This window comes from Lynx canadensis, chromosome A2 (genome assembly GCF_007474595.2).
Source record: "Lynx canadensis isolate LIC74 chromosome A2, mLynCan4.pri.v2, whole genome shotgun sequence".
Lineage (NCBI taxonomy): Eukaryota > Metazoa > Chordata > Mammalia > Carnivora > Felidae > Lynx > Lynx canadensis.
In genome coordinates, this window is record NC_044304.2 from 5,469,413 (window position 1) to 5,709,411 (window position 239,999).

The 239,999-nt window shown below is 54.7% G+C and overlaps 4 protein-coding genes, 3 long non-coding RNA genes and 1 other non-coding gene across 14 annotated transcripts; 5 read left to right on the forward strand and 3 right to left on the reverse strand.

The window, feature by feature from the left end:
• Positions 1–2,505: 2,505 nt before the first annotated feature.
• Positions 2,506–37,531, reverse strand: CERS4 (ceramide synthase 4). 5 transcript variants are annotated; one of them, XM_030298739.1, is made up of 11 exons: positions 13,898–13,986; positions 12,014–12,087; positions 11,347–11,464; positions 10,585–10,703; positions 10,426–10,483; positions 10,051–10,101; positions 9,641–9,733; positions 9,300–9,428; positions 4,458–4,564; positions 3,037–3,193; positions 2,506–2,954 (listed from the first exon to the last, which is right to left on the reverse strand). In XM_030298739.1, the coding sequence occupies exons 2-11, from the start codon at positions 12,025–12,027 to the stop codon at positions 2,796–2,798; spliced, it is 1,005 nt and encodes a 334-aa protein (XP_030154599.1). In that variant the 5' UTR covers positions 12,028–12,087; positions 13,898–13,986; the 3' UTR covers positions 2,506–2,795. The 5 variants fall into 5 exon arrangements, with proteins under 5 accessions (XP_030154599.1, XP_030154608.1, XP_030154590.1 ...); XM_030298712.1 differs by lacking the exon at positions 12,014–12,087 and adding an exon at positions 37,401–37,531 and having other exon boundaries at positions 2,796–2,954; positions 13,898–14,071; XM_030298722.1 differs by lacking the exon at positions 12,014–12,087 and adding an exon at positions 36,897–37,062 and having other exon boundaries at positions 2,796–2,954; positions 13,898–14,071.
• Positions 37,532–38,119: 588 nt separating this feature from the next.
• On the forward strand, positions 38,120–41,158 carry LOC115502917. Its single transcript, XR_003965232.1, has 3 exons — positions 38,120–38,274; positions 38,986–39,076; positions 39,397–41,158. It is a non-coding gene; the product is annotated as an uncharacterized LOC115502917 (long non-coding RNA).
• A 42,028-nt stretch (positions 41,159–83,186) lies between these two features.
• FBN3 (fibrillin 3) lies at positions 83,187–144,093 on the forward strand. The gene is made up of 67 exons (XM_032595282.1): positions 83,187–83,232; positions 85,178–85,323; positions 86,709–86,868; positions 87,005–87,218; positions 87,319–87,401; positions 87,926–88,033; positions 88,068–88,073; positions 88,225–88,314; positions 88,581–88,676; positions 90,225–90,422; positions 90,528–90,653; positions 93,292–93,444; positions 93,561–93,743; positions 94,137–94,280; positions 94,358–94,477; positions 94,599–94,724; positions 97,173–97,295; positions 97,406–97,681; positions 97,970–98,023; positions 99,496–99,621; positions 99,716–99,841; positions 101,181–101,300; positions 101,440–101,577; positions 101,723–101,773; positions 102,034–102,159; positions 103,973–104,197; positions 104,378–104,503; positions 104,790–104,918; positions 106,131–106,256; positions 106,444–106,569; positions 106,725–106,847; positions 106,995–107,120; positions 108,050–108,175; positions 109,053–109,175; positions 109,362–109,484; positions 109,887–110,012; positions 110,094–110,216; positions 111,002–111,124; positions 111,716–111,877; positions 112,841–112,909; positions 114,131–114,256; positions 119,108–119,233; positions 119,644–119,793; positions 122,220–122,291; positions 124,848–124,973; positions 125,249–125,374; positions 125,708–125,833; positions 126,208–126,324; positions 127,610–127,738; positions 128,714–128,833; positions 129,587–129,712; positions 130,543–130,695; positions 130,838–130,903; positions 131,106–131,231; positions 131,469–131,588; positions 131,708–131,830; positions 133,186–133,320; positions 133,466–133,591; positions 134,118–134,324; positions 135,126–135,251; positions 135,821–135,943; positions 136,070–136,186; positions 139,409–139,537; positions 139,627–139,746; positions 141,121–141,355; positions 141,904–142,054; positions 143,066–144,093. The coding sequence occupies exons 1-67, from the start codon at positions 83,187–83,189 to the stop codon at positions 143,402–143,404; spliced, it is 8,835 nt and encodes a 2,944-aa protein (XP_032451173.1). The 3' UTR covers positions 143,405–144,093.
• A 1,375-nt stretch (positions 144,094–145,468) lies between these two features.
• Positions 145,469–148,950, reverse strand: CCL25 (C-C motif chemokine ligand 25). Its single transcript, XM_030293953.1, has 4 exons — positions 148,559–148,950; positions 146,514–146,631; positions 146,223–146,410; positions 145,469–145,914 (listed from the first exon to the last, which is right to left on the reverse strand). The coding sequence occupies exons 1-4, from the start codon at positions 148,632–148,634 to the stop codon at positions 145,907–145,909; spliced, it is 390 nt and encodes a 129-aa protein (XP_030149813.1). The 5' UTR covers positions 148,635–148,950; the 3' UTR covers positions 145,469–145,906.
• Positions 148,951–152,956: 4,006 nt separating this feature from the next.
• Positions 152,957–178,700, reverse strand: LOC115502939. Of its 2 annotated transcripts, XR_003965247.1 has the most exons (5): positions 178,539–178,700; positions 177,894–178,025; positions 174,378–174,519; positions 153,840–154,033; positions 152,957–153,394 (listed from the first exon to the last, which is right to left on the reverse strand). It is a non-coding gene; the product is annotated as an uncharacterized LOC115502939 (long non-coding RNA). The 2 variants fall into 2 exon arrangements; XR_004342882.1 differs by lacking the exons at positions 152,957–153,394; positions 153,840–154,033 and adding an exon at positions 164,124–164,288.
• On the forward strand, positions 164,220–170,105 carry LOC115502932. Of its 2 annotated transcripts, XR_003965243.1 has the most exons (4): positions 164,220–164,308; positions 164,669–164,846; positions 165,267–168,963; positions 169,204–170,105. It is a non-coding gene; the product is annotated as an uncharacterized LOC115502932 (long non-coding RNA). The 2 variants fall into 2 exon arrangements; XR_003965240.1 differs by lacking the exon at positions 169,204–170,105 and having other exon boundaries at positions 165,267–169,074.
• A 249-nt stretch (positions 178,701–178,949) lies between the features above and the next one.
• Positions 178,950–221,923, forward strand: ELAVL1 (ELAV like RNA binding protein 1). The gene is made up of 6 exons (XM_030298764.1): positions 178,950–179,004; positions 192,204–192,391; positions 203,128–203,231; positions 209,046–209,199; positions 213,858–214,083; positions 216,827–221,923. Exons 2-6 carry the CDS (start codon positions 192,220–192,222, stop codon positions 217,149–217,151), a joined length of 981 nt encoding a protein of 326 aa, XP_030154624.1. The 5' UTR covers positions 178,950–179,004; positions 192,204–192,219; the 3' UTR covers positions 217,152–221,923.
• A 3,931-nt stretch (positions 221,924–225,854) lies between these two features.
• On the forward strand, positions 225,855–225,927 carry TRNAK-CUU. The gene has a single exon. It is a non-coding gene; the product is annotated as a tRNA-Lys (tRNA).
• The last annotated feature ends 14,072 nt before the right edge of the window (positions 225,928–239,999 follow it).

Genomic DNA, 239,999 nt, shown 5'->3' on the forward strand with positions numbered 1-239,999 from the left:
TTTGCGTCGTGTAATGTTTTTGAGGTCCATCCGTGTCATAGCCTGAATCGGTATTTCCTTTTCCGGGTGGAATAATATTTCTTGGTATGGATATACAACAATTTGTTTACCCATCTACCCACTGATGGACATTTAGGTTGTTTCCGTCTTTTGGCTGTTGTGAATGGTGCTCCTGTGAACTTTCCTGCACGAGTATTTGTTTATCTGTTTCCAGTTCTTTGAGGGTATATATCCAGGAGTGAAATTGCCGGGCCGTATGGTAATTCTGCTTAAATTTTTGAGGAACTGCCGAACCGGGTCCCACATTAATTAACCATTTTGCATCCCTACCAGCAAATACAGGGGTCGTTCCAGTGTTGCGACGTCTTTACCAACATTGTTTTTTGTTTTGTTTTTTGCTCTATCCATCCTTATGGTTGTGAAGTAATATCTTGTGGGTTTGATTTACGTTTCCCTAGGACAAGGCTGAAACATTTTCACGTGCTTGTTGCTGTTCGTATATCTTTTTTTTTTTTTTCCTTCTTTTCTTTGGTATCTTCTTTGGAAAAATGTCAGAGTCCATTGCCTACCTTTTTTTTTTAATCAATTTTTTAAATGTTTATTTTTGAGAGACAGAGCATGAGCAGGGGAGTGGGAAGGGCAGAGAGAGAGGGAGACACAGGATTGGAAACAGGCTCCAGGCTGTGAGCTGTCAGCACAGAGCCCGACGCGGGGCTCGAACCCACAAACCGCGAGATTGTGACCTGAGCCAAAGTTGGACGCTTAACCGACTGAGCCACCCAGGCTCCCCTTGTTACATTTATTAATATGAGTATCTGCACCACACCTCATGACTCTGAGGGCTAGAACAGTTGATGGTAGGTCTATGTACCTGAATCCCATCTTCCAGCCTCCCAAGATCAAAGGTAACATCACTATTCTGACTTTGTTTGTATGCTGTTTACTAAAGAAACAGTTATACCAGATTGATGTTCATGCCTAAATAGTACACTGTTTGTTTGTGTTGCTTTTGAACTTTGTAGAATGATTAACGATTTTACAAGATGGTGAATGGTGTTCCAGAACAATTGTGCTAATTTATGCTCCCGCTGTAATAGATCAGATTCTTGATCCCCATCCTCTCTCATGCTTTCTTTGTCCTGTTTATTTTTTTTTAGCCAGTGGAATGGGTCTTAGATTGTATCTGCTAGTCTAGTCTTGCTTTGTTAAGTCCTTGATTATTATTAATGAGACTGAGTCTTGGCCTTGAGTGTTTTCTTTGCTATAAACGTCCATGTCTTCTGGTCCTATTTTTTGTTTTCAGATTGGTTGTCCTTTCTTACCGATTTGTAAGTGTACTAGGAACCTCTGGGGGTGTCTCTAGGGATAGAGAGGAAAGGCATTTGTACTTCTAATTCCTGCCAGATTCCCCTCCACAGGGGGCGCACTGGGACCGGTCCATTTTCCCTGCAAATCACAACAGAGGATGCTGACATTGTGCCGGGAGAGCTGGTGAGAAAGGAATTCATTGTAGTTTTTTCCTTTGCCCCTGGTGTAGGCTGAGATTGAGCCTGAACTTGAACATATCTTCCCTTGCGTCAAGGCCATTTGCACCCTTCCTGTGGGCCACCTGCTGGTCCTCTTCCTCCCTCCTCCTCCGGATCAGCTCTCTTCCCAGATGTTTGAAAAGCAGGAGGTGAAATTGACACGGCTTGTCTTTACCATTTCCTCTTTCACAGTCCCATCCCGTAGCCCCTGCTTCCCTCCTTGTTCTTGCCTCCCTCTCCCCTCCAGATCTTCCCGTCTTCCCATCCCCCCAACTCGCTCACCCCGCTGCTTCTCCCTCCTCCTGGACGGCTGTTCTCCTCTGTGCTCCTGGCCCTTCCGGTCCCTCTGGGGGGAGGGGAGAGGGGAGAGTCTCCTAGCGGAGACACAGCAGCGCCTCCCTCCTCCCCTGTGCTGAGCAGCTTGACCAGATCTGTACCCCTTCCCCCACCCGTCGGAGGGCCTGGTTTGCCCATCCTGCGGCCTCCAACCCTGCCAGCCCTGCCCCTCCCCGCCCCTGGAGGCAGCCCCTCTGGGCCTGCCTGGGGCCTTGTGGCCGGGATTTCTAGAGCTGTGGATGGACACTCCCTTGGCTTGTCCCACAGGAACTCTCCCCCTGGGCCCTATCTCACCGTCTCCAGGGAGCCTGCCAGTGTTGAGCAGGGGCTGTGGAGACCGAACGAGCCTGCCCTCTGCCCCGCCTCTGACTTGTGTGGGCCTCGTACCTTCCCACCTGTAAGCTGGGGGTGGAGTTGGCCGAAGGCTGCGCGGTGCTGGAAGGTGATGGCTTACCTACAGGGCTGGGTACCAGGGATTGAGTCGCCTGGGGGGGGGGGGTCTCCCTGCCCGCTTGCGGAGTCCCCTGGGGGTGGGCGTGTGTCTTGGGGTGGCCCAGAGGGTCTCATTGGTACGGTCTGTAATTAGAGTCCCCTTGGGGCCTCCGGGGATGGATGAGGAACTAGAACACGGACACAAGCGCGCTCAGAGAACTTGGCTCCGTTCAAGTTTTATTGGACCCCTTTCAGCCTGGAGGTGGCTCCGGCGGGCTACCGCCCGCCCTCCCCAGCTCTGTCCAGTTGCCCAAGGGAAGGGAAGGGAAGGGAAGGGTGGGCAGAGAGAGGGGGCTGGAGACAGATCATCAGCCCTGCCCCTGCCCCTGCGGGAGGTCCCTCCCTGTCTCCAGAGCCGCCCCGGGGCCTCCGGTCCTGCCGCCCCGCAAATCCAAGCCACAGGGCCCCGGGAGCAGGCCCGCGAGGCCGGTCTTCGGCTGGCTATGTGGCTGGCGCGTGCCCGTTGGCCAGCCGCCCGGCCGCCCGGCTCCGAGGACCGTCGGTGGGGGCCGCCCCGTTCTTCAGCGGCAGGGACTCCTGGGCCACGTCCCCATCGCTCGAGTCGGCCTCCTCCACGTCGCTGCGGACGTCCTTCTCCATCTGGGGGGAGGAGGGGCGGGGCGGGGCGTGAGGGCGGGGCTCCGGGGAGGCGCCCGCGAGCCGCCCCCCTGCCCGGCCCTACCTGGCCTTTCTTCGTAAAGCTGTAGATCATGCGGAGGATGAGGCAGGACCAGAACACGTGCAGCAGCTGCAGCATCATGAGAAGGCCGTTGAAGAAGTAGTAGCCGAAGAAGGGGCCCGAGCTGGCAATGGACTCGTAGTATGTGGTGTAGAGGATCCTGCGGCAGGTGAGGAGGGGGGAGAGGTGGGGCTTCACCAGGCACCGGGCACCACCCCCGTGCCCCCGGCCCTGGGGACCGCTCGGTCTCGGGCGACCTTCTTGGCTCCAGAACCTTCCGTGGCTCCCCACTGCCCCCCCGAGTAATACCTAGGCCCTCCGGGCATTTAAGTGCCCCTTCTCGCCCGGTTGTGTTAAGCTGTGAGAACGCACAGCTTGCCCGCCGGCCATTCAGGCCCACGAGCTGCAAACTCCGGACGGGGAGCTCTCTCTCTGGAGCCCCAGGCTGGTGCACCCGCTGCGTCCTCCAGGACACTTCCGGGGACCCCACAGGTCCCTCGAACCGGCCCACCCAAAGCTCAGCTCCTGCTCCTCAAGCAACAGCTCTGAGCTCATTCCCGTTTTACGACCCTCGGGGGACCCCGGGCCCACCCACCTCTGTCACCTGCACCGCACCCTCCAGGCGCCCCCCAGCTGCTGCTCAGGTCTCCCACCGGCCGGTCCCCAGCAGCTACCAGGGGGCGCCTGTGAGCCTGAGTCAGGTCTGTCCCTCTCCCACCCGCAGCCCTCCAGGGCTCTCTGCTCATTGGGGTAAAAGCCCAAGTCCTCCCCGTGACCCCCAAGATCCTGTGCCACCTGCCCTGTCCCCTCCTCCCTTGTTCACTCAGCTCCAGCCACACGGGTCTCCTCGCTGTGCCTCCAACACACCAGGCCTGGTCCTGCCCTAGGGCCTTTGCACATGCCGTGCCTGGACCAGTCTTCCCCTACGATCAGTGTGCTTCTCTCCCTCCAGTCTCTCCGAATCTCGTCAGTGACCAGCTACCTATACACTTCCTGTGCCTTCCTGACCTCATTTTCTCTTTAGCACATCACTCCCTCAGGCTTTGCATTTTACCTGTTTGCTTTATTTCTTCTATTCCCCTGCCCACCCCCAGTGTCAGCTCCACGTGAGCAGAGATCTTCGTGTTGTTCCCTCTGCCAGGAGAGGCTCAGCAAATAGACTGGGGAGACTTTAGTGAGCAGGTGCCCAACCCTGCCCCCTACTCCATGTTCTGGGCACGTGCGAGAATGACCGCGCCCAGTTTTCTGTCTCTCCTGCCACTGGGCCTTTGCATATGCTGCGTCCAGTCCCAGGGACACCGTTACTGGCCCTCCCCTGAAAGCCTCCAGGCCAACACCCCCAGCTCCCTGGGTGAGGGAACCGAGGGTGAGGCAGGCCTGGATCTCAGGCACTCCCCTCTCAGCCGGCACGAGGGCAGACTCACTGCGTAGGGAAGAGCACGAGGCGAGTGTAGAAGAAGACCAAGGAGAAGACGATGAAGAGGGTATCGCATGCTTTCCGCCAACGCGTGTAATTGAATATCTTACAGGCCTGGGAGGGGGGCAACGGAGAGAATCGGACTCAGGCACAGGGGGGGCACAATGGTGCCACCACGATGGTGGGCACAGGGGAAGTAGGTGGGGAGGGGAAAGGGCGGGGCCTCCTCTCCAGGAGCCGTCTAGAAAGCTAAAGTGGGTGCAGCCAAGAATCCTTTATCCAGCAAGGCTGTCATTCAAAAATAGGAGGAGACAGAGAGTTTCCCAGACAAACAAAAACTAAGGGAGTTTGCAACCACTAAACTAGCCCTGCAAGAAATTTTAAGGGGGCCTCTGAGGGGAGAAAAGACGAGAGAAAAAAAAAAGGACCAAAAGCAACAAAGACTAACTCTGCAGGCAACACGATGGCAGCAGATTCATATCTTTCAGTACTCGCTCTAAACGTCAATGGACTCAATGATCCAATCACAAGACAGAGGGTAACAGAATGGATAAGAAAACAAGATCCATCTATATGCTGTTTACAAGAGACCCACTTTAGACCTAAAGACACCTTCAGATTGAAAGTAAGGGGACGGAGAACCATCTATCATGCTAACGGTCGCCAAAAGAAAGCCGGAGTAGCCATACTTAGACAATCTAGACTTTAAAGACTGTAACAAAAGATGAAGAAGGGCATTATATCATAATTAAGGGGTCTATCCACCAAGAATACATAACAATTGTAGACATTTATGTGCCAAATGTGGAACACCCAGATATATAAATCAATTAATCACAAACATAAAACTCATTGATAATAATACCATAATAGTGGGGGGCTTCAACACCCCACTTACAGCAATGGACAGATCATTTAATCAAAAAACCAACAACAAGGAAACAAAGGCTTTGAATGACACACTGGACCAGAGGGACTTAACAGATATACTCAGAATGTTTCATCCTAGAGCAGCAGAATATACATTCTTCTCCAGTGCACACGGAACGTTCTCCAGAATAGATCACATACTGGGACACAGATCAGCCCTCAACAAGTACAAAAAGATTGAGATCATGCTGTGCATATTTTCAGACCACAACGGTATGAAACTCAAAATCAACCACAAGAGAAAATGTGGAAAGATAACAAATACTTGGAGATTAAAGACCATCCTACTACAGAATGAATGGGCTAACCGAAAAGTTAAAGAGGAACTTAAAAACACGGAAGCCAATGAAAATGCCCAGAACCAGCCCAAAACCTCTGGGACGCAGCAAAGGCGGTCATAAGAGGGAAGTATATAGAAATCCAGGCCTTCCTAAAGAAGGAAGGAAGGTCTCAGATACACAAGCTAACCTTAACACCTTAAAGAGCTGGAAAAAGAACAGCAAATAAAACCCCAAACCAGCAGAAGACAGGAAATAATAAAGGTTAGAGCAGAAATCAATGCTATCAAAAAAAAACCAAACAAACAAAAAACAAACAAACAAACATTAGAACAGATCAATGAAACTAGGAGCTGGTTCTTGGAAAGAATTAACAAAACTGATAAACCCCTAGCCAGTTTGATCAAAAAGGAAAGGACCCAAATAAATAAAATCAAGAATGAAAGAGGAGAGAGCACAACCAACACAGCAGAAATAAAAACAATAATAGGAGAATATTATGAGCAATTATACGCCAATAAAATGGGCAACCTGGAAGAAATGGGGAAATTCCTAGAAACATATACACTACCAAAACGGAAACAGGAAGAAATAGAAAATTTGAACAGACCCATAGCCAGTAAGGAAATTGAATTAGTAATCAAAAATCTCCCCAAAAAACAGAGTCCAGGGCCAGATGGCTTTCCAGAGGAATTCTACCAAACATTTAAGGAAGAGTTAACACCTATTCTCTTGAAGCTGTTCCAAAAAATAAAAATGGAAGGAGAACTTCCAAACTCTTTCTATGAGGCCAGCATTACCTTGATTCCAAAACCAGACAGAGACCCCACTAAAAAGGAGAACTATAGGCCAGTTTCCCTGATGAACATGGATGCAAAAATCCTCAACAAGATACTGGCCAACCGAATCCAACAATACATTCAAAGAATTATTCACCACGACCAAGCAGTAATTATACCTGGGATGCAGGGCTGGTTCAATATCCACAAAACAATCAATGTGATTCATCACATCAATCAAAGAAAGGGCAAGAACCACATGATCCTCTCAATAGATGCAGAGAAAGAATTTGACAAAATACGGCATCTTTCTTCATAAAAACCCTCAAGAAGGTGGGGATAGAAGGATCATACCTCGAGATCATAAAAGCCATATATGAGAGAACAACTGCTAATATCACCCTCAATGGGGAAAAACTGAGAGCTTTTCCCCTAAGGTCAGGAACAAGACAGGGATGTCCACTCTCGCCACTGTTATTCAACATAGTATTGGAAGTCTTAGCCTCAGCAATCAGACAGCACAAAGAAATAAAAGGCATCCAAATTGGCCAGGAGGAGGTCAAACTTTCACTCTTTGCAGATGACGTGATACTCTATATGGAAAACCCAAAAGATTCCACCAAAAAACTGCTAGAACTGACCCATGAGTTCAGCAAAGTCGCAGGATATAAAATCAATGCACAGAAATCGGTTGCATTCCTATACACCAATAATGAAGCAACAGAAAGAGAAATCAAGGAATTGATCCCATTTACCATTGCACAAAAACCGTAAAATACCCAGGAATAAATCTAACCAAAGAGGTGAAAAAGCTACACACTGAAAACTATAGAAAGGTTATGAAAGAAATTGAAGACGACACAAAAAAATGGAAAAATATTCCATGCTCCTGGATAGGAAGAACAAATATTGTTAAAATGTCAATACTACCCAAAGCAATCTACATACTCAATGCAATACCTATCAAAATAACACCAGCATTCTTCAGAGCTAGGACAATCCTAAAATGTGTATGGAACCAGAAAAGACCCCGAATAGCCAAAGCAATCCAGAAAAAGAAAACCAAAGCTGGAGGCACCACAATCCCGGACTTCAAGATGTATTATAAAGCTGTAATCATCAACACAGTATGGTACTGGCACAAAAACAGACACTCAGATCCATGGGACACAACAGAGAACCCAGAAATGGACCCACAAACGTATGGCCAACTAGCCTTTGACAAAGCAGGAAAGAATATCCAATGGAATAAAGACAGTCTCTTCAGCAAGTGGTGATGGGAAAACTGGACAACAGCATGCGGAAAAATGAACCTGGACCACTTTCTTACACCATATCCAAAAATAAACTCAAGATGGATGAAAGACCTAAATCTAAGACAGGAAGCCATCAAAATTCTCGAGGAGAAAGCAGGCAAAAACATCTTTGACCTCACCACAGCAACTTCTTAGTCAACACGTCTCCGGAGGCAAGGGAAACAAAAGCAAAAATGAACTACTGGGACCTCATCAAAATAAAAAGCTTCTGCACAGTGAAGGAAACAGCAAAACTAAAAGGCAACCGACGGAATGGGAGAAGATATTTGCAAACGACATAGCAGATAAAGAGTTAGATCCAAAATCTATAAAGAACTTATCAAACTCAACACCCCGAAAACAAATAATCCAGTAAAGAAATGGGCAAAAGACATGAATAGACACTTCTCCAAAGAAGACATCCAGATGGCCAACCAACACATGAAAAAACGCTCAACATCACTCGTCATCAGGGAAATACAAAGCAAAACCACAATGAGATACCACCTCACACCCATCAGAATGGCTAACATGAACAACTCAGGCAACAACAGATGTTGAGAGGATGCGGAAAGAGAGATCTGTTTTGCATTGTTGGTGGGAACGCAAGCTGGTGCAGCCACTCTGGAAAACAGTCTGGAGGTTCCTCAAAAAATTAAAAGTAGAACTACCCTAGGACCCAGCACTTGCACTACTAGGCATCTGTCCAGGGGATACAGGTGTGCTGTTTTGAAGGGGCACATGCAATCCAACATGTGCTATCAACAATCGCTAAAGTATGGAAAGAGCCCATATGTCCATCGACAGATGAATGGATAGAGAAGATGTGGTATGTACACACAATGGAGTATTACTCGACAATCAAGAAGAATGAAATCTTGCCATTTGCAACTACATGGATGGAACTAGAAGGTATTATGCTAAGCGAAATTAGAGAAAGACAAATATAGGACCTCACTCATATGAGGACTTTAAGACACAGAACAGATGAATACAAGGGAAGGGAAGCAAAAATAATATAAAAACACGGAGGGGGACAAAAGGTAAGAGACTCTTAAATATGGAGAACAAACAGAGGGTTACTGGAGGGGTTGTGGGAGGGGGACGGGCTAAATGGGTACTAAGGAATCTACTCCTGAAATTATTGTTGCACCATATGCTAACTAACTTGGATGTAAATTTAAAAATAAAAAAAAATTGGGGCGCCTGGGTGGCTCAGTCGGTTATGCATCCGACTTTGGCTCAGGTCACGATCTCACAGCTCGAGACTTTGTGCTGACAGCTCAGAGCCTGGAGCCTGCTTTGGATTCTGTGTCTCCCTCCCTCTCTGCCCCTAACCCACTCACATTCTGTCTCAAAAATAAACATTAAAAAAAAATTTTTTTTAATAAAAAAAAAATGTAAAAAGAAAGGTAAAGTGTGTGTTTCTGGGAGCGTGAGGAGCTTCAGGTCCCAGGAAGCCAGGAGGGGGCGTGGCCTCATGGGGCGTGGCCTCATCTCCCAGGAAGGCAGGGCGAGGGCGGGGCGAGGGCGGGGCGAGGGCGGGGCGGGGCCAGGCCAGGCCCACCTCCAGGAGGTAGTCCGAGGCGTCGTGCAGCAGCAGCACCAGAGAGCCGATGCGCAGCAGGTTTGCGCTGTAGGAGAAGACGATCAGGGTGATGGTCACGAAGTGGTGTGCCACCTGCTCCTTGAAATCCTGCGGGAGATGGTGGGTCACTGCAGGGAGGAGGTTGGGTGGCAGGGCCCCCCCCCCCACCGGGCTGGGAGCATCTGTACCTCGTGGACTCTGGGCCTCCGGCCTGAGGCCACCAGGGGGTTTCCGGGTGTGGGGTGAGGCCATCCCTCCGGTTGGAGACTGGGTCACAACTCCCCCAGGGCATCACTGCCCAGTCAGATTCTGGGCCTCACCTTGCGCTTGACATCCAAGTGCAGCGTGATCAGCAGTGAGATGTAGAAACTCAGCTCCAGGAGGTACCAATAGTACAGGCCCGGTTTCAGGGGCTGCGGCGGGGCGGGGCAAGGTTAGCCGTGGGGAGTCGAGGCTCCCATGGGGCAGGGGCCTCCCCGTTCGCTCAAAACCAGGACCTCTGGATCCAAATGACTGGGGAAGGTGGGGGCGGTCAAGGGCAGGGGGTCTGTGGCGGCTCCTGCTCCAGGGTTCCTGGCTTCTGGCCCCTACCCACTCCACAGGGGAGGCGGAAATACTGTGGCCCTCAGGGGTGTCGTGTGATGTCCAGGTTTGGCTCCCCCCCTGTGGCTACAGGGGCTCTGACCACCCCCGCCCTCCCACCGGCCTGGGAGCCCCGCCCACCACTCACCTGATCTGGGTAATTGTCCCAGCACATCACCGGTGTCCACAGCCATGACTCCTGCAGGGACCCGGGAGTCTGAAGCTGCCCAAAGGTCAGAGCCCAGCCCTCTACTCCCCAGGTGCGCCCTCCCCTGGGCTGCTCTCACGCTAGACCGAGGGTTGTCGGCTGCACACCCCCGGCTCCCCGCGCACAGCATGTCCTCAGCAGGCACCTGAGTGATCTGCCAGGACCCCTCCCAGCCCTCTCCCCTTCTCTGTGCCTTTGCGCACTTCCCTCCTCTGCCCGAACCCCTCCACGGCCCCCAGCCCAGGCCCTGGGCACAGCAAGTGCTTGTGGGATCGATGGGGGTGGGGGGGCAGGGAAAAGGGCAGGTGCACTCACGTGGTAGAGGACGGAGAGGCCACCGAAGAAGGAGCACAGGTAGAAGACAAACCTCCAGCTGCAGATGGCGAGGGAGCCCATGAGGCAGCCGCCAGGGGAGCAGACCCCTCGCCGGCACCCCAGCCCCCCCCTCCCCCCGCAGCCCCACCCCGGGCTTACCTGGCCTCACAGAACTTCTTGCTCAGGCAGGGCCGGTCTTGGTTCCGGCGTCTCCGGAACCAGCGCCGGGTCTGTTGCAGCGTGAGGCCACACTGGGCAGCGAGGAAGGCCATCTGGGGCTGGGGAGGGGCGACAGGGGTCACAGAGGTGGCCCTCCTGCCCCTGTCCCAGGACAGGTGAGACCCAGCTGCGTCCCCCCCCCCTTCCCCTGCTGCCCCAGGCCTTGCCTGTGGGCCTGTCTACCTATGCACGCGGGGAGTAGGGGGGTTCACAGCGTGGGGTCCCCCCAAAGAGGCCATATAAAAAGCAGTCCTGCTCACAGGACAGGCAGGTGGCTGACGGGGCTGGGGCAGCCCCCTCCTAGAGGTTTTCCTGGAACACTCAGGTCTTATCCCCACCCCAGGGAGGCAGTTGAGACCTTGCCTCCCACCCCTACCTTCAGAGGGAGGTGGACAAGGGAGGAAGAATCCCAAGGCCCTGAGCCACACCCACCGGATGGGCACAGGGGAGGTCACAGGCCTGCTCTGGTCTCCCCCACCCCCAGAGCAGTCCAGCCTTCTGTTCCTCACCAGCTCAGCAGAGACCTGGTCTCCCCACCTCCGTCCCAGGATGTGCCCACTGGGCAGCTGGGATGGCTGGTGGGGTGGGGAGAGGGGCACTGGGCTTTCCCTGTTGACGACTGGGTGTCATCCCAACCCCTGGGGCCCCATCCGCAAGGCAGCCGTGCAGGCCGATGGGGGGGGGGCGTCAGGGGGCTCTCACCTCCTTGGGTTTACACCCCTCTGTGAGGAAGTATTTCTCCAGAGTGGCATTTGACTTTGCTGGCCTCCTGGCCTGATCTCGCACACCCAGCCACCGGCTCAGGGGCAGGCCGATAAATCTGGGTGCAGGGGAGACAGAGCCGGTCAATCCAGGTGGGGAAACTGAGGCTCCGAGGGGCCAGGTCACACGCTGGAACCCTGGAGGGGTAGGCTGGCCGCCGTACTGGACCAAACCTAGGAAGGGCAGCTGGATGGGTGGGTCTTCAGGATGGGGACGCGAAGGTTAACTTTTGGGGCACTCGGCCAGCGGCACTCAGTCCCAAACAGGAACGAGGGTCCCCCGCACTGCCTGTCTCACGGTGGTCTGGGTCCTTGTCTGTGCCCCGTCAGGCTGGGGTTCCCCACAGGCAGGAGCGGGTCTGCTCCCACTCAGGTGGCCCTTCTCCCAGCGGGGTCACGTGCAGGAGCCCGGATCTCCGGGCAATCCCCACACTTTCCACTAGAGGGCCCCTGAGGCCAGGGGTCAGGACGGAATTTCCTACCCACCATCCAAAACCCGCCTCGGTCTGGGAGAACTGAGCTCAGTGCAGCCCAGCAAGAACTCATTCCAGACTCTGTCATGACCGGGGAGTGGGGGAGAAGGGGACTGTCATTTATTGAGTACTTACAATCTGCCAAGCATAGGCACGAATCCACATTAGGTCCTGGCTCATTTCACTCTACTGTCAAAGTCCCCATTGCCCTGATGAGTAAACCGAGGCTCAGAGAGGTCAGAGGTATGGCCAAGGTTACACAGCGGGTGAGCAGCAGACTGGCCCAGGATTTACTTTAGCGATGGCGAAAACGTCCGCCTTCAACCCTGGAAAAGCTACCCACTCACGCTGGTCTTTGAAAGGATAACTCTAGGATGGGATACACCCATACCTCTAAGGAGGCCATCAGTTAAATATACAACTCCCCCCACTCCAGGCTCCAGTAGTGAACCTGGGCATAGTCTTGCGCCCTCCCCACCCTGTGGGAAAGATGAGGACTCACCCTTCAAAGCCTGGCTGAATTGGGCCTCTTAGAATCCCTCAGGCAAAGCCTTAGTCCCAGACGACCTACCCACTGTGTGACCACAGGCCAGTGCCTCAACTTCTCTGTGCCTCAATTTCCTACTCTGTACAATGGGGATAATAACAGTACCACCTCATGGGGTTGCACAGGGGGCTGAGTTAAGACACATAAGCTGCTTCGGGCAATGGTGGGCACAGAGTAGGTGCTCCAGGGGTATCTGTTAAATAAATACAACCTCAGTGTGTGTATTCCCGGGTCCCCGGTGTCCCGCCTGTATCACGTGAGCCCAGACACGGGGAAGCTCCTTGGGGGTGGGAGAGACAAGGCAAGAGGTAGAGTGTTCTCATTTCCCGGTGGTCAGGGCAGGACAAAGCCAGGGACTCAAAGTGGGGGCGGAAGGGAGTTATGGGCTCTATGGGGGGGGAGCAGAAGGGCATGGTGGGGGTCTCCCGGAACCCAGCCTTGAAGGAACTGCAGAAGAGTGAGGGAGAAGGCCAGGTGGGTGCATAGAAGGTGGCGGGCCCGCGAAGGGCGCCTGGGGAGGGACGTTAAGGGGGAGGGGGAACCTCAGAGGGGGTGGGTGGCTGATCACGGAGGGGACTGTCCGGCAGGAAGGGGGCCTGGCAAGGCAGGTCTGAATCAGCTGTGACTACAGTGTTGGGCCACGTGGAAAGCGTGGGGCACCTGGGGCAGAGGGAAGGGGCCCTGGGAGAGCTGCCCGTGCCCAGGAGACAGCCAGGCAGGGAAAGGCAGGGAACCCCAGTGTGAAGGAGGGTCTGGGTCCCATGAGACACGACTGAAGATCTACAGGGTTTGGCACCCGGCTTGCTGGGAACCGGGGCAGGGGGGCAGGGAACCAGGCTGCAAGGGGGAGGGGAGAAGGGGGGAGGGATTTGGGCACAAACGGGGAAGCCAGAGTGCCCAGCTCCTTCCTTTGGCAGAGGGAGGAGGGAAGGTGTTAGGAGCCGGGAGGGAGGGGAGGGGAGGGGGAGGGGGTGTAGGAGGGATGATGGGGGGTGAGAGGGATGTGGGGGGCTGATGGAAGGATGGTAGGGGCAGGGTGGGGGAGGTGGGGGAGGGCTGGTGAGGTGGAGGGTCACTTGGCCCACAGGAGAGGGGCAGGAGGGAGCGGGCGAGAGTTTCTTTGCCCCCGGGGCCTCTTCAGGCCTGTCTTTGGTCAGCAAAGCAAGAACGCGTCCTCCAGGGCCTCCGCCCATTTTCCAAAGACGCTGGCACGCGGGACCCGAGCTGCAGCCCGTGTGGCGGGAAACCAGCCACCGGAGGCTGGAAGGGTGCGGGCGCGAGGGGCTGGGGACAAGACGGGGCTGGGAGAGGCACGCGGGCTCAGAGCCAGGCTCCGTCCAGGACACATTAGGATGAAACCCCGCAGGGCGTCTGGCCGGGGTGATCACGTCGCGCGTGCACGCACGCGCGCGCGCGCACACACGCACACACACACACACACACACACACACGTGAGCGACCCCGGCACTCACCTCTCGAAGGTGAAGCGCATGGCCACCAGGGCCAGTGCCAGGGGCAGGGCTGCCAACACGTCCCGGGGGTGGGGGTACACCAGGCCATCTCGGTCCTCCAGGGCAACCCACGAGCTGTTGGGCGGTAACCATAACTTCTCCTGCCAAAACCACTCGTTGAAGCTGGACCACATCCTGTGGACACGGGGTCCGGTGAAAAGGAGCTCGGCCCGCAGGACCCACGGGTGGGGCAGGAGGGTCCGCCACCCGCCCTCGCCTCCCCCCCACCAGCGCCCGGCAGCCTCGGGCTGTGTGTCCTCAGGCAAATGACCGGCCCTCTCTGAATCTCAAGTTCACTGGGCAAACAGGGACAGTAACCCACCTGTCGGCCCAGCCCGATGAGACACACAAAGTGCTTAGCCCGGTGCCTACTGACCCTTCAGACACAGCTCCTGAAAACAGCTAGTATTTTGCACTTTACAGATGCGAAAACAGGTGGCCAGTGGTCAAGGGACTGGCTGACGGGGGTCATCAACTCGAGTTCTCCGATGTCCAGAACAGCTTTCCGTCGCTGTGGGACAGTCCCTCCAGTGCAGCCCAGGACGACAAGGGAAATCCGCGATTCCCTTCCTGACCGCCCGCCCTTCCAGGTGTGAATGTCGCTGTCTCGCTTGCTACGTGACTGCGGTTGGGCAAGAGGGTCCCCTGCATGACCCTGTGTGCCACGGAAGTGGAGCCTCCTTCCGCCAAGAAAGCTTTCCAGTGGCCGTCTGGATGAGTTTGAGCAGCTGTGACCTTTCCTGAGATCCATCTATCGATCGATCGATCGATCAATCTACCTAACTACCTACCTACCTTTTAAAGTTTTAAGTAATCTCTACACCCAACATGGGGCTTGAACTCACAACCCCCTGAGATCAAGAGTCACATGCTCTTTTGACTCAGCCAGCCAGGCGCCCCACCCCTTCCCAAGATCTTGAGACAACTGTCCAGACCCCCACACTGGTCCCCACTTAGGGTGTTCATCCTTAACGGCCATCTGTCCATCTGCCTTCTTCCCTGCCATTCATTCACTGTCCATCCATCTGTCCATCCATCCATCCACCCACCAATCCACCAACCAGTTATCCTTCCATCCATCCGTCCATCCGTCCGTCCGCCTGCCCAGCTGTCCCTCTACCCATCTATCCCTCTACCTGTCAGCCCATCCATCCATCTGCCTGCCCAGCTGCCCATCCGTCTGTCCATCCATCCACGAGGTGTTCTCTGATCAACTTATACATGCCAGCATGGGGCTAGGTGATGAGGATACAGCAGGGAAAAAAGGAGACACATTCCTGTCCTCATGGAGCTCAGAGCCCAGCAGGGACAGCAGCCAATGCACAAGTAAACATTCATGAATGAGGTAACACGGTGTGATGGAACCTGGCAGGAAATACACAGGTGGCCATGGCTTTAAATGAGGTGGCCAATGAAGGTCTAATGAGATACCCTCTGACGTGAAACCCAGAGGTGAGGAGGGCCTCGGTTTATGCAGAAGAGGGTACTGGTGGTCGGGAGGGGCTTTCAGAGGCACAAGCAGCAGGTGCAAAGGCCCTGAGGCAGGACGGAGCTCAGAGTGTTGAGGGAACAGCAAGAGACCCCTGTGGCTGGAGCAGGGTGAGTGAGGGGGAGAGAGGAAGGAGGGAAGGCCAGGGAGGGGGGACAGGGGCAGGTCACCCAGGGCCCACGGGCTTCAGGGAGGAATTTGGATGATTTCCAACATTTACGATTAAACATTTCAAACCTACAGAAAAACCGAAAGAATTTACCGTGAACACCCGTAACCCACCACCAGATGCTACCACCCACATTTTGTCCCATTTGCTCTGTTGCACATCTGCTGGTGCATCCGTCCGCCCCTCCATCCGCCCCCCTCGCCCCCTGCCCCCCTGCCATCAGGCCATTTACTCTTCTGGATGCACTTTAAAATCAGCAGCAGACGTCAAGCCATATCACCCCTACATATTTCAGCATGCAGATCCTTAGCAAGAGTTTAATATTTGCTTATGGTTTTTTTTTTTTTTTCATTCAAGGTAAAATTTACTAGAGCAAAATGCATCAATCTTCCGCGTAGAGTCGCCTCTGGCAAATACAGGTACCTGTGTCATGCAGCCTCCTGTCCCGCCACAAAGCTCTCGTGCGTCTTCCCCCCTTCCCGGTCAATCTCCATATCCCCCGTCCAAAGGTAACCTCTGTTGGGGCTCGAGTGGGATCCCTGGGTCACGGGGCAGTCGCCTGTTTCACTTCATAAGCAACTGCCAAACTGTTTTCTGGGGTGGCTGGACCATTTTCCACCCCCGCCCGTGGAGTCTGGGGGTTCTGTGGCCCTTGGTTTTATTTTAGATACAATGACAAGCTGTGGGGTACTGGCGCCCGTGTGGGAAGTGGCCTTCTGGAGGCCGGAAGGGGGTGATGTCCACCGGAAGGAGGTGGAGAGGAGGGGCGCAGGTTCCCAGAGACTTTTTTTTTTAATGTTTATTTATGTATTCATTTTTAAAGTAATCTCCACGCCCAACGCGGGGCCCTGGAACTCACGACCCTGAGATCAAGAGTCGCACGCTCTACCTGCTGAACCGCCAGCCAGGCGCCCCCCTCGAGAGACACTGGAGGTCAGCGGTCTGAGACGGGGGCTTGTGGTGCTGAAATCAAGGTTGGGCAGGGCCGCATTCCTTCTGGAGGTGGAGAGAACCCATTCCTGCCTTTTCTGGCTTCTAGAGGCCACTGTACTCCCTGGAAGGCTGCGCCCTCTGTCTTCAAAGCCCACATCTCTCTCCCTGACCCTCCTGCCTCCCTCTATCAAAGACCCTTGGGGCGCCTGGGTGGCTCAGTCCCTTAAGCGACCGACTCGATTTCGGCTCAGGTCATGATCTCAGGGTTCACGAGACCAAGCCCCGCGTCGGGCTCTGCGTTAGGCATGGAGCCTGCTTGGGGTTCTCTCTCTCCCTCTCTCTCCGCCCCTCCCTCGCTTGTGCGTGCTCTCCTCAACGCCCCCTCCCCCTCCAAAAAAGACCCTTGGAATGACACTGGGTCACCAGGGAATCCAGGGTCACCCCATCTCAAGGTCAGCTGATTAGCAACTTCAACTGTCCTTTGCCACACGAAGCTTCCAGGATTAGGGACGTGGGTATCTTAAGGGAGCAGTACTCTGCCTACCACAGTGCTGGACATCGACAAAGTGGCTGCTCTCTAGGGACAGTGACCAGAAGGGGGACGTGGGGTTGCCCAGTGTTGGCATGTTCTGTCTCCTGGTCCGAGTGCTGTTCAGGTTGAGAAAATTCACTGAGTTATGCATCTACAACGTGGGCCCTTTTCTCTCTGCAAATTAAAATGTTTGCATTTACTTTTTTATGTTTATTTATTTATTTTGAGAAAGAGGGAAGCAGAGAGAGAGGGAGAGAGAATCCCAAGCAGGCTCTGTGCTGTAGGAACAGAGACTGATGCGGGGCTCGATCTCACGAACCGCGAGATCATGACCTGAGCCGAAATCGAGAGTTGGACATTTAACCGACTGAGACACCCAGGCGCCCCTAAATGTTTTTTTAAAAACGTCTATAATTCTGGAGGCGCCTAGGTGGCTCAGTCGGTTAAGCGGCTGTTTCTGGCTCAGGTCATGATCTCACGGTTCATGGGTTCGAGCCCCACGTCGGGCTCTGTGCCGTCTGCACGGAGGCTGCTTGGGATACACTGTCCCCCTCTCTCTCTGCCCCTCCCCCGCTCGTTCGTTCATTCTCTCTCTCAAAAATAAATGGGTAAAAATAAATTAAATAAAAAGTCTATAATTCTGTTCTGTTTGTTGTTGTTGACGTTTTTAGTAGGCTCCACATCAAGCCAATGTGGGGCTTGAACTCACGACCCTGAGATCAAGACCTGAGCTGAGATCAAGAGTCAGATGCTTAACCGACTGAGCCACCCAGGCGCCCCGAGTCTACCCTTCTGATTCCGGTTCCAATGGGTGGGCTTCTCCCCACCACGGCCCCAGCTAGCTGTCCTACAACAACGCAACAACGGAGACGGCATCAGATCCCACAGGTCAAGGGCTCAGTCCTACAAGACCGTCCTCCCCCCACCCCCCCTTCAGACACCAGCTGGGCCTAAATTATTATTACCTGTGCTTCTGACCAACTGGCTATAAATCAGAGGTTCCCAGGACCCCCTCCTTGGGTTTGATTAATTTGCTAGAGCAGCTCGCAGAACGCCGAGAAACACGCTGATTAGATCACAGTTCTCGTGCAACAGGACACAACTCAGGAACAGCCAGATAGAAGGGATGTTGAGGGCAAGGCATGGGGAAGGGGCACCCATCTCCACATGTACCAACCCCCCCCCCCCCCCATTTCCATGCATTCGCCAACCAGGAAGCTCTCTGAACAACGCCCTTTGGGTTTTCATGGAGGCTTCGTTACAAAGGAGGCTGGATGAAATCATCATTCACTGGTGACTGAGTTCACCTGCAGGCCCTCTCCCCTCCCTGGAGGTGGGACCAGGGGGCACTGAAAGTTTTTACCTTGGGTTCACAGTTGCTACCTCTGGCAACCGGGGGCTTTCCCAAAGCCACCTTGTTAACATAACCAGAGACTGCTCGATCGGTCTTATCACAGGAAATTCTAAGGGTCTGGGAAGCTCTGTGCGAGACCAGGGACAAAGACCAAGCACCTATTTCTTATAAATCACAATAGGACAAGTCAAATGGAGAAAAAAGAAAAAGCCTCAGAGTCCGAGTCTCAGAGCCAGCAGGGCTGACGTTCAAGTCCACGGGGACGTGTGGAATAGCGCAGGGAGGGGCGGAGACAAAGGACCAGGTTGTGAGGCATCTGGCAATCAGCGAGGTGACTGATAATGGCAGTGCCACCAGTGGACACCCTGGCAGCAGCTTGACAAGCGGCCGAGGGTGTGCGACCGTGGCTAGCCTAGACCTACGAGACTCGGGCGTCCCAGACAGAACGGACAGATGGGTAGGTGGACGCAGGGACGTCTGCCCGGGCGGTTGAGCTCTCTAGGAGAGACCGTCTTCACTAACAGGCAAGGTTGGCTTGATCCCACACACCCACAGGGGCACAGGGACACGTGCCCAGGCCGGCATTCCCGCCTCCCAACCGGAGCCACACCCACTGCAGGGCATCTCCAACCCCCTCCTCACCCAGCGGACATCCCTCCCCCCTTCCCCCCCCCCCCAGCACAAAGGAAGCGAGCGGGGAGTCCCGGGAAAGCCCCCAGCCAGCCAGCCAGAGCTGAAGCCAGAACCCAGGAGTCCAGGCCCCCAATGCCACGTTCTTCCCCCACTCAAGGGCCACCCAGGTCAGGATCCAGCACAGCTGTGACGCGCGCAAGAGCCGTGATGAGCTTGGGAGGAGGAAGAGTACACACGGGCGATGGCATCTTCCAATCCGAGGCCTCGGCCGACGTCCCAGCTTCAAAGCCCACTGCCTGACGCTTCCTGCTCCCCCCACACCACAGGATTTCCCACAGCCAACTTCTACAACTGCTGTCCTCTGCCTAGAATGCCCGTCTAATAGTTATTGCCCTACGTTGGGTGCTGAGGACCCTGCATGGTGAGGGAACAGGCAAGGGCTCTGCCTCCACAGGGCTTACACCCCTTCCTTGTCTGTCTGGCAAACTCCTACGCATCCTTCAAAACCCAGTTCATTTGTCACTTCCTCCTGGAAGTACCCCCCGGTTGCCCCGACCTTGGATTCAGTTCAAGCACATTCCCCCAGCCCTGCTTCACTCACTGTGATACTGGGAGCTAGTCACAAAGTCTTTTTGGAACAGTGGGGGACGGAGAAGGAAGGAAGCGTGACCAGTCTGGAACTCCAGCACCCTCAGCTGAAGCAAGCCCAGGCAAACCTTTCTGGCCTCCACGTCAGAATGATCCACCCGGACCGCAGAGGTCTTAGCCCCGGAAGCCCTACCCTGTCTCTAAAGTGTCTGTCCCCTCCCACCCCTCCACCCTCTCGATAAAGAAGAGACACTGTGGCGTGAGAAGAGAACAGGGTCTGGAGCCCAGCAGACGGGCCAGAGTCCCAGCTGCAATGCAACCTCAGGCAGGCAACCAGGCTGCTCTGTGCCTCAGTTTCCCCATGTGTAAAATGGGATACCCACACGGCGTGGTGGGAACGACCCCTGGGGTAGAACGGGCACTACGTGTAACTGACTTCTGTATTAGCAACAGAGAGGGCAGCGTGGGATGAGGGGCAGTCTGGGCAGGAGGGGTGCTGGCCTGCAGCAGGTTCTGGATGGTTCTTCCCAGAACCTCCTCGGCCTCTGCAGCCTTCCCTTAAAGCTGCAGCTAATAAACTCAGGCTGGGCTTGGCCAGGGCCACGGAGAGGTCATCTGGAGACTCACCGAGTGGCTGGTCCAGCCCAACCAGGCTGAGCCTACATCCCCATCACCCCAGCCCTGCCCCCAGTCTCCCAGCAGGACTGCTGGGTCTTGAAGCCTCTCTGGCCTCGCTCCCAGCCCTGCCCCTGCCACCTGGGAGCCAGACTCTGATAATCCTTCTTAGTGGCTAAAAATATCCCCAGACCGGGAGAGATTAGGGCTTCGGGCTGATGCGGGGAGGGAGGATGAGCAGAGGGTCCCTGTCCCCGCTCAGAGGTCCGAATGAGCTTACGGCTCCCTGTTGGTCCCCAGAACCTCCAAACGCCCCAGCCCCAGCAGAGCAGGGCTGTGCACGTAGGTTTGTTTTGTTTTATTTTAAGTCCAGCTGGAAACGCAGGACTTGCCCGGGTTGTGAAAAAGGAAATCAATTCAGACTCCAGATGTCTGGGCCGCCCAGGGACGGACACACACATACACACAGACTCCCGGCCCCTGCAGCCTGGCCTACTGCCTGGGGTCACCTGACTCCGGCTGGAGGCCCAGGCAGGGAACACATGATGTGCTAAGCGGGGGTTGTTTGTAGATAACCGCAGCCGCCCCTGCCCTGGGCCCTGGCTGTCCCCTCCAGATAGCCCTGGTTCCTCTGCTCTGGGCCTCTCTGCTCAGAGGCCCTGCGCGGTGCGAATGACCAGAGGGGGAGCCAGTCCAGGAGTCACTACCGTGCCGTTCTCTGCAAAGACCCCGAGGAGGGCCCCAGGCCCAGGGCTCTGCCTCACCCCAGCCCCTGCTATGCAGACACACGTGTGCCCTCCGCACTCCGGCTCTGTTGACACACCCTCCCTCACCGCACTAACTCAACTTACTACGATGGCTGCTTGCCGGCCTTCTAATTCACCAAGCTCATTTCTGCCCCAGGGCTTTGCATGTGCTGTGTCCAACTCACCAAGCTCACTGTTGCCCCGGGGCCTTTGCACACACTGTCCCCTCACACAGCCCCGTGTCTGGCTCTGTCTCATTATTCATATCCCAGCTCACTCATCAGAGAAAACGTCTCAGATGGCTACCAAAGAAGCCTCTGTGTTACTCCGTCTCCATATCCTGTTCTGCTCCTTTAGTCTTCCTGTCCTATGTGAGCTCGTATTTACTAGTTTGCCCGTCTCACCTCAAGGCAGAAGACTCGTGAAGCCCAGAGTGTTGTTTTAGGCACCGCTGAATCCTGAGAATAGGGCCTGGTACAACGTTAGATGCCAACCGTTTGCTAAGTGGATGAATGAACGGGTGGTACAGAGACATGGACAGGTGGGTGGGCACGAGGGCTTTGGCACAGGTGGTCCGACTTTCTCGAGAAAGAAACCACCGGGGCACCTGGCTGGCTCCGTCGGGGGAACGTGCGGCTCTCGATCTCGGGGCTGTGAGTTCAAGCCCCACACTGGGTGCAGAGCCTCCTTAAAAAGAAACCATCTGCTTCGACAGGCAAGGTCAGCTTGATCCCCAGAACGCAGATCCACAGTCTCCCCATTTCCGGAACTGGGAAGCCCGGGCTCAGAGCAAGAAGCCACTGGTCATTCAGCCGGCCGGACCACCGACACTGGGGCCATGGGGGTCACTCTGCAGCTGCCTGGGGCTGGCCGTGGGCCACCCTGGTGGAATCCGCCCCCTCCTACGGCTCCGGGGAGCCCCCGCGCTATCCCACACCCAGACGCTGGGATGCCCAAGGGCTTTCCCCAGCGGTCCAGCCTCCGGGCCTTTGCATCAGCCGAGCCTTCAGTCTGAGATGCCTCCACCTGCTTTATTCAAGCATAGTCTGTGCCTTAACCTGGCAGTGGGTATGTATGTCTTCATCATACTACCCTTTAAGAACTATAGATGCATTTTACATGCCACTTCATCTACGATGTTTTAATGAGTGAAATTGAAGTAAGGTCTTTCATATCCTGAAATACAAATATTTTCTTCCACGTTCTTTTAATATTTATGTCATGTTTCTCAGACTTTGGAGTGTATCCGAAATTTACAAAGCACTTCTTTACAAACTCATCCTTTCGCTGTCTCCCCAGCGACTCAAAGTCAGTAGTTCTCAGAGGCAGATCAGAAGTCTGCAGTGTGGACAAGCGCCTCAGGCCCTCCATCTGTGCAGGGCCACCGGCAGGTGCTTCAAAGGACCAGGTCCTACCAGTGTTTCAAGACCTGGGTCAGATTCAATTTCTTCCTTAAGAACCCTTCTCTGCCCTTCCCACCCTCAGCAGAGCCCTGTCCCCATCCTGGCCCAGCCCCACCCTGCCCTGCCCCACCCCTGGGCCTTTCTTCAGAGATTTCTTCAGCCCTGGAACTTAGAAAGCTAGCTGGCTCTCAGTGTCCCCCTAGACCGTGAGAGCCAGGCCAGGGACAGACCTCTGGGGTCCCCAGCACCACCTAGCGTGGGGGTGTGTTGGGGGTGGGGTCAGTCTGGAAGGTTTCAAGACCAAGAAAGGAGAGGATCAGGTCTCTTGGGAGTTTAAGGGGCAGGGGCAGTGGGATCTGTCACCTGCACAGGAACTGATCAAGCGTACAGCTTGGGGGTGAGGGGAGCCCTCTTGGGCTATTACAATAAAAACACAAATACAGCTTTATTGAGGGACCCCTGACATGCAAAAAACTGCACATCTGAAGTGTGTGGTTTGACATGTTCTGATGTATGTACATATGCATGAAATCATTGCCCCAGTCAAGATAATGAACACATCCATCACTCCCCAGATGTCCCTGTGCCTTTTTGGAGTCTATCCCTCTCTCCCTTCCAGTGAAAACTTGCAATCCTGATGTCTAACAGTTGGAGATCAGAAGCCTCAGGGTTCCATATGATGAAATCTTTTTTTTTTAAAGTTTATTTTTAAAAAAAAAATTTTTTTTTTCAACGTTTATTTATTTTTGGGACAGAGAGAGACAGAGCATGAACGGGGGAGGGGCAGAGAGAGAGGGAGACACAGAATCGGAAACAGGCTCCAGGCTCCGAGCCATCAGCCCAGAGCCCGACGCGGGGCTCGAACTCCCGGACCGCGAGATCGTGACCTGGCTGAAGTCGGACGCTTAACCGACTGCGCCACCCAGGCGCCCCTAAAGTTTATTTTTAAGAGAGGGAGGGAGCGTGAGCAAGCGCGCACAAGTTGGGGGGGGTGCGCAGAGAGAGGAGACACAGAGTCCGAAGCAGGCTCCAGGCTCTGAGCTGTCAGCACAGAGCCTGACGCAGGACTCGAACCCATGAACTACGAGATCATGACCTGAACCAAAGTCGGATGCTGGATGCTTAATCAACTGAGCCATCTGGGTGCCCCACAATGAGATCTTACGTTATAATTTGAAAGGAGGAGGAAGACACAACACGGAGGGGCCCTGGGGACATTACATTCAGTTGAGCTAGCCAATCACAACAAGACAGATACTGTTCGATTCTGCTACAGGGGGTCCCTGTCCACAGAGTCCTGTCCACAGAGACAGGAAGTAGACGGTGGGAGGCGGGGGAGGGGGTGAGGAGTCGGTGTTTCATGGGGATAGAGTCTCAGTTTGGGGAGATGAGAAAGTTCTAGAGACAGATGGACAACAATATGAATATTTTAACAGTACTGAACTGTGTAAAATGGTCAAGATCAGGGGCGCCTGGGTGGCTCAGTCTGACTCTTGATGTCATCTGAGGTCATGATCTCACATTTCATGAGTTTGAGCCCCGCATCAGGCTCTGAGCTGACAGTGTGGAGCCTGCTTGGGATTCTCTCTCTGTCCTCCCTCCCTCCCTCTCAAAAATAAATAAACTTAAAAAAATTTTTTTTAATGTTTTATTTTATTTTTGAGACAGAGAGAGACAGATCGTGAGCAGGGGAGGGGCAGAGAGAGAGAGAGAGACACACACAGAATCCGAAGCAGGCTCCAGGCTCTGAGCTGTCAGCACAGAGCCCGAGCGGGGCTCAAACTCACAAACCGCGAGATCGCGACCTGAGCCGAAGGCGGATACTTAACCGACTGAGTCATCCAGGCGCCCCTAAATAAACCTTTTTTTTTTTTTTTTTAATGGTCAGGATGGTAATTTCTATGTTATGTGTATTTTACCACGGTTCACTTTTTTTTTTTTTTAATTTAAAAATTAACCAAAGGGACAAAAAGAGGAGGAAATGTTATGCTCTCGGACTTGGGGAGGGGGCAGTCAAGGAGTTGAAAAAAATAAAAGCAAAATGCAGGGGGCCACTGATGGCCTGATAAGTAATTTATGCAATGGAAAACCACCAGGAGAGCTCAGCTTCTGGGGGAGGCGGAGTTAGCCGCATCGGACCAGCCCCTCGGAGACAAGAAACTCTACCTCGCAGCTAAAACACCTCAGTGCTGCATTGATTGTCCAACGCACGGCAGCTACTAACAGCAGGGGGCTTTCTGAATTGCAATGAATGGAAATGAAATTTCAATTCAATTTCAAATTCAATGCCTCAGTTGCACCAGCGAAATGTCTATGCTCATTGGCCACATGTGGCTTGTGGCTACCCTAATAGGCAGTGCAGATAAGGAACATTTCCACAAGTCTGCTGGTGCTGCTCTAGCATGACCCAAAATAGGTAGCAGTTGGAGGGGAATCTATACCAGGGATAAGGGAACGGCCCAGGGCGCGTTTCCTTTTTTACTGTTATTCACTGGAAATAGAAGCCGGCTTGAAAAATGAGAAGACAGAACCCAGAAAGACGACAATAACTCAATGGGACAGGACACGCCAGGAAAGGAGAAAGCCAGAAAAAGGAAGTTCCAAATTCTACACAAAAATTCTGTGCAGTGGTTCAGGGCAGGCTCCAACCAGCCTAGCTAAGGCTAAAAGAAAGGAAGTGAGGGATGCCTGGGTGGGCTCAGGCAATTAAGTGTCTGACTCTTTTTTTTTTTTTTTTTTTAATGTTTATTTATTTTTGAGAGAGACAGAGACAGAGCGTAAGCGTGGGGGAGGTGCAGATAGAGAAGGAGACAGAATCTGAAGCAGGCTCCAGGGTCGGAGCTTGTCAGCCCAGAGCCTGATGCAGGGCTTGAACTCACGAACCGTGAGATCTGACCTGAGCCGAAGTCAGATGCTTAACCGACTGAGCCATCCAGGCATCCCAGTGTCTCACTCTTGATTTTGGCTCAGGCCATGAGATTGAGCCCTGCATCGGACTCCACGCTGAGTGTGGGACCTGCTTAGGATTCTCCCTCTCCCCCTGCCCCCCTGCTCATTCTCTCCCTCTCTCTCTCTGAAAAATAAATAAACCTAAAAAAAAGAAAGGAAGAAAGGAAGTGAGATCTCACCTGTCACCCACCATAAGGAAAACAGACTTTTAGAGCTTGAGTCCAGACAGGTTAATTGCCTGATAAAAAATGCATTTTTAAAAAAGCCGTGCTCTCCAGAGGAACACAACAGAATCCAGAGTCTCCCCAACACATCTTGACAATGTCCAGAATACAACACCAAATTACTTGACCCTTGAAGAAATAAGGAAACATGACCCATACTCAAAGCAGAAGGAAATTAATGGGGACTAACCTCTGAAGTGCCCCAGATGTTGGAATGAGCAGGTAAGGATTTGGAAGCAGCTATTATAAATCTATTCAAAGATGTGAAGAAAAAAATAGCTACTACTGAATAAGAAACCTCAGCAGAAAAGCAGAAACATGAACCAAACGTAACTTTTTTTTTTTTTTTTTAAGTAGCCTTCACACCCAGCATGGAGCCCAATGTGGGGGTTGAACTCACGACCCTGAGATCAAGACCTGAGCAGAGATCAAGAGTCAGACACTTAACTGACTGAGCCACCCAGCTGCCCCCTAAATGTAAATTCTAAAACTGAAATTACTTGAAATTAAAAAGTCACATGTGCGCTTGATTGCCTATCAAAGAAGATAAAAGAAAGAGTTAATAAATTTGAAGCTAGATAAATCCTAAACATCCAAACTGAAGAACAGAGAAGAAAAAACAAAGATGAAATAAAAATGTGCCATCTGGGGTCTCCTGGCTGGCTCAGTCGGCAGAGCGTGCAACTCTTGATCTCAGGGTCATGAGTTTGAGCCCCACGTTGGGTGTAGAGATCACTTAAAAATAAAATCTTAAAAAAAACAATGTGCCATCTGGAAATAGACAGTGGTGATGGCTGCAGGATGCTGTGAATGTACTCAATGCTACTAAGCTGCACACTTAACAGTGGTTAAAATGGTCAGTGTTACATTTTGTATATTTTACCACAATTGGAAAAAAAAAAAAAAGTAGAGTCTCAGTGACCTTTGGGACATTATCAGATCTAATTAGAGTCCCAAAAGGAGAAGGAAACAAGAACGGAGCCAGAAAAAATATTTAAAGAAATACGAAGAGACTTTTTATCTTCTCCCATGGCCACATATATGCAATTTAAGTCACAGAAATAGGCTATAAGGATTATATTCTTATATGTCTGTGTGTGTGTGTGTGTGTGTGTGTGTGTGTGTGTGTGTGTATACCCATAATCAGGAGAGTTATTATATCAGGAAGTCGGGGGAGGGAGGAGCTGGTCTGCTTGTTTTGGGATTCAGGGATTTTTTTACAAGGAATGTTTCAGGGTGACTTAAATTTTTTTTAATTGTGGTAGAAAACGTAGAACATAAAAATATACCATCCTATTTTTTTAACGTTTACTTTCGAAAGAGAGCGAGCGAGCGCATGGGGGAGGGACAGAGAGGGGAACAGAGGACCTGAAGCAGGCTCTGAGCTGTCAGCACAGAGCCCGACGCGGGGCTCGAACCCACGCACCGTGAGATCATGACCTGAGCCGAAGTCAGATGCTCAGCCGACTGAGCCGCCCAGGTGCCCCCATCCTTACTATTTTGAAGCGTTTAGCTCAGTGGTATTAAATACAGTCATATTGTTGGGCAACCATCAGCACCATTCATCACCGGGGTTTTGTCTTGCAAAACTGAAACTCTGTCCCCATTAAACACTAGCTCCCCACTCCTCCACCCCCAAACCCTGGTCACCCCTATTCTGCTTTGTTCCTATGGATTTGATGACTCTAGGGACCTCCCACAGGTGGAATCATACGATATTTGCCCTTGAATGACTAGCTTATTTCACTGAGCATAGGTCCCAAGGTCCATGTTGCAGCAGCTGTCAGAACGTCCTGCCTTTTAAGGCTGAGTAAGGTTCTAGGGTGTGTATATATTTTTAAAAAAAAATTTTTTTTTCAACGTTTATTTATTTTTGGGACAGAGAGAGACAGAGCATGAACGGGGGAGGGGCAGAGAGAGAGGGAGACACAGAATCGGAAACAGGCTCCAGGCTCCGAGCCATCAGCCCAGAGCCCGACGCGGGGCTCGAACTCCCGGACCGCGAGATCGTGACCTGGCTGAAGTCGGACGCTTAACCGACTGCGCCACCCAGGCGCCCCTAGGGTGTGTATATATTAAAGGTGACTTTTTAAATAGAAAATCACATGAGTACAGAAGGAACATAAAGGTTCCCACCGAAGGGGTGCTTGGCAGAGGAGATACGGGCTCAGAGGGGGCATTTCTAGCTGTCAGTACGCACCCCCCCACCTCAGCTGACCATTAAGAAACCGATTCCCAATCCAGGTCAGCCCCTTCAGCAATGCCAGAGAACTGTGGGTTCCAGGTTACACTCTGATGGCACCCCTTATTCACCCGATCTCGTCTAACACCTGCCTTACTTCTCCCACCAGCTGGCCGCTGGGCCCCTCTGCCGCTCCCTGGTGACAGCATACATGGGGCCAGGTTCAGGTAGGGCCAAGTAGCAGCAAAAGCCAGACTTCTTTTTGGGACAGCAGGCCTTGCCCATACACGTACCGGGGATTGCCCAACATGCCTGGGGTGCTGGTACCATGCCAGGTGTCACCCACAGAGGCTTGCCCCAGGGCAGGATCTGTGCCCTACCAAGTGTCCTACCTTCCTACGCTGGAAATGTTAGACATGCCCTGAGGAAGATGCTGTCAGGGTCCCCATTTCGTGGATAAGCTGAGTCTCAGAGACTCTGAGTCATCTACCTGGGGTCACACACTGGCAAACAGCTGGAGTTTGAACTCTCATCTACACCACTGGGCATCCCAGATGCACACGGGCTCACGGAACCTCAGCTCATCGGCGGCCACCCTGGCATTCTTGGAAAGCAGACCCTGTCTTCGTGCCTGTATGTCACTCTGTCTCCACCTCACTCCCGCCCACTCGGCCTAGGTCCCCAGGGACTCCCCCCACCTCCCTGGCCAAGCGCGGCCCGCGTGTCCATGACCTCTTACTGCGTATCCGACCCCTCGTCTGCCCCTCCCTCGGAGAACGGAGGCGTCCCGGCTCCCCTCCCCTCTGCTGTCCCGTCTCTAACCCATGCTGGGTTTCCTCCCCTCTGGCCCCAAATCCAGTCCTGGACCCCCATTGCATCTGCTGTTGCTGGAAGCTGTGATCAGCACGGCTGATCAGCACGGCTCCCAGGTCTCTCCCACAACAAACCTGCTAAGCCAAGACCCCCTGACTGCTCTCTCCCAGACGCATCACACTCAAGCCCTCCCCCACCCGGGTGTGCTCTCTTCCTCCCCAGGCTTCCTGGCCACGGTCCCACCTTCCACCCAGTCTTTGGGGACAGGAATCTGGGAGTTGTCCCGGAGCCCTCCACACACGCCCGGGTCACGGAGCCCCTGCGATAGCATCCATCTGCCCCGTGACTAGCAAGCGGGTCCCTTCCCACTCGCGTCCCACGGCCACGCCCTCATGTCTCATGTCAGTAACTGTGGCCTCCTCCCTGGGCTCCCCGCCTCTGGGTTTTGCTCAGGCCGCCCTTCCAACGTGCAAATCAGACTCTTGGCTTGAAATCCCACAAAAGTTCCTGCCCCCAGCACGTTGCCCACAGGTACGCCTCCGGATCTTTGCACGTGCTGTTCCCCCAGCCAGTGATGCCCTCCCTTCTGCCTGCCAAGGCCTCCTGGTTCTTCACGACTCTGCTCTCAGACACGTCCACCAGGAAGCCCTGCCCGGGGTCCCCAGGCTAGGTTAGGGAGCCCTCCCCTCCATCCTCCCCACAACCCCGGCCTCTCCCATCTGTGCATCAGGCACCCACCCGTCTCCTTCAGAAGGCGAGTTTTGTTTTTCAGTACATTTATCTTCAGAAGAAACTTCCCCTCCCTCCCCTGAAGAGAAAGCCAGCGTCAGTGTCCCATGCGGACAGGGACCATAAGACAACCAACAATGAAAACAAGACGACGTTCAGTCCTGGCCCGCCGGCACCTGATGCTGATGAGGCTGTCAGCCCAGGTCCAAGCCTTCCTCGTCAAGGGGAGGGTGGCAAGCGCCTGTCACCTGGGCCTTAAAGATCCAGTGGCAGCATGGGAGGCTCAGGCCTCGATGTCCGAAGGGAGTGATTCTGTGAACTCTCCTCCCTCGTGGGCTGTCCTTGGGATTTCGCAGGTGAGGAAAGTGCTGCCCAGGAGCTCATCGGTGGCTGGCATCTGGGAGGGGACAGGGGCGGGGGGGGGGGGCAACCTGATCTGGGAATCACCCACCTTGGCAGGAATTGGGGGACAACCAACCCAGCGGGGGGAGGGCACAAGAGCCCTTTGGGCAAACCTCCAGGTGTGGGACTCTGAGAAAGTGCCTTCTGAGCATAAAGAGGGGTGACGATGGGGAAGGGCAGGGCCTTAAGGGCTCTGGAGCCGCAGCACCCCCAGGCACCTCCTCCCCACTCTGACCTCCACGCACCTGTCCGGGTTCTGGGTCAGGTACTGGCAAACAGTGACTGCTGGGAGTCCACAGGCCTGGGCAGATCTGCTCCTGCCGGATGGTGTCAGGCGAGCGGTACCTCCTGTCCTCCTATGAACTGCCACCACCCCGCCAGCCTGCCTAGGAAGGGTGGGGAGCCCGTGCAGGGCACATGTGAGCACTGGTCATCCTCTCCAGGTGGGGTAGGGCTGCGGGGCTGGAGCATGGGGTGGAGAGAGAGAGGGGTCCCCCCGCCCAAACGCTGTCTATCCGGGGGCCCTTTAAGGACCAGAGGTGTTTGCATAACTAGAGGCCAAGCCACTGCACTTTCGCCCAGATGTCGGTTGAAGGGAGCCCCTCCTCCGGTAGGGGATGCACACAGATGCAGGGCTGTGCACTCATGCAGGGCGAGGCAGCGGTGGGGGATGGAGGGCGGCTGGGGCGCACAGGGCAGACCGCTTTTCCCCGCCCAGCCCTCAGCAGCACACAGCACAAAGCACAAGCCTGTCCCTTCCCCCTGCCCGGCACCCGGAGGACGTCCTGTAGCCACCCAGACAGCCCCTACTCCCACCCATGGTTCTTAGCCAGCGTCCGTGGCCGGACTCCCAGGGTCGGGTCAGATTTCAGAAATACCACTCCAATGCAATACCCAGATGTCCCCCTTGGCCCGAGTCACTAGCCACCATTCCTGCAGCCCTTCAAGTAACCAGCTTGCCTGTTGTTGCTTCCAGGAAGCCTTCCAGGACTTCCAGGCTGCATCAGGGGGCCTGTGGATCCTCCATTTGGTCCACATTACTTTTCCTTGTAACTGCCCAGGGACGTGTCTATCTCCCCAATGAACGGGGTGGGTGTGGGGGGGCTCTCCAACGAACAGGATCCGATTCCTCTCTGTGTCTGCTCTCAGCTCTAACTCTGGCCCCAGCTCCCATATTACCTCCTCAGAAGACCTAAGTTTGGGCAGCACAAGTAAGGCAACAAAGAATGCCTTAGTAAGCAACAGATACAACGTAGCCAAAACTTACAAGGGGTGGTGCTTAAAGAGTATTTCAGTAACAACAGAGACATCCAGTCTCTGCCTCCGAAGCAGGAGTGAACTATCTATCCTATGAATGAAAAAGTCAGTGGCTGCACACACCCATGCAGTTCTGGTTTCTAAATACTCTGTGCCCGATCTCAAGGCAATATTTGAGCAACGCTGTGTGCAAATGACTTACGTGCTTGTCAGATTTCCCCAAGGTCCCAAGCCGCGACCCCTTCACCTATTTCCAGAATTTCAATCAGGTATGTTCACTGAGTCTCGGAGGAATACTGTCCAAGGCTGAAATAGGTGAGCAGCTACCTGCCCTGTGGCTCACGCCCCGGTCTCGATCCGGAAGTTACCACAAGCATCTTTGACATGTCATCAACGCAAGCGCCACGGCTCTTGCTGTCTGAAAATCCTCAAACCCCAGAGCCAACTTCACCAAAACGTAGGACCAACCACTCACTCAGGCATGTAAGTACGAGGCTTTGTTTCCCGTGCTAGTCCTCTGGGCTCTTAGAGTTCAGAAACACATCCCAGTGCATCAATCGCACCATTTCTGCAGAGTGGTGTGAATTTCATCGTGTAAGAAGGTTACAGTAAATACAATTACTCCAAGCACGTGCACGGGTACAACCACGCCTCCTCAGAATGTGCAGACCAGGGGAACCTCTGGACCCTCCATGCACGTGAAAGGGAGACATGGCCGTGGAGACACTGGACTTTAGTGTCAGAAATGAGCCCCTTTGCGAAACAGCACTGGTAACGTACATCCTCAAGGGCCCTGGCATTTGTCCCGGATAATGGCCCACCAAAACCTTTTTCTTTTTATTCAAAACTGAAAGATTCAGGGGCACCTGGGTGGCTCAGTTGGGTAAGCCTCTGACTCTTGATTTCCGCTCAGGTCATTATCTCACCATTCGTGGGGACAGAGCCCCGCTGACAGCACGGAGCCTGCTTCGGATTCTGGGTCTCCCTCTCTCTCTGCCCTTCCCCTGCTCATGCTCTCTCTCTCTCTCTCTCTCTCTCTCTCTCTCTCTCTCTCTCTCAAAAATAAACAAACGTTAAAAAAATACAAAAGTGAAAGATTCGAAATCCATCAAGAGGGGGAAAAAGTGACCTCCTCAGAGAGGCTCTGCCCCCCCAGCCTCTTACTCTGAACGCATTTCTGGAAAATTCTAGGAACATGTGGGAAAGTTCCGAGTGTCCTGACTTGGGGCCTAAATTGCCCTCAGCTGCTTCCAGTCTCTGGCTAGCCACTCCACACCCCCCCCACCCCCAACACACACACACACACACACACACACACACACACACACACACACACACACTCATTGTATGCCAGGGGGCTGGGGTCATAGCAGGAAACACACCAAATGAGGATCCCAGCCCTCATGGAGCAGAGGTCCTGGACGGGGTGAGGGTTGGGGGTGGCAAATACTATACATTTTATTATTAATTTATTTCATTATTCTGGATAGTGGAGAGAAAAATAGGGCAGGAAAAGAGATCAGAAATGGGCAGTGGGGGCTGCAATTTTAAACAGGAAGGTCAGGATGGTCTCTCTAAGAAGACACGAGGAAGCCACAGGGATAGAGCATTCTCGGCAAAGGGGACAGGCTGTGTAAAGGCCCTGAGGCCGGGCCATGTGCAGTAGCTTCGAGGCACAGAGAGGAAGCCCACAGGAACAGAGGGGCATGTGGGAAGAGGTCAGGGCAGGGGGGCGACAGCCTTATACTACGACCCGCCCTCACCAACATCTCAGATGAAAAAGGAGATCCAGACGCAGATGTTTCCAGAGCTCATCCTGCCTGCTCTCCCTCTCTGTCACTGTCTTTGTTCCCTGCCATCTCCTAATAGTTTAGTGAGACTCCCTTGCGCCCGCGGTGGCTCCTCAGCGCCTGCGGGGATCGTCGTCATAACTGAGCCAGGGCCAAAAAGAACTGCCCTTAGGCACACCCATCCCCAGTGTAGACAGGGATGGGGGTGGGGAGGGCAGTCGTGGCCACAGCCTCCTGGCTCTCAGCAGGACCCCCAACCAATCCAGGTTCCGGAGTCCGAGGCTCTGAATCCTCTCATTAAAGCCTCTGAAGCTGGTAGGGTTTGGGGTCTGCCTGGCTCAGTAGTGGGGGTGGGAAGGGGAACCAGATCCAGGTGACCAGGCCCTCGTCCACATGCCTTACAGGGAGGGGCGGGGAGGGGGCCGAGTCCTTTCTCCTCCACCTGCAAAGGGAGTGACAGCAGGCCGATGGCAGGGCCGCCCTCACGACACTCCGGCTTTGGTGTTTGCTGACCGCCATCCGGCATCCCTGTCCCCTCTCTGAGGGTGTCCCGCCTCCAACCCCCAGCTCGGGGCCCTGCCGGTCACTGCCGCTGCCCCCTCCCTCCAAACCCCCACCTGAGCCCTCTCCCTGGCTACTTCAGTGTTTCCGAGAAGTCTCCCAGGTCAGCTGAGCCCCACCACATGCAGGGGGAAGGCGGAAGCCTGCCCCCCACCCCGCTGGGAAAGGGGGTGGATTTGCTCCCTTCCTCCTGCCAGCAGCCGCCTCGGCCATCAAGGGTTCCAGAAATGACCACCGTAGGGAGGCCACAAAGCAGCAAAGCAATGCCCCTGCAAACTGCAAAGAGGTAGGGCTCAACTCCTCTTACCCTTCAAGCGAGGACCCTCCCAGGGCCTGCTGTTACTGGACCCGGGAGCCCTGAGACCTTCAGTCTCGTCGTCTGCCCCTCTGCCCACTCTCCTCCTTGCTCCCTCTGCTCCAGCCCCCCCCCTCCGCCCCCCCAACATTACTCCTCCAAGTAGTGTGCAGCAAGGAAGCTTCCTTTGGTGCACCGCTCGTCCCCGGTGCCTTCCGGTGCAGGTACTTCATAAATGCATGCTGGATGAATAAATGACGGACGTAAGGGTGAAGAGGGGTGGGGCCAAGCGCAGGGCAGAGGGGTTCTCCAAGGTGTGGCTGGCAGGCACGTGGCCCCCCTCCTCAGACACACGGTCAAGGGATCCTGGGGCAAAATATGCGTTTGGGAGCCCAAGATGGGATGGGGAGAGAACAAGCTCCCGGCCATTCATTGTGGGGAACTGGAGTGACAGCCTCATATTAACAAAGGTATAAAGTCGAGATTGAAGGAGGAGAAAGACCTCCCAGATGCCACTCTGGTCAGAGCCTCTTCAAGGGTGGCAAAGAAGAGTCCATCTGGGGGCATCTGGGTGGCTCAGGTGGTTGAGCGTCGGACTCTCGATTGTGGCTCAGGTCATGATCGGGAGTTGGAGCCCCGCATCAGGCTCTGTGCTGAGCCTGCATGGGATTCATTCTCTCTCTCTCTCTCTCTCTCTCTCTGCCCCTCCCCTGCTCGTGTGCTGGCATGCACCCCGGTGCTCTCTCTCCCTCTCTCAAAAGTAAATAAATACACTTAAAAAAAAAAAAAAGAGCCCATCTGAATGGCTTGGGGTGGGGTGGGGTGAGGGTGGGAAGGACAGTCAAGTAAGGGAGTAGAAGTCCTGCCACTGAATTATTCATGCAGAGGATTCAGAAACTCAGCTGGGCTGGCCATTTCCTTCTTTTTTTTTTTTTTTAAACGTTTATTTATTTTGAGAGAGAGAGAGGCTGCACGCGTGCGCATACGCGCAGGTGAGAGGCAGAGACAGAATCCCAAGCAGGCTCTGCACTGTCAGCACAGAGCCCAAAGAGGGGCTCGATCCCACCAACCCTGAGATCATGACCTGAGCCGAGATCTAGAGTGGACGGTTAACCCATTGAGCCACTGGCGCCCTTCCTCCTTTTTCCCCAGAGCCCTTGCCAGCTACTCCATTTCGTCCTGCCCTCTCTCTACCCCCCCCCCACCCCCCATGGGGACCTCTCCCAACCTCCAGCCTCCCTTCTTCAAAGCCCGCCTCCAAGCCGGCTGCGGAGCAGGGACACAATTTCCAGATGCTGCAAACAGTACCTGAACTCGCACCCGAACCGGTTCCCCGATCAGTGGCCGTTCCACTCCGCCCCCCACCCCCGCCCCCTTCAAATCTCTCCGGGATCCAGGCGCCTCTCACTCAGCTCCATCGCGATCTGGACCAGTCAGCTGCCTCCATGCTGGTCTCAGCTCCTGCTTGTGGCTCCTCCCATGCACCCCCCCAGTCTCTCCCCACTGGAGTCCCTCTGCTCTGTTACCTCTTAGGCGTCCTCAGTGACCCACCAATGGTCACCTCCTCCGAGAAGCCTTCCCTGACCCCTCCCCAGGCTGAATCAGGCCCCTCCTCTGGGCTCCCTCCCCCCACACATCCAGGCATCTGCCGTTTCATCAGGTGCTTATTAGCAGCTGGGCACCACACTCGCCTCTGAGGTGATGACGGCTATTATTTCCATTTTACAGGTGAAGAAACTGAGGCGTGAAGGAGGTGAAGTCACTAGCCTGAGGGCACTGAACTCATACAGGCAGGACAAGGTCAGAGGCAGCCTCCGGACAGCCGGAAAGGGGACAGCCTGCGGTGCCCAGATAAGAGCGGAGCATGCGCCCCCCCCCCCCCATGCCTGCTTTCCTGTGGGCATCCCAAGGGTGATGGCCCGTTCCCGCTCCCCCCTGCCAAATACAGGAGCCCAGTGGCTCCTGGGCCGAGTGATCACTCCAAGCCAGGCGCTGGGCCAACCAAACACTTTACACGCCTGACTCACTCAGTCTGCAGAAGGCAGGCCCTGGGTCTGGAGGTGGGCGCAGTTACACAGCGCTCCCATTTCTGAGAGCAGGCAGAAATGGGGGCTCCTCAGGCTGTGCACTCCCACTGGCTCTGGAGCCCAACCCCTCGGGCGAGGGGCGGCGGGGGGGGGGGGGGTGATCAGCCAAGTCCTTTCCTAGCCAAGTCTTCCTCTGATCAGAACAACATTCCCAGGGATAGGTTCTACTGACCCATTTTACAGATGGGCAAACAGAAGCTCAGAAAACTTTCCCTGGGGTCACAAGGCCAGGTCAGCGACCAAATCTCCCAGCTCACTCCTACCGCCTCTCCCTTCCCCTCTCAAGACACTCGCATTGGGAGTAGGTGAGCCGGAAAGGCACGGACCGTTCTGGCTTGGCCCGCCCCAGCTCAGGTGTGCTGCGTGAGGCTCCTCGTACCCCTGCCCCAGCCATGCTGATTCACAGCAGCTGCTCTTGGAAGGGGGCTGAGTTGAGCCTGGGGAGCTTCAGAGGCCACCCCACCCTCCAGAATGTGTTCCTCAGGCAGCCTCCCTAAAAGAGACCCAGGTCACCCTAGTGGGGCCAGCGCGGCCCCTGCACTCGGCCGCTGGACACCTCCCCTGGGTGTGGAGTTGGTCTCCAGGAGCCTCCCCCATCGGGCGGCATTTCAGGGCGTTCGCCAGTCAGACGCGGCCACAACAGCCCCACCCCACCTGCTTCTCCCTCAGTTTCCCCATCGCGGAATGAAAGGCCCCTGCATGCCCCCAGCTGCCAGTGCCAGAAATCTCCTCCCAGCGTGTTACTTCACGCCCCACTTCTAAGCAGGCAGGGAATGCAGAGGACGTCTTCTGCCAGGATGCGCCCCCCCCCCACCCGCTTTCCACCGCTCCTTCCAGGGGGGCGCAAACCAGCAGCCTCCTCCCGGGTCTCCTCCCATCCCTCCTGCCCACAGCACGGGGTCTTCCTAAGACACAACACGACCGGGGCGCTCACTTGGCTCTAAGCCTCCCGTGCCCCCCCCCCACCCCAGACCCGAGAGTGGAATTCACTCACTCCCCGCCATCTTCGAGGCTCGGGCCAAACTCTCCCCACCTCCAAGCCTCCCTTCTCCGCGCTCCAGCCACGCTGGCCTCCTTTCTGCCCCGCAGACACACCGGGCTGGGCCCCGCCTCGGAATCTTGGTGCTTCCTGGGCCTCAGCAGCCCTCGCTGGCGGGTCCACTCAGCCCGGATGACACCTCCTCCGACAATCCGTCCCCCACCCCTTACCCCGTCTCCCCGAGGTGTCGTCTTCCCCGCACTCAGCGCGGGCTGGAGCGATCCGAGTCTGTTTACGCCGTTGCCAGCCGTCTACGCGGCCGGGCTGCGAGGCCAGGGCCCCGGCTGCGCCCCCAGCGCGGGCACGTCGGTGGCCCCCACGCAGGCGCTCGGTGTGGGCTCGCGGGTGTCAGACCCACACGCCCGCGGCGCTGCTCGCGTTCACACATCCGGATGCCCCCACCCCCACCCCCACCCCGCGTCGCCGCGCCGGGCTCGCCCCCACTCCCGCCCGCCTCGCAGCCGCGTCCCCGGCGCTCGCGGCGCCGCGACCCTCGGGGGAGCAGGGCTCGCTCGGCGCGGCGGCCGGGGCCTGGGACCGGATGGGAAGCGCCGAGAGGCCGCCCGGGGGCGCGGTGATGGGGACCGGGGCCGCCATGGCCGCGGAGGCGGGGCCGGGGCTCGCCGCGAGGGTGGCGTTCCGGGCGGCGTTCGGGGCGCGGGGCGCTCGCTTACCTGGGGGCGCAGGCGGCGGGGCGCAGCGGGGACGGACGCGGAGAGGAAGGAGCAGGCGCGGCCCGCACGCGGCAGCGGGACTCTGCTCCCGGGGCCCCCTCCGCCGTGGGCCCAGGAGGTAGGCAGGGGTGGGGGGGCGGGGCCTGGAGGGGCGGGGCCGGGCCGGGGCGGGCCCCTGCGGGGCGCAGGGTCCGGGCGGCGCTCGGCCCCCTCCGCGGCCTAGACCGCTTCCCGGACCCCCCGCCCCGCGCCGCGGGGCCCCGGCCTAGCTCCGCCCCCAGGCCCGCCCCCACCCCCACCCCCGCTCCAGGCCTGTCCGGAGGCGCGCCTGGCCGAGAGCCAGCGGCAGGTCCCCGGGCTGCGCCTTATCTCTCTCCTTTGAACCCAGCACCTTCGGCGCTCAGTCTGGCTCCTGGTTCCGTTCCGCTCGCCGCAAGTCCGCGCGATCCCCTCCTGCCGGGTCCCCTCTTCTGGCCCCGCCCAGACCCGCGCATCTGCACCCACACCGCGTGTGCCCTGATCGCCGGAGCACACGGGTCGGCCGGGCATCGATTGCTGGGGAGGCCCCGACTGTCTCGGGCCTCAGAAGCCACCTCGGGTTCCCCACTTGTCCCAGATTGAAGACCGAGCCGCCCCAGTTCGGAGGCGTGGGGCGGAAGCCCAGTTGGGAGGTTGGGCGTAGGGGAGGGCAGGCAGGCGGGTGGGGTGCGGGGGGTCAGGAGGCAGAGCAGGGGAGACAGGCCCGCGTGGGTGGTGGGGCAGCCCCCAGCCCTCTCTTGCCGGATGGAAGCGAAAGTGACCCGGGGTCAGCAGTGCGCGGGAGCAGGGAGCCCCGGCAAGCCTTGAACGGAAGACGATCCTGGATGGGGCGCAGGTAGTCTGTGAGCGCCTGGGTCGTACCCCCGGGAGGGGGGGGGGCGGTACTCACGGCCCAGCTGCCCCAGCCGAAGGCAAGGGGGTTCCAGAGCTGCTGGCCAACGGCCCCTCACCAAGTGGCTTCACCTTTGAACAATAAGCCTCTCCTTGAAGCACATCCAGGGCGAGGGAGGGAGAAGGCCCGGCCTCTTGGGCGTGGGGCCCTAAGCCGGTTGCTTCACGTTGCTGAGATTTGATTTCCACACATGGGAAGCAAGAGGGGCCCGAGAGCCTGTGCCTGCCAACCCGCTTCTGGTCTCTGCACTTGCTGTTTCCTCCACGAGACTATTTTTTTCTCTTTTCAAATGTGCGCGTCCTTCTCCCTCAAACCCTCCCTCCCTCCCCCTGTGCTCCCAAGAGCTCCTTTGTGCACGGGGGAGAGGAAGGGCCATAAAGCCACTTTCCCAGTTGCAGGGCCCAGGAGCTGCGGTTTTATCGCCTTGCACCTGGGGGGGGGGGCGCGCTCAGAACGTGACAGTCGTCTGTATTAATAGTAACTGGAGACATTGTGGAAGGGGGGAGTCCAGGCCCCAGGGGAGAAGCAGCAGATCCCTGGAGAAGTAGAGGGGGAGGCCCCTGAAAAAGGATTTGGGTGGGCCAGGGTCAGGGACAGATTTCTTGGCTACCCTATGCCCTCCTTTTCTCCTGCCCCCACCCCATGTGTGAGCAGGGAGTATTCAGGACAGGCTTCCTGGAGGAGGTGACATCTGAACCCTGAGAGGTGAATGGATGGTGGCCTTAAGTGGAGTTAGAGTCCAGAGGTGAGTGAAGAGGGCAGCAGGGTGGGGCCAGCCACCAAGGCCCTCCAGGGCTCTCCCAGGAGAGGGACAATCAGACTTCAAATTGGACTCTGCCGTGGGGGCCGCTGGGGCCTGGTGGAAGGGGTACGGACAGGGCTCTGGGCATCAGGGGAGGCCAGGATCTGGTTGGTGGGAGTTTCTAAGCCCGAGAGCCCAGTGTGGGGTGTCTGGGGAGGGGGAGGGGGAACCCTAGGGAGGCCCAAAGCTGGGACCAGAGGCAGAGAGGGGGAGCGCCTTGCTTCCCCCTCCCCTCCGGGTTTTCACACCTTTTGTGCTTGAAGGGCAGACCCAGGTGGAGGATGCTGTACTATCTGAAGATGAAGAAAGGGGCCATGAGCCAAGGAACGCAGATACTTCTAGAAGCCGGAAACACCTTCTCCCCAGGAGCTTCCAGGAGGAAAATGTGACCCTGTGGACACCTGGATTTCAGCCCAGTGAGACCCGTTTTGGACTTCTGACCTCCAGAACTGTCAGATAACTGTGTGTTCTTTTAAGCCACCAAGTGAGTGCTGACTTGTTACGGCAGCGATAGGAGACTCAGACCCCCAACCTCCCGCCCAGAGTCCTGCTTGTGCTCTCAGAACCACCCCCCCCCACACACACACATCTGGACTCAGTTTCCAGATCAGCAGTCTGGGGCCCCATCCAGGTCAGACCCACAACCCCTGCAGCACGCACCCATCACCCACCCCTCCAGACCTCTGGGCGGGGCTGCTACTCCCTTGTTCCAGCAGGGTGGGGACTGAAATCCCACAAGTCTGTCTGTCACTGCCTCTCTGTGCCCTGCAGTGCCCAACTCACGCCAGGCCTGCTGTCCCAGGCCTCTCTGTGTCTGGCTGTCCTCCCTGGCCTAGCCTTTGCCAAACAAGACCTCTGTCCTCAGTGGGGGGCTCCTCTCCCCAAAGGCAGGAGCCCCCAGTTCAGACAGTCCTGGGCTCACGTTTGTGCTGTGTGAACTCGGGTGTGTGACACGGCCTCTCTGAGCCCCAAGGTGTCCTCATCTGTAGAATGGAAGAGAACCAGGCCATCTGGGGGACAGATAGGTGGAGGGACCCCTGCCTCCATGCTGTTTCATCCAAGTGGCCTGAGTCAGGGCTGGGGAGGGCTGGGATGGGTCGGATGGGGTGGGTGGAGAAGCCTTTATGCTGTCTGTTCCTCCTGCCTGGAACGCTTTTCCTTCTTCTTGCCAGTCCGCGTGGCCCCCTCCCGCCATCCCTTGGGCCTTTAGTCAGGGGTTCACGCTGTCCACCCATCCTGCCCCCCCCCCCGCCTGCCACCACCCCCCCCACCAGCTGTATCTCCCCAGCCCTCCTCCCTCTCGGTTCCTTTTTTATCCTGTGCCTGACAGCCTCCTCCTGGAAAATGTCCACCCCTCAAGGCTGGGGGGCAGGGGGGGTGTCCCATCTTGATCCCCCAGTGACCCTAACGCTGAAACAGGGCCCGGTACCCAGTGGGTGTTTCACAGATGTTCCTTAAGGGCAGAGAGGATGGGGCGAGGCAAGGTGGGAAATGAAGTTTTCCAAGAAGGGCTCTGAAGAGGGCCTACTGGGTACGTCTGTGAGTTGGCCTGCCTTCTTGTCCGTGTGTCTCCAGGTCCCTCTGGGTCTCTGTGTTTCTGTGTGTGTGTGTGTGTGTGTGTGTGTGTCTGCAGGGGTGTCTCTGTGTTTCTGGGGTGTCTGTACGTGAGCGTCTGACTGGACGCACACAGCTTCAACTTCTCCGGCCACGGTGGGGGGTGGGGGGTGGGAGGGGGGATACTGAGCTGTTCTCCCTGGAGCGACTCTGCCTCCTTCCATCCTGCTGCTGCCTCCCCAAGGGCCCCGCCAGCTTCCCAGTGTCGGCGGGATAACCCACTTGAGTTGGTGACGCCTGCCTGCCAGCCTGAGGTTCCCAGCAGCCGGGCAGGGAACAGCATGACGAGGCTCCCGTGCTGGGAGCTTTATAGAGACGAACATACCCACCCCTGTCTGTGGAGCAAGTGCATTAAAAATTCCCATTTCAGGGGCGCCTGGGTGGCTCAGTCGGTTAAACGTTCGACTTCTGCTCGGGTCCTGATCTCATGGTTTGTGAGTTCGAGCCCCGCGTCGGGCTCTGTGCTGACAGCTTAGAGCCTGGAGTCTGCTTTGGATTCTATGTCTCTCTCTCTCTGCCCCTCCCCCACTTGTGCTTTCTCTCTCTCTCTCAAAAATAAAATAAACATTTAAAAAAAAATTCCCATTTCCACAGATGACGACACAAGCCCAGAGTGGTGCAGTTAGCTGCCCGAGGCCACACAGCCAGAGAGGAAGCTTGAACTCAGCTTCTCTTGACCTCTTATTCTCTGTCAGCCCCTGCTTTCTTTCCTTTTGCTGGTTTTGGGGGGGGGGCACTGGGGTAGGGTCACAGAGGATCCTCACCCCTCACCTTCCCTCAGCCCTGGCAGACTCACATCCCTCACTCTTTTTATTTTATTATTATTATTTTTAATGTTTATTTTTGAAGGAGAGAGAGAGTGTGAGTGGGGGAGGGGCAGAGAGAGAGAGAGAGAGAGAGAGAGAGAGAGAGAGAGACATAGAATCCAAAGCAGGCCCCAGGCTCTGAGTTGTCAGCACAGAGCCCGACGCGGGGCTCAAACCCACAAGCTACATGATCATGACCTGAGCTGAAGTCAGACGCTTAACCGACTGAGCCACCCAGGCGCCCCTATTTTATTTTTAAAAAATAATCTCGGGGGCGCCTGGGTGGCTCGGTCGGTTAAGCATCCGACTTCGGCTCAGGTCATGATCTCACGGTCCGTGGGTTCAAGCCCCGCGTCGGGCTCTGTGCTGACAGCTCAGAGCCTGGAGCCTGTTTCCGATTCCGTGTCTCCCTTTCTCTCTGCCCCTCCCCTGTTCATGCTCTGTCTCTCTCTGTCTCAAAAATAAATAAACGTTAAAAAAAAAAATCTCCACACCCAACTTGGGGCTTGAACCCACAACCCCGAGATCAAGAGTCACACACTCCACTGACTGAGCCCACAACGTGCCCCATTTTCTTTTCTTTTTTTAAACAAACAATCTCATCTTATGTAGTCCCCTTTTTTTAAAAATGAGGTAAAAAGTATATAGCATGAAATGTACCACTGTAGCCATTTTTTAAAGTGTTTAAATTTGTGTTTAGTAATCTCTACACCCAACGTAGGGCTTGAACTCACAGCCCCAAGATCAAGAGTCACATACTCTTCCAACGGAGCCAGCCAGGCGCCCCCTGTTGTAGCCATTTTTAAGCGCACAGCTCGGTGGCACTAAGTATATTCACACGGTTGTGCAACCACCCCCACCATCCATCTCCAGAACTTTCTCATCTTTCCACACTTGAGATTATGTCCCCATTAAACACTGACTCCCTAACCCCTACTCCAGTCCCTGGAACCTGCCATCTACACTCTGTCTCTACGAATTTACCCATTTGAGGTATCTTATATAAGTGGAATCCTACGGTATTTGTCCTTCTGAGTCTGGCTTGGTTCATTTAGCGTAACGTTTTCAAGGCTTATCCACGTTTCAGAACTTTATTCTTTTTAATGGCTGAGTAATATTCCACGGTATGAATGGACCACATGATTTATTCATTCGTCTGTTAATGGACACTTGGGTTGTTTCCACCCGCTGGCCGTTGTGATCGTGCTGCTGGGAACATGGGTGCACAAATATCTCTTTGAGTCCCTGCTTTCCAGGGATACCCAGAAGAGGGATCGCTGGCTTATACAATAATTCTACGTTTAACTTTTTGAGGAAACTGAACCTTGGCTTTTTAACTTAATGTTCCTGGGAGCCCAATGCAGGGCTTGAACTCACAACCCTGATATCAAGACCTGAGCTGGGATCAAGAGTAGAACGCTTCACTGACTGAGCCACCCAGGCACCCCACTTTTTAAAAAAAATTTTTTAACATTTATTCATTTTTTTTTTAATTTTTTTTTTAAATTTTTTTTTTTCAACGTTTCTTTATTTTTGGGACAGAGAGAGACAGAGCATGAACGGGGGAGGGGCAGAGAGAGACGGAGACACAGAACCGGAAACAGGCTCCAGGCTCCGAGCCATCAGCCCAGAGCCTGACGCGGGGCTCGAACTCACGGACCGCGAGATCGTGACCTGGCTGAAGTCGGACGCTTAACCGACTGCGCCATCCAGGCGCCCCAAACATTTATTCATTTTTGAGAGAGAGAGACACACACAGAATCTGAAGCAGGCTCCAGGCTCTGAGCTGTCAGCACAGAGCCCGAGGCGGGGCTTGAACTCATGAACCGTGAGATCATGACCTGAGCCGAAGTCAGATGCTTAACCCACTGAGCCACTCAGGTGCCCCTACTTTTTATTTTTTAAGTAAGCTTTATGCCCAAGATGGGGCTTGAATGCATGACCCTGAGGTCAAGAGTTGCACATTCCCCTAACTGAACCAACCAGTTGCCCCGAAGTTCTTTTTAATATTAAGGAAATTACTTACTCTCTGATACAAGCCGCAATATTCCCCTTGCCCTCCCAGTTTGTTGTAGTTTTAGCTTGTTTATAATCTTCCCTTCCCATGCGCCTCTAAGGATTTTTAGGAAGTTGAACTCACCTTTTTCCTTTGCAGCTTTTGCGTTTAATTATTTTTTGTAGGAAGACCTTACCTATTCTCAAATTACTATTTTTTTTAACGTTTATTTATTTTTTGAGACAGAGAGAGACAGAGCATGAACAGGGGAGAGGCAGAGAGAGAGGGAGACACGGAATCTGAAGCAGGCTCCAGGCTCTGAGCTGTCAGCACAGAGCCCGAGGCGGGGCTTGAACTCACGGACCGTGAGATCATGACCTGGGCTGAAGTCGGACGCTTAACCGACCAAGCCACCCAGGCGCCCCTCAAATTACTATTTTAAAAGGCCCCCATGTGTTTTTTTGTTCCCTAGTACTTTTATGATTTTCTTTCCCCGTGTAAAACATTGACCCATCAGGAACTTATATTGAGGTAAAGTAGGGATCCAAGTTTTACGTTCCCAGTGGTCCCAACGGCATTCACCGCCTCATCTGTGTTTTCGATGCGCACTTTGGGGAGCCCACTAGGGGTGTCACGTCTGCAAGGAGGGTGGTTGTAAGGTGTGGAGGGAAGCTAATGTTGTCACAATATGAGAACCACTTACTACTAAATTGGCGACTTAGGAAATCGGACTCCATCTGAACCTTCAGGATTATTTCAGCAACAAACTGCACCCACAGGAAACGATCTTTTTGTTAATTTTTTTTTTTTTAATTTTTAATCAATTGTTCTCTGGTGTGGGACGTAGTCAACATTGCCCCCGAAGTTAACACAGCAGTGCAAGTCTATCACAACATGATACGGTCAGTCTTGCGACCTGGTATGATTTCACGTGGTGAAGAGAATGGCTGTGGACCTGGACCCAAATGCAGGCAAGTTACTAAGGAATAAACGAAACAGGGAGAAGGTGGCCAAGCCTGCTACAGGGAGAGTGACTCAAACCCCAAATGGTCAGACGCAGACCTGTGCCGGGTTTCCTGGGGCCACCATGACGAAGTGCCACAAACCGGGCAGCTCGCACAGCGGAGGCTTAATCCTCTCACAGTGCTGGAAGTTCAGTGTCTGAAATCAAGGTGCCCACAGGGCCGTGTTCCCTCCGATGGCTCCGGGAACCGATCTTTCCTGCCTCCTCCAGCTTCCACTACTGTGGGCAATCCTTGGCGCTGCTCGGCTTGTGGACACATCATTCCAGTTTCGGCACATGGCCATTTTCCCTCTGTGCACGTCTGTGTCTTTGTGTCCAAACTTCTCTTACGCCGTCATTGGATTAGCGGCCGCTTCTACTCCGGGATGACCTCATCTTAATTTGATTGATTTGATTGCATCTGCAGAGATCCCATTTTGAAATAAGGTCACATTCCCAGGTACCACCACAACATATCTTTCTGGGGGACACAATTCAACCCACAATAGCATTTTTGTTTTATTTTCTGTGTGTGTGTGTGTGTGTGTGTGTGTGTGTGTGTGTCTGTTTCCCCCCAAATGATTCCAGAATCCTATTGAAATATTAAATGTGAATTATTGGGGCGCCTGGGTGGCTTGGTCGGTTAAGCGTCCGACTTCGGCTCAGGTCATGATCTCACGGTCCGTGAGTTCGAGCCCCGCGTTGGGCTCTGTGCTGACAGCTCAGAGCCTGGAGCCTGTTTCAGATTCTGTGTCTCCCTCTCTCTGACCCTCCCCTGTTCATGCTCTGTCTCTCTCTGTCTCAAAAATAAATAAACGTTAAAAAAAATTTAAAAAAAATGTGAATTATTGAACACAGTTTGGGGGGGGGATGCCCTTCCAAAAAATCCCCAATGAACTAATTTCTTTTTTTGTCTGTTTGTTTCAGGAATTAGCCTGTAGTTTCCATTGTAGCTCACATCTTGTTTACTCTCAAGTAGAACGAATTCCTTGTCATAATTTGTACTCTGTTTTCAAAAGAAACAGTTCCTTCCAATCAACCCTTTTGTTTCTGGCTCCGGCCTTTTTGCTGCCAGTGTTAATTGGAGGGACTTTTCTCTAGGACCAGTGAGCCAAAGCTGATGAAGAGACCCCTTGGCAATTCCAGGTCAATGTGCTGGGGGTGTGAAGGGGGAGAGCACAGGATATTCAGGACGTGGGTAGGAGGTCAGGGTGATGTTCCCAAGGACAGAATGTCCCTCAGCTGAAGAGGCAGGTGGGCAGGGATGTGGGGGGCGGGGCGCAGGGAAGAGGAGGGCCCACTGAAACAAAAGCCCAGTGTGACCTGGGGCGGGGGGGGGGGGGGGGGCGGGCAGCATGAGAGATACTGTCCCTTCAAGCCATTCAACAGCCGCAGGGCTCACCCTTCACGCAGCTACGATTGGGTTTCTATAGGAGAGTGTCGTGCTCTGATTTGCAGTCTGAGAGGTCACAGGGCCTGCAGCGTGACAGATGCATGCAGGGGACAGAGACACGGGAACCTGGTTTCTCCACGGGAGAGTGTCTGGAGGCTGGTGGTACCCTGCGGAAGGAGGGAGAGGAGGTGTGAGGGAGGTCTGGTGGGTGGGTCTGGACTGTGCCCAGCATGATGTCCCTCTCTGGCTGGGTGGCCAGGTGGGTGACCCTGGGGGGGGGCGGACGGGCAAGGGCAACAGCAGACTTGAGGGACGGTGCTGGTGTCTGAGAGAGGGGCGCCCTAGAAGCCGTCTTGGGTGTCTGTCTGCACTGGAGATGGGGAGTCCCTGGTATCAGCCCCAGGAGAGGCGTGGATGGCAGGAGGCCCCATGGGTGACAGTCCCTGTGGGTGAGGGCCAGAGGAGGGGGCATGGGGAGAGGCTGGGCTGAACTACAGTTGGGTCACCTGGCTTGGGCCTGTCCTGCCGCCACCCTCCGCATCCAGGCAGTGGAGGCCCGCGGAAGGATCAATTCAGACCTTGAACTTGGCCTCTAGACCATCCTGGGGCAAAAGCAGTATGGCACTGGCCCAAGGTCACACAGCCTGTGAGCACCGGAGCTGGGACTGGGAGCCAGCGAGCCACTGGTGTCTGTGAAAAGCTAGCCGCCCTGGGTGAAGCCTGCCCAGTGCTTGTTCCGGTGAGGACAGGGGCTGGGGTGGGGGGCGCAGGGGGCGCAGGGGGTGCAGGCGAGCAGGAGACAGGTTTGGCTGAGTCGCCCAAGGTCTGCTGGCTGGCGGGCGGGCGGTGTGAGCTCGGGGCGGGGCTGACCTCACCTCGCCTCCCTGGAACTTTCTCCGCCAGCCCCCCCTCCCCTCCTCCTCACTTCCCCTTCGGAGAGCTGCCGGCGGGGGGGGCGGGGTTATCGGCGGGGGGGGGGGGGCGGGGAGTCCTCCGGAAATAGGAGGAGAGAGGAAGAAATCCGAGGCCAGACGCACAGGGCTGGGGTAGGGGGCTGCAGATGGGCGGAGGCTTGGGGCTTCTTCCCAGCCCGAGAGACCCCTGTGTGGCTCAGAGGGATGGGGCTTTCCCCGGAGGAAAGGACCCCGGGGTGAGCCACTAAGCTTTTGCCCAAGACTCGAAGCCTCCTTTTGTATTTTGCAAAACCCAGAGCGCCTTGGGGTGAGCCTCCGAGGGCAAGAGTGTGTCACGCCCGCCACGCAGTCTGGCAAAGAGGAGGGCAGGTGCCAAGGCGTGGAGGTTTGAAGCAGCATGTTTGGGGCTGGAGGTTAATTTAATGGTGCAAAGAACAGAGAGGGGAGGCAGAGGGAAGGCTGCAGAAGAAGCAGGGCCGGAGCCGGGAAAGTCCTTACAGACTTGGAGCTAATCTTGCGGGGCGGTAGGGAGCCATAGAAGGATTTACAGCAGGGAGGGCCACAAGTCTCTGGTTGTCTGGAGGAGGGCTGGGGCCCGGGGAGAGGTGGGGCAGCGTGAGAGTTGCCCTGGGCAGAGTTGATGAGGCCTGAATATGGCGGAAGGATAGAAGGGGAGGGTTTTTAACTTTTAGAACCTTTTATTTCAAGTTTATTTATTTACTTTGAGGGGCGCCTGGGTGGCTCAGTGGGTTAAGCATCCAACTTTGGCTCGGGTCATGATCTCGCGGTCCGTGAGTTCGAGCCCCGCGTCGGGCTCTGGGCTGACAGCTCGGAGCGTGGAGCCTGCTTCGGGTTCTGTGTCGCCCTCTCTCTCTGCCCTTCCCCTGCTTGTGCTCTGTCTCTCGCTTTCTCAAAAATAAATAAAGATTAAAAAAAAAAAAAAGTAGGGGCGCCTGGGTGGCGCAGTCGGTTAAGCGTCCGACTTCAGCCAGGTCACGATCTCGCGGTCCGTGAGTTCGAGCCCCGCGTCGGGCTCTGGGCTGATGGCTCAGAGCCTGGAGCCTGTTTCCGATTCTGTGTCTCCCTCTCTCTCTGCCCCTCCCCCGTTCATGCTCTGTCTCTCTCTGTCCCAAAACTAAAAATAAAACGTTGAAAAAAAAATTAAAAAATTAAAAAAAAAAAAAAAAAAGTAGCCAGGACACAGACCTAGGGGAGAATATCAGCAGCCCCTAGAACCCCTCCTTCCTGTCACTCCCACCCAGGGTAACCCCTAACTCGACTTTGAACAGCATACAGTCATTGTGCCTGCCATTCTGGTTTTAATTCACATCTCCCTGATGACTTGGGATGTCAAGCATATGTTTACCTATTGGCCATTTGGAGATCACCTTTTGCCAAGGGCCCATTTTTCCTTTGAAGTTTCTGCCTTTCTCTTCTTGGTCCGTAAAGGACGCTTTCTATATGCCGGACCCATGGGGGCATCGGGGCTACCTTCATTCTAGTCCCTCTGGTCCCCCTGGCCACCTCCATCACGCTGATGCCCCCCGGCTGTGTTGACCATCCGGCTGCACTCCACTCTGGCCACCAGACTCCCCGGCCATCAATCTGCAGTGACCTGATTTCTCTGGCCACCGCAGGGAGGCGCACTTGAAAGACGCAAGTACCCAGAACAAAAATCACTGCCTCCCCCCCCCAGAAAACCACTTCCATAATCTGTGTCTACTTTACCAGGAAGAGAGAAAACCATATATAACATATAATGCTATTGTGTGTGTGTTATGTAATTTATATAAATAGCATCACACTGTATTATCATCACACAACTTTTTTTTTCCACCCAGAAGTAGGTTTTGGGGATACGTTTATATTGAGACAGAGATAGAGAGGGGGAGCTGGTCATTCCTTCTTCACTCCTGTATAATATTCCATTTCTTCACGTGACTGCAAGAAAGTCCTTGTATCGGGCTCCCTGACACCTCTCAGAAGTTATTTCTTTTTCAAAACCCACTGGCCACTTTTTTTTTTTTTTTTTGCTGCCTCTGCAGTAAATGGTTCCATTTTATTGGCCATTTGGAGACAACCTTTTGTGAAGGGCCCGTTTTTCCTTTGGGGTTTCTGCCTTTTTCTTGTTGATTTGTAGGAGCTCTTTATATATACTGGACACAAGGCCTTTGTCAGATTTCTTACAGCAAATATTCTGGAAGAAGTTTTGGGAGGCACTCAGGAGGTAAGGTCGCTAGATCTAGGCGGCTCAGTGGAGGAGAGGGAAAGGCAGGAACGGAAAGCGATGTCCTCATCTCTGGGGCTAAGTGTCAGGGTTGACTGATGCGACCATTGCTGAGGTGGGATCCTAGGAGGAGCCACAGGTGAGGGAGGTGCTGGTGGATGTGAGGAGTCACCAGAATTTGTCCTGCAGCGACACAGACAATATGGAGCGCCACAGGGAAGGGCCCCTGGGTCAGCTGCAGACTTCGGAAATCGTCTGCAGGATAGCAGGGCATTTTTCTTTTCTTTTCTCCTCTTTCTTTCCTTTCCTTCTTTCTTTCCTTTCCTTTCCTTTTCTTTTCTCTTCTTTCTTTCCTTTTTTCTTTCCTTTCCTTTCCTTTTCTTTTCTCTTCTTTCTTTCCTTTTCCTTTTTTTTCCTTTCCTTCCTTTCCTTTCCTTTTCTTTCCTTGTCGCTTTGTTTCCCTTTCTTTTCTTTCCTTTTCTTCTTTTCTTTTTCCTTTCCTTTCTTTTCTTTCCTTTTCTTTCCTTTCATTTCCCTTTCTTTCCTTTCCTTTTCTTCTTTTCTTTTTCCTTTCCTTTTCTTTCTTTCCTTTCCTTTTCTTTTATTTTTTGAGAGAGAGAGAAAAAAAGAGAGAGAGAGAGAGAATGCATGCAAGTAGGAGAGAGGCAGAAGGAGAGAGAGAGAGAGACAGTCCCAAGCAGGATCTATGCCCAGCTCAGAGCCTGACACGGGACTTGATCTCATGACTGTGAGATCATGACTCAAGCTGAAATCAAGAGTTGGCTGCCCAACGGACTGAGCCACCCAGGCTCCCCTATTTTTTTTTTTAATGTTTTGCATTAAAGATTTTTTTAGAGAGAGAACACAGTGGAGGAGAGGAGAGAGGCAGAGGGAGAGAGAGAATTTTTTTTTTAAGTTTATGTATTTATTTTGAGAGACAGAGAGGAAGAGTGCAAATGGGGAAGGGGTGGAAAGAGAGAGAGAGAGAGAGAGAGAGAGAGAGAGAGAGAGAGAGAGAATCTCAAGCAGGCTCCACACCCAGCACAGAGCCTGACACAGGCCTTGATCCCACAACCCTGAGACCATGACCTGAGTGGAAATCAAGAGGCAAACGCTCAACTGACTGAGCCATCCAGGCGCCCCACACTTAAGTTTATTGATTTATTTAAGTAATCTCTACACCCAGCGCGGGGCTCGAACCCACGAACGGTGAGATCATGGCCTGAGCTGAAGTCGGACGCTTCACCCACGGAGCCACCCAGGTGCCCCGATTTTATTGTTTAATGGACTTTATTAGGTTCGCAGCAAAACTGAGTGGGAAGTACAGGGAACCTCCATAAGCCTTCTGCCCACATGTGCATAGACTGTGCCATATCGACCTGGCAGAGGGACACCTTTGTTACCATCGAGAGACCTGTACTGACATCATTATCTCCCAGATCTGTGGTTTACAGCTGGCTCCGGGTGGTGTGCATTCTGTGGGTTTGGACGCACACGCCACGAATGAATCTGTCATTGTGACATCACGCACAACAATTTCACTGCCCTAAAAATTCCCCTGCCTTCTGCCTGTTCATCCCTCCCTCCCCCCAAGCCCCTGGCACCACTGATGTTTCCACGGTCTCTTCACTTCTGCCTTTTCCAGAACGTCACAGAGCTGGAATCCTACAGCGTGTAGCCTTTTCAGACTGGCTGCTTTCGCTTAGCGATAGGCGTTTAAGGTTCCTCCGTGGCTTTTCGTGGCTGGATGGCTCGTGTCTGTTTAGCGCTGAATAATGTTCTCTTGTCCGTGTGTCCCACGGTTTACTTATCCATCCACCCACTGGCGGACATCGGGGCCGCCTCCAGGTTTCGGCAATTATGAAGAAGGCTGTTATGAACATCCGTGTGCAGGTTTCTGGGTGGGCATAGCTTTCGACACCTTTGGGTAAACAGCAAGGAAGGCGATTGCTGGATCGTATGGTAAGAGTATGTTTAGTTTTGCGGCTAACTGCCAAACTGTCTCCCAAAGCGGCTGCACTGTTTTGCATCCCCACCAGCAGCGAGTGAGAGTTTCCTTGCTCCCCAGGCAACAGAATTTTTCTTTTAAAGATTTTTTATTTTTATTAAAAAAAAACTTTTTAAATGTTTATTTATTTTTGAGAGAGAGAGAGAGAGAGACAGAGCGTGAGCAGGGGAGGGGCAGAGAGAGAGGGAGACCCAGAATCCGAAGCAGGTTCCAGGCTCCGAGCTGTCAGCACAGAGCCCGACTCGGGGCTCGAGATCAGAAACCTCAAGGTCATGACCTGAGCCAAAGTCGGACGCTTGACTGAGCCATCCAGGTGCCCTAAGTCTATTTATGTATTTTGAGAGAGAGAGAGGGACAGAGAGAGAGAATCCCAAGCAGATTCCACACCAGTAGCATGGGGGCCCCATTCAGGGCTTGAACCCACAAACCATAAGACCATGACCAGAGCTGAAACCAAGAGTCAGCTTAACCAACTTAGCTAACCAACAGAGTCACCCAGGCGGCCCTGGCAACGAGATTTTTAATCACAGAAAAATCTAGACAAAAAATTAGGTTCCATCTATATGCTTTTTCTTTTCATCTAAGCTTTTTTACTTAGAATTTTATATGAAAACACTTTCCATATTGTTAAGAAAAAAATCTTTCTGTATTGTTAGAAAAACCTTCCCATATTGTTAAAAATGTCCACAACATTTTTGATGACCGCATTATAGATTTCATCATCTTATTTTTTTAAGGTTTGCTTATTTATTTTGAGAGAGAGAGAGAGACTGAGAGAGAGAGAGAGGGAGAACGCACATGCGTCAGTAGGGGAGGGGCAGAGAGAGAGGGAGAGACAGAATCCCAAGCAGGGCCCACACTCAGCAGAGCCGGATGCAGGACTCGATCTCATGACGGTGAGATCATGACCTGGGCTGAAATCAAGAGTCAGTCACTTAAGGGTGCCCGGGTGGCTCAGTCGGTTGAGCATCGACTCTTGGTTTCAGCTCAGGTTATGATCTCATGGTTGGGGGGTTCGAGCCCTGCATCCGGCTCCGAGCTGGCAGGGCAGAGCCTGCTTGGGATTCTCTCTCTCTCTCTCTCTCTCTCTCTGCCCCTCCCCTGCTCTCTCTCTCTCACTAAATAAACTTAAAAAATTATTATTAAAAAAAAAACAAACAGAGACGCTTGACCGACTGAGCCACCCAGGATCCCACTCATGTTATTTTTAATTTTATTTTTATTTTTTAATTCAACTTTTTATTTTAATACCAGTACGGCCAACAGGCAGGGTTATATTGGTTTCAGGCGCAAATCATCATGTGCTGGTGCTGACCTACCTGCGTACCTCAGTTTGCGTTACCTGAGTATCGAAATAATGCTACGGGGAGTACTGTTATGGGCAAATATTTGCCTACGTCTCATATTTCTGCGGAGTGAATTCGCAGAAGTGGAAATACTAGCTTGAAAGAGGCAAACATTTTGTGATTCTTGGTACACGTTGCCAAACGCTGTCCAGAAGGCTGCAGTTTATGCTGAAAGCCGCCAGCCAGCGCGAGATTCGGTAATTAAAAAGAAAACAACGCACGTCACTGTTCAAACAGACAACAAGGTGTCTCCTTTTTCACCAGTAGTGAGCATCTCTGAGAATTCGGGGGTCGGATGTGTTTTCCTCTCCTGCTTGTTTCACGGGTGTGTATGACTTCTCTGTCCCTGCTCTTTTCCATGTCCTGGCTGGAATATTACTATGAATCGATCCGTGGAAGGGCTTTCAGTTTTAAAGAGACGACCCAGTGCATTCCTTTCTGATTCCTCCCACTGCTCTTAAGCTTAGAAAGAGCTTTGAAATCGCACAGCTTTGAAATCCATTCACTTTTATTTCCTTCTAGTTACGTGGAAGGTGTAGTTTGATTTGTGGAAATTTAATTAAACAATTTTTTATTTATTTTTTTTATTTTTTTATTTTTTTTAAATTTTTTTTTTCAACGTTTCTTTATTTTTGGGACAGAGAGAGACAGAGCATGAACGGGGGAGGGGCAGAGAGAGAGGGAGACACAGAATTGGAAACAGGCTCCAGGCTCTGAGCCGTCAGCCCAGAGCCCGATGCGGGGCTCGAACTCCTGGACCGCGAGATCGTGACCTGGCTGAAGTCGGACGCTTAACCGACTGCGCCACCCAGGCGCCCCTTAAACAATTTTTTAAATGTTTATTTATTTTTGACAGAGAGAGAGAGAGAGAGACAGAGCATGAGTAGGGGAGGGTCAGAGAGAGGGAGACACAGAATCCGAAGCAGGCTCCGGGCTCCGAGCTGTCAGCACAGAGCCCATTGTGGGGCTCGAACCCACAGACGGTGAGATCGTGACCTGAGCTGAAATCAAGAGTTGGATGCTTAACTGACTGAGCCACCCAGGTGCCCCTAGATATTTATATTTTTTTAATTTATTTTTAATTTATATCCAGGTTAGTTAGCATACAGTGCAATAATGATTTCAGGAGTAGATTCCAGTGACTCATCCCCTGCATGTAACACTCAGTGCTCATCCCAACACACGTCCTCCCTGATGCTCCTTGTGCATTTAGCCCATCCCCCCTCCCACCACCCCTCCAGCAACCCTCAGTTTGTTCTCTGTATTTAAGAGTCTCCTACGTTGGGGCACCTGGGTGGCCCAGTCGGTTGAGCGTCCGACTTCAGCTCAGGTCACGATCTTCAGGTTGTGGGTTTGAGCCCCACATCAAGCTCTGTGCTGACAGCTCGGAGCCTGGAGCCTGCTTCGGATTCCGGGTCTCCCTCTCTCTGCCCCTCCCCCGCTTGTACTCTGGCTCTCTCTGTCTCTCAAAAATAAATAAATGTCAAGAAACATTAATAATGAGTCTCTTCTGTTTTGGCCCCCTCCCTGTTTTTATATTGTTTTTGCTTCCCTTCCCTTATGTTCATCTGTTCTGTGTCTTAAAGTCCTCATATGAGTGAAGTCATATGATATTTGTCTTTCTGTAATTTCGCTTAGCATAATCCCCTCCAGTTCCATCCACATAGTTGCAAATGGCAAGATTTCATTCTTTTTGACTGCCGAGGAATACTCCATTGTATATATAGACCACATCTTCTTTATCCATTCATCCATCCATGGACATTTGGGCTCTTTCCATACTTTGGCTATTGTCGATGGTGCTGCTATAAACATGGGGTTGCGTGTGTTCCTTCGAAACAGCCCACCTGTATCCCGTGGATAAATACTTAGTAGTGCAATTGCTGGGTCATAGGGTAGTTCTATTTTCAATTTTTGAGGAACCTCCACAGTGTTTTCCAAAGTGGCTGCACCAGTCCGCCTTCCCACCAGCCGTGCAAAAGGGTTCCTCTCTCTCCGCATCCTCGCCAACATCTGTTGTTGCCCGAGATGTTAATTTTCACCATTCTGACAGGTGTGAGGTGGTATCTCATTGTGATTTTGACTTCTAGTTTCCTGATGATGAGTCGTGTTGACCATTTTCTCACGTGTTAGTTGGCCATCTGGATGTCTTCTTCGGGAAAGTGCCTATTCGTGTCTTTTGCCCATTTCTTTACTGGATTATTTGCTTTGGGGGGTATTTCATTTCTTTAATGTTTTAGGTTTAGTTTTGAGGGGGGGGAGGGGCAGAGAGAGAGAGGGACACAGAGGATCCGAAGCAGGCTCTGTGCTGACAGCAGACATCCCGACGTAGGGGCTTGAACTCACAAACCGAGGTCAGGCGCTCAACCGACTGAGCCACCCGGGCGCCCCTTGGATATTTACTTCCTGACACCAGCTTGTATTTATCAGCTATTGTTGCGTCACTAACTACCCCAAAACATAGTGGCTGAAAAGAGTAACAAACATTTAGGATCTTTCCAGTTTCTTGCGGATCAGGAATTTAGGGGCGGTTCAGCTGGGTGGTCCCGGCAAGCAGGGGTTTCTCAGGAGCTTAGAGTCGGACGTCGCTCGGGGCTGTTGTCACCCCAAGGTTTGACGGGATTCATTTTGAAGGCGGCTCACTCACAGGGCTGGCGAAGTTGGCGCTGGCTGCTGGCAGGAGGGCTGGGGGCTGCTTGAACAGATCAAGCAATCCAAAAGACCAAGGCGGTCAAAAGGACAGCCCGTGGGCCAACCCGGTCCCTTCCCTGTTTTTATAAATAAACTCCCATTGGCATACTGCCACGCCCGTGTTTCCACGTGGCCTGTGGCTCCTCACACACTTGCAAGAACAATGCAACGGCAAGTCGAGTCGTTGTGACAAAGATCACACGGCTCACGACACACAAAATATTTAGTATCTGGGGGTGCCTGGGTGGCTCTCTCGGCTCAGGTCACGATCTCACGATCTCGTTCCTGGGTTCAATCCCTGCATCAGGCTCTGCACGGACAGTGAGGAGCCTGCTTGAGATTCTCTCTCTCTCTCTCTCTCTCTCTCTCTCTCTCTCTCTGCCCCTCCCCCACTCGTGCATGCGTGCACATGCCCTCTCTCTCTCAGAAGAATAAACTTAAGAAAAAGCTTTCTTGGGGCGCCTGGGTGGCTCAGTCGGTTAAGCGTCTGACTTCGGCTCAGGTCATGATCTCATAGTTCGTGGGTTCGAGCCCCGCGTCAGGCTCTGTGCTGACAGCTCAGAGCCTGGAGCCTGCTTCCGATTCTGTGTCTCCCCCTTTCTCTGCCCCTCCCGTGCTCATGCTCTGTCTCTCTCTGTCTCAAAAATAAATAAACATTAAAAAAAAAAAGAAAAATCTTTATTTTTTCACTATTTATTTATTTTGACAGAGAAGGAGAGAGAGCTTGTGCACAAGTGAGGGAGGGGCAGAGAGAGGGAGAGAGAGAGAGAATCCTAAGCAGGCTCTGCTCTGTCAGCCCAGAGCCCGATGCGGGGCTCCAACTCACAAACCGTGAGATCATGACCTGGGCAGAATCAAGAGTCAGATGCTTAACCAACTGAGCCATCCAGGCGCCCCCCACCCCCCCAAGAAAAACCAAGCACTTTCTTAATTTTTTTTTCCCCCATCTGGTTCTTTACAGGAAAAATTATCCTGGCCCTGCAAATGACCAAGGTAGAGGCTGCAGTGGCTTTTATGACCTAGCCTTGAAACTCACATACTGTCCTTCTACAGAATTCCATTGGTCACACAGGTCACCCCACCTGTGATCTAAAATGGGAGGGACTTGACTATCAGGAGGTGACCTTTGATCGCAGGGGGCCCTCTTGGAGGCTGACCACCCACATGCCTGCAATTTGTTTGCAGGTGTCTCTTCAAAGATGCTTGCCTGCTTGCCTATTCATTTTCCCTTCTTCGTTACTAAGAAAACATTGACTTTTTTGTCTGGGGCAGCAATATGTTCAGTTTAAAACGCAAATGTCCCCAGATTCCCTTATAGCCAGAGGTGGCCACAGGACTCACTTGTGGCCAATGAGAGGCATGTCGGACACTTTTTCTGATTGGAAGGGGAAAAACTGTACAATCCCTACCTTTTTTTTAAAACACATAATCCTTCCTGTTTCTCGCTGCCTGGAAAAACGGTCATGATGCCTGGAAGCACAGCAGCCATCTTGAGGCCAAGAGGACAAAAGCCACACGGCTAAAGATGATGGTGGAGGGGGCACCTGGGTGGCTCAGGTGGCTGAGCGTCCGACTTCGGCTCAGGCCATGCTCTCACTACTCGTGAGTTCAAGCCCCACATCAGCCTGGCCGCTGTCAGTGCCGAGCCCACGTCAGACCCTCTGGCCCCCTCGCCCTGCCCCTCCCCCACTTGCGCTCTCTCAAAAATAAATAAAAACGTTAGAAACAAATGAATAAAAGACAATAAAGATGATGATGGAAAAGAGAAGGAGCCCAGGTCCCAGGGGCATCATGAGACCACCTCACTGGTGCCAGATTCCTCACTTCCAGACTTCACCTTCTTTGAGGAACAGCAAACTTCTCCCTCTATTTCAGCCGCTTAGTTGGTTTGTTTCGTTTTGTTCTTCGGTCATGCATAGTGAGAAGAAATTCCAGAGTGGTTCTGATGTCGTGCGGGATAAGGATCCTTTCTTCCTCCCAAATAGGTAACTGTTTTATCACCGTTAACTGATCTGTGACACCACCTCCGTTACCCAAAAACCACGCACACACGCACGCAAGACTTTGGTCCGGGGATTTGGTCTCCAGTCTTCTTGCTAGAGCAACATTGTTTTCACTGTTCTTGCCGTATGTTGCGTTTTCATACCCGGTAAGGCTTCCTTCCTCCTCCTCTTTTTCCTTCAATTATCTTTACCTCTTTATCCTTCTTGGGGACGTTTGAGTTGACGTGTCCATCCCCCTACCTCGCTGCCGCGATATTTTAAGTCAGGGTCTGGTCGTAAAGGGCAGCTTTTTAGGTTTGGTGCAGATCAGCTTTGTCTCACTGGTTTCATTTTCCGGACGATTCATCGGGTCTGCGCGGGATCATGCCAGACGCTGTGCTTAGGGTTCCCCACCGCTCTCTGGTTGGATTTACACAGCCCTCACTGGAAATAGGTACCATTATTTGCTCCCTTTGACAGATGAGAATGCGGAGGTCCTGAAGTTGTCCAGTGTTCATAAAGCTAATAAAGGGCTGGACATACGATTCAAACTCGGACGCCCAACTCTGAAGGCCGTTTGAACTCCTCCACGGTCCTGCCTCCCTATGGTGTCCTCGGTGCCCCCCAAAAGGCACCATTTTCATCTAGAGTCGGCTCAAGGGGTGGCCAACAGCTTCGGCCAGTTGACGGAGGCTGCTGAACTCCCAGAGAGAATAATTCCCGTGAACCCCTGCTCTCTGCCTTCCCGCCCGGTCCTTGTGTTTACGGCCAACACTCCCAGAGAGCCGCAGAGAGAAATTCAGAATGTTCCCAGGCAGAGAAAAATGTCAGGAGCCAGAAGGTAGAAACCTGTTATGTGAGGGGGTGGGGGTGGGGGAAGCAATGACCAGAGCCCCACCCCCCCGGCTCCCAGACACCCCCACCCCCACCAGGCAGCTTCACTCAAGTTCAGTATCCCACTTCCTGTGACCTAAAACCATCAGCGTTTCCATAGTCCCTCACCTCTCTGTCCTCTTTATCCTCGAGGTAGTTTGGCCCAAGTCCCGAACGGGAAGCAGCGAATCCATCCATTCGGGGCCTCCCCAGATGTTAACTGAACAGCTACTCTGGGCAAAGCACGATGCCAGGGAGTCAGCAGTGATGACGGCCCTGCTCCCCGGAGCTGGCGGTGTAGAGGCCAGTGATAGATGGCCCGTCTCTCTCTGAACAGGCTCCCCTGGAACGTTCTCCAACAGTGTGTGTGCTGATAGGCTGTCTGCAGCTGCTGTCCTCTCTCGAGTTGGCTGAGTCTGGATCATTCCGCCAATCCATCCATCAGGGGGAGTGTCCGGCAGGACTTGGGATCCCCTGGGGATGTGACTGTTGGCAGGTCGGCTGACTGCCCATCCGGTCCGGGTCTGTGCCCAGCCACGGGTCCCCCAAGGGACCCAGACTCAGGCACAATGTGCTTCTCGGTCACCTGGATGGCTTTGCAGGGATGGCCCGTCCTTTGGGCACTGGGCCCAGGGCCCATGACATGTTTAGGGGCCCATGAAAATGCTCGAAATGTAATTTTTTTTTTTAAGGTCAGAAACAAAAAAGGGAAGGGGTGCTTGGGTGGCTCAGTCGGCTCGGGTTATGATCTCGCGGTTTGGGAGACTGAGCCCCGCGACGAGCTCTGCACTGACAGCCAGAGCCTGCTTGGGATTCTCTCCCTCTCTCTGTCTGCCCCTCCCCTGCTCTCTCTCTCTCTCTCTCTCTCAAAATAAATAAATAAATAAACTTAAAAAAAAAAAGGAAAGGAGTGGATAGAAAATAATGCATACATAATAATGAACCTGGCTGGAATCACATGGATTTTTATACCAATGCAGTTCTAATTATGACTGCTTCATTTAAAAAAATTTTTTTTAAATGTGTATTTATTTTTGAGAGAGAAAGAGAATGCGAGTGGGTTAGGGGCAGAGAGAGAGGGAGACACAGATTCGGAAGCAGACTCCAGGCTCTGAGCTGTCAGCACCAGAGCCCGACGCGGGGCTCGAACTCACGAGCTGTGAGATCATGACCTGAGCTGAAGTCAGACACTCGACCCAGTGAGCCACCCGGGTGCCCCTGATTGCTACGTTTTTTATTTTATTTTTTTAATTTTTTTTTCAACGTGTATTTATTTTTGGGACAGAGAGAGACAGAGCATGAACGGGGGAGGGGCAGAGAGAGAGGGAGACACAGAATCGGAAACAGGCTCCAGGCTCTGAGCCATCAGCCCAGAGCCTGACGCGGGGCTCGAACTCACGGACCGCGAGATCGTGACCTGAGCTGAAGTCGGACGCTCAACCGACTGCGCCACCCAGGCGAGCTACGTTTTTTAAATAAAGGAAGGGGCCCATGAACGTAAAAGTGCCTATGACCCACAAAAGTCATACTGCCACCCTTGTGCTCTCCTCCCAGGAAAGCCCAGCCCCACCTGTCACCCTATCCCATTAGGGAGACTGGGTCTCATCCCACCCCTGCTCAAAACCCTCGTGCAGCTTCCCAGCACACTCAGTGACCACAGCTAACAAGACCCCCATCACCTCCTTGCTATTCACCCCTGTCTCTCTATTCCAACATCCCAAACTTCCTTGCTGTGCCTCAGACAGCCAACGTCACTCCTGCCTCAGGGCCTTTGCACTCCCTCTTCCCTCTACTTGGAACTCTGTCTCCTAGTTCTTATCATAGGTGACCCTTTCTCATCCTTCAGGTCTCAGCTCAAATGTCACCTCCTCTAAAAGGCCCTCCCTCGGGCGCCTGGGTGACTCAGTCGGTTGAACGTGCGACTTCAGCTCAGGTCGTGATCTTGCAGGTCGTGCGTTTGAGCCCCGCATCAGGCTCACTGCTGGCAACCTGTCAGGGCAGAGCCTGCTTCGGATCCTCTGTCCCCACCTCCCTCTCGCTGCCCCTCCCCTGCTTCGTCTCTCTCTCTCAAAAAATAAATAAAAAACATTTTTTTTTCAACGTTTATTTTTTTGGGGACAGAGAGAGACAGAGCATGAACGGGGGAGGGGCAGAGAGAGAGGGAGACACAGAATCAGAAGCAGGCTCCAGGCTCTGAGCCATCAGCCCAGAGCCCGACGCGGGGCTCGAACTCACGGACCGCGAGATCGTGACCTGGCTGACGTCGGACGCTTGACCGCCTGCGCCACCCAGGCGCCCAATAAAAACCATTTTTAAAAAGCTAAAAGGTCCTCCATGATGTCCCCAACTAAAACAGTCCAGTGACATCCCTCTGCTTTTGGGCCTCCACATCACTGGCTGAAATTTCCTTGTTTGCTTGTCTGATAACCGTCTCTCCTGGTCTGGTTACCCATTATTGTCACCCCTAAACTTATTATGATCTCTCATAATTTGGGGGGTTGGTTGGGTTCAGCCGGATGGCTCTTGCCTGAAGTTGCTCATGTGGTCACAGTCAGGCTGGGACTGGAGTTACTTCCTGGCTCACCTGTGCGGCGACGGATGCTGGCTGCTGGCTGGGGGCTCAGCTGTCCACGCCACCCTCCCGTGGCCTCTCCACGTGGCTTGGGCTTCCTCACATCATGGCGGCTGGTCCCAAGAGGGACCCAGTTAGGAGCCGCGTCACCGTGTATGACCCAGCCTTGTGGTGTGGTGTCATTTCCCCCTGTGCTCTCTTGGTTAAGGTGGACACGAAGTCCCGCCCAGCTTCAAGGGGAGGAGACCCGGACCCCGGTTCTTGTCCGGGAGAGTCAAGTTCACACTGCAGACGAGCAAGTAACATGGTAGAGGTTGTGATAGCCGCTTGGGGGGGATACAGTCTGTCCCGTCGCCCCTGGAACCATCTCCAAGAGAGCAGCGTCCTTGTTCCGGTTGTTCACGGCTGTGTCCTCACACCTCGAAAGTGCACGCCACCTGCTTCGACTGAAACACTGTAACGCTTTCCTGAAAAATCCTGTGTTCCGATAGCTCACATTTATTTCTATTTTTTTAAACAGATGTTTTTAGGATGTAGCCTAGTTCTTTTTAAAATTTTTTAATGTTTATTTATTTATTTTGGAGAGAGAGAGAGAGAGAGAGCACAAGCTGGAAGAGGGGCAGAGAGAGAGGGAGACACAGAATCGGAAGCAGGCTCCAGGCTCCGAGCTGTCAGCACAGAGCGTGATGCGGGGCTCGAACTCCCGAACCGTGAGATCGTGACCTGAGCCAAAGTCAGACGCTTAACCGACTGGGCCACCCAGGCGCCCCAAGAGATTCTTTTTTTTTTTTTTAATTTTTTTAATGTTTATTTATTTATTTTGGACAGAGAGAGAAAGAGAGAGCACAAGCTGGAGGAGGGGCAGAGAGAGAGGGAGACACAGAATCGGAAGCAGGCTCCAGGCTCCGAGCTGTCAGCACAGAGCCCGACTCGGGGCTCGAACTCACGGACCCTGAGATCATGACCTGAGCCGAAGTTGGATGCCCAGCTGACTGAGCCACCCAGGCACCCCCACAAAAGCTCACATTTAAAAAATACCAGGATATTATCTATATATTTATTTATATGATATAAATAACATATTACTTACATTACAACAGGATATTACAATACATATATTAAGTACAAACTAAATATTATACTTAATAATAGAAATAATTGGGGGGGAAATGGGGTTGAAGGCACAGGGCAGGACAACAAAGCACTTTGTGCCCAGAGCACTAAAAGACGCATCTGGCATCCTGGTCAGACCCCTGCCCCAGGTGTCCTCTCCTGTCACGTGTGAGTGCCCTTCTCCAGGCTCAGTCACAGGGTGCTGCCTCCTCCTTTGAGACAAAGCCATTCGCTTCTCAGAGAGGCCACCTTTAACCCAGTTTAAATCTGACCCAGCCTGTGGATGTCTTCATTAATTTATTGCTTCAAACTAGGGCAAAATGTCTTTGCGGTGTCTTCACCTTGAAAATTCCCCAGGCAAGAGACCAGAAGGTGTAGAAATTCCTGAAGCCCCAAGTCAGCCACAGAATCCAGACGCTGCTTGCCCCAAAGGAAGGCATTTTCACAGCTCTTTTGTTCTGTCTTGTTTTGAGAGAGAGAGAGTGTGTGTGTGTGAGAGGGGGAGGGGGGCTGAGGGGCAGAGGGAGAGAGAGGAAGAGAGAGAGAATCCCAAGCAGGCCTCATGCTCAGTGCAGAGCCCGATGTGGGGCTCACTCCTCAATCCCACGCCCCTGGGATCACGACCTGAGCTGAAGTCAAAGTTGGACACTCAACTGATTGAGCCACCTAGGCACCCATAGTCTTTTTCTTTTCTTCTTGTTATTATTATTATTATTATTTTAAAGTTTGTTTGTTTGTTTGTTTGCTTGTTTTGAGAGGGAGGGAGAGAGAGCGGCAGAGAGAAGAGAGACAGGCTTCCAAGCAGGCTCGGCACCCAGCTCCGAGCCGGATGCGGGGTTCGGACCCACAAACCGTGAGATCATGACCTGAGCGGAGGTCAGGAGTCGGCCGCTTAACCGCCTGGGCCACCCGGGTGCCCCCAGACTTCCCTTTAATTGCACAAAAGTGCTAGGAAGAAAACGCGTGTGAACCGACACTTCTGGGTTATCTTGACGTCCACCCTCTCCCCGTCCATGCGACGCGTCCGTTCGAATTCACAAAACAAAGGACACGCGGAGAAGCCGGGGCCCTTGGCGACAGGGGCTGGATGGCCAGATGGGCCCGTGAGACTCCTTCCAGCGTCTCAGATGCGGCCCCGCTGTGCACGGATGCGAGACAGGTGTGGGTCCGCGGCTCCCCAGCTGGGCCCGCTCAGGCGAGCTGCCCCTTGTTTCATCACCTGTAAAACGCAGCCCCGAGACCGGCTTGGCACGCCTGATCTGTGTGGCTGCTCAGAGCCCTGCAGGCAGAAGGGCCCTGCGCTCGGTTTGAGGCCGGGCAGTTGCCATCTGGAAAGCCCCCGCCCACTTCACTGAGCTATAATTGGCACGTAGCACTGGGTGAGTTTCCCGGTGCGTGTGTTGATCCGATACACTTATAAATTGCAAAACGCTCACGCTGCCTCCACCGTGACACAAAGTTACCATGTCTTTCTTTGTGGTGAGAACGTTGAAGATCTACTCCTTAGCAACAGTGGAGAATATGATACACTACTGTTCGCTATAATCGGCGCGCTGTCCATTAGATCCCCCGAGCTGTTATTTCTTTTTTCAATTATTTTTTTAATGTTTCTTTTTGAGAGAGAGAGCGTGAGCAGGGGAGGGGCAGAGAGAGAGAGAGAGAATCCCAAGCAGGCTCTGCACCCTCCGCGCGGAGCCCAGCAAGGGGGCTCGATCTCGTGAACCTGGAGATCGTGACCTGAGCCAAAGTCAAGAGTCCCACGCTTAACTGACTGAGCTACCCAGGGGCCCCGGGGCCCCTTTTCTGACCATTTTAGATTCCACACGTAAGTGAGATCATCCGGCATTTGTCTGTCCCTGACTCATTCCACTCAGCATAAGGCCTCTGGAAATTCTTAATCATTTCACTTTTGAACTTGGGCTTTTAAAGTGCAGTGGGTGGGGTAGTGGAGCCCCCCCCCCCCCCCCCCCCGGGGAGCACAGAATCAAGGTGCACCTGCCCTGCCCTGTGTGCCTGGCTCAGCAACATTCAAAGTGAGGTCAAGGGCCCAGGCTTGAGTAAGGGGAGGTGCTCACAGCCTCCGGGTCAACACTTTGCCTGGGAACCAGAACTGGGCTCTAATTCTGAAAGCAAGCAATAGCGTTCCAAGAAACAGGCAAGAAACCCTGAGGTGACTTGTGTCACTGGTGGTGTTAGCCAACGACTTGCATGGTGACACAATAGAACAGAAGAGAGGGCAAGGTAGGCTCCCCTCTGCCGCCGGGCCCAGCGAGGGAAGGCGGAGTGTGTGGGCGGAAGGGGCCCCTGCAGCCTGGGGGGACTGGCCAGTGGCGGTTCCCACGGTCCTGGCCAGAATGTGGTGGGAGGCACCGTCACCCTCCCTCCGTCCGGGCGCCCAACTCCACAGTGTAGGGGATCTCACGAACAAGTGGCATGCTTTCTTATATTTGCATTTAAAAATAATTATGTTGAAGGGGCGCCTGGGTGGCTCAGTCGGTTAAGCAGCCAACTTGGGCTTCGGTCATGATCTTATGGGTTCGTGAGTTCGAGCCCCACGTCAGGTTCTGTGCTCACAGCTCAGAGCCTGGAGCCTGTTTCAAATTCTGTGTCTCCCTCCCTCTCTGCCCCTCCCCTGCTCATGCTCTCTCTCTCAAAAATAAATAAACACTGGGGCGCCTGGGTGGCGCAGTCGGTTAAGCGTCCGACTTCAGCCAGGTCACGATCTCGTGGTCCGGGAGTTCGAGCCCCGCGTCAGGCTCTGGGCTGATGGCTCAGAGCCTGGAGCCTGTTTCCAATTCTGTGTCTCCCTCTCTCTCTGCCCCTCTCCCGTTCATGCTCTGTCTCTCTCTGTCCCAAAAAAAAATAAATAAACGTTGAAAAAAAATTAAAAAAAAAATAAAATAAATAAACACGGGGGAAAAAAAGGAATTTAACATTTTGATTGCTTGTTACTTAGAATGACATGGGAAATGCCAGATACCGTAAGTCAAAGAGGAAGCTAGGGAAAAAAGGGAAAGCTTTGTATTTCCTCTTTTTTTGTTTTTAATGATTATTTATTCTTGAGAGAGGGAGAGACAGAGTGCAAGCGGGGGAGGGGCAGAGAGAGAGGGGGACACAGAATGCGAAGCGGGCTTCAGGCCCTGAGCTGTCGGCGGGCCCGACGGGGGGGGCTCGAACCCACAAACCGTGAGATCGTGACCTGAGCAGAGGATATCAAGAGTCGGACGCTTAGCTGAGCCGCGCAGGTGCCCCTTCGGTTTGTTTTTTAGCAAAGAACCCCACATTTGCTATCACGCTGGGACCTGCACGTTATGTAGCCCGCTTCGTGTAGAGCCTAGTGGGGGCCTAGGGCCCTAGCGTGTAGAGCCCGCTTAGTGGGGTTGCAAATGATCACGTGGTGCTTGGCCCACCGCAGGGCTTCCGCGAAGGTGAGGCCTGCCATCATCTCCTTCTCCTCTCTGTCCCCCAGCCCTGTGCTCTCAGCTCACCCACGGCCAGCTCACGGACTCCTCTCCTCACTGGCCAGCCCAGCCTCCCTGACCCCCCGAGACCCCTCTGCCATCCCTGCCCGCCACACCTTACCCGCACTCTGTCACTGGGCCCTCCGCTCGGCCAGCCGTCCCACAGCGGCTCCGAGGGGCACGGTCTGGGTTGGCTGCTCCCCAGCCCCGTCCCTCATCGGTTTCTTCTCCCTTTTGCTCACCTCACTGCCCCCTCCCCGCTGAAATCTCACCAGCTCTTGGTCTGGACCCCCAAGGTGAAAAGCAGCCTGGTATGCCTCTTCCCGTTAGCAGCCAATCTGCTAACAGAGGAGGCCTTGCCCTCCACTGGCCAGCACCAGCCCCCCTCTACGGCACCCGGGACCCCTTAACCCTACAGTCACCGGCCAGGCTCAGCAGCCTTGACTTCTTGCAGCACTCGGCCTTGCTGACCAACTGTCTGGACTCTCTGAAATCCTTTTGTCTTAACGCGTACCCAGATTTGTTTCAACCAGGGATGGCCAGACACACAGAAACCGGAAGGAAGGGGTCCCCTAGGAGCAGGAGGTAGGGCATGGCCCCCACGGGGCCCCAGGGGGAAGCCCCAGGCTGCGGCAGGGGGCAGAGGGAGTGAGGGGAAACCCTAAGAGAGAGCCTTTACTGTGGTTTCCGTGGGAAAAGCAAGACAGGGTGGGGTAAGATTTAGGACTTGGTAGTTTGAATAATTTCAGTGGACTCCAGAGGGTAGGTGTTATCCTTAGCTGGGGGTGGTTGGGCGGGGGGAATATTGGCCCCAGGGCAGAGCCTGTGAGGGAGGGATTTGGGGTTTTGCACCGGCTGCTTTGTGTAAGAAGATGAGTTCGTGGAAATCGTGCCCTATTTCTAGGAATTAGCTAACCCTGGGAGGGACAGTGTCTCTGGGATCAGCAATGCCCCAGGATGGTAAAGCCCCAGAAAATACAGAATATAAAGAGGCATGGTTAACACAGTCTTTCACCTCGTAACCCCACACACCCTTTTCTCCGTATCTCTGCACTTGTCCCCCATGGCGGTCCCTCGCTGTCTGTCCCCCGGCCCTGACTCATCCATCCATCCCGTGCCTTCTGTCTCCCTCTTGTCTCTGTGTGCAGCCGGGCTTCTCAGAGCCCCTCTCGGCTCCCCCCACCCCTGCCGGCTCTCATCCACTCCATCAGCAAATGCTCTAGAGCAGGGTCCCTGCCCCAGGGAGTTCGCAGCCCCTGAGGCTTCAGACACTTGACACGGGTTTCTAGTTTTTGAACCAGCTTCCTCCCCGGTGCTTCTGACTCAGCACCCCGTCCCGTGCCCACCTGCCACCAAGCAGCCAGGGAGACGGCTGCTTAGAATCCCCAGATCCCAGAGGCTTTCCTACAGCCCTCCAGCGAGCTCACCCTTCTTGTTCTTGTCTTTCTGGTTCTTCTTCAGCAAGCCCACCCTTCCTAGCTGGAGACGCAAAGCCCTTCTGGAGCTGAACTTGCTGGCCTTTGGGATCATTTGCTCATTTCTTCCGCGTGGGCTTTTTTTTTTAATTGTGAAGGGGGGAGGGGCAGAGAGAGAGGGAGACAGAGGATCTGAAGCGGGGTCTGCTTCGTGGGGGGGGCTTTCCTTATGGTCTTAAGCACCCGGGTTATACACACACACACACACACACACAAACACACGCGGTTCCTGCTTCTCAAGCACACACTGGGCACTTGTCTGTCTCAAGGTCACGCCCCCTCGTTGTCCTCTCTGATATCAAGGAGCAAAGTTTGAAAAGACACCCCGTGGAGGCTGCTGCTGGAGACCCGGCCCCCCGCCAGCCCCTGGGAACAGCCGGGGGGGGGGGGGGGGGGGGGGGGGAGGGCAGTTAGGCTCCAACCAGAAACCTGGGAACCACAGGCGCCTTTGGGGGAATATCTCCTGCACGTAAACTTGCATACGCGAGGGACTTCACACGAGGTGATTCCAGGCTGTGTCCTTTGTTGTAGCAAAACCTAAACGCCAGGCAATCAAGGGCCAGGTAAAAAAAAGTCCGCAAAAACGGGACCCTGCTTGGCTGTCACGTGAGAGGAGGCAGGTCAAGGTTGGCCAATCAAGCAGTCTATGTATTTTTTTTAAGTTTATTTATTTTTATTTATTTATTTAAAAATGTTTAAGTTTATTTATTCATTTCGAGAGAGAGGGAGAGAGAGAGAATCCCAAGCAGGCTCCATGCCCAGCAGAGCAAAGCCCGATGCGGGGCTCAATCCCGCAACCGTGAGATCATGACCCGAGCCGAAATCAAGAATCTGACGCTTAACCGACTGAGCCACCCAGGTGCCCCTAGAGACTTTATTTATTTTTATTTTTATTTTTACTGTTTATTTATTTCTGCAGAGAGAGAGAGAGACAGAGTGCAAGCAGGGGAGGGGCAGAGAGAGAGGGGGAGACACAGAATGCAAAGCAGGCTCCGGGCTCTGAGCCGTCAGCACAGAGCCCGACGTGGGGCTCGAACTCACAAATTGTGAGATCATGACTTGAGCTGAAGTCAGATGCTTAACCGACTGAGCCACCCAGGCGCCCCTCTAAAGATTTTATCTTATTTTATTTATTTATTTATTTATTTTAAGATTTTAAGTAATCTCTGCACCCAATGTGGGGCTCTAACTCACAATCCTGAAATCAAGAGTCAACTCTCCACCGACTGAGTGCCCCTATTTTTATTTTAATTATCTGTACACCGCGGGGCTTGAACTCAAAACCCCCAAATCAAGTCCGGTGCTCTTCCGGCTGAGGCAGCCAGGAGACCCCAAAACAGAGCAGACGTACGGTGCTGTGATGAATGCACGATTGGTGTTGGCCTTTTCTCTTTATGTCCTGAAATGCTCATCACATTTCTATGTAGGAAGTGGGTGCTGCATTTCTCCCCACTTTAGGACAAGGAAGGAAACGGGGGTGGCATCGAAGGGTTAGATGACGAGACTGGATTCATGGAAATAATAATGCAAATAATCCCTGTGCTAGGACATGTCGGTCTGCTGACTTGGAAGGATGTCCAACATCTGTCATTCACTTCAAAAGCAAGGAACACACTTGTGAAGTGTGAATTCATGTTTGGGGAAAGCTGACTGCAGGGGATTCAGGAACCCTCTTCACCATCTTTGCACCTTTTCTGTAGACCGGCAACCATTCCAAAATAAAGAGTTTGTTAGGAAGAAAAAAATGTCTCTAAGAGTCGCTTGGGCGTCCACGTTCAGAAGCCACCTAACAAAATGTGGTCCGTCCACACAGCGGAGTATCACTCAGCCTCGAAAAGGAGGGGCGTCCTGACCCCGGCTGCGTGGATGAACTTCGAGAACGTTATGTTCCGTGAAATAAATGAAAGTCACATAAGAACAAGTGTCGTATGATTCCACTTCCATGAGGTCCCTGGGGGAGTGACATCCATAGGGACAGAAAGCAGACCGTGGGAGCCAGGGGCCGAAGGAGAGTTTAATGGGGAGAGTTTCAGTGCCGCAAGATGAAAAATGCTGGCGATCCTTGCACAACAGTGTGAATGTGCTCAGTGCCACTGACCTGGACGCTTAAAAAATGTTCTGCAGGGGGCGCCTGGGTGGCTGAGTCGGTTGAGCGTCCGACTTCGGCTCCGGTCATGGTCTCGCGGTTCATGAGTTCGAGCCCCGCGGCGGGCTCTGTGCTGACGGCTCAGAGCCTGGAGCCGGCTTCAGATTCTGTGTCTCCCTCTCTCTCTGCCTCTCCTCCCCCACCTCTTGCAAATAAATAAATATTAAAAAAAAAAAAAAACCTTTTTTTTTTTTTTTAATGTTCTTCATGCCCTAGTGCCGGCTCCATTCCAGGAGCTTGGGTCAATATTTGTCAATGCCATTATCTACCAGGGCATCAGTGGGGGTGTCCTTGGCTGAGGCTGCCAGGGGGCTGCGGGACAGATGGGGCTGACTTCCTGCCTGGGGCCACGCAGTCTCCGCACAGGGCTGCGCTCACGGCCAGGCGACTTTGTCTGCCGCTTGTAGATCTTCCGTTAATCTTTCTCCCCAGGATGGTTTTGACTTCCAGGGGCCTGCGGTGGTCACTTGCTAGAACCCCCACTTTGTCCATTTTGGGGGTGGATGTTTCAGGAAGGCAACCGACATGTATCCAAAACTTTAATAAATGGCCTTTGACCCAGAAATTCTACTTTTAGGTTTCAATCTTAAGAAAAAAAAGACTCGGGGCGCCTGGGTGGCTCAGTCAGTTAGGCGTCCGACTTCAGCTCAGGTCACGGTCTCGCAGTCCGTGAGTTCGAGCCCCATGTCGGGCTCTGGGCTGATGGCTCAGAGCCTGGAGCCTGCTTCCGATTCTGTGTCTCCCTCTCTCTCTGCCCCTCCCCCGTTCATGCTCTGTCTCTCTCTGTCTCAAAAATAAATAAATGTTAAAAAAAATTTTTTTAGGGGCGCCTGGGTGGCTCAGTCGGTTAAGCGTCCGACTTTGGCTCAGGTCATGATCTCGCGGTCTGTGAGTTCGAGCCCCGCGTCGGGCTCTGGGCTGACAGCTCAGAGCCTGGAGCCTGTTTCAGATTCTGTGTCTCCCTCTCTCTTTGACCCTCCCCCGTTCATGCTCTGTCTCTCCCTGTCTCAAAAATAAATAAACATTAAAAAAAAATAAAAAAAAATAATTTTTTTAAAGAAAAAAAAGACTTAAAGTTTTAGCAACATATATAATATATGCAGTAATATATAACATATATATATTATATACATACAGCATGTTTATATTGACATGTCCCATATATACATAAAATATATATGTAGTGAAGTTATATGGCTATATATAATTATAATAATATGTACACAATATAGTTATATATAAAAATACAGTTAAATAAATATATAAATATATATATAATAACAACAGTAATGAATCAGAAGCCACATAAATGTCCAATAATAGAATATTGGTTAAGTATATAATGCTTTGGCCGTGTAAGGGAGTACTATATGATCGTTAAAAAAAGATGAGGGGCATCTGGGTGGCTCAGTCAGTTAAGTGTCTGACTCTTGATTTCAGCTCTGGTCATGATCCCAGAGTCGTGGATGGGATTGAGCCCTGCATAGGGCTCTGCACTGAGAGCACGGTACCTGCTTGGGATTCTCTCTCTCTCTCCCTCTCTCTCTCTGCCCCTCCCCTGCTAGCTCTTTCCCAAAAATAAAGAAATAAACTAAAAAAAAAAAAAAAAAAAAAGAAAGAAAGAAAAAAAAGAAGAAGAAAGGATGGGGTGAAAGCTGCTATACTGAAGGCTATTGCCAACCCCTTCCTTGCTGGGTTCCAAGAAAGCCAGGGGTACGCCCCCCACCACCCCCACCCCCACCCCCACTCCAGGAAACGGGGAGTCCTTTTTGGAGAAATCAAATGGTCCCAGAGAAAAGATCTATAAGAGACTGACATATGGGGATGAGGAGCTTACCTTCAACGAAACTCCCCACCAACATGAACCCCTTGCCATCAGTTCAGCCCCTGGGCCTCACATTCAAATACACGAATAGGGGAAACTTCAAAATGAAAGGCAGAAACCAGAACAAACCTCGGAAAAACCAACTCGGGAAAATTTTTAAACATGCCAAGAGGGGGAGAAAAAAGTAATACAGCCCCACCATTATTATCTTCAGAGAAATAGCCGAAGATATAACGATTAGATCAATAACGTAAGAACAGAATGCTGTTTTAAAAAAAGGGGGGGGCGCCTAGGTGGCTCAGTGGGCTAAGCGTCTGACTTCGGCTCAGGTCGTGATCTCACGGTTCGTGAGTTCGAGCCCCACATCTGGCATTTTGCTGACAGTGCGGACCCTGCTTGGGATCCTCTCTCTCTGTCCTTCCCCTGCTCCTGCTAATTCTCAAATGCCGCTTCTGAGTCAAACAAAAAAACAAAATGCCAGTGGAGACAGGAGGAAACGAGAGCTAAAGATAACACAAAACCATCTGGGTCAGTGTACAACACGTGCACGTAGGACAATATTCATCTGGCAGCATTAGGAACAAAGTAAAAGGTACACACCAAATTCTCTACAAGAATACCATTGGGATTCTCCAATGGAAGAGATAAAGCAAGTCAACCACAAAAAAAGAGCACAATGAGCCTACCCTCTCTAGAACCCTTTTCATGGCCCCGCCTCCACCCGCTGGCCAACCTCTCTTCCCCAAACCCACCATCAATGTCAAAGGGCAATGCCTTGAATGACAGAGCCAAGAGGGAACTTGTAAACTATTTAGAACACAGTGAAAAGAGCACCATCTTTTTTTGCCCTTAAAGATTTTATTTTTAAATCTCTACACCCAATGGGGGGCTCGAACTCACAACCTCGAGATCAAGAGTCACATGTTCTACCGACTGAGTTAGCCGGGCACCCCTGAAAAGAACATTTTAAACAGTCAGAGTAGAAAAACAAACAAGATTAGGGAGATAAGGTCTCAGTGTAAGTGTAAACGGTTAAATATGAGAATGTACATGCAGCTCTGGGCAACATTCGGAAAAACCTAGAAGGAAATGAATGATCGCTGAGAAAAATGCACATTGGGATCACTTGCCCCAAGCAGAACATCCGATGAGGACAACCATGCTGTAGAAAAATACAGAAAACTCCCCGATGCATCTTTGACTTCATTTTATGAATTCAATTTCATGTCTTGAGTTCTAAATGACAGGACAGAAGAGCACAGATCAATCTCACTTAAGAACATAGAAAAATGTGGGGCACCCAGGTGGCTCAGTCGGTTAAGCATTGACTTTGGCTCAGGTCATGATCTCGCGGTTCGTGGTGCGAAGTCAGCTTGGGATTGTGTCTCCGTCTCTCGCTGCCCCTCCCCTACTCGCAATTTCCCCCTCCCTCAACATAAATAAATAAACTTAAAAAAAATAGCAAAATTCTGAAGGTTGCCAGATATTGTCATTTGATAGTAATGTACCAAAAAAAGAGTAGGAAATGGTCAGCTTTATTTCCAGATTCCAGAGAGGTCCAATAAAAAGCATTCTATCAAATGAGGAAAACCCGCATGGTCCTATTAGTGTGTACGAAAAAGCATTTCATAAAATTCAGCAGTCATTCCTGACAAAAGTGAAGTAAAATTTAAAAAGAGAAAGAAATTGCGAGGCGTGTGGATGGCTCAGTCGGAGGAGAGAGCAAGGTCATGAGTTTGAGGCCCCACGTTGGGCACAGGGGTTACTTAAATAAATACACTTAAAAAATAAAAAATAGGGGCGCCTGGGTGGCGCAGTCGGTTAAGCGTCCGACTTCAGCCAGGTCACGATCTCACGGTCTGTGAGTTCGAGCCCCGCGTCGGGCTCTGGGCTGATGGCTCGGAGCCTGGAGCCTGTTTCCGATTCTGTGTCTCCCTCTCTCTCTGCCCCTCCCCCGTTCATGCTCTGTCTCTCTCTGTCCCAAAAATAAATAAACGTTGAAAAAAAAAATAAAATAAAAAAAATAAACAAAGAATAAAAAGGGAAAGATATTGCTTAAATGCAATAAAAGCAATTCCCTTAAGATCAACAGTAAATATTAGCCTAAATGCTAATCAGGAAAAAGACCAATATGCAGTCTTTTACTGTGGTTATCTAACTCTGTCCTGGGGATTCCAACAAATGCAGGAGGATAAGAAAACAATAAGACATTTGGAAAGAAAAGGGGCACCTGGGTGGCTCAGTCAGTTAAGCATCTGACTCTTGATCTCAGCTCAGGTCTAGATCTCAGGGTCATGAGTTCAAGCCCCACATTGGGCTCTGGGCTGGGTGGGGAGCCTACTTAAAAAAAAAAAAAAGACATTTGAAAAGAAGAGATAAGGTGAACTCTCTTTGTTCAAGTGCTTTTAGCAAGAATTTAGTAAGATGACTACCTAGAATAGAAATACTCAAAAGACTCAGAAATGAGCGAACACCACATTTATTTATTTATTTTTAAATTTGTTCAACGTTTATTCATTTTTGAGAGACAGAGCACGAGCAGGGGAAGAACAGAGAGAGAGGGAGACACAGAATCGGAAGCAGGCTCCAGGCTCTGAGCCGTCAGCACAGAGCCCGATGTGGGGCTCGAACCCACAAACCATGAGATCATGACCTGAGCTGAAGTCGGATGTTCAACCCACTGAGCCACCCAGGCTTCCCGAGGGAAAATGGCAAACTACCTGTGAACAAATTTAATGAAAACAGCACAGGTACAATACAAACAAAATTATAAAATCTCATTGAAGGAGGGAAAGCAAAGTCTGTAGTAATGGAAAGACAGTTTCTTGGGTTGACATAAAAAAAAAACAACTATAAATTACCCACAATCTAACTTACAAATTAAAAAAATTTTTTTTTCTAATATTTATCTCTTTTTGAGAGACAGAGCATGAGCAGAGGTGTGGGGTGGGGGGCAGAGAGAGAGGGAGACCCAGAATCCAAAGCAGGCCCCAGACTCCGAGCTGTCAGCACAGAGCCCGACGCGGGGCTCGAACTCACGAACTGCAAGGTCATGACCTGAGCTGAAGTCGGACGTGTACCAACTGAGCCACCCAGGCACCCTCTAACTTACAAATTTAATACAATTGTACTCAGCATCCCAACAGAAAAAGAACAGTTCTTTTTCTTGAGGAGCCAAGACAAACATAAAAAAGAATAGGGGGAGAATTCAATTGCTGAGGTATTAAAATGGAACTAGTTAAGTAGCCGAGTAGAAAAAGAACAGAAATCCAGAAACATAATCCGGCGTATGTGAAAATCTATATATGATAAAAAGTGGTATTTTAATTCTCAGGGAATAGGGTGGTTTATTTCAAAAATAGTGTTGGCCCAATTCTGAATATCCATCTGAAAACACAAGTAGAGCCTTAGTAAACCCTTTGTTAATTGTTGAATACAATAAGCAAAAATATATCCCAGATAGAGTCAAAACTCAAATATAAAAGAATAAAAATCTTGCTAGGAAATCTAAGCGAATACATATGCAATCTAAGGACAAAAGAGAATTTCCTTGGCAGGAATGGGAACTCTAGGCGATAAAAGATACCACAAAATTTTGACGTCAATAAATCAGATGGCAAGGGACATGTATAAATTGGAAAAAAGACAATTCAAATGAAAAAAAAAGGAACAAAGAATGTGAATAGCTAGTCTACAGAGAAATGAATCCAAGTTACCCAAAATCATATGAAAAGATGCTCGACACGACTGGGGTTAGAAAATGCATATCGAGGTAACAGTGAGATAACCCTTTCTCAAACTGGGAAAAACTTTAAAAAGTGATAACACTCACAGCTGGTGAGGCTGTGGGGAAAAAGTGCACTCCTGCACGGTTAGTGGGAATGTGCTCGCCAAAAGGATTTGTTCTGTTTCTGAATTTGCTAATGCCATGATTCATTTTGGGTTCACTTTTGTGGGAGGTGGAAGGTGTGTGTCTGGACTCACTTTTGTGCCTGTGACATCCAATTCTTCCGGCACCGTCTGTTGAAGGGACTGGCCTTTATCCATTGAATTGCCTCTTGCAATTCTTTGCCAGAGATCAATGGACTTTATCTGCGCAGGCTGCTTGCACGCTGTCTGTCCTGCTTCATTGATCTTCTGCCAACAGCCTTTGTCACCGTAGCTTTATAGAAAGTCTTGACATCGGGCAGAGCGTCAGTTCTCCAACTTGGTTCTTCAGTATCGTGTTGGCTCTTCTGGATCTTTGCCTTTCTGTATAAACTGTAGAATCGGTTGGTTGATGTCTAGGACCTGACAACATCTATTAAAGTTAAAAACACACAAGCCCTTCATCTAACAGCTCTCTCCTAGAAATCGTTCCCTTAGAAATAGAATCATTAGCGCATGGAGGTATAGGTATAAAAATATCGATTGCCGTGGTTTTTGTGTTTGTTTGTGTCTTTTTGGTAGCGGAGGGAATAAAACCTGTAAACCAGGGGCACCCGGGTGGCTCAGTCGGTGAACCCGTCTGACTTTGGTTCAGGTCGTGATCTCATGGTTCATGAGGTCGAGCCCTGCATGGGGCTCTCTGCTGTCAGCACAGAGCCTGCCTCAGATCCTCTGTTCCCCTCCCCCCACCCCTCCCTCACTCACGCACACACGCTCTCTCTCTCTCTCAAAAATAAATAAAAACATGTTTTAAAAGAGGGTGATTTGCCCCCTTACAATAGTTAAAAAATAGTAACTTCTCTCTAAGCCGGCACTGGCCAATACGAATACAACTGCAACCCATGTAGATAGTCTTAGATCACAAGAAAGCGAAGGGATGTCCGGTTGACCCAGTGGGAAGGGCATGTGACTCTGATCCCGGAGCCACGAGTCGGAGCCCCACGCTGGGTGTAGAGATTGCTAAAGAACAAATAAATAAACTTTTAAAAAGGTTAAAAAAATACCAATGAAACTTTAATAATATAATTTATTTAGCCCGATGTGCCCCAAATCTCATCATTGCAACATGTCACCGACGTTTTAAAAGGCATTAACGAGGCACGTTGCCTTCTTTTTCCTCTCACGAAGGCTTCGCAATCTGGCACGTGTTTTGCACTTACATTTTGACTCGGACTGGCCACAGTTCAAGGGCTCACGTAGCCACCGTGTTGCACGGTGCGGCTCCGAAGAGAACCTATAGGAGGACTTGAGTGCCCCCTAGCGGCAGATACGATTAACACCGCCCTTCTCCGCAGCTCGATCGTGGAACTTAAATCAGATCGTGGGGCTCCCTGCCTGGAACCCTCCCAACCTCCCTGGCTGCCTGCTGCTTCTGGGTCCAACCCTCCGCACTTTACTGACCGTATCCTTGGGCCTCAGTCTTCACCTCTGACCCCGCTCTTCATGCCTTTGTCTAGGATCATTGGGGGAACTCAGTGTGATAATACGTGTAACGCGTCTGGCCCGCCATAGATGCCTAATAGATGTTGGCTGAACTAATGGCATTCTGGAAGTCTGCGGGACGGGGCAGGAGCTGCAAGGAAAGACTCTGACAGCAGCTGGGAGGGGGCGGGGCGGGATGGGACTGTTGGGAGGAGACAGGCTGGGCAGATAGCGGAACCCCAGAGAGATGGTGGGTGCAAATAGCAGGGCTAAGGGTAGGTGCCCACGTCCTAACTCCCCTACCAGGCCTAACCCACACCTGGCCCAGTGGTCCCATCCCAATCGTGGCAGAACCCACTTGTGATCACCCTCTGTGAAAACCCTCGATGGCTCCCTGCTGACTTTAAAAATAGCAAGGATGTCCCCACAGATCACCCCTCCCCGCTTCTCTCCCTTGTTCCTCGCGCTCTGGCCACGGAAACTCACACATTTGCTCATGATGTTTCCCCTTGTTGGGATACTCTACCCTTCCTTTCTCTCAGTTTAACTCCCCCTTGTCTGGCCAACCTCAGAGCAAACGTCACTGCCATAGGGAAAGCCCCTCCTGACCCCCCACCCCAGCCTAAGTCAGGTCCCGGGGCACCAGCAACCTCCCTTCTGTGGCAATTACCACTACCAGAACGTGAATTCCAGAAATCTGTGCTTTGTTTGCTGCTGTCTCCCACCAACCCACGGCACCTGGAACCTTGCCTGGTATACAGCAGGCACTCAGTGAATGTCAGCGCAATGAACGTTCCCCAGGCTCTGCAGGAGGGCAGGATCTGGGTCTATTTCGGCTGGCCTTCCTGTCATCAGGGCCGGGTACACAGTAGGCGATGAGTAAATGTTGCAGAAATCAATGCCGACCTCAGTCCCGGGTCACTGGTCACCCGTGTCTTGGCTTGCCATGTGGACACTGCATATTTCCACCTGCTTGATTTCGCCTGATCTCTGCAGGAAGATGGCTTGCAAAAGGCAAAGAAAGAGGGACTCTCTGTCCCATTTTGAAGACGAGGGAACCGAGGTCTGCAGGATGAAAGGCACAGCTCAGGCACGCAGCTCCGAGTCTGTGTCTCGCTCAGTCTTTGGAGCTAATGGTGAGGTTTGTTCTCCATCAGGGAAGCTTATTATGAGAGGTTCAAAAATGCACCCCCTCCCCAAGGATGCCCACATCCTCACCCCTGGGATCTGTGAATAGGTTACCTAACACGGAAACGTATTTGCCGATGGGATTCGGTTAAGGATCTGGACAAGGGAGTAGATCCCGGATTCCCTGGGGGTCCAGTGACATCACATGGGTCCTCAGAACAGAGGGGCGGGAGTCAGAGAGAGATAGGAAGGCACGATGCTGCCGGCTTTGAAGGTGGAGGAAGGAGCCATGGTGCAAGCAGGGCAGGCAGCTTCTAGAAGGTGGAAAACGCAAGGGAAGGGATTGTCCCCTGGTCCCTCCAGAAGGATGGCAGCCCCCAAGTTGCCTTGGTGTTCACCCACTGAAAGACAGTGCAGGCTTCTGACTTCTAGAACCGCAGGATACTAACGTTGTGTTTCTTGAAAGCCACCAAATTTGCCACAGCAGCCGCGGGAAATGTATACACACTTCAACCTCAGGGGAAGGTTCCAGCAGGTCAGCATCAGATGGCATCAGACAGGTGTTGCGTGACTGTCCCCTTGGCATTCAAAGTTCTACGTTCTGGGCACGACCAGCCCTGCTGCTCTAATGCCTCCCAGAAACCAGTGGCCAAGTCAGTACCCCCCGCCCCCCCGCTCCGCTTCAGCAGCAGAGAGAACGTTAGACCTTTGGAGATGTGACAGAGCCGTCAGAAGTACAGGCAATGCATGATTTGTGAAATGGCAACCCTCACCTCTTTGTCCTACAGCCGCAGAAACATCCAGACATTTCTCTCCAACGAGAGAGGAAACAAAAACCGAGAAAAACCCTGAGCCCTCGGTGAACCTGACATGACTTCACGCCTCTGGGGCCGCCGTGGGGAGCAGCGATGGCCAAGGTTGATGGCCGAGACCGAGGACCGATGGCCGAGGACTAGGACCGGCCAGCCCCACCCCTCCAGGGGCCGAGGCCGCAGGCGGGGAACGACCCTGCAGGCAGACCAGGCTTGGATGGGCCCAGAGGTGAAACTGTGGCCTCCACATTTTTTAAATATGTGGTGATAAAATTTACCCTCTTAACCATTTTATTAATTCTTAAAATTTTTTTCCAACTTCATTGGGAGACAATTGACGAATGTGATTGTATTTATTTAAAGCGTAGCATGTGATGATTTGATATACACATACATTGCAGAATGGTTGCTTAACCATTTTTTAAGGGTCCTGTTCAGTGGCGTTAAGGACAGTCACGCTGTTGTATGGCCATCTCTCCTGTCCATCTCCAGAACTTTCTCATCTTCCCCAAATGGAACTCTGTCCCCATGAAACACTGACTCCGCACCCCTCCCCCAGCCCCTGGCTCCCACCATCTACTTCCTGTCTCTATGGATCTGACTCCTCTAGGGACCCCATGGAAGAGGAATCCTACAGGGGCGCCTGGGTGGCTCAGTCGGTTAAGCCTCCAACTTCAGCTCAGGCTGTGACCTCACGGTTTGTGAGTTCAAGCCCCGCATCGGGCTCTGTGCTGACAACTCAGAGCCTGGAGCCTGCTTCAGATTCTGCGTCTCCCTCTCTCTCTCTCTGTCCCTCCCCCGCTTGTCCTGCTTCAGATTCTGCGTCTCTGTCTTTGTCCCTCCCCCACTTGTGCTCTGTCTCTCTCTCTCTCTCTCAAAAACAAATAAACATCAAAAAAGTTAAAAAGAAAAAAAAAAAACCTGTCTCCCCCAGCAGCTGCCTGCCCGTTTTATTTTTGTTATTTTTTAGAATTTTTTATTATTTTTTTAACGCTTAATTTAAAAAGTTAAGGCAGCCTGTCACTGACATTATTACCACTCCTTGTCTTTCGTAAGTGCAGAGTGGACGTCCGTGGCCTTCTAGCTTCTGGCAGTCACTGATGAGAACGCTCTCCCGGGACGTCCCCTTCATCTTCAAAGTGATGACGTTCCAGAGGTGGCAGGCATGTGTCCTTCTCGGGGGTGGGTGATGGGGGGGCGTGGAGTCTGAGAGTCAGGAGCCCTTTCCTTCGGAGACACGGGTCTGTCTTCAGCTCGGGGAAATGCTTGCCCGTTACTGTTCCAGGGCTCTGTCTGTTTTGTCCGTCATGGGAGTGTCGGGAAGTCCGTCCCGCTCAAAAGCTCCTGCCCTGGACCCCCGAGTGTCTTTGTGGGGCAGCCTTACTTCCACCTCTCCCCCGGGGCCAGCAGTCTGGGGTCAGCAATGGCCGTCCTTCCTTCCATGGGGGTGAGTGACAACTTGGCCACAAGATGGCTAAGCCGCGTCTGCAGGCCTGAGATGACCCCTAATCTTCAGAGTCCCTGCCACGCCCTGTGGCTGTGGTCTTCCTGTTCTCTAGGGCTTCACAGCAGTCAGTCCCTTGGGACATCTGTCCCGGGTGCTTGGGTTCATCCCTGGTGGCTGATCCTGTCGGGAATTGTCCTCTCCAAGGCTTCTCTACTCTGTCCATTGTCCCTTCAGCACACAGGCTGGTCGGGTGCAAGGTGACAGTGGTAATGATGGAAACTTAACGATGCATCCACGGGGGTTCACCACGCTGTCTATGTATTCTCTCTACTTTTGCAAATGCTTGACATTGTCCACAACAAAAAGGTTTCTAGGGGTGCCTGGGTGGCTCAGTCGGTTAAGCATCTGACTTCAGCTCAGGCCATGATCTCAAGGTTCAAGGGCTCCAGCCCCGCGTCAGGCTCGGGGCCGACAGCTCAGAGCCCGGAGCCTGCCTCGGATCCTCTGTCTCTCTCTCTCTCTCTCTCTCTCTCTCTGCCCCTCCCCCACTCATGCTCTGTCTCTCTCTCTCTCTCAAAAATAAACATTAAAAAATAATAATAATAAAAAAGATTTCTAAAAAGCCTGCGTGATATCCAGTGTGCGAGGTGACTCCTGTATTAGGCTATCTCCTGAAATGCTGTCTGAAATTACAAAGGGTTCAGTGCCCACATGACCATCAGCAGGTGACTAGGTAAATAAATTACAGTTCAGCTCATCAGTGGAGTCCCCTGTGGACATAAAAAAAGAACGAACAAGTTCTCTCCAAACGGACACAGAAAGAGATCTCAAGAAGCGGAAAGAGTAGGGGAGCCTGGCCGGTTCAGTGGGCGGAGCGTGTGGCTTTTGACCATGGGGTCGTGAGTCTGAGCCCCATGTTGGATGTAGAGATTGCTTACAAATAAAATCTTTTTCAAAAGAGGTGGGAGGAGCAAGGACTTTCATTGCAGCACTATTTTCAATCATCAAAAGGTGGAAACAACCCAAACGTCTGTCAAATGGCGAACGGATGGGTCCACAGCTTGCGGTCCATCCATATGACAGAACACCATTCAGCCAAGCGTATGCTGCAGTGTGGACGAACCCCAAAATCATCACATACAGGGGAAGAAGCCAGATTAAGAGATTACATTTTGTATGATTCTATTTATTTATTTATTTATTTATTTATTTTTTGTTTTTAAGGACTCTCTACACCCAACATGGGGTTTGAACTCACAACCCTGAGATCAAGGGTTGCACGCCCCCGAGTCGCCTGGGTGGCTCAGTGGGTTAAGCATCCAACTCTTGGTTTTGGCTCAGGTCGTGATCTCATGGTTCAGGGGCTGGAGCCCCGAGTCGGTATCTGCACTGACAGTGTGGAGCCTGCTTGGGATTCTCTCTCTCCCTCCCTCTCTCTCTCTGTTCCTTCCCTGCTCACTCTCTGTCCCTCTCAAAAAATAAATAAATAAACTTAAAAAAAGAAAAAAGAGTTGTACATCCCACTGACTGAGCCAGCCAGATTCCCCTGTATGATTCTATTTATATAAAATGTCCAGCAATGGCAAATCCATAGAGACAGAAAGAAGTTTTGGTTGCCAAGGGCTGAGGGAGGGATGATGGGTACGAGGTTTCATTTGGGGATGATAGAAACACCTTGGAACTAGATAAGGTGTTAGTTGCACAACAGTCTGAATGTACTAAATGGCACTGAATCGCATACTTTAAAATGTTTGCTTCTTTTCCAAAGTTAAAAAAAATTCTTTTTAATGTTTATTTTATTTTTGAGAGAGAGAGACAGAGCGTGAGCAGGGGGAGGGACAGAGAGAGAGGGAGACACAGAATCCGAAGCAGGCTCCAGGCTCTGAGCTGTCAGCACAGAGCGTGATGCGGGGCTCGAACTCCCGAACCGTGAGATCATGACCTGAGCCGAAGTCAGACGCTTAGCCAACTGAGCCCCCCAGGCGCCCCTTCGAGATGTTTTAAAAGTCATCTCTACAGCCAACACGGGGCTCGAACCCACAACCCTGGGATCAAGAGTCACACGCTCCACTCACTGAGCCAGCGAGGCGCCCCTCACATGGTTAATTTCATGTTACGTGAGTTTTACCTTAATTTAAAAACAAAAAACAAACAAACAAACAAACAAAAAACAGTAAAAAATCAGACAATCATTGCAAAGCACTTTTTCGTTTGCAAGTAAAATAAATTTTTACGGAGAGGAATGAAGCCAAGGATGGTTACACAGGTGCTAATATTGTGTTTACTGTTAAAGAAAAAAGAACGTATGTATATTTATCCGAGAGACACCCCTTGCCCGGCAGACTGAGGTCTGGGGCTTTGTGGCCTGAGTTCAGATCTGCCTGTGTTCTTTACTGGCTGTGTTCTTCAGTGACTCTGGGACTCAGTTTTCCCACCTGTGCAATGGGGAAGATACATAGCAAAGGCCCCTAAGGGGTCTGTTAGGAGGGTCTGGCCCAGCACACGGTGCGTACTCCATGAATTGGGGGGGAGGGGGCTTGTCACGCCCAGAGAACCAGACGGGGAAGTCCTCGGGCTCCAGCTGCTCTCTCTGCCCCTCCTGGCCTGGGCCTGACCTTCTCTGGGTCTTACGGGGACCCACCACCCCCCAGCCTGATTCCCAGGCATCAGGCCAAACTCCCCGCCCAGCTGCTTCCTGTGCTCAGACAAAGAGAGCTCTGTCCTCAGGCCACCCGGCCTAGGCGGGCACAGCGCCCCACACGGCACAGATTGCAGGCAACCCCCCCCCCCCCATGTCTCTTTGTCTGTCTGCCCTGTCTCCATCCCTTCCTTGGGCCTGGGCTAATGGACACCAGGGCACCTCCCAGCCCAGGGCACACACAGTGGAGTCGTGTCTGTGGGAGGGGACTTTGGGACCGCACAGAAAGTGGTGGGGAGGAGGGGGCGTGTGGGAAGAAAGAGCGGAGCTGGAGTAACTCGGACATTCCATCGTGACCTCAACAGGGTGACAACAGTGCGGGGTGCTCAGCGTAGCAGGGACGGGTGACAACTAACAGGAACCGGGGATGATGGACAGGCAGCGTGACGGCGACAGGTGACAAGGAGGAGACAGTGTGACAGCAACAGGTGACCATGAGGACATAGGCTGACAGCGACAGATGACACCGTAATAAGAGAAAGCCCCTGGGGATCCGTGTAATGTTGGTAGGGAGGCTGGGATACGGTGATGAAGGACAATAAGGAGACAGTGTGTGAAAATGACAGGCGGCAGTGGGGAGGCAGTGTTGGGATATGAGAGAGGACGACATTAAGACAGTCTCTGATGGTGATGGATGGTGGCAAGAAGATGTCAGAAGGTGTGACGGGAACAGGTTGGGAACGACACGGCACACAGGACCTTTGTCATCTATGTGGCCATCAGGTGACCCAGTGACCTTTCCCTGGGTCTGGGAAACGAGCCCCTCACGAGACACATCCCCTGACAGAACCTCTAGATGCCAGATCCCATTTTCCTGGCTCCCTCACAGCAAGGCGGGGACACACGCCCCCACACTCCCCCAGCCGGTCACCCCTGCCCCCAACTTAGGCAGATGCCGATGTTGGAAGAAGTTGGGGCCCCCTCGGACTCCATTTTGCCGAGGTGGTGCTGATTTCTGGGGAGGAGGAGGGAATGGAAGGTATCTTTGTGGGACCAGATCTGTGGGCGACTTGGGCATCACTCTGCCGGCTGTGGAACCCCCAAGCTCGGGTCTCCGGCCTCCCCCGGGGGTCTGTGCGCGACCAAGAGCCCTTTCTGCGGAGGGTGACTTCTACTGCTCGCAGTATAAGGATGCCGGCCCTCTGGGTGATGGTGTGATCGTTAATGGGTCACAATGTCACAGCAACAAGGTGTAGAGATGACAGGGGAACACCACGAAGGTGACAGGCAGCAAAATCACCAGAACACAGCAAGGTGTCCCGTTGATGGGTGACAATGAGAGGGTGACAGCCCTGGGTGACAGTGACGGGAGGCCTTGGAATAGGGTATTGGTGATGCTACAACTTGGACAGGGAGACCGGGGCTGCTCTGCCCTCATGACAGACAGTCTTGGGGTGGCACCGGGATGCTTCTGGGACACCCCGTGCCTATCCCTGTGTCCGTGCAAGACACATCTGTTGGCTGAAGAGCGGCCCAGGATGCACCTTGACAAAGGAGCCTGGGAGGAGGGGACAGAAGTGTCCCCAGAAGCTGGCTCATCCCCACAGCCTCTGGGCCCTCCCACACTAGAATCCCACCCGTCAGCTGCTCTTCTGGTGAATCCTGGGGTTCCTTCCGTAGCCCCGCCCCCTGGGGGACCCCATTCCCTCTGCCAGGATGTCCTGAACCTTGTCCCTGAGGTTTCCCTCTGTCTCATGCCCCCCCCTCCCCCAGCCCAGTTCTAACCCCCACAGTGCAACTCTGGGGCGATTCTCACCATGGGAGCCCACCAGGTCCGGGGGGAGCCCCCTGAGGGCTCCTCTGCTTACCCGGCCAGATTCCCTCTTTCCCTTTCTCTGCTCCCCCAAAGCTCCAGCCTCATTCAATTCCTGCGTTCTCCACGCTCTCCTGTCTCCAGGCCTTTACCTAAGCTGTTTCTTCCCCTTTTCTGATCTGCCCCTTTCTACTGAGCCCCAAGCCTCCCATCCCCAAACAGAATGCCCCCTTCCTCCCCATCCCTGTCCAGGGGGTCCCTCTCTCCTGCCCAGGAATGTTGGCGTCTAGGTCTGCCTCCCCGGACCCACACTGGGAGATTATGAGGATCTCCCTCATAGGGTTTTTAGTTACTGAACGAGATAATGTGTACCACACGCTTAACACCAAGCCTGGCACGTCAGCATCCATTAAACATGAGCTCAAATTACTTTTACTATTTATTTATAACACTCTGGAAGTGCCGTGACGGAGACACGATCAGCGCAATCAGCACTGGGAACGTAATAGGGTAAGCTAACAATTTGGGAGTAGGGAGGGGCTTTTAGAACCGGGCTCTGCCAGATGCATAGGAGTTTGCTGAGCGGCATTAACAGTTTCAGGCCCACCCACCTGCCCTGACTGGATCCCCACCTTGAGGGGCAGCGGTGGCCTCTGTTCTCAAAGCTGGAAAAGTGGTGGGTGGAACTTACAAATTTTCCCCGGGAATGTACAGCCCAGACAGGCAGCCAAAATTCTGAAGTCTGGGCCCCTTTGACAGGTAGAGAAACCGAGGCCCAGAAAGTCTGGACCTGTTGGATTCTTAAACTCTTCATTTGGAGAATCAGGTGAAAACCGTGGGCCTTCTCAGGAAGGCCACCTTTGCCCAATGGTTTGCCTACATTCTTAGGGGCCTCCGGATCTTGGTTAAGAACCCACGCTCCAGGCGCGGCCAGGTGAGTTTCCAACGTCACCCTTGGAATTCTCCTTGCCCGCCCGAGGGAAGGGGAGGTGGCTTGGGACGACGTAGGGCGGCCTCCTAGGTGAGTCCCGGGACCTCCCGGCCCTGGCTGGCTTCCCGGCCGCCCCAAATCGGAGCCCCGCCTCAGGGCTACCTCCAGATCAATTCCTATCCGAACACGCGGTTCCTGCGGCCCCACCCCCCCCACCCCCCTCCAGAGCCCTGAGCCCCCCCCCTCCCATCTAGCCTCTCAGCCCCGGCAGAACTCTGGGTACCCCCCCCTCTGGCTTCTCCAGCCTCTCCGAGCCCCCCCCCCCCCCCACCGCAGCCCCAGGCCCTCCCCCCAGCTCCAGCCCCTCCCCCCAGCCCGGATCCGAGCCCCCGGCCCCCGCCCCGGGAGCTTCGAGGTGCAAACGTGCCCTCCCCCGACTCCTCCCGCCCCCAACTCCCCCCGCCCCCCCCCCCCCCCCCAGTGGCGGCTCCGGGCTGCGAACGCGACGGGGTCGGCCTCTCGGTTCGCCTTCCCGCCCCGGGCCCCCGGCGCCGCGCGAGCCGGCCCTCCAGCGCGGAGCCCCCGCGTCCGCTCGCCGTGCCTGCCTCCACGCGCGCCGGCTCGCAGGTCGGTGTCGCGCGGGGCCCGCCGGGGCGCCCGCGGGGACGGCGGGGACGGCGGGGGGCGGGGGAGGCCGGGGCCGGGGAGGGGGAGGGGATTCCTTTGTTCGCGGCCGCAGCCCCGGGCCCACCCGCTCCCCTCTCCGCGCGGGACGGGGGCGCCGGGCGGCGGGAGGGCCGCGGCCCGCAGGTGAGGGCGGAGCCGAGCGCGGTCGCGGCCCGGGGGCCCTCGGTCCTCGGCCCTGCCGGGTGGAGAGCGCGGCCGGCGGGTCCCCCTCCTCGTCCGCGGAGCCCCGGACCGCTCGCTTCCCGCCCGGCGCCGTGCGCGCCTTCCCCGCTCATTCATTCGAGCACCTCCGGGACGCGGGGCGCGGAGGGCCGAGGGTGGAGGGCGGGGGGGGGGGGTAGGGGGGAGGAGGATGCCGGTCAGGGGTCAGGACTGGTCAGAGTCTCTACCCACCCCCCCCCCCCAGCCCGGGGCAGAGGGGGCGGGGAGCGAGACGGCGTGCGCCCCGAGGCTGCCTGGAGAAGGCGTCCTCCCCGCGCGGATTGAAGTGGGACAGCTTGGAGGCGAGAAAGGGGTGCCCCTCCCCAGCCAGGCTGAGGCTTCCCGACTCTCGCCACGGTTGACAAGGGTCTCTCCCTTCCCCCGAGGACCTGGGGACCACCTGGTCAGGCTCTCTTGGCACCCAAGGCCCAGAGAGGGACAGCCACCGGCCCAAGGGCACACAGCAGAGTTCCTGCACGGTCCCTACCCAGGACCAGTTCTTCTCCCTGGTCTGGAAAGTAGGAGCTGAAAGGGTCCCCCAGAAGGCCACTTGGTCTGTCTGCTGTCCTCCAAGTATTCAGCTTCCTTCCTCCTAACCCGCACCTGGGCATCTCCTTCACCTCCGTCTCTAGCCTCCTGCCCTTCCAGGTTCTGGAGAGAGCCAGCCCCCTCCTCAGAGGGGGGGTGCACCCATCCTCTCCCTCTCCCCGCCTCTGCCTGGGCTTCAGCACTCACCCACCCCCAGCCCCTCACTAACTGTGTGATGGCCTTGATTTGCTCCTCTGTGCATTGGGCACAACAGCTATCCCTTCCCTGCTGGGTGGAGGGAGTGCGCCACCCTAATGTGCATCCGCCGCCTGTCCCCCCTGCCCTCGGGTCCCCTCCCGTCAGCCCTCCCAGCCAGGATTCCGGGAGTCTCCTCAATGCCTCCTGCCTCCTTTGGAACCAGCTTCCAACTCCTGGTGACTCATCTCCTCATTCGTCCTGGAATTCTGTCCCCTCCCCTCTCTGGACCCCTGCCCCAGCCTCCTCACCTGCACGCTTCCTCCCCGGCCCCTGCAAGCCCTTCCACACCCCACCAAACACCCATTCTGCCTTGGTTCCTCCCGCTTCACGCCCTTCAGGGCTTCTCCATCGCCCTGGACCGCAAGTGGAAGTTCCACTCCACACTCCTCCCGCCTGTGCTCTCACTGCGCTCTCTGCTCCCAGCGCTCTTCTCTCAGCTAACTCTGAGACATCACACCTCCTCCAAGAAGCCTGCCCTGACTGTTCACCTGGTTTTGGGTCAGGGCTGGATGCCGCCCTGGGCTCTAGTACCTGTTCCCCGTCCCCTCACCCTGCCATCCAGCCGTCCCAGCCTCCCGGTTCCCCTGGGTACTCTGTGGCTTCTGCTGCCGTTGACTCTGCTTCCCCTCTGCAGCCTCTGAGGGACGCACGATGGTTCTGAAAGGCCTGTGCTCAGCAAGGAGAAGGGCTGGGGCTTTCACCATGGCCTGGGGCCCCCTGGCTCGGCTCCTGCTGGCCTGGACGGCCCTGCTGTGCACGGTGGGCGTCCACGGCCGATGGGACAGGGCCTTGGAGCCTGCAGGTCCCGGACGTGTGCGGAGGCGTGGCAGCCCGGGCATCTTGCAGGGGTGCGTGGCTCCCGGCATGCTGACAGGCCCCTGGGGTGTGGGCTGGGCTGGGCTGTCCTGCAGGGCGGGGGCTCACCCGCTGTGCCGCGCTCTCCCAAAGGCCGAACGTGTGCGGCTCCCGCTTTCACGCCTACTGCTGTCCCGGCTGGAGGACGTTGCCAGGCGGGAACCAGTGTGTCGTTCGTGAGTGCCATCGCCCTCTGGAGGTGGGGCGGGGGGAGGCGGACGCAGGGGGCGGGACGCCAGGGCAGCTCTCTAACCCCCTGGCACGTCCAACCCTGTTTGCCAGCTGACTTGACCAGGAGTATCAGGCTGAACCACAGGATTGGCCCCGGCCTGTCTTCAGGCTCCCGGGCCACCCTGCTATGTTCATTTCCTTTGCCTCACTGCCTCCTTGTCTCTGTCCCTGCCTGTCTGTCTCCCTCCCGTTGTCTCTCCCCCCATCCGTCTCTCTCCCTGCCGGTCTGTACCCCCCCCAGCCCCCAGGTTCTAGAATCTGACTCTACCCCCCGGAGAGCCCTCCACCTCCGCACCACAGTCACCGACCCAGCGTCTCCGGCTTCTGTCCTCGGTGCTCAGCCCTCCTGGCCCAAAGAGCCCCTCTCCTCGTGGCTCCCACAGAAACCCAGAGCCTTGCCTGGGCACTGGCGGGGTAGGGGCGGCACAGGATTCGGGGCCCAGCCCTGACTGACCGTCACCTGCTCTGCCCACGCCAGCCGTCTGTAGGCACGCCTGTGGTGACGGCTTCTGCTCCCGGCCCAACCTGTGCACCTGTGCTGATGGGAAGCTGGCCCCCAGCTGCGGGGGAAGCCGAGGTGAGCAGGGAGATGGCCCCCCCGGGGGCAGGAGGAGAAGGTTGGAGGCTCCCGGATGCCACTGGGGGCCCAGGCTGGTTTTGCCGCAGGACCGACCAGAGCCGGGCCGGGCCAGCCTCGTCTTGCCACAGATCTCGTGCATCTCGAGGGTTTGTCCCCACTCTGCCGCGTGTCCCTCCTCCCGTCCTTAGGGTGCAGCGTCAGCTGCATGAATGGGGGCAGCTGCCGAGGGGAGTCCTGTCTGTGCCAGAGGGGCTACACGGGCACGGTGTGTGGGCAGCGTGAGTATCTCCCGCGAACACCTGGGCCCGGGGGGGCCCAGAGGGCGGGTCTCTGCTGTCAGCTGCCCCCCCCCCCCCCACCACCACCACCCGCGGGCCACTCTTCTGGGACCAGGGAAGGGAGGGACATACGTACCCATCGTCACAGTCTTCTCATTGGGTCTGGGCCACACGGTGGGGATTCCTGGGTGAAAATGGGCTTTTCTGGGCCCCAGCTCCCTCTGCTGCGAGGGGACCTCAGGCCACCCTCCTCTCTTCCTCCACAGCCGTCTGTGACCGTGGTTGCCACAACGGGGGCCGCTGCATAGGGCCGAACCGCTGCGCCTGTGCGTATGGCTTCATGGGGCCGCGGTGTGAGAGAGGTACCAGGCTGGGCGTGGGGTAGGGGCCTTGGGGGATGGCAGGGGGCTTCCCGGCAGCCCCTGAGATGTAGCCAGGCCCTGGGAGGCTCCGGCTGGCCTCCTTCCTATTGTCCCTGGTGCTGTGAAGGGCAGAGAAACTTCTGCTCCAGGGAAGGGCATCGGGGAGGGCTTCCTGGAAGAAGCGATAAGTCAGAGTTCATGAGATGGACAAGCCTCCCTTTAATGCACCCCCCCCCCCATTGTCAAAACACTCCCACAGCTGAGGTGGGGCGGGGGTCATCTGTTGGGAGGCAACGGTGTTTTGTGAAAAGGTGAATGCGGGGCAGGCGGAAATAGCTGGACAGCCGGGCCCGGGGCTGCCCCGTCCGTGGGCCCGAAGCCGAGCGGATGGTTGAGGTTCTGGCGGAAGACAAGCGAGGGTGACTCAGGGCGCGCAGAAAGCACGGAGCCCAGGGGAAGCTGAGAAGGAGAAAGCCAGCAGCGGTGGGGATGCCCGGCTGGTGAGGTTTCGGCTGCGGGAGCCACGAGGCTGCCCCGCGTGTGTGGCCCGGGAGCCCAGGCCGGCGGAGGTGGGTGGACCCCAGCGTTGGGAGGTGCTGCTGGAGGAAAAGACCCATCTGTGGCCAAAGCCGGGGTGGGGACGGTGTAGCTATGAGTCAGAGGCTGGAGGGACTGGGAGGGTCACCTCGGTGCGAGCCGGGTGCTTTTGGGAACTGGAATTCGGGCTGACCGATGGGGAAGGGGAACAGCGTGGGGTGGCTGACGGGGAGGAGGGTCGGTGGGGCGGGTGAGAGAGGGAGGCCTGAGTGGGTGGTGGCTGGTGAGGGCCCCAGAGAGAGGCAGGAGCCAGGGGGACTCCAGAGTTCTGGGTGAATTAGGTGAGATTCTGGAACTGTTTGGGCCTAGTGGAGTCGGGACCATTGCTGGTTTCTGCGTGTCTCCTCCTCCATACGGGTCTAGGGGGCCCGGCTTTGCCTTCCCCTTCTGGGAGGGGCTTCCCTTGGTCTGTCGCCAGCCCCTTGATTGGAACCATCTGGAGGATGGAACCAGGAAGCCCACATCTGAGCCCGTGTACAGAGGTGGGGGCACTCAAGAGACCACCTTTGGCCGGGCTCAGGGGTCAGGGGTGCGGTGTTGTGCCGGGTCCCTCCTCGAGTCTGGGAGATCTGGCAGGGCCTGGCCTGCACTCAGGGATGAGACAGGCTGTCCTGCTGGGTATCTATGGTCTCTGCCCAGGCCTGAAGGGAGGGTGGGCCAGGGGGAGTGGTCGGCTTCTCTGACATGCTCTGGTCTTTGTGGACTTGGAGGTCCTGGCCTCTCTTTTGGAGGTTGGTTGGGGAATGCTTTGGGGAGAAAGGGTTTTGAAGGGTGAATAGGAGTTCGTCTGATAGGGCTGGGGTACAGCGTGAGTAGAGGCTGCTTGCTGTATTGGTAAAGGAGGCCACAGCAGTGGTCCGAGTAACAGAGGTAAGGGCCCGAGCTGGGGCTGCAGGGATGACAAGTTCTGGGGCGGGGGCAGCTGAAGTAGCCAGCTACCCTGTCTCACAGACTATCGGACGGGCCCCTGCTTCGGTCAAGTGGGCCCTGAGGGGTGCCGGCACCAGCTGATCGGCCTCGTGTGCACCAAAGCACTCTGCTGTGCCACCGTGGGCCAGGCCTGGGGTGTCCCTTGTGAGCTCTGTCCTGCACAGCCTCACCCCTGTCGCCGAGGCTTCATCCCCAATATCCACACGGGGGCCTGTCAAGGTAAGGGAGTCAGCGAGTAGGGAGGACGGTCCTGGGGGCCAGGGCTGAATGGGATCCCTTGCAGCCTTGGTTCTTCCCTCTGACGGGCCTCTCATTCCCTTGCAGATGTGGATGAGTGTCAGGCCGTCCCGGGCCTGTGCCAGGGGGGCAGCTGCATCAATACCGTGGGTTCCTTCGAGTGCCGCTGCCCGACTGGACACCGGCTCAGTGAGAACAGTGCCAAGTGTGAAGGTGGGCGATGGGGAAGGTGACGACTGGGGGCCTCCTTTGGCTCCGGGCAGCTCAGGCTCCCCTGCAAGGAGGAGGAAGAGGAGGGGTACAGCTGGTGGCAGACCCGCTTCTGACTAGGCATCCGTCTACACAGATGTGGATGAGTGTGTCAGCGTGCTGGGCCTCTGCTCCGGGGGCGGCTGCACCAACACAGCTGGCAGTTTTGTGTGCACCTGTCCCCGTGGGTTTGCCAGCAGCCTGGATGGCTCCCGCTGCCTGGGTGAGCTGGGGCCTGGGGGGTGCTGGAGGGACAGGGGGCGGTTAGGAGACAGGCCCCGTGCTCAAATATATTTGCAACCCTTCGGCCCTTGGGCTCCTCTAGCCCTCGGGTCTCTATGTCCTTCTGTCGTTTCTGGAACAGGGTTCCCTCCCCTCTGGCTTCCTGGCTCCCTACCCATTAGCCCTTGTGCTCTCTGGACCCTGGTCTTTAAGCCCCTCACTTCCGCCCCGCCCCTCTCCCGCCGCCCCGCCCCTTGCCCCGCCCCTCTGCCCCTCGGACGCCGGACTCCGTGCCGTTCTGGCTCACTGGCCACCCCTGTTGCCTCTCTGGCTCCCTGTCTCTATGCCTCCTGACCCTCTGGCCTCAGTCTCTGTGCCCTTCTACTCATTGCGTTGTCTTCTAAAGAGACTTCCCAGAGACTTCTAAAGAGTTCCCCATCTTCCCCCACACCCTGTGTCTGAGAGAGGGAAACAGACCCAGGGGGGAGGTTTGCTCGAGCCAACTCAGTAAGTCCAGAATATATGGCCATACCCAGCTCCCCAGACCGCCCCCCCCAACCCCCCAGCCGGGATGAGGTCCTCTGGGCCATGCCTCCTACCGAGGCCCACACTCCTGTAAGCCCCCCACCCCCACCCTGGACACCCTCCTGGGAGGCGGGGGACCTTTGGGCTCTCACTCCCTGTCCTGCTGTCCTGCTGAGCTGGTCATTAGACTTTAGACATTGCCGGTGGTTAATGAGGTTGGCCAGGAATATGGCCACTTGTGGCGGGGGATGGGCAGAGCCCTGGTTTGGGGAGGAGCGAAGGGGCTTGGCAGTTCCCCAGCATCACCAGGGCCCCTCTGGCTGGGCCTCTACCAGGCAGGGTTGGGAGTATTGTGTTTGGAGTTCTGCCAGTGTGCTGTGGCCAACGCCAGACCTTCTATGCCTCCACCTCTGGGGGCCATCATGGCCAGCGTAGACGACACCTCTGGGCAAGTCCCCTGGAATAAAGGGTGGAAAAAGGGGGTCTCTCCCAGCCACTAAACAGTAGAGCCTAGATTTGAGCCAATGTCCTGGGTGCCAACTGCTACCTGAGCTGCTCACAAACTCTGTGATCTCAGGCAAGTGTCTTAACCTCTCTGTGCCTCAGCTTCCTTATCTGTGAAATGGGGATGGTGGCGATACCTACCTCTTGGAGTCGTGGAGAGGATTAAATACAATTTTGGAGTGATTTGCCCAGAGCTGGATGTGGTGGGCATGCAATACACATTCACAAAGACGAGAGAGCGGTGTAGATGGGGCGCTTGGCTGGGCCCGATCACCGTGGGTGCTCTGTGAGCAGAAGCAGCATCGTTTTTGTTAAAATCCTCACATTCTGTCTCTGTCTTCCCTACTTGAGAGGCGGCTGCTTGGTCAGATCCCCTGGGGTTTGGGTATCTGCGCTCCCATCCCTCCTCCCTCTTTAGTGGCTGTGTGACCTTGAATGAGTCTGTTGACCTCTCCTCCTCTGGGCAGGCCTTGTCCCCCTCAACCCACCTTTCAAGGGCTGGGATGGTACCCCAGCTGTCACACGTGCACCTGGGGGTCCAGCTGGGGAGGTAGAAATGTTTGCTTGTTTTCTCAGCCCTGGGCGGGGCAGGACAGGGGCTGCTGTCCGGGGCCCTCCCTGCTGGTGGGAGAAGTTTCACTGTGGGCCACTGGCCAGGATTTGTGCGCTTTTAAGCCAAAAATACTCTTTGGGCCTGAGAAATCTGATCACCGCATAAAGCTGTCAGCCCAAGAACAGAGTGGGATGTGGAAGAGTGTCTGTGGTTCTCGTGTCTGGGGAGCCTCTGGTTCAGTCCCCCTGGGGCTGCAGTCCGTGGTCATGAATCCAGCAGTCTGCTCCTTGGGCCTCTTCTCAAACCCACAGCCTCTTAGGTTTCCCCAGATTCCCAGGGCTGGCCGGTGAGGGCACACGGCCGCAGATCCTGGCGTCCTCGCTTGAGCCTTCAGCCTGACCTCCCAACCCGGGCAGCCCCCCCCAAACCAAAGGGTGTTCCTCGGTGTGGTTGAATGCCCGCAGGGACAGGGAGCTTACTACCAACGCCAGCGGTAGGCATCAGAATGCTTTTACTTGGAATGAGCCCAAATCTATCTCTCTGGGATCATTTGGAAATCTTGGCAATAAGATTCTCATTCAGTGACGATCGGCCATGTGCCCCACAGGGCGCCCTCCACTTTTCCATCCCGGCGACTTTCTTCTGAGGTGAGGTGGATGGTCTGAGCATCCCCATTCGATGGATGGGGAAACCGAGGCACAGAGCGGCAAGGAAACCTGTTCTGCAGGTTCTGCAGTGTTGGTGGAGCTGGGATTTGAACCCAGGGCTGGTAACAGATCCTTCCCGTCCCCGTTGCAGACCACCGGGCTGGCACCTGCTTCTCGGTGCTGATTGTGGGCCGCTGTGCCGGAGACCTCGCTGGCCGTTACACTCAGAGGCAGTGTTGCTGTGACAGGGGCAGGTGCTGGGCTCCCGGCCCAGCCCCAGAGCCGTGTCCTCCGAGGGGCTCTGGTGAGTGGCCTGGGGTTGCCCCCCCTCCTTCCTCTGCCCCCCCAGAGCTCCTGCCTGAAGACTGCGGCCCCTGGGGCACGACTGAGGGCCTGGCCTCAAACTCCGCTTCCTTGCAGAGGAGTTCCAGCGACTGTGCGTGCAGGGGCTCCCGCTGCTGCCCTCCTATCCCGGCCCCTTCCCTGGTCTCCCTGGCTTTGGATCCAACGGCATGGGTCCTGGCCTTGGGCCTGCGTGGCACAGCCCCCATGGCTCCAATGGGCGTGGCGTTCCCGGCCTGGGCCTTGGCAACGCCCATATCGGTGAGGCCAGGGGCTTGGGAAGAGGCATCCGAGACCCAGGGGAGGGGGTCCAGGCCTCAGGGGGAGGGTCAGGGCTTTGGAGTGGGCGTCCTGGCCTGGGCAGTAGAAATGAAAGTACGACAGCGGTCTGGTGGTGCGGGTGGATGTGGGATCTGGGCCTCAAAGTCAGGGTTCAGGCCTTGGGTAGGGGTCTGGCACCGGGTCCGGGGGGCGGGGGGCAGGTCTCACTCCATGGTGAGGGTCTGGGCCCACAGTGGGGTGTCAGCCGGTGTGGGGGGTCTGCGGTTAGGGCGGGACTCCAGGCTGAAGTGGGCGGGGTTCCAGCCTCCGAGTGGGCGTCCACACCCAGAGGCCCGGCCTAGACTCAGGTGCGCCTGCTGTCCCCGCCCTCAGGCACAGCCACCCTGAACCAGACCATCGACATCTGCCGGCATTTCACCAATCTGTGTCTCAATGGCCGCTGCCTGCCCACCCCTTCAAGCTACCGCTGCGAGTGCAACGTGGGCTACGCACAGGACGTTCGCGGGGAGTGCATCGGTGAGCGGCGGCCGGGTTGTTGGGGGGGGGGGGGGGCGCACCCCGCCGGGCGGGGGCTCAGGGTCCTCTGCCCACAGACGTGGACGAATGCGCCAGCAGCCCCTGTCACCACGGAGACTGCGTCAACACCCCCGGCTCCTACCGCTGCCGGTGCCACGAGGGCTTCCAGGCGGCGGTGGCCAAGCAGGCCTGCGTGGGTACGGCCGTCGGTCGGAGAGCGGGGGCGCTGGGGTTGCCCTGCCGGCGGGAGCCTGCTTCGGCGGCCTGAGCCCGAGTCTGACCGCCTGCCACCTCCCCCGCGTCCCCACCCCCACCCAGACGTGGACGAGTGCCTTGTGGGCAGCAACCTGTGCCACCGCGGCCGCTGCGTCAACACAGACGGCAGCTTCCGGTGTGCCTGCAACGCGGGCTTCGAGCTCGGCCCGGGGGGCAAGAACTGTGTGGGTGAGTTGGGGGTGGGCAGGTGGGTAGGGGGGCTTGGGGGCCCCGGTGGCTGCCGGCGGGGCCCACCTTGCCGGTCTCCTCTGCGGCACCACCCACCTCCGTCCCTAAGGCAGAGAGAGCCCCCGCTCCCACTCCTGAACCCAGCCAGCCTGCTCGAGATCCTTCTTGCGCCGCGGCCCCTGCCGCCCCTCGGAGTCGCCCTCCCCGGGGGCCCTCCCCGGCCGCAGCGACCAGGCTGGCTGGCCTGGGGCATCCCAAAGTCCACCTGGGTCCTCGGGGTGGTCCTGCACCACCCTCGTGCCGCACCTGCCAGTGCCTCGGGGGTGGTCTGCCACATGTCCGGGCCCCCCCCCCCCCCCAGCCCTTGCAACCCATCACCGACACTTCTCAGAGCGAGCGGCCAGCCTGGTGCCGCCACCACCCCTGGGAAGCCCTCAGCCAACTAACTGACTCCTTTGTTCCCTCCCTCCTGCGTTCGCTCCTCGAATCCCAGCAGGGGCTGTCCGACCCCGGTCCTGTCCTGTCCTGTCCTGTCGCAGTCTGGCTGAGAGCGTGGGATCAGGGCCATGGGGTTCGGGGAGCGTGTGTGAGCGTCTCGCCCCTGCTGGTGGCTGAGGGATGTGCCCGTGGGTGGAGGGGCACATCGTTTCTTCACCCCTCAGCTGGTGGACGTTGGGGCTGTTTCCTCTTTTCCCAATTATGGGTATACTGCGATTGACACTCCCGCGCAGATTGTTGTGTGCATCGCTCATTCATTCATTCACTCGTTCCTCTCTGCTTTTTTTAAAAGTTACATCCAAGTTGGTTAGCATATAGTGCAACAGTGATTTCAGGACTGGATTCCTTAGTGCCCCTGACCCATTTAGCCCGTCCCCCCTCCCGCAGCCCCTCCAGTAACCCTCAGTTTGTTCTCCATATTTATGAGTCTCTTCTGTTTTGTCCCCCTCCCTGTTTTTACGTTATTTTTGTTTCCCTTCCTGAGTCTCTTCTGTTTTGTCCCCCTCCCTGCTTTTATGTTATTTTTGTTTCCCTTCCCTTATGTTCATCTGTTTTGTCTCTTCAAGTCCTCATATGAGTGAAGTCATATGATTTTTGTCTTTCTCTGACTAATTTTGCTTCACATAATCCCCTCCAGTTCCACCCAGGTAGTTGCAAATGGCAAGATTTCATTCTTTTTGATTGCCGAGTAATACTCCATTGTATATACAGACCACGTCTTCTTTATCCATTCATCCAGCAATGGACATTTGGGCTCTTTCCATACTTTGGCTGTTGCTGATGGTGCTGCTATAAACATGGGGGTGCATGTGTCCCTTCAAAACAGCACACTTGTGTCCCTTGGATAAATGCCTAGTAGTGCAATTGCTGGGTCGCAGGGTAGTTCTATTTTTAGTTTTTTGAGGAACCTCCAGACTGTTTTCCAGAGTGGCTGCACCAGCTCGCATTCCCACCTTTCTGCTTTTTTGACGTAGTCCTTTTTGCTCAGAACGGATACTTTGATACTCATTTCTGCACCTACCGCTTCCTTACAGTGAGACCAAGTTCTTGTCAACTGTCCCCCCTTTTTTTTTTAATGTTTATTCATTTTTGAAAGAGAGAGACAGAGCACAAGCAGGGGTGGGGCGGAGAGAGAGAGGAGGACACAGAATCCGAAGCAGGCTCCGGGCTCTGAGCTGTCAGCACAGAGCCCAACGCGGGGCTCGAACTCACGGACCGCGAGATCGCGACCTGAGCCGAAGTCGGGCTCTCAACCGACTGAGCCACCCAGGCACCCCACCCCTTTTCTTTTCTTTTTTCAAAAATTCTTTTAACGTTTATCTTTGAGAGAGAGAGAGAGAGTGCGAATGGGGGAGGGGCAGAGGGAGGAGGGGACAGAGGATCTAAAGTGGGCCCCCGAGCTGACAGCCCAGAGCCCGACGCAGGGCTCAAACCCACGAACCACGAGGTCATGACCTGAGATGAAGTCAGTCGCTCAACCACCCGAGCCACCCAGGCGCCCCTGTTCTCCCCTTTTCTTTGTTTGAATTGAGGTGAGATTCACACCACCACCTCCTTTATTAAAGACAAAAATTGCAGCAAAACATACATAGCCTCAAACCATTTTGACCATTTTTAAAGGGACGATTTGGTGGCGTTTCGTACAGGCTGGTGCAGCCACCACTCTTTGCCTTTGAACAAATATTTATGGAGCACCGACCTGTAGGTGGAGCCAAAGACCCCCTGCCCCCACCCGAGCGTGGCCCAGGAGCGCTCACGTTCCAGCAGACAGACTGACAGCCAAGCGGACAGAGCCAGTTGCCTGGTGGGGCTCCCAGCCCCTGGGTGGGGTCCTGGGGGCTCAGCCCTCACTCTGCTGTGCAGAGGAGAAGTGAGGGGGGGGCCGGTCTGCGAGGAGGGCCGGCAGAGCCAGGGGCCGGGGCGGGGCTCCAGCCTCTCCGGTGTCCCTAGATCACAACGAATGTGCCACCACCACCATGTGCACCAACGGAGTGTGCCTCAACGAGGACGGCAGCTTCACGTGTCTCTGCAAATCCGGCTTCCTACTGGCGCCTGGTGGCCGCGACTGCGTGGGTGAGGCCCGGTGGCCGGACAGACGGGCTGGGCAGGGGGTGGGGTGCGGTGGGGCCCGCTGGGACCCGTTGCAGAGCCTCCCCGTGCCCGCCCCCCCCCACCCCCTGCAGACATCGACGAGTGCCAGACTCCGGGCATCTGCATGAACGGCCGCTGCACCAACACCGAGGGCTCCTTCCGCTGCCACTGCTTGGGGGGGCTGGTGGTGGGTGCGGACGGCCGTGTGTGCGTGGACACCCACGTGCGCAGCACCTGCTACGGGGCCCTGGAGCGGGGCTCCTGCGCACGCCCCTTCCCCGGGGCGGTCACCAAATCTGAGTGCTGCTGTGCTAGCCCAGACCACGGATTCGGGGAGCCCTGTGAGCTCTGCCCTGCCAAGAACTCCGGTGAGCGTCCTGCTGCCTGGCCCAGCCTGCCTTTGTGTCCCCGTAGACCTTCCAGTTCATCACCCTGGGGGTGGGCGGGGACAGGCGTCTCGGTTCCTATGAGGTGTGGGGGGGGCATCTCTCTGCTGGTGACTCTCCCCAAGAACACACCGCAGGAAGTTGCTGTCTCCGTCGGGGGAGGCAATCGGGCCCCAGATTCCTGCTCCGCACCAAGGGGTCACGTCCTTGGGAGTGGCTTGGGTGCAGCGATGACCACTGCCCCCTCTCCCCCTGTCTCTGCCACCCCAGCTGAGTTTCAGGTTCTGTGCGGCAGCGGTCTGGGCATCACCACGGATGGTAGAGGTGAGTGGCAGCGGGTGTCGGGAGAGGGCAGGGGGGCAGGGTGCTGGCTGGGCACCGTGTCAGTTCGCGGAGGCTGTCGTAGCCCGGCACCACGGGCTGGGGGAGGGCAGGGGGCTTCAAGCACAGAAATTTATTCCTCCAGAGCTATGGAGCCTCAAAGTCTGAGATCAACGTGTAGATAGGGTTGGGAGAACCTGTTCCTTGCTTGTATTCCCAGCTGCCTGTGGTCACTGGAGTTTTGGTGTTCCTTAACTTGCAGAAGGAGCCCCAATTTCCGCCTCCGTCTCTACGTGGGGTCCTCCCTGCGTGTCTGAGTCCGAATTTCCCCCTTTTGTGGGTATGCAGTCATCCTGGAATGGATGGGGGGTCCACCCTAACGACCTTGTTTTACCTGGATCACCTCTGCAAAGACCCCGTTTTGCCATAACGTCCAATGCTGAGGTCCTGGGGGTTTAGGATTTTAATGTATGAATTTGGGGAAGACGCGACTCAACCCACAGAGCTGGAGATGGTGGGTGTGCAAAGCTGTGCTTTCTCCCACACCTTTCCCTCCTGAGCTGTGATTTTTTTTGCCCCAGTCGCTCTCCAACCTCCCTGATTCTTGTCATTCCCCCCACGACCGACAGTCCCTACCCTGGGATCCCTGGCTGATCTCCCGTGGCCACAGCAGGTCTCAGCCCAAGGGGCCTTATCTGTACAGGTGAAACCTGAAAGCAAAGGAAATTGCCCATGTGTGTGTCTCCTCATTGGTTTGCTGAATACACACACACACACACACACACACACACACACAGAAACAGCCTTTCTGCCTGAGTGGTAACCAAAGGACTTAGGATACAGTTGATTTTCCCTTGACCGCTGGGCCATTGGGGGAGGACAGACATCTGGACCACCACCCCCTCATCCAGTTAAAGGCACTGGCTCTGGAGCCAGATGCCTGGGTTCGAATCCCAGCCCTACTGTTTACGGGCTGAATAACCTGGGGCAGGTTACTTACCCTGTCTGTGCTTCAGTTTCCTTGTCTGTGAAGTGGGCACAATAATAGGACCTGTTTCGGGGCTGTTGTGAGGGTCAGTCGAGTTAATATGCACAGAATGGTAAGCCCTCCGCGACGGTAGCAAGTAGGACTGCCTTTGTTCTGATCGTGTCGCCGCGGTACAAGGGTTTGCTCCAGGGGCGCCAGACTGAGGACGGCTCTGCCTCCAGGAACATTTGGCACTGTTTGCAGAAATACTGGGAAGGGTGCCTTTGGCGTTTCGTGGGCGGAGGCCAGGGACGCTGTTCAGCGTCCTACAGTGCCCAGGACGGCCCCACCGCCAAGAACGGCCCCGAAGGGCCACCGCGCCGAGAAACGCTGGTTTAGAGGGAAATGAGGCGCGGTCTGGGCTGAAGCTCGGGCCTCCGCGGGGGGACCTGGCTTCTTGGAGGCTCCTAGGAGCCCGAGCAGCCGCTCTGTCGTCTTCCTGCTGCAGACATCAATGAGTGTGCCCTCGACCCCGACGTCTGCACCAACGGCATGTGTGAGAACCTTCGCGGCAGCTACCGCTGCGTCTGCAACCTGGGCTACGAGCCGGGCGCGGCCGGCAAGCAGTGCGTGGGTGAGCGTGCGCGGCGGGAGGCGGGCGGGTGCGCGGGCCTCCCCCCTCCGCAGACGCCCTCACCGCGCCCTCCCGCCCCCACCCCTGCCCCTAGACGTGGATGAGTGCGCGCGCAACAGCCTCCTGTGCGACAACGGGCGGTGCCGGAACAGCCCCGGCAGCTACAGCTGCTCCTGCCCCCAGGGCTTCAGCTTCCGGCAGGACACGGAGACCTGTGAAGGTACAGCCTCCGGGCACACTGCGTGCAGCGTGCACGCACACAGACGCACACGCGCTCGAACACTTACGCGTGCTGCGTGCGCCGTGTACACACGCACACACACTGTCAGACGCTCGTGCATGCTGTGTGTGCACACGGACATGCCCAGGCACGTACTGCATGTGCTGTGTGCACGCACACGCTCTCAGACGCTTCTGCATGCTGCGTGTGCCTACATGCACGCACTCGGGCACACACGCTGCATGGCACACGCACACACTTACACATTGCATGTGGCGTGTACACACAGGCGTACATGCTCAGGCACTTGCACGTGCTGCGTGCGGTGCGTGCACACAGACATGCTGAAAGACGCACGTATGCTCGTTACACACACATTCGCACTCACATAACTCGAAGACCAGTATATTCACGACTCGGTCTCACACAGTTATACACACTCATGGGTGCGTGCCCTCAAACACACGCGTACCCCCATGCACACACTCCTTCTCACGTTTTACACACTTGAACTCAGCCACACACAGTCACACCCTGAGAGGCACACACTTGTGCGTGCAGTCACTCAGTTACGCAGACTGGTACTCACTCAGGACACACACACCCGTGTTCACACTCACAGACGTGCCCCTGTAGCTACACACACTCAGGTGCACGCTCTCAGATGCGTGTGCCCACATCCTTATGCTTTCACACACTTAGATGTGTGTTCACACGCATGCACTTGTGCGCGCACACGCATGCTTACACGCACGTTCAAGCATGCGCACACTTCGTATCGATGTCCTTATTCCCCAGCAGTCGTGTGGCCGTGCCCCCTCTGCATGACCCCACCTCTCCCTGGGCCTTCTGTCTTCTCTCCCTCCCCCCAGCAGCCCTGCTCGCCCTGCTCCGGAGCGACTTCTGTCCCCCACCCTGTCCCATCAGCTGCCTGCTACCTGCTCCCCGGCCACATCCAGGCCTCTCCTCCCTGGGCCTTCCTCCTGCCCCTCAGTCGCGTCCTCTCTTGTGCGGTGACTCCCTTGAGGACCACTGTTCCCATCGTGTCTGTCCCTCCACGGTGACATGTGCGTGCTCCTGCGACCCCGCGTGTCACCGTGCTTGTCTGAGCGCACAGCACGATTCGGTGCAAGCACTTGGGCGTGCGTGCCTGTGCGTTTCCGTTCCTGTGCACCCTGCCTGCGTGCGTGTGCCTCCTCCAAGTACACGTGTGGCCACACGTGTACCTGGGTGCATCCTATGTCACTGGACCCTGGCAGCCCCTGGGGAGACGGGAGTCCTGGTCAGCCGGGGCTTCCCCTCCCAGAGCTCAGGACCTGGTGGGGGACTGTCCTTGCAGACATCAATGAGTGCCTGTCCAACCCGTGTGTAAATGGTGTGTGCCGGAACCTGGCCGGTTCCTATGCCTGTGAATGCGCCCCCGGCAGCCGGCTGGGGCCGTCCGGCACCGTGTGTCTAGGTGAGAGGCCCCGAGTCCCGTGGAGCAGCCGCGAGCCTGCTGCCCGGCCCCTCGTCCCACCCTGGGGAAGGCCGGGCTTCCGTGGGTCGGTGTGCAGGTGTGGGCCGGCAGGTGACATGGGTGGCCGCCTCCCCCGCAGACAGCACCAGGGGCACCTGCTGGCTCCAGGTCCAGGACGGCCGCTGTGAAGCGAACCTGCGCGGAGCCTCCCTGCGGTCCCAGTGCTGCGCCACCCTGGGGGCTGCCTGGGGGAGCCCGTGCGAACGCTGCGAGCCCGGTAATGCCCTGGGAGCCCCCGGGGGGGGGGGCTCTTGGGGTCCTCCCGGGCGTGGCCACTGTGGTCGCCTGGGTGCCCGTTGAGAGAACGGGGGTCTGGATAGAGAAAGTGACTCCCGTGCCCACTCTGGTTCTCCCAACCACAGACCCCGCCTGCGCCCGCGGCTTTGCCCGCATGACGGGGCTCACCTGCGAAGGTAACTCCCTGCCCCTCTGTGGTTCACCCCTCCCCGCGAGCTGCACACGGGCCGGTGCCTGTCGTGGGGGATGCCTGGGGTCCTGAAGTCTTTTGAGATCAAGGTAGAGATTGCCCTTCCTTGGGGTCTTCCCCGAGATTCCCCAGCCCCCGAAGCTGGCACTGTCCCTTTTCCACCTCCCCGAGGACAGCCTGGGTGTCCTGAACCCCCAGCAGGGGAGCTCCAGCCCTTGCCTCTCCCCCTTTTCCACCCCTGCCCAGATGTGAATGAGTGCGAAGTCTTCCCCGGGGTCTGTCCCAACGGGCGCTGCCTCAACACTGCCGGCTCCTTCCGCTGTGAGTGCCCCAGCGGCCTGACTCTGGACACCACCGGCCGCCTCTGCGTGGGTGAGTCCCCGTGGGACTGTGCGGGGCTGCCTGCCCTCCCTCCGTGGCCCCCACGCCGGGGCCTGGAGACCCCTCCTAGGGACAGAAGGGACTGGGGAGGGGGTCCTCTGGGACCCTCTGCTCCCTGCTCCTCTCTCATTGACGTGTCTTGAAAGACATTTGTTTGGGGGTTTCACCCTTTCACTTACCTGCCCTTTAACAAGGCTCCTTGTTAATGGTAAGCTCTCGTAAAATACCATCTGCAACTTTTATTTATTCTTTCTTGTTACCAAAAAGGTTTACACGGGGCAGGGGGGGGGGCACCTCTAGCATGCCCAGGAATCTCCCTCAGCATCCAGGGCTCAAACACTCACTCTGAATGGTTCCCTGTCAGGCTCAGAGATCTGAGACGTTTTCCCCCGGGGTGAGGGTTTCTCGATGTTGCCACTGTCCACATCTTTAAATAAAAAAAATTTTTTTTCAGCGTATTTATTTTTGAGAGAGAGATGGCATGAGCAGGGGAGGGGCAGAGAGAGACAGAGAGAGGGAGAGAGAGAATCCCAAGTGGGCTCCTTGCTGTCAGCACAGAGCCCGATACGGGGCCCGAACTCACGAAACCATGAGATCATGACCCGAGCCAAAACCAGGAGTCACACGCTTAATCAGCTGAGCCCCCCCCAGGCGCCCGCCACTCTCCACATCTTGAAGCGGACATTTCTTGGCCAAAAGCATGCCAAGCAAACAGGGCTCTGCCTGCTGCCCGGTTTCTCCCCACAGTTGGCTAATAGCCTCCTTGTAGGTGCCTTCTCAACTTTGCTTCGCTTCTGAACCGAGTTTTAGGTGGGTCCTCCCACTGGCCCCCAAATCTAACCAAGGAAAGAAAGGAATCGAGGAAAGAGAAAAAAGCCATCGCATTACAGGACCCGTGTGCTGAATTCGGGGCCGGGTGAACAGGGAGGTGCTGACTCCGGCCCGGTCTGCTCAGACGTGACCATTAGCCCCGGGCCAGGGCACCCGTCCCTGTGTGCGTCACAGGGTTCCCAGAGGTTCTCGAGGTTCTCAAACAAGGTCTCGTCTTCAAACTGACCTGCCCGATCATGCATTCCTTCGGGAAACAGAAGTTTTCCTAGACCAGGGGTTCAGCAAACGTTTTCTGCCAAGGGCCAGGGGTAAATATTTTTGGCTTTGCGGACCACACAGTCCCTGTTGAAGCTACGGAGGTCTGTCGTGTAGCGCAAAAGCAGCCACAGGCAATTTGGAAACAAAGGATGTGGCTGAGTGTCAATAAAACTTTATTTACAAAAATAGGCGGCCGACCCCCAGGCTTGCAGTTAGGCTCTCTTGGACTCTTGTCTCTGGTCTTGATGGAGGCTTATCTGGCATCGGATTGTTCTGAGGGCATCTTGCAGATCAGACACACACTCTGGGGCCAGATGGCCTGGGGTGAACGTGGTTCTGCCTTTCGCCGTGTGGCCGCGGACAAGCTACCTAACCCTTCTGTGCCTCAATTTTCTTGCCTGTAAAACGACCATGATGCTAATATTTTCATCTTGATGTCTATTTTGAGGATTGCATGGGTTGGGGAGCTTAGAACAGTGCCCTGCCCATAGCAAGCACCTTAACACAGCAAGGTATTGCCACTAAAGTGTTGCATGACGTTGTTACGGAAGCGTTACCGCTGGGTGATGTAGAATGTCGATAATGGCACTCCCCTTGCGCCCTTCCTGTTGGGGAGGGAGTTTCAGACAGGGGCTGCTGAGGGAGACCTTGTCGGCCATGTGACAGCAGGCACGCCGTGGCAGGGGTGGGACCCAGTGACTGTCCCTCTGTGTAGACGTGCGCCTGGAGCCTTGTTTCCTGCATTGGGAGGAGGACGAGTGTGGGGCCGCCCTGCCCGGCAAGTACCGGATGGACGTCTGCTGCTGCTCTGTGGGGGCCGCCTGGGGGGATGAGTGTGAAGCATGCCCAGAGCCGGAGTCCCCGGCATTTGCCAGCCTATGTCCCCGGGGACTAGGCTTCGCCAGCCGGGACTTCCTGTCAGGCCGGCCCTTCTATAAAGGTGTGTTCGGACGCGGGGAGCCTGGAGGATGGGGAGAGGGCACAGCACAGGCAAAGGCCCTGTGGTGGGAAGTGTGTTTGGGAGAGAGCAACGCGTCTGCAGTCAGAGGTGTGAAATCTCAGGGGCAGACCCAGGGACCCTGGAGGGGTTTGACTGACATTTCGTGCTCCCGCACCTCAGACGTGAACGAGTGCAAGGCGTTCCCCGGCCTCTGCGTGCACGGCACCTGCCGCAACACCGTGGGCAGCTTCCGCTGCTCCTGTGCCGGGGGCTTCGCCCCGGATGCTCGGGGAAGGAACTGTACAGGTATGTGCCCACCCCGGGGGCGCCTGCAGGAGTGGGGGCTTCAGATCACACATGGGGTCCAGACCCACTCTTGGTCCTGCTGCCTTCTCTGGCCCTAGGGGATTCCGACTGTGAAAGGAGGGGCTGACAAAGGCGACCTCCGGGGGTGGGGGGAGTTCCCTGCCCTTCTCTGATGTGCAGCCGCCACACCTCCGTCCCCACCCCTGGCTCAGCTCGGCAGCTCGGGGCTCCCGTGTAGCCTCCGTGTCTACAGACGCGGAGGCCGGCCTTGCCCCTCTCTCCCCAGACATCGACGAGTGCCACATCTCCCCTGACCTCTGCGGCCGGGGCACCTGTGTCAACACCCCGGGCAGCTTCGAGTGTGAGTGTTTCCATGGCTACGAGAGCGGCTTCATGCTGATGAAGAGCTGCATGGGTAGGTGGCCGCAGGACCATTGCGCGGGTGGCCCCGGGCAGGGTGATGCCTGTAGGGTCTCGGGGCTGAGGGGAGGGATGGTGAGGGCGTTGTTGTGATGGGCGAGGTGGGAGACGCAGGTGTGGGGAAAAGCTGAGACCCAGCAAATCTGGGTGCCAGGTGGTGGCATCCCCAAAGGCAGCCAGATGTCGGGTCTGTCATGCAGAGTTGAGTCCTAGGGACCCAGATTTGGGTGAGTTCTCCCAGAGCAGGTGTAGCGTGAGAAGAGGAGGAGGGCCCTGGAGAGAGGAGTTCCTTCCTTCCTTCCTTCCTTCCTTCCTTCCTTCCTTCCTTCCTTCCTTCCTTCCCTCCCTCCCTCCCTCCCTCTTTCCTTCCCTCCCTCCTTCCCTCCCTCCTTCCTTACTTCCTCCCTCCCTGCTGCCTTCCTGCCTGCCTTCCGTTTTTTTCTTCATTCAGTGAACATTTCATGCACCTCTACTGAGGGGAGCCACAAGGAGCTCAGTAGCAGACAGCCAGGCTCTCGGAGCTCATGACCTGATGGGGAGACAGATGTTGATAAAATTAATCCCTGGAGAAATGCAAAATGGCCACTGTGAGAAGCGCTTGAGAGGGCCACGCAGTAGGGTAGAGTGTGGTCCCCAGGGACATGTCCTGTTCTGTGGGCCTTGAGGTTGTGGCTGAGAGTGGGAGTAAATGTGGTGAAGAGGGGCTGCAAGAGCAGCCTGAAGGGAGAACAGCAGGTGCAAAGGCCCTGGGGTGGGCCTGAGGGATGGAAGGGGTTTCTGTGCGGTGAGCCAGGTGGAGGAAACAGCAGGTGCAAAGGCCCTGGGGTGGGCCTGAGGGGTGGAAGGAGGTGCTCGAGACTGGAGTTCGAGGCGGGGGGTGGCACAGCCTGCTCCTGGTGATGCCTGCACCTTGCCTCCCTGCGGAGTCCTACAGCGTTGCTTCTCAGGGCCTCCTTCAGTGACTCGAGGAGTGTCGGCCTCATGGCCCTGATTCTCCTGAGGATTCCAGCTTCCTTCTTGGGCTGACCTGCCCCTGCTCCTCCCAGCGCACGCCCCGCTCCCTGGGTCATCAAGCCCAAGCCTCCAGGCTCTCCCGGCCGTGGCCAGGGTGACGGGGCTGGGGACCGCAGGGAGAAGCTTCCCACGAGCCACGCCGCGCCCACCCTGGTCGGTGCCTTCACACCCGCTCTCTCTTGCACACGCGCAGACGTGGACGAGTGTGCGCGGGACCCGCTGCTGTGCCGGGGAGGTACCTGCTCCAACACGGACGGGGGCTACCAGTGTCAGTGCCCCCCCGGACATGCGCTGACGGCCAAGGGCACCGCCTGTGAGGGTGAGTGTGCAGCAGGCATGCGAGCGAGGGTGGTGTGGTGTGAGTGAATGGTGGGCGTGTGCACTTGTGCGTGCCTGAAGTACCCTTGTGAGAGTGTGTGCGTGTGTCCGAGTGTCTCAGGGAGCCCACGCTGGGTCATCGCCTCTGCTCACACTGGGCCCCCGCCGGCCACGTGCTCCCCCCGCAGATGTTGATGAGTGTTCCCTGAGTGACGGTCTGTGTCCCCATGGCCACTGTGTCAACGTCATCGGGGCCTTCCAGTGCTCCTGCCACGCTGGCTTCCAGAGCACAGCTGACCGCCTCGGCTGCACGGGTGAGACTGCGCCCACCTGCCCCACGTGGGCATCAGCCCCCAGCCCCCAGCCCCAGCCACCGTGGCGGTCCTTCCTGGCCTCAGTTCCAGACCCCACTCCTGCCCCCCCCCCACCCCCGTCAGCCCCGTGCTCGAGCCTGCCCTGCCTCCCACAGATATCAACGAATGCCGCACTGGGAACGGTGGGTGTGACGTGCACTGCACAAACACCGAGGGCAGCTACCGGTGTGGCTGTGGACACGGCTACTCGCTGATGCCCGACGGGAGGGCGTGTGCAGGTGCGTGGGATAGGGGATCCAACCTAGCTTGGCCCAGGCGAAGCCGGCCAGACCTGGGATAAGCCGCTGACCCCGTGGCCAGGTCCCCGGGGGCTGCTCCTCCGTCCCTGCCCGCCTGCAGCCCAGCCCCCACCTTTGCTCCCCCAGACGTGGATGAGTGTGCGGAGAACCCGGACATCTGCGACGGAGGCCAGTGCGTCAACGTGCCGGGGGGTCACCACTGCCTGTGCTATGAGGGCTTCGTGGCCACGCTGGACGCGAGGGCGTGTGTCGGTGAGGAGCCAGGACCGTGGGGCGGAGGAGACAGCGTCCGACCTCACACGCCAGGCCTTCCCCAGGGGGGCGCGTGGGCAAGACAGACAGCGGGTCCCGTCCCCGTCACGTGCAGGCGAGGGAGACAGGCTCTGCAGCAGCACGTGGCAGTCTGCGCGTGGCCACCAGTGCCCAGGGCCGACCGCCACGCGCCAGGGCCTGGGGGCTCGGATTCACAGCAGCAGATACCCTGAACCTTGCTCTTGAAGTACATCTATTGAGCACCACTGTGTACCTGATGCACACCCCGCTCCCGGGGCTACGTCTCAAGATTGTCACACGCCGAGGCGTTTTATGCAGAGGGGGGGGCGAGCTCGATGGGAAAGGGCGCAGAAGTGTGTTTTCTGAGACCCGCTCGGGGACCGCGGGCTGTTCATGCCGTGGTTACTGTCCTCCCCTGGCTGCGGGGCGTCGCGGGGCCCCGGGAGCAGATGCGTCCTGGGTGCCCCATCAGGGCAGCGCTGGGGCCCGAGCGGGGAAGTTCCAGGAAGGGAAGGTGTAATTCTCTCCGAGGAAAGACGTGTGTGCAGCCCCAGCGCAGCTCAGCGTTCCCGATCGCGGGAGTCTTAGGAAGCCCTGAAGCACCTCGGCTCAAATGACACAGGGAACTGTGCCTCTGAAAAGGCCCGTAGGAGAAAAACCCTAACTCTGCGCGCTCTAACTGTCCTCAGCTACAAACTCCTTTTGGGAACTTGTGCCCAGTGTGTCCCACAGGGTACGCGCTGGAAAACGCGGACAAGACAGCGGTCCGGTGGCGGAACCAGAAACGGCGTGCAGTCCCGGACACGGGCACCCAGAGCCTCCACGCGGGGGAGCGGAGTGGCAGGGCACCCGGCAACGCTCGGGCACCCCCTCCGCCCTCACCTGCTTGCCCTCCTGTCACCCCGCAGACTTGAACGAGTGTGAACTGAAGCCCCACCTTTGCCTCCCCGGGGATTGTGAGAACACAAAAGGCTCCTTTGTCTGCCACTGCCATCTGGGTTACATCATCAGGAAGGGGGCCACGGGCTGCTCCGGTGAGCTGGCGGTCGGTGGGGTGTGGCACGGGGGGCTCCGAGGGGCCAGCTCGGGGGTCGTGGGGTCCCTGCCCCGTCCCCCGGGGCTGAGCACAGCCAGAGTTCGTTCTCCCACATTTCCGCGGGTAGGGCCTCGTGTTCAAGCGGGAACAGGACCCAGTCGGGTGCCCCTGGGGCTCCCCTCTAGCCCCCAGCTCTGCGGGCCCCAGGTGTCCGTGGCAGCGTTCCCAAAGCATGCCAGCCTGATGACGCGACACCCTACGGGGGCGAACGTTTCCACGGTTCGTTAGTCAACTGACTCAGGCTCCTAGCGCTGTCGTAACAAATTCCTACCAGTCTCAGGGCTCAGAACCGCAGAAACGTATTCTCTGTCCGGAACGGTTCCCGAGCCCAGAAATCTGAAATCAGCACGTCCGCAGGGCTGCGGACCAGGAGCTCACTTGGGTGGTGGGTGGACATTGCAGAGTTACAAGGGTGAGGCCGACCTGGCTGAAGGTCCGAGACGCTGGTTTGGAAGGAGATCCTGCTTTAGGGCGAGGACGAATGCATTAGGACGGCTACTCTTCAAGTCTACCCTGAGACTCTTAACGTTCCTGTTTCAGATCACTTCAGAGGGCTGCTGGGAGTCGTGCCTTTGGGGTTTGGGAGTTTTCCTCCTGGGCTCTGGGTGACGGGGGAAGCTCCTGAGGTGGGTGGGGGGCTTTCTGGGCCAGCCCTCCCCCAGGAGGGTCCTTGCCCTTTCCCTGTTGCTGTAGTATCTCCCTACGCTGGACCCGAAGCCCTGTTTCTACAAAGCCCAGGCCTTTGTGGGGGTGCCGCGTCCTTCCTCTCCTCTCCTGGTCCAGACCCTCCCGTGACCGGGTCCCTCTCCTTGCAGATGTGGACGAGTGTGAGCTTGGGGGACACAGCTGTGACAGTCATGCTTCCTGCCTCAACGTCCCTGGGAGTTTCAGCTGCAGGTGCCAGCCAGGCTGGGTGGGGGATGGCTTCGCATGCCACGGTGAGTGCCTGGGGGCAGGCGGTCTGGGCAGAGCAGCTGAGGTAGGTGGGGGGCAGGAGGGAGACGGGGCGGTGGGGGTGGGGGTCTGGGCCCAGGGGTGTCTGTGGGGGTCGAGCTTGGAGGGTCCGCCTCCCTGCAGCCCCCCCAATGCGCACATTGGGGGGCCCCGGGCTCTGTGTCCTGCAGACCTGGACGAGTGCGCTTCCCGGGAGCACCAGTGCAGCCTGAGGGCCGACTGCCTGAATGTTCCCGGCTCCTACCGCTGTGCCTGCCACCAGGGCTTCACCGGGGACGGCTTCTCCTGTGAAGGTGAGAGTGGGGTGGGGCCCGAGGGGACAGCCACAGGGGCTGGGTTCCAACTCAAACCGATCCCACCCGGTGCACGGCGCCGGGGTGCTGGAGATGATGTGACTTCATCCTCGCGGGGCCACGGGCCAGGCCGAGTCACGGGGTGGGCCGTCTTCTCCCCTGGACTCTGAATGCACGGAGCCTTCTGGACGTGGAGCACAGGAACACTAGCTTACTTCCCGGTGGCCCTCCACCCGGGCCCCGCGTGACCAGGTCTCCTATCTCCCCGAGTCGGGGTCTGAGTTCACGGTACTCCCTGGAACCCTGGGTGACCGTGAAGGGTTTGACCGGGGCCCCCTGCCCCCACCCTGCCTGGGTCCCGGCCAGCTGGCCCCCAGCCCTCTGCCTCTCGGGGTCCCGCAGACAGGGACGAATGTGCTGAGGACGTGGACCTCTGTGAGAACGGGCAGTGCCTCAATGCCCCCGGCGGGTACCGCTGTGAATGTGAGATGGGCTTCAGCCCCACGGAGGACCACCGCGCTTGTCGGGGTGAGACCTGGGGCTGCCGGGCTGGGGGACACAGCAGGAGCAGGCTGCCAGGCAAGGCGGGCTGACCTGGGGTCCCCACAGACGTGGACGAGTGCGTTCTCGGGAACCTCTGTGTGTTCGGGAGCTGCGAGAACCTGCCCGGAATGTTCCGCTGCATCTGCAGTGAGGGCTATGAGCTGGACCGCGGTGGTGGCAATTGCACAGGTGTGGGGTCAGCCGGGCTGTGGGGGTGGGAGGAGGGGCAGGGCTTACTGCCTCCCTGCCCTCAGATCTCTTCTTGAATGTCCTATTCTGGGGGGGGGGCTTGTCTGACCCCCATCTCCAGCAGTGCCCCCATTGATCCGTGTTCCCATCAACCTCCTCCGTTGGCATCTATCATCTTCTGAATCAATGCAGTGAATGAATGAAGGTGTACTCCCTCCACTACCACCGTCAAAATGACCTCCCACTTATGTATTTAAAACGGGGGTCAGCAAACTTTTCTGGCAAATGACCAGATAGGAAATATTTCTGGCTTTCCAGCCATACAGTCTCTGTCACAGCTACTCAACTGCCTCCTAGCTCAGAAGCAGACACACACAGGCAGTATGTAAATGAGTGGGCGTGGGTGTGTGCCAATAAAACTTTATTTACACAAACAGGCAGGGGGCTCTGGCCCACCGATAATAGCCTGCCAACCCATGGCTTGAAAGCATGTTCTAAATGTTGGGCTTTGTGGGTTGGCTGCGTAGAACCCATGACACAGGAAACTTTCAAGGGGCAAACCTCCATCCCAAGTGGAACAGAACAGGGAGGAGAGGGGGTTAGACAGGCCAGGGCAGACCCTGGAGGCTGCTGTCCCTTCAGGCTTTCTTCCCAGGGGAGGACATGGCCTCACTCCACAGCCCACATCCAACATTAAGGGCTTCAGCTTCCCAGGAGGAAGGTGGGAGGGAAATGGATTGAGGGAGGGCTCCCGCTGACAGCATTCCCCACCCCCCCCCCACCAGATGTCAATGAGTGTGCAGACCCTGTGAACTGCATCAATGGCCTGTGTGTCAACACCCCCGGCAGCTACCTCTGCAATTGTCCCCAGGATTTTGAGCTGAACCCCAGCGGGGTGGGCTGTGTGGGTGAGTAAGCCCTTGGCTCCAGCTGGGGATCTGATGGCAGGTGAGCTGGGCGGAGCTCAGATTTACCTGTTCTTGACAAACAGGACCTTTGCCAGCCCCTGATCAGGGCCACTGAGGATGTGTTCTTGCACACCCTTCCACTCCTGGGGTGTGCGCGTGCACACACACACACACACACAGCTCCCTGCCCAGGGACAGTGTCCCTGTCCATTTGTTCAGACACCCCCTTCTGTCCCTGTGCTCTACACATTCAAACATACATGTACACACACAGTCACATGTGTGCACATATACACGTATGCAGAGGCACAGCCATGCATACGGGCACACGTGTACACTCAGCCGCGAGGCAGAGCCAGACACGCATGGGCACACGGCCGCGAATCAGGGCCAGGCACACAGGCACGCATGCGCACACGGCCGCGAATCAGAGCCAGGCGCAGGCGCACGTGTGCACACGGCCGCGAATCAGAGCCAGGCACACAGGCACGCATGCGCACACGGCCACACGCACAGTTACGCAGAGAGGTGCAAACGCGCGCGCCCTCGTCTCTCCTGCCCCATGCTAACCACCCCTTTCTGTCTGTTCAGACACCCGGGTCGGGAACTGTTTCCTGGACACGCATGACCGAGGGGATGGTGGTATCTTCTGCGCTGCTGAGATCGGGGTTGGCGTCACCCGGGCTTCTTGCTGTTGCTCCCTGGGACGGGCCTGGGGTAACCCGTGTGAACTGTGCCCGCTGGCCAACACCAGTGAGTCTCCGGGTGGTAGTGGGGGACACAGGCGAGCACTCCCCAGGACTTCGGGGGTCATCTGTGCTAAGGGAGGGACACTGAGAACCAGAGAGGGAGAGGGGCTCGCCCTGGGTCACACAGTATATCTTTAGCAGTTCATCGGCTGTGCCTCCTCGCTCCACATCTCTCTTTGCCCTTCCTTCCTGCAAATTCTGTGTGTTTCTATTCGCTTGCTTCCTCAGTCCGTCAGCCAGCAATCATTGAGAGTTCCTCCATGCCCTGTGCAAGGCGCTGGGGACCCAGAGCAGGATGAACCACAGCACGGCACACTGCCCCTCACCTGTATACCAGTGGTCCCCGGACTGTGGGAGTAGAGCTATCCTGAGGGTTTGTCTGAGACACAGTGGTGGCCAAGGACAGGAAGTAGATAAGGGAAGACTTCTCAGGACAAAAGGCTTAAATGAGGTTTTGAAGGATGAGTAGGAGTTTTCTAGGCAGAGCAGGGGGAAGGGTCTGTGATGCTGTGGGAACAGCATGTGCAAAGGCCTCAGGTTCACACACCTGTCCACCTATTCAGGTGTGTGTGTGTGTCTGTGTGTGTCTGTGTCCATGTGTATATGTGATATCCGGGGTCTTTCTTTCAATGGGGAAGATTTGCAGTCACACTGGTCTGGTTTTAGATCAGAAGAAATCACCCCTTTCCACCCCCAGCTGTTAGCACACAGTCCATCTGTTCATATGTTGAATGTGAACACATGTTCACACACACACACACACACACACACACACACACACACTGCCCCATCTTCCCAGATTGGCTGAAGTCTCTCGGTGCCGAGAGGCTGAGGAGGTAAGGGGATGGAATTGGTGTGGTAGAGGGATGTGGGACCCATTCTGGAGCCCTTTTTGGGAGACCTCAATTCCCATGCCTCCCTTGGGCTTCACCCCACAGCCCCTCAGAAGAACCTGTTTCCTTTGCAGCCGAGTATAGAACCTTGTGCCCAGGGGGCGAGGGCTTCCGACCCAACCCCATCACTGTCATTCTGGAAGGTGAGCTCCGGGCAGACTATCCACTTGCGTACTCAGTGAGCTTTTTCTCATCCCTGCCTCGCCAAAATGCACAGTTGCGGGACAGGGGCACATCCTCCCTCCCCAAGGCCAGGCAGTGAGGCTAAACTGTTCTGTTTTTGGTGAAGTTTTTGTTTTTTCTTTCATCCGTCTCTTCTTCCAACTGTTGGTTTATTGATCCGTCCTTCCAACAACCTATCCATCCACCCATCCATCCATCAATCCCCCACCCACCCATCCATCCATCCATCCATCCCCCATCCAGCCACTCACCCACCCATCCATCCACCCATCCATCCATCCATCCATCCCCCATCCAGCCACTCACCCACCCCATCCATCCACCCATCCATCCATCCATCCATCCACTCACCCATCCCCCCCATCCACCCATCCATACATATATTCCTCATTCACACACACACCTGTCCACTCACCCATCCTTCTTTCCCTCCTCCATCCACACATACATACTCCCGCATTCACCCATCTACTCATCTACCCATCCACCCACTTCCCACTCATAAATTCCCCATCCTTAATCCTTCCCCCTTCCCTTCCTTTCTCCCACTATTCTCCCTCCCTTCTTTAATTCCTTCCTATCTTCTGTGCATACATATATCATCCATCTACTCACCTACCCACCCATCCATCCATCCATCCATGCACTTATTCATCTTGTTGATTCACTTCTTATTCATCCACTATTTTTTATATCAATCCATCCATCCATCCATCCATCCTTTTTTAAAAAGTAAGCTCTATGCCAATGTGGGGCTTAAATTCATGACTCCCAAGATCAAGAGTCACATGCTCTACTGACTGAGGCAGTCAGGCACCCTTCATCCATCCATCCTTTTATGCACAGGGGGTGATAAGATTGGAGAATACCATCCAGAGGGAACTATGTGATGGATGGATAGATGGATGGATGGATGGATGGTTTGATGGTTGGGAGCGTGGAGTAGGAAATGAAGAAAAAGGGGAAGAATTCAGGGTGACCTTGACTCAAGAGAGTCTAGGTGCAGCCTCCAAGGTGGACCCTGGCCTGAACGCTCCAAATAGCCCACACCTCTCAGGTATTCTTGAAGAGGCAGGACTGGCTCCTCCAGGGCCTTGGAGAACCCAAGGCAGGGTGTGGGTGTCCCCCGAGGCCTCTGCTTGGGTTTAGCGGCCAAGCACGGCTTCTTCACTTCTTGACAGACATTGATGAGTGCCAGGAGCTGCCCGGGCTGTGCCAGGGGGGAATCTGTGGCAATACCTTTGGCAGCTTCCAGTGTGCGTGCCCACCCGGCTACCACCTCAATGAGGACACCCGCATCTGTGAGGGTGAGTATACACCTTCCTCTCTAGCCTCACCTCCTCCTCAGGTGCGGGGGCCTGAAGTGCCTTTAGGGGCTCTACTCACCTGCCTTGCTGCCTGGGGCCCACTGGGAGGGTAGGAAAGGCTTCGTCAGAATCCCCCAGCCCGCCCTCTGCTCTGCTCCCTCCCTCTCACTTCCTGCCCACTTGGAAATGGCCTGGCTTTGCTATGGCAACCACTCCCTTCCTCCTTCGGGCAAAAGCTGACCCAAGTCCCAAAGCTGAGAGTGGGAAGGGACAGACACAGAAGGAATAGCCACAGCATTCCTTCAAACAGCGCTCTACCTGTCTCCTTACTCCCCTCCTTTGGGTATCACAGTAATGACCAACAGGAAACTGGTGTTTGTGACTGTGTGTCACCCTCGCACTGAGCATCTTCAGTTGTCATTTGTTCAGTCACCACAACAGCCCCGTGAGGGGGATGTTCCATTTAGGATCCCATTTTTCAGATGCAGAAACTAAGGTTCAGGGAGATGAAGTAACTTGTCCAGCTAGTAAGTGAGCGAAACCCAGCCATTCTGGTCCTTGAGACTGAGCTCTTCTAATGCAGTATACTAAGTCGGTCCATCCACCCACCCACCCATCCATCCATCCATCCATCCACCATCCACCTATCCATCTATCCATCCATCCACCATCCACCCACCAATTCATTCTTTCTTTTCCTTTTAATGATATTAATTGAACACCTACATGTAGCCAGACACCAACACCAACACACAAGGACAGAATATGTATCTTTTCCCTCAGAGCAGTGCTGTTTAGAAACTCTAGGAAATAAGGAAGGAAGGAAGAGGTCTAAGATCAAAACACCAACCTCCATTGTACGTGGAAGAAGAAGCTATCACAGCAGAATCAGAACCTAAATACTTGAAGAATGTTTTATTCCTTTCTGCCTCCCCGTCTCTCGGGACATCAAGGAAGAAAGAGAAAGGTCCAATCAACAAATAAAAGTCACAGGGCAGGGAGCCTTTAACCAGATCACTGACCTTGGATGTGCAGCCTTGCCGGGCTAGAGGTGCACTTGAGGGCTGCAGTTCTGTGCGGCAGCATAGAATCCTATTCTCCAAAGGGCCCACACTTGGCTTAATGCTTTGCTGTCGCCACCTTGAAACTCTTCGTGGGTCTTGAACAAGGAAGCCCCAGTGTTCATTTTCCACTGGGCAAATTCTGTAGCTGGTCCTTGTCAGATAGTTTGTCTCACACCCGGCATCGCTGGGCTGCATGGCGATTCTGTTGACTACTCTGTTGTGTTTGAGGAACTGCCCAATGGTTTTCTGCAGTGGCTACAGCCTTTTACATTCTCACCAGCAATGTACAAGGGCCCCGGTTTCTCCACATCCTCACCAACACTGGTATTTTCCATTGCTCAAAGTTACACCGTCTAGTGGGTGCGAAGTGGCATCTCATTGTGGTTTTGATTTGCATTTTTCCCCGATGACTGATGACTAAGCAGCATCTCTCCACGTGCTTACTGGTCATTTGTATGTCTTTGGAGTAGTGTCTGTTCAGGTCTTTTGCCCATTTTTAAACGGGGGTTGTCTTTTTGTTGTTGAGCTGTGAGAGCTCTTCCTGTATTCTGGATATAAGACCCTATCAGATACATAGTTTGCAAATAGCTTTTCCCATTTTGTAGTTGTCTTTTTGCTTTCTTGATGGTGTCCTTCGATGCACACCAGGCTTTAATTCCGATGAAGCCAAATTTATCTTTTTTTTTTTTCCTTCTGCAGCTGTGTTTTGGTGTCCTCTAAGAATCCACTGCCAAATACAAGGTCATTAAAATTTACCCCTATGTCTTTTTTGTTTGTTTGTTTATTTTTGAGGGAGAGACAGAGTGCGAGTAGGGAAGGGACAGAGAGAAAGGGAGACACAGAATCTGAAGCAGGCTCCAGGCTCTGAGCTGTCAGCACAGAGCCTGACGCGGGGCTCGAACTCATGAACTGCAATATCATGACCTGAGCTGAAGTCAGACGCTCAACTGACTGAGCCACCCAGGCGCCCCGACCCCTATGTCTTTTTTCTGAGAGTTTTATCATTTTGGCTCTTATATATTTAGGTTTTCCACTTACTTTGAGCTATTTTTTGCCTGTGGTGTCAGAGGGAGTCTGACTTCGTTCTTTTGCCTGTGGAGATCCAGTTGTCCCTGCACCACTCGTTGAAGACACCCTTCTTTCCCCATTGAGTGGTCTTGGCGCCCATGTCAAAAGTCACGTGACACACGGTTTCCTTCCGGACTCTCAGTTCTATTCCGTTGATGTATATGTCTATCTTTCACCCATACCACACTGTCCTAATGAGTGGAGCACTGCAAGTTTCAAAATTGGGAAGTGTGAGTCCTCCGACTTTGCTTTTCTTTTTCCAAGATGGTTTTGGCTGGGGGGGGGGGGGTCCTTTGTAATTGCACGTGCATTTAAGACTGAGTTTTCCATTTCTGCAAAAATGAAGGCATTGGGGTTTTAATGGGGATTGCATGGCAACTCTAAATTGCTGTGGGGAGTACTGCTGTGTTAACAGTATACACAGGAGGTCTTTCCGTTTCTCTCAGTCTTCTTTAGTTTTTTTCCGTGATGTTTTGTAGTTTTCAGTGCTCAACTCTTGTGTCTCTTTGGTTAAATTTATTCCTAAGCATTGCATTTTTTGGACGCTATTAGAAGCAGAATTTTCCTTCCTTCCTTTCTTTCTTTCTTTCTTTCTTTCTTTCTTTCTTTCTTTCTTTTTTATTTTATTTTTTAAAAGCTTTTTTTAATGTTTATTTACTTTTTAATTTTTTTTAATCTTTATTTATTTTTGAGAGAGAGAGAGAGAGAGAGAGCGAGCAGGGGAGGGGGAGACACAGAATCCAAAGCAGGCTCCAGGCTCTGAGCTGTCAGCACAGAGCCCGACGCAGGACTCAAACCCATGAAACGCCAGTTCGTGACCGGAGCCAAAGTCGGACGCTTAATCAACTGAGCCATCCAGGCACCCCGAATATTTATTTATTTTTCAGACAGAGAGACAGAGTGCGAGCAGGGAAGAGGCAAAGAGAGAGGGAGACACAGAATCGGAAACAGGCTCCAGGCTCTAGGCTCTGAGCTATCAGCACAGAAGCTGATAAGGGGCTGGAACTCGTGAACTGCGAGATCATGACCTGAGCTGAAGTCGGATGCTTAACTGACTAAGCCACCCAGGCAACCCCCCCACCAAATTTTGTTTAATGTTTGTTTTTGAGAGAGAGACAGAGCATGAGCAGGAGAGAGGGAGACGCAGAACTCAAAGTAGGCTCCAGGCTCCACGCTGTCAGCACAGAGCCCAGTGAAGGGCTTGAACCCACAAACTGTGAGATTATGACATGAGCCAAAGTCAGATGCTCAACCAACTGAGCCACCCAGGTGCCCCAATATTTATTTATTTTTGAGAGAGAGCTAGAGCGTGAGCAGGGGAGGGGCAGAGAGAGAGGGAGACACAGAATCTGAAGCAGGCTCCAGGCTCCGAGCTTCAGTACAGAGCCTGACGCAGGGCTTGAACCCACAAACCATGAGATCACGACCTGAGTCAAAGTCGGACCCTTAACTGACTGAGCCACGCAGGTGCCCCATTAAGACTTTATTCTTAAGTGGGACACTTGGGTGGCTCAGTCAATTGAGTCTCCAACTTTGGCCTGGGCCATGATCTCACCTTCTGCGGGTTTGAGCCGCACATCGGACCCACTGCTATCAGGCAGAGCCCACTTCTGATCCTCTGTCCCCTCTCACTGTGCTTCCCCCACCGGTGCTCTCTCTCTCTCTCAAAATGAAGTAAAACTTCTACTTGTTTAAAAAAAATGATTTTATTTTTAAGTAATCTCTACACCCAACATGGGGTTGAACTCACAACCCTGAGATCAAGAGTCGCACGCTCCACAGATTGAGCCTGCCCGGCGCCCCTTTGTTCTGTAGATTTTTTAGGATAGCTTACGTATCAGATGCCATGGTTGTTGTAAGTTTTTGACTGGATTCCAGACTCCTGCAAAAGTCGATTTTGTCAGTTTTTGCCAGCTTGATAGTTTTGTGCAGGAGTGGAGGCTGATGTCCCATACTCTGCCGTTTTTGGTGATAGTGCTAATATTCCACTATCTGTTTTTATATAGCTCACTAGCTGAGAATGCTTGTTACACTTAAAAACAAATTCTTAATGTTTATTCATTTTTGAGAGACAGAGCATGAGCAGGGGAGGGGCAGAGAGAGAAGGAGACACAGAGTCTGAAGCAGGCTCCAGGCTCTGAGCTCTCAGCACAGAACCCGACACGGGGCCGGAACTCATGAACCCTGAGATCATGACCTGAGCTGAAGTCGGACGCTTAACCGACTGAGCCACCCAGGCACCCCAGGTCATATTTTTTTCTTAATAGAAGTGAGGTCAGGAGCGCCTGGGGTGGCTCAGTCGCTTGAGCATCCGACTCTTGATTTTGGCTCGGGTCATAATCCCAGGGTCATGGGATCAAGCCCCACACTGGGTTCCATGGTCAATGTGGAACCTGCTTAAGATTCTCTCTCTCTCTCTCTCTCTCTCCCTCTCCCTCTCCCTCTCCCTCTCCCTCTCCCCTCCGGCTCTCTTCCATGCTCACACACGTGCTCTCTCTCTCTCTCTCTCTCTCTCAAAACAAAAAAAAGTGAGATCATAGTAAGCTTTTTCTTTTTTTTCATCTAACACCATGTCGGATCTTTCCCTGTCACTGAAATGCCTGTGCATTTTAAGCTAATCTTGACACTGAGCTCAAGCCCATAATGAAGTGACTCTACCAGGTCTGGGGTTGGGAGTTACCCAGACAACTGCTAGATGCTGTCCCTCCCTCCCCTGCAGACGTCGACGAATGCTATGCACACCCGGGCATCTGTGGCCCCGGTACCTGCTACAACACCCTGGGGAACTACACTTGTGTCTGTCCTGCGGAGTACCTGCAAGTCAACGGTGGCAACAACTGCATGGGTACAAAGTGTGATGACTGGGGAGATAGGCAGTTGTGGGAAAAGCACTTGGGTGTGGGAAGGACTCCTAGGAGTCTCCAAGCCTTGGAAGAGTGTGGAGAGCTGTGTGTAGGGGAGTAGAGAGCAGGAGGGTGAGTGTATTTTTGAGTTGCTGGTCAGTAGCAGAGAACAAGATGCAGGATTTGGGGGCCCAGGGCTGTCATGAATGGTTGTCCAGGTTGTGCACTGCCCAACAAAATCTAAAATGTAAAAGGCACCCCATGTGTGTTGGGGGAGAGGCATCAAGCCAGTATTTCTCAGCTGGACCCGTGAATGAGTTCCCAGCCGTCTGATGGCTCTCTCTTCCTCTCTTCTTTCTTCCCCTCTCTTGGCTATCTTTTACCCACACTCCTCTTCCTAACGGAACTGCAGACATGAGGAAGAGCATTTGCTTCCGGCACCATGACGGCACGTGTCGGGATGAACTGGCCTTTAACGTGACCCGGAAGATATGCTGCTGCTCATACGACATTGGCCAGGCCTGGAACAGACCCTGCGAGGCCTGCCCCACCCCTGCCAGCCGTGAGTGCTCTCCACACCCCCGCCCCTGCCCCCTTCCTTCCAGCTTCCTCCTTTTTAGTGCAGTATTTAAGGAGGCGCACCTTGATTGGGGCGCCCAGATTAGCTCTCATCCCACATTGTTCCGATGAGGGCTAAGGAGTTGAAAATACGTCCTAGGTGGCGTATGGAAAGCATCCGTCTTGGGGTGGGCGAGGCATCCTTCCTTGTATGTTGCAGATTTGGGGATTCAAAATGGATCAGTGAAGCTTACGTTTGTGGTAAAGGTCCTCGGAGACTCGCAGACTATTTTGGGGGGAGGGCCAGTGAGTACCTGGGGCCAGGGAGGAAAGCAAAACTGGCCGGAGGCACCAGGGGCCCCATGAGCAGGGGAAGGTGCAGCCCCGGGGAAGCTCTGGGAAAAGCTGCTGAAACACTGTTCGGGATGAAGAAGGGTATTGCGGGCAGGGAACAGCACGAGCAAAGGGCTGGAGGCAGAACTGAGCAGCAGACCATGCTGGCAGCTGGAAAGAGAGCTGGTAGAATGATCTAGCAGCCAGCCCAGGAATCAGAAAGAGCCAGCCGCAGGAGTGGGGCAGTGATTGAAAGTGGACAACAAGGACGTTCCCACATGCTATGGGCTGAATGTGTCCCCTGCTAAACTCACGCGTTGGAGCCCCGGTCCTCAGGGCGGCGTGTTAGGAGGAGGGGCCCTGGGGAGGGGATTAGGAGGCCCCCTGAATGGGATGGGGGCCGTTCCGAGAAGACGTGTGTGGGAGACGATCTGCACCATGTGAGGACATAGCAGGAAAACAGCCACCTCTGAACCGGGAGGCGGCTCTCACCAGACCCCGAGTCTGCCGGCACCTTGGTCTTGGACTCCCAGCCTCCAGAACCGTGAGAAATACGCATCTGCTGTTTAAGCCACCCGGTGTGTGGCATTTTGTCATGGCAGCCCCGGCTGACGGAGACCAATAGCTTCCTCGGGCCGTGGCAACAAATTGCCACAAATTTGGTGGCTTAAAAACCCCAGAAATTAATTTTCTCCCAGTTCTGAAGGCTAGAAGCCCGAAGCCAAGGTGGCAGCGAGGCCGTGCCCCCTCCAGAGGCTCCAGGTTAGAGTGCTTCTTTGGTTCCTCCAGCTTCCGGTGGCTCTGGGCGTCCTGTGTTCCCGGCTTGGAGCTCTGTCCCCCATCTCTGCTTTCGTCTTCATGTGGCTTCTTCTCTCTAACTGTCTGCGTGTCTCTCCTTTTCTTATAAGGACACCGGTCATTGCATTCAGGGCCCACCCTAACCCAGGGTGTCCGCATCTTTTCTGGATTGCATCTACAAAGACCCTGTTTCCCCAGATGGTCACACTCAGGATCTGGGTGGACATGAACTTGGGGGGCAGTGGCTGTCCATCCCGTGTGGGGCAATGGAGAGAGGGGATCGTTACTGGGCATTTCTGGGTGGTGGGCCTGGTCTGCGTTCTAGGTAGCGAGAACGGGGCAGACCTGAGCTGTGCAGGCTGGGAGGGAGCTGCAAACAGCCAGCTCTGGTCAAGAGACTGTCAGGACAGATCACATGTCACCCTTGGTTTGGGTGCTGGGACTTAGGTACCTGCTCGGATCTCGTGCACCTGAGTCTGAGGTGCAGGTGCAGGTAAGACGAGGCAGAGGTCCATACTAGCCGATGACGCGGGTAGAAGGCCGAGTGACGGCCAGGGCGGGGACCTGGGGAAAGGTGGCAAGATGCCGCTGCCTAAATACCTGCCCGTGTCCACCTGGCGGGCCCAGAGACACCTGCCCCACCTGGGGATCGCGGTCTGGTAGGCGGCATCTCGGCATTGCCAACGGGATGCAACTAGGCAGGGTGGGCTGCCCCGGGGAGGCCCAGGGGTGGCGCCATCAGCGGCTGGTGCCAGTGTGGCGGGTCGGAGGGAGCCCAAGGGAGCCTTCCCTGTGGCCGCCCTGAGTCCTCGAGGCTGGAGTGGGCTCTGCTAGGGAACAGCAGAGGGAACAGCATGTGCAAAGTTCCCATGTGGGATGGATGGACGGTGGAGAGCAGAGCCCCTCCAGACGTGTAATGAAATCAGTGCAACGGGAGGGCAGGAGTCGCTGCTGGAAAGGCAGGGCCAGGGGGTGAAGGTCTTGAAATTCAAACTGAAGAGTCTGCCTGTTCCGGAGAGGGCAGTGGGGTGTGGTCAGCGGCACTCACACGTAGATGAGAGAGGTCGCGTCTCTGTGTCTCTGTGTTGGAAGGTCACGCCGCGCGGGTGGGTGGCTGCCTGTAGCTCTTCCAGTGCTGGTGAAAGCGGGTGGGAGGCAGAGAGACTAGTTGTCAGAGGCCGGGTGAGGGCTGGGCTACAGGGTTGGAGGAGGCCATGGGCAGGGATCAGGAAGAGGAGGGGGTGTCCTTCCTGGGAGCCTGCAGCCCCAGCACCCTCTGCCCTGTCCTCCTTTGCCCAGTGGACTACCAGGTCCTGTGCGGAAACCAGGCCCCTGGCTTCGTCATTGACATCCACACGGGGAAGCCCCTTGGTGAGTGACTGTGTCCCCCTGCTGACAGCCTCCAGGTCCCTCTGTCCCCAGGGCCCTGACCTCCCCCTTCCACCCACCCCCACCCCATGCCCACACTTCTGCCTTCCCAGACCAGGCCAGGAGTTATGTCCCCAAATAGTTCCCTTTATTAAAAAAAAAAGTAAGAGTATTTTTATTGTTACTATTCATTTTTTAAAATTCTGATAACCTACATGTAACATGAAATTTACCACCGTAACCGTTGTTAAATGTCCAGTTCAGCGGCATCAGGCACACTCACACTCTCAGGCAACCATTCCTACCATCTGTCTCCAGAACTTTCCATCGCCCCACACTGAGACTCTGTCCCATGAAACACGGACGCCCCTGCCCTCTGCCCCACCCCTCGCTCCCAGCATCTCCACTCTGCCTCTGTGGACGGGACTCCTCTAAAGACCTCCTGCGAGTGGGGTCACGCAGGACGTGTCCTTCTGTGACCGACTTCTGTCACTGCACGCGGTGGCAAGTGTCAGAATGGCCTTCTTTAAGCCAAACAAGGTTGTGTGCAGTTTAATCCCTGGAAGGCCACAGCTCAGCTGTGTGGTGTGGAACTGGTGAACCCACTTCGGGCTGTTTTCATCCCAATAAGGATGTGCTCTCCTTATTTTAAACAACCAGGGCATGGCAGATAAGATCTGCTTCCCCTGCCGTTACCACATCAAACCTAATCTCCTTCACACTCCCAAGGTTCCCATGCTGTATGCCCCGAGGATTTCTAGTTCCTTCTTCGTGCATTTCAGTATACATAGAGGTCCCCATTGAGAATGCACGGCATTGTTTTCTGGGGAGTTTGAAATTTTCTCATTCTATAATTCCCTGCATACTGGTTTGCGACTCACTTTTCTCCGGCCACCAACGAGCCGTGAAGACCCAGACAAGTGACTGACTGCAGTGCCCCCCTCTTGTCCTGCTTTGTAGTATTCCACGTGTGGACACGCCCCAGGTCACCAGCCAGCCCCCCATGGATGGGCACTTAGGCTGCTTCTGGATTCCTTTTTTATACAGTTGGCCCTTGAACAGCACGAGGATTTGGGGCGCAGAACCCCATGCAGTTGAAAATCTGCATATAACTTTTGACGCCCCACTCAAACTTAACTAGTAGTCTACTGATGACCAGAAGGCTTACTGATGAGGTCAACAGTAGATTCACACGTTTTATATGTTACAGGTATTGTATACCGCATTCTTACAATAAAGTAAGCCACAGTCTATAAAATGTTACTAGGATACCTATAAGGAGGGGTGCCTGGGTGGCTCGGTCAGTTGAGCATCGGACTTTGGCTCAGGTCATGATCTCACAGTTCATGAGTTCGAGCCCCGCATTGGGCTTGCTGCTATCAGCCCAGAGACTGCTTTGGATCCCCTGTCCCTGTCTCTCTGCCCCTCCCCAACCTGTGCTCGCTAAAAATAAATAAACATTCAAAAACAAAACAAAACAAAACAAAACACGTTTATAGCACTATACTCTATTTATATAAAAAATACACACAGCTAAGTGGCCCTGTGCAGTTTGAACATGTGGTGCTGTTGAACATGTGCTGTTTAAGCATCAACTGTATAGATAACAGCTTTTTTGGGGTATAACTCACATACCACATGCCTCGCCCACCTTAAGTACAATTCAGTGGTTTTCCGTGTCTTTACAGAGCTGTGCTGCCATCACCACTACGTTAGAACATTTTATTTTTAAGTTTATCCATTTATTTTGAGGTTGGGGAGGGGAAGAGAGGGAGAGAGCGAATCCCAAGCAGGCTCTGCACTGTCAGCACAGAGCCCGGCGCGGGGCTTGAACTCAACGAACCGTAAGATCACGACCCGAGCCCAAACCAAGACTGGGCACTTAACCGACTGAGCCACCCAGGCACCCCTACATTAGAACATTTTCATCACGCAAAAAGACACCCGGTCCCCGTGAGCAGACACCCCCCGTTCCCCCTCAGCCAGCCCCCGGCAACCCCTGTTCTACTTTCTGTGCCTATGGATTTGCTCTTCCGGGCATTTTACTTCAGTGGGATTGTACAATATCTGTTCCTGCGTCTGGTTTCTCCCACTGAGCATCGTGCATTCAGGGCTCGCCCACGTCGTAGCGTGTCCGTGTTTCACCCCTTTGTAAGGCTGGGTTACGTTCCATCCTGCGGACGGACCATGGTTCGCTACCCATTCCTCTGCTGACGCTTCTGGTTTCTTGCTCAGCGTTGTCCCAGGACCCCCCCCCCCATGTGGCTTCCTGATCTCGCAGGGGCTGTTGACCCCAGCAGACCCCTTGAGGCAGAGGCAGACTCACTGGGCTGCGGCGAACGTGTTTTCAGTTGAGAGATGCTCACCCCCCTCTGTTCTCTGTCTTTCGTCCCACATCCTGATCTCTTTCTGGTGTCAGAAAGACTTCAGCTGCCGCAGAATTTTTCCAGTGTGCTCGTTTGTGGCCACCCCTTCTCCCAGACTGCATGGCCCCCTGGCCCAGGGTCCCCAGGTGTTCCCTGGGGCTGGGCTGCCCCTGACGGCCGACGTCCTCCCCAGACATCGACGAGTGTGGGGAGATCCCCGCCATCTGTGCCAATGGCATCTGCATCAACCAGATCGGGAGCTTCCGCTGCGAGTGCCCCACGGGCTTCAGCTACAACGGCGTGCTGCTGGTCTGCGAAGGTGCCACCTGCCCGGCCTCCCCAGCCCTGGGTGGGAGGCTCGTCCCCCACCCCATGCCCTCTGGACAAGTCACTTAAGCTCCATAAGCCTCAGTTTCCCTTTCTGTACAGCGGGGCCGATGCCTTCCCAGGGGGCCTCCTACCCACATAACCAGCCTCCCTCTGGTTCCGGCCACTTCCGGAGGGATTCCCCGCTGCAAAGCCCGGGGCAGGGTTTGGGGTTGGGACCTGGCAAGGAAGCCTCCCGCACTCCTGCCTGTCGGTTGTATCCCGCAGACGTGAACGAGTGTGCCGGCGGGGAGAGCCCCTGCCAGCAGAACGCCGACTGCATCAATATCCCTGGCAGCTACCGCTGCAAGTGCGCCCGAGGGTACAAGCTGTCGCCGAGCGGGGCTTGCGTGGGTGAGCGGGGACCCCAGCACGCTGCAGGGCAGGGAGCCGAGGGGGTGGGCTGTGGGACCTGGCGGGCAGGGACAAGCCCTGTGACTTGAGTAGGGCACGGCTCCATCCGGGTCTTTCTCCTCGGCTGTGCCATGGGGTGGTTGGGGATGCCGAGCACCTGTTAATAGGGGGCTTGGAAGAGGAGGGGGGGTGGGAGCATGGTGCTGGTCTGGCAGCAGCTTGAGCGCGGGCTTCCAGGCAGGTTCGGCAAACGCCATGCGTGTGTGTGTGGGCGTGTGTGGGTGTGTGTGGAGGTGGGGTTCTGGGGACACCACACTGCCTGCCCTCCCCCAGGACGGAACGAGTGTCGGGAGATGCCAAACATCTGTAGCCATGGTGACTGCGTGGACACCGAGGGCAGCTACACTTGCCTCTGTCACCGTGGCTTCCGGGCCTCGGCAGACCAGACCCTGTGCACTGGTGAGCGTCCCTTCCTGTTCCCCCCCCGGAGAGCCAGGCTGCCAAGCCAGAGGGACCTCAGGTGCACACGTCCCCTGTGAGGGCAGTGCTTTCATCCATCTGGTTCACAGACAGACCCAGGTTTGAGTCCTAGCACTTAAGACCTTGGATCTATGACCTTTATTCACCTCCTTGTGCCTCGGTTTGCAAAACAGTAGTGATAAATCGTTTCAGGGGCTCTTTCCAGCCACCTCCCCCCCCCAGGGGTCACTGCCCATCCATCCGGACAGGGCTAGGTGCAGGAGAGGCGGGCTGGGTCCAGCCAGGCCCTCAGTCCCTGAGCTGCCTGATGCCCTGGGTGAGCCGGGCGGGGCTTGGGGGCTTTGCTCTGGCAGACGTCGACGAGTGTGACCGGCAGCCATGCGGAAATGGGACCTGCAAGAACATTGTCGGCTCCTACAACTGCCTCTGCTTCCCTGGCTTCGTGGCGACACACCGTGGAGATTGCGTCGGTGAGCCCCTGGGCCGGCGGGCGGGCCTCATTGCCCCGCCCTGAAAAGTGGGTCCTCAGCTTGAGGGCGCCCCTCTGAAATAAAGGGTCTGGCCCCAGGGATCCCTTAAGAAAAACAACCCCAGTGGTCGGTGCTCCCTCTAAAATAGTCAACCACAAAATTTCCCACCCCACCCCACGGTCAGGCATCAGGAGGTCTCTCGCTAGAGCTTACACCCAGGGTGACGGCAGCCGGTGGACAGTATAGAGGACACAGCACAGACCTGGGTGGTGTGATGCTGCCACCTGGGTGCAGTGGTTAAAAGCATGAATTCCAAAGTCAGGCAACATGAATTCAAATCCCAGCTTTGCCACCTGCCAGCTGTGTGACCCCAGATGAGTCGTTTTACCTTTTACCTCTTTGGGCTTCAGTTTCCTCTTCTGCAAAAAGATTAATAGTAGTACCTACTTATGTTAATGTTAGACCAAACAGACAGTAATAACAAGAAATGTTAGCAGAGATGGAAATAGATATCATATAAAGAGACCAATTCCTTGAGAAGACATAACAACCATAAATACATATGCATCTAACAACAGAGCTTCAAAACATACAAAGTAAAAAATGACCGAGCTGGAAAAAAAAAAGATAAACCCACAGTTACGGTTGGAGACTTCAACACTTACCCTCAGTAGGAGAGGGGACAAATAGAAAATCAGTAAGGATAGGGAAGATCTGAACAACACTGTCAATCACCTAGACCTGGTCAGTATTTATACAACATTCCAGAACACACATCCTTCTCAAGTGCACCTGGACATTTACCAGGAAAACCCATACTCTAGGCCATAAAACAAACCTTAGAAAATTAAAGACTTTTAGTCACACAAAGTAGGTCCTCAGAATGTAAGGGAAGTAAACTAGAAACCAGTCACAGAAAGACATCCCAAAAAATCCCCAAATATTTGGAAATTAAACAGTATATTCCTAAAGAATCCAGAGATCGAAGAAGCAATCATAAGGGAAGTCAGAAAATATTTTTGACTTAAATGAAAATGAAAACACAACAAAATTTGTGGAGTTCAGCTAATGGAGTACCCAGAGGCAAATTCATAGCTTTAAGTGCTTGTACTAGAAAATACTGCTATCTGCCTCATTGGATAGTTGGATATACAGAGCCTAGCACGTGAATACATGATAAATTGAAGTCCCTGCCATCAACTTAACTTCATTGTGGACAGAGTGCAAGGGAGGCTCAGAGCCCCAGGACTATGGGTGACCCCATCCGCCCATATCCCCTCTGCAGACATGGATGAATGCACCACCCTGGTGGGGCAGGTGTGCCGATTTGGCCAGTGCCTCAACACAGCTGGCTCCTTCCACTGCCTCTGCCAGGATGGCTTCGAGCTCACGGCCGACGGGAAGAACTGCATAGGTGAGTCTCGCCTTGGAGTGGGGAGTCATCTCCGCCAGCCCCTGCTCCAAGTTGACCTGCAGTTCATACTTCCAAGTGATGACGGTTCCATTTCATAATCATGCACTTATTTTAAGGTATAAAAGGAAATGACAACTAGCACGTCACATCCATGTTTTCACAGGATTTGTGGTTTAGGGTAAGGCTGTCTTAAAAACCTGAGTTTTCAGGGCACCTGTGTGGCTCAGTTGGTTAAGCGTCCAACTCTTGGTTTCGGCTCAGGTCACAATCTCGCAGTTCATGAGTTCGAGCCCCGTGTGGGGCTCCGCACTGAAAGCACGGAGCCTGCTTGGGATTCCTTCTGTCCCTCTCTGCTCCTCCCCTGGACACACCCTCTGTCTCTCTGTCAAAATAAATAAACTTTAAAAATGCTTTTAAAAAAACCCTAAGTTTATGGGGCGCCTGGGTGGCTCGGTTGGTTGAGCATCCAACTTCAGCTCAGGTCATGATCTCACAGCTCATGAGTTCAAGCCCCGTGTCCAGCTCTGTGCTGACAGCTCAGAGAGCCTGGAACCTGCTTCGGATTCTGTGTCTCCCTCTCTCTCTGACCCTCCCCTACTCACGCTTGGTCTCTCTCTCTCTCAAAAATAAATAAACTTAAAAAAAAAATTAAAACCCTAAGTTTTCTGAAACAAAGAATAGTCAAGGTGCTACATGGATTACACAGAAATCAGGAAGGGGGTCTGTAAATGGCTTAAGATTAGGGACCTTGCTCCTTCCCTTGGACACCACATAGCTTCACCTATAACCCCCACTTTAGGACCCAGAATATCGTTCCCAGGCTCTTTTTTCCTGAGTCTCAACTCTTCCCCTGGACCCAGGAAGACTTGTTCTGGGGCCCTTGGTCATCATGCGGTGACTACAGGTGCTGGTCCCAGTCCCAGGTGAACCCCTGTCACAGGCTGGTGCTGGGACCCCTCGCCTTCCTCTCCCCAGACACCAATGAGTGTTTCAGCCTCGCGGGAACCTGCCTGCCAGGCACTTGCCAGAACCTCGAGGGCTCCTTCCGCTGCATCTGTCCCCCTGGCTTCCAGGTGCAGAATGACCACTGTGTCGGTGAGTGTCTCTCTGGGCCTCTGTTGCCCCATCTGTGAAATGGGAATGCCAGCTGGGGTCTTGGTGAGGGTGGAGGAGTCCTTAGCACAGCACCCAACACAGCTGTGTACACAACTTCTGTTACGAGGATTATTTCGGATGCTCGGCTCAGGGTCTCTCTCTGGGGCCCAGAGGCTTCTTCTTCATGGATCCTACAAAATGGGCATGGGTGTGGGCTTGCAGGGCCCAGAGAACTCCTCACTCTTGGTGGGTGGTGGTCAGGGACCAGTCTGGCCCGAGTTCCCCCTGGTCTAAGTCCCTGTCTGGGTGACTTTGTACCGAGTCGGCTACTCTGGACCAGTCTGGCCTAGGCAGGTGGGCTAACCTAGATCAGTCTGGACCCTCTCTTCTGATCTGTTCTCTCTGGTCTCCCCTAAGTACAGTATGAGCTAACCTCATCCAGCATAAGCTAGGTTTATCCGATCCTGGTTAGCTTTGTACACGGTCAGTCTCTAAAGATGAACTTTTCCTGACCATGACCCCTGTCCCGGAGATACCTTCTAGGAAAGACTCCTCCCCCGCCCCCAACACAGCCCAGCTGGTGCTCTGGCTCACTGCATCCCGAGGGCCCCTGGCCCGTGTCTGTCAGTTCTCGGACCCTCCCGGGCTGGGCTGCCACTCTGTCCGCCCCCTCCTCCCCCGACAGCTGAGGCTGTCCTACCCTGGCAGAGGTCCTGCCTGCACCCCACCTAGCTCGTGTCCCTGCCCCCCCAGACATCGACGAGTGCTTGGAAGGACCCAACCTCTGCCTCTTTGGCACCTGCACCAACAGCCCTGGGAGTTTCCAGTGCCTGTGCCCACCTGGCTTCGTCCTTTCTGACAACAGGCACCGTTGCTTTGGTGAGTTTGTGGTTCTCTCTTTGAGAAGAGGTGGAAGGTAGGGCGAGAAGAGTGGGGCCACCCTGAAAAGGGGGCTGCAGTTTCCTGCATGGATCTCCAGGAGCTCTGCCCAGTCAGAGGTGCTTCCCGGCATTGGTGGGGTTTTTCTAGTCCAAACAGCCTCTGCGCCAGACAAGTCACTTGCACGGAGGGCTATCCTGGTCCAGTCTGGGCTAACCTGGTCTCCTGGGCTTTGGTTGCCCTGTAGTGGCTGCGGTTGCCCTCCGTGGGCTGGCCTCACCTCAGTAGGCCAGCCTTGTCCAGTGTGTGGGCTAGCCTCAACCAATCCGAGCCAGCATCGTCTCTCCCCGGTTAGGGGCAGCAAAGCAGAGGGCAGGGCAACCCAATCAGTGTTTGTTGTTCAGACCCCAACCTGCCCTTGAGGACTTCTCAGGCTGATGGGAGTCCAGGGCTGATGAGGGGAGTCCACGATGATGATTGGGGGTCTCATGTCCCAGGTCCTCTGGCTCTCTGGAATCAGTTGCTTCCCCTTTCCAGGAAGGGGCTTTCTGAGCCACGAATAACTGGCTGAGTGTGCTCCCCTTGGCACAGCTGTGGATGTGGGGTGTCACTGGAAGGGATTCCCAGGGGTCCAGCGGAAGCCCCAGGGCTGGCCCTCATTGGCCCGGTGTAGGTCACATGTCCATCTCGGAGCCAATCACCACAATAGGGGGGGTTCTGATTGGCCACTTGGTGGGGTCTGGGCCCCCCATTCTCTGGGACCGGGGTGATGATCAGGGCACTACCGATGACCTTTCTAATGTTTCCCTGGGGGGGGGGTCACCCCACAGACACGCGGCAGAGTTTCTGCTTCACCCACTTTGAGGCCGGGAAGTGCTCTGTGCCCAAAGCTTTCAACACCACCAAGGCCCGGTGCTGCTGCAGCCAGAAGCCTGGCGAGGGCTGGAACTACCCCTGTGAGCTGTGTCCTCAGGAGGGCAGCGGTGAGCTTCCTGCCCTGTCTGTCTCCCCTTAGATTCCGCCTGCCGGCCCACATCTGTTTGGTTTCCTACACACGCTCAGGGGGGGCTCTAGGGGCCCAGCAGCAGCCCCCGACCCTCACCCCCTTCCCTTCTTGGTGTCCAGCTGCCTTTCAGGAGCTCTGCCCCTTCGGCCACGGGGCGGTCCCAGGCCCGGATGACTCTCGGGAAGGTGAGCCCCTCGCCCACGGGCCAAAGGCCCCTCGCAGCCGCCTAGCCCTGTCTGGGCTCTGTCTGTCCCCCGTTCCCAAGTCTCAGGCTCCCTCCTTGCCCAGTGGGTGGCCCGGACCGCACCGGCCTGGAGGGGAGGAAGAGACCCCCGAGTGTGGCCGGGGCGTGACCGATGCCGTGTCTGGCACCCCCGCCTCCCGCAGACGTGAATGAGTGCGCGGAGAACCCCGGCGTCTGCACTAACGGCCTCTGCGTCAACACCGATGGGTCCTTCCGCTGCGAGTGTCCCTTTGGCTACAGCCTGGACTTCACAGGCATCCGCTGTGTGGGTGAGTGACCAGCCCGCCCACGCGCCCGGAAGGAAGGAACGGAGCAGACAGGGCAGAGGTCAGTTGCCCACTCAGGCCAACCCACTGAGCACGCGCATCCCGCGTGCAGCCCGGAGTTGCGCCAGATCAGGCCCGTGTGGTCGGTGGCACTCAGGGGGTGCAGACAGGATAATGTGGAGATGGTGAGGGCAGGAGGCTCTCTGCGGGTCCTGACCGCTCCCTTCCCCCCTACCCCAGACGTAGATGAGTGCGCCGTCGGGCACCCCTGTGGCAAAGGCACCTGCACTAACGTCATCGGAGGCTTCGAATGTGCCTGCGCCGACGGCTTTGAGCCCGGCCCCATGGTGACCTGCGAGGGTATGACCCTGCCTGCCTCTGGGCTGTGTGATGGGGGGCATCGGTGGCTGGCCTGAGGGCGGGGGTGTGGATCCCACAGGCAGACCCTGCCCAGCCCGCCCCTCCCCTGGCCTCCCCAGACATCGACGAGTGCTCCCTGAACCCCCTGCTCTGTGCCTTCCGCTGCCGCAACACTGAGGGCTCCTACGTGTGCACCTGCCCGGCCGGCTACGCCCTGAGGGAGGACGGGGCCATGTGCAGAGGTAGGATGTGCAGGAGAGGCGGGCGGGGCCCCGGGCTCCCCATACCTCGATCCTGGAGAAGACAGGGAAATGCAAGCCTGTGCCCAAGGGGGAGCACCAAGAAATGGAGTGAGGGCAGCACTGAGGCAGTGAGGTGCGGTGGGTGCTCTTCTGTGAGTGGTGCGTCTGTCGTCATGAAAATGGGGTCTCCAGTCTTAGCAGGCCAGTGGTTCTGGTGACCTCTGCAGTGGCTGCTGGGCTCGCCCTGAGCTGAGTAGGACCGTGAGGGCTCTTACTGTGTCTCCCAGGGGACGTGTGGTGGTGATGCGTGAAGACCTTTATTTTTCATGTTTTTATTTATTTTTAAGAGAACATGAGCAGGGGAGGGGCAGAGAGAGGGGGATAGAGGATCTGAAGCGGGCTCTGTGCTGTCAGCAGTGAGCCCGACGCAGGGCTCGGATTCACCGACTGTGAGATCATGACTTGAGACAAAGTCAGACACTTAGCCGACTGAGCCACCCAGGCTCCCCAACAGTTTTGTGGGTTTTTTTAATGTTTTATTTATCTTTGAGAGAGAGAGAGAGAGAGAGACAGAGCATGAGCAGGGGAGGGGCGGAGAGAGAGAGAGAGAAGGAGAGACAGAATCTGAAGCAGGCTCCGGGCTCTGAGCTGTCAGCACAGAGCACAAAGCGGGGCTCAAACTCACACAGATCATGACTCGAGCCAAAGTTGGATGCTCAACCGACTGAGCCGCGAGGCGCTCCCTGACAGGTTTTTTAAAAATGTCTATTTATTTCTTTTGAGAGAGAGAGCAGGGGCGGGGCAGAGAGAGAGGGAGAGAGAGAATCCCAAACAGGGTCAGTGCCATCAGCTTGGAGCCCAAGGAGGGGCTCGAACCCGCGAACCATGAGATTAGGACCTGAGCCGAAATCAAGAGTCAGATGCTGAACCAGCTGAGCCCCCCGGGCACCCCTGGAGACAGTTTTCATTGTGACAGCTGGGTGTGGGGGCTGCTGCAGACATCGAGTAGCCAAGGATACTGCTGAATATGCTACAGCACACAGAAAGACCTTCCACCACGAGGAAGTCTCTTGTCCCAAATGTCCTTAGTGTCAAAGCTGAGAAACTCTGGGCTGGGACTTGGTCCCTCCAGGGCTGTCTCAGGGTCAGCGTTCCAGGGACCATGTTTAAGGCCGGACGGATTCACTGACCCTGACGTGGGCAGGGGGACGCAGGTGTTGGGACAGTCCCGACCCCTCAGCTTCGTACTTTCGGTACCCAAGGGCACAGAGGGAAATGGGACCTGGGCCCCCATGGCCTGCGGCCAGGCCACGGGGCGCCTGACCTTGGCCCCCTCTCTCCCTGGTCATCCGCAGATGTGGACGAGTGTGCGGACGGTCAGCAGGACTGTCACGAGCGGGGCATGCTGTGCAAGAACCTCATCGGCACCTTCGCCTGCGTCTGCCCCCCAGGCCTGCGGCCTCAGCCTGGCTCCGGGGAGGGCTGCACAGGTATGGGTGTGCTTGGGGGTGCAGGGCCCCCCCGGGGGAGACGAGTCAAAGCAGGAGAATGTGGCGGGAAGGGAGCGTGCAGGGTGAGGGGAGGCTGGCTTGCGGGGCTCCGGCCTCCCCACCGGCCTCATCCCTCCCGCCCCAGATGAGGACGAATGCCACGCGCGGCCGCGCCTGTGTGCCAACGGCCGCTGCGTCAACACCGCGGGCAGCTTCCGGTGTGACTGCGACAAGGGCTTCCAGCCCAGCCCCGCTGGCACTGAGTGCCATGGTGAGTGTGGCCACGCACGGCGGGTACAGCTCTCCCAGCCCAACCCCCGCCCCGCCCCATCTCAGCCATGCCCCTGCCTCGGCCTGGAGCCGCAGGCCAGCCCCCTCGCGTCCCCACCAGCCTCCCCTTCCTCATCCAGTCCAGGCTCCAGCCTGTCCTGTCCACTTCCCTGGATGTCCTCCATCTGCTCTGTCCCCGCTGTCTGTCTGTCCGGCCCACTGCCACTCACACCTCCTCCCTAGTGTTCCCTGGCCCCCGTGCTGCCCTTGACCGTCCGTGCTGTCCGCGGCCACAGGCGTCTCTTGACCCTACGGGTCTGCAGCTTCTGCCTCGGCCTCGGCCCCCGCAGGGCGTCTGACAGTGCTAGGTGACAGCGGTCTGGAAGATTGCGCCCCGCGCCCACGCACAGCTGTGTCGGAGGCAGCTGGGAGCCCTTGCTAGACTCGCGGTGCCGCCGGACCCCGGGGGGAAGGGGGCCCTGGACGGCAGGTGCCTGCCACCCACCCGCCTGCCCCGTTCTCTGCAGACGTCCGGCGGGGGCCCTGCTTCTCCGAGGTGCTGCAGGCCGCGTGCCAGGCTCGCTCGAGCAGCGGTGAGGCCGTCACTAGGGCCCAGTGCTGCTGTGGGGGCGGCCGGGGCTGGGGGCCCCGCTGTGAGCTCTGTCCCCTGCCTGGCACCTCTGCCCACGGGACCCTGTGCCCCCACGGCTCAGGCTACACCGCCGAAGGCCAAGGTGGGTGGGGCGTTTGTTCTCGGTCGTGTCTGTGTCCCAGAGGGGGCTGGGGTGTGCGAGCCAGTGCGAACCGGACCCCGTTCGTTGCTGTGCGCGTGCATGAACTCGGGCGAGCGGGTGAACAGGTGTGTGAGCCGATGTGTGTGTGTTCTTTGTTCTCTGCGGGCTCATCAGGGAGTGTGTGAAAAAGGGTGCGGACCGGTGTGCATTCACTGGTGTGTGTGTTGTGCGTGCCGGCCGCATGAGGAGCATGTGCTGGAAGGTGGGTCCGTGTGCTTTGGATTCCAGCGAGTTCCACGAGGGCGGGTAGGTGTGCGAGCGAGTGTGAGTGACTGCGTTCACGAGCGTGTCTCATCCAGCGTATCAGCGAGGGTGGGACAGGTCACCCCAAGCGAGCAGCGGTGACCCCCAGGTCTGACGAGGGTGTGTCTGGTGGGGGGGGAGACAGAGGAGCCGCGGAACGTGTGTCCCTGTGATTCCGCAGGAGTGTCGGCCTTGACTGGTGTGCAGTGTGTGTGTACCTCTGCCTGTGCTTCCGCATTTGTGTGCGTGTGCCCTGAGGTGTTGCAGTGAGGCTGCGGGAGGGCGTGTTCCCCCTGCCAGGCGCTCTCGGGGTGCAGTGAAAGGAGCTGCATTAGTGAGTCCGGGGCGGGACTCACAGCCTCGGGGAGGGGTCCCTGGGGTCAGGTGGGGCAAGCAGAGGCTGGCCTCGCCCCGGGGGAGAGGGCTGCCGGCCAGAGGGTGGAGGTGTGCCCCAGGGACCCGAGGCAGCCGGCGCAGCTGAGCCCTGCTTGTCCCCAGATGTGGACGAGTGCCGCGTGCTCGCTGACCTCTGCCCTCACGGCGAGTGCATCAACAGCCTCGGCTCCTTCCGCTGTCGCTGCCAGGCTGGGTACGCGCCGGATGCTGCTGCCACAGCCTGCCTGGGTGAGCCTCCCGCCCCCATCCCCTGGCCCGGCCCCGCTCCCTCTGCACAGCACCTGGCCTGCGCTTCCGGCCGAACCCGGGAAGCAGAGCATCCCCAGTCCCGCCCCCAGCCTCGACCTCATTTGGGCGTCTTTCCTCCTGTTACTTTGTGCATCCTAAGATTTTCGGTTTCGTCGTGTAGCAGGTGTTCATCGCAGTCAGGGGTCAGCAAACTCCCTCCAGCTCAAGGGCCTAGGCCGGCCCTCCGCTTGTTTTTGTTAATAAAGTTTTATTGGCAGCCAGAGCTATTTGGTTTCCTCTCCCTCTGCGGCTGCTTTCCTGCCACAGAAGCAGAGCTGAGTAGTTGGAACCGGAACCATGTGGCCTGCAAGGGCAAACATGTTTAATCTCTGGCTTTTTACAGAAAAAGCGTCCATTCCTTGTATAAGCCCATAGATTCTGATTGGTTCGGGCCTGGGAAGGAGGCCTCAGCAGGACCTGAGTGGAGACCCCAGCCCCTGACCCCCCGGGGGGGACATCTGTCTGACACCAACCCCCCCTCTCCCCGCCACATGCTGCCAACCCTCTAGATGTAGACGAGTGTGGCCAGGCGCCCACGCCGTGTACCTTCCTCTGCAAAAACACCGAGGGCAGCTTCCTGTGCACCTGCCCCCGAGGCTACCTGCTGGAGAAGGACGGCAGGACCTGCAGAGGTGATGTCCCCCCCCCCAGGCCCTGTGGGGCTTCGTCCCCCCCGACTCGCCCCCGGGTCTTTCCCCTGGGAAGCCCCCGGCCCCGGGGGGCCCCGCCCTGAGCCCGCGGGGACGTCTGTGCTGCAGACCTGGACGAGTGCTCCTCCAGGAACCACAACTGCCAGTTCTTCTGTATCAACACCGTCGGCTCCTTCACCTGCCACTGTCCCCCCGGCTTCACCCAGCACCACCAGGCCTGCCTCGGTGAGTCCTCTTACCCTTCCCAGCCCCTGGCACGTGACGCTGGCCTTCGCTCACTTGTTCTCCAAATAAGCGGCAACCCCCCGTGTGTGCCAGACGGCGGGGACACAGAGGGGGTCAGAAGAAAGCCCCTGCTCTGTTGGTGCCCACATCCTGCCAATGCCTAGGACTTCGGTCTCCTTCCTTGCCCTAGGGACCTGGGAGGAGGAGTCCCTCTGACCTCAGCCCAGGACGCTCACCTTTGCCCCTGACCGGTCCCTGATGGGTCTCTCTCCTACGGTCTCACGGGGTCCAGAGCGGAAGTTGGCTCCGAAGCCAGAGTTGCAGGGGCAACTGTCACTCCCATCGCTTTTTAGTGTCTCATGGCCTGGGAGAACCAGACCTCCCCTGGGGGCCAAGCCCAGCCATGGGTGGCCCCATTCAGGCTCCCACTAGTCCACTCAGCCCACACCTACTGAGACCTACGGTGGACCAGGCTGTGCTCTGGCCCGGAGGTCTTTGGACTCCAACCCTCAGGTCAGGCCTGCCCAGCCCCCTACTTGCTTCTGTTAACAAAGTTTGGTCGGCACACAGCCACGCCCATTCATTTGCATAGGGTCTGTAGTCGCTTTTGCGCTAAAATAACAGAGTCGGAGCCAAGTCGTTGCCACAAAGTCACACATACCTCCTAGCTGTCCCTCTACAGGAGCCGTTTGACTCGCCCTGTTCTAAACCCTAAAGGTGCAGCAATGAACACAGGAGGCAAGCTTGCTGCCGCCATGGACTGTCCCTGCTAATAGGGACTCCAAATAGACACAAACAGCAAAGGGGCGCCTCGGTGGCTCAGTCAGTTAAATGTCCGACTTCGGCTCAGAGTCCGCGGGTTTGAGCCCCGCGTCAGGCTCTGTGCTGACAGCTCGGAGCCTGGAGCCTGCTTCGGATTCTGTGTCTTCCTCTCTCTCTGCCCCTCCCCTGCTCATGCTCTGTTTCTCTCTGTCTCGAAAAAACAAATAAACATTAAAAAAAATTTAAAAACAAACAAACAGTAAGCTAACACCATAGCCTGTTGGAAAGTGATGCATGGCATGAGAGAAAGATAAAGTGAAGCAGAGTAAGGAGATCAGGAAGGCTGCAAGTTTTCCACTAGGGATCAGGAGAAGCCACATCCAAAGGGACTTTTGTACAAAGAGCTGACGGAGGTGAAGGAGGGAGTCACGTGCCCGTCTGGGGAAGAGCCTTCCAAGCCTTGAAACAAGATGCGTTTCTCTTTTTCTGCACATTCAAGTTATCTTCCCTGCTTCCTAAGATGAGCACACTTAATGTGGCATCTGTATGAGTTTGTAGCTGTTTGCACGTACACATGCGGGCCTGTGAGCCAGTGCAGACACCCAGCAAGCTCCCGTGGGACTTCTCTCTCTGGAACAGAGTTGAAATTCCCAGCCAGGCTCCCCACTGCGTAGTTACCAGGGATCGAGGGCTCCAGATCATTCACGATTCACATCTGTATGGCCTATACCCCTGGTGGGTGGTCTTAGGCTAACTAGATCAAGGGTCTGCAATTTTTTTCTGTAAAAGGCTCTACGGTTGGGGTGCCTGGGTGGCTCAGTCAGTTAAGCAACCGACTTTGGCACAGATCATGATCTCATGATTCGTGAGTTCGAACCCTGTGTTAGGCTCTGTGCTGACAGCTCAGAGCCTGGAGCCCGCTTCAGATTCTCTCTCTCTCTCTCTCTCTCTCTCTCTCCCTCTCTCTCCCCCTCTCTCCCTCTCTCCCTCTGCCCCTCCCCAACTTGCACTCACTCTCTCTCTCTCTCTCTCTCTCTCTCTCTCTCTCAAAAATAAATAAATAAACATTAAAAAAAATAGTCTTGCCATTGTAGGCCAAAAGCAGTCATAGACAACATGTCATAAATGAATGGGCATAGCTGTGTGCCAATAAAATTTGTTTATGATAAACAGGCAGTGGGCCAGATTTGGGTCTCAGGGCCTCTGTTTGCTTATGATTAAACTAGAAGATCAAACTTATATGACCACAGTATGCCCCCTGACCCTTGGCCTGCTTTGTGGATGCAAGGGAAAGAGACCATAGTCATGCCAGAGGCCTCTCTCTGGTGAAATCCTGGCAGGAATCCAGGGCTAGTCTCTGTGGCCCCTCAAAGGACGGCTCAGGCATGACGGATGACACCAGCAGCAGATACAGGAGCCACTATGGCTGAGGAGCCCAGGTCCCCAGCGTCTCTCATACCCAAGAGAGATCCCAGGTCCCCAAAGGGAGGCGTCTGGTGTCAATCTTCATACCCTAGGGAGCCAAAACGAGGGATCCCCCCGCCCCACCCTGGAGATGCACTGTTCACTCCCTAAACTCCCAGCATGGGCCATTAGCATGGTAGCCACACTGTCTGGTAACCAGCCCGTCTCTGCTCGCACTGCTGGCACAAAACACCACAGACTGGGCAGCTTGAACGACAGACACTTGTTGCACGTGGTTCTGGAGACTGGAAGTCCAAGGCCAGGGTGCCGGCCTGGTCGGTTTCTGGTAAGGGCTCTCCTCCGGCTGGCAGATGGCTGCCTTCTCGCGGTGTGCTCCCGTGGCAGGGAGAGCAAGCTCTCTGGTGTCTCTTCTTACAAGGGCGCTAACCCCGTCCTCAGGACCCCACCCTCACGGCCTCATCTAAACTGAAGCCCCTGCCGGAGGCCCCACCTGCAAACACCATCACTCTGTGGGGGTAGGGCTTCAACATACGAATCTGGAGTGGAGGGGGGACAGCCACTTTCAGTCCATAATCCAGGCTGACCTGTCATGATGGTCCGGTGTCCGCGAGGACAGAGTGCACTGTTACCCCCAGGAAAAGGGGTTTTGTTCATCCCTGAGTCCCGTGCTGAGCACTGTCCCGAGCCCTGTGTGTGACTGGATTAATCTCCCAAAACCGCGGTGAGGGAGGTGTTACCATCTCTGTGCTACAGCTGGGGAGACAGGCCCACAGGGGGTAAGTCAGCCACCCCGGGCCACACAGCTTTGAGGTGCCGCAGACAAGATTCAAAGGAGGTCGTATACGTGCTTCATCTCAAACGTTCAAGGCAGTTCTGTGATGTGGGAGCCGCTATGGATCTCATTTCACAGAAGGGGAGACTGAGGCACAGAGAGGGCCAGTGACTTGCCTGGGAGCTGGGTAGGCCCAGCATTGTGGTGCTGGCCGTGAATCCCCTAACCGCTAGGCTGTCCTGCCCGTTCCCTGTCCTCTGCAGACAACGACGAGTGCTTGGCCCAGCCTGGCCCGTGTGGCACCCGGGGGCACTGCCTCAACACCCCGGGCAGCTTCAGCTGTGAGTGCCACCGAGGCTTCACCCTGGACAGCTCAGGCCATGGCTGCGAAGGTAGAGCTGGGCTTTGGGTGGGCTCTGGGCCTGGGCTGTGGTCCCCAGGGCCACCGGGCGAGCCCTGCCACCCGGTCTCTGTCTCGCAGACGTGGATGAATGTGACGGGCCCCATCGCTGTCGGCACGGCTGTCAGAACGAGCTGGGGGGCTACCGCTGTGGCTGCCCCCAGGGCTTCACCCCGCACTCCCAGTGGAGCCAGTGTGTGGGTGAGTGTCAAGGGCCCCCCATCAGAATCTGTTGGGAGCAGGCAACTAGGAACCGCCCCCACCCGGGATGTTGGGATAAAGCACAATGACCTAAAGTGCTTCTGGGCTGGCCCGGGAGGTAGTGAGGTCCCCACTGCTGGGGAGACTGGGGAGTCGGGGGGCTGCAGATAAAGCACGGCCAGGTTCAAGCCCATTTCCTTGGGAGTGGTGGCCTGGAGGGCCCAGCTGAGAAGGATTCTGAGTCAGCACCTGTGAACACTAGGAAAGAGTTCTGTGATTGATTGGTGATGCCTGCCGTGGGTGTGGCAGTAGCAGATGGGAGTGTGTGCTGTATCTTTGCCTTAGCTGCTCCCGAGGCCCTCAGTTTGGGGGACTAGCCTGTGCCCCAGCCTCCTCCATCGCATACTTCTCTTTGTGCTCCAAGCCCTCCTAACGACAGCCTCGTCCTTACCGCCTCCGTTTGTGCCTTCCGGACAGTCTGGCTTTCGCCCTCTACCCTTGGGCCCACTCTCTCCAGGCGCCTCCACCTCCGCTGCTCTGGGCACTGCTGCCTGCCCCTCCCAGACGCTCTCCTCCCTCAGCCTCTCTGACTGATGTTGCCTTCTCTCTGGTTCCTCCTCCTCCCCTGATGGTGGGTCCTCAGCTAAGTTTCCATCTTTCCCTTGCTGTGTGGCATTTGGCCCCTGGGGACCACACACACACACACACACACACACACACACACACACACACCTTTGCCTCTGCTGCCGGTTCTCCTTCTCAGCCTGCTTCCCCCTCTGCTTTCTCATTTGCTCACTCCTTCTGCAGTGGGCTGTCCGGGGTCTGTCTTGCGTCAGGCCCTGTGGATACAGAAGTGGGCCAAGTAGCAGACTCTTGTCTAGTTAGTGGTGGGGACAGGGATGAGTTAGGCTCATGGTTCTCAACTGGGAATCATTTCGCCCCCTCGGAGACGTTTTGAAGCGTCTGGGATACATTTTGCTCGTCACGCCTGGGAGGTGGGAGCTCCCAGCATCTAGTGGGTGGGGGCCAGGGATGCTGCTTAATGTCGTGTGGTACACAGGACAGCCCCCACCACAGAGAATGGCTCGGTCCCAGATGTCAGTAGTGCCAGGGAAGAAACCTCGTTCGAGATCATGCCACCATTTAGGATTTCTGGGAAGTTCCAAGAAATGCTTGGAAGGAGAATTACAGGGCTGGGGCAGACCTAGTCCCGGGGCTGATGGGGAGCCTGATGGAGGTTGACTTTGACCCTGGGCTCTGGAGGAGGAGCAGGACTTAGTGGGTGGAGATCAGGAGGGCTGTGGGCGGGGGGCCTGGGGGTGCAGAGGCCACCCCCTGCCCCCCGCGTTTCCTCTCCCCTCTCCCCACTCACAGACAAAAACGAGTGCGTGCTGTCGCCTGCGGCCTGCGGCAGTGCCCCCTGCCACAACACGCTGGGTGGCTTCCGCTGCGTCTGCCCCTCTGGCTTTGACTTTGACCAGGCCACGGGGGACTGCCGGGACGTAGACGAGTGTGCCGCGCAGGGCGGCCCCTGTAGCTACGGCTGCGCCAACACCGCCGGTGGCTTCCTGTGCGGCTGTCCCCAAGGCTACTTCCGGGCTGGGCAAGGGTGAGGGGCTTGCGTAGGGCGGGCACAGATTCCCAAACCCTGCGAGAGCACGCACACACGCACGCACGCACACACATACACACAGGTGGGCCCGTGTTCACATGCATTTTACACACGTGTGCACGGAGCCCTGAGCACACGTATGGGTGTGCACACAAGCTCACACCCGATTCTGGCATAATTACCTTCGTGGCAGATGAACCCACCCGGTAGATGCACACTTCTCTGTAATACACTTGAGCACACGGCTCACACGGATGCCAGCACGCCTGCAGACCCTTCCGCATTCGCGTATCTCAGTGTGCACATGTGTGCACATACACATCAGCATCCTGGGGTGTGAGCAGGTTCGCACCTAGGCCCAGGTCAGCCAAGGGATGCGTGCACACAAGCGCACATCCCTTGTGTGGGCACATGCAAAGGCACGGCCACACATTTACACACCAGCACCTGCCCCCGTGGGCAGTGAGGCTCAGGCTGGAGGGGCTGGCTGGGGAGATCCCGCCAGCCTGCCCCTGGAGGCCTACCGCCACCTTGTCCTGGCCCAGGCACTGTGTCTCTGGCCTGGGCTTCAGTGCCGGGCCCCGGGAGATGCCAGGAGAAGAAGAACTGATTTCATCTGAAGCCTGCTATGAGTGCAAGATCAACGGCCTCCCGCCTCGTGACCGGCCACGGCGCAGCGCCTACGGCGGCCACCAGGTCAGGAGAATGAAGGGATAGGAAAGTTGGGTCGGAGGGGCGCTCGCTATTAGATTAACTAAATATGAGTGCATTGCTTTTGCCTTCTTTTCCCCTCTTGTTTCTTCCCCCCCTTTCCTGGAAAAACAGTGGCTCTATATGTCATCCCACTGTTACAAATATTTTCTGTAAGCTTCGCAGGGGTAGGGCCCTGTGTCTGTAAGAGTGAGGGGAGTGGTTGTCAGGGCTCCTGGGATGGGCGCCAGCGGATCTGGGCAGAGGAGGGCCTGGCGGCCCCATGGCTTTGCCTGCAATACTCACAGACTGCCAGCAGGTGTCAGCAAGGGCACGTGTCTGCGCAACACGCTGGGGAAGGGCGGAAGTGTCCAGAACCCAGGGGCAGGGAAACAGGAATAGCTTTCACTTTAACACAACAAGGGAACCACCCCTCAATATGTAAATTAGGCGAAACCAACACCAAGGAGAAGAAAACACAGATAACCTCCTGTGGGACTGGCTACGTCACTAAGCCCGGGCTAGCCTGCCATTGAGGCCCCTGGCTTATTCAGGGCCCTGTCCGGCTGCCAGGACCAGGAGCGCGCTCACAGCAGTTCACATAAAGAGGGGTTTGTCATCAGCACACAGGGTGCTCTCAAAGAGCCCAGATGCAGGAAGTGCAGCAACCCCCACCCCCACCCCGGCACCGGAAAGCAGCTCCTCTCTGTTGCAGCCAGGTCTTGTGTTTCTCACTGTGGCGGCTTCAGCGTCGTGTGGACGAGTGGCCGCCTATCTGCCCGTCTTTGCTTTCCCCTGGGGAAGCCGCCTCCGCCGTCACGCCTCTGTCTGTGGCCCAAGCTGACGGTGGGCCTTGTGATGGAGGGCTAGATGGAGGTCAAAGGTGGAGAGTGCCCCAGGTTGTCCTCCGGTTGAGAGACTGGCTGAAATCTCTCTGCCGTGACCCCGTGGTCCCCTACCCACTGCGTTCCGACGCTCCCCGCCTCTCACCGTCCTCTGCCTGGTCTTTCTCCACAGGTGAGCCTGGCCAGCCTTGACTCAGAGGCCCCACTGACCTTGGGCCTGAACCTCTCGCGCCTGAGCCAGGCCGAGCACATCCTGGAGCTGCAGCCAGCGCTGGAGAGCCTGGCGGGACGGGTCCGTTATGTCATCGCCCGTGGCAATGAGCAAGGTTTCTTCCGCATGCATCACCTCCGTGGCCTCAGCTCCCTGCAGCTGGGGCGTCGGAGGCCCGGGCCTGGAACCTACCGGCTGGAGGTGGTGAGCGTGGCAGGGCCCTGGGGCACCTGGCCGGAGGGGCAGCCGGGACCGGGGGGCCGGGCCTTGCGGCTGAAGGTGCAGCTACAGCTGCTGTAGTTGGAAGGACACCCCCTCCCCCCACCTCCTGGCAGACCCCAGGCCCCTCCCGCAGCCCCCGCTCCGGACTCACTGCATGGGCCCTGCCCAGTCCTTGCCTCGTTCGGCAGGATTTGGAGGAAACTGAGGTCACCGAGCTCACCACACACCGTAGGGAGCCTCCGGGGTCCCTGGTGAAGCCCTGGACTCAGCGCGCCCCGGCGCCCCCCGTTCGTCCTCCTGTCCAGAGCTTGGGACGGACCGACCCCACCAGCAATGGGGTCACTGACCGGGAGGAGCCCCAGAACTCAGGAAGAGTAAAATGCTGTGCTGCGACCTCAGGCGAACCCAGCCTCTGCCCAGGGGGACCCCAACACTCAGTCTCCCCTAGAGACGGCTGGAAGCTGGCGCACGCACCCTCCTTCTGCAACAACCAGGGTCACGGAAGGGCCTGTGATTCGCCGAGTCCGGTCAGCCTCAGGCTTCCACTTCTGCACTGCACCGCGGCTCACCCCCCCGGGGGTCGATGGGACATGGAAACGGACAGCTGGGGGGTGTACCTGGGGCTCGACCCTCCGAGCCGAAGAGCCTGTGGGGCCCCAGCCAGAGTTGGTGACACCGCCACGCTCGGGCCCCCGCTGGGGTGGGCTGGGGTTCCAGGATGCTTTTATATCAAAAGCAGAGACCACAGTAAAGTTATTTTGGGTTAAGCCGGCCTCTTTGGCGTGTTCTCGAAGTAACGAGACGCTGCCCTCCGCGGGGCCGGGCTGGGCTCACAGGTCAGGGAGCGGGAGGCCCCAGAGCTTTGGAAGGATGGGCTTCAACCCGGGGGTCTGAGGGGAAAGCGTGCAGCCGAGACGCAGGCGAAGGCCGCCTTCCAGCTGGGGGTGGGGGACACGGCACCCAGGCTGCAAGCGGGTTCTGCGAACCTCAGACCTGCGAGTGGCACAAAGCCAGGCTGCTGGTGGCAACCACCGAGGGCCCGGGTGGCTTCACCGGGGCCGATTCCAGCAGCTCACGCTCCCTGACCACGTACCGCGTACCCGGCACCGTTCTAAGGACCGTTACTGACCCGCTCGGTTGTCCTTGTGACTCCGTGGAATAGAAGCTGTTGTGTTCGGCCCCGTTTTACAGATTGGAAAACAGGCTTACGGACGGCAGGCCGCTTGGCCAAGGTCACTCCAGGTTGCAGGTAGCAGGTCACCCTGCCCCGCTCGCATCCTGCCTGGTCCCGGGGTGAGCCGCACCTATACCTAATCCGATGGCCTCGCTGGATGCCAGGGGGCCGTGGATACGCGGTCGGTGTGTGTGTGTGTGTGTGTGTGTGTGCAGACGGTAGTGCGTCGGTTGTTTATTGTCGTCTCTGCACCCGGCGCGGGGCTGGAACTCCCAACCCCGGAGGTCAGGAGTCCCACGCTCTGACTGCGCCAGCCAGGCACCCGGTGGTAGCTTGTACGAGGTCCCCACTAGCTTGGACGAGGCAGGCAGCGATATCACCCATTTTACAGCGGGAGGAACCAAGGCTTAGAGGGTTTGTAGAACTGGCCTGAGTCGCCTGCATAGCCTAGCGGGGCCTCGGTGTGACCCCTGGCCCCAAACCGCCTCTTGTCCTCTAGAGATGAAGCGCTGGGTTTTCATCTGGAATGTTCTCTCTCGTGGTGGAAACTGAGGCTGCCCGAGGATGGGACAGCTGGATGGCTCGAGTCTAGTGCCTGGCTCCGGGGCTCTATTCTTGGCTGGGTTCCGGGCCACTTGACTCATCGAGAGTGTTTCTGGACCCCTGTCAGAGCTTGCAGAGGGCTCCTCCGTGCATTAGCCAGGCTCGCTACAGCCCAAGGGTGTGGACGGAACAAACGCAGCGACCCCCATTTTACAGGCGAGGAAAGAGATGCCAAGAGAGTGCGCGGTTTGCTCAAGGTCACCAGCTGGACTCACACCCTCGCCTGCAGCCAGCATGCCCCCCCCCCCCCCCGGAGCCGTCAGCTTGAGGGCTCAGCACAGATCCTGGGGTGGCATTCACATGGGATTCGACACAGGCTGGGATAGCAACTCACACCCCATAAGGAAATGTGACAGAGACAGGAATGACGTCCCACCCCAGGGGTGTTTTAAATAACGTTTATTTAAAAATCATAGAAAAGCATAGTCTGGGAGGAGCGTCCCGGGACGGTCGGGAGCTTTGCAAGGACCCAAAGGGACACAGGCAGGCGTGGCCCAGGGTGGGTGGCAAGAGGCTGCGGTGGGTGACAAATCCAGATGATCCACTACAAGACCCGCTGCTTACGGCTGACTCTGGTTCCTGGAGCAGGCAAGGGGCCTGAAGCAAGGTCAGCTCTTTCCTTCCAGCTGCCTGAGGAGCAGGATGTGGCAGGAGCGATGGGACAGAGCCAAGAGCAGGCCCAGGCCCGGGCACTGAGGTCTGGCCTGAATGACAGGCTGGGGCACCTGGAGCCTCAGGGGACAGTTGTGGCAGGGAGAGGTCCGGCCCACCTTCGTGCTGGCTAATCCTGGAGGTGTTCGGGCTCACGGATCTGCGGGGGGGGGGGCGGGGATTGGAGAGGTCAGCAGGTGATGGGGACTGGAGTAGGAGCTGGGGACCCTGCACAGCTGACACTTCGTCTCAACACTTGCCGAACCCCCCGCAGCCGGGTTAGGGTAATGAACAGCCACCCGAGTGTCAACCTGCAGGACTGACCACAGAGTCAGCCCCCTCGGTCCCGGAGTTGATTCCCCTCCCCCAGCCTGTGCTGCTCTAGAGAGCCCTCATCCCTCAGCAGTGGTGACGGGGTGGGGGGGGGGGGAGCCCGCGGAGGGATGGTCACATGATCAGAGTCCTCACCTGGATGAGCTGTCGTCCGGAGGGCAGTTTTCGTCTTGTTGCTTCTGGGGGGCCAGCTAACCCCGGACGGGGTTCTCAGGCGGCTTCTGTGATGCTTTGCCTTCCGCGCATCCAGGAATCCTGTCCAGTACTTCACCCTCTTGTCCCGGGGGTTGCCGCACACCATCCTGTGTTTCCGCAAGAAGAATCTGGCGGGGGAGAGGGTGCCCAGGTTGGGGTGTGAGCCGGGGGCTAAGTCGCGTCTGGGCCCCGCCCCCCGCCCCGCCTCCCAGGCCCCACAGCCCCACTCACATCACAGCCGGCAGGTTGCAGCTGCCGCTCACCTCCTGGCGCTGGTACCCGAGGGCGCGCTTCAGAAAGTCCAGGCTCTCGAGCCGGTGGTAGGCTAGGCAACAGTCCTCCGAGACACCTGCGACCGCGACCCGCGGGCTCACGTCTCTGTGCGCACGCGCGTGGGCAGCGACGCACACGCGCCCGCACACACACCTGCCGCAACCCTCCCGAGGCCCGCGGAGGCCAAGAGACAGCCCACATGATAAGGAAGGCACCCGGCTCACCTTTGGTCCCCTGATAAGGGGACCGCTGGCACGAGTTGGAGGGGGTCCACGGTCCCGGGCTGGGAGGGGCCCAGGACCCCAAAACGAATGAGGGATCGGAGTGAATGAGGACTTCCACGAGGGCTCTGGGGCAGAGGAGCGCAGACGCCCCGAGGAGGGGCCGGGGGACACGGCTCCCAGCCCAGGCCCTTCGAAAATGAACGGGCTGGCCGGCTGCTCCTGATGTCCCCGCTCCTGCTCCGGGCTGGCCGTTCCCCACCTAGGGCTATCTCCAGGGCCTCCTCCTTTCTGTCCCCGTCAGAGTGACCGCTCGGTCACCAGACCAGAAACCAGGAGGTCTCTGTTTGTCTACTCGTTGCCTGACAGAAGCATTTTGGGTTCCTACTAAGGTGCCAGACGTGTAGACAAACACAGAGGGGAATTGGACCCAGGGCTGTCACGGGGATCCCCCAGCCTGGTGGGGACACCCAGAGGTGGATCTGTGCCGGGAGGGGGAAGGGCAGGGACCTGGGGGTGGTGTCTTGGAGGAGGGTGCCAGCAGGGCCTGGGAGGGTGGGCGGGTGGAGGTGATGTGAGAGACAGTGCAGCGGCCTTCAAGGCCCTCCGGGACCCATCTGTCTGCTGACCCCCCCACCTCCAGGAGCCACACCCAAGGTCTGGCAAAGTGCAGTGGGAAGGATGGGGGAGGAGGGCGGCTTGAGCCTGCCCTGCATCTCCAAACCTTGGCCCCAGAGGGCGAGGGGCAGTGGTGTCAGATGGACCCTGGGTTTCGGTACCAGGCAGGCAGGGGGCCACTCTGCCCCTAGGATCAAAGGGCCCCGGGCTGGGCCTGGCTTCTGGAATGGGCCTCTGATAGCATGACAATGGGAATGAAGCCCAGCCCCATCTTGGGCAAAGGCTAAGGTCTGCTGGAAGCAGAGGACTAGGGCTTCTCAGACCAAGTGAGGGCAGGCGGGGCAGGCAGGGTGGGGGGTAGGGATGGTGCTATGGGGTTTGGACCAAGCCGGGGACCCTGCTCAGCCAGCTGCTGGGCTCAGCCGCTTCCCCCGGGGCCCATGGGGATGCAGGAAACAGTGACGGGACTCCTGGGGGACACTGTATGCCCAGAACTGGCCTTTGGTCACCAAATCCTCAGGTGCCCGATGCAGGGAGAAGTGGGAAGGGACTCCCCGTGAATAACAGTATGGTTGTCATTGTTATTGCCAGGCACTGGGCCAAGAGTTTTGCAAGTTACCAGCCCATTGGAGTCTCATGTCCTATCTGTGCCGCAGGAATCCAGAGGCCCCACTTTGCAGATGAGGAAACCGAGGCTCATAAAGACTGAATAGCAACACAGGTAGCCCAAGGCGGGTGGAGCTGGGACGGGGGACCCACTCCTGTTGGTCTCCAGGGCTCTGCAGGGTCATGTCACTGCAGCGTGTCCCCGGCAGTAACTGGCCATGCCACCACTGGGAGCCATACTCTGCTCCCCACAGTGTCTGGGCTGACTGGAGTCCTGGCAGGGAGGCCTTGGGTCACGGACGGTGGAGGAGGCATCACAGGGGCTCTGGAAGGAGGGACTGGGGGGCCTGCACCCGCAGGGAGCCGCAAACACATGCCAGGAGTTTCTGCATGACTGGGGCGGGAGTTGTGCATCAGAATTCAGTGGTGGAGACATAACGGGTGGGGGTTGGGGAGCTTCTGGAGGAGGGGAGGAGCAAATGGGGGAGGGAGGGCAGGGAGGATGGATGGGGAGAGGAGGGCTCCAGGAGGCTGGGTGGGTACGGCCCAGGACGTTACCTTGAGCGTGGACAGGACACCAGATGCCCACAAAGCTGGCCGCCACCACCAGGCACAGCAGGAGCCACCAGTTCATTGTGCACCGGCTGGTCCTGCTCCCCAGGTGTCTGCAAGAATAACGGGAGAGGTGGGGGTGATGAGGACCCCACACGGACGGCAGCAGACCCTGGGAACACTCCCATCTCAAGCCAGGCCCCAGGGCCCTCTGCAAGGGAGGCAGCAAGGGAGGGCCTGGCGGCTGGTCGGGCTGGTCCCAGCCAAGACTGGGGGAAGGACTCACCAAAGTCCGAGGGATCCCAGGGGCTGGTGCCTGCTGGGGTGAATCCAAGCTTTTCTGCCTGCCAGGCCAGCAGGCTGGGCATTTTATAGGTGGGGCCCCACCCTGAGGCCACCTGCCCTCCGCCACCCTCCCTCCTTCCACCTCCTCCCCTGCTGGGCCTCCAGGCTTCTCCCCGGTTTATCTTTCTAGCTGCTTTCCCCAAAGTCAAGATACACCTGCAGGGCATTGTAGGCACCTGGGGACAAGACCTACAGCAGAGGGCTGGCAGGAAACACTGACTTTCTCAACTACTTGGATGTGAGACAGACAAGGGTTGGCTCCCTTGGTGGTGGGAGGCAGAACCACACAGATGGACAGACCCAGCCTGCCCAGGCCACTTGAAGGCTGGCTGCCCTAGGACCACCCCCCCTCTTTCACTTCTTCCCCCATCCAGTCCTCCCCTGCTTTCTCCCCGAAGGGCCCTTTGTCCTCCCAGCATTCCCTCTCCCGCCACACACCACCGGGGCGGACACAGCCTTCCTGCACAGGGGCCTCAGGCTGCCTTGCTCCCCGCTCCCAAGCCACCTGTCCGGTGGGGCCCTGACTTCACCCCACTTTTCTCTCCTTCCCCACAATGGGGGGCCTTACAGTTTCATAGAAATGCCCTGGTTTTGCCAACAGGCAAATCCATTGAAACAGAAAGTAAAATCAGTAGTTGCCATGGGCTGGGAGGGGAGAATGGGAGGAGGGGGTGGGGAAGGCGCAACTTGGCGAATATTGTGAACGCAGGGAACCTTGCACTTTTTTGTTGTTTTTAAGATTTTATTTTTAAGCAATCTCTGCGCCCAGCGTAGGGCTTGAATCCGCAACCCCGTGATCGAGTCGCGCGCTCCACTGACTGAGCCAGCCAAGCGTCCCCGGAACCTTACACTTCCGATGGGGTGCAGTGTAAGGTATGTGAATTTTCTCGACTGTTACCTCGAGAAAAATGTTATTAACATCCACCACAACAAAGAAATGCTCTGGTTTTGGAAGAAATGCCTGGAGCCCTAGGTAGCCGCGCGCCGGCAGGAAGCAAAGCAAAACCCACCTAGAAGGCATATTTTTCTTTCCCTGGGTCAGCGTGGCTCGCCTGGTCAGGGGCTCCACGGGTGGGAGTGGGCGGTTGCAGGGGCAACGGGGCTTTGCAGAGACCTCACAGCTGATTGGCTTGAACTGTTAACTTTTTATTGCTCGCATCCTTAGCTATAGAACACTCCAGGTATTTACCACACCCGTACCCTTCTCATCTCCCCGCCCCACTAGGAGCCTCTGGCGGAGGACCCTTCGCAAGCCCCCAGGGGAGGAATCCTGTGGGTTTGGAGGCGTGGTTTACACTAGGGGCGGGGCTTACAAGCCCCGCCCCTCCCCGCCCTGGGAGCTGAGACTCCCCGCGGCCAGGCCCAGCGCCTAGTGGTCCGCGGAGGTGGCTGTGGCAGCCCCCAGGGCCCGCTCGCAACTCCGGTTCCTCGACCTCTTGCTCTGGGTGTGGGGCGGGGGGGGGGGGGTGCGCAGGCGGGACGAGACGCGGCTCCGCGTGGCTGGGGGCGTGGGGACGCGGCGTGGCGGGCCCGGCCAGCCTGTCTGCTCAGGCCCACTGCACCTGTCCGTCCCGTCGCCCGAAGCCGCCAAGACGTGGCGTGACCCAGACTCGCCTGAGGTCCCCGCAAGCGAGCCCACTTCCCCTCCCTGCCCCTCAGGGTTTGTCCCACCCGCAGCCTTCACCCCGGGCCGGTGTCCAAGGAACCTGGGCGCAGGGCAGACAGGGATTTGCGTGATCTTGGACCCGGTGCAGGTGTCAGGGAGGGGGGCGGCGTGCTCAGACCCCGGTGAAAACCCGGAGTTCTGAAGCCCGCAGCTGCTGAGTGTGAGGGCCGCATCCTCACGGTCAGGGCCGAACTGGGAAAGGGGAGGCCTCTTCTGTTCCTACAGCTGCTGGAGGCGCCCCTGTGGCAAGAGCGTAGCTGGGGGGACAGAGGCCTCCTCCTGCCTCCTGGCCACCAGCCCTGACGATGGGGGCCTTTCGGGGTGGTCTCCGGCCTGAAGCTGAGCCAAGGTGAGGGACTGACCACATCCCAGGGCCTGCAGGTCGGAAGGGCAGGCAAAAAGCCTTCCTTCCTCAGGCTCAGCTCTTGGAGGCCCCCTGGGGAGGCCACCGCTAGGGAGTGCACTCAGAGGGTCCCCTGCAGAAGGGGTGGGGGGTCTGGGCTCTGTGAGGGGAGATGCCAACCGCTCCCTTGGGGTCAGTTCCTCCGGGGGCCGGCTATCATTTCTGTGCTGGAGAAGCCCTCCCGGGTGTTCAACTTTGGCCCTCTCGACAGAGGGTCAGGGAGACTCTAAGAGTCATCGGAAGGGCACAGGGGCACTGGGGAGGTGCCACCAACTGAAGCGGGGGCCCTGCTGCAGTTGCTGTTGCACATCAGGTCCCTCCTCCCCCTGTGTCGCCCACCGCTCTCCCGGCCGTCTGGTGCCTCCAGGCCCCCGCTCCGGCGGCCCCTGGAGGCAGCAGCTGGGGGGCCCTCCCTCGCGCACCTCGTGTTGCCGCACGTCCGAGGCACGTACCGGCCTCTGTCTGCGGGGCCTGGGCCCCCGTTGTGCCTGGCTGCCTCTTGCTCTGGCCCAGACGCACAGTGGTTACCGTGCGACTGGAGGAAGGGAGGAAAAGGGGTTTTTCCAACATGCCTTTCGGGGACTTCATCTATGGTCTCTGTGACCCCTGTCACTGTGTTCCTCACGTGGTTGGCCCTGCCGCCTCCTGGAAGGCTGGCTTGGAGGGGCTTGCCTCCCCAGGCTGACCAGGGTCTCTGTGTTCCCTAGGGTCGCCGCGGCGACCATCTGGGCAGGGGCCAGGCCCACCACACATTCTTGGGCCATTGGCACTGGTTGTATGGAGCCTTGGCCTCTGTCCTGGTGCTTCCCCGGCTCTTAACCGGACATGTGGGGGACAGGTGCCAGCTGGAATGCCCCAGCTAGGAAGGTGGCCTATTGTCGGTCCTGCCAGGCTGGGCTGGGGCAGGGGTGTCAGCGAGGAGGAAGGGCGGTGGGCTCTGAGGGGAGGGTCCCACAGGGCCCTCTTGGGAGTCCCTCTTCGAAGCGGCTGAACTCCATTCACCCCTCCCACGCAGGTTTTCTGGGTGCCCCTTACAAACCAGCCATTTGCTGGGGCCCCCGGGTGATGGCAGTGAGTAAGCAGATGTGTCCCAGCCATGAAAGATGCCAGTGATGTCACTGGTCCTCACTGAACATCTGTCGGGGGCCATTTGTCATCATGCCCATTCAGCAAGCACTTAGTAAGTACCTACTGTATGCCAGGCCCTGGGCCGGGTGCCAGGGAAAAATAGTGAAGGAGGCAGATGGTCTCAGGGTAGAGCAGAAAACACAAGCAGCAAATAGTGAAGCAGGATACTACCTTGAGATTAGGAAGGATGACACTGGGGATGGGCTGGGCTTCTTCAAAGAGAGTGGCCCGAGATGACAACAGCCCTATAGGATCAATAGTTATCCCCATTTTCCGGGAAAAACACAACCAACTGAGGCCCAGAGAGGTTAAGTGGTCTGCCCAAATCAGCGGGGCCGGATTCCACGCTCAGGTCTCACCCCTTCATTCCACATGAGCTGTTAGGGTGCTGTATTAAAAAACTTTTTAGGGGCGCCTGGGTGGCTCAGTCGGTTAAGCGTCCGACTTTGGCTCGGGTCATGATCTCGCAGTTTGTGAGTTCGAGCCCCGCGTCGGGCTCTGTGCTGACAGCTCAGAGCCCGGAGCCCGTTTCCGATTCTGTGTCTCCCTCTCTCTCTGCCCCTCTCCCACTCATGCTCTGTCTCTCTCTGTCTCAAGAATAAATAAATGTTAAAAAAAAATTTTTTTTGAACTTTAGTACTGTATTTTCTTTAACCATATCTATAAAAATATTATCATTCCCACAGGCGATCAAATAAGGATGATTTGTGAGACATTCCCTCTTTTTTCTTTTTTTTTGGCATAGTAGATCTTGATTGCACACTTGTAGCACGTTTCAGATGCCAAATAGCCACACGTGGTGGCTAGCGGCTAACCTTGGGAAGCAGTGAGGTTCTAGCCACAGATAACCGTCAGGCCATAATTTTGTCCTGATTCTTTCTTATGTTTATTAAGACTTTTTTTTCTGGGCAGTTCAATTTTCCCAGCAAAACTGGGGGGAAGGTACAGAGATCTCCCATATACCCTTTGCCCCAAATGGATATTTGCCCCAAATGGATATTCCCTGGTTATCAACATCCCGCACCAAAGGGTGCATTTGTTACCATCGACGGGCCTGTGCTGACAGCATTGTCATCCAAAGTCCATAGTTTACGTTCGGGTCCACTCCTGGTGTTGGACGTTTTATGGGTTTGAGCAAATGCTTGATGACCTGTACCCATCATTATGGCCTCATACAGAGTACCTCACTGCCCTGAAAATCCTCTGTGCTCCAAGCATGTCTTGTGTATCAGGACGTCTTGACAGCTGGCGCCTACCTGATCATGGAAGGACTGAGTGCCCCTCCCGGGGCTGGCAGATCCTAGAGAGAGCAAATGAGTCGTGAGTGCACCTTCCGCAGGCAAAGCGGCCAGTCCGGAGCCCGCACCCAGACCCTCTCCTTTATGGGGCTCTCACACTCAGGGCCACTGTCCCGGCCCTGATCATCCCAGAGCCAGGTGTCAGACCACTAAGAGACAAGCCCTGTACCCCGGAGCCTGCGGAAATTATGCAAACTAGCCAGTCCTGAGCCACACGGGCCGCCTCACCCATTCCCTCCCGCGGACACCAGACTACAGGCTCTCACCCACCTTTTCCCCTCACTCCCTCTGCCTCCTGGCCAAGCACCACACGGTGCTTCCCCCTGTGGCCCTGTGAGGATGGCGTGCCCCCTCCTCTTGACATCTGTGAGTAGCAAAGTATCTTTTTCATGACAATCGTCTCCTGGTCTAGTGGCCTCACCACCCCTGAATAGGCATAAAACCTACATTTTAAAGCAAATGCCAAGCGATGTGCAGAGAGCTGGAGACAGAGGGCAGATAATAGATGTACCGTGCCCTTGTGACGCTCACCGCCGGGGGGACTTTCACAGGATGCACGGTCTGCATTCTAGAGGAACGTCCACACACAGGCTGTGGGGATGCACAGGGCACCCCACCGGGGCTCCAGAGAGAAGGGAGACCTGAAGGGCAAGCAGGTGTTAGAGGTCAGACAGAGCAGGACGCCAGAGGGACCTGCCAAGTGTAGGCTGGCTGGGGCGGGAGGAGACAGTCTATTCGTGGCCTCGTGTACCGAGCCAAGAAGGGTGACCTTCCTCGAAAAGGCACTGGGGAGCTGCTGAGGGATTCAGCCAGGGGAGGACTGCGGTCAGCCCTGTATCTGAGCTTTGCCAAGGTCATGTGGAAGACGCAGTGTGCGACACGGGTCCGGGAAAGAGTAGCCTCAAGACTAACACCTTGTCGAGGCGTCTGGGTGGCTCGGTTGAGCGTCCGACTTCAGCTCGGGTCCGGTCATGATCTCGCGTTCGTGGGTTCGAGCCCCGCCATCGGGTTCTGTGCTGACAGCTCAGAGCCTGGAGCCTGCTTCGGATTCTGTGTCTCCCTCTCTCTGCCGCTCTGTCTCCCTCTTTTTAAAAAATAAATAAACATTTTAAAAAATTAAAAAAAAAAAAAAAGATTAACGCTTGTCTTCCCATGAGGGCTGGAGGAAGACCCTTTCCATGCTCTAAACAGCAAGAAATACAGGAAATGTTTACCAAGATCTACTGGGTGCCAAGTTGAGTAGTTACAACACCTGACAAGACAGACTTAGTCCCTACTGCCATGGAGATGTTTTAGTTTTATTTTTCTAACAATGACTTTACAATGGCATCTGATGAATGCTGAGATGACACAATACAGGGACCCGGAAAAGAGAAAAAAACCAAATAACTAAAATCAGAAATGAAAATGGGGGAGGGGTGCCTGGCTGGCTCGGTTGGTAGAGCACGTGACTCTTGATCTTGGGGTTGCGAGTTCAAGTCCCGTGTGGAACGTAAAGATTCGGTAAAAATAAATAAATTATAGATAGGTAGATAGATAGATAGATATTAAAAAAAGAAAATGGGGGACACAACTACTAGCCTTACAGAAGTTTTTAAAAAGAATTAGAAGAGAACATTATGAACAATTACACACCAACTGATTAGACGATACAAATGAAATGAGCCAATTGCTAGAAACAAACTACCCAATCTGACTCAAGAATAGAAAAGCTGAAAAGGGCTATCACTAGCAAGGAGATCGAATCAGCAATCAAAACCCCCCCCCACAAAGGAAAAAATCCCCCCAAGCCCCTGATTGAACCACACAGCCCTACTTATTTTCATCTGTTTTCCCTTGGTGGGTGAGCGGTTCTGCACAGCATTTGACCCAGCAAACCCCAGACTCACCATCGGGTGAGGTGGAGACATCAGGACTCGGGGCCGAGTGAGGGGCAGCGCCAGGCTGAGGGAGCTGTGGGTTCTGACGGAGGCCTGCCTGGGTGGCAGGAGGAAAGGGGCTGGTCCCGCTCCCATCAAGATGGCCCTTGGCTCCCTTTCGACTGGCTCTTCAGCGTCCCCTGCAATTCCATACGAACTTTAGGGTCTGTTCTCCCATTTCTGAAAAGTGTTCATTGGTGTTCTGATAGGGATTGCACTGAATCTGTAGACAGTGTTACGTCTTCCATGGACGGGGAGAGGTCTTTCCAATTACCTAGGTTTTAATTCTTTAAGCGTATTTTGCAGTTCTCAGCCATAAGTCTTGTACTCCCTTACTGTAACTTATTCTCAAGTATTTTATTCTTTTTGATGCGATTGGAAATGGAATCTTGCCATTTCCTTGTCAATGGCTCATTGCTATTATATAGAGTGCTACGTGGAATTTAAACACTTTTTAAAAAAAACTCCCTTTAGCATACAGCGTTCTCTTAGTTTCAGGTATACAATATAGTGACCCACCCCACCCCATTTACCCCAGATGGGTGGCGACCCTTGGGCCTCTGAAAAGAGTTTGAAAAGCTACTGCGTTGGGGGGAGTCCCTAGGGTAGCACATAGAACTGGTCAAATTTTCTATTTCTTCTTGAGTCAGTTTTGGTGTTTGTTTCGATGACTTTGTTTGTTGCACTCAGGCTATCTAATTTGTTGGCATTTGGTTATGCATAGCATTGTCTTACAAACTTTTACTTCTGTGAGATCCAGAGTTTTGTCCTCACTTCCATTTCTGATTTTATTTAATTTTTTAAAATGTCTGTTTATTTATTTTGAGAGAGAGCATGAGGGGAAGGACAGACAGGGAGAGAGAGGACTCCAAGAAGGCTCTGTACTGCCAGTGGAGAAACCAATGCAGGGCTCGAACTCACGAACTGTGAGGTCATGCCCTGAGCCGCAGTCAAGAGTCGGACGCTTAACCAACTGACTCACCCAGGTGTCCCTCATTCCCGATTTTCGTTATTTCCTCTTTTTTCCTTACCCTAGGTAGTTTGTCAATTTTGTCATAAAACTGTTGGTTTTGTTGATTTTCTCTGTTGTTTTATATTCTCTATTCCACTTATCTCCACTATAATCTTTATTATTTCCTAGCTTTGGGCTTAAGCTTACTCTCCTTTGTCTAGTTAAGGTATAAAGTGAAGTTATTGATTTAAGATCTGTCTTCTTTTTTAATGTAGGCACTTATATTCCCTGAGTACTGTTTTGTTGATTTTTTTTTTTTTACATTTATTTATTTTTGAGAGACAGAGCGCAAGTTGGGGAGGGGCAGAGAGAGAATGAGACACAGAATGCGAAGCAGGTTCCAGGTTCCGAGCTGTCAGCACAGAGCCCGACGCGGGGCTCAAACTCACGGACCGCGAGATCACGACCTGAGCCGAAGTCCGACGCTGAAACGACTGAGCCACCCAGGCGCCCCCCGAGCACTGTTTTGTTGTGTCTTCATTTCCATTCATCTGCAAGTATGTTTTAATTTCCCTTGTGATTTCTTCTTTGACTCACTGGTGTTCAACAGTGTGTGGTGTAAGGCATCCAGATGGCCAACAGATCCACGAAAAGATGCTCAACGTCACTGATCATGAGGGAAATGCAAATCAAAACTACGATGACATATCACCTCATACGTGTCAGAATCGCTAAAATCAACAACACAAGAAACAGCAGGTGTTGGTGAGGATGTGGAGAAAGGGGAACCCTCGTGCACTGTTGGTGAGAATGCAAATGGGTGCGGCCGCTGTGGAAAACGGTATAGAGGTTCCTCAAAAAATTGAAAATAGAGTTAGCATATGATTCAGTAATTCCACTGCTGGGTATTTACCCAAAGAATAGGAAAATACCAATCCAGTGTGTATCGCAGCACTGTTTACAATAGCCAAATTATGGAAAGAGCTCAAATGTCCACTGATGGATGAACGGATAAAGAAGTGGTGTAGGCACCCCTGGGTGGCTCAGGGGGTTAAGCATCTGACTTTGGCTCAGGTCATGATCTCGCAGTTCACGGGTTCTAAGCCCCGCCTTGGGCTCTGTGCTGACTGCTCAGAGCCTGGAGCCTGCTTCGGATTCTGTGTCTCCCTCTCTCTCTCTCTGCCCCTCCCCTGCTCGCACTCTGTTTCTTTCTCTCAAACAGAAATAAATGTTAAAAGATACATAAAAAAAAGAAGTGGCCTATGTATATACAATGGACAATTACTCAGCCGTTAAGAAGAATGAAATCTTTTCATTTGCAATGACATGGATGGAGCTAGAGAGTATAATGCTAAGCAAAGTAAGTCAAAGAAAGACAAATACCATATGATTTCACTCACATGTGGCATTTAAGAAACAAAATAAATGAACAAAGAAAGAAAGAGACAAACCAAGAAATATACTCTTAACTACACAGAACAAACTGGTGGTTACCAGAGGGGAGGTGGGGGTGGGTGAAACAGGTGAAGGGTATTATGAATACATTTATCCTGATGAGCACTGAATAACTTATAGAATTGTTGGGTCACTATATCGTATACCTGAAACTAAGAGAACGCTGTATGCTAAAAGGAATTAAAAAGAAAAAGTGTTGTTTAAATTCCATGTAGCTGAGAATTTTCCAGGTTTCCTTGTGTCACTGATTTCTAGCTTCATTCCACTGTGGTCAGAGAAGATAATTTGCATGATTTCAACCTTTAAAACATTTTTTAGATGTTTTTATTTATTTTTGAGAGAGAGACAGAGCATGAGCCAGGGAGGGGCAGAGAGAGAGGGAGACACAGAATCCGAAGCAGGCTCCGGGCTCTGAGCTGTTCAGCACAGAGCCCGACGCGGGGCTCAAACTCACAAACCGTGAGATCATGACCTGAGTCAACGTCAGACACTTAACCGACTGAGCCACCCAGGTGCCCCTGATTTCAATCTTTTAAGATTCATTGAGACTTGTTTTGTGGCCTGACATAGGGCCTATATTGGAGAATGTATTGCATGCATTTGAAAAGAATGTGTGTTCTGCGGTTGTTTGCTGGAATGTTCCAAATACATCTGTTAGGTCTGCTTACAACCAATATTGAAAATGGAGTACTGAAGTCACCAGCTATTATCGTAAAAGGGTCTATTTCTCCCTTCATGCTGCCCATGTTTGATTCATGTTTTCTGGGGCTCTATAGTTTGGTACATATATGTTTATTTATTTTTATTTTTAAACATTTTTTAAAAAAAATTTTAAGTACTCTCTTCACCCAACATGGGGCTTGAACCCACAACCCTGAGACCAAGAGTCGCGTGCTCCACCCACTGAGCCAGCCAGGTGCCCTGGTATGTATGTGTTTACAATTATTGTATCTTCTTAATAAACTGACCCTTTTATCAGCAAGTAATGTTCTTCTTTGTTTCTCATAACAATTTTTGACATAAAGTCTATTTTGTCTGATAGTACTATAAATATGCCAGCTCTCTTTTAATTACGATTTACATGGAATTTCTTTTCCCCACTCTTTCATTTCCACCTATTTGTGTCTTTGGATCTTTGTGTCTGATGCTCTTGTAGAAAGTATATAGCTGGGTCAGTCTCTTTTCTCCTCTGTCTGCCTTTTCTTTGGAGGGTTTAATCTACTTATCTTTGAGGTAATTACTGATAAGAAAGAACTTACTCCTGTTATTTTATTATTTGCTTTCTTTTTTAACCTTATTTGTTTCAGAGAGAGTTCACGTGCAAGCAGGGGAGGGGCAGAAAGAGATGGGGAGAGAGAGGATCCTAGGAAGGCTCTGCACAGTCAGCACTGAGCTGGACGTGGGGCTTGAGCTGATAAACCGTGAGATCGTGACCTGAGCCGAAATCAAGAGTCAGGTGCTTAACCGACGGAGCCACCCAGGTGCCCCAGTGTAAGACATACCTTTAAAAGAAATAATAAAATAGGGGCCCCTGGGTGGGTCCGACGGTTAAGCATCTGACTCTTGATTTCGGCTCAGGTCGTGATCTCATGGTTTGTGAGTCCGAGCCCCACGCCGGGCTCTGCTCTGGTAGCAGGGAGTCTGCTTGGGATTCTGTCTCCCTCTCTGCCCCTCCCCCCTCATGCGGTCTCAGTCTCTCTCAAAATACATAAATAAATAAGCTCTTAAAAAAACGAAGGTATGTCTTACACCTATTTTTTTCCTTAATTTTTTCACTACTACTTTCTTTTGCATTTCATTGATTTTTTTTACAGTGTACCATTTTGACTCCCGCATTTCCTGTTCTGTCTATATTCAGTTATTTTCTTACTATTTACCTAAGATTACAATTAATATCTTCAACTTGTGACACTCCAGTTTGAATTAATAACCAGCTTGGCTTCAAGAGGATACAAAACTCTGCTCCTGTACAGCTGCTTCTCTTCCCCTTTATAGTGTTACTGTCACAATTACATCCTGATATATTCCATTCCCATTATCATACCTTTGCAATTCTTGCTTTAGGCTCTTGTTTCTGAAATCACACAGGAGGGAAAAAGAGTTGCAAACTAAAAGTACAAGAACACCGGCTTTTATATTTACTTATGTAGTTGTCTTTCCGGTGCTATTTTCCATGTGGCTTTGAGTTGCTAGCTAGTGTTCATTTCAGCCTGAAGGACTCCTTTCAGTCCTTTTTTTTTTTTTTTTTTTTTTTTGTAGGGTAGGTAGGCCAGCCACCGAGTCTCTTACCTTCTGTTTATCTGGGCATATCTCTATTTCTCTTTCATTTTTTTATTTAATTTTTTTTAACGTTCATGTATTATTGAGAGACAGAGAGACACAGAGCGTGAGCAGAGGAGGGGTAGAAAGATGGGAGACACAGAATCCGAAGCCGGCTCCAGGCTCTGAGCTGTCAGCACAGAGCCTGACGTGGGGCTCAAACTCACGAACTTTGAGATCATGACCTGAGCCAAAGTCAGCTGCCCAACCAACTGAGCCACCCAGGCACCCCTCTCTTTCATTTTTGATGGATAGTTTTACTAGAGACAGAATTCTTGGTTGACAGGTGTTTTTTTTTTTTCATTCAGCACTTTATTTTCTAGAAACAAATTTTTTAACGTTTATTTATTTTGAGAGAGAGAGAGAGGCAGAGAGAAAGGGAGAGAGAATTCCAAGCAGGCTCCATGCCGTCAGCACAGAGCCTGATGCAGGGCTTGAACTCATGAACCATGAGATCATGACCTGAGCCGAAATCATGAGTTGGATGCTTAACTGACTAAGCCACCCAGGTGCCCCTCGTTCAGTACTTTAACTGTCATTCACTGTTTTCACAATATCTGGTGAAAAATCAGCTGTTACTGACTGGAGACCCCTTGTATGTAATGAGTCACTTCTCTCTCGCTACTTGACAGGTTCTCTTTGTCTTTATTTTTCAACAGTTCGATTATAATGTCCTGGTGTGGATCTCTTCCAGTTATCCTGCTAGGAGTTTGCTGAGCTGCTTGCACAGATGGATGACCGTTATTAAAGTTGGTAAGTTTTCAGCCATGGTGTCTCTGAATAGTCTTTCTCTTTTTCTCTCCTGTCTCTGGGATGCCCATGACTTTTCTAAAATATTTTTTAAAGACTGTATTTCTTGTTGTGTGGGTCTCTGAAGCGTCAGTTCCTTTGGCTTCTAATCAGCTAATTGTTGGACAGAACTTTCTTAAATGCCTGAAAGAAGAAGACAAGAAGGACGAGGAGGGAAGAGAAGGAGGAAGGTGGAAGAGGCGAGAAAGAGGAAGAGGGGAGAATGGGAGAAAGGAAAGAGGAGAGAAGAGAGGAAAGGAGACAACGTACTTTCCTGTTCTTTGCAGACTAGTCTGGGTTGGGGCGCTCCTGCAACACCAAGCCAGGTTGTTTACCAATCTGCCTTGGTCTTTACTTCCTGCTTGTGGTGAGCCTGAATGGGGGGAACACCTAGGGGTTTCTACAGTCTTTTCTGAGCATGCATCCGGACCTGGGCATGGGAGGCTTTTCAAAACCATTATTTCCCCCAAGTAACTCCTCCCAAGCAACTCCCCCAAGTAAGCTTCCCCCCAAGTAACTCCTCACCCCAAGTAACTCTCCCCTCAAGTAATTCCCCGAAGTAACTCCAAGTAACGCCTCCCCCCAAGTAACTCCTCCCAAGTAACTCTCCCCCCAAGTAACTCTCCCCCCAAGTAATTTCCCCCCAAGTAACTCCTCCCCCCAAGTAACTCTCCTCCAAGTAACTACCCCCCAGTAACTCCTCCCAAGTAACCCCCCCAAGTAACTCCCCCCAGTAACTCCTCCCAAGTATCCCCCACAAGTAACCCCCCCCCCCAGTAACCCCTCCAAGTAACTCTCCCCCAAGTAACTCTTCCCAAGTAACCCCTCCAAGTAACTCTCCCCCAAGTAACTCTTCCCAAGTAACTCCTCAACCCAGTAACTCCTCCCCAGGTAACTTCCCCTCAAGTAACTCTCCCCCCAAGTAATTCCCCCCAAGTAACTCCCCCAAGTAACTCTCCCCCAAGTAACTACCCCCCCCAGTAACTCCTCCCAAGTAACCCCTCCAAGTAACTCTCCCCCAAGTAACTCTTCCCAAGTAACTCCCCAACCCAGTAACTCCTCCCCAGGTAACTTCCCAAGTAACTCTCCCCCCAAGTAATTCCCCCCCAAATAACTCCCCCAAGTAACTCCCCCCCCAGTAACTCCTCCCTAGGTAACTTCCCCTCAAGTAACTCTGCCCCCAAGTAATTCCCCCCCAAGTAACTCCTCCCAAGTAACTCCCCCCTCCCCAGTAACTCCTTCCTTAGCTCCTCCTCTCAGGCTTTCAGCACATCTATTGTTTGTCCCAGCTGTAATCTTGCCCCCCCCCCCCCCCGTGGGAGCACCTTGCTCATCTGCGTTCAGTGCGCTCAAGGCAGACCTTCCGCACAGTCCCTTCCTGCTTTGAGAGAGTTGCAACTGGGCAAGACAAAGGCCAGTGCCTTGTCATCGCCTCAAGGAACCCCCAGACGGGGCACACCAGGCACATGCGGTTCCTCGGGAACAAGGGGTTTCTGTTTCGTTTCGCTTCGGGGGAAGGGGTAGCCAACGACTTTCTTTGAAAGAACGGTAAGGGTAAAAGAGGTGACGTGGACGTCCCCCTGCAGCAGAGAGAAAAGGGAAGGGCAAGCACAGCGGGCACACGCCGCCTGGCACGGAAGCCACTCGCGAGGCCGTGGGGAGGCCCACCGAAGGCTCGGCTAGCTAGCGGCACTGTCCCGGGGCGTCCTCATCAAAAAGACACCCCGGGGGGCTCTGGGGCCCCAGCTGGCGCGAGCTGCTTATGTACGTACGTGGCCACCAATTCTTTGGCGGATTTCGCTCTCTCGGCGCGGCTACGTGAGTGACTCGGCCGTTTGCGCGGGGGCCGCTCTGCGCAGCTCTGGTTGTGAGCGGGTCACGCGTTCCTGCGAGCGTACCCCACGCGCCTCCGTGTCCAGCCTGCTCTCCCGGCCACCGCAGTCCGGCTTCCCGGCACCCTGAGGAAGGCTCGGCCACCCCGTGGGTCCTGAAGCTCCACCAGCTCCTCGGCACCCTCCCCCCACCACCGTGAGGTTGGCGAGGAAGATCGATCGGGTCACCGTTCCTCAGAGCCAACGCTGTGGATGGGCGGATGCGGGAGGCGCGGGGCTCCGGGTGGATCCGCTGGCAGGCCTAGCCTCCGGGTCCCGCAGGGAGGCCTGGAGTAGGGGGACACTGTAGTAGTCACGGCAGGTGGCTTAGGAGGGCTGGTGGCCGCGCAGCCCTGGATCTGCACGGCAGGGGCCTTGGCGTGGTCAAGGGCACTGCCGGCAGGGGTCAGGACTCTTGGACTGGGACGGCCTGAGGACCACACCGGCTTCGTGAGTGCCTGTCACGTGCCAGGCACTGTTCCAGAGTGCGAGGTGGTCGGCTGGCTACATGCCGGGTCCCGTCCTGAGGAACTTTATATCCACCGATGTGACAGCGGAGTCGGTCACGTGCCCAAGGAGTCAGGGCTGACTGCCGCACGCCAGCACCCCCTGGCCACTGGGCTGTGCGGTCCCTCGGTTAAAAAAGAAGGGACGGGTCAGCCGAGGAGCCCGAAAGCCCTGCGGGGCCCCAGGCTGCACCCGAGTTGACCGCAGCAGGGAGTCAGGACTGGGCGGCTGGGCGGCCTGGTGCTCGGCCGAAGCTGCTCCGCGTCTCTCCCACGGCTGCCTAGGGAGGCCGGTCACCACGCGTGTGTTTGGGTGCCGCGGGGTGGGGCTGTGTCCGGAGGCGCGTGGCAGCTTCTTCCGAGGCTGCCTGCCGGGGCCGGCCACTGCCGGCTAGCACGGAGGCAAGGCCTGGTCCTCCAGGGGCTCCAGGGGTGGGGCCCGCAGAGAGCTAAGGTGTGCCGACTCGGGTCCAAAGCCGACGGGGAGTCCTGCGAGTGCCGAGTCTGGATGAGGGGACCCGTTGGGTCACCTCCTGTACGCGCGAGCTCTTGTGGGCTTCGAGCTGAGCGATCAGTGCCCCTCCTCCAGCGTCACCGAGACAAAGAGACCCGAGCACCCACTCCCCCTGCCTCCTTTGTACCCCATTTTCTCCTCTCTGCCCATCTCCAGTGACAGATCTGTCCCTCAGTGTTTTAAATGTCGGTTTTATTATTATTCAGGTATGGTGAGACCAACAGATCAAGAGACAGTTGCCATCGGAAACACAGTTGGTGGGTGACTCGGTCGGTTAAGCGCCTGTCTCCTGATTTCGGCTCAGGTCATGATCTCACAGTTTGGTGGGTCTGAGCCCCTCATCAGGCTCTGCGATGACAGCGTGGAGCCTGCTTGGGATTCTCTCTCTCCCTCTTTCTCTGCCCCTCCCCTGCTCGTGTGCACGCTCTCTTTCAAAATAAGTAAACTTTTTTTAAACGGTTACTCACAGATCCCAAGAGGAGGGCACACAGCACACCATGCGGGGCCCCACGGGGAAGCACCAGGGGCTGGTAGGAGGCAGAGACGTGGGCAGGAACCTTTACTGTGGTTTCTACAGGACGAAAAGGCAAGGTGCTCAGATTCGGGATTGGCTACTTTGAATCATCTCGGTGGGCTCTGGGGTGGAGGGGCAAGCCTAGTTGTCGGGGACCTGGCCCCGGGGAGATCAGGGCAAGTGGACCCTGCCTCTTGGCACGAGGCCACCTGCTAGGCAGGGGCTCTGATTGGCTGCTTTGCACACATAGGTGCTGTGGCAGGCGAGGGCTGTGTTATCTCTAGGAACTAGCCCGGCCTGGGCAGGGCGGTCCCTCCCGGAGCAGCGGGGCCCCAAGATGTCAAAGCATCAGAATACAGAAAAGAAAAACTGGAATTGACACACTCCTCACCCCTCTGCTCTCACTGCCCACTCTCCCCTCTCGCCTGTCTCTGCAGCCGCCCCCTTCGGCAGTGGATGAACACCAGCGATGTGTCTCTGGTCTCCTCGACCCAAAGAAGCGCGCCATCGCTGACCCTTCCTGCCTCACTGTCCCCATCACCTCCCACTTCTGGACTCCTGGCTCACAGGCCCCTGGTGGCTCCGCTGTGGCTCCTGCCTGCTTTTGCTGCACAGGTACACCTGCTTTGCGTCCTTCTCCCCTCCTCTCCGTCATCTCTGAGACAAGAGCATTTTCTCAAGGTTCTGTCCCTGATCCCTTTCTCTGGGCTCAGGCTGAGGCCACACAACAACCCCCCTTTGGTATTTTAGCTGCTGATGAAAGGGCTGTTGGTGCCTCACGGGCCATGTATCCACTTGTGAATCCCTGGATGCAAAATTCACTTGCCCTTTGACATTGGCTATAAAAGTCAAAGATGTCTCCTCCTGGGGCTGGGGGAGAAAAGAACTGGGCCCGGGACACCTGGAAGAACATGGGAAGCCTTTCAAAGTCTGCAACGTGAAGCAAAGACTGGGGCTTTTTGGTCTTTTTAGGTGTAACTTTTGGGGGTGTGGGGTGGGAGACAAACATGGTCATTTTGTCTGCCATCATCTCAGTGTTCTCAGCCTGAGAAAGCCTGATGCACCCAAGCCCTGACCCCCAACCTTCACGCGAGTCTTTGGCATCTAGTGGGAGAGACAGCAGCCTCCGGATACAACACAGCTCGTACCCCAAGAGAGGCAGGTGCCAGCCCGACCGCCCAGTGGCCCTCCTGGCTCCGGTTCCAGAGTGCACACCTATCCAGGTTCCCTGTCGCGGCTACAACAAACGACCTCAGCCACGGTGGCTTAAAGCTACGCAGATTTATGAGCCTGCAGTCCTAGAGGGCACAAGTCCTAAAATCAAGGTGTTGGCAGGGCCAAGATCGTCCCGGAGGCTTTGTGGCCGATCTGTGTCCTCACCTCCTCCGCCTTCTAGAGTGGCCTGCACGCCCCGACTCATGGCCTTCCTCCTCCTGCAAAGCCAGCCATGAAGCACCTTCCGGTCTCTGCCTCTGCAGCCTGCTTCTGTCACCACTCTCCTTCTCTGACCCTCTGGCCTCCCTGTCCTCAGGACCCTTGTGATGACATGGGGCCACCTGGATAATCCAGGATCATCTCATCTCCAGAGCCTTAACCACATCTGCAGTCCCTTTTGCTATGTAAGGTGACATATTCTCAGGTTCTGGGGATCAGGACAATGGACATCTTGTGGGGGGGAGCATTATTCTGCCTGCCGCAGCACCCATGGGGGTCACACTTCTGAGACAGGTACCCACGAAACACTTCTTCAGGGAAGGGATATGTGGACCCAGTTCTGGAAAATGGTGGGTCACCCAGATGTGATCTGAAGGCCTTTGACATCAGCCCGAGAAGCCAGGCAAGGGAGACCCCTTTCCAGGCTCAGTTCTGCAAAGTGAGGGATTCTCACCCGGGGCAATTCTGCCCCCAAGGGACACCTGGCAACGTCTGGAGAGAGAGGTGGTTGTCACAGCAGGAGAGGAGGGACGCCCCCTCACCACAAAGAATCCTCTGGCCCAATGGCCAGTGCCCCTACAGCATAGCTACTCGCACCTGTCTCCTGGCCGTGTCTCCAAACCCCAAGGGGCTCCACCACCCCCTTGGAGGGTTTCTGCTCAATGACCTTTGGCCTCTGACACCAGTCCCGCCTTTCTTGAGAAAAGCAGTTTTCAGTTTCTCCTGACCCTTGGCCTGCACTGGGTACATTTGAGTGGGTTGGACACTCCTAGCTGGGGAATTTGAAGGCCCAGGAAGAAGAGGATGGAACAGGAGCAGTGCTTTCCACCCACCCCACCCCACCCTTCCCCACCCCTCCCCACCCCACCCCTCCCCAGGCTGACTGCCCTGGCCTCTGGGTCCCCATGCTGGGAAAGTGAGGCAGATGGTGTGCTAAGGACACTGGTCACTGGGTGGGGACTAAGCTAGTTCACTCACGCAGCACAGGGCAGCAGGTGACAGACCCGGGACAAAAGGAGGGAGTTGGGGGTGAGCTGTCCCCCTCCATCTCCTTGTTGCTGCTGCCCTGTAACACAGTCAGCGACACCCCTGGAGTCAGATGTGCGGTCACTGGGCCGGGGCAGGCGTGCAAGGGCCCCCAGCTTCGGGGGCCTGATTTGCTGGTGGGGGCGGGGCTAGAGGCAGGCCCTGCCAGAACACAATCAGCCCAGGCTAGGGTCTTGGAAGGGCCTGCTTCTTGTCCATTCGGCCAGCAAACCTCTGACACCTGCCGGGTGCCGGGCCCTGTGCTGGGCAGCGGGGGTGACAAGACTCAGCCGGTCCCTCAAGGGGCCACAGTGACCAGGAAGAGCAGGGCTCATGCTGGTGACTGCTTACCTGAGCTAGACCCCGTGCCGGGGGTCTCACCGCTGCTTTCTTCGTGGCATGGTGGTGGGGGTAGGGGGACAGACTTACTGCCCTTCTAGGGGAAGGGACGGGGCACGTTGGCCAGGGAGGAGTCTGGGCCGAGCAAGCCCCCAGGCAGCAGTACAGAGAGGGGGAGGAAGGACAGCATGTGTCCGTGGGGGCTCCCCTCGGTGTGAGACCGAGAAGACCCTTGCTCCTGGGGATAGGAGGGTCGCTCTGGGAAGATGGCCGGACCCCACTTTTACTCCTTGCTGCCCGTAGCTAATCTGGCCGGCCTCTGTGGACTTCCATGCGGCTGCTCTCTGGGCTGGAGTCCCTGATGTATGGCTCCCCATCCCCCCACCGGGGCCCCAGGTCAGCCCCATCCACAGAGAATGGGGTGTCCAAGCCCCAGAATCCTGCTTCCTGAAGCGTGGAAGGCTGGGCGGTGCCCACGGATGACGAGGGGCCGCCTGAGCTCCTGGGCCAACCCCTGCGGGAACCCGGGGGGCTGTGGCACAAATCACACACTTCCCTAGTGTTGTGGACTGAATGGTGTCCCCACGTCCGGAACTCATGTGTCACAGCCCCACCCTGCAGGACCTCAGAATGTGACTGTGTTTGGAGAGAGGGCCTCTAAAGGAGGTGATCAAGTTAAAATGAGGCCATCAGGGTGGGCCCTGATCCAGTATGACTGGTGTCCTTACAAAAAGGGGAAATTAGGACACAGATGCGCACCGAAGACCGTGTGAGGATACGGGGGGGGTGGGGGGGGAGGCGGCCATCTGCAGGCCAAGGAGGGACGCCTCAGAACAAACCAGCCCTGCCCACACCTGGATCTTGGGCTTCTGGCCTCCAGAACGAACCAGGAGGAAATATTTTTTTAAACGAGAAGAAGACTGTATTTAAAACATACCATCAGATACATATAATAGTATCAACCGTTTATTTAGGGGCGCCTGGTGTGTGACTCTTGATCTTGGGGTTGTGGGTTTGAGCCCCAGGATGGCGTACAAAGGACTCAAAAATGAAATCTTTAAAAATACAACCAAAAACATTTATTTGATGCTTTCAACGCGAGGAAACAAATTTGTTGTTCATAAACCACCCAGACCGGGCTGCCTGGTCATGGCCGCCAGAGCAAACGCTACGTCCAGGGTCCAGGACGTACCTGAGACAGCGGCTTATCGGGTGCCTACGGATGTGGGGAAGGAACAAAGATCAAGACAGACCCCCTCCTCCATGGCCATGGCTTCTCCACTCTCCTGTGTGGACCTGGTGCTTTAACTGCACTGAGGAGGGTCCTTCCCTCTAACCTCAACCATCTTAAGCCACTGGGCCCCAGTTGAATGGGGGAGTGGAAAGAACCCCCCCAAGAAGCCACCATGAGCCGATGACCCCCCACCCAGCTGAGGTCTCCTTCTCCACAGTGGTCCATGCAAACTTTCTCCTCCGGACGCTCCTCTCTCCTAGACCCCACCCACCTCTCATCTGCATCCCACTTGGTCTTTCCTACTGTCCATGCCCTTGGGCCCGTGCCCTACTCTCCCCCTCATTTTTCCAGCCTGGGGTGGAGGGTCATGTGCGGTGCAGGTGCGATTCTGTGCCCCACCTTGTTCCCGTACATCATGAGCTCTTTATTTAGCACCACGGTCCCAGCCAGTGGCCCCCCTCTGCCGATCTCTGGGAACGTGTGATCCTGCGCCCACTTGATCCTTCTGTAAAATGGGGCTAAGAGGACCCAGCTCAGAGGCTGACTGTGAAGACTGAACTGCATCCACACAGTGGTCCGCCTGGAGGCGGGGAGCCCCTCTTATTCCATACGGTTGCAGGCCTCCTGTCTTTTCTAGCGGACGTGCAATTCACCGAGCCAGCCTCACCTCTGGGCATTCAGGTTGATGCCAAGCCAAAGGTGAGTCACTGAAGTCCACGAGAAGTGTCCTCCGGGGGGTGCCAGGGTGGCCCAGCCGGTTAAGCATCCGACTCTTGACTTCCGCACAGGTCACAATCTCGCAGTTCCCGAGTTCACACCCCACGTCGGGCCCTGTGCTGTCAGTGCAGAGCCTGCGTGGGATTCTCTGTCTCCGCCCCTCCTCCTCTAGCTTTCTCTCTCTCTCTCTCAAAAATAAAAAAATTTTTTTTTAATTTATAGGAGAAAAAGTAACATCCTCCTTCAGACAGCCCTTCCACGGGTGACTCAGGATCACTGTGAGTGGTACGACCACAGGGGCAGAATATGAACCCTCTTCTGTGCTGGGCAGGTATCTTAAAATGGGTGTCTTCCCAATTTAATGGGGCTGCCGCCCCCGAAGAAAGCCAACGTGGGGGGTCCTGGCATGATCTTCACCTGGACTAGCCCTCATCCTTGGGCCTCGACAACTCGGTGGGAGAGCTGCTCTGAGGTTTGTTGACTCTCCCCTCCTGCGAACTGTTTTTGATCTTTGCTCCTTTGGTTCTTATCGATTTGTGTGAGCTTTTAATAGACTGATAACCCCTGGCTTGTTCCTATCACACAACTGGCTCTTGACACAGAGTTCAGGGTGCCCGGAGCGCTCCGAGAAAGGCTGCTGGGTGTGCTTTGGGTATTTTGTCTGGGGAGCTGGGAGGTTTGAAGATTTTTTATGATACAGGGAGTGTGGGTGTTGAGGGGGGGGGGGGTGCAGAACCTGGTAACAGAAACATCCATCCTTTGGTGCTCCAGCCCCAGCTCGTCAGGGGCGGGTGGGAGGCACCGTGCACGTGGACTGTGGCGAGTACGTGAGTCCCTGGCCTGCTCCCTGGGGGCTGGAGGAAGAACAAGGCTGGAGAAGCGTCGCAGAGGCTACCTCCCTGCCAGTGACTCGCGAGCACGAAGTCTCCAGCTCATTTATAAAGACAAGATCAGGGAAGCCAGCCTGGTGGTTTCTTAAAAAGTTAAACATAGCGTTACCACGTGACCCAGCCATTCCACTGCTGGCTGTACACCCAAGAGCGTGGAAACCATGTTCGTAGGGGCGCCTGGGTGGCTCAGTTGGTTAAGCGTCTGACTTGAATTTGGCTCAGATCTCGACCCTATGGTTCATGGGATCGAGCCTTGCACTGGGCTCTGTGCTGACAGCACGGAGCCTGTTTGGGGTTCTTTCTCCCTCTCTCGCTGCCCCTCCTTCCCTCTCTTTCAAAATAAATAAGTAATAAAATACATATATATGTATATGTATATATATATATATATATATACACACACACACACACACATATATTCACATATCTCGTGGTTCGTGGGTTTGAGCCCTGTGTCAGGCTCTGTGATGACAGCTCAGAGCCCGAAGCCTGCTTCAGATTCTGTGTCTTGCTCTCTCTCTGCCCCTCCCCTGCTAGTGCTCTCTCTCCAAAAATAAACATTAAAAAATTTTTTAAATAAATAAACGTTAAGAAATATTAAAAAAATAAAAGAGGGGTGCCTGGGTGGCTTGGTCGGTTAAGCGTTTGGCTTCGGCTCAGGTCATGATCTCACAGCTCACGAGTTCGAGCCCCGCGTCGGGCTCTGTGCTGACGGCTCGGAGCCTGGAGCCTGCTTCGGATTCTGTGTCTCCCTCTCTCTCTGCCCTTAACCCACTCACATTCTCTCTCTCAAAAATAAACAAACATTTAAAAAAAGAAAAGAAAAGAAACATTCACAAAAATCACTGCAGAAAACCCAACAAATACACGTGAAACATCTACAGGCAGAGCGAGAGACCTTGTTTGGCACAGAAAGGAAAAATCGGAAATCTTAAAAATGAAAAACAAAAGTGAGAGTGGCTACTCAGGTCACTGTAGAAACGCGGGTGACCGAGTGCATACACCTGGAAGTGAAAGCGATCGCTATGGGCGATACGCCAGGACAAGAGGGGAGGCCAGGCCACTCCGTGACCCCGGGAGCCAGAGCTACAGGGCCTTTCCTAGCCTTTGACCTGATGAGAGATAAAGCGTCCAGTGCCCTTCTTGCAGTGGAATGCTTACAGGTCAGTCAGATGCAGAGAGATCGTTCTGGAAAACAAAACTTGCCAAGCTCGCCCAGGTCAGTGACCCACGTTATCTCAGGTGGTGGCGGTCGAGGAGCCGCGGTTTTCAGACGAGAAGCGGGGCCGTGCTGCTCTTTGGGGCGTTAACGGCGCCACGTGCTCTGCCCAGTGCCCGCTCCCCCTGTGTCCCTGAGCAGGTGCTGCCACCTGCCTTTCACTAAGAAGCAAACAGAGGCGCAGGGAAGTCACTAGCACAGTGGTTCCTGAAAGACAGCCCCGCATCTCTTTGCCTGCTCCAGGGACGGGCCTTCCAGGTCAGAAATGTGCGCAAATGGGAACCACAGGGGACCGACACCCAGAAGGAGCCTTGGCTACCTGGTTTTCCAATTCTGAAATGATCAGGGACCTGAGCTCCAAACCGTTGCTCACCTGAAAATAAATGCTGCTGCCTGAGAAGAAATATAGCTTCTTATTTCTTTACACAACTGACCTACTCAGTACTCGAGATGGAATCAGACCGGAGTTGGGGCTGTGAAGTGCATGAGTGCCCGAAGGTTCTCTGGGCTTGTCCAGGCCTGCCCGGCCTCTGTTCTCAGAACAAATATCTGCTTTGGTGCCTCGGCTCTGGGAGCTGACCAGTGAACGGCTCACTGGACAGCGACACCCATTTCTTATGGCACCAAAATAGCCCCCACCCACTTTGGGAACCCTGTAAATGGTTCAGATGTCACGGCTTCTGCTGCGGACAGCACAGAGCCCGCTTAGGATTCTCTCCCTCCCTCCTTCCCTCCCTCCCTCTCTCTCTCTCTCTCTCTCTCTCAAAATAAACGTACATACATACATACATTTCTCTTTGGCTACAGGACAAATTCTTTTACATGCTCACTGCCTATGGCAGGTGTACTGGTTCCTTGAGGCTGCTGTCACGAATGACTGCGATCTTGGTGGCTTGAAACAACACACATTTATTCTCCTACGGTCCTAGAGGTCAGAAGTCTGACATCAGTCTTGCCAGACTAAAATCAGGGTGTCAGCAGGGCTGCGGCCCTTCTGGAAGTGCTAGGAGGAAATCTGTTTCTGGCCTTTTCTAGCCTCTAGGGGCTGCCTGCATTCTGTGCCTCAAGGCGCCTCCTCCACCTTCAAAGCCAGCAACGGGATCACCGAACTCTGACCTCTGCTTCTGTCATCACATCTTCTCTGATTCTGATCCTCCTCCCCCCCCTCTTGTAAGATCCTTGTGATTACGTGTGCCATGCAGATCATCCACAATAATCTCCCCCTCTCTAGATCCTTAATGCCATCCGCAAAGTCCCCTTTGCCAGGTAAGGTCACACAGTCATAGGTGCCAAGAGATTAGGACACGGACATCTTTGGGGGCTGTTATTCTGTCCACCATAAGAGAATTCACATACTTGTTCTGAAGAGGGCCCAACAGTAAATACTGTAGGCTTTGGGGGCCATCTGGCCTCCGTTACCAGGACTGGCTACACAATTTTCAGGGCCCAGTGCAAGATAAAAAGGAGGGGACTCTTATTCGTGTGTTATTAAGAATTTTAAAACAGTGGGGTGCCTGGGTGGCTCAGTCGGTTAAGTGTCCGACTCTTGATTTTGGCTCAGGTCATGATCCCATGGTTCGCGGGTTTGAGCCCTGCGTCGGGCTCTGTGCTGACAGCTCGGAGCCTGGAGCCTGCTTTGGATTCTCTGTCTCTCTTGCTCCCTCTGGCCCTCCCCCGCTCATGCTCTCTCGCTCTCAAAAAATAAGCATTATTAAAAAAAAAGAATTCTAACACGGGGACAGAGGTGCAGAGCCCTATGAGATTATACAGTTTGCACAGCCGTGACGCAGGCCCTGCCTGAGCAAATCTGCTTCTGTTATGGCCAGAGAGCAGCCATGGGCCACGTGCGGACAACAGGCGTCGTTGTGCCACTATCAAACCTGATGGCGACAAGCAAACTGTGATTTCCTCGTGTCACAAGATGCTATTCTGCTTTTGCTTCTGGTTTTAAGTCGGCTCCACGTCCAACATGGGGCCTGAACCCACGACCCTGAGACGAAGAGTCACACGCTCCACCGACTGAGCCAGCAGGGACCTCCTCTTTCGTTATCTTTTCAACCACTTAAAAATGGAAGCATCGTTTTTACGTACAGGCCGACAAAACCAGGTGTAGGCTGAACTGAGCTAGAATCTGCCAGCTTCTGGTCCACGGGATAAAATCCCGTCTCTGCCTGACTCGCCAGGGCCCTCCGAAGCTGGAGACTGGCATCTAGTCCCACCTCACAATCTGCATCCAGCACTCCTGACGGTTCCCGTTCCCTAACAGATCCCCCAAGACAGATCGCGCCTTCGTGCCCTCGGGCCCCTCCATCCGGAAGCCCCACGTCCCACGTGCTCCCACCGTGTTCCAGCTTGGACGCTGCCCTCCACGAGGTGGCTCTGTGCCTATCCCGTCACCCTGGCTGGACTTACGTGTCTGTGTGTCCTCCTCTCCTTCAGGGAGTGATGTGTTCAAGTGCGGGGGTGCAGGCTAAGTTATCTTTGGGTCTCCTGACCTCACGGGCCCTCCGAACTTAAAGTGACACCAAGAAGAATCTAGAACTTTGGTAGCTAGAGTGTACTCAGATTCCGACCCCTGAAAACCAAAACTATGCTTCTTACCTAAACCAAAAACCAAACAAACAAAACCCCAGAGCGAGAATTTCCTACCTTAAATTCAGACCAAGAAAATAAAGATCCCTGAGACCAAGCTGACCTGGGTTCCAATCCTGACTGTCCTTGCGAGACATGTGCCTTTGGACAAGTCACGTCCCTTGCACTTCAGACTGAGTCTCGATTCACCACGGCTCACCAGGCCGTGTGACTCGCCCCTTCCAGCCCATGAGTCTCCTCTCCTGCCCCTGTCTCCACCACTGGCCTTTTCTCAGTTCCTAAGTGTGCCAGGTTCCCACCTGCCTCAGGGCCTTTGCACTCGCTGTTCTTGCTGCCTGAAACATTCTGTCCCTGTTTGCCTGGTGACCTACCCTTCCTGCCTCAGCTGCAACCCCACTGATCTGGAAAGTCTTCCCCGGTCACTCCAAAATGAAGTCAGGCTCTCCTGCTACATGCTTTGCTGGCACTCTGAACCTCTGCAGACTGTAATTATTTTGAAATTTTGTAATGATAGTCATTGTGTGATTTCTCATCACTGTTAACAAGAATAGGATTTAATAAGTACTTTATGCCACACTCTGTTCCAAAGGGTCTAAAAGTGGGTGATTTCATTGAATTCTCCCAGTGCCTTCACAAAATATTATAATCACCCCCATTTCACAGAAGCTGAAGCTCAGAGACGTTAAATAACTTACCCAAGGTTGCACACCCAGTCGATGTTGGAGTTGCCCTCTTAAGCCTGTACCCACAGGTTGACTGGGACTTCCGTGAGGGCAGATGCCCGTTCTAGCATGGTCACTGTTGTATCCCCAGGGCTGAGCATCTACACCGGGTACACTGTGGGTGATTAAAAAGTATCGATGACCTAAGGGGCACCTGAGTGGCTCAGCCGGTTGAGCGTCCGACTCTTGATTTTGGCTCAGGTCATGATATCTGCTGACCATGTGGAGCCTGTTTGGGATTCTCTCTCTCCCTCTCTCTGTGCCCCTCCCCTGCTCACACTTTCTCTCTCTCTCTCTCTCTCAAAATAAATAAAATAAATTAAAAAAAAAAAAAACTTTCGATGACCTAAAAGAAACAACACCCCAGTAGCAACGAGCATTCCAAGTGCCCAGATCTTGGTTTCTTTTTATCTTATTTTTATTTTTTATTTCTGTAACATTTATTTATTTTTGAGAGAGAGAGAGACAGAGTGAAAGCAGGGGACGAGCAGAGAGAGGGAGACAGAATCGGAAGCAGGCTCCAGGCCCTGAGCTGTCAGCACAGAGCCCAATGCGGGGCTCGAACCCACAGACTGCGAGATCATGACCTGAGCTGAAGTCGGACGCCCAACTGACTGAGCCACCCAGGTGCCCCCAGATCTTGGTTTCTAACACTACTCTCTAATAAAAGGAACCAGGCTGGGAGAAATGACTGATTCTAGGACTGGGGCAGGAAATATGTGAGATAAACCTGAGGCAGCCTGTAGTACCAGAGAGTAAGGAAGTGCTCCCAAGAAAACCAAAAAACCCCAAACCAAATACACAGACGGGAATGTGTCGAGGAACCACAGGAGCCAACTGAAAGCACCCTCAATGGCCAAAGCTGGAATAATTCAAATAAAATAAAGTAGTATTGGGTTATAGCCCAGAGAATAAAATAAATATCTAGAGATCACACTGATATAATCACATAATGCATAAGCTGGGGGCGCCTGGGTGGCTCAGTCAGTTAAGCTTAGTCTGACTTCAGCTCAGGTCGTGATCTCGCGGTTTGTGAGTTCGAGCCCCGCGTCAGGCTCTGTGCTGACAGCTCGGAGCCTGGAGCCTGTTTCGGATTCTGTGTCTCCCTGTCTCTCTGCCCCTCCCCCGCTCACACTCTGTTTCTCCCTCAAAAATAATAAATACACATTAAAAACGTAATGAGGGGTGGGAGGGAGGGGAGGGTGGGTGATGGGTATTGAGGAGGGCACCTTTTGGGATGAGCACTGGGTGTTGTATGGAAACCAATTTGTCAATAAATTTCATATATAAAAAAAATAATAAATAAAAAAAAAACAAAAAAAAAAAACAAAAAAACGTAATGAATAAGCTGACAAATCAGGGAGAGAAGAGAAATCTCCCATGCAGAATTCCACAGAATTTACATAGATACCTCACTTAAGGAAGGGGATGTACCTCTTCGCTCTTTAGGTATGTGCTGCACACAGTGACTTTCTTCCAAAGTATACAGTACAGAGAGGGAGGGGGAAGTAACTTTATAGTGGACAAACCTGACAAACGCTACCTTGGCCCACGATCAAGGCCAACATCAACAGGCACAGAACACGATGGGAGTATATACCTTTGATGGGATGTGATGAGAGTTACACCTTACATCTGTGGTCTTCCTTCCCCACAAACCCCATCCCAGTCTTACCACAAGGAAAACACCAGATAAATTCCGACAGGGGAGCATTCTACAATACCTGATCAGTCCTTCTCAAAATCATCAAAAACAAGAGAAGTCTGAGAATCTGCCATAGCCAAGAGGAGCCTAAAGAAACAGGGCGCCTGGGTGGCTCAGTCGGTTGAGCGACCGACTTTGGCTCGGGTCATGATCTCACGGTTTGTGAGTTCGAGCCCCGAGTCGGGCTCTGTGCTGACAGCTGGGAGCCTGGAGCCTGCTTCGGATTCTGTGTCTCCCTCTCTCTCTGCCCCTCCCCACTCATGCTCTGTCTCAGAAATAAACTTTAAAAAAAAATTAAAAAAAAAAAAAAAGCAGGGCATCTCAGTGAATAGGATCGTTAAAAGTTCTCATTGCAACAGCAACAAGATATTTGTAATTACGGGTGTTAACTAATTGTAGTAATTATCTTATGTTATACACATACACCAAATCGTTACGCTGCACATCTAAAACTAATAGTGTTACATGTCAATTATAACTCCAAAAAAAAGGAAGAAAAAAAAAAAACAGAGTACCAGGACAACCAAAAGTAATGTGTCATCCTGCATGGGATTCTGGATGTTAAGTAAAAAACAAGGAAATCTAGTAAACTATGAACTTTGGTTGACATGTATCCCTACGGCTTCGTCAATCCTAACAAATGCATCATGCTAATGAAAGATGTTACTAACAGGAGTAACTGGGTGTGGGGAAAACGGTAACTCTGTACTTTCAAATATTTCCGTAAATCTCAAACTGTTCCAAAAGACAAAGTCTATTCATGAGAATGATAACAAGGCATAGATGAATAAATGAAGGATTTCATTCTTCACCATGGCGACAATGATTAAAACTCCCATCTCGGGGCGCCTGGGTGACTCAGTCAGTTAAGCACCCGACTTCAGCTCAGGTCGTGAGCTCACGGTTTGTGGGTTCGAGCCCCACGTTGGCTTCTGTGCTGACAGCTCAGAGCCTGGAGCCTGCTTCGGATTCTGGGTCTTCCTCTCTCTCTGCCCCTCCCCTGCTCGTGCTCTGTCTCTGTCTCTCTCTCTCTCGAAACTAAATAAACGTTAAAAAAAAAAATTAGGGGCGCCTGGGTGGCGCAGTCGGTTAAGCGTCCGACTTCAGCCAGGTCACGATCTCACGGTCCGTGAGTTCGAGCCCCGTGTCGGGCTCTGGGCTGATGGCTCAGAGCCTGGAGCCTGTTTCCGATTCTGTGTCTCCCTCTCTCTCTGCCCCTCCCCCGTTCATGCTCTGTCTCTCTCTGTCCCAAAAATAAATAAACGTGGAAAAAAAAAATTAAAAAAAAAAAATTAAAAAACAAACCAAAAAACTCCCATCTCACAGAGCTTTTGTGAGGATTACACAGAAGAATGCACATGAAGATTCAGCACCAGATTCAGAGAATACGCCACCACATTCTACTAAATCCATGCCATCCTCTAGAGGAGCCACAAGCTCTATGTCACTAAAGTAATTAATTTATTTATTATGGTACTAAATTTAAATTAAGTAAAAATGAAGAATGTTAAAAATCCAATGCTGTGGTGGCACCAGCCACACGTCAAGTGCCCAAAAGTCACCTGGAGCTGATGGCTACTAAATGAGCGGTGATAAAGAACATGCCCATCGCTGCAGGAAGTTCTACCAAACAAGGAACTAAACAACGAATGGCATAATTACTTGCTCAATTCCTGCGATCCCTCTGCACATGCCATCTTCTCAACCTTCCCCACCTCCCTCTTTCAAAGGGCAACCCCCACATTCCCCATACTCCCCTTCCCCAATGTACTTTTTCTTCTTACCCCTTTCCACCACTTGATGTGGAATCCGCTTCATTTCTTTTCTGTCTCCCCAACTAGCATTGCAGGGTCCAATGCAGGAGACACGTGCTTGCTGAGCTCTTGAAACACAGCCGGTCGAACCTGAGATGGGCCCTACGTGTAAGACATACAAGATTTCAGAGAGTTGTGGGGGAAAAGAAAAAAAGGATGTAAAAGACCTCTTAAGTTTTTATATTGATTACACGTAGAAGGAACATCTTGCACAGACTGAAATAAAACACATCGTTAAAAGTAACTGTTTTTAACTTTTCTTTCCCCTGACACAGCTACTAGAAAATTTAAATCACGCCCCTGGCTAACATTTGGGGCTAGCATTTTTGCCTGTTCGCTGCCCATACAAGTGACTGGCGTATAGTAGACACTCAATAAAACTTTAATGACTAACTGCTGAGCTGGGCCTCTGGGAACCCGCTAGCTCCAGTAGTCAACGCTGAATTAAGGCTGACCACGTCCCATGCTCCACCTCCTCACCATACCAGATAAGGAAACTGAGGCCCGCAGAAGTGACGTCAGTCCCTTCCCAACGGCACGTAGTGCGGAAACGTCGGGGTCGGGATTCGAACCCGGGTCCTGTCCCCACAGCCATGGCGCGCTGACCATTACTACCTGGCGGGGCGGCGGCGGGAAAGACAGGCGCGGGTCACACAGCATGCGCTCCACAAGGGGCGCGGCTCTTCGGCCACCGCCTTCCGCCGGCCTCCGTGGGCTGGGCCCCAGCCGGCCCCCACCGCGGCCATCGCCGGCCACCCGCGTCTCCGCCGGCCGCCGAGCCCTTCGCAGGCGGCGCCAGGCGGAAGTCCCGCCTCCGCCGCGCGCCCCTGGGCGCCGAGACAGGCACGCCGGCCAATGAGAAGCGCACCGTGGAGGACGCCGGCCAATGGGCGCGCGCGCCGGGGGGGCGTGTCCGGGCCGCGGGCCGGAGCGGGTCGTGCGCGCTGAGGAGGAGCCGCCGCCGCCGTCGCCGTCGCCGCTGCCGCCGCCGCCGCTACCGAGGCCGAGCGGAGCCGTTAGCGCCGCGCCGCCGCCGCCCGCCCGCCCCGGAGCAGCCCCGGGCCCGCCCGCCCGAGTCCAGGTGAGGCGGGGGCCTTCGGCGGCCCCCGACGGGGTAGGCCGCGGCAGGCCTGAGCTCGCCTGGCCCGGCCGCGGGCGCCCGCGGGCCTGCACCGGCCGAGGCCCAGGCCGCACCGGGCCGGGAGGGGACGCGCGCGGGCCGCGGCGGGCGGGCGGGGGCCGGCCGGTGTGGGCGCCGGCGACAGGCCCCGGGCCGGATTCCTCAGCCGCCGCGAGGGGCGGGCGAAGGGGACACGGCGTGGGCGCGCGCCTGGCGGCCGGGCTCCGCGGCCGGGGGCCCTAGTAGTCCTGGGAGCCGGGGAGCCGGGGGCGGGAGAGAGAAGCCAGAGGCGAGGGAGTGGGGTGAGCGCCTTCAGCGCGCAGAGGTCACGGCCCACAGGCTCGCTCCCGGGGGAAATCCTACAGATTCTTTTGTGGTCGTTGTCAGAGGACCGCGGTCGAGCGGAGATCCTTTTTAGAAGTGTGCATACCCTTCAGGATGTATGGGAACCCTAGGGGGAAAAAAAAATATTTTTTGAACGCCATCTCTAACAAAGCTGTTTTTGGGGCGTGGGACGTTGGGATTTGTAAAATGTGTGTGTGTGTGTGTGTGTGTGTGTGTGTGTGTGTGTGTGTGTGTGTTGAAAACACAACCTGCACGCATTTGAACAATGGGGGATGGATGCTCTTCCTTTTCCGGTCTCCTCTGATGCTAGGCTTCTGGGTTTTGATACCTACTGTGTGCAGGGAAGGTGGAGAAGAACTTTTGCTTGTGCTGTCCCTGGAGGGACAGAGCCCCCACCCCCCCCCCCCCCCCCCGCCCCTTAGCAGAAGTATGCACATAGGATCCATATGGCCATTGCTCCAGAAGTGGGAAAATGAGAAAGATGATCCGACCACAGTAGGGTTTCTCAACCTGGGCACTAACATTTTAGGTCTATCACGCTTGGTTTGGCAAGGGGAGGGCTGTCCTTTGCATCGTAGGATGCACGTTGTAGTATTTATTGACTAGCATTCCATCAGATGCCAGCAGCCTCTCCCCCCCACCCCCCCACCCCCCCAGTGCTGAAGATCAAAAATGTCTTCAGACGTTGCCAAAAGTATCACACACACACGAAAACCACCACGGGACTAAATGATCTTTTACTAAAAGTTCCTCCAGCCACAACGCTGATGCCTTGGTATCCAGGGCTCCCGAGACCTTGTACAAATTCAACTGTGGGAGCCTTAGTTTTCTTATCTGTAAAATGGGGTGGAAAAATTGCTGTGTGGATTTGAGAGTGTGGGAAGCTCCTAGCAATGGCCTGAGTGTGGGAAACACTGAACAGGTAAAGTTTAAATAATCGCCAGTATTTAGTGAGGGTTTGCCATGTGCTTGTCACTTCACAGAGCTTTATCCCCAGCCCTCGAGATGGGTGCTGGTGTACTTTACATCTTCAGGACAAACAAACCGAGGCTTAGATGGGTCACTGGTTTTGACCAGGCTCGCACAGTAGGGTAGCTGAAGTGGGATTTGAACTCAGGTCCTCAGACTCAAAGTCCTTACTCCTAACTACAGAATTTTATTGCCTTTATGACCACAAGTGGCCAGGAGAATTCCGTCCAGTTGTCATTGAGCATCTTCTGTGTGGAAAGTGTTGTGTTGGGATCTGTTAACAAAATTTTGCGATCTCAAGGACCACAAAGAGGCTGAGATATAGGAATACCTCAGAATGTGGAAATAAATAATGTTTATGTTGAAGCACTGGTTTTGAGGAGGCAGAGTTTCATTCGGGGTGTGCTGAGTGTGAGGTCATGGTGCAGCAAGTGGAAAACGAGAGAATTGTGAAAACACTGGCTTTTTGCCGCTTGCTTATTGCTTCTCTTGTTCCCCACTTCCCATTTGCATGCTTTCATACTCCAGCAAAAGTTGTCTTTTTTTACTGCAGATCCTGATTAAAAGTTTTTGGGTGGAAGAAATTTTAATTTTTTTAACCTCTGTAGGTGACTTTAAAGCTAAAGTTTGGGATCCCAGGTCTTGCACATTTTAACCCTCCCTTCCTTTTGCATTTCACCTGCACCTGGACCGGAACCTCTGACCCTCTCTGCCTGTTGTCCCCACTGCCTGCCACGTCCCAGTTCTCCTCCACCTAGAGATCCTTTCCTCATGCTCTGTGGCCCCACTCAGAGCTCACTCACCATTTGAAGCCTCCTCTGATTGCTACTCTCCTTCTCCTCCCCTCTCCCCCGCCAGAATCAACTGTTCTTGCTTGTGTCCCCATCTCATTCAATGGAGTCGAATGTTGAATGGTGAGGGGAAGTGCAGTTGCTGCCTTTTGCCCCTAGGTGGCAATAGTGAGGCAGCGAGGCTGACCAGAGCCTGTAAGTCAGGGGAAGACCAGAGGAGAGCAGCCTGCAGAAGGGAAGTGAGTCCTGCTCCCCTCCTTTAACCAACTCTCCCGCTCCACTGCTAGGCTCTGGGAGGCAGTGGTGATTACAGTGTGTGGGCAGATTGTTTCAGTTATATACTGACTGGTGTGGAAGCACAGGAAAGGAGACTGTTAACCTAGGCTTTGGTGTGCAAAGGAGATCACAGAATGCTTCCTGGAGGAGGTGGAGTGGGGCGGGGAGAGGGGTTAGCCAGGTACAGACCACAGGGAACAGCTTTGCACGATACAGGAACAGCATCTGCAAAGGCACGGGAGTGGGAACCTCTTGGTTTGTTCAGGGAACCACGTGGAGTCTGGTAATTCGGGGGCAAGCAGAGTGAAGTAAGCAGGGCACGAGGACTCGTGCGGCCGCTGTGCAGAGGGGTTGGATGTTGTCCTGTAGGCCAGCCATGGATGATTTTAGGCCATAAAGTGAAGAAGTCAGATCTGCTCACAGTTGGAAGAGTCGGAGGGGGATGATGCTGAAGGCCAGCACACCAGTCAGGAGGTGATCACTTCCCTCTATGTAGGAAAAGCTGTGAATGTGGCCCAGAGCTGTAGTGGTAGGGAAAGAGGGGGGATGGGTTTGAGACATGGCTGGGTATGTAAGAGACACAGGACTCAGTGGGTGTTTAGATGTGGGACGTGAGTGAGCAAGAGAGGACAGCAGTGGACGATTCTGGGTCTCTCCCTGAGTGACGAGTAGAAGGATAGTGGTCAGTAAGAGAAACAGCGAAGGCAAGAGGAGTGGTTGGGAATGTGGACGTAGACAGGAAAGTGCCACTGGAATAGAACGCACGTACATGGACATGCTGCAAAACAGGAAGGGGCAGAAGGTGTTGTCCGTGCGTGTCCGTGCGTGTCCGTACGTGTTGGGGGGGGGGTCTCACTTTTATGATAACTGTCCATCCCCACTTGACCCCGGGCCTCTGGGTGCCTTGGCCAAGTCAGTGGTCGTACTTTTGTAGATTCAAGACACAAAACGCACCTGTTTGCTCATTGTCTGGGGAACAGGGAGAAGGGGAAGAAATTGCCTCCTTGAGGAAATTCTCACCTGAGTTGGGGAGAAAAGACCTTTATAGATGTAGAAGATGAGGTAGCAACCGGGGGAAGCAGCGGGTCGTGACAGCATTGAGAGCGTTGAGAGAGATGGTTGTCTGCTGCTTGGTTCTTGTGTTTGATGAAAGAGCTGCTGTCCATACTGGTTGTTGTGATCAGAGAGGCGTGGGCAGGAGTTTTCAGGCGCAGCCAACAGCCCCGGGTGAGTGAAAGGAGAGCACAAAGAGGTCCGGAAGCCTGAGTGGACTGGTTTGGGCAGGCAGAGGGGTCAAGAAGGTGAACTCGGAGATGAATCTAGAAAAGTATGTCCGGATCAGGTGGTAGAGGGTTTCTGGACACAGTCAAGAGGTGATCTTGGAAGTTTGTGTTTCTGGGGGAAACTCCAAGATGGACGGACTGGTCAAGAGGCTTTTGTGGTACGAGGTGGTGGGTAATGGCCCGAATTTGGGGGCTGGGATGGGTTCTGTTCCTTTATCTTATATACCCCGTACCTTGCTCTTTGGCTGGCACACGTTCGGCACTCTGTGTATACTTGGGAGAAGGAGGGCCAGGAGGGGGCTCGGGAGTGACTGGATCCAGCCGCCCACCAAAAACGACATCTCTACTGGAGGAAAGACATCTCTACAAAGGAAGGAAACAGTCCGGGATGATCCAGTGGCAAGACTGATGTCACCATGAACAGAAGTAGGGAGACAGGAGGTGGAGGAGTGATTTGGACGGAAAAGACCTGATTGGGTTTAGAGAGATTGGGTTTGAAATAATCATGTGGCAGGGAGACCACTTGGGAGTCTGTCTAGGCAAGAGATAACAGGGACCTGAACAAAAACGATGGCAGAGAGATGGAGGAGAGGGCGACATATCACTGATGTGCATCTGGCAGAACTTGGTGCCTACTTAGGTATGGGGGACAGACTTGGCTTGGGAGATACATGTGTCCTGCCACCAGAGGAAGTAATTCAGGGGAGGAGGAGGTTTGAAGAGGGGGGCAAGGATTGGAGGAGAGGGTTTAAAGGTGTCTGCGGTTGGGCACAACGAGGTCAGGGAGGCGCATGTTCCCCTTGATTTTGTTAATGAAGTAGGAGTAAGGAGATGGGGTCAGAATAAGGTTGATATCTCTATTGGGCAGATTGAGAGGCGAGCTGACCCATAAGCTCGCGTGTGCGGTTGACGGTGAGGGAGCATAGACCACCAGCCAGGTCTTCCACGTGTGTGGGGCTGTAGTCGTGAGCTCTGTGACTTCCCTGGAGTCCCGGCCCATTAGAAATGGCATCAGAGGTTTGGATCGCTTCCAGGATCCCAGGGGCAGAGAGGCAGAGTGCTCCTCAGTGGACCTGGAGGCGGTGAAGTGGCCACTTGCCGAGCACTAGGAAGCGTGCCAGGCGCTGTGAAGCAGGCGGCAACATCCCCATTTTGCAGACAAGGAGACTGAGGCTCCAGGAAAGGAAGTGCCATACTCCACGGTAGTGTAGCTGATTAACAGTAGGGTTAGTGCTGGAGCTCAGGTCTGTCAGAGTCCGCAGGCCAGTCCTTCCTGCCGTGCCGTGTTGCTTTGCAGTTCTGTATGAGAGCCCTGGAGTGGCCTGGACCAGCCAGAAAGAAGCTGGAAACTCTAGCAGGGCCGTGGAGCCGATCCTGTCTCCTCAGGCCTGTGGAGCACTTGGACTGGGCCAGACACCAGCCTCACCTGACCTGCTGCTTCCCGGAGCTTCTCGGCCTGGTGGATGTGTAATTGCTGTGACGTAGCCTTGGCTGGCCCAGTCAGGTGGCTTTACCCGCCAGGGGCTGCAGGAAGTGGCGAGTAAGGAAATACGTACCATGTTCACTTAAGCCCTCCCCTCACAGAGCAGTTGTAATTGGGTCAGGTGGTTCGTTCACTTTTTCTCTGGCACCCCAGAGTGTTTCCTGGGTGACCTTACATTCCTGAGGCTTTTACCTTGGAGAACTCAGAGTTTTACATCTGGAAAGGACCTTAGAAATAATTGAGTCCAAGCCTCATCATGTGATGTGTGAAGTGTCAGGATTGAGCCTGAGGATCTATTCGACTGTTCTAGTTTTGCTCTGGCTGGAGTAGTTCAGCACGCCTGCTCTGGTGCCTATAAAGTGAGACGGATAAAGTGAGACGGATTCTCACTGGGGCATAGATGGGAGCTAGTCTTGCTGCTTGACCTGTGTAAGTTTTTTACACACACATCTCGCCTCTGTGCACGTAGCGCTTATACGACTGATGTGAACAGTGTTGCTGGAGTCACACGGACAGCTAGGGTTGTTGAAAATAGTGCAGTGGGACTGAAGACTCTCAGAGATCATCCAAGCAGGACTTCTCCGTAATGTATGCAGTTACTGGAAACGTTTCCAAATCACCAGGAATTGCTTTGCTAAACGAAGTTTCCCCTTTTATTCCCCATGATTGAGTTTGATTCTGTGGGATGGGATGGATGATCCCAGAAAAGTAAGGTACTGAAGGAATGAGTACACTATTAATACAATTTCCACCCGCCCTTTAACATCAAGTGGCAAATACACGATTCCCAGGTGGGTCTGAGACCCAGTGTCTGTCTGTCCCCCGTCACCCCCAGCCCCCCCCCCCCACACACACACACCGTGTGTGCCTGGATGACTTATCTACAGTTTGCCAAGTAGTATGGGTTGGGCGGGGCCCTTAGGGGACACCACTGTAGGTTTGGGCCCCCAGGCTGTCAGCCATGATGTGGGTGAAAAGCAAATAATTAGGTGTTAGAGTGATTTGCCCATCAACAACGGTTTGGGCTGATGGTGAACGGGCCCAGGGAACGAGGGCGACCTACTGTCCGGGGGGACTTTTCACAGATAAGTGAGGAGGTGATGGAGAGGGCAGACACTCTCTGCAAGAGGAGCAGCACAGAGACACGGCGACAAGGTCTGCAGCTTGCTGGGGAGGAAGTTGGAGCCAGGGGCCCCATCACGAAGGGCCTTATGTTTTGTCCATGGGAGGCTCTCTGGAGTGACCGTCAGAGGCCTGGCTGGCCCTGCCGCTTCTTAACAGCGGGATGACTGACCCTGAGCAAAGTCATGAATCTCCGAGCCTCGGTGCGTGGGGACACCACTGACAGGGAACGCCCAATGCGTTGACCGGGAGGAGTCCACGTGGAGAGACCGCTGAGTGAGAGGGCACGGCCTGGTGAGCTGCGAGGTGGCCAGAAGTGGCTATGACTTGGAAGTCACTGTTGGTCAGACAGAGATGAAGGCCCAGCTGTGATTGGTGCTCGCCAGTAGCTAGCTTGGGCTGGGTTATCGATGTGGATTTGGGAGGGTCAGGGGAAGGGACCCAGAGAGCAGGGTGGGGCAGCCCTGAAGCATCGAGAGAAACCCTGCGTTTAGAGTTTGCGTTTCTCCACTGTTGCCGGTTGACCAAGAACTGGGCCCGCAGGGGCTACTCAGCCTCACCCAGGGTGTCAGGAGGAGTCAGGGTGCTGGGGGATAAGGTCCACTCTTCAAATCTTTTAAAATTTATCTTCCAGTTCGCTCCTTTTGTAGAGTTCTTTGAGTTTTGGCAAATGCATAGAGTCGTGTTACTACCTCCACAATCAAGACCTGGGAAAGTTGCACCCCCCCCCCCACTCCCCCCACGAAGCAAAAATGCCCCCTGGTGCTCCCGCTGTGTGCTCCATGCTGCCCTTGCTCCCTGCCCCTGGCAACCACCGATCCATCCCTATGGTTTTGCCTTTTCCAGAACGGTCTCATGTGGTATGTGGCCTTGGAGTCGGGTTTCTTTCACTCTGCGAAATGTGTTTGAGATTCATTCAAGTTGCGTGGATAGGGAATGCTGTTTTATTGGTGAGCAGAACCACATTCTGCAGCCTTCCATAGTCTCGCCACTGATGGCTTGAGGGGCGTTTGAGCTGCGCCCGCTTAGGGTGTTGATGAATCAAGCTGCTGTAAACACTTGTGTGGGGGTTTCTGTATGAGCACAGGTTTGCATTTCTCTTGTATGACGACTAGTATAGGATTGCTGGGTCTTACGGAAAGTGTTTAACTGTCAGGCGCTGCCCGTACATCTTCCAAAGCAACTGTAACATTTTTACATTTTCCACCAGCGATGCACGAAAATTCCCCGGTTTCTCCACATCCTCACCAGAACTTGATATTGTCTGTTTTGTTGTTGTTTGCCTGCTTTTGTTTTATTTTGTTTTAGGCATTTTAAATGGATTGGGAGTATTCTCATTCCGGATGAGTAACGGTATCTCAGTGTAGTTTAAATTTGCATTTCCCTAATAAGTAATAATGTCAAGCATCTTTTCACATGTCTGTTTGCCATCCATATATCTCCTTTGGTGTGTTGTTTGTTCACATCTTTGTTTATCTTTAAAATTAGTTTAGTTTAGGGGTGCCTGGGTGGCTCAGTCGGTTAAGTGTCCGACTTCGGCTCAGGTCATGATCTCGCGGTTTGTGAGTTCCAGCCCCGCGTCGGGCTCTGTGCTGACAGCTCAGAGCCTGGAGCCTGCTTTGGATTCTGTGTCTCCCTCTCCTTCTGCCCCTCCCCTGCTCACACTCTGACTCTCTCTGACTTTCAATAATAAACATTAAAAAAAATTTTTTTTAATTAGTTCAGGGGTGTCTGGGTGGCTCAGTCTGTTAAGCGTCCGACTTCTGCTCAGGTCATGATCTCATGGTTTGTGGGTTTGAGCCCCGCATCGGGCTCTGTGCTGACAGCTCAGAGCCTGAAGCCTGCTTCAGATTCTGTGTCTCCCTCTCTCCGCCCCTCCTCCATTCTCTCTCTCTCTTTCTCTCTCTCTCTCTCTCTCAAAAATAAATAAACATTTAAAAATTTGTTTTTAATTGGTTTAGTTTAATTTTTTTTACCCCTCCCTTAAAATTAGGTTGTTGTCGGGGCGCCTGGATGGCGCAGTCGGTTAAGCGTCCGACTTCAGCCAGGTCACGATCTCGCGGTCCGTGAGTTCGTGCCCCGCGTCGGGCTCTGGGCTGATGGCTCAGAGCCTGGAGCCTGCTTCCGATTCTGTGTCTCCCTCTCTCTCTGCCCCTCCCCCGTTCATGCTCTGTCTCTCTCTGTCTCAAAAATAAATAAAAAAAACGTTAAAAAAAAAAAATTAAAAAAAAAAATTAGGTTGTTGTCTTGTTAAGTTTTGAGAGTTAAAAAAGTGTATATTCTGGATACAAGTCCTTTTTCAGATACGTGATTTGCAATTATTTTCTTCCAGTCTGTAGACTGTAATTTTCCTCGCAGTGTCTCTTGCAAAGCAAAAGTTTTACATTTTGATGATACTCACTTTATCAATTTTTTAAAGTGGATTGTGCATTTGGTGTGGTGTCTAAGAAATCTTTGCCTCACCCAATGTCACAAAGATTTTCTCTTAGAAATTTTCTGTTTTGGGGGTGCCTGGGTGGCTCAGTCAGTTGAGCATCCAACTCTTGGTTTTAGCTCAGGTCATGATTTTGAGTTCATGGGTTCGAGCCCCACATTGGACTTTGCACTGACAGCGTGGAACCTGCTTCAGATTCTTCAGATTCTGTGTCTCCTTTTCTCTCTGTGCCTCCCTTGTACACTCTCTCTCTTTCTCTCTCAAAAATAAATAAATATTAAAAAGAGAGGGGGAGGCATCTGGGTAACTCAGTTGGTTAAGCATCGGACTTTGGCTCAGGTCATGATCTCACAGTTTGTGAGTTCGATCCCAGCGGCGGGTTGTGTGCTGACAGCTCAGAGCTTGGAGCCTGCTTCAGATTCTGTGTCTCCCTCTCTGTCTGCCCCTCTCCTGCTTGCACTCTGTCTCTTTCTCTCTCTCTCAAAAATAAATAAACATAAAAAAATTTTTTTTTAAGAGAGAAATTTTCTGTTTTTACATTTTAGAACAGAGGTCGGCACACTTCTTCTGTAAAGAACCAGATGGTAAATATTTTCAGCTTTTTGGGCCATATGGTCTCTGTCACAACTACTCAACTATGTCACTGTAGTGCAAAAGCAGCCACAGACAATACATAAACAAAAGAGTATAGCTGTGTGCCAATAAAACTTTATTTGTAAAAACAGGTGGTGGGCCATATTTGGTCCACAGACCATGGTTTGCCAACCACTGTTTTAGAAAGTCATCTTTTTGGGGCGCCTAGGTGGCTCAGTTGGTTTATCTCCAACTCTTAATTTCAGCTCAGGTCATGGTGTCATTCATGGTTTGTGAGATTGAGCCACACATCGGGGAGGGGGGGGCGGAGGCTCTGTGCTGACAGCGCAGAGCCTCCTTGGGATTCTGTCTCCCACCCCTGCCCCTCTTTTGTGCACGCACTCTGTCAAGTAAATAAATAAACTTAAAAGAAAAAAAAAAGTCCTTTTTTTACCAAGCAGAGAGGACACTCCACTCTGAATAATGAGAATGGGGTAATTATTGCCCAGTTCATCACTGGTGAAAGCAGGGGGAGGGAGAAGGCAGAACAGTAGGTGCCTAACTCAGAACAAAGGTGAGGAGAGGGAGAGAGAAAGGAGAAAGGAAAGAAGATAAATGTTTGAATCACCTTTTGAGCAGACTTCCTTGTGCATTTTAATTTTTCAGAGTTAACCCTTGCACTTTGGTTCAGTCTTCAGCAGACGTGGTTAGTTGGTTTGTTTGTTTTTACGCTAATCTGTCTTAAAGACTCGTGGCTGCAGATGCTTTAACAGATTCGTGGAGTTTTTCATGAGTGAGTCCATTATTGCTGGTGGTCCCATGCCTTCTACTGAAAATTGGTATTTATTTAACCATTCTCTAACTCATATTTCGATTCTGTCTACCATCTTATGAGCTATGGGATCATGGGTTCCTCACATACTTCCCTGCACGTATGTGATTATTCCTGGAGAACAGATTCCTACAGTTCTGAATCAGAGGGTAGCATTTGTATTAAAAATTTTCATAGGGGCGCACCTGGGTAGCTCAGTCGGTCAAGCGTCCGACTTCAGCTCGGCTCCTGATCTCATGGTTCGTGAGTTGAAGCCCCACGTTGGGCTCTGTGCTGACAGCTCAGAGCCTGGAGCTTGCTTTGGATTCTGTGTCTCCCTCTCTCTCTCTCTCTCTGCCCCTCCCCCTGCTTGCACTCTGTCTCTCTCTTTCTCTCTCAAAAATAAATAAACATAAAAAAGTTAAAAAAAATTTTTTTTCATAGACACTACAGGTTATCTGCCAAAAAGGTTGTATATACTTGTATCAATGGTGTGTGAGGGTGTTTTCCCCCCTGATCCTTAGTCACATTGGATTTTATCCATTCTGGGTGGTCTTCTGTCTGACTGCCAGAAGGTGGCATCTTTTTTGACATTTTCCTCATTATTCATGAAATTGAGCTCTCCATGGTTTATTAGCCATTTGAATTGCCAGCGTCTATTAGTTGTGGCTCATATCCTTTGTCCACTCTCTGTTAGTGATGTGTCTTTTTTCTTATGAATTTGTAGATGCTCTGAATCGAGTGGTCTCAGCCTTGGGAGTATTGACATTTGGGGCGGGACGTTTCTTGGTTGCGGGGGCCATCCTGGGCCTTTTGAGATGTTTAGCAGCATCGCTGACTTCTACCCACTAGGTGCCAGTGGCACACCACCACCTGTATTCGTGATAACCAAAAGGGTCTCCAGACCATGCCCGGTGTCCCCTGGGAGCGCCAGGTCACCCCAGCTGAGAACCACCGACCTAAATAATATAATAGGTGTAGCACGTATTTTCTCCAAGTCCGCTGTTTGTCTGTGTATGGTGTCTTTTGCCGTACAGAAGTTCTTAATCTTATGAAGTCTGACTTTCCAGTCATTTCTTTCGATGCTAACCTATTTTATAGAGAACAGGGAGCATAGAACATTTTCAAATAAATAAAAGAAATGCTGGGAGAGTGGACTAACTTTGCACGTTGTGTGTGGTCGGAAGCAAATTAGGAAGTGGGAAGGTAGAGAAGAGCCAAATGTTTCCAGCAGGAAAAAAATAAAGTAATAAAATACAAAACACACCACACCTAACTCCTCTCTCAGTGCTGACTCAGGGGGGGAGGTGGGAGCTGTGTTCAGGTTTTTACATAACCACAGGCAAGGCTATTTTTGAAGAAGGCTGCGTGAGTGCTCCTGACAGCGGGCACCGGGTTTTCAAGCGTAAAAGCAGGGCTGGGCAGGAGGGATCTGGAGAAAGGGGTGGGCCGCCCCCGAGACCTCCCGGTTGGTGGGCAGCAGGGCCCCTTTCTCAGAGATAACACTTCAGCCCCATTGGAGCGAGTGCCTGCGTAGTTAGAGGCAGGGATGTGGGACATCTTAGATGTGGCAGCCGCATGGCCAGTTGTGCCTCCAGAGGAGCCGTCCTGGTGCTCTCGGCTGCATTGATCTGGACTCCGCTCTGAAGCCATCTCTGTGCTGTGATGCTTCCCGCCGAAAGTGAAGGCTTCTGCGGGCGGCCGAGGGCATTCCAGAGCCTGCAGCCTTTGAAGACCAAGTGCCTCTGACTGGTGGAGAAACCCTAACCTCTCCCAGTTCCGTGGCTGTGGCCTTCGGAATAAAGGGATGCAGATTGCCGTCGTCTGCCTGCCTGAGGCCAGACAGGCCGTCTGAGTCAGGGTGCTCAGGTGCACATCGCGGGCTCCTTGGTACCCAGCTGCACCAGTAGTGCACGCGGAGATGAGAGAAGGCTCTTGAGATGACCCGAACGCTTTTCACAGGAGCTTGAGTTACGGCGCTAGAATTTGTGGGTGTTGTTTTGTTTTGTTTTTTAAGTCAGCTCTGTGGAACTCATGACCCTGAGATCAAGAGTCACACGCTCCAGGGGCACCTGGGTGGTTCAGTCATTTAAGCATTGTACTCTTGATTTCGGCTCAGGTCATGATCTCACGGTTCATGGGGTCGAGCCCCCTGTGTCAGGGCTCTGTGCTGATGGTGCAGAGCCTGCTTGGGATTCTCTCTCCCCCTCTCTCTGCCCCTCCCGCACTCGCACTCTCAAAATAAATACAGAAACTTAAAAAAAAAAAAAAAAAAAAAGCCACTTGCTCCACTGACTGAGCTAGCCAGGCCCTCCTATTTGTAGGCTTTTAGAAGCTCCTTAGGAAGAGAAATGGTTGAGCTTGAACTGCTTTGTTTTGTTTTAGAGCGGTTTTCGGGTTGCAGAAAGGTTCCGCCCCCAACGCACAGTCTTCCCCGTTAGTCACATCTTGTGTTGGTGTGGTGCTTTGTTAGAACTAAAGAATCTGTACAGTTTGCCTTAGGGTTCCGCTCTTTGTGTTGTACGTTCTGCGGGTTTGGACAGATGTGTGATAACACGCACGCACCGTGAAAAGATCACACAGAATAGTTTCGCTGCCCTAAAAATCCTCTGTGCTCTGCTGTTCTTCCCTCCCTCCCTCCTAACCCCCAACAACCACTGGTCTTCTTACTGGCTTTAGAGTCTCGTCTTTTCCGCAGTGTCATATAGTTGGGGTCAGTCAGTGCGTAGCCTTTCACACTTAGCAATGTACATTTGAGGCTGCCCCAAGTCTCCGGTCCCATAGCTCATTTCTTCCTGTCACTGAATAACACTCCGTTGTGTGAACGCACCAGACAGTTGGAGTCTCTTTCTCCACTCGCCTGTTGAAGGGCATGTTGGCTGCTTCCGGTTTCCAGACAATTACGAATGAAGCCGCTGTAAACATCCGTGGGCATGGTTTTATGTGGACCTGAGTTGAACTTGTAGCATTGAAAAGAAAACCCCGAAGTGCCAGTCACGGTGTTTTGCCTTAATGTCCTGCAATGTGGACACTTGGAATTTACTTGACTTTTTTTTTTTCTTCTCTGTCTCAGATTTTTAAAAAATACAATGTCTAATGGTTATGAAGACCACATGGCCGAAGACTGCAGGGATGATATCGGGAGAACGAATTTAATTGTCAACTACCTCCCTCAGAACATGACCCAGGATGAGTTACGGAGTCTGTTCAGCAGCATCGGTGAAGTCGAATCTGCAAAACTCATTCGGGATAAAGTAGCAGGTAAAGGAACCGAGAGGGTTTGCGAGGGGAGCTCGTGGCCTTCCCGCGGGGCGCTGCCTCCTTGGCCGGCGGCTCTGCAGTGCTCCTTGGTGCAGAAGGGGCCGCAGCCTTGAGCCGATGGCTGTGAAGTTTCGTTTTTATCTCAGGCTCTACTTTGCCCTGGCCCTGGCGTTAAGATTTGGACATAGGTTCCCAAGAGTTCATCGTAAGCCAGAGTGCGCGTACATACAAAGTGCGGTGGTGGGAGGGGAGGGAAAACGAGGAAACCCCCGCAATGAGGACCGCTCAGAGCTGTAAGAGACCAGAGAATGACAGCCTGGCCCGGCTCGGTCCCACCTGTGGAAGCGATGCTGGCCCGTGGCAGAACATGGAGCGTCCCCCTGGGTGGCCCTTCCTGGGCTGTGGGCTGTGCTCTTTGCTGTCACGCAGTCACATCAGCTGGAACGTCTGAGACACACGGAGCTTGACCTCTTGTGGAGCCGGAGCTGGGCAGCCAATCAGCAGGCAGGCAGTACAGTCGGGTGCCGGCTGCAAACCCCGCTCTCCCACTGCCTCCGTGTGCGACCCCTAAGCCTCAGTGGCACCCGACGTAAAGTGAGGATGGTGGCTCCCACATCCTGATCCTTAGTTGCCTCGAACGGGTTTGCAGACACCTGGGAAGGCCATCCTTATGGAGCAGCCTCCATCCTGAGAGCATGGTTTCAAGGAGCAAAACATGGAAAGACCAGGTGCTACAAAGCACTTCCTTCCTTTTGTCCCCAGGGAGGAGCATTGTTTTAGGGAGCTGTCCTCCTCCTCCTCCCTCCTCCTCCTCCTCCTCCTCCTCCTCCTCCTCCTCCTCCTCCTCCCCCTCCCCTTCTTCCCCCCCTTCTTCCCCCCCTTCTTCCCCATGCCCCTGTTCTCTCCTCCTCCCCCTTCTCCTCTTCCTCCTCCCCCTCTCCCTCCTCTCCCCCCTCCTCCCCCCCCTTCCTCTCTGCTCTGGTGAGCTGAGCAATGGGCAGTCCCCGCAGGAGGGCTCTGGCTGCCACCCTGGGCTGTGGGGCTATGATTCTCTCACTGAAAACTAATTTAAAACTTAAAAAAAAAAACCAAACCTTTATTACGGAAATAAGATAATACCTTGTTGTATTCAAATCTACATAAAAGTAGAGTAACGTATGGGACCCCAGGTACGCATCGTCCTACTTCATCCACTCTCAGCTTTTGCTGGTAACCTGAAGATTCCTGTCCCTGGGATAAGTCCTGGAGAGGCCAGCTGACTGCTGTACAGGGAATTAGTTCCTCAGAGGGGGCATTGAATTCAAAAGTCTTTTAAGGACTCTCCCAATTCTGAGAGTCTGTGATTTTAATAGATATCTTCTAAGTGGGAATTGTAGCTAGTACCCAAATTGAACAGTGTTAGAATGTTCTAGAAGCCATTATCTTTCTCCTGTTTCAGGAGACCATCCTGAATAAGAGAGTCCTTGTTCAGAGGCATTTTAAAATTCTCCTATGCTACTAACAAGTCTTGCCTTTCTCCTTTTGTGTTCTGGTGGAAGGGAATTTTTAGCCCCGTGGATGTTCCTGAGCCTTGCATTCCGATTTTGCCAGCATTCTCGTGGTACCTGGCTTCTTTGTTCACTTGTTGTGGTTTTCAAAGGAATGTGAGCTATGTTAATAGGAACACCTAGGTTTGGCGAGATCAGGCCAGAGAGAGCTGGTTCGGGGAAGGAGGTAAAAGCAGCAAAGAGTAATTTGGAAATTATTTCAGTTCAGAGATAAACTTTTTCTTCTCTTCGGGCAAGATAAGTAAAGGGTACCAAGAATTGTGGAGGAGGTGAGCCCAGGCTCGATTTCGGCTCGGCATCTTGCTAGCAGTTCCTTAAATTGGATGACCGGACCTTCCCGGAAAGCTTACTGTGTTCCCACCTCTGTCCTGCCGCCAGCGTGTGAAAACCTCGCCGGCCTTGCTGCCCCTTTGTCCTCTGTTCCGCTGCTCTGGTGAAACCCCAGACACGGATACGTTCACGGCTTCTTCCTCCTGGCCGGAGAGAGTCCTGCATCCAGACACACAGGTGCCCCGTGGAACCAAATTCCCAGCTGAGCTCAGCCTGCCACACAGGCCTCCCTGGCCCTCCCAGCAACCACTTCAGGCCCGTCTGCACCCTTCATTCTTGGCCCATGACTGCCTTTCACCTCGTAATGAAAATAACAGCCACCTCTACCTCTGTTCTATCCTGGCACTTCTCCATCCCAGGAGCCTCTGGCCAGGCAAGTGCGTGCTTGCCTGGGTCTCTTTGGGGCCGCCTGACCAGCGTTCCGACACGCTCCAGCATCTGTCCTCCTTGAGAATCCTTGCTGAGATTCTCTGACTTCCTCTAGCCCAGGATTTTTCCACTTGAGCACTCCTGACATTTGGGACTGGATCATTCTTGGACGGGGCGGGGGGGGGGGGCATCTTGTGCATTGTGGGACGTGGAGCAGCATTGCTCGCTCCCACCTTCTATGTCCCATGGCATCTTCTGAGTCACGACAACTGAAACATGCCCCAGACATTACCGGGTGTCCCCAGAATCCTCCCCCTCCTCCCTGTGAGCACCACTAGTTGTTGTCCTCCCTCCCATTCACAGAGCTGTCAGTGGACTGTCTCCTCTTCCTTCTGGAAGCTTCCTCTCCCCCTTGGCTCCCACGAACCACCTGCCTGAGGCCTTGCTTTGCCTCTCCTGCAGCTCCTTCCCAACCATTCACTTAGTCTTTCGGGTTATTCCCATGCTGCTCCTCCCTAAGCCCGTCCTGGGGAGAGCAGACGCTCCTCCATAGCTTCACTTTATCCTCAGTCTGCTGCCTGTGTGTCAGGGGAACTACTCTCCCGAGCTTCACACCCCTCGACCCCTCAACTTCAGGGTTTTCCAGACTGACCTGGACTCTGTCCCACCAGCTGCTTTCTTGTTTCTCAGCATCTGCATCTTAACAGACGACACCAGGTTCACTCAGTGCACTCCAGTCAGAGATCTAAGCATGACCTTTGACGCATGTCCCTGGCATTCATCCTTCTGGGTGCTTCCGCCCCTTTTCCTCCCGCCCCCACCCGCTGCCTCAGATCTAGATGAGGCCGCATCACTGTCTGCCTGCACTAGCGTTCTGGCCTCTTAACCAGCCATCTGTGTTCCCTCCAGATGGTTCTCTTCACTGCGGCAAAGGAATCTCTTTAACACTCCACATGTGACCCTGTCACTCACCTGCTTTAAAACTCTTAGTCCCTGGCCCTGCTTGCTTTAGGGCACCTTCTCTGCTCAGCCATGTCAGCATTAGATGCTGCTCCTGGTCTGGGTTCCCATAGCAACCAGGCAGCTGGCAGTGTGGGCTTCCACACTGTACTGAAGTTAGAACTTTTTGGTCCAGTAGGTCCGTATGGTTCTCAGAAGCAGAAACCCCATATGTCCGTAGATACGACCATAATCAGTGCTTGTTGAATGAATGAATGAACGAATGAATAGGTCTAGCGATTGGAGAAAAATGCAGATCAGCATGGACGTTGATTTGCTCCGCAAATATTTATTGAGTGCCAGCCATTGGCCAGGCACTGGTGACGGGAGGAACGAGGAACGGGTGGTGGCTGGGTTATCGGGAATATTTGGGAACGTCTGACATGCTGGCTTCCAAGATGCAGCATGTTTCTGGCTGGCCAGGCCCCAGCCCCCGTGTTGGGGACATGTATTTATTGCTCCCTGTTCCATCCACAATCCCTAGCTGGTCCTACTGTGCAGCCCTGTCCCACTCTCTGCCTGGGGTCTGGTCCCTCTGCAGATGCCATATGGCCCAGGAGCCAGCCTCCACCCTCCTGGACTGTCTGTCCTGCTGGCCACTTGGTCCCCAGCCTCCAGCCCATTCACTCAGCTTCTGGCTCATTGCCATGTACCTCTGGTCAGGATAAAGCCCACACTCCTGCCTGTGGCTCCCAGGTCTCTGGGGCGCTGTCCTCCTCCTCCCTAGCCGCTGTGCTCTCCACTCACCCTCCTCTCAGCCCTGACTGAGCTGCTTGTCACTCCCCAGACAGACCCTTCTCTTACAGTCTCACGATTTTGCACATATTGTTCCCTCTGTAGGAAAGCCCTTCCACACCAAGCCAGCCTGACCGCTTTTTGTTTTCTTAATGTGAATCACCTTTGTTCCGTATATCAACAACAACAGTGTGAGGCAAAAAGGAAAAGTTTAAATTACCCCAAATCCCACCACTGTTAGCTCTGTGCTTTGTGTCCTTCCATACTTTTTTCTTTCCACATTTGTGGTCATAAGCAACTACGTGTTTTTACAAAAATGGGCTTGCACCACTCAAGCTGTGCTGGAAACTTTTCTTCCTGTACCTGTGGATGCTTTTCTATCATTGAACATAAAGCAGTCTCGTCAGAAGAGCGGCACAGTGTTCTGTTGTATGGAGATTCTGAGTTCACGGCAGCTTGTGACCACATTTCCATATTTACAAACCCCACTGAGAAATATCCTGGTGCAGACCTTCACTCACCGCTCGTTCGCATTGGGGGTCTTCTAGAAATGGACCATTAGATGGGAGGGTGTGGACCTTCCTGGACCCTGTCACCAGTTGACACTCGTGCCGTCAACTGGGCCAGGGGGGTTTCTCATCTTGCCCAACCTAAGTCACAAATGACATCTGATTGGGGTGGTCATTCACTCTAGTGACGTTCTAGTGGCTGTTTGTACTCTTCTTTTATAAAATACCCTTCTTGTCCTTTGCCCATTTTCTTTCTTGTGGGGGCATTCGCTGTTTCTTGCTCATTGTCTCATTAACTCGCCCAAGACCTACTCCTCCCGCTGTGAAGTCTTCCCTTGAACCCCTGCAGACATCTAAAAAGGAAGAGCTCTAGGGGCGCCTGGGTGGCTAGTCGGTTAAGCGTCTGACTCTTGATTTCAGCTGAGGTCGTGATCTCACCGGGTTCGTGGGATCGAGTTTTGCGTTGGACTCTGTGGACAGTGCGGAGCCTGCTTGGGATTCTCTCTCTTCCCCTTTTTCTCTGCACCCTCCCCCCCAAATAAATAAACTTTAAAAAAAAAAAAAAGGAAAGTAGTTTTAAAAAAATAAAAGTAAAATATTCTTTTAACGTTTATTTATTTTTGAGAGACAGAGCACTAGCGGGGAAGAGGCTGAGGGAGAGGGAAACACAGACTTCAGAGCAGGCTCCAGGCTCCGAGCCGTCAGCACAGAGCCCGACGTGGGGCTCAAACTCACAAACTGTGAAATCATGACCTGAGCCAAAGTCAGATGCTTAACCTACGGGGCCACCCAGGCACGCCTCAAATTTTTTTTTTTTTTTTTTTAATTTTTTTTTTTCAGTGTTTATTTATTTTTGGGACAGAGAGAGACAGAGCATGAACGGGGGAGGGGCAGAGAGAGAGGGAGACACAGAATCGGAAACAGGCTCCAGGCTCTGAGCCATCAGCCCAGAGCCCGACGCGGGGCTCGAACTCACGGACCGCGAGATCGTGACCTGGCTGAAGTCGGACGCTTAACCGACTGCGCCACCCAGGCGCCCCAAATTTTTTTTAAAATAAAGGAAGAACTGGGCTCTACGGGCCCTCTCACGTTGCAGGGCAGTGCCTGTCCTCAGGGTGTTCCCCTCCCTCAGCTGTCCACCCCAGGTGGATTTGAGAAACACTGAGGGATGAAAACATTATATCTGGCTGCTGTGGATGGCAAATGTAACACGAGATGCCAGGGCATTGTCTCTAGGTTTTAACCTCGTCTAGGGGTGCCTGGATGGCTCTGTTGGTTAACTGTCTGACTCTTGATCTCGGCTTGGGTCGTGATCTCGCGGTTCATGGGTTCGAGTTCTACATCGGGCTCTGCGCTGGCTGCTTGGGATTCTCTGTCCCTTTCTCTCTGCCCCTCCCCTGCTCGCTCGCTCGCTCTCTCTCTCAAGATAAATAAATAACCTTGTCTAGAGAGAGTGGTGTTTGGAAATGGAAGAGCATTGGCTCAGAGGCCACCCGGCAGGGCATGAGTAGTGCTCGCAAGGAGGCAGCCTCCATAGTCTCCAGGCAGCGGCTCTTGGCCTGCTGGCCACCAGGAGAGACCCTAGTGTCAGGCCCTGCCCAGGCCTGCTCAGCCAGCCAGTCTGGGCTGTTTGAACATCCGTGATGTAAGCTTTCTGGAGGACGGCAGTTCTGGTTCAGGACCAAGTGAAAGAAGCCGAGCTCTTCCCGCAGTGCGGGGATGGCGTGAGCTGGGGGGAGCACTGGCTTCTGGGATATCCCTTGGCCTCAAACCCAGAGTTTATTCATGCTTCATCCTTGGCCGTTCTCTTTCTCATCTGCTGCCCCCTCCCCCTCCCCTAGATCTTCACCCTGGGGGTCTGCTTGACCTCCCCTGCCAGCACCGACCCCGGGCAGGCCCTGCCTGCCCTCTGTAAGTCCCAGCAGCCTGTGCAGGATCCGTGCCCTGCCTGAGCGCTGCCCCTGTTCCACCACCAGGCCTCAGACCTTCCTCTGTCAGGGCTTGTCTTCCGTTGCCCTAAATGAGGGAGCAGCACCTGATGGGTCTTCGTGGCCTTGATTCTAGCAGGCTCACCGTGTCTAAGGGACAGGAGAATCATCCGTAAGGAGATTGGAAGTACACCTGCCTGACCTCTTGGGTCCTTGAGCTTGAGGCAGGCCCTCGGGAGCCGTGTCATTACCCTGCACGGCTGATAGACCCTGTTAGAGAAACAGGAACTTGGGGGCCTGCTTTGGGAAGTGAGGGCCTCCCCCAGGTGCCCACTCTGAGTATAGACCATTGAGGGTCTGCAGAACCGGGGAGCCCCACTCTTCCTCATCCACTTCCAGCAGCAGCTCTCAACCTGGGCTCCACATTGGGATCGCTGGGGGGCTTTAAAAACTGCTGAAGCCACCCCCACTCTTACTACACCCCACCCCCATGCTGATACTGGTTCAGGTTCTGGCCTGGGCAGTGATAGTTTTTAGAAACTGCTCTGGTGATTCTGGCAAGCAGCCGAAGTCGAGAGCACTTGGGTTCTGGTGAGCGGCCAGGTGGAGGCAGGGACTCGGCACTGTGTTAGGCACTTTCGCCGGTGGCCTCATCCGGTGGGTGCAGTCCAGGGCTCCTCTTCACTCCTCACCTGCCTTCCCTCCCACAGCATGCAGGTGCCCGCTGTAGAGGGTTGGATAGACTCTCAGGGGACAGGGCCAGCCCAGAACAGGGTGTACAGAGATCCCTCCCCATGAAGCTCCCTCCTACAGCAGCCCATCTGTGGGCCTTTCGGTGGCTCTGCCTTCTGCTGCCCGCCCCCCGGCACCTCCCTACCCAGCCTCGCTCCCGGGCTCTGCCTGGCAGCCTGTCCCCCCCACCCCCACCCCCACCCAGCAGCCACCTCTGGGCCATTCCCCAGCTCGTCTTGTTCAACTGTGCTGGCTGCCTTTCGTTTCCTGGAACACACCAAAGTCTCCTCTGCCTCACGGGCTTGGCACCTGCTCTTCTGTCTGGGCTGCTTGCCGCCAGCCATCCCAGGGTCATGCCGCAAGTGTTGGCTCCTCACTGGGTGCTTCTGACCACCCTGTCCACCATGGGCCTCACACTCATGAGTCCCTCACACCACCGCGGAAATTTTCCTTATAGCCTCCCGGGCGGCAGTTTTGTTGGTTAGTTTCTTGCTGCTTTGCCGTCGGCTGGCCCATCAACCGTTAAGGCACAAACTGTCTTCCGCTGTGATCATCAAACCCCCCGGCCAGCCTGGCCTGGGGCCTGGCACATAGTAGGTGCTCACTTAATACTTGTCAACTCATTGACGAGAACCGGAGGGGAAGCAGGCCTAGGAAAGGAGGCAGTGGCCGCTTGAGGGTGTGTGACTTCCTGGGTGACGTTGGCAGTTGTCCTGGGAGGCTACCCAGGAAGAGTGTGGCTGGCACAAGAGCCAAGGGCAGAAACCTGGGGGTCATCTCAGTGGGATGGGTAGAAGACTAAGCTTGGGAAGGGACAGCTGGGGAGAAGGAAAACCCAGAGAAAGAAAACCTGGCGTTGCTGCTCCGTTCTGGGGGAGGTGACCCCTCAAGTGAGTCGGCCGTGCCCCGTGCTGCTGAGAGCTCGGGGAGCTGCGTCCTGACCGTCTCTGGGGGTGGCACCTGATGGTCGGACTGCCTCGGTAGACTGGCAATCTGCAGTGACCACCCTGGGGCCGGGCCACCAAGTGCCTGGGAGGCGAGGAATCAGGACCCGAGAGTCGGGCAGGACCCATGTTTATATGCCAAGAGCAGCCAGCTGTGGCTGAGACACAGGACTGTGGCCCAGGTGCGAGTCCTCATCAGTGTCTGGTCTCCCCTAGCAGGACTTGGGCCACCTGTGGCACTGGCAGTGGAGGAGATAGGTGGTCTAGGGTCGGGCTTGGCCTTGTGGGAAGAGCAGAAAGACGAGAAGACACAAGTGTGGGTCGTGCCGACCGAAGAGGCAGAGAGTCCATCCGGCGGTCGGGCCAACGGGCTCCATGGCCTGGGTGTGGTGGCAGATGGGCAGAGCAGGGTTGGAGAGCAGGTGTTTGGGAGTGAAAATCCCAGCAAGCCTGGAGTTCAGTCAGGAGTGTGTACCATAGACATTCTGCATTCTCAGCGTTAATGTTTGCAGTTTGGACCTTTTGCGAGGGTCCTAAAGTTCCCAGCCTGGAGCCAGTTGTGGTTTTCTGTACTGTTTTCTGAACTTCTGATTCTGACTTTCTTGCTAGTTGGGCGCCAGCCCCACAGCCCCGCTGCTCCGGGGTCCTTGCTCTCTGGGGTTTAGGAGCTAATAAGTCTCTGAGACCCATGGGGTTTTGTTAGAAATATGGTTGTGGAAGGGCAGGTTTGGGTTTGTTTCTTTCAAAAGGAAAGCGGCCCGTGCAGCACTGCAGGTGGCTTGTGTAGTTGCTGTGCCCTGAAGGAGGGAGTACACCTCCGCGAGGTGCTCCTGGGGCATGGGCCACGCACAGACTTCCTTCCAAAGCCTACGGTTTTGGGGGAGGGGGGGGACTTTTCAGTGGAGGAACTGCCGGCCTCGGGGGATCCTGGCCAGCGCCAACACCAACAAAGCGATAGGTCATGGTGACAGCACGCAGCCCCCAGTACGATGTCAGGAGGAGGGCCCCTCGCTCTGGGGTCTTCCTCCCAAAACCCGTCACCCACTGCAGTCTCGCCATGAGAAAAACATCTGACGAACCCAAGCTGCAGGAGAGTCTACAGAATTCCTGACCAGTCCTCCTCGAAACTCTCAAGGTCATCAAAAACGAGGAAAGTCTGAGAGCTGTCCCAGCCAAGAGCAACCTAAGGAGACGTGACAGATTACATGTCATGTGAGATCCTGTGTGGCCTCCTGGGACGTAAGAGGACTTTGGGGGGGAAACTGAGGCAATCTAAATCAAGTGTGGACTGTGGTTAATTGTAATGTATCAGCATTGGTTCCTCGGTTGTGACAGATGTCTCATCCGGATATAAGATGTTACCACCGGGGAAAACGGGGTATGGGGTCTGTGGGAACTCTTTCTATTATCTTTGTAATTTCTCTTTAGATGCAAAAAAATAAAAGTGTTTAGGGTTTTTTTTTTTAAGAAGTGGCAAAACTGGGTTAGGCTCTCTGCTGGGTTCCACATCTCATTATCCACCTGAGGGTCTGGGTTCAGCCGGCACCCAGAGACCCCCGCCTCATGCGGCTCAAGGCCTGGCATGTTTTCTACCTGCTTGTTATCGCCCTCCACCAACCAGAGGAATGGAGCGAAGCTCACCACTCTATCTCTGTGCCCAGAGCCGTGCCTAGCATTCGGTGGCTGCCCGCCAGCACGGCGTGTGGGTGGGTAAGCAGTGGGCATGTCGGTTCTCCTCTCTGGGCCGCCTCCTGCCTGTCCTCTGTAGCGAAAGGACAGGCCTCCTTCCACTGGGCCCCTCGGCCTTGGCTGCTCTCTGGGCTCCTGGGAACCCACAGCCCCTCCCCTGCTGGGCTGCATCCCTCCCGTAGCATGCCGTTGGCGGTCACTCCTGCCACTTCAGTGTTTCCCAAAGAAGAGGTGGGGACACCCACGCGTAACCTTGGCTTCCTTTGGGAAGAGCTCAGGTGTTGTTATCCCTTGGACTTGGGCTGATGGTGCTGTCACATGACAGCCGCTGCCAGGGGAAGCCTGGAGGCCTGGCCGGGGCCGTGAAGGCAGGTGCACGGCCGGCCGGGGACTTCCCTCAGCTCCAGCTTCCCTTTGTGCTCCACGTCATCTGCTTTTTAGCTGGGTTGTAGGTGTTCGGGCAAGTGAGGGAACCAGCACTGGGTGGCACTAGAGCCCAGCAAGCCTTCCCGCTGTTGGGGTGCAAGCAGGGGAGAAACCCCTGGACGCAGACGGGTGGCCGTCATGCAGCTCTCCCCACCTGCCCATCTCGCCCACTCGTGACCGTCCTCTCTCCTCACCCTTGGAGTCCCCACATCTCAGCCGGGACTGGGGGCACCGATCATCATCATTGCTTTTGTGATGGGTTCCACGGGATGCCGTTAGTAGCACAGTGGTTCTTTTTAAACGGCCCTTTTAAAGAAAAAAAAAATTAACAAAAGTAACACTTGTCCATTGTAGAAAATTTACATGTCGGCCAAAGAAGCGTGATGGTGACCGTGGGTCTTCTAACCCCACTTCCAGGAGGCCATGGCTTTTAACGACCTTGTCCTTTGGAGCCCAGTCACACATGATCCTATTCACCCTCCCTGGCTGTCGGCCGGTTTACCAGTGTGCACGTGTTCTCCCACACAGGGCACAGCTTGGGCTATGGCTTTGTGAACTACGTGACTGCCAAGGACGCGGAGAGAGCGATCAACACGCTGAATGGCCTACGGCTCCAGTCAAAAACCATTAAGGTAAAGAGCTGCCATCGCCACCTCGTTCCTGGCCTCCCGGGGTCTGTGCTGGGTCCCCCGGCCTGGGGGAGCGACCTCCCTGACCTCACCTGGGCGAGGGATCTTCCCCTTACTTGACCATCACTATCAAAGGGACCATTGGCTTGGCCATTTCTCGGAGCCCTGGTGCATTTGGGGCATCTGGGGTGCCTCCTGTCTGCTTAGAGTTGAAGCATTGCATGTCAGACCACCCCAGGCCATGCTGGTGCCTCTCAGCCTCCTCAGCCCCGTGAGCAAAGGGAGAGTCACCGTGAAGGGCACTTAATCGAGGGCAGTCCTCTCCCCGGCCCAGGGTGTGCCGTCCTTGTGCCGAGCGAGCATGTGTCTGGCCTTGCCCTCCTGTTCCTTCCTGGTTTGTTGCCGCAGCGACAGCAGCAGCATTGTCCCTCACGCCCTCCCTGCCAAGGTCTCTCCCTTCCTCCCCAGTCACAGCCAGGTCATCGAACATGCATTTGCTAATGTTTCTTGAGTACCTGCTATGTGTCAGACAGTGAACAGATGAATTCCTGCTCTCATGGAGGGGCGTGTGTGTGTGTACACGCATGTGTGTGAGCACGTTCCAATAATAAACCGAAAGTCCCGTGTGGCAGAGGTAAGTGTTGCGGAGGTACATGGTGGGGGATGTTCTGGGGGGTGGCTTCGTGTTGACCGGTGACTTGAGGGATGCAAGGGAGCCACCAGAGTCACTCCCAGTTGAAGGGCTGTGGTGGCTTCCTGGGACGAGCGGGCAGGTCCCCCAGGCCTCGCAGGACAGCTTCCCCCGCCCTCATGTTCTCAGCTGCTGCCACTTACCCCCCACCTCCTGCTCTTGGTCCAGAGCCCCGCCTCCTCCCCATCCCCAAGTGTCTGTCCTCTGGCTCATGTGATCTTGCGCAGCTCCAGACCCAACCTGGACGACTTTGGTGTTTTCCCGACCTTTACTCCCTACTGCACCCTCCTCGAATAGGCCTCCTCCCACTGCCCCAGGCTGGTGCCCTGACCTTGCTTCTTGCAGCAGCCTGGGGTACCATGCCCACCCACTTCACCTGTAGATCTGGCAGGTCAGCCGCTGTTCCTGAGACGCATGCCTGCCGGCGTCCTCTCCCTCGACAGGAAGCCACGTGGAGTGAGATTGCCCTCTGAGCCTTTGGACCTGCCGGGTCCTCCCACCCCATCTCCCATCCCTCCGCTTCATGTGGGTGTCCAGAAAGGTCCCTCTTGGGCTTTATATCAGGGCTGGGCTTCCTAAGCTTCCCTGGACATCAGAGCCACCTGGGGTACTTTTGCCATAAAGGTTCCCAGGGTTGCGGCTCGGGCCTCCCCAGTCACACTGTGGGGTGGCCCTGGGAACCCGGATTTCTTCCCGCCTGCCAGGGAAGTCTTGCAGTCTGGCTGTTCGCAGCACATGTTCATTTGGAGGGCGGTGTTCCATTTCTGCTGTTGAAGTGTTTGTGATATGGATTGCTCAGTGGTTTAGTCGTCCCTGAACCCCCCCTGTGGACTAGACCTGCATGCACACAGGCCCTGTCGCGTGGTCCCCGAGGGCAGGAGCGCTGCCCACACATCTCTGTGGCCAGCACGGGCTCCCAGAGGCTCCTTCCACTGTGGAGCCTGGTGAAGGAAGCCACGTGTCACAGCCTTTCCACGTGTCTAGTGACTTTTGTTCCTCTCCACCAGCTCCGCGTTGTTTATTCTCAGCCCAAAGCTCCCAGTCTGTTAGGAAAGATCTGTTGTATTTAGAAAATGTTTGCTAATGCCAGGAGGGCAGTTACTCTTATTCAAATGCTGAAAACTCTTCATTACACAAGTGTGTTCTGGGGGCCAAGCCCTCTGCCTGGCTCTGGGTTCCATGGCCGATGGGTGCCCTCAGCTAGCTCATGTGTTAACACAGATGTTAATTCCCAGACTACCATCTGACTGGACCTCACATGGGCTCCACCCGACTCGTAAGGCACTGAGAGTTTCCCTCAAAGTCAGAGTTGAGACATAGGAGAGCAGGAGGAGGTAGGGGTAAGGAGGGCCGGGGTGGGGACACGAGGGTGTTCTGGGCAGAGGTGTCTACAGGGGCCAACGTGTGCCTCTTATGGACACACGTGTGCTGCAGGAGACATATTGGCTAGCACATTACGGGAACTGCAGGCTATCCCCAAGGTTGATGCCCCATTTCTCACCCACAAAGGCAGGACCTTTCCAAAGGCTCGCCTGCCCCCCAGGCTCTGCGATCATGGCACCCCGCGGCCCGCCTGGATGTGCCCTTGACCTCACTGGCATTCACTCTGTCCTCTGTGGTTGTAACGTCATTCCTTGATCTGAGTAGGGTGTAAGGAGTTTCCCGATCCCTGTGCCCTGTGACAGCAGTCCAGACAATCCCAGTGGGTGTGTGTGTGGAGGTGACAGGCTGAGTGTGTCACAGCACTGATCTTGTGTGATTCACGTGACCGGTACCTGTCAAGGGCCTGTAATGGGCCAGGTCCTTCCATACCTTGTCTCTGTTTTCCTCACCCCAGCCTGGGAGAGATGATCCCCAATTTAGGGTTGAAGAAACTGATGTGTAGACTTGTGACAGGTCTCCCAAGGTCACACAGGTAGAGCGGGGCAAAGTCAGGGTTTGAAACGAGTGCTGTGGCTCTGGGCACTTACCACCCCTGCCTGGCAGCTTCCCCAGCCCAACGTGGGAGGTGAACACCAGGAACCAAACAGTGTAGCTTGGATTAGCCGCAAACAGAGCCCAGGAGCCTGCGGTGCAGTTAGGCGGGCATTATTAATAATAACAGCAATTGCTTTTATTCCCTCGTTCGGCATTTAGTCGCTGAATGCCTGCTGTCCACCTGCATCTGTTCTAGGTGCTGGTGATACAGCAGCAAAGACAAAAGTTGTGCCCTCATCGAGTGTTCTACACAGCTAAATAAGTGAAACATATAGGATGTCAGACCAAGATAAATGCCATGGGGGACATTTACACGGAGGCGGCGGTGGTGGAGGGGGCTGGGCACTGCTTGTGGGGGGGGGTGGCTCTGGGGCGAATCAGGTGGTCAGGCAAGTGGGTTTGTTTCTTAGGACCGCCATAACAAAGCACCACAAATGGTCTTGGGGGGTGGGGGTGTTAACAGGGATTTGTCCTCACAGCTCTGAAGGCCATACGTCCGAGACCAAGGTGTGTGGCCGGGTTAGTTCCTTCTGCGGCCATGAGGGAGAGTCTGTCCCGGCCTCTCCCCTGGCTTGGGGGTCGCTGGCCACTCTGGCGGTCCTAGGCTCATGGAAGCGTCACCTGGGCCGCTGCCTGCGTCTTCACTTGGCGTTCTCCCTGCGCGCACCTTTGTCCAAATTCCCCCTTTTTCTGAGGGCACAGTTACTGGATTTGAGGCCCATCCTGCTCCGGTGTGACCTCATGTTCATGAGTTACATCTGTGACAACTCTTTCCCAATAGGGCCTCGTTCTGCTGTGCGGGGTGGGATTAGGACTGCGACATATGAATTTGTTGGGGGACAGCCCTTTATAGGAAGGTTTCGTGAGCACGTGCCAGGAGAAGACCTGCCTGGGGCAGAGGAGCAGGTGATGCCGAGACCCCGTGTCATGGAGCCTCTGGGGCGCCAGGTGCTCCAGTGCAGTCTCCTTGGAGGCTGACCTGACTCTGAACTTGATAGTGGCCGGAGAGGGAGGGAAAGCTGCGGTGGTGGTCAGGCGCCTCGAAGAACCTGTTGTCAGAAGCACATTCGGCTGTAGAAGGCGTTTTTCTCTCTGGGGCTTCATCGAGGGATGATCATGGTCAGTACCAGCCTCTGCACTGCTTCTCCAGTGCCAGGGTCTTGGTTTGAGGATGCTCTTTCCCACAGTGTCCTTCAGTAAAGGCCAAGGGCGGACCCCAGATGTAGCCCCATCCAGACAGATCTGCGGAGGGCCAGACAGGATGGTCGTGGGAGGCCTGGCCTCCCCCTGTGGCCGCTGACTGGGGCCTTTGGTGAAATGGGACAGCCAAAAATTGCAGCCACGTCCTCTGGCAAGAGTTTGAATGGGGGTGTTCTGTGGGCTGGTGATGCAGACCTGGAGAGTTGAGGCCCAGATGTGAGAGTTGACACCCTTCTTTGGAAGTTGAGGAGCGTGACCAAGCCCCAACTGGACTGGTCAGCCACCTGCCGCTTTGGAGGGCGCTGGGGAGAGCCCGCAGGCCAAGGTGGCCTCTTTATCTCAGGGGACATTGCCATATCTGCCCCACTTGCTTGGAGGCCGCCTGCCCCCACCAGGACCTGGTGCTCTGGGGCATCTTCCCGATCAGATCAGGGCCACTTCTGTTCTACTCTCTGACGTTCAGTCTCCGTGATCCTCGGCACCTCTCTGGGGGAAGCTGGGCTCTGACCACACCACATAATTTCTCATTCGTTCTCTGTCTCCTGCTGGACCACATTCTGCTCTGCTGGCAAAGGTTGTGTCTGTCGTCCCTCTTAGGGAATGTCATAGATTTGAACTCAGAAGCACGTGAATGCCGGGGCCGGGGTGGGGTGGGGGGCAGTGTGTTCCTGCCCACGTGTTTGGTACTGAGGGGCCACACTTCTGCCCCTTCTGGCAGGCCTGAGCGTTGCAGTGAGAACACACCTGTTGTCTGTGACCTTGTGCTGCCTGGTGACGCCTGAGAGGTCGTGTCAGTTCCTGGGTTATGGTCTCAGGCTCTTGGTCTCCTGAGCTTGTGACTCTCAGAGAGAGCATTATTGTGCATAGGTTCCAGTCCCCAACCCTTCCAGAGCATGACTCCCTGCCTCCTCCCTTCTTATTTCCCAGCCTCCTGACTCAGATCTGACTCCATTGGGTGTCATTGAGCCCTGTCCCTTCAGGCCACACAGGGGCCTTGTCCCAGCTGCTCCTTCCCAGCAGGGGTGTGGCCTTTGTCCCATCCCTCCTTTTTTTTTTGTTTTTTCAGAGAGAGAGGGCCCAAGTGCCCCCGTGCGAGTGGGGAGAGGGGCAGAGGGAGGGAGAATCTTAAGCAGGCTCCAGGCCCAGCTCAGAGCCGAGAGAGCTCGATCTCATTCATGCCTGTGAGATCATGATCTGAGCTGAAATCAACTTAACCAACTGAGCCACCCAGGCGCCCCTCCCATCCCTGCTGGCCTGCACGGTCCATGGCCATCCACAGCCATCACGCTGACCTGGGAAAGCACCAAGGCCTATCTTGCCATCAGCCCCTGAAGCCTCCCGCGTCTAGTGCACACACCTACCATCTTATCTGAGCGGCTGCAGAAGTTCCTTGCAGGGTTTATTCGGTTTTGCAGAACAAAACCCCAAAAAGTATGGAGTCATTTAACGTCAAACACTGAGTGTTAGACTGCGGGCTCCCCAGCACCCCAGGGTCCCCCGTGGGCTCCAGTGGTAGGTTTGCCTGTTGGCAGGTGGTGTCGCCGTGCCTCCCCCCCCCCCCCCCGGCAGCACCCAGCTCCCTTGCTTGCTGCCCTTTGGGCTCTTCACTGTCCAGAGAAGGGAGAGGCCACGGTAGGAGAGACGGCTGTGGTTGAGTCCTGGCCCTGTCTGCAGCCACCCGTGGGCCCTCAGTCTCTCAGCTTTGAAACTAAGACTATGTCTGCCTCATTGTGGGGCGTGAAGTCCAGGTGAGAAAATGCTACGGGGTGTCCATCTGGCTCGTGGCTTGGCCCGCGTGAGCTCTCACGCATGCTGCCGCAGATGGTGAGTGTTGGAATGATTTCTCACCAGAAGGGTGGCTTTTTCTCGCCCCCCAAATCTAACCCCGTCTCCCTCGATGCTTTGGCCACACACCTGCCCTAACCCCAGAAAGTGGTTTTGTTTTCAAGGTGTCGTATGCCCGCCCGAGCTCAGAGGTCATCAAAGACGCCAACCTGTACATCAGTGGCCTCCCAAGGACCATGACCCAAAAGGATGTGGAGGATATGTTCTCTCGGTTCGGGCGAATCATCAACTCCCGGGTCCTCGTGGATCAGACCACAGGTACGGTGGGTGGCCCAGATGTGGGTGAGGTTTTCCTCCAGACGGACTCCAGAGTTTCCAGGAAGACAAATCACTGCTTGATTCTCAGCGTCAGTAGTCCTTCCACCAGGGAGCACAGAATCAGAATGAGGAGACACTGGCTTTTGTTTTACGAGTCCGGGGACGGAGGATGCAGTTTGATGCATTTTATGGTGAAAACACCAAGAGATCCTGGCACCTTTCCTCAAGCACCCAGATGGCCCAGCCTGGCCTGTGAACGGGCGGAAAGGCCACCAGTCAGCCGTTCGCGGCAGCTCTTAGGCACTCGGGGTGCGGTGTGGGACAGTCTTCGCTCATGACCCAGAGTCCCTACTTTTCACTGGCCCGAAGCCACAGGTAGCTGCTTCTGAGGAGCTGTCGTCTCCATGATTTGGATGTCTCCCTCGTGTAGCACATTCAAAGCTCAGAGAGCTCAAGGCAGTAAATTCCCCTCACTGACCAGCCTGGCCACTTCACCAGCCCCTGTCAGGTCACCTCAGCTCAGGCATTAGCAGCCTGGGCTCTGGGCCTTGCACGAGGCCATCAGACACAGCCGAGCGGAGGCCCCTCACCTGCCCCCGGGAGAGCCCCACGCAGGAGGCTGGTGCCAGTCCTGACCGTGCAGCCTGCCCACCCCACTGGCCTGGGCACTGGGGTCAGGACATCCGCTGTCAAGCCCCGTGCCTGTCTCTGTCTGGGGAGAGGTGAGCTTGGGCCACACCTGCTGTAGGACTCCTCTGTTCTGCCCCAACCAGGAGTGGGAATCTGTTGACAAACCGCTCACGGAGCTCAGAGAGGCCATTAGAATGATCTGCGTTTGATGTTCATGTTCTTCCATGTCCCCGCCCCCCTTGGCTGTGATGTGAAAACAAACACTGGGTAGTTTGGTCCCAGGGAGTCAGAACTGTGAGGTGACTCCCTTCCGAGAGGCCAGCGGCGCCCCTAGGAGGCTGCAAAGCAGATCCCAGAGAGCAGGTGGGCTGGGCCCTCCTGGCCTGTGACAGATGGGGGTAGAGACGCACACACATCGTCCTTGTCCCTCCGAGCTGTGTGCTTTGGGGTGGGCAGCCTCACTACTCGCCCTCCCTTCTCCACCCCTCCTCTGGAAGCCAAGCTCCGCATCTGCTGGCCCTGCTGCCCAGGCTGCAGTCCTGAGGCATAAGCAGCTCGAGTCCCCGGAGGCCTGAGCGGAAGGGGAGCCTTCTGGAGTGTGGTCCACAGGTGCAGCTTGCCGGGTGGCCCCGTGCCTAGTGCGGATGCCCACTCTGACACCAGGCTCTGCCGGAGGGACAAGGACCACACCGCGGCCTCTGTTCTGCAGCTGTGCTCTGGGGCGGGGAGAGGGGTGAGGGCGAGGATCCTATTTACTTGGTGTCAACCTCTTTGGTCCACACCAGGACAGTTTCCTGGGGTCCTTGAAGCCCCCCGTACTCACCTTCAAGTGCCAATTGAGAAGGAACGATGCAGTGGGCTGGTCAGTGTATGTGTTTGTCCTCAGCCCCATCTGCATAGGAGCACCTGTGTGGGCTGCCTGGGGACCCGGATGGTATGACCACGCTGGGCCACATTCTGTTTCCATCGCCCTCCTTTTCTACGTGTCATACATACCGCTTTGCCTCTACTTGTCTCTGTCCAGCCCAGCATGACTGAGTGAAGCTGGCTGTCTCCAGGAACACCCCCACCCCGGACATCTAGCTTTCCCCAGTGGCTCTCACCACCCTGAGGGAGGTCACTTATGCAGACAGTTCCCCTCAGCCATTTGTGGGGCATTTGGTCTCCTTTCCCTCTGTAGGACTGGTGTCTCTTAGACACCAGGATTGCCCCCCGGGCTCAGCCAGGAACTCCGAGTGGCGGCTCTCTCAGGCGTCCCGCCAGCCTCTGCTGAACAGCAGAGGGACTGTCTTCAGAATCTTTGTGAGGGCCAGAAGGAGGGGAGATGTGAGGGAGTCCCTGGGGCTCCCTGTCCAGGCCTGGGGTGTTGAATTGGGGAGTTAGAACGGTGGACCCCCAGGACTGTGGACTTCCATTCTGTCCTCTGCTCCAGAGGGGGCCACCAGCGGGGCTTCTCTGCTGGGACCCAAGGAGTCCCAGGGGACGAGGGCAGAGACTAGCAATGCTGGCGGGTGTGCGGGTCCAGTTTGCTTCCATATGATGTGCCTTGTAGCATTAAAGGGATGGGGCGTCACTCTTGGAAAAACTTAACGGCTGACAGAACTTAATTTTTAAATTTTGTTTTCTTACCTGTTTTAATTGTGAACCTTGTAGGTTACTCATCTGGAGATCATGCCATTGATTGACCTCTGCTCTTGATTCTAAAAACAGTAGAGGGGAAAAAAACACCACCACGGGCCCCCTTCAAAGGGTGTCTACTCATCAGATCATTTAGTGAACATGTTCTCCCTCACGCTGACATTTTCTCTCTTGGGTTGCCTTCGTTTCACTTGGGCGGTTTCCATTTGAAAGTCATTTTACAAAACCAAACAGGGAAACCACACCACACACACACTTTTCCTCTGTTCCATCTCAAGGTCCTTATCACTAGGATGGAACCTTCTCCCCGAGGGCAGCTTCCTGCCAGAGCCAGCCAGAGACAGCTGTCAGTGTTTTGCCTGAAGTTAAATACCCGTTCAGGCGTCTGTCTGTCAAAGGTGCCATTCATGCTGTTCAAGAGTAAATAAAAACAGTGTGTGTTGAGTGTGTGTTTTTAGGTGTTCCTTCTGAACTGAAATTGAAAATGAGTTGAGGCTCTAGAATTTTCTTGGCACACATGTGAATTGTCAGGTTGGATCTCATGAATTCAATGAGTGTCTTTGGTGAATTTCAAATTTATATATATTTAAACGATCGTGGAGCCCAGATGGAGGCAGCCTTGAAGCCACTGGGGGCAGCTGTGTGCCCTCCCAGGGCACTGTACTGGGGGGAGACCAGGAGGGGCAGGTTCCCAGTTGGGTGAGCTGGGATACGTGCTTTTGGACTCACCATGGAGTGTCCACTGTGCGTTACAGTTGTAGACCGAGATTCCTTGGCCCGAGGCTCCCTGACTGCTGTCTACTTGCTTGAATGGGGCCCAGGCCCAGGCATGGGATTCTAGGTGCACAGTGGGCGGCCATGCCTCTCACCGTGACACTGGTCACTTCAGCATCCCACCTGGCATGCCTGAGCCTCTCTGTGCCCCTCTGCGGCCCTTGGGCCAGCTGGGGAGACCCACATCCTGTGCCCATCGTGGGGCACTTGGTGGGACTCTGGGAAGGGGTAAAGAAAGGTGTGGGAGATGAAGCTGCTTGGGGGGGGGGGCATCTGGTGTGCTCACTTAGCTGGTGACCCCCCAGATCCTGGGCTGTCCTGCTTTGGTAATTGTCATGCACTGGGAGCCGAAGGCCTTTGTCTAGAGAAGGAAACGTGACCCCAGGCAGGCTATAACTGACAGTCCGGATGAGAATGTGCAGGATAGGGCTGTCTGCTACAGTCCCCCCACCAGGGCACATCCAGGACTTGCCCTCGGCTGTCACCTCCCCACTGCATTTTGATCTTCCCACCTGACCCCTGTTCTCCCCAGGAGAAGGAGCCAGGCCTCTTCCACAGCCCCACCCTGTTCGTCTAGTTCTGCAGGGGACAGTTGTCATCGTTCCTCCCAGGCCTAGAACATGAATGGATTAGGGTGGAGGATGGCCAAACCCCTCTTCTGCCCGGTTTGTGCGGGTCTCGAACCCATGCTGGGCTGGCCAGACCTTCAGCAGGGCCTTGGATCTCAGGCAGCCTGGTCCCGGTCCACATTCTTGCTCTGTCGAGGGATTGGGTTACAGCAGGGACCCAGGGCTTGACTGCAGGTGGCTCGGTCTATGAGGCAGCTGGACACCACGGCAGGGGGCCCCGGCCCTTCCCACTCGGGAACAAGGACAGGTTTGGTGTGGGCCCCAGGCAGGGAGTCTTAACCTGCGGGGAGTCTGCGGGCAGGTGGCAGCACCACTGTGTGCACCTGAGCAGTTTTCTGGGGGAGAGCGAGAGGCTTCACTCGATTCTAGGCAGTCCTAGGACATTAACAATGGAACATCCCAAAGGTGAGTGAGGTGAGGGCAGGAGGAGGAGAGGGCTGTGGGCCGAGGCTTGTTCACTGGACTCTGTCCCCTCTGGGGATGGTAAAGGCTGAGTGAGCAGGGACTCTGTCAGGCCGGCCTGGGCGGGGACAGCCTACAAAGGCCTGGCTGGGCTACACGAGCCACCGTCACTCCTTGTTCACAGGGCAGGCCGCGGGGCCCCGGAGCACAGGGAGAACCCTGCAGACCCTACCTGGTGGGCGCTGAGAGCGATGGAGGGTGTCCTCTCCTCCAGCATGTTTTTTTTTTTGTAAGAGGCTGGGGTGTCTGTCTGGGACATCTGTCACCAGAATGTCTGTTGGCACTGAGGCTGTGTAGTTGCTGCTTCAACTCAGAAGGACGTCTGAAAGCTTAATCTTGCTGGTCATTGTTTGTTTTTTTTTTTTTTTTTTAAGTTCATTCATTCATTTCCATGTTTAGGCTTCATTTTTGTTTGCCTCGTTACCTGATTTGAAACCATAGCTGACTGACTTCGCTTTTGCTTTTCAGTTTTAAAATTCCTTGTATTTTCTCCCCTAACTCCGTTTTTGTTGGTTTGTTAAAAAGGTTTGTCCAGAGGGGTTGCGTTTATCCGGTTTGACAAACGTTCGGAAGCAGAAGAGGCAATTACCAGTTTCAATGGTCATAAACCCCCAGGTTCCTCCGAGCCCATTACAGTGAAGTTTGCAGCCAACCCCAACCAGAACAAAAACATGGCGCTGCTCTCCCAGCTCTACCACTCGCCGGCCAGACGGTTCGGAGGCCCCGTTCACCACCAGGCGCAGAGATTCAGGTGGGTCGGGAGGCGGCGCTCTCATCAACCCAGCTCTTCCCACCGCGGGCCCGGCCGGGTCCACCGGCTGGTCAGAAAGCCGCGCCCAGAATCACTGTGTCTTCACGCCCCTGCCCCCATCGGAAGGTGTCTGTGTGAAAGGCGTTTATGTCCATCCGAGTATTGCCTGAAGTGGAATCCAAAAGGTGGTTCCGTCTCCAGCCAGCCCCCCGCCCCCGGGGGCAGAGTACGTAGCGCCCCAGGGCCCGGTGTTCAGTGGCCGGAGCTCGGGGCCATGAGTGTAGCAGCCAGAAGATGCAGCCTCGGGTGTGCGTAGGGGAGAGCTGCCCTCCTCCTCGGCGCGCAGCCCCTGCTCCCAGCCCTCAGGTAGCCCTCTCACTCACCTACCTGGGCGCTCACCTGCATCTCTAAATATCACACGGCTTCTGTTTTAAAAGCCCTGTCCTGGAGGCGAAAGGTTTTCTGACATTCCCTCGTCTTTCCAGACTGAAAATGACTCCAGTTGCCAGGCTCTAGGAGAACAGAGACGATGAGGGTCAGGAACTTGGGTTCCAAAATCGGGCGTGTTCTGCCTCACAAGCAGTGGCAGTCCCGATTTCCAGGCCACTTGGTTTTTGTTTTTGCCAAAACCTCCATCAGTGGCGTGAGGCATGTTAGGGATCTTTATCTCTGCGACTTTGCTGGTTTCCCATCTCTGTCTTGGAGAGATTGGGCAAAACCCTGCACAGAGGCCCCCTGGGGAGGCACTGTCTTCAGCGTCTAGCAACGCAGAGTTCTCAACTCGGCTCAGGTTCCAAAGCTAGCCTTCCCTCATTGGCTTTTCTAGTTTAAAGACAAAGGCCGGGGAAGCGTCTTGGGATGGAAGTGAGGTAAATCGGTGTTTGAAGGCCAGCTGACATAGTCTGTGTCACTGCTGGTCAGGCGGGACGTGTGGATGGCAGCGTCCAGCAGGTTCCCAGTAACCAGACTGGACGAGCAGGGAAGAGGGTACGGGAGGAGGGGGGACTTTGGTCACAGGAAGGAGGAACAGAAAAGAAAGGGGACCAGAGCAGCCAACACTGCTGGCCAGGCAGGAAAGGGGTCTTGACAATTAGAGGCTCACCTCGAGGAGAGACAGAGGGAAGCAAGGATGGCAGGAAAGGTGTGAGGAAAGGCTGGCCACTGGAAGGAGGACTAAGATGAGAGCAAGAGGGAGAGAGGCCCAGCCGAGGGGAGAGTGTGCAGTCTGCATCTCACAGCAGGAAAGACCCCCCCCCCCCCCAAATACTCAAGAAGGGCTCAGGTCTCCTTTGTACATCAGAGAAAAGAATGGGAGGTAGGTTTCACTGCAGCCAGGATGAAAGAAATCAGCTCCAGTTAGCAGGGGAGAAACCAACTAACAATAATTAATAGGAATGAGAATCACATCGATAGAAAATAGTAAGGTAAGACTTCAGGTTATTTTCAGTATAACAGGTACGTGACGATTCGGGTTAGCTAGTTTAACTCGGACCCACATTTGGTTTCCCACAAAACTGGAGGGGGGGACAGGTCCGTTAAAGTCAGAACGTCTTTCCAGTTTTTATTGAAAACCAGCTTGGCTTAATGTCACACAGATACAAGGGTGTCTTTACCCACCCCCTTCAGTGCCACTGTGGTCCCTGTTGAGTCGAGACCACTAACAAGCCACTGGAGTCATTGAACCAACTCCGACCTCCTGATGCAAGCTGTTTAAAATTCCTCCCGTACATTCAAAGCCATGGCCAGTGATGTGTCTTGATTCTTCCATACCTGCCTTGAAGAGATCCCCTGGATAAGTGGGCTGCACCTGGGGAGCTGGTTGGTCTGTCTTGTTGTTATGTCCGTCAAAAGAATGAATCTGTTGATGGCCCTGGAAAGCACCTGCTTACCCCTGGGTCAGCCCCACAGCGCGAAGCCTGGTTTTATTTTAGAGCAGGTCATGTTTCTTGTTTCTTGCACGGTGCGGCCCCCCAGACGCTCTGTCACGCTTGGGTAGTCTTAAGCCGATCCTAAGGCCATTACTTTTTAATTTCCGAAGCCTTTCAGAGGGCTGTGTGGCTTCAGTAACGATTTTGTCTTCTCCCTTAGTCCTACTGCAGTGGCCACACATTTGTAGAAGGCTTATTTTTTATGCAGCTGGAAGCGTTGCTTTGGAAAGAGGCCCACACTTTTGGTACAGCTTGGCAGACCTGCAGGCCGCAGGCATTGCTTCTGGGATGCCATGAGCCAGCAGCGGAAGGTCGCCTGGAGCTGTGGGAAGGAATTCCCTGTGCCCTGCGGTGGCCCTTCAAGGGGTGTGCTCGCCTGGGACCCTCCAGCAGGGGCAGCCAAGATGAGGGCAAGATAGAAAATTTGGAGAAAGAAAAGGAAAAAAATCCTGCCCCCCACTCCCTGATGTACACACGTATGGAGGCATAGAGTATGAGGATCGAGCCTCCTCCAGGGAGGTCCGAGGGTGGAACAACACCCGAGAGGACGCGGAGAAGCTTCTGTCATTCAGCTAGGGAAGCCTGGGACTCCCCCCACCCCCTCCCCCAGTGATGGAAGGTACTGGAGGGAGCGTGGCTCCCAGGGAAGCTGGTCGAGGCTCTGACCCTCTGTGGGCAACAAGTGTCTCTCCCCAGGGTCCACGGTCTGTAGTGCAGGGAGCCCCCTCCCCCCATGCTGAATTCCTGCCCGTGACGGATGGGGGCGCGCCGGCCTGCATGACCTTGACCTGCATGCTGTGCTCTCTGTTTGCTAGGTTCTCCCCTATGGGTGTAGATCACATGAGTGGGCTTTCTGGTGTCAATGTCCCGAGCAACGCGTCTTCGGGCTGGTGCATCTTCATCTACAACCTCGGGCAGGACGCCGATGAGGGGATCCTCTGGCAGATGTTTGGCCCCTTTGGGGCGGTCACCAATGTGAAAGTGATTCGCGACTTCAACACCAACAAGTGCAAAGGCTTTGGCTTTGTGACCATGACAAACTATGAAGAAGCCGCCATGGCCATAGCAAGTCTGAACGGCTACCGCCTGGGGGACAAAATCTTACAGGTTTCCTTCAAAACCAACAAGTCCCACAAATAACTCGCTCATGCTTTTTTTTTGTACGGAATAGATAATTAAGAGTGAAGAAGTTGAAACTTTTTTGTTAGTGTACAACTCATTTTGCGCCAATTTTCACAAGTGTTTGTCCTAGTCTAAATGAGAAGTGAAGAGGTTTTTATACTCGGGGATGCAACCGACATGTTCAAATGTTTGAAATCCCACAATGTTAGACCAATTTAAGTTTCTTAAGTTATTTCCTTTAAAATATATATTAAACAGAAATCTAAGTAGACTGCATTGACTCACCAGTCCCTCGGGACGGTGGTGAACCTGAAGCATGCTTTACCCTCTAAGACTGTCTAACACTCATTTCATTCGGTGTCTCCACAAACTGGATTTAAAAAAAAAAAAAACAAAAAAAAAAAAAACAGAAAAAGGAAAAAAAAAAAAACCAAAAAAAGAAAAGACCTGACCTTTTAGTTCTAGTTTCCAGACTAAAGATGTTAGACAGATGCTGAGTGTGTGCTTTCCTCAGCCGCTTCACCATTTTTAAGCGATTTCTGCTTTTGGTTGACGGGAAATTGCTTTCCCGAGCAGGTGCCATCGCCACCTCCTGCTCCCTCAGCCCCGGGCCCTGCAGGGGTGCCCGCCTTTGGGGGGGGGGGGGCCGCCGCTGGGGAAGGGGGGCCACACGTTGGGCCCTCCACGGAAGGACTCGAACAGGTCTCCTAAAGCCCAGGCGCCAGTGGGAACGGACCAAAGAGTTTCCGGGAAACTCCAGTATATTCCCCAGTCAGACCTAGCTCCCGGCACGCCCGAGGATGTGTTGCTACCCTGACATCCCGCATTTCTGTCCACACACGGCATGCACGGTGCCCCGCACATCGGACACCGGCGTTCCCCATCGTTTCGCCAGTCCCCCAGAGCATTTCACACGGCGCAGGTGCGGAAGACCGCTCCATATTTTACGACCCCAGAAACATTTGAGCATTGTATTTCTCGCATCCCTTCTCGTGAGCGCTAGACTTCGTTTTGTTTTGTTTTGTTTTCTATTTTAGTCGGATTTTGTTTTGAAACTTTGCTTTCGTATGAACACTCAGCAGAAAAGTACTTACTTCTTGCCAGTTATCTATTAACAACAACGAGAGAAATACCCCTTTGATTTGTAGTTTTAAAGATTAACCCTCCCAAGTTCTCTTCATAACTGCCTTGACATTTTGGGTTGTTCTGTTCTGTTAATTTTCTTTTGCTTTTTTGTGTTTTTTGTTTGTTTTTACTTTTGCATTTAAGACCATTAAATTTGATTTTGTTTTGCTCGAATTTTGTTTTGTTTTTTATTTTACCTTTTCTTTCTTTTTGGCTAGGTAAGGTACAGATGGCCAGCATTCAGGGAGGATTTATAAGTCCTTAAGAAACAAAAACTTGCCTGGAGACCAAGCATTTGCACATCTGTGACGCAGGAGTGCACAGTCACAGATGGCACTTAGTTTTAAAACGGGGGAGCCGGTAGGGAGAGGCAGAGAGTGAGCCTGAGAAGGGGCAGGGCCAGATCTCCAGGCACCTCAGGAGTGTGAGCTGACTTTCATAACTGTCTGGTGTTTAGAGAGGACCAGAAACAGGGGAACTCAGTACCAGCAGTTTTTAGTCTCTACAAAAGGCTAAAAACGGGTACCAGTGGGCAGTTTTCATTGATCGGTATCATGGAATTGCGGCATTATCTATCTATTTATCTACCTGCCTACCTGCCTATTTATTTATTTATGTATGTATGTATTTATTTATTTATTTATTTATTTATTAAGTGGAAAAAATTGGGCACAGCCTTCTCCAGAGCAGGTCAGTGTTCTGAGAAGCCCCCGGACAGTTTGAGGCTCCCCGTTTCCCTCAGACTCCGTTGAGGGCCTGCCGACCGCTTGCATCGTCCTCCCCAACTTGAGATGTTGCCGTGTTCTCTTCCCACAGAAGGGCCAAGTGCATACCTTGAGGCCTTCTCATGAGTTGGCCACGTGCCACGGAGGACCTCCCCCTGCCCCATCTCACCCCCAGCAGAAGTTTCCAGACCCTGAGTCAAAGCCAGCTTACGTGCCCCCTTCTGGAACCCAGAACCGAGGCCCGTTTGTCTGGATTTGACATAGAGTGGGTCCCCACTCTGTCCACCCCAGAGCGCCCTTCACCACAGACCGGGATGTTTTCCTGGAAGAATATGCCTTTCAGGTTGCGCTAGCCTTGGGCCAAGCATCTTCTCTGAGAAGGTGAGATTCCCAATTCCGAAAGTGACCCTTCGGTCTCTTCCTTGACACACATTCCTGCCTGCCCTCACTAGTGTTGGATTTCTTACTCAGATTCCCGTCGGAAGCATAAACTGTGAAAGACAGTGGGCTCGAAGCCAGCACTGGCATTTCCCTCCCCTCCCTGTTATCTGGACCATATCGATTATTCTGATGTTGGCACTGAGGAGGAGGAGGAGGAGGAGGAGGAGGAGGAGGAGGAGGAGGAGGAGGAAATGAGCCTTTGAAAGCAGCCCAAGGGGTAAAATTGTCCTTTTACGTGGTCTCCACTCTTTAAACAGCCTTCTAGCTAAAACCCCAGTGCATTTCTTTGGGAGTGTTACTTTGCAAGTTGTGTGGAAGGATTTCACTTTTGACATGTGACTTAACCCTGAAAAGCAATTGTCACTCCCATCGAGGTACCAGATGTTGGCCCTGTGTCCGAAAAGTCCCATTAGATCTTCCTCAGGCTTGTTTGCAAAAGGAAGATCCCATTTTTTTAAAAGTCAGGATCCAAAAGAAACTTTTTTAAAAAAATTTTTTACATAGATCTATCACATTTGTATTTCGCAAAATGAGTGCTCTCCTTTTATTTGGGAATTTTGATGAAAAAGAATAAAGAGTAGAAGATGTTAATTTATCGAAAGTTTGGTTTGGTACACAAACACCAAAGAGGCTTTGATAGAATTTTCTTTTGGCCTGCGTAACTTCCCCTGATAGTTGTTTGCTGAGAAGCTCCCAGATTTGTGAACCTGGTTCCAGTTGAATTACTCACTTTTTACGCTCTGGCTCTGCCCTTCTTTAGTTTTTCATTGTAATATGCCAAGCTGTGGTTTTCTACGCTGGCTGTGCCTCTAGTCGCACGCCCTGTGACTGGGTTCCCCTTCCCCTTCCCCTTCCCCTTCCCCGCCCCCTGCCCCCCCCCCCCCCGACTGCCACCATCTTGCTAGAATAGCTGCAAGACTGGGCTTTCCTGGCCTGTGGGCAGATGGTGCTGTGTGGGCTCCACCTTCTTTGTTCCCCGAAGGTGAGTCTTTTCCCTTTGCCAAGGGCAGCTGCCTTAACCTTTGAGAGTCTGCGCTTGGCGTTAGTGCTGGAAACCCAGCGCGCAGGGTCTGGACCGTGCTGCTGTAGGGAGCTCTCTGAGCTGGCAGCCGGGCAGGGGGCGGTCCCTGCTGGATCAGACAAGTCGATGAACCTGAAGACGGTTCCTGGCAAAAACTTGTCCTGGTTTGCTCCCACGCTAGGACTGTTGACCGACCCCCAAGTCTGCTGTCGGACTTGAAAATCAAAGTTAACGTCACCTAGCTGTTGTGTTTTCACATCTGATCCAGCCTGGCTTTATTTCTCTGTGCTTTTTGCAGCCTCCCTGGGTTGGATGAGAGAAAGAATAAGCTGCCAAAGGTCTATCTTCCCCAGCCCTCCCCCTGAAACCCTTCCCGCCTTCCCAGGACCTCTGGCACCTCTGGGACCTGAGGCAGCTCCTCAGGAAACACCTCCCGCTGCCCGTCAGATTCCCAGGCCCAGCCCCCAACTCAAGTCCCAAGTGCTTGCCGTTGAGTGGCATTGATAACTGACCCTCGCTTGCAATAGCCGTAGATAGACCCTGAACCCCGGACACCCGCCCTCCCCGCCACAGCCCCCCTGTAAGGTTCACATCTCCCAACCTTTTCATTTGCCTCTGACTTCTAATGATTGTATCGCATATTTTCCCACAGCCTTTTGGGGACATAGTTTTTCGTTTCCCGCTTGGTCATTACAAACAAACAAACAAAAAACCCAACAAGTTACTCGTAGGGCACCGCAGGGACCCAAGTTAGGCTCACGGATGGTTCGAGCAGCGGCTTTGCGAGGATTGTGTTGCATTCCGCCAGGAGACCAGGCTCGACCGCTGGGCGGGGCCGCCTCTTTACCATGTAACGTTGCGTTTACAGTGACTTGCTCTGGGGGGCGGGGCGCTTGACCAGCTGGCTCCCGTGTTGTGCAGTAGACGGGCAGACGTTTTGTATATTAGCGTGTTTTAAGTTATTGATTTGTTTTATATGAAATAATTTATTTTTCAGGTACCATCTTTCCTTTTAACTTTGTTTTTACATGGGTTTGTTTTCAATAAAGTATGACACTGCTGTCCAAAAGCCACCAATAAAACGAATCCCCTTGTGTTCTTTTGAGGAATGTTTATGTAACTAGCTCTTTTTTTTATTATTTTCAGGGAAAAACAAAAAACAAAAACAAAAACAAAGCCCTTCTCAGTTCTCCCTCTCCCCATTTGCCTTTTTATCCTTGTGAATAAATGTTCTTTAGTGTTCTAGGAGGAAAAAGCAAACCTAGATTTTGATAATCCAGAAGATTTCAGCCTAATAAGGAAGCTTTGAAAGAAGACCGTTTTTCAAAATTTTAGTGAAGTGTGACTATTTTCTGTCAACCGCTTTCTTGAAGAGAGTGACACTTTTGCACCATTTTCAGAGTTTTTATAGAGATGCCAAATTGATATATTTACATGTAATGGAAACATGAAAACGTTTTATTAAACAATTGTTCATAGCTGTGTAGACATTTTAATTCAGCTTCCAGAGCTCTCAAAGCGTATTTTTTGGAGTACGGAGCGATAATCGGGTTGGGGTGTTGCTTACGCTTCCCAGTGACTCGACTGTCCGAATACTTCGACCTTTCCGCAGGGATCAGGTTCGTGTTAAACGCTGTATGTTAACCATGACTGGAATTCTGTGCTATTTTGGTAATAAACGAAGTGGGCTCGTTGAGACGTGGTGGTGTGGGGGTGATGGTGTGTGATCGTTAGCGGCCAAGCTGAGCGAGGCGCCGGCCGGGGCTGCGGGTGACTTCCTCCCGCCTAGGTGAGCGAGGGCGGCCTCCTGCCAGGCTGTCCCCTGTGTGCCAGGCCACAGAACCCTGGGACAGCCCCGCCCCGGGGGGGAGAGAGGGGAAGGCCCCGGACTGTGTGACCGGCTTTCCCCCACCGCCCGCTGCCTCTGCCCGGGTGTGCCCCTTCCCTGGACGCACTCACCAGCCCGCCCCCTCCCCTGCGAGACCCGGGGCCTCTCTTCTCCAGCGCTTCTCTCAAAGGTTTGTGGGCCTCCTTGTGTTGTCCCTGGGCGTTGCCTGTCCATCCCCTCCCCGTGGCCCTGTGGCCATTCTGACACTAATCTCCTTTGGTGACGGGAGAGTGACTTTTAACTCCCCTGGAGGCACAGCAGAGCTCGAGGGCCTTAGGGTCAGAGTCTGCAGTCTGAATCCCGGTTCTGCCCACTCCCTGGTGTGCAGTGCGGACAAGCCACCGACTCTCTGGGTCTCCGTTGCCCCCTCTGTGAAATGGGGTCCGTAGCGCCCACCCATCTTGCTCTTCTCCAGATGTGGCTAAGTGGTCCCACGGGTGGCACTGTAGCAGGAGGTGGCTCCAGGGGTGTCCCTCGGTTACTCAGACCCAGCGGCCAGCTTGGGGCTCCCAGCAGGAGCTCCTGGGGCTTCTGGGCAGCCTCTCGGGTGTGGGCCGTCCCGGTCACCAGGGAGGAGGGATCTGGGTATCAGCCCTTCTGCGTGTGTGGGGGACACAGGACTGGCTGGACCAGAGCGTGTGTCCACCTTCTCCAGAAGCTTCGTTTCAAAGCAGATTTGGCCTCAGCAGGTCTGGGGTGAATCGGAGCATCTGAATTTCTAATGAGCTCCCCACCCCCACCCTGCCCGCTGGTGATGCTCATGCTCCAGGGACCCACTTTGAGAAGCAGAAGGTTTAAGAGGAGGCTGTGAGTGCCTTAGGGAAGCCTGCCAGCCCCCACCCCCACCTGTGGTGATGGCTTCCGCTTCCGCCTCACCCCAGAATGTGGGGCCCTGAGAGACGGAGCCCCGTGTGCAAAGTGGGGGAGCTCTCGGCACCAGACTCTCTCCTCTCGGGCTGCTTTCGTTTTTCTTTCCGTTCAAGGTTAAGGTGCTGAGAGCCTGCATCCCTTCATGTTTGAGGTTTGGGTCTTTTAGCTTATAGCCTCAGTAATATCTCTGCGCAGTTTAAAAGGATTTCCAGAAGAGAAGGGAGAAAATCAGCCCCCGGTGTTGTCTGGGAAACCACGGTTTGTGTTCAGTGAGAAGAAGAGCCAAGTTGTGACGTGAGGATGTCTTTTCCTGGGGGGTGGGGTACCGGGAACCGACCCCCGATCTTCTGCCACTGGCCTGGAGCCTCTGACCGGCGGCAGCCCCCGGCTTGGGAAGCCACGTGGGAGCCCTGCACCACAGGTAGCGCCGGCCTGGGAGCATTTCCCCCAAGTCCGCACCCTGCTTTCCCACGGCCGGGGCCTGGCAGACGCCAGGGAGAACCAGCCTGAAGATCCCCTGCCCGCGTGGGGGTGCCAAGAGCTGGGCAGGCGGGGCAGCAGGGGAGGGGAGGGCATCGGAGTGGGAACTAGCTGACCCGGGAAGAGTTCCCAGTAGCTGGAAGGTGGTGATGGGCCGTGATCGCGACTCTTAGCTCTTAGCCATGCCGTTCGTTCGCTTTGCAAAGTACTTCACTGCCCTTCGTGGGCACGTGCCTGTGAGGGAGGTGTTCCTCTTAGTGTTGTTCGCGTACCCATTTTACAGATGATATGACTGAAGCTTAGCTGGTTGGAAAACAGGTCATGAGTGCCGGTGATTTTTTTTTTTTTTTTTTAACCAGTTTGGTATAGAGCATTCTAGGTTTGGGCTGCCCCTTAGTTTTGTGAGCATAAGTTTCCAGAAATAGTCTGTGCAGGGCCTGGAGCTCCAGGACCACCAGGGGCCCCTCGGGAAAGACTCTGGAATCCAGGGCAGGAGGGCATGCTGCCTCCCAGTTTTTAGCCACAAATGAATGTTTCGGCCACATAAATAAAATTGCCACGTCCCGAGGAAACTGCCGCATGGGTCGTCACCAAGTGCGGATGGCGTGATGGCCATGATGTGACTTGCCACACCGAACTCGCGGCAACCAGGAATTTCCCACAGAGGCCCCTCAGAAAGCCGGGGTGCCCAACCCAGGCCCACGGGACTCCTGAGGGGAGTCACACGTGCTCAAACAAGAGGCCCTGGGGCAGACACTCTGAAGGCAGGTGTAGACGTGCACACTGCCTTTCCCCAGGGCGGGGGTGGGGGTGGGGGGCTCGGGGGCTGCTCGGTGTGTCTGCCTCTGCAAGGTTCACAGGCCTCCCCAGCGAGCTGGGCCGAGGAAAGGCAGTGGGGGCCTCGAATGCCGAGGCCACTGCCAGCCGTGAAGGGGGAACTAGTGCCCATGTCCCTCCCCTGCTGGGAGCGGCTGCCCTCTCTCAGCAGTTGTTTGGACAGGATGAGGGCTGGGAGCCACCAAGGCCACCGCAAGGGTTTTCACAGGGCATCTGTGTTGTGTGTGCTGACCGGGGTTGCCCGGGCTGACAGACAAATGGACCACAGCACGGCGGTTCCAGGTGAAAATTAGAAGTGAGTAAATAAAGGAACTCTTAGAAGGGGATGTGTCCAAGGTGGAGGGATCACAGTCCCCTGGGGACCATCAATGGAAAATAAGGACGTCCCGAGAGACCTGGTCTGAGGTGGAACATGTCAGCTGTGGAGGTATCTGGGGCCCGGACCCACGGACCCACGCAAGCACAGACCTTAAATCTGCTTTGTCAAAAGGCTTTCAGAGTGTGTGTGTGTGTGTGTGTGTGTGTGTGTGTGTGTGTGTTTGGTAATTTTTTTTTAATCTTAAAACATTCCACTCATCTGCTTTTGTGACTGAAGAACAAAATCTCAGTATTTAGCAAGTTATTTTTAAACCCTCCAGCCACACAAAGCTGCAGTCTTAAAACATTTTGAATTTAAAGAGATTGTGTGGAAAACGTGGTGCTTTTAATCCACCCTGCCCAGTGCAGGTTATATCCCCAAAAAGCCAGGAATCGGATGGAAGGTGTGGCAGCTTGGCAAGGACAGTGGGGGCGGGGGACAGAAGGAGAGGACAGGGCCATCCCAGCCACCCCCGGCGGCATCCTGCGGGCAGGCGGGGGTCTCACGGTCCCCGGCATGAGTCTCAGAGGAAGGGGGGCCGTCCCCCTGTGCCTTCACATCGTCTCCCCTGTGTCTACGACTTCAGTCCATTGGGTCAGGACCCACCCTGTTGACCTCATCTTAGCTCATCTCCATTGACCTTAGTAAGGTCTCTAAGTCACGTGCTGAGGTCCTCGGGGTCAGGATACCAATCAGGGGACACAATCCAACCCATGACCGGCCCCTTCCACGGTTTGTCACCAGGCCTTCTCTGGTCTCCCCCAAAGCAGCGAGTGCAGTGGGGGTTCATCGTGTGCCCCCCACTGAGCTCCGCTCGGTGACTTTCAGGGAGGAGACTGACCAAGCTGTCTTGTCGCCTAGAAGGATTTCTCCTGCTCGATTTCGTGTGACAGTGGCCAACAGCACAGACTACGTAATCTGTGAGGCTCAGCGCAGAATGGAAATGCGCTTTGTTCAAAAATCTCAGATCTGGGGCGCCTGGCTGGCTCAGTCGGTGGAGCGTGTGACTCTTGATCTCGGGGTTGTGGGTTTGAGCCCCACGTTGGGCGTAAAGCTTACCTAGAAAAATTCAGGTAAAATCTGGTTCAAGCAATGGAATATATTCAGCTTTAAAAAGGAAGGACAGTCTGACACCTGCTACAACATGGATGGACCCGGAGGACCCTGCACAGCATGAGAAGCCAGACATAGAAGGACCCGTCCTGCGTGACACCACTCACAGGAGGTCCCCAGAGGAGTCCCATCCATAGAGACAGAGAGCGGATGGTGGGAGCCAGGGGTGGGTGGGGGCGGGGGGAGTCCGTGTTTCATGGGGACAGAGAGTCTGGGGAGATGGAAAGTTCCGGAGACGGATGGTGGGAGCGGGTGCACGACAGTGTGAGTGTACCCGATGTCGTTGAACTGGACATTTAACGGTTACGATGGTAAATTTTATGTTATGCGTATTTTACCACAATTAAAGTGTAAAAAAAGGTACTAAGAACTCTGAGAGGGCAATGGCACAGCACGGGGTCCTATGGGTCCTCGGGGGTCGCTTGCCCCCCCCCCCAAGCCATCCAGCCAGCAGGCCTCCCAGTGCAGCCAAGACTCCCTCGCCCGCCCGTGGTGCCCGGGTGGGGAGGACCCCGCACCCCGCGGCCGGGCTGGTGTTTACAGCAGCCAGACGTTTCCAGTCCCGGGGAAACGCACGGGAAAATCCACAGCGCGTTTGCTGGCGGCCGGTGGTTGATGCCAAAAGAAGGCAGATGGGCCGCGACGGGGTTCCCAGGGCTTCCCTCAGTCCGGCTGTTGGCCTGGGGGACTGTGCCTCCTGGGCTCCCAGCCCACCCGAGGGCCCCTGCCTCTGCAGGCAGCCTGGAGTAGGGGGAGGGGGCCGGGAAGTCAGCCCTGGGCCCTGAGCGCCTGGAGGCAGGAAGCCTGCAGCCCAGCCCCCTCTGCCGGGGGAGGAGCCAGTTCCCTGGGGAACCGTAAGTCTGGGATCGCTCCCCTCCTGCCCTCTTATTCCAGAGGAGCCCCGTGTCAGCTCGCGGCTGTCTGTCCCTCCGCCACCTGCTGTCCCCTGCCAGCAGCCCCGGCTGCACACCGCTCCACACGTGCTCGCCCTCAGGTCGGAGTTGCTGCCCTCCCCGTCACCACCCACCTCCCCCCTTTCCCACGCTCCCCGCTGGCTTCTGGCCCACTTGCGCCCCTCCCCCACCACGGCCTCTACCCTTCCAGCCATCCTTGTATTCAGTCCACACATAGTCACGGTGTAAATCATCTTAGAGCCGTCGGTGGTCCATCCATGCGGAAGCGTATGACTCGGCCGCAAAAAGGAGTGAGGGGCTGACACTCTACCACGCGGGTGAACCCAGAAAACACGCTGCGCGCAGTAAGCCAGACACAAAGGTCACGTCTCGTCTGATTCCATTGATGAGAAATGTCCAGAACAGGTACATCCATAGAAAAGTCAATTAGTCATTGTCGGGCTGAAGGAAGAGAGACTGGGAGCGGCTGCGTCATGGGGACAGGTTTTAGGGTGACAGAAATGTTCTAGAACAGCGGAGTGTGGCGGTATGCCGCTGAGTTGCTCACTTTAAAGGGCGAATCTTCAGGGCGCCAGGGTGGCTCGGTCGGTTAAACGTCCGACTTCAGCCAGGTCACGATCTCGCGGTCCGGGAGTTCGAGCCCCGCGTCGGGCTCTGGGCTGATGGCTCGGAGCCTGGAGCCTGTTTCCGATTCTGTGTCTCCCTCTCTCTCTGCCCCTCCCCCGTTCATGCTCTGTCTCTCTCTGTCCCAAAAATAAATAAAAAACGTTGAAAAAAAATTAAAAAAAAAAATAAAGGGCGAATCTTCAGGGCGCCTGGGTGGCTCGGTCGGTTAAACGTCCGACTCTTGATTTGGGCCCAGGTCTCGATCTCCAGGTTCATGGGTTCGAGCCCCACATCGGGCTCCATACTGCTGGTGGTGCAGAGTCTGCTTGGGATTCTCTCTCTCTCTCCCTCGCTCCCTGCCCCCTCCCCTGCTCTCTCTCTCTCTCTCTCTCTCTCTCTCTCTCAAAATAAATAAACTGAAAAAAAAAAGGGGGGGGGCAAATTTTCTGTTATGTGTATCTCACTTCAATCAAAAGAGAAAAATTATCCCAGGTGTTTCAACTGCCAAGGATGTGACGCACACGAGAGAAACCAGCCGAGTCACCCGTGGGTGCTCAGCCCAGGTGGGGTCACCCTTCAGGGCTCCAAATGGGTTGGCTCACACGGGAACAGGCTGTCTGAAGATGTATGGATTCGTTTGCTAGGGTGGCTTTAAGAAAACAGACATTTATCATCTCACAGTTCGGGAGGCAAAAAGTCGGAGATGGAGGTGTGGGCAGGTTGGTTTTGGGGAGGGAGACTCTGTCCCAGGCCTCTCTCCTGGCTTCTGGTGGCCTCATCTTCATGGGTCTCTCTGTGTGCACGTCTGTGTCCATACTTCCCTTGTAGAAAGAGACAATTATGTTGGATTTGGGGCCACCCTACTCCAGGATGACATCATCCTTACTAATTACACCTGCAATGAACCTACTTCCTGATAAAGTCACATTCTTGCTTTTTTTTAAGATAAAATTTTTTTTTTAAACCTTTTTTATTTATTTTTGGGACAGAGCGAGACAGAGCATGAACGGGGGAGGGGCAGAGAGAGAGGGAGACACAGAATCGGAAACAGGCTCCAGGCTCTGGGCCATCAGCCCAGAGCCCGACGCGGGGCTCGAACCCACGGACCATGAGATCGTGACCTGGCTGAAGTCGGACGCTTAACCGACTGTGCCACCCAGGCGCCCCTAAGATAAAAATTTTTAAATTATTTTGAGAGAGACAGGGAAGGGACAGAGAGAAAGGGAGAGAGAGAGAGAGACAGAGAGAGAATTCCAAGCAAGGGGTTGAACCCACAAACCGCGAGATCATGACCTGAGCCAAAGTCGGACACTTAACTGACTGAGCCACCCAGGCACCCCAATAAGGTCACATTCCAAGGTGCTGAGGGTTAGGACTGCAACATAGGAATTTCTGGGGAACACAGTTCAACCCATAGCCATCCCATGTGCCAGTTTGAGAGTACAGAGATGAGCCAAAAGGACCCCGTCCCTGTCCTCACAGAGCACCTGCTATGCTGGTTGAGGTCGATCCACACCAAAAAAAAGGCACAGGATTCGAGCAGGCATGTTGAGAAGTGTGTAAAGCAGCTTCACCTCATCGTGACATTCAAGTGCATTCTCTCTTTTTTTTTTTTTAATGTTTATTTTTGAGAGACAGAGTGTGGGCAGGGGAGGGGCAGAGAGAGACGGAGACACAGAATCTGAGGCAGGCTCCAGGCTCCGAGCGGTCAGCACAGAGCCCGACGCGGGGCTCGAACTCACAGACCGTGAGATCATGACCTGAGCCGAAGTCGGATGCTTTAACCGACCGAGCCACCCGGGAGCCCCTCAAGTGCATTCTCAAATGGCTCCGTGCCCGGGATCTAAGCGAACATGGGTGTCGCACACCTAGTGCCCCCCCCCCCCGCCCCAGGCATGCACTGGCCACACACAGTAGAACCGTGTATTGCTTCACAACGGATTGGAAATTTTAAAGGAAGCAAAAAAGCAAAACCGGAGCCTTCATTGCAGATCGTCAGGGAAGATGCTATAGGCGTGGGAAGGACACAGCCGCACTACACAACCACACGTGTGAATCCCCGCAAGCCAGGTTGACGCTGCTGTGCAGAAAGAACTCTGGGCCAAATCTGGGTGGGGGTCAAGAAACCTGGGAGGTTCTGTGGCGCCAGGAAGGGTAAGAGGAGGGAGGAGGAGGGAGACGCCACTGGCGGAGGGCGGAGTAGGAAGGGGGGGGAATCTGAGGGCAGCGGGGCAGGGCTCCCGGATCGTGGCTGAATGTGCCAGAAGCCGTGAGTACAAGCCTAGGGAAGACAGAGCCCCGGCAGTGCCGGCACCATCGGCCTGGATCCCAGGCTCTATCCTGGCAATTCCCTCGACCCCTCCATTCCAGAGAAGTCTCAAAGGCAGAGGGCGTGGCGGGGAGGGGCGGGGGCTGGTGGTGGTAGATGCAGTCCCGCCATTGATGAACCCCAACCTCCCGCTTCCCCCCCCCCCCCCGAGTGTTGGGACATGCCCTCTCCTGACGGAGACGGTGGCTCCCAGCCCCCAGCCCTGCTCCACTTGTCTGGTCTCTGCCCCACGACAATGCTGCTGCTTCTTGCTTTTTAAGTGTCTTTTATTTTCTGTATTCTGACGCTCTGTCATCCTGGGGGGCGGGGGGGGGGGGCCTCGCTGAACTGGAAAAGCCCGCCCCTCCCAGGGCTGGTGAATTCCTAGAGCTAGCAAACAACTTGCCAAACTATCTTTCACGCGCAAACCCATTAATCCAGAGTCCACAGCCCCACCCGCCGTGGGCTCCTGTCACACTCAGGGCCACCACCCCTGCCCCATCACCCCAGGGCCTGGTCCAGGCAATGGGGCCAGCCCCGGACACCGCAGAGTCTGCTGAGGTCATTCAAACTAGCCAGCCCCAACCCCGTTTCCCCCACCTCGCCCCCTCCTCCCCGGGGAAACCACAGTAAAGGCTCTAAGCCACATTTCCCCGCCCCTTCTACCCCATCACTGACCTGGTCCTTCCCCATGTGGCCCCGCTTGGCGTCCATGCCCCCCTCCCTGGGATCTGTGAGTAACAAACTACTTTTCCTTTTTCAAGGTAGAATATATTTTATTTTATTTTATTTTATTTTATTTTATTTTATTAAAGATTTTATCTTAGGGTCGCCTGGTTTAGTCAGTTAAGTGTCCGACTTCGGCTCAGGTCGTGATCTCGCAGTTTGTGGGTTTGAGCCCCGTGTGGGGTTCTGTGCTGACAGCTCAGAGCCTGGAGCCTGCTTCAGATTCTGTGTCTCCCTCTCTCTCTGCCCCTCCTCTGCTCATGCTCTGTGTCTCTCTCTCTCTCAAAAAATAAGTAAACATTAAAAAAAAAATTTTTTTTTAATTAAGTACAGTCTACATCCAATGTGGGGCTTGAACTCATGACCCTGAGATCAAGAGTCACACATTCCACCCACTGAGCCAGCCAGGTACCACCATTTTAAACATTTGTGAGTGCATAGCTCAGTGGCAATACATATACTCTCAGTGTTGTGCAAACATCCCTACCATCTGTCTCCAGAACTTTCATCTTCCCAAACTGAGACTCTGTCTCTATTAAACACTAATGCCCCCTCCCCCAGGTTCGTTTTCAGTAGGTAATGTTCATGGCTCAAAGCATGCAAGGCCCAAAGATGATCAAATGAACCTCCTCCTCTCTCCAGTTTCCTAGCCATCCAGCTTTCTCCTTCCTCGAGCTGCCTGTGTGGACCCCCCAGAAACACTCTGCACATTGGAGCAAATCTCTCCATCTGTATCATAAGGTATTTCAAGCCCCGGGGGGGTTGGGGGGGGGAGGGGCGGTGAGGCCATCAGGTCTGTGTTTGAAGCCCGCCCGGATGTGGAGAGGGGAACGGCTGTCTGCCTTTCGGAGCTCTGTGGATTTCAGAAACCCTGTGCGTTGCTTCGCTTAGTAAGTGTTCTCAGGCCCATCCGTGCTGTGGCAGGTGTCAAAACTTCAGCTCTTTTTGAGGCTGAATACTATTCCATTGTATGGACATACCACATCGGGTTTATCCTGCGTCTGTTGGTAGACACTCTGTCCCTTTCTGGGTCATGGTAACAGAAGGGGGGTTGATAATACTACCCAGGACTGCAAAGACCGACCCTAGGATGATAAGGCTCCCCAAATATGCTAAAAGCATGCCCCATTGTGACTTTTGGGGGCCCCGGGTGCTTTGGCCTTCATGGGTCTGATCATCCATAAAGGAAAAAAATATATCTATATACTAAAAGTTAAATTTGGGGCGCCTGGGTGGCTCAGTCGGTTAAGCATCTGACTCCTGATTTCGGCTCAGGTCATGATCTCATGGCTCGTGAGTTCGAGCCCCACATCCAGCTCTGCACTGACAGTGTGGAGCCTGCTTGGGATTCTCTCTGTGTCCCTCCCTCTGTCCCTCCCCTGTTCATACTCTCTCTCTCTTAAATACAAAACTTAAAAAAAAATTGTTTTTTTAATGTTACACCTGAGTTGGAGCATAAAGGTGAATATAATATAAAGACGAGATTATGGGGATTTTCCCTTCTTTTTAAAAAAATTTTTTCCTTATTTATTTTGGGGGAGAGAGAGACAGCGTAAGTGGGGGAGGGGCAGAGAGAGAGGGAGACGGAGAATCCCAAGCAGGCTCCGTGCTGTCAGCACAGACCCCGACTGGGAGCTTGATCTCACAAGCCGCGAGATCATGATCTGAGCCGAAATCAACAGTCGGACACCTAACCAACTGAGCCACCTAGGCACCCCGTTCCTTCTAATTTTAAAAGAAACTGAAGCATTTGCAAGGGCCCCCAAAGTATTGTGGTCCTAGGCATTTAATAGCTAAGTCCGTTGTGCTAACGGGTCAGGCCCGGTTCTTCGAAAGGCCTGATTGCCTCACAGGCTGTGCGCCTGCTGCCTACTGACCATTCTACCCATAACTCACGTGGACGCTGATGACTGCAAATAAATTTCCAGAAGAGAGATCAGCTTCCAAAGAGAGAGAGTGTCCCGCTGACCAGGAGGAGGGCCACGCAGCACGGTCCCAACGAGCGTGGAACAAAGGACCACCGCAGAAGTTGGAAACCTTTCCAGACTGTCCACCCGCCGTGGGCCCGGCACAGCAAAGGCCCTGTCACCTGCAGCAAAGGGCCCTGCTCTATAGTCTTGGAGCGCAGGGAGTGCAGACAGCGAGGCGGTTAGGAGTGGGTTGCGCTGCCCGCCTTATCCCCCAACAGGCAGGTTTTGCCATTCCACAGTCACCACGCCCTGTCCGGCCTGTCCCCTGGCTTCTCAGCAGTCCCGCCTGCTGGGTCGCCTGGTTCGGGACTCTGTGGTCTCTCCTGACGGCCTCAGTGGCCTCCTCACTGCAGCCAGAGGGATCTTTCTGCAAAGCAGAACTGACTGGATGACACCCTCCACGCCCTTGTGCACCCCTGACATTTGCGCGGCCATTCCCTCGCCCTGAAGCATGCCTGTCCTTACTCCCTGCCCTGTCGTCCCTGCCTGCGGCAAGCCTGCGAGAACCTAGCTGCTTTGTCGCTTCTCGCAAATACCGCAGCCGTCCCCCCATCGCAGCACTTGAGCGGCTCGACTTCTGGGGGCCTTTGCTTCCTTGCCTTAGAAAATGGGGGAAATGAGGCCAACTTCAGAGATCTTAAGGAGAAGCCAGCGTCTGCTGTATGCGCAGCTCTCGCTGGCACATCACCCTGCCCACCGGCCAGGAGTCCGCGCCATGACCTGGGACGACAGCCTGCGCCCTAACCGGGCCAGCCACGTTCTCTCTGACGCTGCCAGTGGCTGTGGGCCACTTCCTTCCCCTCTGCAAGCCGAGAGCTCATGATAGCATCCGCCCCGGGGGTGGGGGTGGGGGGGTGCTAAGGAAGATAGCGCTTCCCGGGGCTGGGCCGGCTGTCTGGAACAGAGGAGGCGAGCCACCCGTGCCAGTGGCTATTATTACACCTCGAGAAGGAGCGAGCCAGCCGGTCGGAGCGGGAGCGGGAAGGAAGCCAGACAGGAGGCAGACAGAACGCAGAGGCCTGTGGGCAGCAGCAGCTGGGCGTGGGCAGGGGCTCCGAGCCCAAGAGAGGACGCGGGGTAGCTGTGCTTTGCCAAGGGCGGCCGACACACGGGACGCGTATTTCTCACCGCTCTGGAGGCTGGGAGCCTGAGATGGAGCTGTCGGCGGCCCTGGGGGCTTCCGAGGCCTCTCTCCTTGGCTTGTGGACGGCCACCGTCTCACCTGTGTCCTCCCGTGGCCGTAACTTCTGCGCACGCCTGTGTCCCCACCTCCTCTGCTTTTAAGGACCCCAGTCATACTGGGTTAGGATCTGCCCTGATGACCGCATTCTAACTCGATGATCACATTAAAGGCCTTACAGCTCCTAAGGGTCACTTCCTGAGGTGCTGGGGTCAGAATGTCGACATAGGAAGTTGCAGGGAGGATGACATCCGGCCCACAACAGACACTGAGGGGAGTGTTGGGAGAAGGGAAGCAGGAGGGGCGCTAGGCTCCAAGCAGTAGGCTTGTCTTGTCCCCATCCAGCCTCCGCGAAGCCAGCGGACTGTCCTGTTCTGCCCACGAGCCCCGGCCGCTTGGTTAGATGCCAGAGTCCCTCATCAGGTTCTTCTCAGCTAAAGAGGGCTTAACTAAACCAGTCTTGTGAAGCTCTTGGCACACTGCCTGGCCTAGAAGAGCTTAATAAATCACAGCTCTCATTGTTAGTGAAGACGGTTTGGCCAGGACTGTTGATCTAGAAAAAACACCAGGTAGACCAAAAAGACAAGGAGCCTGATTATGATAAACATGACGATAAGTTGGAGGCATGGCATTATTAAAACTATATGCTTCATAAAACATAATACCAAAGGGTGCCCGGGTGGCTCCCTCGGTTACGCGTCCCACTTCGGTTCAGGTCATGATCTTGCCACGGTCCGTGAGCTCGAGCCCCGCGTCGGGCTCTGTGCTGATGGCTCGGAGCCTGGAGCCTGCTTCGGATTCTGTCTCCCTCTCTCTCTGCCCCTCTCCTGCTCGCATTCTGTCTCTCTCTGTCTGTCTCTCTCTCAAAAATAAACATAAAAATTTTTTTTTAATAAATAAAATATAATACCAAAACAAAAAAATGTTAGAAATAGAATAAGGTAGCCCGGGTGGCTCAGTTGGTTGAGCGTCCGACTCTTGATTTTGGCTCAGGTCACGATCTGATGGTCGTAGGATCAAGCCCCCTATCGGGCTCTGCGCTGAGGGTGCAGCCTGCTTGAGACTCTGTCTCTCCTCTGCCCCCTTTCCCCCGCTTGCGCACTCTCTCTCTCTCTTAAAAAAAAGAAAAAATATAGAATAAACTGGCAGAAACGTAACTGCAGTGAGAACTTAATCAACTATGGCAAACTGAGGGTTTAAGAATAGAAATAATCTACCCAACAGTCACACTGTTGTGCTATTACCCACATGGAGTGAAAAGCTAACAAGCACACACAACCTGCACACAGGTGCTCATGGGAGCTTTATTCATAATCCCACAGACTTGGAAGCGACCCAGACGTCCTTCGGTGGGTGAATGGATAAACCATGGGACATCCAGACGAGGGAATGTTATTCAGCGCTAAAAAGGGAGGAGCTCTCCAGCTGTGAAAAGACACAGAGGAACCTCAAATGCATGTCGCTAAGCGAGAGAAGCCAGTCTGAAAAGGCTACACACGGTATGATTCCAACTCGATGACATTCTGGAAAAGGCAAAAGCACGCAGACAGTAAGTAAAAGGATCCGTGGCTGCCAGGGGTGGGGAGGCGGGAGAGATGAACAGACGGAGCACAGGGGATTTTTTACGGCAGTGAAATACACTGTATGTCACCACAATGATGGATACATTCATTATCCATCTGTCCAAAGCCATAGAGTGAACCCCAACGTAAACCATTGACTCTGGGGGCGCCTGGGTGGCTCAGTCGGTTAAGCATCCGACCCTTGATCTCGGCTCAGGTCACGATCTCACGGTTCGTGAGTTCGAGCCCTGCATAGGGCTCCACGCAGACAGTGTGGAGCCTGCTTGGGATTCTCTCTCTCCCTCTTTCTGCCCCTCCCCCGCTTATTCATTTTCTCTCTCATTCTAAATAAACATTAAAAAATGTTTTTTTTTTTTAAATTTTTTTTAACGTTTATTTATTTTTGAGACAGAGAGAGACAGAGCATGAACGGGGGAGGGGCAGAGAGAGAGGGAGACACAGCATCTGAAACAGGCTCCAGGCTCTGAGCTGTCAGCCCAGAGCCCGACGCGGGGCTCGAACTCACGGACTGTGAGATCATGACCTGAGCCGAAGTCGGACGCTCAACCGACTGAGCCACCCAGGCGCCCCTAAAAAATGTTTTTAAATAGAGTATGGACTCTGGATGGTAATGAGGTGTCAGCGCGGGTTCACGGACCGTAACAAAAGTGCCCCTCTGGTGCCACGTTGACGGTGGGGACGACAGAGGGTATGGGGACTTCTTTCCTTTCCACTCAATTTTGCTGTGAACCTAAAACTGCTCTAAATATAAGTTATATGTTAATTTTTAATTTGTATTTTTTATTTACTTATTTTCTTCAAATGTTTATTTATGCTAGAGAGAGAGCGCACGAGCAAGGGAGGGTCAGAGAGAGAGGGAGACAGAGGATATGAGGCGGGCTCTGCACTGTCAGCAGAGAGCCTGACGCAGGGCTCGAACTCATGAACCGCGAGATCATGACCTGAGCCCAAGTCAGACGTTTAACTGACTTAACCTATATGTCAATTTTTTAAAACAAGGGTCATTGTTTTTTACATTAATGCCTATATTGAAAATATGGTACTCTTTCGGGAGATGAATATATTAAAGGTACACACTTATTCACAAAAAGTAATGACCTAGAGAATGTGAATGTTATAATTAATGGAATAATTCATATACCCGGGTTTATACATTACAAATAATAAGTCGGTTTTTAAAAAAAATAAACTTCCCTTGGGGTGCCCGCGTGGCTCAGTCAGTTGAGTCTCTGACTTCGGCTCAGGTCATGATCTTGTGGTTTGTCAGTTCGGGCCCCACGTCGGACTCTGTGCTGACGGCTCAGAGCCTGGAGCCTGCTTCAGATTCTGCGTCTCCTTCTCTCTCTGCCCATCCCCTGCTTGTGCTCTGTCTCTCTCGGTCTCTCAAAAATAAATGAATAAATGTAAAAAACAAATTAAAAAAAAAAAAACTTCCCTTTCAGAAGATTCAGATTTACAGAAAAATTGCAAAGATGATACAGAGTCTCATACACCCTACAATCTTTCCCCTTGTCCTCATATCTTAGAATGAAGATATGGGACACTTGTTACAATTAATGAACCAACGTTGATGCATTTTTTTTTTTTAATTTTTTTTTTTCAACGTTTATTTATTTTTGGGACAGAGAGAGACAGAGCATGAACGGGGGAGGGGCAGAGAGAGAGGGAGACACAGAATCGGAAACAGGCTCCAGGCTCTGAGCCATCAGCCCAGAGCCCGACGCGGGGCTCGAACTCACGGACCGCGAGATCGTGACCTGGCTGAAGTCGGACGCTTAACCGACTGCGCCACCCAGGCGCCCCAGACGTTGATGCATTTTAATCAACTTAAGCCCATACCAGATTCTTTCAAATTTTCCCTGATGTCCTTTTGGGTCCCAGGAGGACATCCAGGGTCACACATGGTCACTTAGTCTCATTTCCTTAGTCTCCTCTTGGCTGGGACACCTTCTCAGACTTTCCTTGTTTGTGATGACCTTGACAGTCCTGAGGGGAACTGGTCAGGAATTTCAGAGAATCTCCATCAGTTGGGACCTGCCTGATGCCCTTCTCACAGGTGGACGAGGGTGGTGGGTTTGGAGAGGAAAACCCAGAGGTGAAGGGCCCTTTTCATCATATGGCATCCTATCCAGAGTAGATGCTGACAACATGATTAATCACAGGGGTTTTCGAGGAACAGTAACAAAGAATGATAACACACGTAGGCCAAGAAGGAAATCTCTAAGCACAAGAAGGAGACACTGCCTAGGCCCCAGGTTCTGTAACGGCACAGCTATAAAAACGAAGGGGGCGTTACCCTTGAGCCCTGAGTCTTGCCCTCCCCAGGGCTTATAATCAAATCGCTCTAACACTTATCAAGGGGGGAGGGGCTCTACACCGGCTCCCCCGGTTCCCATCTCCTCTGTTCAGGCTCCTGCCTGACCCTCTCCTCTGGAGTGTGGACAGGACCTACGGAGTCCCTTTTAAGTAACAGAATACGGTAAGTGTGATGGGATGTCACATCTGAGATTAGGTTACAAAAGACTGTCACTTCTGCCCCGCTGGCCCTCTCTTACACCCTTGGATGGAAGTCAGCCGCCGTGTCGGAGGCTGGCACATACTCACACGGGTAAAACACCGAAGAGGGCTACCAGCCTATAATCAGTGAGAAGCGGAGGCTCCTGGTCCGACAGCTGTCAAGGGACTGAATCCTGCCAACAGCCGTAGGAATGATCCTGGAGCAGAACCCCCCTCCCAACCCCCACTGTTGGGCCCTGAGAAGATTACAGACCCGCCTCATACCTTGACTGCAAACTTGTGAGACACCCTGAACCACAGGACCAGCTGGGTCACACCAAGACGCCGGGCCCACAGACACTGTGAGAGCACACCATACATACTTGTCTTAAACCTCATATTTAAAAATTTTTATTTATTTTTGAGACGGAGAGAGAGGAAGAGGGAGAGAGAGAGAGAATCCGAGGCAGGCTCTGCACAGTCAGCACAGAGCCCGATGCAGGGCTCGAACCCGCGAACCGCGAGATCCTGACCTGAGCCGAGATCAAGAGTGGGAGCCTGGCGTCGGGCTCTGTGCTGACAGCTCAGAGCCTGGAGCCTGCTTCAGATTCTGTGTCTCCCTCTCTCTCTCTGCCCTTCCGCTGCTCGCACTGTTTCTCTCTCTCAAAAATAAATAAATACCCCCCCTCCCCCAAAAAAAAGAATCTAGGTGAAGCGTACGTGAGTGTTCATCATACCATTCTTGCAACTTTTTGGTAGCTTTTAAATTTTTCAAAAGGACAAGGTGGAAGAACCAACAAAGCACCCTCCTTCCTCCCCATATGTTCCCCTACCTGCCATCATTTTTCCTTCTACACACAGCAAAGATTCCTCTGAGGTGCCCACACTCGCTCTCTCTGTGTGCTGGCTAAATGTTTAATTACTGGTCCTCCAAACAAAACCAAAGGCGCCTGATCAGTAGTGTCTGCCAATTCCTGTGGTGTAAATATTCCCACCCCGGCTGATTTCACGGCTACTCACATGGTGTCGCTGAACGCTGAATTGGTAGCAGCACATGTAACACTATTTCCGGCACACAGATGTGATACATGTAAATACCCTCAGTAGCATGGTGAAGCAACATGTGGAAAAATAATTATGAGTTTTGGGACACCTGGGTGGCTCTGTCGGGTAAGCATCCGGGTCTTGATTTCAGCTCAGGTCATGATCTCACGGTTCTTGGGTTCAAGCCCCGAGACAGGCTCTGTGCTGACAGTTCGGAGCCTGCTTGGGATTCTCTCTCCCTCTCTCTCTGCCCCACCCCGTTCTCTCTTTCTTTCTGTCCCAAAATAAATAATAAACTTAAAAAGAAAAGGAGGTGTTGGGGTTGGAGTATTTATTACCTTTGTCTAAATATAATCCACTTGGTCAGAAGTTTATACAATTAACTTGTATTCTATTATTTGTTTGCTGTTTAATTATTTTTGAGAGAGAGGGAGACAGAGCACGAGTGGGGGGGAGGGACAGAGAGAGAGGGAGACAGACCCGAAGCAGGCTCCAGGCTCTGAGCTGTCGGCACAGAGCCCGACGAGGGGCTTGAACCCACGAACCGTGAGATCATGACCTGAGCCGAAGCCGGACGCTCAACCGACTGAGCCACCCAGGTGCCCCTATAATTAACTTTTAAATAATGGCTGTTTTTAACAACTAGCTCCCAAATTCCTAAAAATTTGACTGTTAGCTCTCGCTAGCCAGAACAAGCTGGCTCCAGCACACCGCTGTAAAAAAAATCTCAACCCACTGAAATCTGGCTTCCATAGCCACCATTCCACCAAAACCCTCTTGCTGGTCTCACCGGGGACCTCCATATTGCAAACTGCCAAGGACAACGGATACATGTCTGGCCTGGCCTGCCTTGCGTGAGTTCCGTGCAGCATTCAACACTGCGTGCTCCACCTGCCTTCTCCGAGGCCCTCCAGGTGCCTTTCCTACCTGCTGCCCAGTCCTGCCCAGTCTACTTGAAGGGTTCTTTTTCCTCCACTTTTGGCCTTTGATATGCCCGTTTGACACACTCCCGGGTGCCCTTGTCCAATTCCATGGCTTCAACGACAACGAAGAAGCCCAGGTCTTCTCAGCAACAACCTATGTATCCCAACCACGTAACTAGTTTGCTCTTCTTGGAGTAAAGACATTTCAAACAAAGCCAGAGTGGAAGCCCTCGTCCCTTACTCCCACCTCGAGGTGGA

Bases quoted from the DNA above. Each gene is read 5' to 3' on its own strand.
- CERS4 (XM_030298730.1), bottom strand. From the start codon at position 14,070: ATGTGGTCCAGCTTCAACGAGTGGTTTTGGCAGGAGAAGTTATGGTTA. The intron at 11,465-13,897 runs GTGAGTGCCGGG...CCCTGCACCCAG, and splicing joins ATGCGCTTCACCTTCGAGAG to ATTTATCGGCCTGCCCCTGA. The intron at 3,194-4,457 runs GTGAGTCTGCCC...CACCTGCCGCAG, and splicing joins CTCGTGCTCTTCCCTACGCA to GATCCTCTACACCACATACT.
- FBN3 (XM_032595282.1), top strand. From the start codon at position 83,187: ATGTCACAGCAACAAGGTGTAGAGATGACAGGGGAACACCACGAAG. The intron at 94,725-97,172 runs GTGAGTTGGGGG...CGGTGTCCCTAG, and splicing joins GGGGGGCAAGAACTGTGTGG to ATCACAACGAATGTGCCACC. The intron at 122,292-124,847 runs GTGAGTGACTGT...CGTCCTCCCCAG, and splicing joins CCACACGGGGAAGCCCCTTG to ACATCGACGAGTGTGGGGAG.
- CCL25 (XM_030293953.1), bottom strand. From the start codon at position 148,634: ATGAACTGGTGGCTCCTGCTGTGCCTGGTGGTGGCGGCCAGCTTTGTG. The intron at 146,632-148,558 runs GTAACGTCCTGG...TCGCGGTCGCAG, and splicing joins GTGTCCTGTCCACGCTCAAG to GTGTCTCGGAGGACTGTTGC. The intron at 146,411-146,513 runs GTGAGTGGGGCT...CTCCCCCGCCAG, and splicing joins TGCAACCTGCCGGCTGTGAT to ATTCTTCTTGCGGAAACACA.
- ELAVL1 (XM_030298764.1), top strand. From the start codon at position 192,220: ATGTCTAATGGTTATGAAGACCACATGGCCGAAGACTGCAGGGATGAT. The intron at 192,392-203,127 runs GTAAAGGAACCG...TCTCCCACACAG, and splicing joins CATTCGGGATAAAGTAGCAG to GGCACAGCTTGGGCTATGGC. The intron at 209,200-213,857 runs GTACGGTGGGTG...TTTGTTAAAAAG, and splicing joins CCTCGTGGATCAGACCACAG to GTTTGTCCAGAGGGGTTGCG.